Genomic DNA, 212,952 nt, shown 5'->3' with positions numbered 1-212,952 from the left:
GACGGTAATAAGAGAAAAGGCAAATTATTCCGTTACTTGCAGAGGCTGCGGTTTGACGCCACATACCTCCCCATCAGTAACGGAGGTGACACCCTCTGAAATCATCCCCCTTTTTTCTTCTTTTTTTTTTTTTTTTTTTTTTTGCTGGAAGAGGGAAGGTCTGGTCAGCGGTGACGGGTTCGCCAAGGGGTGGGGGCAAACCCCCCCACCCCTTACATGTGCCACCCAGGAGGACCCTCAAACACCCAGCATCCACCCGGGCCCGGCCGTCCCACGAGTGGAGCAAACACGCCCAGAAGCATGGGGAAGATGCTGGCTGAGAGGAGGAAGAGCTGCTAAGCTGCCCTCTCCCTCCCATAAGGAGAAAGGAGAAAAAAATCAGCCTTGCTCTCCCCATCCCCCACCTCATCCATTAAGAGCCACTGATGATATTTGCTGCTCCTTCCCAGAGGGAAGTGGGTGAGCAAAATGTTATAATAAGAGGAAGAGTCAGTCCAGCCTTCTTACACGATTCATTATCACTACAGCCTTTTGTCAGAGTGGAAAGCAGGCCACCAAGTCTAACATCTCTTCAGACTGGAAAACAGATGTTGGAAATGGGATCTATGAAATGATATACCCTAGCACTGCTTTTTTTTTTTTAAGAAAGCTTCATTATTATTAATTCTCTAGCTGTTGTAGTATAAAGCACTTTGAATATGAACCAACCCATTCAAATGCTAGCCTGCAGAGAGGCTTTTCTGCTGTGTACAAGAGAACAGTACTGTCCACATCCATGCCTATAAAGATGCTTTAAATGCCAGTGTTTTGCCAACTATTTTAATTGACATGTGGGAAAGGAAGAGCAGTGCCACAGGTCTGTGCAGCTTATTGTTACTGCTGTGGTTCAGTGCCAGTGGGCAGGTAGCCCATCACCAATTTGCACCTCCATCCTCATCTCTCCTTCCCCTTCATTTCCTTGCAGTAAAAAGGAATACACTCTGGGAATCTTGGCCAAGCTCACAGACACATTTCAGATACAAGGTGAAACCAACACCACATACACCTGAATTTTGAACATTTGCCTGATCAACTCTCAGCAGCAGGTAATTTTGGCAACACACATGAGTTCTTTGGTGGGTGTAACCATACCATCTCCTCCTCAATCTGACAGTTTGCCGAAAAGACTGCTTTTCTAGAGGGCTGGATATCAAGACTTCCGTCATTCCAAAGACCTGCCCTACTAAAAAAAAAGAGGTAACACAAGCTATTTTTGTAAGGTGAAATAATAGATGATTTGAGAAGTAAAAGAACTATTGCTCTCCAAGTAACACAGCAAAAGTAAGTAGAAGGAACTGAACTTGAGACAATAAAGCCCCACATAAGATCAGTATGTTTCATGGGAAGATGGTAATAAGTTGGACGTTGTGGCCTTGAACAAAATGCAGAGCAAGAAATGAGTAGCTTGGAGGAAAGCAACAAGCAAGGAGGGCTAAGGCTTGGTTAAAATAAGCAGATTAATAGGAGCACCCAAACACCAACACATACAATCACAGCTCCATTAAAAACATGCTAAAAACTAGGAAACAAACAAGAATTTAGAATTGTCCATTGTCACAGCCACAGACATATGTGCTCATGGTCTTTTTCAACACTAATAAATATCCTAGGAAGCAAGTAGCACCGGGTGACAATCTTTTCTGGCAACACTAAGATACTCAGCCTATCAAGGCAAGCTGAGAATAAATATTTGGAGAGAGATCTCACAATAATGGCAGTCTGGGCCACAAAATGGTGGATGAAATCCTTTCACTAAAATATAAAGAGAGACACATGGAGGGAAACATGGAAATCACAGCCCCTGAATTAGCTACTACCACTCAAAATAGAGATCCTGGTACCATGACAGATACTTCTCTGAAACTGTTCCATGTGCTCAAGTGGACTATTAGGAGTCATTACAAAAGATGGCAAGAACAGAACAGGAAACATCACTACTCCATCATTATTTAGTCCAGATCTTTTATCTGCTTACATCTTGACTATAACATGCAATTCTGGTCTGCTTAAAAGCTGCAAAGTGGAACTTAAGAAGGCACAGTGAAACGTAGCAAGGGTAGCCAAAAACACAAGGATTAGCTAAATACACCAACATTTTCACCCCAGAAAGAAGGCAATCTGGGTGAAATACCAACCAATATATTACAAAAACAAGAGTAGCATGGAAAGCATTATCAGAGAGTGAACGCTTACTGTTTCTCCAAAGTAGAGGATATCACATCAATTTATCAGATGCATCAGAGCAGAAGACAGCTACTTCTTCATGCAACGTCTTGTCAAACCACAGAAATCACTGCCACAGCACATTGTAGATGCTGAAAACTTCACAGGTTAAATTTTTTAAAGCAAAATTAACAGAAGACAGTTTAATCAAAAGCTACTTAACACGAAAGTACTGTTCTAACTATACATTACTTGAAGCTGGCAGAGTGTGCTGAGGAAATAGCCCTATATGCTACTCAAGCCTTCTTCCCTGTGTATGTGTTACTGGCTACTGTCAGGGGTAAAGTTTTAAGCTGGCAGACCTTCAGTCTGTCACAGTGCTACCATCCCTGTGTTTTTATCCAGAATAACATACAAATTAGTACTTACCTGCAGAATTAATAAAACTGGACAACAGAGTACCAAGGAATATAGTGCACAAACCTGTAGGTAGTTCTGGACTGCAGACAACTCTGACAAAATGTGAGTCTGTGGTGAGTATCAGGGAACTGTGAAGGGCAGCTGCTCCCTGAGAGACAGGGAGCCCCACACAACAGCCAGCAGGACAAGGACCTCGCTAGCCAGCACCCAGCCCCACTGTACACACACATACACACAAAACAAACAGGACAGGCCTAGGGGTGGTATCTGCATTCAGCTAAGAGTCCAGATAATAAACCAGCTTCCAGGAGATGAGGCAGGTCTGAGATTGAATTAAAAAGTTAACCTGCAGCTCAGAAGTAGGTCCAGTGACCCAAGGAGTAAGCAAAGCTAGACACAATTCAGGTAGATACTTAACAGAGTCCATGGGGGCTAAACAGGGACAAGGCTAGATTCTAACTCAACTGAACCTAGAACTCAGCTAGGGCTGAGCTTAAATAGAGCTCCTGGGCCCATGGGCAGAGGATGTGGGTGGAGGCCCCAGGTGCAGCTGGTCAGGTCCATTAAGACCAGTTAGTGCCCTCAGGGCCCCGGCCCTGGAAACAGAACTGTTCAGGTATGTTGTCCCTAAATCAGTCCTGCAGAGTCATCTGGATTAGACCTCTGCAACAGGCACGGCATCACTCCAGGCTAGGGAAGGTTAGCCACATCACTGATGCTGAGCGTAAGTTAAGCCCTCCACAAACCAAAAGTTCTAGGAATTACACTGCAAAGACACCTATGCCGCTTTTTAAGGGAAGATTGGATCTGACCAGGCCTATCTTGGCTAGCCCTGCCTCCCCTGTAGTAGAAATGTGACGCTGAGGCATTAGAGCTGGCTCCTTGTGCGATTACAAAGCATGGATTAAAGCATCTACCTTGCAAAGCCTCCCTTGCACTTACCAGCTTGGACTCCGGTATGACAAAGTGACCAGCCTGCTCCCAGACTAGATATGACCTAGGGAAGAAGCTATATGCTGCACTGATGTGGTGCTGTGCCTGCGAACCCAGCTGAACACAAGCCAACCACTGCTAATGCCTTTGTATTTGTAATACAGACGATCAGATAAATCACCCACAGCGTTGTTAGTTGGCAGTATCTGAAAGAGAAAAGTCTTGAACAACACGAGTTTAATGCAGAAACTCTTGAATTCTAATTGTGGTTTTGACAATGACTTCCTCATTTCATCTTTCTTGGCCCTGGTTCTGTAGATAGTATCTACCTGCCTGATTGACACTGAACATAAGTTAACATTTGTAAGCTTGCTGAACACAGATAGTTTAAGTGTTAATACCATTTTACATGAAGTAAGGCCAGAAGGAACTATGATTTCATCTTCTGACACCCATTATACAGGCCCATTGCATTTATTCTAAATATTTCCTGTCAGGTGTTCCTGACCTCTGGTGGACAGCAGTTTGCCCCCAGTTTCTATTTTTATTGGAAATCTTGGCCCTGACTTCACTGCATGATTGTGCATGAGCAGTATAAAGCATGAGTGCAGAATGATTGTGTTGTGCCTGGCTGGTAAACACTACGCCTGGGAAGACATGGCTAATTTTGCATGCACCGACCCGGCATTTTTGGATGCTTCAAGTCTACTGCACTTTTGCAGTAAGCCATGTGGTACCAGAGGGCGTGAAGTGCACACCTCTTCCCTGCACCTGAAAGAAAGAGTCCTGCTTAGCTAAAGAAATTTGGCACCACTGTTATTTGCAGACTCAATGACTTGGGAGAGTCAAATATTTCTGTTCCTTAAAGACCTCACTGACATGCTACGGGTAGGGACTGAGGGTGCCAACAGGTGTTAATGGCCCTGACCAGCCTCACCTGAGGCCTCCACCCACACACCTGGACCATGGGTCCAGGAGCTCCATTTAAGCTCAGGCCTGGCCAGACAATTGTTCCTTATCTAAGTTGTATTATAGGTGTGTTTGTTTTGAGTTTTGGTTCCGGCCTTGTTTCTTGGTTGGACCTGGTTTCTAGATGAACATTAGACTTGTCTCTAGCCTTGTTTTGGGCCTTATCTCCTGCTGTTCTTCACTTCCCTCTCTGGATGGACCCTAGACCTGCTTTGTGCTCTTGCTGTGACTGTTGATGGAGCCTGTTCCCAGCACCCAGCTCTGCCTGTCCTGCTGCAGGACTGTGCCTCTGTTGGTGAGGATACTACCTGTGGTATACCGTGGCCACCGTTGGTTCCTAGCTCATCTCACCTCAGGAAGCAGCACTGTCCTGTTTGCTTGCTGACAGAGGAAAAAGATAGCTCAAGGTGCCATACCGCCAAGGAATTGAGATTTGCTTGGGTATTTGCAATCTGCAAGCCATAATGCCTGTTGCAGAAGAGGCAAAAAAAGTTCTCAGATTCCTGAGTCTCGTGGATGAAAAGTTCTGTACTTGTAATGGTTTTGGATATGGTTGGGGGCAAATGTACAGATAACTAGATAAATGTTACTTCAGATCACTAACTAGTAAAGACCAGAAGCAAGTATAAAATGGAACAACAACAACAAAATCTTTCTGATCCCTATAGCCCAGAGGCATGACACCTGAGGATAATTTGTACAGCTGTCTCAAAACAGAGTTTGATGTACATCGGCATTTTAAGAGCACTGAAAATAATCTTTTCAGCAACAACCGCCATGAGAATAGCTTACCTAACTTTAGCCTTGATAATTTATTTCAACTGATAAATATTTGAAATATCTTTACAAAAACAAGCATCCTCAACAACAAAAAATTCAGAAACAAATTACGGAGATTGATAAAACTACCTACCTGCTTGAATTTTTCTTCAAGTTAGCAGCTCTGCTCTTGAGTATCTTGACTTTAATGTCTTCCCCTGTTTGTCATCAATCTGCCAGGGAGGGATGACATAGTGTCAGGCATAAGTGTAACCTGAATGACATTAAAATGCTAATGACTTTTAAGAATGGGTCATAAAAGAGAAGTCACCAGAGAAATTCTGTAAAGGTCATAAACACTTCAAGGTAAAAAGATGAAGGAACAGCAGTGAGAATGTTAAGATTTGAAGGTGCAAATAATGAACTATTACAGTAGCTATTAAAGAAAACAGAACTTCAGAGCATTTTATACCAATAAGTAACACTACAGTATTTATAAAAAAAAGAGAAAAGTCTGTACACATAAAGCTCATTGTTGAGTTCTTTTGTGTGTTAGTACATCTTGTCCTGGTTTCAGCTGGAATAGAGTTAATTTTCTAGTAGCTGGTATAGTGTTATGTTTCGGATTCGGTATGAGAATAGTGTTGATAACACACTGGTGTCTTCAGTTGTTGCTAAGTAGTGTTTAGACTGAATCAAGGATTTTTCAGCTTCTCATGCCCAGCCAACAAGAAGGCTGGAGGGGCACAAGAAGTTGGGAGGGGACACAGCAAGGGCAGCTGACCCAAACTGGCCAAAGGGGTATTCCATACCATGTGACATCATGCCCAGTATATAAGCTGGGGGGAGTTGGCCTGGGGGATCGCTGCTCAGGGACTAACTGGGCATTGGTCAGCAAGTGGTGAGTAATTGCATTGTGCATCACTTGTTTTGTATATTCCAATTATTTTATTATTATTGTTGTCATTTTATTATTGTTGTTGTTATCATTATTGTTTTCTTCCTTTCTGTCCTATTAAACTGCTCTTATCTCAACCCAGGAGTTTTACCTTTTTCCTTCTGAATCTCTTCTGCATCCCACTGGGTCGGGGGCGGGTGGGGGAGTGAGCGGCTGCATGGTGCTTAGTCGCTGGCTGGGTTAAACCACAACAATCTCCATGAGATGTTCTGTTTAGTTTTGCAATGCGAGTTTCTTATTGCTTTCCTAAACAGTATGCACTCATGGTACATACTTCCCTAAATTACAAGGGTTGGCGAAGTACCTTCCTGAAATATCTTGCCTGTATCCAAAAGAAGTAACAGCCCATTTATGCAGTTAGCCGATTTTTCTAGTCACCGGTGAAACTAGAAACTAGATGACTTTCAGCTGTTAGTGTAGTTGCAACATGTTTGTGTGTAAAATCAGTAAATACATTAAGTTTCTACAGTTGGAGCTGTTAAAACAGTATGATCGCTGGGCGGGAGGGGGAGCTTTTCCTGAGCAGAATCCCAAAAGAATACAAATTGGCTGGGGAAAAGCACATCAAGAGTGACTATAAAGCTTGCGTCAATAACTCATAGAACAGTTGCTTTTCCATTAGAGACTTAAACGTCAGCGACTGCAACAAAAATTATGGATTTCCCAGGTATATTAAAAAATGTAAAAAGGCTTTAGAGTTTTCTGCTATAAAGGACTTATTCCCTATTTTCTGGAAGAAATCTGTCCACCTCTGCTATGTATTTTTTTATTATTGGAAAAAATGTGTATTGTAACAGCCATGTCCCAAATATGTAAATGACATAATGATCAAATGGCGCAAAACAGAGTTTTCCCAATGCTGAAGCAAACTTAATTTTAAGGAATATAACCTATTAAAGGAAAAAATGAGTAATTTCTGTTGAAGGCAGTTTGACACGAGCAGCAAGAAAAAAATGTTCCAGCGAATTTGTTTGGAAGTGGTTTTGTTTTACTTGTTCAAGCACTGAGGTCTCTCTGACTGTTTTCTTCATGTTAGGAGACTGACTTTTAAAAAAGGGATTTTGGTATATGAAATACTTGAAACTCGGGTCAAGATGTATGGGGCAAAAAGCGTATGAGAAATACATGAGTAACTGCAGAAAACTGAGAGAAAAGCTGACAGCATTAACTTTCTCACCAGTGCCTGGCATCAGATACACTCTCCTTCCTTATACCACGCACCAGCATTCAGAGACTTGTGCGGTTCTTTTTTTGCAAGAAGGTGAGGATGAAAGTTTGACTGAATGCCTCCTGGAAAGCCCTATACACTGTATTCAACAGAGACATTGCAGAAAACGTAACAAAAAATTGCAAAAAATATTGACAGCTGTAGACATGATACTGGGTTTGACATTTCTGATTCTAAAAAGTGGAACTTTTTTTTTTTTTTCCAAGTATTTACTTCCTTTTCTGATGCATTTTGAAACTCGAATAGAAAAATACCGAGTATTTTTTTGCTAGATATGGAACTGTAATTGTAGACAAAAGAAATATTGCTGTTCTAGCACTAAGCTGAAGTAGCTACTGAAACGCTTAAAGAACAAAAGAGATCGAGGTATTTTATTGTCTAGCCCAATTAAAGCTCCTTAGGTTTTGGTTGCGTGCACCCACAGCGCTAAAAATACGTTTTTGTTGGAACAGGGGCAGCAGCGAGCGATCCCGGGGGGTTCCGACGCCTTACACCGACAGCCGACGAGCCGGTTCCCCGCCCAGCCATCCGCCCCGCCGCGCCGTACCGCCCGGTCTGCTCCGGACCGGGTAAACGCCGACAACCGGCGCCCCTCGGCCTCCTCAGCCCCCCGCCGGCGGCGGCGGAGGCGGAGGAGGAGGGGCGGCCCGCCCGCTAACGGCCGTCTCCTGACGCCATCCGCAGGCGCCGCGGCGTGGCCCGGCGGCCCCGGCCGTGGCCGGGACCGCAGTGACGGCGGGGGCCGCCCCGAACTCCGCCCCTGCGCCGCGGCGGGGGGCGCCGCGCGGCACCACGCGCTGCCCGCTCGCCGCCTGAGGGAGCCGCCGCCGCCGCTTCCCGCCTCCCGCGCCCAGCCCTGCCCTATGGCTTCCCCGGCGGCGGCGGGGCCCGGCGCCGCGCTGCCCCCGGGCGCGACCCGGCGCGATTTCTACTGGCTGCGTTCCTTCATCGCCGGAGGTGGGTGCTCTCTTGCGGGCCTGCCGCGGGAGGGGAGCAGGGGAGCCGGGCCGGGGGCGGCGCGGCGGAGGTCGCTTCCGTGTCAGTGGCCCCGGTGCAGCTGCTGTCCGGAGGGTCGTCCCCTGGGGAGGCGGGGGGCTCGCTTTTTCCCTTTTTTTTTTGCCCCCTTTTTCCCCAATGTGCTAACGCAGGTGAGTCGGTACAGGCGCGTGTGTGAGGAGCAGCGAAGAGCCCCGGGTAGTCGCTGGTTAAGGAGCCCAGACCCTCGCTGGGGCGCTCGGGGAAGGCGGGTTATCCGTGTCCCGACACTGTCGCGACTGCTGTTGTCCAGATTGAGGTGTCGTGAAGCGGGGACGACACGGGACGGCAGCCTAGCGAACACAACCCCACGTTATTAACCTCTTGGAGAAAAAGCCCGGTTATTCTTCCTGTAGGGTGTCGTCCCAGCTGCCTGCTTTGCAAGGGGGTAGGAAGATATTCTGTTTAAAAATTCAAAAGTTTTCGCGTCCCGCCGCACTCGCTGTAGGATCCCGCTCCCCCAAGTAGCGCGGGGTGCGGTGCAGCCGGCTCTTCCGGGGCGAGCGGCGAGGGCTGTTTTCCGCAGAAGGGAGGGAGGAAGCGGGGCGGAGAACTCGCTTCAGTAACTTTCTCGGAAGGCTTCCGCCGTGGGTTCAGCAGCTGAGAGAGAGGGTGGCCCGGGTGTTTGTAATCAGGAAAAGTAGCTTAGGCGTTTCATTAAGGCTTTAACGGTTTTGTAACGTGCTTCCAATAGAGGCTGTTTACTCGTCGTCAGGGCTTTTTCCAGTTCCTAACCGAGTTTCTCCCTCCCCTATTCCATTTACAAATGCATTAGAAAAATCCCTTTTTTATCTGCCGACCTAAAGAACTTTGGCATCCCGTCACTTTTCTGTTTCCCCTCTTGGAAAGGTGTTGCAGGATGTTGTGCCAAAACAACTACTGCACCGCTGGATCGAGTAAAGATTTTGCTGCAAGCTCATAACCACCATTACAAACATCTAGGTAAGATGGCTGCTGTGTGTCTAATTTTTGGTTTTAAATGCAATGTGTATGGTTTGGGTATGTTGATTTACTCAGCCATGTGGCTGATTAAAAAAAAGGCGCTAATCAGACAGAAGGTCAGATCTGTCTGGTCAGTCTCTGTGCCGTGTTTTGTTAGCGTTTAAAAAGAAAAACAAAGCCCTGCACGAGTAAGTTGCGGTAGTGGTTGATGTGTTAGAGACAGAGATGTCAGAATAATCCTCAATAAGGCGTATAAGAGCTAGGCTTGGTCTTCCCCTTACTGAAGCCAGCAGGAGATTGGTAAAATTCTTATTTTGTGTAAAAACTGTCACCGCTGGTAACTGCTGCAGTCTGCTACAGTGATTGCCAGTTCCCAGAGGCTGTAGGAATCGGTGCTTTTCAGAACTTGGTAGCCCTCACGGGGGCTGCTGATTACAAGACAGTGACTGACAAATCCCGCAAGACTCATGTGCGCTTACGCTCACAGACAGCAGCGCGGTTGACATGAATTGAAGGTAGAAGTGGATTTGTGCTTGCCGTAAGGTGCAGGTGATCTGTATTCCGGCATCTGTGGTGCATCATGGTGAGAGAATAAACTCTCAGTTGTCAGCATGTTCAGAACTGTTCTCTGTAGGGCTGTAACAGTGCCCTCTTGTGCATAGTATTTGAGTTTATGTCATATGTTCTTGAAATATGTCATAACTTATGTTCCAAAATTTAAGTGTGTTATAATTGTCAAGAAAAAAAAATGAGTTGGTTAATTTTACATGTAATAAAACTTCGGAATTTTTAACTTAGGCACTAAAGATCATTTTTTTTAAAGGCTGGAAAAATAAATCTTGAACCAAAATTCAATGACTATCTATTCACTTCACTGTACCAAAAAGGCAAGCACATGTAATGAGGTGTTTTGGTAACACAGTCATATAAGTGTGCACTCAAATCTGTAGTCTAAGAATTGAAGGCTGAAATAATTGGTTTGACTGACATTTTAAATCCTTATTTTCTGTTTGCTTTGTACTGTGCCATAATTGGCAAGTAAAATCTTATATTCTTCCCTATTTAGGTTGTTAGATATGATGTGCTTATTCGAAATGTGTCTGACTTGAATGCATGTCTTTGTTACATGTAGGCAAAAAAGAAAATTACATGGATGAGATACCTGTAAGTGCAGGGAAGCAGTGGATTAGTTCATCAAAGTCCTCACTAAGTGTTTTTACTGCCCTTGCTCTGTGGCGTTCATGCCACATGGATCTTGGAGCATGTGTTTTAAGAAATAAGAACAGTAACTACTCAGTGCAGGGTAAAGAAAAATTCTAATCATGGCATAAGTATTTTCAGAGGCATGTAATAAGCATGACATCTTAAAAATACATTTAATATTGTATTCTTAGAACTCCAGAAACTAATTAATATTTGTTTTATTTAAACTTCAAATGAAAGTTTGTCAACTACTCTTTTTTCTGCCTGAAAGTAAGATAAATGTGTAAGCCTTTTTCATGTTCAGCTCTTATATTATTAACTAGTTGCGTATGAATGAAAACTGTTTAACTGTTGCAGTTTATTCCTTTACAACAACAAAACAAGCCAATTTCGTAGCAATTGTGCGTAACTAATAATATGTTTATAATAAAACTGTAGGTTTTGCCCAAACTTTGTGTGATCTTGCATTGTTTCCCACCTATTAAAAGGGAATAGGATTGCTTCTTGTTGCAACAACTCTGGGACAAGAAGTGTGAGATGTTTAAGTTGTAAGTAATGAGAGTCTTAAACTTGCTTACTTAATTTCCTCAGTGATGGCATTTAACCCGTAATTTAGCATGTAGCAATATTAGATTGTTTTCCCATGGTTTAAAAGCATTTATTTATTTATTTTGAATTGACTGAATTGCAAGTCGACCAGTTTCCATCCTTCTGTTGCTAGTATTAGCTTCTGTGGGTGGATAGTATCATCGGCAATAGGATTGCTTGCAGTCCAGGCAAGTCATCGGGCCTGAATGCATGAATTCAGAAAGAGGTCCACCGAGTGTGGGAGGTGAGAAAGCTGATAAAACTATACCTTAAACCTCCTCCTTCTGGAAATGTTTGGGCATCGAAAGGGGATTTTCCACTCTCCATAGTTATATGAGCAGCATGATCCGGCCTTAGTTCTATGCATACTTTCTTACTGTCAGTAATATTTGCTTGATTTTTTTTTTTCCCCCTCCCTCCAGTGTAATTGTTAAATACCTCTTTTTGTATTGCTGGCAGGAGTGTTTTCTACATTGTGTGCTGTCCCCAAAAAGGAAGGTTACCTTGGGCTGTATAAAGGAAATGGGGCAATGATGATTAGAATCTTTCCATATGGCGCAATTCAGTTTATGGCATTTGACCAATATAAAAAGGTAGTTGAATTTATTTTGTTTTCCTTTTCTTTTTTTCTGCCTACAAAGAATACAGATTCTTGAAGTGATCGAAACTAACACTGAAACTTTTGTATCTTCTTAATTAGCTGCATGTCTTTTGGGTAGAGGCAACAGTGAAACTTTTAGCAGTGTTGCTTAAGGAAAAAATTCCCACTGATTTTTGTACCTTTGTATTGTTGAGAATAATAGTGGGTTGTTTTTTTAATGAAAGAAGAAGGTAATCTCAAGTCTGCTGCTATTTGTATGGCTATAAGCTAGCCCTTTGTGAATAATATAGGATAAATGTAAAATGGAGATTCTTTATTATATTGTGTTGGGATTCTTAGTACTTGATGGGTGGAATAACTTAAACTTGAAAGTCTGTCTGGATATGACTGTTATATTTGACCTGATGAACGACTATGTCAGGCTCTAGATAAAAATGACCTGGAAGAAAAAATGCTCATTTCAGGGTCCCGCAAGGTTTTCAAATTCCTTTCTGCTCTCATGGATTTACTCTTTCATAATAAATACATAATAAATCCCTGCAACATCTTTTGGGGGTCAGGTGTTAGCATGAACATGTTTTTAAACATTGCTTATATGTGGTGAAAGATACCATTTTACTGTTAGCAATAAGGAATTCTGTGTTTGAAAGGTCAGATTTAGTACCCAGTGAAGTAAATTGCATGATCTTTACTGAAGACAGTGAGATTGAAATTGTGATTGCCTTCCCTAAAGAGCAAATTTCAGAAGGCTAATACAAAGAAATAGCTGTAATGAGTTTCATATGTTCTTTTTTTGTGTGGTATAATCATAAATGCTGTTGATCTATGCTTGTTTTATGTTGTGTTGAATAAAAGACTGCATGCCATGCTTTATAATGAAATGATTTATGAATCTGCAAATTTCAAGAAACTGTTTAGCATCGTAGCAGTTTCTTTTATGTATTAATTGACAACAAACATTCAAGATGTTTTGCAGGAATGTGTAAAAGGAAAAAAATCTTAAAGAAGGAAGATATGAAATGATAATCTTTCTGGCAGAAACTGCTTCTTAAATAGTCTCAGTTATTTGATAAAAGCCTGGAAACTAATTTTTAACTTCCTTCCAGGATGTAACGTAACTTAAGAAGTTCTTGCTCTCAAATGCTTGTCCGATTTCTCTCTCTCTTTTTTTTTTTTTTTAATCCAGTTAAAGTCTTAAAAATATCTTTATAGGAGTACATTTCACGTGCTGTGCATGGAAGAAAAATTTACTCTTCTCAAATGTGTAATTTTTCAACTTTGCTCAGTGTCCTTTGCTCCCTATCATGCAACAAGGATAGTATTCCGTTTGCCTTGTTTGACACACATTAAAGATAACTAAATAAACAATTAATCTAGTTTCTGAAGTAAACACTACAAATACTTTCAACTAATCGTTCTGCCTTGTTAGTAGAATTTTAGCACTTTCATGTTTTTAATAAGAAATTGGTAACAGCAGCAATGTTCAGAAAATTCTTTTAATAGTAATTAAGTGCTCTGGTTTGAATTTGTAGTGTTGTAAACTTCTTGGAAACAGCTACAGAGTTTGCATTAATGTGCTAATAAACTGTGTGATGTACTTCCCTGTATTTTTCAGATATACGATTATCGTAAATGTTCTATATTTTGTAGGTAATAAAGAAGCAACTTGGGATTTCAGGGCACGTGCATCGATTAATGGCTGGATCCATGGCAGGTATGGTTTTGTACTTGGATTTCAGACATCCCTTTTGCTGAAAAGTTAATATTTGTTTAAAGAATGATTTGATGTGTTTTCAGGTCAAACTGTTGCAAATTTGTATTAAGCAAAAATACTAGTAAATGGTTAATGTAACATAGTTGCCTAATTGAAAACTGCTTGTCTAACAGTATTCTTTAAAATACCTTTCTTCAAGCATTGAATTCTGTGCTATGTTGTAAAGTGCAGTTTTTATAGTGTTTATTATGGCTTTTAAAAAATGAAAAATCCAGTGTCATCAGATGAAGTATAAAGATGCAGGGTTTTGTAGAATTGGCTCATCAGCCTGCCTGCCATTGCCACTAGGTTGAATATAAGCCCATAGAAATAGAGCAAACTGCAGCTCCTTAAATGGGTGAATTCTTTGGATTTGCCAGGAATGTCTATACTTTTCAACATCCAATGCAGGATTGTCACGATGATACTCTTTAGATCATATGTGTTAATGTTAAAAACCAACATTTATCAGTTAGTGCAATAGCAGTAGAAAAGCCCATTTGTAAACTGCCAGTATATAGTATGATTATACATTTCTATTTTCCTCTTGTTAGTCATTCAGCCAAAAGTAGCCAAGAAAAAACAGGGAAAGGTAAGTAATAGTGGACTGATTTTTAATTGAGGTGATTCTTCATGTGCTTTTACTTTGTAAAACAGGCTTAATACTGTCTAGTGACAGTCCTTAAATAGTTATGACATGAGTATTAATATTTAGCTTCTTTTGGAATAAAAATACTGTGGTTTGTTAATACTGCCTTTAGTTAAACTAGAAGACCTTCTGAAAGTATTTTGGCTTTGCATGCCATCAGAGGAAAAGGAAAGAGAATGAAATGAAACAATTCAAAGATCCTGAAAACTAGCAAAACCCATTTGGCAAGATATGTCCCAGAACTTGGCTGATTTTCTATCTGAAAGAAGTGGAAAAAAATACATAGATTTTTTTTTTTTTTTTCTTTCTCCATGCACTCCCCTCCCCTGGCTTTAACTGTACTAAAGAACACTTTTTTTCTTTTCCCCACCAGAAGCTTATTATTACCTTTTTTTCAGGAGCCTTGTCAGAGACCTGGAACCTGACTTGTGAGGCACTGTTAAAACATTGAATAATCAGCTTAACTCTGTCAGTGTTGAACATGCTGGAGTTCTTTGTTCAGATAAATTAACAGCATCTGGCATTGTTTTAAGCACCTTACTGGTTAAATCTGTTTTGTGCGGTTAGAGTAATAGAAATAAAATTAATATACAGTACTGTCTGGAAACCATGATCAAATGAAAAGCTTTGTGTGGTGCATTTCAGTACAATATACTCAATAGTCTGGTATTGAGAACCCCAAAACTGAGTAGATGAGCTAGACTTCGGTGTGCAGTGAAATGAATATAGCAGTCAGGTATAGAAATACTATCACATGTGAGTGTCTTACTATTTGTTTACTAGGTGGCATTAACTGCTTTTTGGGATATTAATTAGATAAATAAGAGGGGAGCGTTTATATTGAGTATGCCAAGAAGATGTAGAGAAGGAAGGGGGCACTAAGAAGAGCATAGTGTTTGAAATCTGATACAGAAGTTCTCTAGGTTTGCAAACAAAGTAAGACTTTTAAAAGCAATTGGTAATATTACTTGCTTTAACTCCTGTGGCTTAGTTTCTTGTTGGCTCCAGTAAGGGGTATTATTCTGTTTCTTCCGAGTTTAAATGACTAAAGGAAACGGTGTGCTACATGAACCCCAATGGCGGTGGAGAGGGGTCTTCACAGTTTCCTGGAACCCAATATTACGCAGTTGAAAATGGATAACCCTTGTTTCCCTTTCCTTTTTTTTCCCCTCTACACCATCTAGCCACACAGCTGTCTGCTTTCACTTCTATGTACACTACCGATAGTTAAATGTTGCTTATGTCAGTGTTTCCAACATTACTAGCAGTCAACAGACCTGAGTCAGCTTCAAAGTGGTGGGAAACATTTGAGCATCTTCTGTAACTGATAAACAGGATCAAAAGCATATCCACAGGGAAAAACAAGGCAATGAGGATGGGGGTAGTGGAGTGAGAGAAAAGAAAAACCTATTGTAATGCATACATTTAAGGAGGCCAAGCTAAAGTTACTGGGGAAACTTTAACTCTGAATTTCCTGAGTCTTGTGTGATTCAAATTTCAGCTGTAACACCTCATTAACAGATAAATGGTGTATGACTTCTTCTAAGGAAAAACAGAGCTGGGTCTAAGATAGAGAAATCATAGAGGTTAGTGGGGTTTGGGAAACAAAATGATCAAATAACACCTGTATCACAGGATGATTTTGCAAATCTAAATCTTATTTTAGTTTTCTAGTTGAAAAATCTGAATTAAAGCACAGAAATGTGTATTTCCTCCCCTGCACTTGATTAACTTAAAAATAAAAACTCCCAAAAGACTAGATGTTATCTAGAATAAACTCAAGTTCTACGAAACTAATACGGAAAGCATATTTTTGTTTTTATCTTTTTACTTCTAGTAAAAGTGATTGGAGAATAGTACTGATCTTGGATGATACTGCCTGTCTCAATTTTAAATAGTATGTAATTATTAGTTATATATTTGAGTCAACATTTTAAAAGAATCTGTGCTCTTTATTTCTTCAGGTGCAAGTCAGAAAGAAACAATTATATATTGGAGGTCTAGAAATATTAGGACTTGTTAATTAGGCAGTTCCTTAACCTGTCCGATAAATGCTCTTTGTCATGAGCTATTTCTCTGTTTGTATAGTTCCTGAAGCTTTGTTTTGTTCAGAAGATGCCTCCTTGATGAATTAATCTTTATACTACTTAAGGAGCATATCTTCTGCAGTTCAAGGCTGTGACTTGTGCTTATCACTTTTTGAACTGTATACCTCTGAATCACCTGGTAGTACTTAATTTGATCTATTGATAAACTACAAAGAGCATGATACAGAAATCATAAAAACTTGCATATCAGATATGTTTGCAGTACCTAATCTTTGTAAATGTATTTCACTTTTTTTTTTCTTGCTCCAGATAGTTTTTTATTTTCAAAGAAAGAAAATTACTTGGAATGGAGGAATAATAGGGAAATTGGGAGACAGAGATAAATCCCTATACAGCTAATCTCATTATTAACTCCCAAAGCCTGGGAAGCAAATCAAGGACAGTCTAATTCCTCTTACGCTTCATTGGCGCTAAGTCTCAGTAAAGGTCTGTGTAACTCAGTATCTTGTCCCCAAGAGTGGTCAAAGGTGCTTGAGGACAATTATGGTAAGTGAAGAATGGTCTTTCCCCGACTTCCTTGACTTCTGAGTCAGCATTTGCAATGAAAAAGTCTGCTGTTTTTGAAGAAGTGGTTCCTTAAAGGAGGGAGGAGCTACATTGCCCCATTATGATTATTTCAGATCAGACACTGGGAATTGCAGTAAGTATCTCTTAACTGTTGAGATACTTCCTAATTCTGTCCTGTTTAACCAACCGTGGGAGAGATTTTTGGCTCAGCTCTCGTTATTTGGGATGGACTTTGCTTCCTCAAGACAGGGAATTGGCCTTAATATGCTGTGGTCTGACTTCTGATAACACATAATATTTAGGGAGTAGAGATGAGATTAGTAATTTTGTAGACTCAGCACAATGACTTTGTGTCCCAAAGCTGGCTGCCATTTCTCCCAGAAAGAATAGTGTCTCTCCTGATCCCCAAAGGAAATCTTGATCCCTTGTATGTACCTTTTGCTTATATGAACAGTAAGCAGTAACATGCCTCTCCCAGTTGTTTCAAGAAAGCATATTTTGTGGCTGATGTTAGAAATCCCATTTTTTTCAGAATTCATGGCTACTTTTAAGAAAAAGTAAAAAAAAAAAAAAAAAAATTACCCTATTTAAATCCTTACTACATATGGTTTCTTGCAGTTCCATCTGTTTGGGTTTTGTTTTTTTTTTAATTGTACTATTTTGGGACTGTGTTCACTAGGTAGTGCATTCACCAAGCTCTTCGTTGGTCTGTTTGCTGGTCTTTGTTCAGAGAATATTCCTGGATACATATCGGAGCATGATTGGAAAGAGAAGGGGGATAAAGTTGTCCGGTTTCTGAAGTGGGATGACTTTCCTGTGAACTCAAGCTCTGTAAAAGCTTTTTTCTCTTTGTTTTATTTTTTTTTAAACTGCTTGAATTCATCCATTTTAGAATATTTCTGGACATCTCAGGCAATCCATTAGGAAAAGGCTGTAGTCTTGAGGGATTGCATTTAATAATGTACGTCAGTGGAAACAGTCCTAAAGTTGCTTTGGTGTTTTGCAGCTTCCAACTTTTGAACCCTATGGGTGAGACAACACCAGAAATCGACAGCAGATGTCTGCTTTTTGTTCAGAGGAATCATCCAAAATCTCTGAAAGAGATGTTTTTGTTTTCTAAAATACATTACTGGTAGGATATTCCAGAAGGCCACAAACTTTACTCTCAGTTGACAGTTGACCAGTGTCAGCTTTTTTGATAGCTCACTTATGGCGTTCATTTTTTTTTTTCCTCCCCATCTAACCCTGATATCTTCTGTCAGATCATTCAGCTTACTCAAGTTGCTTTTTTTTCCTCTCCAGACATAAAAGTTATGAAGAGTTTGTTTGCTGCAGTTGTGTTGTGTTTGGGTTTTGTTGTGGTGGTTTGGTTTTTTTTTTTGGTTTTGTTTTGTTTTCTTTTTCCCTCCCTCTTGTGGTTTTCTCTTGACCTAATGGAAAGGAGGGGAAATGCTACACCTACAAAAAGAGATATCATTAAAAGACTATTAAAACTTAAGAGGAAGTGGCAGTTTCCTGCCAGCATAAAAAGTGTGCTTATCTTCTGTAGGACCAATTTTTAAAGGTGATGTTTAGCTAAATCAGAGCGGCTACTAGAAAACATCAGTCACGAAGGTTTTTGTTTTCTTTTTCTCCTTTTCCCAGTTTGTTTTTTTTTTTTTTTTTTTTAGTGGTGGTGGTATACCACCAGAAAATGACCTCTGTTCTTAGTAAACATTTTTATCTATTCCCTCCAAATCGTTTGTCAGCATATGAGTGGTTTACCTCAAAAACTAGCAGTAGGAAAGAATTCATTATTCAGGGAACTGTTAGAGGAGTTGTTCTCTGTACTGGAGTTCTGTTTCCAAAATTACAAGTTGGTCAGCATCTAATCAAGTTTTGAAGCAGTTCATAACTGGATGAATCCTAAGATTTGATTTTTTTGGCATCTTAAGTCTAGAAATAGCTTTTTTGGTCAGAGTTTTAAAACAGAAGTGCTGGTATAACACGAACTATTAAAATGCAGTAATGCAACGCAGTTAAGTACTCTTCATTGGTATGATCCTGTCTTTATTTTAAATGTCATTAGAATATATTTAGTATTTTCAGGTGCAGTAGATAGATACATGTATCTATATCCAGTAATCACATCAAATTCTGACACACTGTTTTTGAAATTAAACATGTACATTTGGTGGATTGTTTTTTATTTTTTTTTAAAGGTATGGTAGGATTAGGTTTCATCATTGCAATCCAGTAAAGCTGATGTGCTTGACTAGCCTGATGCTAATGAGCCATGGACTTAAATGAAATTGCTCATGTGAATACAGTTAGGCCCATAAACCTTTGGAAAATCAAGGCCTAGGTGTGCAGCTTCAGTGAACACCAAGTATAAACATAAATAGTGTGTTGCTGAAGTTAGTGTTCCTATTTGCTGATTACAAGTGACTTCAAGTGTTTCTTTAACAAAATCATTTGTATATGCTATTATACTCACTGCCACAAAAGGAAATTCTAATTTTCAAAATAATCCTAGAATCAGATAAGGTGTAGGTGAGTTTTGTTTGCTTGTTTTGTTTTTGTTTTTAATAAAGGTATTACAGCAGTGATTTGTACTTACCCTCTTGATATGGTTAGAGTTCGTCTGGCGTTCCAAGTAAAAGGGGAACACAAGTACATGGGAATTATCCATGCATTCAAGATGATTTACACAAAGGTATTTTTTCTTTTAATCTTCAGTCCTGTCAAAGCAAAATATGCTCTTTAAAGAATGTTGCACTGCATTGAAAATAGTGGCTTGGTGGAAATTAACATGACTTCATTGTGTGCACATTGGATTTTTTTAATGTAAAAAAAAAATCTGGATGCTTTCTTCTACTTAGGGTGCTAAGATATAGCTAAGACTCATTTAAGTGGGAGGTCAAAAACACCAGAGAAAAGTTGCTTTTCAAGAACAACTAGTAATGATATAAAAAAATTTGGGGAGGAGGGATATGTATAATGTAGAAATGTCTCCTAGAATATGGTGGTGGATGTAGATTTTTCTCCTTTTCACTTCTTTATCTCCTATGGAGCCAGACAGTTGTCCCCTCAATTCTTCAGGCACAAGAAATGGAACTTGATGTTAGCTCCTTGGTGCTAGATGATGCTAGTCAGATTGCTGTCACGTGAATCTGTATGAACAGTCGCATAACTTGTGAAGACATTTGTTGTATTTCTTGCCACAAATGTACTTGTATTTTTCTTTCAAAGGAAGGTGGTTTTAGTGGGTTCTACAGAGGGCTGATGCCAACTGTTGTAGGAATGGCGCCATATGCGGGTAAGTTAAAAACAGAATGTGGCGGTCCTTCAGCAGTTATGTGCGCTACTAAATTTACATAGTATATTTGCATACCCTAGTTAATTAGCTTCTGTTAAAATCAAGGATTCTGTTTTTTACTGACTGGAGAGGGGAAGCCTGTAGAAGCATTTGCAACTCTTCAATCTTAATCTAGAACTGATCAGTGTGTGTTAAAGCATATTCAACAGGCAAAGCCTAGCTTTTCTGAAACTTGGAGTTGAGAGGGAGAGAGGTAAAGTAGTGGCTCTTTCTCTTCTGCTTCCCAGTTTTCCCACAAGAAAGCATGTATGAGATTTCTCTCAAACAGGTAGATCCATGAGAGAGCAGAGCACTCCAGAGATGGAGACTTAGAGCCTCTGTATTGGCTCCATCTCCTGGTCACTTTTATGTACATACTTGCACAAGCTAAAGCAGTGGGTGATGTGGGATGGAGGAACATCAGAACTGCCCGGCTAAACTACACTAATGTTTAAAAGATGAGGGCCATTTCTTCAGTTAAAAAGTTCTCAGGAATTACTCTTAATAGCAAGCCAGTAATTTAAACCCCACAGTCTAGCTTATTTAAAGCATTCTTTTAATGTTAATTATAAACGCTAATTCATTTGGACAGAAGTTACTGTAGAAGTTCAAAATATTATTTGTCTATTTCTTTCTGCTTAAGAAAAACTTCTAAAAGATTTGGAAAATAGTTTCATTTTGTAATTGCAGCTTTTTGTTTATGATGATGATGCATCAACAAATAGTTTGCTTTTTTATGAAAGTACATAAAATTAAATTTCCTTTTAGGTTTTTCATTTTTTACCTTTGGTACCTTAAAGAGCATTGGACTTGCTCAAGCACCTAACTTGCTTGGACGGCCTTCATTAGATAATCCCGATGTCTTAGTTTTGAAAACACATGTAAATCTGCTGTGTGGTGGCATAGCTGGAGCAATAGCTCAGACGATATCGTAAGTTTGGGTATTGTGTTTTTGTTTTTGTTTTTTTTTCTCTATAGCTATTCATTCTAAAGAAACTTTTATCTGAGAATATGATTTTATGGAAGTCTAGTTATTAGTAAGGTTTTAAAATCAGGTTAATCAGTCACTGGAATTCAGTTATTTCCTATTGTTTAATTTACTAAATATCTATTTAATCTTCAGGGTCTTTAAAGATACATGCATTGAGTTAATTAAACAAATTCAGACAAATCTCCTAAAATCAGTTGGAATCTTGTTTGGTAAGCTATGAAATTTTGACCATGAACATAATTTGCAGAATTGTATTATTCCAATTTATTTTCAAAACAATGTAACCTGTGAAGCCATAGAATTACAAAAAACCACCCCCCCCCCCAAGTCTTAGATATTGTATTTGGCGTTGATTTTTTATTATTATTTTGCCTGCTTTCTCATTCTCATGCTGCCCTTGTCATATTTTATGTTGTCCATAAAATAAAATAATTTAATGGACTTATATGGCATCAATTTTTCACTAAATCACTGCATTACAAACGTCATTTTCTATTAATCCTTAAACTGTTAATTTTATTTTTGATTTAGGTGTCTTCTCCCTCCAGCGTTTTACAGACTGTTTTATACTCTCATCTGATCTTCATGTGTCTTCCTTACTCGTGCCAAATGGAATATATTAAGAGATCTGATTTGCTGGTTTTGGTTGTATAGGGGAAGTCTCCCTTTTTGGAGAACTTTCAGCTGTGTTGAGAATCTGAGCCGGATTCCTGACTCACTGAAAAGGGAGCTTGGAGGTTGCACATGGACATCTTTGTATTCTTTTTTAAACAATATTCATATAGTCATCACACATCTGGTTGAACTGCTGTTCAAATATCTCCTCTGTAGATATCCCCTTGATGTAACACGTAGGCGAATGCAGTTAGGAGCGGTTCTCCCAGACTCTGAAAAGTGCCTGTAAGTATTTTCTTTTTATCTGTAGTGACTGAATTCTTAGATGTCTGAGCAAAGTTAAATTCTTAGTTTTAAAGTTTTAAAAAAACCAAAACACCCCCCCACCAAACTATTATGTTGTTGATTTCTTCATTCTTTTAATGAGTAAGTTTCCACACAGACAAAACCTGCCATTACACTCTGGCGTTAAAAAAATAACTGGAATCACAATGGCACTTTTGTTAGTAATACTGTGTTTGTATTAGTAACATATTTTTTTGTATTTTAACTCAACTTGCCATGTATTTCTTTAATATCAGCAGGATTCTTAAGAGACAGACTGCATGCTTCTACTGAAATGAGATGTTTCTAAGTGTTTTTTAATGGTGCAGAATCTCTTCCATAAGATGATTTTGCATAATACTGTTTTATTTGACCTTTCTTGCATTTACGGTAATGTCACACACCCCACATGTAGTTGGGGTTCCTCCAGTAGAAGTGCAAGTACCATAATATCCTTAAAATCATAGTATTAAATCAGCTCTCATCTTAAAAAACTTTCTGAATTTCAAATTGCCTGAACCAAATTCAATTCCAGGACAGTTTTATCTTGGCTACTTTCAATCTTGTGGAATTGTATATGTTTGAATCCAGTGATTTAGTGTGAACCTCCTGCGTGGTGAATTGGATCTTACTAACAGCAGTCTGTCTTAGTGACCTTTCATAAGCAACCTAGATGTTGCTTACTGTGAAAGTTGCTGTTCTGTTTTCCTTAGCAGCCTTAATGGTTTTTTTTGCTTGGCTATTTTCTGCTCCAGATACTTTTAAAATAAAAATGTGTTGATTGTTCTTGGGGTTTTACTTTCTGCATTTGTGAGAACTACTTCTACAGACATTAGGCTTCCCAATTTAAAAATATTATTGTGACCATGTTTGGAGAGAGCTGTGCCTTGAAGGAGAGTCGACATATGTCTTTAGAGGATGAGAGGATAAAAGCTTTGAGGCACATGGAAGATGTTCTTAAAGAGCAATGTCTTTAATAGCTTGGAAATACTGAGCACCTTACAGATATTTACATTGTTTTGCATTTAACATCCATTTGCTCAGTTTCATTATAAGTATGTGAGGAAAATCATTCTCCTTGCCTATACACTGCAAATTCTGCTTTTAATAAGGTCAAATATTATATACTTAACAAATTCTAGAATTTCTCTTTTGAGAGAAAATAGTAGGTCTTTGTCATGGTGGAGGAAGCTATACTCATGCAAGATGTCAAATACAGAGCTAAACATAAATATTATATGCAGAGCTTTAGAAGGACGGGTAGTATGATCGAGTGCTTAAAGAAAGAGAATGGGATACAAGCCTAAATACTGATCTTTAATGCAAAAAGTGTGTGCTAAGTTGGGCAAATTATGTTTCTGTTACTCTGTATTACATTTGTAAGAAGAATTGATGCTTCTCAACTCCTTCCTGCCAGATAGGCAAGAGAATATGCATAGCCATTCTGGTGTAAAATGTCTTAATATGTCTTTTAGGGCAGGTGTTTTCAGACTGAAACTTTTTTAGATGGGATTGCACTGTCTTCTTCCCAATTCCCAGCCATTGTGCCCAAATTTCTTGCAGAAACTCAGACTGTCTTCTGAGTCCTAAGACTATAATGCTTTGTTATATGGACCAAGTAAAGCAAGTGTCTTGTATTTAAAGAAAGTGATTTTGACTATTGAATATGTGTATCCAATAATGATTTGAGTTCTTATTTTTTCCAGTACAATGGTGCAGACACTGAAATATGTATACCAACAACATGGAATACGAAGAGGATTATACCGTGGTTTATCTCTAAATTATATTCGTTGTATTCCTTCCCAGGCTGTGGCTTTTACCACATATGAACTTATGAAACAATTCTTGCACCTCAACTAATTTTTGTAAAACTACACTATCAGTCCTCAAATTCTATTGGTGAGTAAATTACTTGAAGTTTAAAAAAAAGCTATCTGTTACTGTGGAACTGCTGCTGTCTGACATTTTTATTTGCCAAAATGTGGTTTATTTCCTGGAGTCAAACCAGGAGACAGATCAAAATAAACACTAGTTAGCTATAAACATTTTTTTTGCACTTGAGCTTCTAGGCTTCATTAGATTAATGTTAAGAATTACACAGTTTTAAAATTACACCCACTTTTTATACGGGTTTCAAGCTGTTAGTTATTTAGCTTTATCACCATTCCAGGAGTTACACGCATGGTTATACTGCTTTTTAAGCTAGTAGTTAGACATCTGTTCTTCTTTACAAATTAAATTGAATAAACTGATTTGAACAAAATGCAATGATTTTCATATTCAAATACTTGCCAGCTCTGTAGAAGCTGAACTCATCAGACTACAACTTATGCAAAAAAAGAATGAAAAGATGCTTAAGTTTTCTGTATGCAAGAACAATGCATATATCTTCAGATTGGTACATATGAAAGTCTCTTCAACCACTTCAATAAAAAATGACAGGATATATTTAATATTATTAGAAATCTTGCAATTTGGAAACCAGTTTCTTGGCATACATTCTATTCTAAAAAAAGCTGTCATCTACACAAATAAAATCGGGGGAACTTTTACAGTGAGAAGTGCTAGAAAAGATCTCCTTAAGGCAGTTAGCCTGGGCCAATTCTTACAAAGCATTTCTGTACCTTTTCTGTGGAGCTGAATGTTCTCGATTCAGTTTATTGAAGGCTGAGTATTTTATGTACTTTCCAGTACTAGCTTGTGTAAAAAAGTTTGTCTCTACCTTAAAACATGGTGACAAACGATTGCATGCTGCTGCATTTACTTATTTAGGCATATGGACCATATTCAACCTCTCGCACAAGAAAAGAGAATGAAGATTGTATTGGAGTCTGTAGATGTGTATATGTACTGTTTCTAAAGTATGGTATGCAATAGGCTATTACATGTTTTCTTCCTCCTGCAATTCCTTTTGTAGAGGGAATTATTTTCCAGACTTGTTTATACATGATTTGCATTGGTACTCTTGATTTTACTCACTTGATTCAGGAAACTGTAAAGCATTTACTTTACATGATGTAAGTTATTTATTTAATGTAAATATTTTAGCAGTGTCTTTTAGAGAATTGGTAATGGTTATGTTAAGTGATGGATGGTAAGATCCATTTGCTTAATTTTGACAAAGTTGACAAACTGGATTTTGAGTTATGTATTCAATACCAACTTTTGTGGCTCAATTTTTTTTTTCTTTTGTTTCTTAAAAATATGTATTTCTTTGATATTTAACAATGTAGCTATGGACAGAGAATGAGATGTATTTGAATTTATTTTATTAAAAATTTTGAACTAATGTCTTTGCGTGATTTGTATGTGTTGCAGCCAGAAAGAATGCATGTCTCTGGAATTATCTGTATGCTTGCCCTTCTATGTAAATCTGCATAACACTGTCATTCTTAATTAAGAGACAACAAATAAGATTCTTCACTTGTTCTTTAGTTTCACTTAAAGGAAAACTAACCAATATCACAGTGAATTTTTATCTTCTAAAGTCCTTGCAATAGAGCTAAATCCATCTTATAAAAGAAAAAAAAAAGTGCAATTTTTCATTCTTGTATTGTTTTACTGTGTGAGCAAATAAGCATCTTCTCAGGTGCCAGTTCTTTGCTGTGTTAATACTGATAAGGATGTTTAAATTTAGAGTTTTGAATCTTAATTTTACTAAAAGTGATATATTTAAGGAACTTGTAGATTTGAGCTGTGTCAAGAAAATTTAAGCAGTTCTTATGCAGAATAAAGCAGAATCCAGCATATTCTCTTGAGAGGAAAACAGCAGTAAAAAGTGCCCCCTAAATAACTGAGTAGGATATTGAATGTGAAAAATAGACCTACTGGATGAAACTGTGCTGTATTTTCAGGATTAGTTTTTCAAAATAAAATTTAAAAGTGTATGAGCAATTTTAAATTTGGAAGTATTTAATACTTTTGAGCAAGGTCTATGAAAGAAAAATACTTTTGTCCAGGGGCTAGATGGGAGGAGACTGGAGTTTGTAATTTTTTTTTTTAGTAGCTATTTCTAATTCTTTCTGGAAAGCTTATTCAGGTATTTCTTATTCAGTTAGAACATAGAATTTATTTAGAATATCTGACTACTGTAATGGAAACATGGAACTTAATTGTAAATCCTGTTTCTCCAGTGACAGCCCTATGAAAACTGGGTTTATTTTCATTTTGAACTACTGAGGGATTTATTCCCTTGTATTTTCTTCAGTATACTTTCTTTTCAGTATTTTCAGTGTACTGAACAAGGAACATCTAATTTTAGCCAGTAAAAAGTACCAGGATTAGGCCCCAGCCAAGCTCATTCCTGTGCCTTAATCACATACTTTCCAATTTTTTTTTGTTTACTTTTTCAGCAAATGGAAGGGGCCTGAATATCTGTTTTTGTCTTTATTTCGTAAAAATTCATATCATAATAATCTAATAACTAATAGTTCTATCCAGTGAAGTAATTACTTTTGTGAAGAACTGGTTATGTAGCCTTGGATAATATGTTTAAACTCTGTTAGACCCACCTATTTCCAATACTCTTTGACATAAAAATAGAAAAGAAAGCCTCGCCTTTTTAGGACTCTTTCAGGTGAGACAGCCTCATACAGGCTTATCTGTGATACGTCTTGAAAATCTCAGTCTCGGGGGGGTTGTTTCCAGTGATTAAATATTGTGTCTTTAAAATAAACTCCGTATTTCATCTCTACATTCTTAAAATTGAAAACTTTGCCTGCTGTAACTAAGGCATTTAAGTATGACCAATATTGTATTTGCAGTCATTACACAGAAAAGTCTCATGTATTTGAACCATTTTTTTTACACTGATTAATTCCAATGTCGCTTTTTATTTATTTCGTTATTAATATTTTCCAGATGTCTTTTGTTGTTCATTTAAATGAGCTGAGACCTCAAGATGGACAAATTCTATTGACACTCTTCAAATTCTTCCCCTCCTTCCCTGAAAAAGGGGCATGCAAGGCACTTGTAATAAGTCGTCTTTTATGTTTGCAACTCAAAACAACTATATTTGTTCAATTTCAACAGGTATACAAGGAAAGATCTCTGTGTTTGGTCCTTAACTGTGTCTTTATTCTGTGCAGTTAGCATGAGTGAGTCTATTCAACTTAGAGATCTCTGCTTTGGTGACATGAGTGACATGCTGCCCCCTGAGCATCCTGAGTGGATCTCAGGATGCTTTGTGCTGGTCTGAGTTAGGTTTCCCATCCTCTCACTCTCCTTTACACTCCCATTGGTAGGATCTGACCTGTTCTTTTATCATGGTGCTAGCACAGTTGCATAGTAAATCAGTTCAGGAAGCTGATGGCTTTTCTTGTAGCTAATTTTTACTGGTTTATTCTGCTGTTTAACTGTACCTTTGGGTGCTGTTTGACATTTTGCTTCATCCAGGGTAGAGAGGCTGGATACCATGTTGCTTCCACTGATCTGGTGAAAGGTTTAACCCACCAAAAGAAATGAATGGATTTTATTGGCATCCCCTTACTGAACCAGCTCACGCTGTGGCCACACACTTGCTAGATGTGATGCAAGGTAAATTTCATATCAGATTTAGCTTTAGGAATAAACTTGCTACCTGGGGCGGCAGCAGGCCAAGTATATATTACTGAGTCAGTTGCTGGGGAAGAAGCAGCTGTGGGTTCCCCTCATAGATTTCTCCGATTAAATCTGTGGCCTAAAAAATGGTGGCATATAAAGCATGTTAACTCTAAGTATAGATAGCTAACTCTCTGTGTGTCACAGGATTGGAAGGAACAGATTTTATTTTCTTGTGATAAATTTTTGACAATAAATTCCTGATTTTACACAGTTAAAACTTGATGGGGAATGCTGATGTATCTTAAAATTGTAGGAACATTTTTCTTAGCCACTAATGCCGGAAAGAATTAAAAGAGCCATAGTCTAAACACTTTAGTGCAGCTTTTGGTACCAAAGTAAGGTTTGGTATTTTTCTGGATTTCACAGACTCTGTAGAGATTCCCCAGACAGCCTGGATTTTAGCTAACATCAAAAAAATATTTAAAGCATGTTTTGTACTTTTATAACCATATTCTGTTAGGATACTTCTTTTTTAGCACATGAGGTATATAGGCAACATGAAAGAGACTACAGGACATGAGATTATCAAGTGTACAAAGTAAAAGTATTTATGTAATCTCTTTAATACCATACCAAATTAGATGATTGCGTTTAATAGTATTGACAAATAACTAATAAATTACAAGTAAGCTTATATTAGGGGTTCTGCAATGGAAAGTGACATTGATGAAGTTTACTGCATGTATTTCAGGACTATCCCAAAGAAAACTAAAGGGGCTAATTTAAGTATGTTCTCACCTTTCAAAATTCAAGCTTTGATCCTTCTGTTGGGATGTCTAACCATTGGCCAAAACTGTTGTCTTTTCAGGACTAGAGCCTCGTACCGTTTCCCAATGTTTGGCTACATTAAAGAGATACAAGACCAAACTCTTAATACATCATTTCCCTGACATTGAAACTACAGCACAGTCATACTGATATATTAAGAATAGATGTAATACCTGTGTCCTTCAATCTTTGCTAGAAGTAATGGTCTCAGATCCAGAATGCTTTGCTGAAGTAGTGGGTTTGTGGGGGGGGGGGGGGGAAGGCAGAGAAAGGAAATCTGTGTATCTGAAACTTCTGTATCACCTCAGAAAGCCTCTCTTGGTCAGTGAACAGCACTGAATGTAACAAGTTCTCGTCAGAGAAAAAGTTCGACTCTCAGGCAGGGATTCACCCATAAGCAGTTGGGAGCGAAAGGCACATCTAATTTTACCTCACGCTGCTGCACAGGTATCAGAGGAGGGGCGGCGGTTGTAACAGCAATTGACTGTGTGGAAATAAACGACAGGTAGGGCTGAGGACGACCCTCTCCAGCCCAGCGGTGACCGCCACAGGAGACCGACCGTTAGGTTCTCTCACGGCGCGCGCGCCACTTCGCGCCTTCAACGCCCCTGCCCGCCCACGGAAAGCGCGCGCCCCACCGGAGAACCGCCCTCCCGGCACCTCCCATTGGCTGCGCTAGCTCTCTCCCCGCCAGTGGCCGAGCTGGGAGGGACGAGGGGCGGGGCTTTCCCGGAGGCGGCCGAGGGAATGCGGCTGTACTGCGCCTGCGCCTTGGCGGGATGGAGCCGACTTGTGGGGCGCGGGGCTGAGGCGAGCCGCCTTCACCCGGCGGTTCGCGTCCGAGTAGGGGCGCGGGCTGGGCCGTGGAGCTTGAGGGGAGGGGGAGCGAGAGCGAGCTGTGCGCGGCAGAGGACCTGCTCATGGCGGAGAGGTAGCGGCCGAGTGGGCAAGAGCGGGTGGGCGGTGACGGCCGCGAGCGCGGGGGGTTTGAAATTTAAAGCGGGGCGCGTGGGTTGTGTGGAGCGTCCGCTCCCGCGCCTCGCGTCCCTCTCTCATCCTCCCCCGGCTGCGGGAAGGCGGGAAGGAGTCCTGAGGGCCGCCGGAGCGGGGACGGGGGAGAGGTAGGGAAGCGCTCGGGACTGCCCGGAACGATCGGTGAGAGGAACCGGCCGCTGCTTAGCGAGGAACTGGTATTTGGGCAGGGCGGGCTACGGCGTCCGGTGTGGGCTCTGTAGGTGCCTGCGCCCTGGAGTTCTAGCAGGCATCGTTCGGTGTCAGGAGAGTGACTGGCCTGACTGCTCTGTCTGAAATTTTGGCCATTGCCGAGGTGAAAACTGAACCTTGAATATTAGTTTTCTAGTTACCTTGATGTTGAGGTTAAGGCGGGGAGGGAAGTTAGTTCTTGGTTTGATGCACTTGGGCGATTGTGGGAATTCTTAGGTGCTTTACAGAGCTCAAAGAGATACAAGCTTTCTCACATGTACAGGGTTGCAGAACAGTTAGAATAACTTCTAAATGAGTACAACTGTATGAGCACCAAAAGAAAGCACTAGCTGCAATAAATAGCAACTTACTTAATATTTATGTGTCTTTGCTTATGTCTTGTATGTCCAAATCCTTGTTTTTCATCCCTGTCGTCCAAAGAGACATTGGAATGTGGAAACATTACCAGAGAGATTTCCTACACTCTACCTGTCTAGAACTGAAAAACCACACTAAATGTATATAAAAATTGAAGAGGGTTAAAGCTGGGTTTATACTCGAAGCTTTCCCTCTTCTTGTATATGGGTTGGCTGTTTGCTTTTCAAATAGTGTCATGTCTTTGCATTAATGAATTGTTACTTCAGTTTTCAGAAGAAAGTGACTGACTCCCCTGACACAATGCTTAGGCATGGGTTGAACAACAGATACCGTGTGTTGGAAGTCAGTGTAATACAGAGAAATGGAAGTGACCCTGAGAAACACTTGACGATTACAGCATCTCAGTCACTGGAAGATAAAGAGCTGTGCATTCTTAGGAATGGCTGGTAATCCATACAGAAATGTAGATGTCTGAAAAGAGGATGAAATACTGGTTTATTAAGTCAATTTTCTTTGTGTTGCCTTTGAGATGAGTTTTACTGTCTTAAAAGTGATACAAAATACTGAAATAACCTTTATCTAATGTAATATTATCAGTATACTAGTGTAATGGATATTCATCTTGAGAGAACTGATGTCATGTAACTTGTGTTGAGGGGATATTGCTACCTTAAAGTTTTAATTTGTCTTTGTGCTAACAAACAGCAAGATAGTAAACTCAAAGAAGGCTATTTTGTTTAAGTGTTGTCTTGCAACAATTAGAAGTGTTCTTCTAAGTGATGTACCCTCATATATGTACATATAAGTGTACAAACCTATGTCTGTAAAACGTGAGGTTTTATACAGTCTGTTAAAATCACCTTAGCTTGAGCTCTACTGCAAGTTTTTTCAAGTATGGATAGTATTCTAATCTAGGTGTTTGTGCATTGAATGGAGTGTTACAGAAGAAAAGACTAGCTTAGTCTTTTGAAACACATGGGCGTGCATATGCTATTTGGCTTTGCTTTTCATTTTACATGCAAGCCTGAAAGATGGGAGAAAAATATAAGACTCCCATTTCTTGAAGGAAAAAATATAAAGTATCTTGAACCCTGAAACTTCTAAATCAATAAAAATATTTTTAGATTTTGCGGAGCTTCTGAAACAAGTAGAACTGTGAAGTAAGAAAGTAGATCTCATGTAATGAAAAAGTAGTATGCCAATATAAAACATAATGATACTGAAATGGCTCAATACATGGATCTGGAATGACTTGAAGTCAACAGGATTTCCCTACATTCAGGCTGTCCAGATACATGATCCAGTACTAAAAACTCTCGAAGTTTTGTTAGTAAAAATTCCTTTATTCACTTTCAGAATTTATTCAGGTCAACTTCTTAAAGAATCACAATAACCTCCTGTTTCAAAGTATGTTGAATCTGATATATTAATGTATAATTTCTGATATGTTGTGTCCATAGCTTGCAAATGGTTCTTCAAATGTGTTACATTATAGGGAGTCTGTTCCCGTTGTTCCAGGAGACATCATTCACTTAGAAGGGGAGTGTAGCTCCGGTACTTGGGTCATAAATGAACAGTCTGGATACCTGGTACTTTACCCAGATCTGCTGCTTTCTGGTACTACGATATCAAATAGTATTCGATGTATGAGAAGAGCACTACTGAGTGAAAGGTTTAGGGTAAGTGTAGAGCATCAAGTGTATTAATGGGTTATTGGTATTTTGAGACTGGTGGTTTAGCTCAATGTTAAAACTGGCTGAGATGCTGTATTGCAAAGTGTCATTATTAGCTGTTCATAATGTTTACAATACAGAATAATTTAGAGTGGAAACTGTCTGTCTCTGGTTGAACTTCTTGTGTTCTTTTTAGAATTGTGGCTGAAATAATCCTGTATTCTTAATATAGCTAATGGGACAAAGAAAAATTCTGGCAACTTTTTTGATAATCTCTTGTCACATTTTGTGTGGATTTGAATCCTTTGTGAGGGATATGTCTCTTGTCGACCATATGAAAAGATAACCACACTTGGCCAAGTTAAAAGCCTCTGAAAAAATCAGCCAATTCAGTTAAGAAATGGTGTGGGCTAACTCTGGAATCTGAATCCAGCTGCTGGAACTTGGAAAGAGGAAAAGTGTCTTGTGGTAGTGTCTTTGCCGATACATGGATGGCAGAGAAGCGACAGCTGCCAGTTTCAGTTGAGTAAAACTTCCAGATGTGATAGGAGTATAAATCCAAATGGGCAAGGCAATCATAATGGAGTGGTAAACAGGGTAGCTGGGAGCCTGTGACGGAAATAGGAAGGTTAAGTACAGGAGATTAAGACTGTGAAATGGTATTAGCCCTTCATTAGAGGAGTAATGGGAATAAACTAATTGTTTAAAAGGGACAATGCAGAGGGTCCTGACTCTGGAATACACCATCCACCAGTTGTGAATGCAACCCACAAGTGCCAAGTCTGTGAAAGATACCAGTAAGTGCTTAAACCATGGTGATTAGATTTCTAGTTGTTTGGTGGTGACTGATGCAGGAGTCAGTCATAACTTACTACCACTTTCAATTCTTATGAGTCTACAGACCCCAGTCCTGGTGATGGTTAGATGGCTTTCTGAGCTATTTTGGTGATACTTGGAATAATTTTGTGTGAGTTGGTAACACACAGGAAACTGCTTCATGCAAAAAATAATATCTGTAAGATTGTAAAGGAAAGTATTTGCATTAGGAAATACTGCTATTAATACTGCCCACAGGCAAAACTTGCTCAAAATGAATTTTAATCTGTGCCTTTGTTTCTCACCTGTCAATCACTTAGGGATTGTATCCTAACATTATCAGGGTTGGGCTAAAAATGAGAGATAAAGCAATAGGAGGGACACATTTCAATTTGGCTGTTTTCACAGTCAGGTTTGGATAAATATTAATTAGTGAGGTGAAAGCTCTAATAAACTTGCAATTAAATAAGTGCGGTCCATCATGTGCAGCAAATAAAACCCAGAAATTTTATAGAAAAGTTGGCATGAAGTGGGCGTAAATCTTCATGTATATATATAATGTGTTATGTAATATCTGTTGCAGGGCTCAGATTCTGGTTCGCGCCAAACACTCATTGGTACAATTCTTCATGAAATTTTCCAGCAATCTGTAATGAATAACTTGGCACGAGAAAAAGTAGAAGAACTAGCAAATAAAATTGTGTATGGACAAAAGTATCTCAAAGAAATGTAAGTAGCATTGCAGGTGTCTTTTATGTTTGAAAGACAAGGTAGGAACACTTGAACTAGTAGATAAAGTTCTAATTCAAAAAATGTAGTGCTAGTATCGGGAGAATATTCTGCAAAATGACCTTACTTAATGAAACTTGGGTATCTTTTAGTAAGATAATTCCTTGTTTCATGATGTAATTTAATTTGCCTTCCCTGCTGAGCTACTTCTATAGATCTGAACTAGGCTTCTAGAGTAACTGTATGTGTGGGGCTTTTTTTTCTTTCAGGCCAAGCAGGTTGGAGTGTTTGTGCCTATAACATTAGATTCCCAGGCATCTCCAATGCTGAGTTAAATGTGATGAGCATAATTAATTTTGATCCTCAGGAGATGAACTAGAAACTTGTGACTGACCAAGGATTGAGATGTCTGATATTTTCATATTGTTTATCGGTTTACTTTATGGCTCAGTTGTTAGAGGGCAAATCTGATAGAAATACTAGCCAAATAAATGGTCTTCATATTTCCATCAGAAAATGGCAAGATAAATGGCAGTCACTTTTAAGATTTTACTGCAGACTTGATTAAAATCTAATTCAAGTCACGTAAAACAATTATTTTATCTAGAATATTACAAATTGTATGTTGGGCAACGTCAGTATCCATTAACCCCAGATGAGTTGGAAGTTAAAATTGTAACAAGATTTATTACTCTAGTTCTGTTATGAAGGTAGATGTTTTGAATTGTGACTGCTAAGATGACCTAAAGGCTTTTGTGTCGCTCTGGGCCTCTCTGTTTGAAACTGTTGATTTGCAATTCCTCTTTGCATATGTAGGCTAGTATTTGTTGGGATTGAAAGATAAATTACATAAGTCTGCTGGCTGTGATCATCTGCACTTGTATGAACCTTTTTGTGCAAAACCCACTTGTATTTCTCTGTTGCTGTAGAATAATGGCATTATTGGCAGTGAATGTCAGCACTGAATTATCTAATGCCACACGATTAGGTTCTGTTTAATAAGACTTCTGCTTTCTGGTGTATTTGTAACTGTAGCAACTGCAGAGGATCATGATTCCTTTCTAATCAAAATGGTCTCAAGCCTGCCAAAATGTATGTGAAGAACAGGTAGCAGATCAATGTATTCAGACAAAAAGCAAATAGTCTTTTTAATTTCTTTTTAACATTTTCAATTTTATGTCGAGCATAGGAACAGCCATTTTAAAATTCATGACTCTGGTGCTCCTTTCTTGCAGTCTAACCATTAGTTTTGTTTCGTCACATCTACAGTGCTGATACTTCCATTGTGCTACACCCGTTGTTTCAAAAACTACATCAGAAATGAATATAGTGTATTCCTTCTCTTATAACGGATGTTCAGTTATAGTTTTATGAATTAATCAATTGAGTTGAACCTTAATGAATCTGTCAGTATCTACAATTTATAGAAGTTTATTAAAACTTGACAGTTATTTCCATTAATGTTGTTGCTACTTGAGGCAAAATCGTGTTAGTACCAGCAGCAAATCTAATATTTCTGTCTCCTGAAAGTGCATGGCTTTATTTTTTAGGTATCACTTAAATGTGAAACAAGCAGAAGTAATGCAGGAAGTGGAAGAATATTTGCCATCGTTTTTTAAATGGGTGGAAGACTTCATGCACAATCCAGCTAACCAAAATAAAATGCAACTAAAACTGTAAGAAGCCAGAATTGAAAGCTAAAACCTTTCTATATTGTGTATCTTGTTTGGTGCACTTCTAATTTTTAGAACAACAGTTTTATGCAAATCTGTTCAGTGATATGGAGCTAATTCATGGCCTCACTGCCAAAATAGCTAATCTTGAGAGCTGCATGTTTAGCCTCCATTGTGAGTACTGGAGAAGACATTAAGACTTGAGGGTGAATGGACATAAAAATGTTATTGGTCTTAAAATCCTTGTAAACAGTGTAGTACAAAGTAGAAATTTTAGTAATTAGAAAAGCAAGCATCTTTGATCTACTGACTAAGCCAGAAATTACTGTAAATATGTGCAAGACTACAAATCAGAATGTGAAACTATTTATTAATCAAATGTAATTCTTCACTGAGATAACAGTTCATCAGTGAAATGGTGATTTTACTCAACTGCTGCTGCGTTCTTCTTGTCTGTGGCTTCTTGCTGTTAATTGTAATAGCCATAGGGTGTTAAAGTTGCAGTGAAATGGCAAGCCTGAGTAAAATCTATATGCTACTTTCCAGTGTGTATCATTAAACTTTTTGAAGAAACAAAGTGTTTTAGAGTGTGGTTATTCAGAAAAGACCAAAAACTATTAAAAACAGTTTAAGATTCTTTTTTAACATTGACATTTAGGTGAATAGCAAAACCACATGCCAATGTGCAATTTAAAGTAACTTTCTTATAAGATGCTTTCTCTGTTAATGGGAAGATAGTTTGAGTAAGACTTGATGCACTTGAGAAATAAAGTTAGTGCTTAAAGAGTGCCTATAATGCAAAAATATTAAATATTTAATGACAACACATTTTAATATTTAAATATTAATAATTAAGGGAATTTGTTAACTTCTAACTTAATTTTCTTCCTAGGTCAAGTAGTGAAAAACCAGAAGATTTCTCTTCTAAGGTAGAGATTGTGGATATCTTAGACATTGAAGAGAATATCTGGTCTCCCAGGTTTGGGTTGAAGGGAAAGATTGATGTTACAGCCAGGGTGAAAATCCATCGCCAGTCTGGAGTACAGTCTAGGATAATGCCATTAGAGCTCAAGTCTGGCAAGGAATCTAATTCCATAGAGCACAGAAGTCAGGTACAAAACCCAAATGTCTAATTTCACTATCAGTGGCTATGTATACTTTTTTTTTATTTTATTAGATGACCTATTTTTTCTTATGAATGTGAAACACTTTGTATGTGGTATAATCTAGATTTATGGATGGCTGATCCTGGCGTGCCCAAAGCTGCTGATATAAAATAAAAGTGAACCAAGGAATGAGAATTATATACATTTACCACTTTCAAACACACTTATAGTTTTTATCCTGACATATCTGTTCTCTAGTCTCTCCTTACTACATTCAAGTATTAGGTTGAGGCAAACTGCTTCAGGAATTAGTGTTGTAAATCTTTCCAGATAGCTGGCCTGATCTAAAGGTAGTAGCCTTTTTACAAGCTTTTGTTAAGGAAGGTGCCTTTTAGTTGAAATCCTCGGTCAGGTGCTTACTACTTATGGCTTCTAGATTACTTGTGATAGTAGTGGCTGCTTAACCATATAAATTATGGAAAAACTAAATACAGCTTATAATGTATTTTGTTTTTAATATGTTGTAATATGCTTATATATAATGCTTGCAGGTTATTCTGTATACACTGTTGAATTTAGAACGGAGAGTAGATCCTGAAGCTGGATTTCTTCTTTATCTTAAAACCGGTACTATGTACCCTGTTTCTGGAGCTCGCATGGACCGAAGAGGTAAAGTTGTTCCCTTTCCCCAGGAACTGTAATTATCTTAATTAAAATGAAACATTTTAGTAATAATTGTAAGGTTTACTGTCATGAACGTATCTGTACTTAGGGATGTATCACTTGTTATAACATTACTAATTCTAATAAGCTTATGTTAAAAACTTAATTGTTTTATTAATACTCCAATAGGACTTTGCTATATGAATACTCACTTCTTAGCTCACTAAAAAGTTGATGGCTAGTTACTTTTGAGTTAGGTATTGTTACAAACAAACCCAAAACCATCAGCTTAGTTTGTTCTTTTATTGACAGAATTAATGAAGTTAAGAAACCACGTGGCCTTCTACTTAACACATAGTACACATAAATCTGCTGTGGAAAGACAGCATTCACAGCTTGCTGCTTTGCCGCCTGTAATTGATGACAGTCAAGCCTGTAAATATTGCTCCCAAATACACAATTGCTTTCTATACAGCAGGTAAAAAGAAGTGTGACTTGTGTTTTTTAAATAAGCTTGAATAATTGTAGCTTTTGATACTGTGATTTCATTTTTGTGGCTGACAGTTTCTTATTTCTTTATTGAGGACTCATGCACCCTAAAAGAATGTTCCATAGTCCTCACTGCAATTTTTGTAGCGCTAGTCCCTGATCTTGCAGAGACTTAATGTGTTTGCTCAGGTACGCTTTCTGCAAGACAAAATCTGAGATAAGTCTCAACAAAATATTTGATGACAATAACATAGTTCTGTTATATCTAAGTTAATAATAATTATTATTTTTAAAAAGCTATATGCTTGCAACTCTTTGAAATGGGCAGTCTTGAGGCTGAATTATGGCTGGACAACAACTCTTTTCACTTTGACTCTGTAGAAGATTGTTTCCCTGTAGGGTGTCACAGAAGTGGTGATACATTGATACTACTCTGCCAAAGTGTTATTGTATCTCCTGTTAAAGAGAAGTCATGAGCAAATATTTGATAAATTTTCACATGAAGTTATTGAATTGTTTTAAAAACTGCTATAAGTTTTAGTCTTGTCTTTATGCTGCACAAAAACCAGAACCAAAATTGTATACTGAAGAGATCAAATGAGATGTTAAAACAGGAGAGCTTTTGGGGTGATCTTGTGTAAATATAATGCCTGATTGCTTTTAAAATTGTAGGGGTAAAATTGTATGTTGAGGGAGCTAGCTTTGTGGGCGTACATGATATGTTTTTGTAAACTAGTTTTTATGAAATACTACTTCTAATATTCAGTTGTTACATCAACAGGATTATTACTAACTGGGTAGCTACTCGCTTCTGAATTACATTTTCTCTTTGGTTGCATTTTGTATATGTGATTAGGTTTAATGTGTATTGATGTTTAGTTTTGAGATAAATTGACTTGAAGTCTGCTTGTGCATTAACTATTAAATCCACTTTGCTTAGCTAAATCTCAGTGTAGTATTCATATGTTACAAAAAAAGGAACAAAAGATCAACTATCTAAATGTATACAGTACCATCTTTGAAATGTCTTTAATTGGTCTTTGACTAACTTATTTGTCCTTAATAATTCAGAATCAGAGATGATGTAAAGTTATTAATATGAGATTGTTCATATGAACAAAGGATACAGATTCAACTTTACTTCAGTGATGATAGATTAATCTACCTGGTATCTTACAGTATATATTTAGATTGGCATTATGTACATATAGACTTGCAAGATAAAAAGATACAAGTTGACTGTTTCCTGTGTTTGGTTCTACTAGAGCTGTAGAACAAAAGATGGCTGGTGTGTCTCTTTCTCCTGCTATGGTACCCATTATTGAAAGAGGGACCCAGCACCTGAAACCTTCCCACTTGGAGTATTTCAGCCTGTGGTACCTAATGTTAACCTTGGAGCTGCAAAGTGGAGAGGGTAAAAAGGGATATAAAGATATATGGATGATGCCTTCTTCGGAAAGGTAAGGTGTAATTTCTAACCTGGTACAAACGATGCTCCCTTCAGTAACTGGAAATGAGGCATTGTCAACTTGTGTTTTCACTACAAGGATAACTAGGTGTTTTCTAGTGCTTGTAGAAATCGTCAAATATGCTATTTGCATAGGTAGATTTTTGTGAGATGTGACCTAATGGAGACATTAGCCTAATTTACTGTTTATGTATTTGCAATATGATATGTGGGGTTTTTTGTTGTTGTTAAGTCACACATAGGAAGCAGCAAACTGCAGCCTCAGTCTTCAGTAGCAGAAGTGGTGTAATTCTGTTTTGTTTGTGTCTCTGGGGGCTGAGGCTGGGTGCTGACTGTGATCCCAGCTCATTGCGCTGGTTTCCTGAGGGTTTACTTGACAAACAATGATGCGTTTTGGACCATACTCCTAGGCGTGGCTATGAATGTGGATAAAAGCAGACTAAGAGCTCTTGTTGCCTGAAGTAGCATGTTATTATACATCACCTAGTCCAGCAGCTGTGGAAAAAATAATGGGTGGTTTGTAGGCCTATTTCAAGGCATCTGTAGAAATGTAATGTAGCTGAGTTGTTTTAAGTGAAACAAGCAACTCCATAAGCAAATATGGAACATATTACTGAAGTGGATCCAGTCATCTGATCAGTATTTGGTTTTTAACAGGAAGTTATAGATGACTGTAGGCTAAATGTTAGAGTCTGCTCTTAGAACAAGTACAAGGGTTCTTCATATTTTTACAATCCTTTTCTGGTCAAAGTAGCTATTGTAAAGTGACTGTTTAATCTTCCTCGTTCTTGTTGTGTGTGTTTGGGTTGTTGGTATTTTTGTTGCTTTGGGGATTTGTTTGTGTTTTGTTTTTTTTTTTTTTTGTATATTGGTTTTGGTGGTTGGTTGTGGGTGGTATAGTTTTTTTACTTGTGGGTTGGGGTTTTGTTTATTTGTTTGTTTTTTTTAAGATCCTCTCTGTAAGAGAAATACTATATTAAAATATATTTCTTTTTATAATATCTTCAGAGAGAAGGCTGGGGATTGTGTTGGAAACCTGATCAGAGTTAATGAAGTGCAGGAAATTTCCGACGGACAGTATCTACATTTCTTCCAACGTAGAAATGGTGCCATACCTAGAACAAACCTGTTGGTTGGTGATCGAGTGGTTGTGAGTGGACAGGAAAACGGTTTACTTGGTTTGGCTACTGGCTATGTTAGAGAAGTCAGTGTGACAAAAGTCTCCTGTTTGTTGGGCAGGTAATAGAACAAATGGAAAAATATCTGTTTGAAGACACTATGATACTGGCTTCAGGAAGGGTACTTTTATGTGTCCAAAAAGCTCTGATGTGTTCTGACTCTTCTTATTGGGCGTGGGGAAGTACCCTTCAGAAATTCTCTTACCTTGGTTAAAAATATCAATACTTGGTCAGCATGTATGCCTGTCTATTTAACTACATTGTTTGAATGAAAGCATGCTTGCAAACTCCATTTACTTGAGACTATACTACTCTCCAACATGAGACTATATGGATACAGTGATTACTGTGTTAATAGTAACTTTCATTATTCAGACGATATTGTCTTTAAATTGGGCTTTGATCATGTTTTATTTAGATCAGTTAATAGTATGTTTCTTCTAGCTGTTGCTTTACTCTGGGACCTCTGGAAGATATCACTTAACACTTAGTAATAAGTCTTTAATCATCAACATACTGCTTGTAAACAGGATTATTTTGTCCACGTTACTGTCATCCTTCAGGAATTTGTCAAAGCTCCCCAAGAACACCATATTTAGGTTGGATCACGAAGAAGGAGATGTTGGTATAGGAGTCCCTTTTGAAAACCTTTCGAAATTGATGAAAGATTCCCCAGTCAGGTATGAAAAATTAAATTAATTTCACACTTTCAATATTTTCAGATAAAGTTTCTCAGCTGGTAACTCTTCGTGTTTTTTTTTTTTTTAATCCACAGTGAAAGACTCCGCAACTTGATAATTGACTTCCACAAACCACATTTTATTCAGCATTTGAGCTCTGTCCTTCCTCCAGAAGCAAAGGAAACCGTTGCAAATATTTTAAAGGGTACAGAGAGGCTTTCCCCAAAATCCTCTGTTTAGTAGTACATCTCTATAGCCAAAGCATTTATCACACAAAATATAAGAGTTTTTTTACTACTTTGGGGTCCAGTGATGGTTTTCTTCTTAAAAATTAAAAACAAGTTCTAACCTTGCATATCTTCCTGTGATTAACTTAGTCTTAAGTTAGTTGGAAGACCTGACCAGATATTTGTTTACAACTTTATTTTATTTTTGTTAGTTGCTGCAGCTTGCAGTTTCAGAGTGCCTATCATTACCTCTCTAACCTTTACAAAAGGAAGGAACAGGGAAGGCTCTTGGGATAGAGGAAGCAGACTTTGAGGGAGTGGAAAGAGGGCTTTGGTGTAAGCATTCACTTGTATAATCACTTTTGCTGACATTCTGGCTGCTCTGTAGTGTGCGATGCTTTGTGGCACCTTTTTTTGCCATTTTTTTCTTAAAACCAAAATTTGTTTAGGTGTGTGTCAGTGTCTCATTTAGTGAAAATATTTGTTCTCTGACAGAGCTGTCTGTAAAAACAGAAATTCAGCTGGATTCTCTTAGAGCAAATAGACCTTTTTATAAAACCTCAGTCTGAAGACTTATTTTTTTGCTTGAGCTTTGCCCAGTCCAAATAGCTGGAATGTGCTGCTTATTTGCATCAGACTGGGAAAAAAGAGCTCTGATGTAATGTTTCTTCTAAACAAGATGATGCTACATGTGCAACTCATTTCCCTTTGCTGTAAGCTGTATGTTTGAACGTGAAATTGGGTATGATAAAATAGAAATGCCTATACACAATATCATATGGAGGTGGTCATTTGGGATATTAGAAAAAAGTCACAAAAGGTCTAGGAATAAAACTGTCTTCAGTGATTTATTTCTCAGACTGTAGTGGAGACCCTGTACTACATGTCTTGTGTATTATGTTTAATATCATTACTTCATTAGAATGTACAGAATTACTCTGCTCAATTCTTTTCTTTAAGGGCTTTAGTGGAGAAGGAAACTATAGTTTTGTTTTATTAACTTCAGAAATTATTACAATGATTATGAAGTGTAGACATTTCATTTTTATTTTTCTTCTTAAAGGTCTAAATAAGCCTCAGAAACAGGCAATGAAACAAGTGCTACTTTCAAAAGACTACACGCTTATTGTGGGTATGCCTGGAACAGGAAAAACTACTACGATATGCGCTCTAGTAAGATCGTGTACCTTGATGTTTAAATTTTTTTGTGGTATTTAGAGGATGGCATTAAACAAAGTGTGTATAAAGCATACTGTCCAAAATTAATTGTCATGACTTAGTCTGCTGGTATCTGCATAACTTCAAAGAAGAAAATACATTTCTTTTTACCTAAGAACTTATATTTTGTAGAACTGAAAATGAATTTTGTGGAGTAGGATTCCCCTTTTGCTTGTGTAGGAATATATGTGGGAGGGAGGAGATTGAAGTGTGATATTTAATCACTTCTGTGATATGATACTTTAATGTTAAAATTCATTGGCTGCAAATGTCAGCAAGTCCTGAAATCCTAAAAAAACAGCTCAAAACCCAGACTCCTTGGGGAAGTCAGTAACTTGTCCATTGTAAATTGTATCAAGCCATGGTGCTGAAGCTATGAGCAGCCTGCTAGCCGTTTCCTCTAGGTGGTGGTTCTCTTTTGACAGGAATGGACTGTAGGAGCATACTGGATTCAGGCTCTGGGCTGAGTGAGTTTTCTTGAAATAGCAGTGTCATCTCGCTTCCAGTTGTCATCAACTCATGGGGAAAGAGGAGTCTGGAGAGCAAGCAGCTGCTGCTATTATCAGATCAGCTCATTCCACTGAATCTGTTGTGGCTAAATTGTCATGGAGAACAGTGTTTGTGGGAATGGGCTGCATGACTTTTTCTTAAAGTGCAGGTCTTTAGAGTGCAGCTCCTTCTCTTCAGTGCAGTTTGCGAGTGTGCATGGATGTTCTTAACTCTCACTGTTTGCAACATGCAGAGTAAGCCTGCTGTTTATGAGAACCATCAGGTCTATTGCCCATATTGCTTTGACAATAGCTAACTGGCAGACCTTGCCAGAAAGGCTGATATAAATGAAACGATACTTGTTAGTGGGTCCCTTCAAAACTTCTTGTGTTTTTTACCTAGTCAAACGTAAGATTGCTGATTGCAGTATATGAGCTAATAACTTTCTTTTCCTTCCCATTGCCACTCATTAGGTGAGAATTCTTTCTGCTTGTGGCTTCAGTGTTCTTCTGACTAGTTTTACACACACTGCTGTAGACAATATCCTGCTAAAGCTAGCCAAATTCAAAGTTGGTTTCTTGCGCTTGGGGCGAGCTCAGAAGGTTCATCCAGATATACAGAAATTTACAGAAGAAGAAATTTGCAGGTCCAAATCAATTAAATCTGTAACAGAATTGGAAGAAGTCTATAACAGTCAGGTGAGAAAAGTGTTTTTTATTAGCCCTGCAAATTATGAAGAATAATTACAGTAGTATTCTGGTTGGTTGTATGATGTGGAGAAGGAACCTATCCCAAGGGTGTGTTACTGCTGTAAGAAATCTGAGCTGGAAAAGATACTCAATCTCTGCATTGCTTCAGTTTCTTTATAGCCAATAATGACCAACATTAACAGTCTGAATGTTGAAAAGCATTGTTTATGTCCACACAAAGTAAATTATCATTGTAATTAATAAGTCCCAAAGACTCCAGTGCTTTTATCTGTGATCTTGTGTGTGTGGGTGGTGGTGATTACCTGCTGCAACCTCCTCTATCCTTATTCACGTATTGCTGCTGTTTGTCCCTTTTTCCCTCCCACTTGTGCTCCTTGTGCCATTGGTACAATCAGCAGATGGGGAAGAGGAAGTGGTGTGCTGTGGACCTGAGCTGGCCAAACACTAATTTTTGGTTGAAAGATTACTGCTGCCTGTGTGACTATTAATGCAAACCATAATGGGAGCTGGGTAAACTGAGTCAGTGGCAGCTTTAAATTAAACTCGTTGAAAAAAAATGAAGCTTCATGGTAGTTGGAGTAAATGCCAACTTTACAAAAGCTGCCATTTACTTTTTTCTTGATAAGCATTGCAGGGGAATGACTGAAGTTATAAGGGAAGTGACTTAATGTTTCATATCTTAGTCATTCTGGATTGCAGTGGAAGCACAGCGGTGGGAAGAACTGTGCTGCTGTTGTTTTATCTTCCCTCTGGAATTAAAAAAAAAACTAAAACAAAACACGCACTTTTCTACATTAGTCATTTCAGCATGAATTGTATATGCATAGAGCCTGATATCACTCTGAACACGTGGCAGGAACAAGTTATTTGCTACGTTCTGCTCTAAAAACTGTTTTTTGTTTGTCACTTGCAATCGATGCAGAACTATGTGAGGCCAATATGTAAGTAAGGTGTGCTGGTTTGATTTTGAGGATTAATAATTTGACTTCTTTTATTTTGCATTTTAGTTTAGTTTAATGCAAAATACTATTTTTTCTTTTAACCTGGAAAACGTAGTGCTAAAGGATATAAGATGTATCTTATTCTTAAAGCGTGTCTCAATTTTCAGCCAGTGGTAGCAACGTCTTGCATGGGAGTAAATCACCCCATCTTTGTTCAGAAGCAGTTTGATTTCTGTATAGTTGATGAAGCTTCCCAAATAAGCCAGCTCATCTGCCTGGGCCCCCTGTTCTGCTCCAAAAGGTTTGTGCTGGTAGGGGATCATCAGCAGCTGCCTCCGCTTGTACTCAATACAGAAGCAAGGTAAGATAAAATGCTGCTGAACAGGTATTAGCAACGTGATTTCTGGGAAAGCTCTTGCAATGTTTTGACTGACATATTTTTGGTTTTTTGTTTTGTAACAGAGATCTTGGCATGAGTGAAAGCTTATTTAAAAGGTTGGAACAAAACCAAAATGCCGTTGTCCAATTAACTGTGCAATACAGAATGAATAGGTATCTTAAACTTTTATTTATTACATTGGGGTTTTAATGTGGGATTGAAACTGCAAGATTTGATGCCTTTTCTCCTTTTTTTTTTAATCTGTAGTAAAATAATGTCACTGAGTAACATGTTAGTGTATGAAGGCAAACTGGAATGTGGCTCAGAGAAGGTGTCAAATGCCACTGTTAACTTGCCCAACCTAAAAAAATTGAAACTGGAGCTTGCAGATGCTTCAAAAACATGGTTGAAAGAAGTACTTGATCCAGACACACCTGTGTGTTTTCTGAATACAGAAAAGGTAAAGCTTGTTATGTTCTCCTTTCAAAATTGTATTTCTGATGCAAGTTCTCAACACAGTCAATACGTAAAACTTCATACAGCTTAGGTAGGGTAAAATATGTAACTTTAAAAAATGGTTTTCTAGTTACATGTAGAATATGCAACATGCAAAAATGTTGTTAGTATAGCTGATTAATTGGGCTGGTACAACTGCTGCTGGAAACATTGCAGCTAAGAGCAGCTGAAAGGTTTAATTTGGATAATATTTCAGAAAATTTTGAATGTACTATAAACTTTGTTCTCATGTACACAGTGTAGCTCAAAGTGTGTAGCCATACCGTATGCCCTTTCAACCATAGAATGACCTCATTTCCAGCAGCTGAGGGTCAGTGGTGTCTAAGCGGTGTGCCAGTGGCAGGAATAATTGCAATTCTCCATTGAATATTGCAGACGTTCTATACACTGAAGTGTGAGGGAGGAGTAAGTTGGTTTAGGTATGTCCTTTCATGGAGACTCAAATTTTTGCCAGAAAAATAAAACTCTAGTGTGGGTAAGAAGTGTGCGAAGAAACTGACTTCTACGTAAAATGAGGAAGAGTTTAAATGCATGTGGAAAAATATTAATAATTAGTATGTATTTGTGGTCTCTAGTACTTGCTGTCACTGTAGTTAGTGAATGGATTATGAAGGTTTGAGTCTATCTTCCTTCCAGGTTTTATGTTGATTCCTATTAATACTGTGTTTTGCCAATAATTGTATCAACTGATGATCTTTTATGATGACCCTGGAAAGAACTCTCTAATCTCATTCTGTGCTTTCCAGGGCATTCTACATGATTCATTTTGTTTTTATAACAATTCTGATAGAATCTCTTGAATGATCTAAGAAGAAACACTGTGTTTCTTTTTAGTGACTTAGAGAAATTTGTAAAAATGCCTAAACTAAATGGGGGGACCTTTTCCTCAATAGCTGCTGTCCCTTTCACAGAAAAATAGAGAGTTGGTGCCAGGGTAGAGGTTTGTTCCAATAGGAAACTGGCTGATACATTGTTTATCTGTTAATCATACCAAATTGGTAATGTGAAAGCTAGAGTTTCTGTTCCATTTTAATTTTTTTCTTCCCTAGAAAGCCCATCTTGAGTATGACAGCTGTTTGGTTTGTAGAACCTGCAGGAAAGTTTCACTTTCCAATATATTCCTGGTTTTGTTGAGACTTTAGGCTATGATGTCATATCTCTTTATGGACTTCCTGTCAAAACTGCATGTATTGTGGTAGTCATAAAGGAAAAAACCAAAACCCAACCCAAATCCCTCCACCAAACAAAACCAGCATTTTGTTTTCTTTGACTTTACGATTTTTTTTTCTCTGTATACTATTCGTAGTGTAACCAAGAAAAGCTTCTGAAGAGACATACTTGGGGGGATACAAAAGGGGAGAAAGGAGACAAAAAATTATCACATGACACCATGAGGAAGCTTGCATTTATTATGCTAACTTTTTAAAAAATTAAAAAAATCTCTATTGTTTTTTGTTTAATAATGTGATATATTTGTGATAGTAATCGAAAATCTATTTGTTCCTTTTCTGCCAAACCCTGTGTCAGTCTGCACTTCCTCTGACAGCTTGGGTCTGAACATTGAAAAATTATATCCTTGATTTAATGCCAGTCTTCTGAGTAATTCTAGGCCAAAGTTGTTTTTGTTGTTTGTTTAGGTTTTTTTTTTGGTGTACTATGCAAACATAACAAGTATAAAGGTAAGCATGTGTTATCATAAGCATGACCTAGCTTTTAGAACTTTTTCCCCTAAAATAGTTTTTGTATAGTTTTTGGCTATACTAATGCTAGTGTGGATTGAAACCAACTGCCATTAAAACAGTGCTCTTCTGGTTGAAGAAACTTGAGCACGTGCAAGTTTGGAGGCTTCTTAGGTGTGATGTTTTCAGGACAGTGGATTTAAAAAACAAAAAACCACAGAAACAGCACAGCTGTAACAGTATAGCTCTTAATTCAGTTGTGATATGTCAGGTCATAACAACAGTTAGACTGAGTACATGATGGCAATGTAAAAACAAGTTAGCTTACAGTAAGTACTAATCTGTGTAGCTATTGAGACACAAGCCATGGAGAAACTGCCATTTTGGAAAAGGCAATGGAATCTTCTAATATGAAGGAAAATATCTTCTGCTTCTATAATCTATGCAACATACTGAAAACATACTATGTCAGGTAAAAGAAGCTTGGAGGACATGTTGCAGAAAAATTGGATTCTTGCTGAAGTATGTAGTATCCTATTTAAGCAACGCAATACAGACTACTTTTTTTGCATGTGGCTGGAATCCTAAAATAAACTTGTGGATGCAGTAACCTAGTATTTTTATATATGTATATATATATGTGTGTGTGTATATACACATGTGTATATATGTGTGTGCCTCAAGAAGACCTCTATATAGAGTTGCAGTGTCCCATATGCATTTGTCAATCTCTTAACTTTTTTGTTCATTTAGTGTTCTAGGCATTGAACATAGATTACACTTAGTGAGCTACCCAGTCAGTTGAGTTCTTGGACTTGTGAAGCTTTTGATGCATATTTGTACACTGTCAGATTCTATACATGTGCAGTGATACTGCTCTAGCAAGCAGATACTGCTTACCTGAAATACTCTTACAAATATTAACTATGTATTACTTTACCCACATGTTAAATGTAGCCATCTCCAAATTCAGCCTTTCGGATGATATTGGGGTAGTTGTTTGGAGAAGTAAAACTAGTTGTAATATGATTCTGAGAGTGTTGCTTTAAGTCAGACTATACCACCTCCCATTTTAAGTGGTAATGCTGTCATAAAAATTTAGAAGGAAAACTGAACAAAGTGGCATCTAAGAAAACAAAGTTGATGTATGACACTAGTAACAGAGGCAAATAGTGGAATGGGTAAAGTAGAAAATGGCATTAAATGAATAAGGTAGTAAATGGAATTCAAAGCTGGAAAGCAGAGGCAGATTTAGTGTATGCTGAGTTTTAGACTGTTTTTAAATAAAGCAGTTTGCTACTTGACCCCACTTGTAGCTGCGTGCCAGTTTACTAGAAGGATAACATCAGGGACAGGTTCATTGCTAATGATACTACTTAAACCTTAGAGAAGGCAAGAGCTAAGCAAAGAGAATAAATTATAAAAGTGTGATACCAAAATGGTAAGAGTTTACATTCCAAACTTGTTCCTGGCTTACTAGTATCATTCATACATGATGCAGGGAAAGGGATTTAATAGTTAAGAAATGGTAAATTCAATAAATTTTTTTTTTTTTTTTTTTTTAATTTGGAAGTTAAATTTAATACTACCATTTTTGGATAGTTCTTCCTGTAGTTTTAAATATAGGCTTTCAAACATTAAAAAAAAAAAAATATCCTTTCTGCTATGGGGATGGGTAAAATTCACTGTAAGCTTTGTTGTATGGAAAGCCTTAAAACAAAAGTCCCATGTAGAATATAGTTTGTTCTTTTACCTTGTCAGGCTGGGAAATTACCATTTTTTTCATATGATGTATACTGTGTGAACTGTGAAGTCAGATGATCAAGCTTGCACAGTTTCTTAAGATGACTTGCTAGTACTAGAAACTCATTTTAGCAGATTGTTTCAACTTGTTTTGTAAATGCAGTGTTTTGAGGTTACAATATAGGCTCTTTGTAAAACTTAGCATTTGGCCTTTTTTTATTAAAACTGTTACTATAAAAACATGTATGGTGAGTTAGGGATCAGAATATAGTATGCTATTGCAGACAGCAAGAGTAATTATTTTTCGTTTATATTTTTTAAGGTCCCAGCACCAGAACATGCAGAAAAAGGTGGTGTAAGTAATGTGACAGAAGCTAAACTAGTACTCTTCCTCACATCCTTATTTATTAAGGTATCTTTTACTTTATTACATTGTTCGGAGGGACAGCTTTATAATTAATCAGTTTTACATTGCTATAGTAATGGCTACTGTATGTATTGGGATATTCTTTGAGGGATAACCTTAAGGATAAATTAAAGGTTAGCTACATGTCAGTATAGTCAGGAGCTTGAGGTCTGCATTCAGTTCCCTGTCCCTTGCCTGGTTGGATTTGGGATGCAAAAAAAGCTGGATGCCAAATTCTTTTAAGAGACGAGGACTTTCTTGTGAGGGAGGGGAGAGGATTTGCCTTTCTTCCTTATTTCATCCAGTCAACTTCAGGAGTAGTACGAACTATGAGTTCTGAATGTTCACCTCACAGTTTGAGAAAGAAAGAAAAATGAGGATTTCAAGGGTATCTTTATGCTAGATTAAGATGAACCTTGGGAGCTTGCAGTAACTAATACCTTCTATTTTCTTTAGTTAATACCAGCTATACCTAGAGTTCCATTGGTAACTTAGTGTAGACACAATACCTTGCATCACTGTTTAAAAAAAAAAAATAAAAATATCCTTGATGGTCTTCTGACAGTAACAAGTATCCCAAGCTAACTGCACTGACCATTCTTTTCTACTTTCTTCTTCATTCAGGCTGGCTGTAAGCCTTCAGACATTGGCATTATATCACCATACAGACATCAATTAAAAACAATCACTGATTTGATGGCAAAATTGAAGGAGAACAGAGTGGAAGTCAACACAGTAGACAAATACCAAGGAAGAGACAAAAGTATCATAATTATATCTTTTGTTAGGAACAGTAATGATGAAAATGTAAGTTGGTCGTATTAACTTTGTTTCAGTCAATTCTAATAGTTAAAAACCTCATTTTCAAAATGCATCTACCTACCTTGAATTCTGAAATTTAAGTAGGAAAAATAAAAGCAAATTATGTCTCTTTAACAGCTTGGCACCCTCCTGAAGGACTGGCGACGTCTTAATGTTGCTATCACAAGAGCCAAACACAAACTAATCATGGTGGGCTGTGTTCCATCCCTGTGCCGCTATCCTCCTTTAGAGAAGCTACTCTGCTATTTGCAGTCTGAGGCGATGATATCCTTTTTCTCCACACTGTTTTGTGAGAGGGGAAAGGCAAGATTGACGACTTGAGATTTGAGATAAGATTGGGAAGATCTTAAATTATTTGTTCCACTTGTGACACTGGCAACACAGTAAAAAATGTGCCAATTATATATGCCAAAAAAATACTTGAGATCAAGATAATGGATGGATGTAGAACGTTCAGTGTCTTCAAAAGTAGAAATAAAAGTCCATGGTGATTTGCAAGTCAACTTTGACATAATTTATTTTAATTTCGAGGCCTGAATTTTTAATGTTTAATGCTTTTGTATTTTTTATCCTCCTAGTTATTTGAGATCTTAATCTCACTGTCACTGTTTTCCTCAGAAGTACCATGCATTTAAACACATCTGGTGAGAGAATGGTTCGTGAATAATGTTGCTAGAATGGAAAATGATGTAACTTTCAGATGACTTATTTTTTCTTTCTCTCTGGCATTGTACTGAGTTTGCTCTAGCTATGGCTGTTTCCATCTCCTATTTAATTAGGAAAGACCTTGTTAGCTGCTCTCTTTGCAAACACCAATACACATGCAAACAGGTTTTGTGTTTTTGTGAAAGTGGTATGTTACCAAAAAGCTTCCTTAACTTGCTACATCTTCAGTCTTCCAGCAGGGGCTCATGAAAGTATCCACAAGTGTAACATTTTATGATTGTGAAGATGAAAGAGTTTTACAGGCATTTGTATATTTTATTCTGGTGCTGCTTAATGTAAATAACTGGTTAGTGGGGTATGAGTGCTGATGTGCACTGTTTAATCTGAATCAAACCAAAACAGAAATCACATTCAATTATTTTAAAGGTTTCCTTTCAGTAAAGTAACAGCACGTATTTCTTTAATAAGCTGGTCATTTTGGTACCAGCCTACTTGTAACAAACCAGTAATATGAAGTATTCTGTTCCTTCAGATACTGAATAGCTACTTCTAGATTCATTTTTATCTTGATAAACAGTTATCTGAATAAGTGAATGGGGAAGCACTTGAGGAAGAGCAGGGAGTAAACTAATACTGCATTGAGTCATAGTTCTCTGGGGTCAGTTTGGTTTTAAAGACTTTAAAATGTAGTTTACATACAGTAATTCTATTTATTAGAATTTTAATTAAGAAGCTGTCTTGTGTACTGTTTGGAAAAGAAAGAGGAAAAACTTCTTTCTCTTCAAAGCCTCATGTTCTTCTTTAGCTTCTGTTTTTTTAAATACTAAGGTCTTTTATATTTATATACATAATGTGGCTAATCTCTCATATGAAGATCCCTTGATGACTTTTCTAATCTCTTGAGTTTGCGTACATCTGGGAGAAATGCGATGTTGATTCACTTAATTCCCTTTTATGAACTAATGTATTTAGCAGATAAATCTGAAGTGAAATGCTGCCCAGTTGAAGATCATAGTAAAACTCTAGTTTCAGTTTATCTGATCTGTAGTCTTTTCTTAAAAAAATAAAAAAAATTCCCAAGAAACAAAAGTAGAGATGCAGCTTGATGATTAAGAAGTTTACATGCTCAAGTTCTATTTTTAGTAAAGATGGTAGTATATGTATGATACAAAATATCCCTTACTTGACAGATCTGTTGTTGTTTCTTTATACTCCCTCATACTCTAAACTATTACTGAGAAGCTTCTTTCCAAGACTGCTGGTGGAAACATAAATTTTTTTCATTCTTCAAAATCATTAGTATTTGTTTTCTTGTGGATCAATGTCAAGTAGTTGTGTGCATATAGTTGCAGGCAAACTTCTAGATATCTAACGTGGGCATTTTCACTCATTTTTTTAAACTGGTCCCTAACTTTTGTAATGTTTGAAATAATAAAAATTTGATGCTGGTTTTGTTATAGTTGTTTATACTTTGTTAATACTTTGCTTTATATAATATAAATATTTTGAACAGTACAAAAATAATTTGAGTAGTTGACAGGATATCTTCTTTTTCAGGTGAAAATAGACACTTCATCAACTGTGTATATGCTCTGGCTCTTTCAAAAGATCAAAAAATAGGGTAAAATATACTCTTATTACAGTAATGATGTCAGAATTTCAGATTCTGGAATAACATATCCTTGTATAGAAAAGTGGTTTTGTTTCTATGTTTAGGATCTATGTGTACAAAAGTCTTAAGATTTAGCTTATCTATTTTCTTATACCAAATTATGCTTAACCAGGAAATGATCTGCATGCTGTTAAAAAGTTAATAAATAAATAAGAGGTATTTCCATCCCTCCACAAAGTTGCATGAGAAACAGGCACTAGAATAATCCTGTATTTCCTCATCTACTTCTAAAATGCATCCTCTCTTGTTGCATGGCAAAAATTAGATTGAGCAGAGATCTACACCTTAAACAATGTTTTGATCTGGTAGTCCCAAACAAAATTGAGATGTGATTCTCTAAAATGCTCTTGCATTCTAATGAATATATATATCAAAGGAATATCTTGTAAAAGTAAAAAGAACCACTTTTTCTACTTGCTGCCTTTAAAACAGCTTTCTAATGCAGAAACAGTCATTGATACCGCTGGAAAACGTAGAGATGAAGGTTGAGCACTGCCTTAGTGTGTTATGTGTTGCTGGGATTCTGAAAAAAAAAAAAAAAAAGTTGTTTTATGCCAGACTAGTAGCATCAGGGCCTGGCTATTAGGACTGTTTAAAGTGTTTCCTTTCAAGAGGTGGGAATTACGGATGTAAGAAGCAGCCCTGTCACCATGGGCTGTGTTCTATCCCTGTGCTGCCCTTGCCCTTTGCTTTTCCTTCCTTGCAGGCCCCAGGTAACGATATCCTTTTTCTCTGTGCTGTTATGTGTGTAGTCTGAATTTGGGTGAGGTGAAGCACACCTCTTTGTTCTACAGCTTGCTGGTTAGCCTTTCTGAAGAAGTGGAGAGGAAAGAGCATGACTGAGAGTAATTATTAAGCAAAGCAAATTGTGGTGCTTAGGGTCCAGTAAGGGTAAAGTGAAGTCCCGTTTCTGTATGACAGAAATGCTTCGTGTTCAATACCTCGGAGCTCGGGCCCTGCAGTGGTTTTTGGTTTTCTGGTGAGATTCAAATTCCAGGGTTTTTCAAAATAAAATAAAAAAAAAAATTAAAAAAATCTGTTTTTTCAATGACCAACTTTTATTTTGAGTATACTGCTTTTTAAGGTACTGACCTCAAAAGACTTTTCTAGAATAATAGCATTTGTTCTGATACACGTTATCCCGTGTTAGAGAATTATTATTTGGAAAAATGTTAGGGGTTGAAGCTTTTTAGTCACAGGAGAGGTGTAGAAAGGGCTGAAGCTTATCTTGTACTAGTGGTTTCCTTCCCCTGCCTAAAGCAGCAGAACGGTTATCACTGCCCTGGCGCTCTCGCCCACCTCTTCTCGAACACACAGCTCCCCTCTTTGCTCCCCCCCGCTCCTAGGCGGGCAGCTTGGAGCCCTCCATGCTCACGACAGGGGTTATCACGACAGGAAGGGGAGCCGCAGCCGCCGGGCGGCTCCGCTCCGGGGGCGGGTCCTCCCGCCGCCGGGGGCGCCGTTGGCCGCGGGCTGAGGGGCCGGGCCCACGCCGCGGCGGGACGGGAGGAGCCGCTCGCTGGGGCCCGCAGGGAGCGGCTGAGGCGGCGGCGGCTCCTCCTCTCCAGCCATGGGTGAGCGGCGGCTGCGGGGACCGGGGCCGGGCTGCGGGGTGTGCGTGTGTGGGGAGCCGGGCCCAGCGGAGGGGGAGAAGGGGGCCTGCGGCGGCCGCCGCCCCTCAGCCGCCGGGGGGAACGGCTGCGAGCCGCGTTGCGGCGGCGCCCGCACGGGCAGAAAATGTCCGTTGCGGCGGGAGAGGGGCTGGGGACGGCCCGCGGCCTCGGGGGGTGTGTGTGGGGGGGGTGGCAGTGGCGGCCTGGCGTTCGGGGGCGGCCTCCGGCCCCGCGGTCTGTCAGCCGGGGCGGGGGCCCGGGCGCTGGCGGGTCCCCCTCAGTCCGTCCCTCCCTCTCTGTGGCTGGGAGGTGCGGCCGGCGCCCATGGAAACCGGTGGTGTGCCGGGGGACCGTGCTTTGGGAGGGCTGAGGGGGTTATGCCGGTGAGGAGGCTTTAGTGGAGGAAAATACTGGTTTTCTGCTAGCTGTTGGGTGACTCAGGGAGTCCTTGTTCAGCCTGTAGCCGTAGCGACTACACGCTTGGGGTTTTCTTTTTTGGTTGTGGGTTTGTTTTTTTTCTTTTTCTTCACAAATACTGCTTGCAGTAAGGGTTTTGCTGCTCATCCAAACGGGGAGAGGAATATTGTCTTTTTGGGTCAAGGCTTGCTAGTCAGACCCTGGTGAGACTGGCGACATCGGTGCCACCTGCAAATAGTCCCTTCGGAGGCTGCTGCTTTGGGGTGGGAAGAGCCCTTCAGAGCCCTTTGCAGCTCATTTTGCTCCACGTATGGACAGTCTACCCCACGCAATCCCTGAGCAGCAGTTACTAGAAAACCATGCCATGTGAAATTCTAAATTTTGATTTTTTTTTTTTTTTTAAGAAGTAGGTGAAGAAAAATAGCTAGACTACAGGTAGACTACACTTTAAAATGCACCTAAAATGCCTCAGAAAGACCAGGCAAGAGGGCTCTGACAATTAAAAGAGCAGTAGACATGGAAGGCTGTCTGTGGGGAGGATCAGCTCCAAAAGTCAAAATGAGGTCGCTGGAAAAAGGAATTTGCAAGATGCCTTTGGGGAAATGGACCGAATACATGGGGAGGGAGAGCTATCCACCTGAAGTCTGAATTGAACGAGGCTTTTCCTACGATAATATTCATGTTTAGTGCTGTCTATAGCAAACCTAATAAAAAGGCAGGAAGTCTGACGTGAGCTTTAGCAACAGAAATGCTCTTGTTGCAAGCCTCCATCTGTTCCAGACGAGGGTACTGATGCTGTTCTTGGTAGGGTTGGTTCAGTCCCCGGCAGCTGAGCAGTCAGGAAGTCAAGAGACAAACTAGTGAGCTGTGACTGCTAACTGGGTAAATTTTTGCCAGAGCACTGTTGCTCATTGTCTGCTATGTCTTCTAACATCTTCTAGTGTTTTCTGTTGAAGTAGTGGTAAATTGAGAGACTATAAAAGTAGTCTCTATAAGGTTATCTCAGGTACATCATCTCAGCCATTGTTTTTTTTTTCTAGAAAACTGATAGGTCATGTTGTATGGTAATAGGGTAATTTGATATTTGACAGGCAGTTAGGAATACAGAATTAGAAAGTAATTTTCTAAGTTTTTGATATCTAATACATAAATACCTAAAGCTGTGGTACAAGTGATTTGTGAGACAAGTAATTTCATTGCTGTTTGAGGAACTGAGAAAGTATCCATCTGTTAAAATGATTTGGGTTTTTTTTGTTTTGGGTTTTAATGTGTAGAGTTCTTTATGCTTTCTGATGTGCAAAGGGATACTCAATTTTGCATACTCAAATTTGCAGGGGAAGAAGCTCACATTTTTTCAGACACAAATCTATATAGATATTGTGACATCTGTGTCTTAATGCCTTAAAAAAGATGATCTGTGTTCTTCATTTGTTTTTTACTTCATTTGTTAGATCTAATTGCAAATAGCAGAAAACAGTACATCAACAACTTTTTTTGCTTCTTTCCAAGTTACATAAACAGAGAGTTGTTTTGTCTCTGTTTCAGTTTGGCGAAACAGAGGGTGGCCTGAATGTTTGAACTGCTTCATTACAAATGAAAATAAACTAAGAATCTCCTGAACACTCTGGTTTCAGTAGCAGGAGCTCTGAGAAGAGGAACCATGTCCATTCTGTCAGATTAAGATTTTTAAAAAACTATGGTTTTTTTTACTGACTAGATTTAATCTCCAAATGTATTTTTGTAGTGTACATTTTGTAAAGTTTACCAAAAACATTTTTAAGTTAAAGCAAAACCTTTAGTTCTTAAGCTTTCCTGTGTAGAAAATATTTTGTAGCTATATAAGAAACTGAAATTTAAGTATGTAATATGTGATATTTTCCTGAAACTGCCTCTGGTTTACTGGCTGAGACAACGTACAGCCTAGGAAGGAAAGCATGTATTTATGTCACTGAAATCAAGACTACAGCGGAAAGTCATTATAAGAAGTATGATGTCTGTTTCTGTAGGTAGACTATAGTACACCAAATAGATACTTACATTAATAGGAATGCTGCTTTGATATCATGGTAAGAGCACTGATTGCTGATTATGCACTGATTATGCAGCAGAGCTTTTGAGTGCAGCATTGATGCCTGTGTTAATTTGCAGTTACCAGCTGCTTTCGAGATGTACTGAGACAACACAGTACCTGAGAACTGACGTTTCCAGCCTCGTTTTTTCATTCACTTATTAAAACAATATAAGATCTGTAAGGGTGTTTGTTGTAGTGGGTGCTTTTCTATAACATGGTGGTTTATAGCACTTAATAAATTATTCCTTTGAGTTTATCTAGATTAAGATAAGTTTCTCTTTGAACAAGGCGGCCATGAAGCATTTCATTATTTTGTGTCTCTTCTAAAACTTGAACCATAACTCTTTTTTTTTATTGTCTTAGCTGTAAAGGACCCTACAGCTGTAGAAAGAGCAAATTTACTGAACATGGCTAAATTGAGTATCAAAGGACTCATTGAATCAGCTTTGAGCTTTGGTCGCACTCTGGATTCTGACTACCCACCTTTGCAACAGTTCTTTGTTGTCATGGAGCACTGCCTGAAGCATGGCCTTAAAGGTGTGGTAATTGCTCTAGCTGCATATTTCTCATCCCAAACATGCCATTTTTCCTCTTTTCTTTCTTGAATGAGATAAAAATCAAAGTGTATTATGTTGCTTTAAGAAGTGAAGAAAATATGTAAATTGTCACCTTTTACAGTTAATAGTGTCATTACTAATACTTCACAGCATGTATTTCCATAACTTTTTCTTTTGTATACCATTTGTTGTAAGTGGTCTAGGGATTACCACAACTGCATGTATGTATGTATGTAGCCTAATATTTTTAGCTAGTCATCCTTTTTACATGATTTTGTTCTAGCGCAGCAATTTTATGTTCACAGCAAAGTAATTCAGTAGATGGCTTTGGATACTGGTGAACTGACCAGTGTCGAAATTATCTGTTATCTGGAAGTCTAGGCTCAGCAGTTAACCATTTCATCATACCAGCTATTTTGAAGAAAGCTACTCCAGTAATTTAAATTAATTCAGTTACTTAATTTTTCTTTTCTTAGTAAGAAAATCCTTTCTAAGTTACAATAAAACCATCTGGGGTCCTCTGGAACTTGTGGAGAAATTATATCCAGAAGCTGAGGAAATAGCAGCAAGTGTCAGAGATTTGCCTGGCCTTAAGTAAGTAGTATTGGTCAAATACAGCAAGAAAATGAAGGACCTGATGGAGAATCTACAGATGTCTCATGATTTCATTTGGTGTTAATCAAGCCTTTGAACAGCTAGCACATGATATTGGGGAGAGCACAGGTGAATCTTGCTAGCTTTTCATGTTCTGCACATAACAGCTAAAAAAGTAGTATCTTTATGTTTTTTTCTGATTTTCCTTCTGAATGGTGGACAAAAAAGGTGCAAAAAGGAACAGGTTGTGTATCAAACAGTCTGCAGTTGAGACCTGGAGCAAACACGTGAGTCTAGTCAGCAAACACTGTATAAAAACAACAGGTAACATACTGAAGAGGAAAGTATTAGGCAGCTTTTCAGATTCTTGTGTGTAGGTTCCTTCTCAAATGTAAATTTATGCTGTGAACTACAATCTCCCATTCCTCTGCATTCTGCTTTTGTATTTAGCTTTATAATTGGCTGTACATTAAATTCCGAAAGGGTTTAGTTACGTTGTGATTGTTATATGGCAGCATAAGGGTTATAATTGGTAGCTTTAGACCTTATCTAAAGCACATAGGTATAGAAATTATTATTTACTCTTGTGTCAGACCAGATGAAATAATACCCTTTGCCAAGTGTGTTACACTCTTCCTATCATGATATAGCATGTGGGTTTTGGGGTTTTTTTGGGGGGTTTTGGGTTTTTTTTTGTTTGTTTTGTTTTGGTTTTTTTGGTTTGGGGGTTTTTTTTTGCATTTATGTGCTTACTACTTCTAAGTGTGCAAGCACTAGAAAAGGAGGACCTAAAAGTCCAGGTTTAATTTGTTGGATATTAATGTTTGCTGGTTACGTACTTTTTCATGTTTTTTGAATTGTCTTTCTAAGATACCACTGAATTTGTAAACAAGTATGAGTTAAAGCTAGAATTCAGTACGTGTTTTGTAGACTCAGAAAGCAGGATTGGGAAGGCAAGCTTGTGTGATGAGTTGTAATGGACATTCCGTTACTTTTCTCACAATTCCTCTGAAGACTTTATAAGCAAGTTGCAGAAAGGAGTCTGAACTGTTGCAGACATATTACTTCAGCTAGAAACAGGATTTCAAGATTATCTTTACAGGCACTGTCAGTTTAAGAAGAAGGTTGCACCACTCTTAAAAATTCTTTCCATGCTGCTAGCCACATACTGTGTGAGACCAAAGCACATTGAAATACAACAATGTGTAGAAAGTTGCATGTTTTCACTCTCTGAGTAAAACAGTTAATTTTACTGGCAGGCTCTTGTGCTTTCTCTGTTCCTGTTCTTTCCAGGGTCTGCTCCCAAGCCCAGCTGAGTTGATGAAAATTGTTCTGATGTTATCCCAAAGCTTAGAGTGAAAGCCTAGACATTGTGGCTTCCCAGACTGCATTGCTCAACTAATAGTTTAAAATACCCTTTCAGAAATACCAATTGCTCTACCAATAGACTGATGTTTAAGATGGTGAATTAATTGATATATTGTAGATTTGGGACTGTTTGTCTTCATGCCCTTTTTTTCAGAACACCACTGGGCCGTGCCCGGGCCTGGTTACGGTTAGCACTAATGCAGAAGAAAATGGCTGACTATCTTCGCTGTTTAATCATTCAGAGAGATCTTCTCAGGTAAACAATTAAGTAGATTTTGTTTATAATTTATTTTTAGAGGTTCACTCTCCCCCCTCCCCCCCCAATATTATTATTTCTATTTGCTACTTTTTAATGTATCCTTAGTGTAGCAAGGTGTAGCTTCTGGCCTGTAGGCTTATTTCTTCCAGTCCTCAGGGTAGAGGGACCAAACACCGCTGCTTCATCAAGATTGAGGGCCAGCTGACAGGAGAAGGGCTGTTTCCTCCCCATCATGTAGGTCGACCTTCTGCAATGTGCCTGACTGTTCTTTCATAGATGAGGGTGATGGGGAAGGGCTCCCGCTGCATTCCTCTGCCATGCAGAATACGGACTAGAAGCCTCTGTCTGGAGAGGAGATAAATTCACCCCTACCATATGCATGATTTCCTATTGACCTACCATTGCACGGAGGACTATTGCCTTGAATTTTCCTTTCACAGTTGGAAAACTGGCATTGATCTCTTCTAGTATAACTTCTCCTTTCTGATGGGATAGTTGAAGCACAAAGGGAACAAAAAACCTTGTCATCTTGATTTCAGTTCTATAACATATACATATTTCTAAGACTTTTCTTGTATGCCTAGATAATGCTGGTATGTCAGGATGACATTGGTGTTCAACAGCTATGGACTTTTCCATTGAAAGCACAGTTTGTTTCATAGAATCTAAAACTTTATTTAAAAAATGCAAGGAGGAGGAAGTAAATGTTGGTATTCTGTTGTTTAGTGGAGTGTTTTTAATTTAAAAACCTTTTTAGCATTTCAGCCCTTTCCATTTCTCTTCTCTTACCCATTTAAGCTCTTACTTGGCTTCTTTAATTTCAAGCAAGTGTTCGTTAAAGTCCAGACGTTTTTTTCACACAAGGTAAATTTTTAACCATTCTTCTTTTGCATTCTCTAGTGTTTCTTAACAACATAAGAATTGTCTGACTCAGTATGGCCAAACATCCATCCATCTGTTGCAGTATCCTATTCAAAAGTGGCTAATAGCAAGTGTATAAGGAAGAGCTTTTTTTTTTTTTTTTTTTTTTTTAAGACAAAATAATTCTTGCCCCCCAAATTTCCCAGACCTCTAGCATCTTCTGGCTCAGATTTCTGGAGCCAAAGGTAGTATCTTTGTTTTTAATAGCCTCTGAGACTAACCATGCACTTTCAATTTTTAAATGTTTATGAGGTGAAAGTATGAGCAGACCCAGTTCATCTTTAAGGATGTTGGAATAAGGCTAAAGTAAGAGAAACAGTTCAGGTTTAGATGTCACTTATTGTTGATTTATTGGATGTAAATATACTGAACATACCAATAAGATGCAATTTTCTTCTTTAACAGTGAATTTTATGAGTATCATGCACTAATGATGGAGGAAGAAGGAGCAGTTATTGTTGGGCTATTAGTTGGGTTAAATGTGATAGATGCTAACCTGTGTGTGAAGGGAGAGGACCTAGATTCACAAGTAAGTCAATACAGGTAAAGTAATATACGTGCAATCTATAAGATTTTTATGCATAGTGAATTTTGTTACTATGGAGTTGTGACTTGTTAGAAATCTTACAAGCGACTGTTTAGGGCGTGATCCAGCTCCTGAATCAGCAGGGGCTGTTGCATTAACCTCAGTATCAGCTGGGTCAGACCTTTAGATGGTGATAATTGTCAGAGTGCAAGGGTAAAGTTTTATGCTTCGTCATCAAATAGATGCAATAGTAGCAATGCAGAGTGCTTTCCATGTTAATTGAGTAACTCATCCTTTTCCTTTGCAGAAGTATAGTTCCATGATCAGTTTATCCCATTCAGTTCATTTATTGTTGTTCTGGAACAAAACAGGAATGTTTCAAGGACCTGAAACGAAAACTTGCTTCATGTAGTGTAATAAAAGACCTTATAAGAGGGTGACTGCTTTCAGTCTGCAAAACAAGACTTGGAATTCTTCCTGTTTTGCAGAGTGCTTTGACTTTGAACTCCGATCCTTTCCAAGAAAATCTTTATGGATTCTTTTTAAAGGCAGATGCACAAATATTTGTAAATAAATATAGGCTGTGTTCAGTCCTGATTGGGTTTTTTTTTTCCCCAGCTTCTTTGTGGAAAAAATCATAATAGTTTAAGTGATTATTGCTGTATTTCAGCATATATTTGATGAAAAAGCAATTTCTATGGCAAAGACAAGGTATAGCTAATTGGGTACGTGTGCTGTTGATTCATAGGGTTAACTTGTCTTTGATTGTTCATTCTAGTCACTAACTAATGTTTTAGGCACTGGTCTTGTGTACCAGAAGACATAACATTGGAAGTCCTGTGACTGTAGAAGACTTATCAATGTGCTCTTCTTAGTATTGAGAATTATGTGTTGTATTATAAATCACAACATCTATTGCTAGCTACATCTTTCTTATCTAGGTCACTTGGCTTTGCTGTATGAGGGGAGGTAAAACTTGATTTGAGAAGGTAGTAGTGGCTGTCCAGATGAGATTTTAGAGTAATTCTCTTTGTGAAGATTAGTATAAATAAGGCACCTTCTCAAGGAAGCCAGAAGCAAGTTGTATTGAGCAGAAAGAGAAACTTCTGAAGGATGATGGAAGTTGCATCTGGGAGCACAGTTTTGGTATGTTAGAAGAATGCTATTCAATGGTGAAATGTGTGTATGCACACATGGAGAATTAAAACAAATTAACTTTTATAGAGATAACATTTTACTTTTTTATAGAGATATTATTTTGCTTTAATAAGCAAAATATGTTTTTTAAAAAGCTTTTGGAAAAGAGACTTTTTAGAAAAGATACGGAAAGAACAAGTAGAAGACCATCATAGGAAACTGATAGGACAGCATTGCATAAACAAAGGAAATGTTAGACTTAGCAAGTTACTTGTATTCAAGAGCTAAAGGCAGCTCAAGCGGGAAGCAGTAGATAGAGAAATTGAAATACTTTTGTGAAGAGGCTGCCAGAGACCAAAAAGGAAGGGTTTTGGTAAAGCAAAGGTGGTTAAATACGTTTGTTAAAGGTTTGTGAATAGAGTTGGAAGCATAACTCATGGTAATTTTATTTATCGTATATATGATTAAATTACAATTGAATAGAAAATAAATTAATTAGATTCAGATTTAGCAAGGTATAAAAAAATGAATGCAGTTGACTTGGCACACCTGGGAATCAGCAAGTACGGAGAGGTGGTATTATTTGGCAAGGAATATTGAAAAACTAAACATGGGGGAAACATCAGTTTGGGAGATGTGCTGTGATAGGAAATCATGTGAAACACTACAGATAAATTATCACAAGTCTACTCAATCAGTGACAAGGTTGAGTAGTATCTGATAATTCACCAAATGAAAGTCTTCCTGTAAGTTCTTGGCTAAGCTCGGTGAAAGGTAAGAAGTCATCTTTTCTTTGGGCTTTGGTACCTGGCACATTGTTAATTTTGTTCAAAGGTGACATAATTCTAAATTCTAAAGGTAACAAATACATGAGACTACACTTGAAAAAAAATTGTGTTTAAAATGTTACAGTTCAGGTTTTTTGAGCTTCTGGCTGAAACCAGATCAATCTTAAAGCTGATGTAACTGAGGTTTTAGTAATTATGTAGATGCAAGACTATGAATATTGACAGCAGTTACTTGTATGATATGAAACTGTGTACATTTGCTTTCCCCTAGGTTGGGGTGATTGATTTCTCTATGTATTTAAAGAGTGACGATGACCTTGGGGGTAAGGAAAGGTATGTCCTCACCAAGTACCTCAGATTTTGCATGTTAACAAATGATTTCTTGACTGGTGGCCTATTCTTTGTAGAAATAAGTCAGGTTCCCTAAAGACAAACAGTCTTCTGATCTCACCATCTTGAGAAAAATGGCACACTACATTGTTCTGTATTACTAGTTAGCTGGAAGAATATTTGCACTCTGAAGCAAGCCTCAGCAACATCACCTACTTCCTTTACCTGATGGATAGTACTGGGGGATTGGAAGGTGGCAATGAAAAGGAACCTGCTAATCTTTAAGCCCTCAGTTTGGAATTTATTCAGTGTTTCAAAGAACCAGAGCTATAGCGGAGTAAATAAACATACTTTTTCTTTTGAGACTGTATATGTTCTTATGTTTCATGTAGAGAAATTGTTTACAGTTAAAACATTGGGGTTTTTTTGTCTCTGATGTCACAACATGTAAGTTATTGACTTCATGATTGTGAGATGAAGTTAATTCCTTTCTTTTTAAAAAGCACAACTAAGATGGACATTTGCATATGATAGCTATATATATTTTTTCAGTACATAGTTCACTACAGCATTTTGTTAAAGCTAATTTTACTATGTGTTGGCTTTAGAAATGTACAGATTGCTGCAATTTTGGACCAAAAGAATTATGTTGAAGAACTAAACAGGCAACTGAAGTAAGTATTACTTTGAAGTATGCATGGCAGGCCAGGCTTACAGATAATACACGTCTAATTCCTTTTGTACCACAGTTTTGTGAGAGAACTTCAGAGAAAGGTGTGCAAGTTCTTTATGTTTAGACTGAGGATGTAGTGAAGTTGGAAAGGATACACTCTTCTGGAGAGACTCAGGAAGTCTCAGTTTTCATGCTTTTGACAGTCAGAACCTTTATTCTTCAAAGAAATGAAAAACAGCAGGCCAAAACTGATCAAGGTCATCATGATTCATAACTTCACAGGAATGAAAAGCTTGATCTGGATTTTAACACCATTCTATTTAACAGTTTTCAAAAAGTGTTATTGAGTTTTCTGGGTGAATCCACATGTTTTTGTTTCTTTGCCGTTCATAACATTTTAGTTTGTAGCTTTATTGCCTAGGACCAAAACTGAGTAAGTTCATTGCTTGCTGGAAACTACTTATACGTTGTAGTTCCTGTAGAAACAGTTTTCAGGCAAGCAGCCTTTCCCCCTTACTTTGCTGGATGGTGCAAACCTAGTCCACTACTGTGTGTGTTACTGTACAAATAGAGGAACAGTGATTGTAATTCTCTGAGGAGTATTATACAAAATTAAACAGTGTGAGGAGCTAAAAAAGAAAAAAACCAAAACAAACAACAGACCCACAAAGAACTTCTGTAGAATCTGTAGTATAGCTGATCTCCTTGATCCCTTTTTGAAATATAATTGTATTTTTTCATTTTTAATGCTGGTAATCTTTATCATTAGTTACTGTATGGCTGCTGTTGGGATAAAGATATTGATTTGAAATTGTGTCAGTCACCGAGCAGAAACCTTCATCAGGACAGTGCATCAAATATAAGCAAAATGAAAGTAAGCTGAGGAGAAAGTAACTATCTCAATTAAGAACAGTGGTGTTTGTGTGATGATAGCTGTCATAATTCAGGTGAGCCCCTGTGTATTGAGTATGTTCTTGTAGACTGCTTTATGCATGGAATTACTTGCAAACCAGTGGTTCAACAACTCTCCTATTTTATTTCAGGTCAGCTGTTCCTTTCCACACATCCTAAAATGCATCCTAAAATCCTCTACCTTGCCATTCTTAATGAACTGGTAACTTCTGAGGACACCAGAGTAGAAATAAGTGGAAAAGTAAACAGTGTTACAGAATAGGGTTTTTTTTCTGTGTGTGAAGTGCCACTTAAAAAAATGTCCTTACAGCAGAAATAGGCAATCAGTTAATGGAGAAGGCCTGAATGTAGTTTGATATGATAAAGACCCACAGAGTAGTAAAAGGGAATAAAATTCTGATGTTCCTTACAAATGAAGTCAAGAAGCATCAAGAAAGAGGTAGCCTGAGGATAAATCTCAAAAAATGTGGGGAAGCAAATAATTTTATAAGAGAAGTGGGTTTTGGAGGAAGAGAACTTGGGAGAATGGTTTCGTTATATGGAGAAAAAAATGCAAGAAGATTGTAAACTGTCTTTTAAGGGAACTCATTAAACGTTTGGATACAATATAGTTGTGAGGATAAAGGAAAGGGAGCATACATGTAAAGGCACACCCAACCAGGAGTTTAAGTGACAGGGATGACATTGGGAGTTGGAAAGAAGCATATAAATATTCAACAAAGGAGACTAATTTTCTTATATTTAGGAAAACCTCAAATAACGGGAGCAGACCTTTTAGCACTGAACCGTTAATCCTTGTACCTTGCATTAAAGCTTTTGAGCTTGGTTGAATGAGTTTTGATGTAATTTTGAATAATGTTTTTTCTTTTTCCCTTTCAGTAGCACAGTTAGCAGTCTACATGCAAGAGTTGATTCACTAGAGAAATCAAACACTAAACTGATCGAAGAGGTATTGTTTTCTTTTAGTAATGTATAGTAGATATTATTTACTCTCAAACACTATGTTTCTAAGTAAACTTAAATTATTTTAATGTACATAACTTCTGTATAATATGTTCAGATACCTTTATTTTGGCTCAAAGAGAAGGTGTAGTAGCTGCAGGGATTTGAAGTTAGCTTGCCTAGGTAGCCTGCAGCATCAGTAAATTAATTCTGTAGAACATCACTATTTCCCACTTTGGACAAAACCAGAAGAGAAGCCTTTCTTAATGCCAACCGTCAGTCTGATTTTGTGCAGATGACTAGTCCATAATGGATGACACCACTTGTTACAAAGAAACAGAAAGTAGTTCACCAAGCAACTTCTGTTACCATTCTCAGCTTTAGCCAAAGGATTATTTCTTTGCTTATTTACTGTATGCTTATATATAATTTTTAGACTTGTCTAGCTCTAGTTTTGTATTTATATCCTATATTTCCATTTATCTTTGATGCTTGACTAGATTCCAATATTTTTAGCTTTGTAAGAGAGAGCGCAATTTTTTTTTTTAATCTGAGCTGCTTGAGAATATGTAATGAAGTGGAAAATTGAGATGTCTAAATTCAGCTATTGAAGGGATAGCTAGCTCACTCCGGGTATTAATGTATCCAGATAGAAGGAAAACATTTTTTCTTAGTGTTAATTCTCAGAGTATTCTTGTTCCTTTACAAGCCTTCAGCCCAACTGTCTACATATTTTAATCAGCTGGTTTATAATCCTGACATTAAGGTGTATAATGTAGGGCCCAGTTATAATGTTTCCTCTTTTGTAAATATGTTTTCTTTTCACCTGGGAGAGGTTTTCTTATGAAAATTTCTCCATATGATATGTTAAGATGTCTGAGAGAGAACAAAACTGGATATATTTGAATCCACATAGAAAGAAAAAGTTTAGGGTGAGGAAAGGGGATTGAGGGTCTCTAAGTCATAATGAAGCAATGAAAAGAAAGCATATTTTTTACCAGACATGAAATAATGAAGTATCTTGAATACCTACTCTGTTGTGTAATGAAAGTGACTCATTACTAAACCCAGGAGCTTTATGTTTTCTTTAAAAACAGTTAAACCTCTGTTTGGTAGAATGCGAGAATGGACCAGAGAATGTCTTGGTCTTGCATTCATCAGAACACATTTTTCTTCATTTCTGCTCACAAAAGTGGTCACGCTGCTTTTCCTTTTTTCTTTTTTTTTTTCTTTTCAGTTAGCGATAGCCAAAAACAATATAATTAAACTTCAAGAAGAAAACCATCAGTTAAGGAGTGAAAATACTCTTATTTTAATGAAAACACAGCATCATCTAGAGGTATGTTAGTTTTCTCACATTTAACGTAGTAACATCCTGTGGTTCATTGTCATTCAAATGTTCTTATATCTCAACTTGAAGTCAGCAGTAGCTGGACCAAATCTAAAACATCTTTTATTAGGGAAAGGACCTATTAAATCTGGGAAACTTTACAATGGCATAAATATATTGAAATTATAGGACACTAGATTGTTTTATAACCATATGTAAATTTTGTAGCATTTTTCCTTGCATTCTTTCTATTTTTTTTCCCTTCTTCCTTTTTTCTTTAAACTGTAAGCTGTATCTAAGAGCATTTAAGGCATTATTTTCTGAAAATCTTATCAAAATAGCATGTGTTTTAGTTGGCAAACTGTCTATTCAGACCTGTCTCATTATATGGAATGACAAATGGTGTAATCGTGTATACAATTGCTGAACATTTTTTTTTTAAGCTGTGATTTGTAGCTCCTTATGTAACTTCTTGTATATGTTTTACAGGATAATTGGTAAAAGCACAGGTTAAGCAGATGTTTGGATTGCTCAGTACTGCAATAGTTGTGTATTAGAGTGATTTACTGAAGGAGGACTGTACTGCAATGCAGATGTTTATTTTGCTAGATTTACTCAATTTTCATTATAAAACTGATGACCACATAGCAGAAACAGCTCTTTCCATGTTTGTACTGTGCTTGGAGAATGTATTTTTAAGCTGCTTTTTTTTTTTCCCCACAAGTGTTAAATTTATGCTATTAATTGCTAAACTTGTGATGAAGAAAGTTTCTCTATATCTTTGTAGGCAACTAAAGTGGATGTTGAAGCAGAACTTCAGACATACAAACACTCTAGGCAGGGTTTAGATGAAATGTACAATGAAGCACGTAGACAGCTTCGAGAAGAATCACAACTTCGACAAGTAAGTGTTCTTTTCTAGGATTACACAGCACTTCTAGAAAAGATTATGCTTGAGAAAAGTCAGTATATAAATATTTCTAGTTTTGCTTTTGCTGAGCTTAGATGCTGGCTTTAATCGACTTTAATCGCCTTTTCTCTAACTGCCTGTAATAAAAAGGGTTTTTTAATGGAGCAATCAATACATCATATTTCTGTAACAATGTTGCTAAAGCATAATAAAGAAAATACTTTTTTTTTGAGAAATTTTTAGGTAAGTTGTTAATGTTACTGTATGCTCTGTATGTATGCTAAATCTTTCTTGTAAAAAGAGAAATCCTTTAGTTCTATTTTGGTAATTAATAATTAGGCAACTCTATGCAACACTGGCAGGGTAATTTCTTAATGTGAGTTGTATTCTCCCAAATTTAAAAAAAATAAATTGGTCACTAAGTACATGAGAGTGTAATGTTTATGTAGGGAATAATTTGCAAAGTTGAAGAGGGGAAGAATTTCTGAAGTGAAATAGGTGGTGCTGCAGCTCTGTTAGTGTTAGCTTTTGTCTATTTCAAAACAGAGATAAGATGTTGCATAATTATTCAAATATTCTGTGTTAGTGTTAGCTTTTGTCTTTTTCAGAACAGAGATAAGATGTTACATAATTATTTAGATATTCTGTGTTGCATTGTGTTTGTGTTTTATAGGATATGGAGAATGAGCTAGTGGTTCAAGTTAGTATGAAACATGAGATAGAACTTGCCATGAAGTTGCTGGAGAAGGACATCCATGAGAAGCAGGATACCCTCATAGGTCTTCGACAGCAGCTTGATGAAGTTAAAGCAATTAACATGGAAATGTACCAAAAGCTGCAGGTAAAGGAACAATCTTTAACAAAACTGATGAAATGACTTTGATTGGTGTGAGAGATGCATTACCGTTTTGTTTAGTTAAATACTGCTGTTTCCTTAATTTTTGGTTCCTTTCCGCTTCTTAGGTCAGCTTGTCGTTTTGGAACATTACTGATATAAGCATGATTTCACACAAAGAAGTTCTTAAGGCAGTCACTTAACGTTAGGGGGTTTATACAAGAAAAGAGCATGAGAATAAGATCATAGCCTAAGAGCATGCTATGTGGAATACAGAGAGTAATAGTATATCTAGTGATAATGGAACTTTTTACACCATCTTGGTATAAAAACCCAAGAGAATGTAGGCACATAGTGAGGTGTTAAAGAGGAGATCTGAACTTTGAAAGTAAGGAAAGGCATTTGGAAAACAAGGTTGTGTTAAATGGAAAAGGCTAATTATAGTTGTGGTTTGTTTTTTTTTAATCTATTAACAAATTAAGAAAATCTGTAACAATGCAATGCTGCTTTGGGAGATTGTGGATCTCGGAGACCCAACATGTAGTTAACAAATGACCAAACACCAGGGAAGTTTAGCAGTGAATTATTTATGCAGAACATAAATTTGATTTATGGAATAAATTATCAAAAAAACCACAAAACCCCAGCCAAATCTGTGGCAGGATGAGGGGAAAAAATAAGGGTGCTGCAGAGAGATAATTGAGATGATGGACAAAGGATGCTACTTTTCCACCTGCAACTGTGAGTACACTGGACAAGAGGAAGAGAAATAGAAATAGAGCTGGAAAGAAAAATAAGAAGAGAATGTTGTTCAGTATGTTAGGATCTGTAGGGTTTGTTTTTTCTTTTAAAGCTGTACTTCTGGGGACTGTGGGTAACACTGATTTCACTTAATGACATTCAGATCCACTTCCTGGGCAGAGTAAAACAGTTTAATCATGCCCAATCTCTGCTGTTTAGGGACCAGTTGATAGTGTTGATCTGTATAGCAAGAATAATGCTCTACATTTTATTTAGATCTTCAAGTTGCAGTTGAAACAGCTCTGCAAGGAATCAAAATTGTGATGTGATAGTAAAATTCTTAAAAGATTTTAGGTGCATGTGGTAGTTTGATAAGAGTTGGAGAACCGTAGTGATTTCCAGGACTAAGCATCTTAGTTCCGTATTGGTAAGGTTCTAATGGACTACTTAAAAAGATGATCAGTGAATTTAAGTTGACTTGCAAAATGATTAACTAAGAAAGAAAACCAAAATGAAAAATGTTTTTTTACTTATTACTTATTAGAGTATATAAATATAAATACTTATTAAATAGCATCTACAGTTGCAAAGTACAAAACTACAAATTTGCTAGGTATAAAATTTTAAGTCCTGTCAACTACATTTTAAAATTGTTTAAATGTTTAAAAAGAATCAAAACCTGAAGCCATTTAAACATTTTTCCCTTCAGGTACTGAAGAAAAAACCCCATGAGTTAACAGTGTAATATATACCTACTTCAGTTTTAATCTTTTTTGTAACACAGGTTTCTGAAGATGCTATGAAAGAAAAGAATGAAATAATTGGCCGATTAGAGGATAAGACCAATCAAATTAATGCAACTATGAAACAACTAGAACAAAGGTACAGGCCCATCTTTGTTTTTCTCCATTCATGTCTCCATGCCCTTACATTTTACTGCATTCCTACACAGTTGCCACTGAAATGTGACTTTCAACTAGAAAATTTAAAAAGAACCTTTCCGAAACTGTAACTAGTGCTTTATTGTTTGACTTTTTTTCTCTTTTTAACAAATATACTTATTTTAAATACAAACTTAATCTCTCAGTTTTCTTCCTCCACCATCTTTCTTTTGCTACTAGGTTTTTGTGCTGATATCAAAAGTTGTTCTTTGAGCTGTTTCAAAATTCTGATTCATTATTACCTCTTTTTTTTTCCCCCACCTGAATGAAATGCAATAGAAACCAAAGCATTAATCTTGCTTATACTTAAGCATGTGCTTAATATAAACATTTAATGCCTTCATGGATCACTGCTGTATTTGCTGAAGCTATTAAAATTGTTGTCCATTGTTTTGGAAGTACCATTATTTTCAATGACTCAATGAGTTTTTACACTGAAGGGTTGAAAAGTGAAAGACTAAAATTCCAGTATATAAATTTACATTATGGTTAGACTGCATGTATTACATAATATTAAAAATGTGATTCATATGTTTTAATTTAGTGGCCTGTATGCAACATTGATCTTTTTAATTGTAAAATATAACATATCCATAAGCCCTGTCATGTTGGTGTTTGACACGTCTTTTTTTTCATTTAAATCTGATTATGAAAAACATGGTTATGTATAAAAAAATTAGTGACATGAATATTCTTTTATTGACATCCTTTTTTCCTCTTTTTTCTTTTTCTTTTTATCCTTTATCCCAATTTTTGTTTTTACTATTTTGCTGCCTTCATCTGTCTTTGATTTTTGTCCACTGCATTCATGAAGTGACAAAGATCTGTTAACTCAAACTAGGACTATTGCAATGTCATTCATCAAATGCGCCAGCAATGAAGCTCAGCACCAGTATAAACTTGTCAAAGATATATCATTCTGAAAGCTCCTCCAGATCTGTTGTGTTTAAATAATTACTGATAAAATACAACTTAAGAATTTTAACATTACAACTTTAAATATAAAGTGGTATTAGAAATCCTGCACTGTAACTGATCGTAGCTGGGTTCTATTTTGTTTTCTGAAAGAACATCATCTCCGATCTCACTTTACCCCTCTTAAAAAAAAAAAAAAAAGAAAAAAAAAGAAAAAAGTAAACTGCACTATTAGTAAGCAAATGTAAGCTAGTTTTCTAATGCTATTTAATCACTTCTTAATTGTCAAACAAAGTTTATTTTAAAAGGTTAGCTATCTTTACTTTGACTACATTTTTATGTTATTTGTTTCTAATTAGTGAATTTTCCTATTCTTTATGGTACTAATAGATTTAAAAAGTAGCTGTTCTGACTAGTATTTCCATTCTCCCCTGCTTATTTCTTTCACTTTTAGGCTGTATTTATCCCAAAAGCATGCTCTCTGTTGGGTTTTTTGGTTGTAACTAGCACTGTTTTCTTAAACAGAGTGACAGGAGTTTGAGGGAAGGGGGGTTGAGTGCTATATCAGAACAATATATTTAAAAAAAGAGGGTGGTGTCAACATATATGTTCAGTTTGTACAGTGGAAGAATTACAGGTGTGGGGGATAAAACAGCTGAAGCACAATTCCATTTTGCTGATGTGACGTGGGGTAAAATATTTTCATGGAGTTAAAATGTGTTTGGAGCCTGGACTTGGATGGGGCTCCAGACAGGAAGGACAGCACGCTCTCGCAAATTTTGTAGCTGTGACTCCTGCCTAGAACAGCTGCACCGCGATAGCTACAGTGGAAGTTGTAGTAATAAATAGGATTTACGTTTAGGCCCCAGATCCTGAACCTGTCTAACTTGTTTGTCAGCGAAGGATCTTGCCTCTCTGTGGCTACATCAACACTGTAATCATAACCCGTGGTTTTGCCCAACCCCTTTTTCCTCCCTCCACCCATCATTAGGCAGTCTTTACAACTCATATTTCTGCTTTGAGCTGCTGCTCGCCTGCACTGCAGAAATAAGAGAGTTTTAGCTGCTGACTGCCTTTGACGTGCTTCCCAATGTTTGCTCTCAAGTGTAGAGAGGAAGTTGACTGGGAAAAGAATCTTAGGGTCTTTTTAAGCCGAAGGGGATGTGTTTGCAAAAGTAGGGGCAGGACACAATAATACAGAAGGGGTTTCTACTCCCTGATAATATATTACCTTATTCCTTGGTTTGGAATCAGAAAGAGCCTATAACATGGGCTGGCTACTAGAAAATAAAAATAAATATGTATCTCCCATCCTCAAAGAAAACCTAAACCAGAAACACTGAATAGAACAACAGGTAGACCATAGCAGAAATGGGAGCGTTAACCATCTCACGGTCATCTATGCAAACAAGTATCTGCTTCAGTAACATCTGAATCGCAAATCCTGCTGCGAACTTGGTCCAGCTAAGCATTTGTCTGAATTACAGCGGTGCAGTTAGCCTCGGTGCTAGTCTGGAGGATCATGCTGTAGCTTGGGTTGGCTAGCATGTTTCTTGGGTAGCAAGCTCCCTTTCTACCTTGGTTGTGGAAAATACACTCCGGTTCAATTTGTGATTTAGGGACAGTTTTAACTTGCTTTTGGTGTTATTGTCTTGTGTAGCTTCATTCAGCTGCCTCTGCCCAGTGAATTGACCCTGCTTTTTCCCAGTATTTTCCTTTCCATAGATGTTTTGGCCCTCTGTGCCACTACCATTGCAAATGTGACTGGGAACATTCTTAAAACAACTGGTGTAGTTGAATGAGACAGTACACACACTTTATAAGGTAGTTTCATTCCAGTCTTTTTTCACTTGTTTACTGGCAGCTTTTGGAAGCCCCTGCTGGTGCAACTTCATCAGTAGAAGCACAAATGTAGACATATTGCTGACTTAATTTCTTTTTAGTTGACATTGGGAGTTGTGAGTAACTCTGCATTCAGCTAGCTGCTGGGCAGTGAGCAATCAAGCACAGAGAGACAATATCACAGATGTCTCCCACCACTTACCTGAGAGGCCCTTGAAACAATTTTGTTAAACACGACACAGCAGGTGGGGACATTCAGTGGTATTTTACAGGCTTTTTTACTCTCCTGCCTTTTCCTCAAGACAGGTGTAGCCATGATATAGCACAAGTTCCATTTTAGTAACTTGACTTTTGTTACATTACATCCATCTTTTTTGGCATGAAGAGGTGACCAAGCAGAGAGGAACAACAGTAAACTAATGGATTCCAAGGGGAGTGCTAGCTGAAGCATTAACAAACCCCTAGAATTCAGAAAAGAAAGATTAAATAAAAACCCCAATCCCTCATTTCCTGATTAATGGGTTTTATTTATTTTGTCTATAGTATGGAGCTATTTTAACCAATGTAAGAATGCATTATTTTTAATACAGATTATTTAAATTAATTTAGTAATATGATGTAGTTGAGGTAGTTCTATAAATGTAGTGGGACCTGTCAGGGTGTGTCTTGTTGTATTAGGCTAGTTTAAGTTTTTTTGCTGTCTGATTGCAGTGCTCTGTATTCAGCCTTATGCCTGAATTGTCTTGAGCTGCTTTTGCACAACACATGCTCTGCCCTGTCTTAATGGGTGATTAGTACAAGCCAAGTACTTTTACAGGATTTATTTGGGAGGGGGAAAAAAAAAAGCTTCCAAAAATAATACATGAACATATGCTAAAGGAAAAAAAAAAGCATTAAGGTATATGCTTCAATTCTAAAATATGTATCCTCATGCTTTGGCATCTGTTATTCATGAGCATAAAATAAAACAGTGATTACTTACAGTGATTACTCTCTTACTGTATGAAAAAACAGGAGCTAGTTCTCTAGGCATTGTACGGATTTCTCGTTTGAGTTTGTGAGTTTCCCCTAAACTTTGTTTTTATTTAGAAATGTTTCTATTTCCCCATTTTTCTTTTATTTGTCTTCTTCACCCTCTACACCCTAGTTCTAGCTTCAGTTTTACCCAAAGTTGATTTGAATTACACCAGATTGCAGCAAGCAGAGAAGGCTCAAATGGAGGCTGAGGCCGAGGATGAGAAACTTAAACAGGAATATGTGAATAAATCTGAAAGTCTGCAGAAAGAATTCTCACAGAAGGAGAAACAGCTGTAAGTATATCTTTCCTTTTTGGAAAAATATACAGTAGTAAATATTCAACGTTGCAATATGTCCTGTGTCTTAATACAGGCTGGTTGTTGATAAATGGTTTTGAACAGAATGTAAATACTAAAGATCTTCATGTTAGGTACTGGCAAGATGGAAGAAAAGACACCATTCCAAGAAAGTCAGACTACTTTTGGGTGCCTCCAAAATGGCGTGCAGCTTGAAAGGAGGGGAAAGAGCAGCATTACTTTTTGTCTGAAAGTGCCAGCTTAATTCATGAGGAATTTATCATAGGTGGGGAAAAATACATAGTGTAGTAGTAGTAATAAGACACACTTTTAACAAAACCCGCAAGTATGTAGCAGTATAAACTTAAACAGAAATGGCATAAGAATAGTTTAATTGATCAGGCTTATGAATAAGGTAGAAATGGTTTAACTTAGCACTGTACAGGAAGTAAAAAATAAAAATCCACTGGAGTCATAAATATTAAAAAGTAATATAACAGCCAACCCTCTAGTCTTTCTCCTGTTAAATCCTTCAGTACTGATTTAAATAAATATGTAATGTAAGAAGCTCCCTGTAAGGGCAGGTGTTCTCTCTGGAAAGATAACAAGTAAATTATTTAAGACAGTGCAAATCTGTGGCACGACAAGGATTGGTGCTTAAAAATTAGTGATTTCCAATCCAATTATTAGCCCACCCTGCCTTTCTTACAACTCTGAATGTTAATAAACTTGTTTAACTGTCATGACAAATGTTCGCTTTACTACCACAGTCATCTTTGCAGATTTTGGCAAAAGAACAGTTCAGACCCCAGCCTTAGAATTCTGCAATTCTGAAACCTCAAGGTCATGTTCACTTCTGATCTTTTCCAGCCAGATGCTGAGGTAGTGTCCCAAAATGTAAGTCTTTCCTTTAAAAATGGTTTGGGTTTTAAAACAGGAAAATTAATGTGGATACAGGTTTTCCAGCAAAAAACCTTGCATGACTACTCTCAGATTTTTTCCTCTCTTATTGCGTTGGCACAATTTAGATTTAGAAGGTTGAGCAGTGTACTTCCATCCTTTGGTTTCTCCGTAACATTCTAAACACCAACTCCTCCATGAAACTGATAGTGAAATTCCAGCTAGAGTGGATCTTCCATCAGAGTAGCCCTAATTCCTTTAGCTGGACTCCGGTTAAACTAATAGAATTTAGATCCCTCTTTAAGTTGACCCTCAGCTATGTAGAAAGCTCAATAAAAAGAGTAGTTTAAAGTCCTTCCTCCTTTATTTTCAATTCTGTTCAAAATGCCATAAGCCTTAGTCTAAAGTCTAGAAGAGTCACATGTAAGGGTATAACATTAAATAACAATACAAATTAAATAACAAATACAAATAAGGGGGCTTTGCCTTATGCATGTTTTAAAAATACTTTAGAATTTTGTGGTTAATCTTCTCTTGCTTGTTTATTGCAAAGGTCAGCTCTTCAAAATTATGCCATATTCTTGGTCCTTTAAATACACTTCTTTTTAAAAGCATTTTCTAAGTGACAGTGTTTATTTATTGTGTTGATGTCTAAAATACTATGATATTGATACATTATTTCTGCTTTAGAAAATAAGTTGACAATTTGTTTATTATGATAATAGTATATTGCACCCAGAAATAAACTCATTTTTGTTTTTTTAAAAATGATACTCTTGTGCACAGTGATTTTGTTTGGGTTTTTGTTTGTTTTGCATATTATAGGCTTCAGCTGGAAACAGATTTGAAGATAGAAAAAGAGTGGCGACAAACCTTAGAGGATGATCTTCAAAAGGAAAAGGAAACTGTATCTCATCTGAGAATAGAGACCCAAGAAATAATTAACCTTAAAAAAGTAAATTCTGCAGTAAAACTTGACTAGTAATTTAGAAATTGACTGCAAAGTTAGTTATGGACTTAGACATGGTATTTTTAAGAATTTCTGCAAGTAGATAAGAAAGATTAGATTAATGTATTCTCACAAATAGATTAAGAAAAAAATTATCTTTTTTTAGTCCTCATTTAGTCCTCAGATCAGAACTCTGCTTTGAATAAGGAAAAATGAAATCTTTGTTTTCCTTTCTCAGTTATTTTGAAGACTGTCTTCTCATCATAGGCCAGAAAGTGCTTCAGCTTCTCTCTGACTTTGTATACATGGCTATATAGTATTGTTATCTCTGCAATCAATCATTTTTATTTTCTTCCTGGAGAGGACTGCAGAAGCAAAACCGCTTCATCTCTTGGGGTCTAAGAGTTTAATCCTCACTTGTTGCTGTTCGAGTTGGATTTGGGAATCTTAATAGAGAGTGTGATGGATCATTCATTCACTTGGCTTTCTCAGTAAGATTAGCTTTGGGTAGTAGTTTTATAGGCAGTAGGCAAATACAATTTTGAGAATAATTGGGTTTTTTTGTTTTTTTTTTTTTGTTTTGTTTGTTTGTTTGGTTTGTTTTTTGTTTTAAGGAGTTCCTTAAACTTCAGGAAAAGAACAAGCAACTGAAAATGATATGTCAAGATCAAGAAGCTGCTCTCGAAGAACTGGCATCCAAGCTGAGCGAGTAATTTCCTTATTCATGATGACGATTATTTTTGTCAGATAAACTTGAATTAAGAAAAATAATAGGATGGTGGTCATGTGAATTAGACTGTATATGACAATATTACCTAACCAGTTATCAAAAAAGAAATATATCTAGTTAGGTCAGGTCTGTTTATTTTTGGTTTTGGCTAGTGGGCTGGCTGTAAACTCATGGGTAATTATAGTGCTCTGAACAGAAAATCCTAGTTTAAAAGGGCCAGGGGGCATTAGGAGTTGTTTTGCATTGAAAATGGTTGGCTAGTTTGCATGCTGTGGCATTCCCAAAGAAGAAACCAAGTAGAAAACAGCTCTGGCTCCAGCAGGACAAGTGCTTATCTTTTTGTGAGCATGCATGTTCGTGGATTCCATTCTTTGAAGACATGAAGTTTCTCTGTATGACAATCATAGGCCATTGTTGCTAAGTCTGTAGAGGATGTAAGGGAATGATTTACCAAAACCCCTTCAGACTCTAGTGAGCAATAAGCTCTGAGCACAGCTCTCATTATTGTTACATGTTGTTAAAGTTTCGTTTAATGATCTCTGTCTTGTAAGTAGTTTACTACTTCTAAGTAGTGTGGACTTTGATGCCCTATAGAATAACTTCACATATATACTGTGACTCAGTCAACTCTGAGTGGGTTAGCACTGGATGGCTGTGGGGAGGCTGGTTTCTCCATAATGACATAATGTGGTCTTGTACAAGCCCAGAAGTTTAAATTCTGGTTTTGTACCAATGCTGCGTGCTAGCTTTAGGTATTTTGCACAGAGCTATGCTGGTACAAATTTCTCTTATCCACATAACCCCAAGCAAGTTTACAGCCATTCAGAGGATTCTGAGCTCTTTGGAGAGAGCTTGTCTTTGTATAGTGCTTAGTACAGCAGGGCGTGATACTGATTGCATCTCCTGGATGCTGCTGTAATATAAAATACCAACTAAAAGTTCAGAGTACTTGGCATGTATTTTTTTAAGTACCTGCAACTTTTAAAGTTGTTAGGCCGCATCTGACAATATAGAAGTTTGAAATAGCATTATCTTATTCTTTAGATCAAAGCTGAAAATAGAAGACATAAAAGAAGCAAACAAAGCATTGCAGGTTAGTAGTATTTGGAGGGAAGAGAACCTTTTTTTTTTTTTTTTTTTTTGGCTGTTCCCTTTAAAATATTTCGTAAGCATGAGAAGACTTCTCTCCAACAGCAACTACTCAGGAGAGACTCATTGTATGAGTCCTCCAGTGGGAGAGAACCATAACTCAGTTGATTTTGATTTTTCTTGCTTGATGTACAGCTATGCATTTTGACACTTTTCTTGCAGTGGTACATCCTATATTTTACAGAGTGTATCTGGGACAGAATATGTAACCAACTGAGCTTAAATTATATACTACTTCTCAGTGATCAGTAAATATTTGATTGTCCTAGGAATTAAGTAAACCTGTAGCACCAAAGCTGATAAAATGTGATCAGTAATGTTGAGAGGTTTGGAACTTTCTTAAAGATACATAGGGAGCACTTGAGAGCAGAGATCTTGTCTGGACGTGTTTGAACACGTGGTATGTCACTTTGCATATCATTTCAGTCCAAATAAAGGTGTCTGAAATGGTTTTATTGAGCAAATTCCTGTTTTAATTAATTGGTTTAGACAGAAGGAAATTAACAGTTCTTGACACTGTCCTGGTTTTTTTTTCTTCCGTACATCTTGGGGACTGTTCCTATGTGATGGGCAGGGAAATGGGCTTCGGCTCTGAGACTTTGATACCTTTCTGCTTTTCTGAGCTCAGCCATTGACCAGCTTTACTACCTTGAGCATGTTCTCTTTGCACCTATTCCTGCTCTGTCTTGTTTCATAAGGTTTTGCAGTGTTTTGGAGCAGTCTTGCACTGCTTTAGAGTGTCTTTGAGACACATTATACTGGTCTCAGAGCATTAAGCAATTCAGGCAGTAAATGTACTGCTATTGATTTGTCTTGACCCCTGGAACCCAAAGTTTAACTTCATCAGATACTTCATCAGTCATGATGATTTTCTCTCCAGGGCCAGGTTTGGTTGAAGGACAAAGAGGCTACGCATTGCAAGTTATGTGAAAAGGAGTTTTCTCTCTCCAAAAGGAAGGTAAAACTTTAGTGAAATTTCTTCCAACTTGTTTACATGTATTATGAGAAAAACATTAATTATCTTAGAGGCGCAGCATGAAATGTCAATGCTCAGATGAATGCATAGTTATTTTTGAGATGCCTTTCTGGTTCTTCGATATGTACAATGCAGCTGGGCCCTAATTTCAAAAGAAACACTGCCTTTTAGTGAAGTGCCACAAAGGAATATACTTAAAAATTATTCAACCTACTTTGTGGAATCATCATCTCAAACGCTTGTCAGCTCTGGCACTATTACAATTTGACATGTGTGGAAGTCTTTTTATGGCATTTTTCATACAATAGAGTAAGAAATTATGAGTTTATTGTCAAAGTAAAATGTGATGTTCATTTCCATGCTTTATTAATGTGTGCAGGAATCTTTTTTTACCTTTTTATGTTAAATCTCAATTAGCTACCTGACAGAATCATCCAGTGTCTTGAATATCATTGCTTATATTATATTTTTATATAGCAGAGTATGTTCTTAATCCAGGGATTGAACGAAATCTGCAAAGCGTGTGTGTGTGTGCGTGTGTATATATATGTGTGTGTGTATATATATATATAAATAAAAACCCTAAAAATATATATGGTCCTGGACAGACCATCTAGCTAGCTATCTGCTGTGGTGAAATCCTAGACCATGGTCTGTCTAGGATTGCATCATAGATTGGGATTTAGATGAATTATATTTTGAAAACTGATTCCATGCTCAGACCAAAGAAGTGGAGGGAATCACATTTCAGATTGCTCTGCGTATATTGTTTATTGGTATCCAATTACCAAGTATATTTCCATTGTAAATTTTAATTTTTAATCTTCTCCCCATTATTTAGCATCATTGTCGAAACTGTGGTGAGATCTTCTGTAATGCCTGTTCTGACAATGAACTGCCTCTGCCTTCTTCACCAAAGCCTGTTCGGGTCTGTGATTCCTGCCATGCAATACTTATACAGCGGTGCTCTTCTAATGTGCCATAAGATTATTTTACAAGATATTTATTACCTTTTGGTATTTAGCTAATCCTGTTTAAAAAAAACCCAACACAACAACAAACCCAACAACTAAAGAATATACAGCAGTATTTCCAGAATTTCAGGTAAGCAGTTTAGAGTTGCATTTTCAAGGTACCATGGAGGAGTTATTTGTCTGCTTCCTGTTGAAACAAGTAGAGCAAATGGTACCCAAATGTACAAAATGCACGTCTTAAAAATACAGATGACAATGTTAGTCTAACAGATGGCTCAGAAGCTCTTTTGGAGGAAGCAGGGCAGTTTATAGAGGAGACTCAGTGTTAACCTGTATTTGATGAGTATCTTAGTTGTTACGATGATCTTGGAAAAGGTGATAAACTTACCTGTTTTTACAGGTTAGTCTGCAACAAGTTCAACCTAATTCTGCTGCAGAATGTGCCTGTGATATTCTGTTGTGAAGCAAACCTGTGCAGTAGCTAGTTTTAAATTGTATTTTAAAAAAAGTAATGCAATTAATGCAGTGGTCTGATAAGTTATTGCCAAACACCATATTTGTTTACTTCCCCTCAATTATCAAGATTTGATACATCCAAGAATATTGCACTGACAAGTCTGTTCTTTGTAGTCAGAGGTGAAGGGGAGATTTTGTCAGTCGGGTAACGAACAGTGCCTCTAGGCACTTCATGAAGGAAGGTGCGTTTTGCTGAATTATTAACTATTAATTTGACATATCTGTGTTTCCATGAAAAGAGAAATGTCCATCACAAAATTGTTGCCTGATGGTGTCTGTAACCTTGAACATTATTTTCACGTAAGTCATGCTTTCAAGCTTGTACATGTAGTCGCTGTATAGCTCTAGAAGCAGAGTCAATCTGCCACCAAGAAAGACTAGGATTAAATATTGGGGACTGCATCCTTTCTGTGTTGGACAGGAACATTCTTCCTTATTTTGTCATCATCTTTCTCAAACTTTCAGAGTTTGTTCGTAAACTTTGTATTTTTTTCCAGAGCACTTTAGAGTACGTCTAGGTCTGACCACTCTTCACACTGATGGTAACTTCTGCTGCAGTGTAAATCCTTATTCTTCCCGTAGGCAAATACAAATAAATCATTTGATAAATTGTCCTCACTTCTATGTCACTGCACTAGAACCAGTCTACCCTCTTCCCTTTAGCTGCTCATGCGATGGGGTTCAGCCGTGGCATCTCCACGCTCTGGTCAGCGCTGACGAGCCGTCAGCAGAATTATTGGCCCGGTAGTTCCTTCAGCCATGGGCTTGGAATATTCTCGCTAACAGGAAAAGGGAGGCTTTGCAACAGGTCTTTTAATTGTTCTTGCACTTTGTGTAGCTTAGCTTTGTCTTTTGAGGATAGGTATTTAGTTAATATTCTAAAAGCTAATACAGCTGTTGTTTTTAACACCTCAATGTAGTTGCTTATGTAGCTTTTGTAAAGAAAAATGTTTTTAAAATTACCTGATGTAACTTTTTGTAAAATACAAAACAAATACTTGTAAATCTGTAAATAGCTTTTGGAAAAAAAATAAATTTAATTGATCTGCAACTTAAATATGGGAATAATGTCACTTTATTTAATTTTGTAATTCAGAGTATTTTGAGTATTTTCTTATGACTTGTTCAAGTTGCTTAGAAAGTCTTTGCATACGCTGGGGAGTGGGGAGCTACTGTGCTAATGATGTAACAGACCAAGTGCTGCTCAAGTGCCTCCTGGAAGTATTCCGAGAGTGTTGCCGGTGGGCTTTACGTGGGGCAGGTATGGATGCAGCCAGGTTTGATCTAGGATATAGATGATGCTGATCTGTACTGCTTTAACAAGTAACTTTTCAAAAAGTATGCAACTAAACACAATTAATTTAAAAATGGGCCATCTTTTAAAGTAAGAATATAATGCATTTCCATAACCTGCAATAAATTAGATTTCTATTACTGAACTGTGATCTTTTCCTCTCCTCTGTGCTGTTCTGTTTGCATGGGAAGACGTCACTGAAGTAGTGTGTAATTATTCAGATTGCTTTTACTTACACAAAGTAAAACTTCTGCCTTGAACAAAATGGTGAATACTGTTATGTTCTGCGTGGTTTTATTTCCCTTAGCATCAAACTACGTACCTGGCCTGCTTTTAGCAGTTTTTTGGACCGCACTATTATTAATCCTGTACCTTTTGTCTTTCTATAAAACCCTCTTCTTTGACAGATCGTGATTCACATCAAGCATAGGAAGGTCTGTGGGGTACCTATTCTGTTCATCAAATGGTAACTGTTCCCGCAGGATCAGAGCAGCCTAGTTTGTATTCTTCTTGGAAATGACTTCTGACTTAATGAACTGGGGCCATTAGCAAGTGAGCAAGAGAAAAATATGCTCCTCCTCCCGCACAGACAGGGATCATACGAGCTGCGCCCACCTTCTTGTAAAGGCGGCTCACTTACCGTGTGTGCGCCTGCTTCTCCAAAAGCAAAGGGGAAAAAACAGCCAATTCCCAGTGTTCATCGCCCAACTGCTCCCATCAGCGGTTCTCTGCAGGCAAATGCAACTTTGTGTACAGTGGTTAACACTTCTGGCTGAGCGAGCGTCTTTTTTCATAGGTTTTCTTCTCAGAAACAATTCTTCTGCAATTTAAATGCTGCTGAAGTGACATGAAAGGCTCGATGCTGAATGCTGCTCTTGTTACAGGGTGAAGTATCACCGCGGAAGGGACAGGACAGCCTGAAGGGATTCACTGTCCAGCACAGTGGAATTTCATTTGTCAAGACTCGAGTTCAGTGCACTTTTTGCAGATTGCTCGGTTATAAAGAATAGCCCAAAGCATAACTCCCCGCCTGCTCTCAGGAGGCAAGTAAGTCTTAAACAGGTGTTAGTGTTCCCTCTCATAAAATGGAAAAGTGTGAGGAAATGGTACAGAGCTGACAGTGTTTTATAGATACTGCTATGCTGATAGAAAACACATGCTTCCATTATGTGTAGATGTCCTCTGCAGTATTATTTACTGTAAGGTGTTTTTTCCAGCAACTGGATTAACTCTTGTCCTGACCTCTGCCATCTGAGTTTTATGAAACATGTAAGCTTTTTCAAGAGACCAAGAACCCCCTAGTTTTTAAGAGCATGGAGTCAGAACAAAGCCCTGTGAGATCAATGGTGTTAGATCTCATCTGCCCTCCCCTTCCTAGCCACAAACATTCCAGTACTTGGAAAGTTTCCTATGCCAATGACCCTTTCAGCTATTATTTATTTCCAGTCATGTTGACACAAGAACACACTCTCTAGTGAAATAAACTCCATTCTCCTCTCTCCCACAATAAGACATTTATTACATATATAACACAGTACTAGCAAAACAGGTGACAGACTTTCAATACCCAAGATCACATTTGACATTTTAAGGGAGGCATTGAGGACAAAGCAGTTAATTTGGGAGATCACACTGGCTCAGAAGAATAAATACCTTTTTTCATTACACATCAGGTATGTTAAGTGTCTTCAAACAATAGTTTCTTACATATCTTACATGTCACAAATGCACAAAAAGTTGTATCAACGTGTTTGGGTTGTGTGTTATTTAACAAGTACTGGGCTTAGAGTTATTTTAGAGATACTTTGCTTCTAATGAGCTCATCCATATAATGGGTTGTCAAGTTTTCAACAAATACAGACAAATCAGCTCTGTGTAGCAAAAAAAAAGCTGAACCATGTTTAAATACAATAATTTAATGAAAGAATAAAAGTCGTAACTTGCTTACAACTCGCCCACTCTTCCCAAAAGCAGCGTTTTTGAAAAAAAAGTAAGAAATGGGTAGCTCCAAGTGAACCAGTATTTGACCTATTTCATGTTAGCTAAAAGCTGTGCTAGTGTTTTAGTTTGATTTGCAGGTCACACCTGTGAAATGCAGCATCTAGTGCTACAGCAGAGCATGGAAATAAACATTGCTGCTCAGTTGTGTGGAGGCACAAACCCTGGGCACTACCTGTTTATGCAGCTGTGCATTTGAAGATGACAGTAGATGGTGGCAGTACAAGAAGAAAGCTCGAACGATGACTTTTAGCCTCCACAGCTTTACGCTGTGTTGAAAAATTATTACATACAACTTATCAAAAGGGTTTAGGAAAGATTGTTACCAAATAAGCTAAGCTATTCATCTACCTTTTTCCCCTTAAACAAGTGAATTTTTCAAACTCATCCACTACACCAAGATTACATAGAACTGAATCAGTGTTCATAGGAGTTACAGTACATCCACCTTTATTGAACCATAGTACAACATCTTGAACCGACTGTAGTCTTGAATATGTAATACATCCTTAGGAGTAACTAGTATAAAAAGTATCAACATCAGTGGTTTGAATATAAAAATTTATTTAAAGTCAGAGTATGCAACAAATAAAACCTACAGAAAACAGATTTTCCCATCACAATCTGTTGCTTACCAAATAATATTGTGAAAACACATTCCTTCAGTCATTATAAAGTTCTTAAAATACAAAAGAAATTAAATTTTGTAAGAAAGTCTAGTAGACCAGAGACTGTTTCTTCCAGGATGTTTTGTAGAAGCAAGGCTATTATCCTTCAATACATTCCACGCCATCCTCCTCCACCCATACTGCCTTGCCCATAGTATCCTCCACTATTTCCACTGCCACGACCTGCAAACAATTGACACAAGGTCACGCATACATACCTTAAAAAAAGAAAAAATGTGATGGGTAATACACAACAGTTGGTTGAAGATGACTTAACTTATACTAAAACAACAATACTTCAGCACTATTTTTCTAAACGAGCATTTGCTACAGTAGCAAAATGCTTAAAATCCCACCTGATTTACACTTTAAATTAAACCAGTACCCTCCTTCCCTTTCTCCCAGCACAGACAGTCCACAAAGCCCACTACCACCCTTCCCCATTGTCCATCGGAAGACGGACGTTAGCAACATTTTCCTGAAATACATTTAAAACAGAACTTTTACTTACTATATCCGCCCAAGCCATCAGGAGTTCCATATCCGCCACTGTAATTGCTACCCATTCCCATTCTACCAACAGAGCCGTAACCTTGATCTGAAAAGCGGAAAGCACATCGTTACAAACTTGGAACTCGTTGGGACTCGGCAAAGCGTCGCTAACTCTAGAATTGATGCCTACCCATTCCATCTCTGCCATAGCCTCCCATTCCAGAACCTCCTCCAGCAGTTGAATTCAGGAATAGCTCAATATATCGATGCTCTGTAGGAAACAAAAAAGCCTTACTTTGTAGTTTGTTTCAGAAACCAGAAGCGCAGAGCTACAAAGCAAAAACCCCACCTTCCAAGTAACAGAAGCCCACAAAAGGGAGTTTGCAATGTGAGAAATGACAAAAAGTCTTCCGATTTGTGTATGTTCTGTACAGCAACTTAACTTAAATGCAGTTTAAACCCTTATGTTCAGTTTACCCTTATATACCCTGCTAAAGCCTAGTCAATGAAAGCTTCAGGTGAACACGACACTCACGCATGTGATTTTTATCCTTGGACATGGCAGCTACTGCATCCTCATGTGTTACAAATTCCACATCTGCCTCTCCTGTGGCTCTTCCATCGGCCCCAATATCAATGTGAACTCTTATAGGATTCAATGGTGAGAAAAACTAAGAATAAAAACAAACAACCCCCCCCCAAAAAATTACATTAATGCAGAACTCAAGCCAGATACTTCTTTTTCATCCCAGCTGTTAGTGGAGCACTGCATCAATTTCATCGCATCATACCACATAAATTTAATTACTAATTTCCAAAGTATTACTTAGCGATAGTGGACCTTCACCATTAGGTCAATCTACACTTATGATCTGTTACTATTACACAACTCAAAGAGCTCCAGCTACAGAGCTTGAGGAGCCTTCTTTAAAAGCAAAGATACAAACAAAAATTCATGCCCACGCACATTGCTTTAAGCAACAAGTTCTAATATGATGCCATCCTGGAAAATGAAAATAATTACTTGGTTTTCAAAGAAGCAGAGCCAAATAAATATCTGAAAGCAAGGACATGTTTATGGAATTCAGAAAAAGCTGACTGTCAATCAGACCGCTCTTCCTTGCTACAGAACTCAAAGATACAGTGCCATTTCTGACTAACAGCCCTTTTACCAAACAGTATGGGGTGCAAACGAACCTTTGGTATACTACGGAAGTACTACTCATCAACTTGCAATAACATGCTCTGAATCAAAGCCTGAAGTTTGGCCCTTGTTCTCGGAGGGTCTTTAGACTGAAGAAAATCAAACCGACAGAAAAAAATATAGCTCAATTTAAAAAAAAAAAACAAAACAAAAAACAACAAACAAAAAAAGAAAACAAGCACAAGCTTAAGAATGGAGTTCTGCATATATAACACATAGGTGCAACTAGTAAAGATGGTGCCCCCCTGTAGAGAGGCTATGTTTAAACCAGGCCTTATATCCCCAGAAAACTTTTTGCCCAACAAACACCAGATCTATACTGACATAAGAATGTATCCCCAGAATCCTGCAGATGTGCTTTTGTCTGCCACCCTCATCTCTTACAAGTAACAGGATACCATCCCCTCCAATGCAATATAGCTCCCTACAGTCTTCCCACTCTGTCCCTCCTAAAATAAGTCTCGGGTCAACAAACAAATATACAAACTACAATCAAAGTTTCATATCTGCTATCATTTTTTTACAAAACTAAAAACCTTCAGTTAAGCTTAAACTTCTGAAAGCCTTAAAATGAGGATACTGATGGCGACAACTGTTCTCTCTCCAATACACCTTGTATGGGAATGGAAGAGCAAAGAGTGCAGAAATTAATGTTAAATATGGTTTGGCCGACTTCTTCATAACCTTAGCTCAGACACCTTTATAAAAAGCTCATTCACTACTAAGCTTTGTAAAACTTGCATAAAGGGCCATGACTTTAGTAAGCAGATGTGTTAGAGCCACCAATAACTTGTTTGAGAACTTTAACCAGGTTTGGAATAGGCAACACAAGAACATGCAAACTCTTGGCATCAGACAGCCCTTTTTCCCATTGTACTTACATTAGCAATATCGTTTTCTGTTGCTCGAAAAGGCAGTCCTCTCATGTGAACAAAATGACCACCACCATGGAAACCTGACCCTGCATCTCCAGCTCCACCATAGCCATGTCCTCCCATGCCTATTAAAAAACCCAAACAGACAAAACCACACACCTGTAAGATCATCATGAAAAACCAGAAGTCATTACTACTGTTTTTCTGAAAGCACTGACTTTATACCACTGAATGCAAGGTGTTTGCGCTTCCCACATTACCAACCCAAACACTTAACCAGATGACATCCTAAGCAACTTATTTACCTTTTCCCAAGATTCCCCAATTCCCCCCCTTTTTTAAACAACATTCTTTCTTCACAAAATAATCTAATGAAGAAAGCCATCAATTCTGTCTTGGAAATACTTATATATCCTGCAACTCAAATAATGTAAAAATCTTTTTAAACAAACTATTAGAAATTTTTTTTTACCTCTCCCATCCCTCATTCTGTCATCATAGCCATCATTTCCATAGCCATAGTTATTATAGCCACCATAATCATCAAAGCCACCATATCCTGTGTGATGGAGAGAAAGAAAGGAATGATTACGTTACTACTCAAAATTCACACAGCAGTGCACAAGAGTCAATTTTTCAGTCTTTGGGCACCCAGAAGTTTGCAAACAGCCTCTCCAGACTGTTAATTCTGGATTTCTGAACAGAGTGCAAATGTAAATTTCCTTCTATATAGCAAAAAGACATGCAAGTGAGAGATCAAATTCTGCTGAAAATACAGTTTCCTTATCATTTCCACTAATCTTAAATACTAAGCCACATTTTTTGATACATTACAAGTAAAAAATTTGAGAGAAGTGTGTCAAACCTAATGGGTACTGCAGCTACCACCATTTCTTTATTTCTTGACAAAGATGTCAGAGACATGAAACTGACAACAGAACCTCCATTCATTAGATAAACATACCACCGTCATATCCACCACCTCCTCGACGCATTCTGTCATACATACTTCCACGCCCAGCTCCATAATAACCCCCTCTTCCTCCTAATGGTCTATCATATGGTCCAGGTCGCTGTTGTCCCATCATTCTTCTTGGCATGTCACAGAATCCTCTGATTTCGCTCTTACTACTTTTGAAGATTTCAATATATCTAATAAAAGAGGATTTTCAAGGTACCAATAAGAATACATGCATAAGCTGCCCAAATATTATCAAAGGCCATACTATGTTTTCTATAACTAAACGTACAATCCAACAGAAGTGACTAGAGATACCATACAACTTAAGTTTCTCCTCAAAACCGTAAGAATCTTAAGTGTATAAAAAAAAAAAAGGAAAACACTTTACAGTGGCAAAAATTACTAGGTGAAAATTCTAGCTGTACATATTAAGCTTAAAACATGTCTTTCCAGTATGAGAAACATACTGTTGAAAAACAATGTCTAGCTATAGTAGCATTTATCACAAATTACCCTATACAAGAATGATTGAAACAATTTTCTGAGTTTAGCAAACTACCCAGAGCGATACTGTCTCCCCCACCCCCCAAGTCTACTGTATTTCCCAAGTTAACTTAGGATCAGTTATAAAAATTCTTAAAAACAGCCACTTCCATATAATGGTCCCCAACCCCCCCAAAAGCATTACTGACCCACAACCCCCAAAAATAAAGATTTAACGCCATCCCAAACTCTCCATCCCCACCTGTGCCCTATTCTTTCCTTGTGTTTCCCCAGAGCATTTTCTGCTATCTCCTTTGAAGCAAACTGCACGAAGGCCTCCCCTGTGCTTCTCCCCTGGTAGTCCAGCGTCAATGTTATCCCATTTGGCACGATTTCCAACCCTTTAACCCAAGGACAAATAACCCCATCAAGGGGAACAGTGTTAAAGGCTGAAACATTCCCATCTGCAGCAAATACTTAAAGCATATCTAAACAACAACAACGAAAAAGAAAACCACCTTGTTTCCCCCATCACCCAACAATACAAGCCAATGATCTTTCATTAAACATTTATGGATTTAGCCATACTTTTCTGTTTAAACTATGCAAAAATACAACCACCTAAGTTACATGAAGAAAATATAGCTACCAATCAAGCAATTTAACTGATCCAAATGCTAACATTCAGGTTATCCCAATATGCATAGTACGTTTACCACCTCGACAAAATTAGATACATACTGTGTTTTACTACATCTACGGTTATTTGTACTTCATTTACAGGGCATAATTCTTACTTAAGATAAACTAATTTAACACAATCCCTCCCATCCACCCCATTAACAGCTATTGCAAATTAAAATGTGCAAAACATTGTGTAAAAGATACAAGAAAACTCAGTCACTATACTTTGATTATACTAGCGGTACCTTGGAAAAACTGAACAATCTCTTCTTTGCTGCAACCAAATGGCAGGCCTCGAAGTCGTACCACTGTTCCATCATTAGTTGTATCATTTGGTCCATTATGTTTTCCACTCCAGTCCATCTTTTGTTTAAATCAAACGCTACAAATAAATAAATAAATAAAATTAGATTTTGAGATTCCATACATGCCAAAGTCCCTCCCCTCAAAAGAAATCCAACAGTTTTTCTTCAGATAACTAGTATTACAGACGATGAGCTTTATTTCTGTTACGTTTTTAAAATTGTACTTTATCACAGCTACAGCATGCACGCATCTAAAACCACCCCAAACTCTGACAGGGAACACAGCATGTAGGGAGGGCAGCACGTGGGTAAGCACAGCACATAAAGCTCATTATTTATTCAGTGTACATCTGCCCTTTAAGGTTTTGGGTGCTGGTGGTGGCTTTTGTTTGTTTGTTTTTTTTTTTTTTCATGACAGTTGAAAAAGGGGTAGGAACCACGCAACGGTTCCTGCGTGGAAACACAAGGCCTTCCTTTGTCTACAAACAAAGCGCCACGGGCCACGCTCCCAGTTGTTTTTTGTTTGGGTTTGTGCGTGGGTTTTTTTGTTTTGGTTTGGTTTTTTTTTTCCCCACCCTTCCGGAAACACGGGCGATGCGTTACCTCGAATTCCAAGGGCCGGGGACAAGAGAAGGGAACCGCAGGACCAGCCTGAGGGGCAGCGGGGGTCGGTGTCGCCCGGGCACCGAGACCCCGGCGGGGAAGGGGAGCTCGGACCCGCTCGGCGCCGGGGCCTCGGCAGGTGCGCGCCGCCCTCAGCCCCGGGGGTGCGAGCGTGTCTGTGTGTGTGTGTGTGGGGTGGTTTACCGTGAGCGCCCCACAATGGGCCCCGCGGCCGCAACAGCGATGGAAGCGCCATCGCCGCCCTCCTCACCTCAGGCGCCGAGCGAACCCGCCTCCCCCCTCTCCCGCCTGACCCGCGGCGCCGACTACCGCCGAAATCGCGGCCCTCACCCACCGCCCGCTCCCCGGCGCCATTTACCGCGCCTCCCCGGGGCCGCCCCCCTCCCGCCTCCCCCGCTCCCGCCCAGCTCTCCCCGCCTCGCCCCGCCACCACCTCTCCGCCTCGGAGGAGCTGCCTCCCGGCCTCCGCCCGCGCAACCTCGGCCACCCCCCCGCCACCCCCCCTCCCCTCCGCCGGGAGTCCCCTCGCCGCTCTCCTGGGGCCGTCGCCGCCCTCGGCTCCACCACTCAAAATGGCGGCCGCGCTCGGGAACGAGGCTCCGCCGAGGAGCGCCGCGCCGCCCCCTCCCCCACGCCCTCCTCAGGGAGGGCCGCTGCCCGCGGCTCCCCGCAGGCGCGCACCGGCCCCGACACCGCGCCGACGGCCGCAAGGGCCCGCCCGCCTCGGGGCCTCTCCGAGCCTCCGCTGCTACCGCCAGCCTGCCCGCAGAGCGCCCCGGGCGGGCCCAGCTGGGGCTCGCTCAGCCCACTCTCTCTCCCCCGCCTCCCCTCCCCTCCCCTCCACTCACCGGGAGACCCTCGGACACCCCTCGACGTGCCCCGGCAGGAGCTTCTGCCGGGAAGGAAGCTCCTCCTCACTTCTAACCGGCCGGCGGGCTCGAAACCTACGCAACGAAGATGGGCAGGATGGCGTCCCGGCTGCGCAAGTATCGCGATAGCCACGCCGCGCTCCTCAGCCCCGGCTGGGCGGTACCGGCACATGCGCGCCTCCGGTGAGAAGAAGGGACGGCGCATGCGCGGCGCGACGGTCGGGGGGGAGTTCCCGCCTATTCTTTTCACAACTCTGGCTGTGACCCGGGGGGGGGGTGTCGGGGCGCATGCGCCTTGGGTCTGTGGTCACGCGGTGCCCGCGTTCGCTTGGCGCCAAGCGGGCTCGGAGCTGGGCGGGCTGCGCCAAGCGCTTTGGCGCATGTGCGGCGATCGCTCCTTCACAGCGGCGTCTCCTCACAGAGGTGGCGGCCGGTCGTGCCCTCGAGTGTGTGTCGCTCAGGGTGTCCGGCTCCCTGGGTGTAGGCTGGGGTGGGAGGATGGGGAAGGTAGTCCGGTATGGGCGCACGCAATGGCTTCCCGCGTCTCCTTGGCCTCGCGGCTGTGGTAAACCCGCCGCAGGACGGATCCAGGGGGAGCCTCGCACAGCTCCTGCCTCCGTAAATGCCTCAGCGAGGGACAGGCTGGGCCGGGGGCTGTGGTGGAAGGGCGTTCTGGAGCTGGTAGCAAGCGATGCAGGAGGGGAGGTTAAAATGTTTTTTTAAAAGGATTGAGAACGATCGGCTGCTGAGCTCCGGGGGTATGGAAGGAGGCTTGAGTCCCTTACGTGCTCGGAAGTGAGGCGATGGGGGCCGCTGGCTCCTCCTGCCGCTAAGGAAACATTAACTTAGAGTCCTGCTATCGTTTGGAGATAAAACGCGTTAGAGAGCACCTTGCAGAAAAGAGCTTAAGACTAAATAGGCGCAAACGACAATGCAAATTCCTGTTTTTACGGTTGATGCATTTACAAACCAGCCGTTTTCTGGAAATCCTGCGGCAGTTTGTCTGCTTGAAAATGTAAGTTTTAAAAAAAATAACTTTTATGAGGGACTGCAATGGCATTTACCGTTCTGTACTTGACCGGAGCACTCAACTCTACATTAGACTTTGCTTCCTTTACTCAGGATTTCTGTGTGCAAGCGTTGTTTGCTGTTGCTCCAGAATACAGAGACATTGGTACAGGGGTACTCCTTTTTTTTGCATCAGAACGATTTCATACAAGACATGCTTTGTATTTGTTGTGGGTTTTTAAAGTTGTTTGGTTTTTTTAAGAAATATACTGGGTTTTTCCTACCTGAGTTAGTTCAGAAAGAAATGGCTTACTTAAGCCAATGGATTCAGAATGAAATCTCTGAAAGGAAATGCAGTAATGTAGAATCGGTATTTGATAGTTTTTTAATAAATGTTAAAATGTAGTTTTGGGGTTCAATGTGGGGGTTTTTTTCCTTTTTTTTTTTTTCTCCTTCTATGGAAGGAAAGAGGGGGAGTATAGACCTGGATCTGAGTCTTTCACTGTCAGTGTGTCAGGTTCAGCTTTACCCAAGTTTAAACAACCAGTTTTTATTACTTCAAAGTTGCACAGTAGTTTTAGTGCAATTAACAGTAGTCATCCTCCTCATCAAGGTGTTCTGAACAGTTGGTACTGATCGGTACACTGTTGAAAAAAAATTATTAAACTGGATTAGAGATTTATAGGCCTTAAATAATTTGGATAGTAACACTTGATGAAAATTTTAAGTATGAAAATATAGGTGGAGCAGTCAATGGCAGTACCTTGTACTGACAATATGAATCCTTTCTAGATGTTCCTGAGCCTATCTAGATCTCATACGATATAGCCTGCTTATGAGATCAGCTAAAGTTATGACTGAGAACATCTCACTTCAGAGGTGTTTTTGGCCCCCTAAAATCTAAATACTCCCTCTCAGAATGAACTTACTTTAAAACTATGAGCTTCTAATTGCATTTTTGTATTAATTTTACTTTATTACATTAATATATTGTGAGGGCACCTTATTTGCATGTCACCTTTGGAGTGCTGAGGTTTTAAATTTTTTTCTACAGTACCTGGGGCTAGAGGCTTTAGTGTCGAAGTTAAAGCTGAGATTCAGTTAAAGCAGAGATTCTATTTCATAATTTTATTCTAATCTCCAGGAAAGTATGGTGCAGCTAGAGCAATATTTCTGTTCTCTGTTCCCTTCAGAGTTTGAGCAGATGCTGTACAAAAACAATTGGGACTAATGCAAGAATGGCAAAACGAGCCCCTTCTGTGTTTCAGAAGTGCCACAGGATGGCAGTATTTCAATAAAGTTCTATTATTTTTAATAACATTTTGATTCGTCTTTGTTCTGGTTTAGTATCTTTTTAGTATCTAATCGACAGTCAGAACTATTTTTCTAAAAAGAGATGCTTGTTACTGTAAAAAGTTAGAATGTTGTTTCATTGTATAGAATTCACTCTGCAAATACAGGTCTACCCATCAGTAATTGTCCCGTATCTGTAGAATGGGATCATTGGCTGAAAAGGATTAAAGTCATTAAGGGAAGTAAGTAAAGTTAGCAGGGCAAATTTTTGTCTGTCGGATGTTGAACCCGACCAGGTCTACTCACTACTTTGTTTCATTTGTGTTTCAATATTTTAAAGACGAGATTCTCAGAACTGGCCAGTCAGCATAATTGTGGGGAAAGAGCAATGGAAGACAGGTGAAGTAAAATTCTACACAATCGCTCCAGCTCATGTATTCTGGGATCAGTGTTCGCTGGTTTAAATCTGCAGGCAGTTAAAGCAGAATGTAGTGAGCTCCAGCATTTTTGTTTTTTCAGTTTATCTCCTCTCAGCTTCTACTGACTTAGCATATTGTTCCCATTGTTCAAAGAGTAGTATCAAGGGTACATCCATAAGCACTGATCAGCCATCTTGGCCATTGCCCTAGCCATTACTACATATCTCTTGCTGGCATGGATTTTTCGGAGTTATAAAAAGAGAGTTGTAGTTATTTTTAGATGATGTTAATAATGACTTCTCCGTGTGAGTTTAATCATGACTTTAAAGAAAGATTTGTGTTCATGGAAAGACTGAGTTTAGGTTTTTTGGTGATTTTATTTTCCATGTTTTCCAAGAATTTGTGAACTAACAGGGCAGAAATTAGAAATGCCTATGTATCACAGTGGTTGAACTAGTTACCCCATTTTATGCTTAAAGTTTTTTTACTCTCAGAAAGTATTTTGAACTAAAAATGAATCTATGTTTTATTGTAATAGAAAATGAAATGACTGCATTTATTTAACAGAAAGTTTGATTCTGCATTTTTTGGCCTGCTTTTAATTGGATTTGTTGTTTCGTCATTAGGACTTGGATGAAGCTTTGCACCAAAAAATTGCAACAGAAATGAACCTTTCAGAAACTGCTTTCATCAGAAAACTGAGCCCTGGAGATGACTTTACCAAAAGTGAGTGGTTCTCTTTACACACCAAAACCTCTTACAAGGGAACAGGAAGACACTGTGGGTGCATTTATAAGGAATGGTGCTAATTTATAAGACAGCCAAAGCAAAATCTTGGACTTGTGATGTATCTTACTTAAGATAATGGTAATAATAATAATAATAAGCCTTTTGCACATGGATTCTTTAAAGTATTTGTGCTGCATATCAAATTCATTTTACGATATATAAAACTTCATTATTCATAAATTAGACCATTTGGTTGAGTGCCTTTTACTAAATAAGCAAGTTGTATATAGAAAGTCTAAAAGTGCTATGCAAAGATCCTTCACTTAATACTTCCATTACTACTAATAACCTTCCGAGATAATTTCTTATTGTATGAGCAGGAGGCATAAGCATGTTCTGTCTCCATTCATACGCGCAAGACTGCAAAGTGAGTAGAAGCTGGCTTGGCTGTCCAGGAAATCATCACTGGGGTAACTGTAAGCTATTATTTGAGATTGTCACAAAATCTCAAGCTGTCTGTGGAGCCAATACTGGAAAATACAGTTTTCCAAGAAAACTGGGAAATCTGAAGTTGCCCAAACCAAACACATTAGGCTGCTTGTTTGATTGGTTTGAGTGGAGGGACTTCACTGGTGTTCTTTGGTAGGGCATGTATATATGATGGGGGAGGAAATGGAGAGACACTAGACAAGATAGAAAATATCAGACAAATACAGAGTCTGGTCAAAATCGCTTTGTGGATTAGTTTTCAGCTGAATCAGTTTGCTGAATCTGCTCACTTTGCAGTGGTGTGGTGGCGTGAGCCAAGGCGCTGGAACCCCACTAGCCTGGAGTTAGACTCCATGTTAAGGTACCATGTTGGCATGCCCTCACTCTGATACAACATAGTGGAAAAGAGAGATAAACAGCTTTGAGGTTATCGGCTGTCTGAAAGAGACCCTAGAACAGTATGTAAAGAAACTGTTCTTTATCATTTGATTGTTTGTTCAAGGAGTGGGTTTTGGTACAGTCTCTGTAATTAAAGAGGATTTTCTTAAAGTAGTCACTATCATCGCTTACTCCTATTGTTAATAAATTGGAATTTGTTTTAGGGACAGTCTAATTACTTGAATCAAGAAGTGATAATACTTTTAATTTTTCATGTTAACACCTTGCCAATATGCTTAATACACTTATTTATTTTCAAGTCATCCATATCCAACAGCATATAAAATGCCAGCTTCTTTCTCATTAAAGTGCTTTCAATATTAATGGGAGTAGAGTTTGTAACATCAGACCCACACAGCTGCTGAAGAGGCGTGCATTTGTTTCAAGCGAATGTAGTCACTGAGCTACACCTGAGCATGTGTGTATTGATGGGTGGTGGGAGGGGGAGGAGACCAGGAGCATTGGAAGGTCATTTATGAGACTATCATCTGCCTCTGGAGCATTAATTGTTGTAGTAAGGGCTCCTGGACAAAGCGTATGTTTTTGCAGGAGTATGAGTTTGTGATCAGTGCATTTAATTTAATAAAAATCTACATTATTTTAGGGATACATTACTTTATGAGAGTACAAAATGCCTTCTCAGTTTGAGTACAGCTGTATGTCTGAAGCATCCAGGCAGGTGTTCTGCGTTGCAGAGCTTGTCTGTCTCCAGTCAGTCCTGACTGACTCCATTTCCTTCTGCTTTCAGCCACAATTTCCACTTGGGGGAGCACATTAACACCACAGCGCAGGCTCACAGCTGGGTTCTGCGTCTGCCCTGTCTCAGAGCACTTCTCTGCCATGTCCATTAGTTTCTTCCCCTAGGTTTTGCTGGGATTCTATTTGTTTTCATTAGATAGGGAACTGACTTTAACACACTAATTTTTCACAGGGGCAATGACAAGGCTTGTTTGGTTTTCTTTTTAAATACTGTTTGTTTCTTTTGCACCTTTTAGTTGTGTTTGTATGGTAATGATTCACTTGAAATGTGTTTTCATAAGCATTATCTTAAATGCCATGTTGCAAGAGCTCTGCAAAAGCTACAGGAAACCACGTATAGTGCACTTGGGTTCCAGTTTTTTTAAACAACAAGTAGAAATACAATTTCTAGTGATATGAAGGCTTAGTGAGAGGCTTTTACCAGACTTGACTGATGGTTTAAGCAAAATAATTTGTAACTGATCTAGCTCTGATACAGATTCCATTACACAAACAAAACTATCTTTAACCCCTAAAGGGTAACCCAGCCTGCAGGTGTCTAGAGATCTGTGCTTCATGACTTCATCGGATTCCATAATACGTGGAGGCTTTATCTTCTAAATTCTCCACTTTATTACAGATTACCACAAATACCACAAAAATCACTACTAGCAAGTATACCTATGATTAATAAAGTGAATATATGTATATCTCAAGCTATTACAAATTATTATCAGCGATCAATAGTATAGCAGGAATCAATAATAGCAGCAATAAATATATATAATATTATAGGTTACTACAAACTTATCACTAGTCAATAATCAAACTTATCAATAATATAACAGTAGATATACTTATGAATGTAGATATATGGTACCAAGTACGTTAAATAAGATTCCAGAGAGAAGGACAAACAGATCCCAGAAGGGGACCCAGCCATCCCAGAAGTGGAAGGACAAACCAAACTGAGCTCAGAAGTGGGCCCAGAAAGGGTACTGGTAAAATAAGTCTCACTTCAAAGACGGTCCATGTCATGGAGTTTGGAGTCAGCCATGTGTCCCCCAGCAAGGGTCCGTGATCTCGTAGAAAGTTCGCAGAGACCTGTTTAGGAAAGAGAAAAAGATATGCACCACAGAAAGTTCTTGGAGAGAGAAACTCCATTTTGGGTAAAAAATTAAATAATTTTTATATCATAGAGATATAAGAGAACGTAGGACACCGCCACTTTAAGAAGCCAATAGATGCTGTTAATATATATTTTTCAGCTGGAATGGCCAATAGATGATGATGTTTACTCTCTCAGACCAATTTTTATTTTTGCAGACTGCTTTCCTGTTTCTTCAGTTAGAACAGCCAGTGGCAGTTACCAATTCTTACTTTCTTGGGATGTTTTCCCCTTTTTCCAGACTATTTTTCACCTTTTCAGGTGATAAGTTGCTGTTACAGTTTATTGCTTTTGTGCTTACTGATGGTATCTTGGCATGTCTCTGGTTTCTAGCTACCCAGCAGCACTTCAAAGATGCCAGCTGAGCTTATCGAGGATGCTTCTGGTTCAAAGGCATAGTTCCCAGGCAAGCAGGCATTTCTACTCTGCAGGTCCTTTGCCCCTGGAACAAAGTAGCTATCCTCTGTTAGTAGTAGACTCCTGTTGTTGACCTGACTCAAGCAGTAGCTATTCTAAAAATCAGTACAAAACAAGTTCCTGAAAGTGCATTTAAGACCAAGACTGATTATAACATGCATTTTGATTAACTGAAATGTCATCACTCTGTATAAAGTTTTGAGGTAAAGTGAAGAAATAGACTTCTTCCACTTAATAATGCTAAATAAACTTTATTTTCAAGGTTCCTGCTTTGGACTCCGATGGTTCACCCCAGCCAGTGAAGTTCCTCTCTGTGGTCATGCTACACTTGCAGCAGCTGCTGTGTTGTTTCACATAAAAAGTATGCTTACAAGCTATTTATTACTATAACTTTTTAGAAAATTTACTTTAATTAAGAAGAACTCTGTTTTCTACAACAAAGGCAATTTAAATATTCAGAACATTTCAAGAACACATATAGAGATACCTCAGGTAATGTGTTTTACAACTGCTCTGTAATTATAAGGTTGTAGTCTGATTCCTACACTTGGATTCTGATGCCCTACTATTACTTTTGTTTAAGAAAAGTGCTAAATACGCAAATGTAATCTGGGAGAGATACAGCAGAATTTGATGAATAGGGAATATAGGCCTTTCTGTTAAAAGGAAACTCCCATTCATTCTTGGAACGTGCAGGAAAGATTCACTGGCAATTGCTGTGTTTATTAGCCTCAGCAGATCATTTATTGCATTGGTTGGGAATTCTGTCTCAGAATACAGGTTTACTGTAGTTATTTTATTTTAGCTACATAACTTTTTCTGAATATACTGAGCTACTGTAAGAGCTATAATAATTTAGATTCGAATTCTTATGTTTGATAATGTTGCAATGTTCTCTCTCTAGAAAACACAAATTCAGTTCTCACATTTGTGACGCTGAGTGGGGAATTAAAAGCCAGACAAGTGGAAGATCATATTGTTCTGGACCTACCACTTTACTTAACCTACCCACAGGTCAGTCAAAATTTTGTTCATTAAAGGCTTTCAAGGAAAGTATGTGGTTTTGTTTGTATGTGTATATAAGTTTATCTGTCCATATATATAGTTGAATTGATATATACATATGTATGTTCCTTTTTTAACATTGGTGGTGGTTTTTTGTTTTTTTTTTTCTTCAGGTACTTCAGGAAGTAGAAGAGTTAATAAAGGTAAAAAAAGAACCTTATGTGTGGTCTTAGAAGCGCATTTATAATAGCTACACTTAGTTTTATATATTAAAATGGCTGAAGAGTGGCAACATGGCATTGCTTGATGTACTCCTGAACTTAAAACACTAAACTTTAAAGGTCTGAATCATGCAGCTCAGGAAATGGAATTCTCCAGAATGCTGCAGTTGAACTTTTGTCTCTCTTTACCATTGACTGGAGTGTCAGTATTTGTTTCAGTGGCATTTTCAGCCTATTGTATGCATGTGAGGGCAATCCAGTGTCCTTGCACTCTTCTAGGTCCCCGAATATCTTTCCAAGTTGACATATACAGAGCTCTTAGCACCTACCCATATACGTTTGTGCACTTAGTGCATTTACTTTTCCTTGCTTGCATGTACTTGAGGGCTGCATGAAAGACCTTGTGTAAGCCCTGTTCTAGCAGGGAACTTGTTCTACAAAAATGTTAAGGAAATAATATTTCATATTCGGATGACGATGTTTTTCTATGTCTCCTTTAACTTTTCCACCAGGCAGCCATTGGTGACATGATTGTTCAAGATCTCCGTTATTCTCCTGACACAAAGAAACTCCTAGTCCGCCTCAGTGATGCTTATGAAAGGTGTCTTATACTTTTTTTTTTAAATCAAGCATGTAGAAATTGAATCTGCTTGTTTAACCTCTGTTCTTTACATACTAGGCTCTTTTATCTAGTTCTAAAACAGGTGAAGATTAAAAACTCTAATTTAAACTCCTGTGTTAAATAGTTATTTGATCTTCTAATGTGAGCTTATTGAACCTGCAAAGCTGAATAAGATCAATCTGAAATCTGTCTCTAAGAGAAGGAGGCATAGGAAACGGTTTTAACGATGGTGTATTTTCCCCATCCGAGTAAAAAAAAAAACAAAGGTCCAGTAACCTAGCAGGAAATTAGGAGTCTTGCTTCTCAAATGATGGAGTAATAGTTGCATAGCTGTAGAGGTCCGCTTAGTGAGACAGGGCACGTTGACAGAATGCCATGGATTCTGATTCCTATTTGACTAATCTGCTTACACATACTTAACAGCATCATAAGTAGCTTTATAGAGGAAATTCCAATTCAAATTATTCCAAAGCATTTGTTAATCTCGGAGAGCTGAATTTCATTGCTAAGTCAAGTATGATGTGGATATATGTTGCCAAAACACAAGTTCTTTAATCAGGCCAAATTACTGTTATTTTCACTTGAAGTTTGGCCTGTGCAATGTTTAAAGATGGGGCTAGTGGGGAGATAGGAATATCCTCAGCTGGGTACTTACTGTTTTTACTGTTTCAGACTTTCTTTTGTGGGGTGGTAGCTGCAACTTCACAGACTTGAGACTGTTGTAGGGTGCTTTAGAATCCCATGAAGATCTGAATGGTGTTAGTTATTTGCTTGCTCTGAAAGAAGGTGGAGTGCTTACTCTTTGCCTTCTGTAGTGATGAAATATTTCTTTCAGTGATTAAAATGTTGAAACAAAAGTGTGCTCTTTTGTAGCTAATATTCCAGGATGCTCAGTTTTCAGAAATATATAGGAAATGCATGGCTTTAACTTTTTTCTCTGCTCACTCAGAGTGTATTATATTCAGGGTAGCCTTCTGTCAAATGACATTGGAAAGACAATGCTAGGAATTTTGTCTCCTCTAACATTTTACCATGGCTGTTTTGGGATTGTAGAGAAGATGATTTTGTAGTTTTATGTTTCTTTTCAGTACTTAAATTCATGTAAAATGAAGAATATGGGCTATTAAAATTCTATAATTATATTCAAGGTCTGTGTTGGAAGAACTGCAAGTAAGCGCACAACGCTTTTTGTCAGCTGAAAAGACGGGAAAGGTGAAAGGACTCATACTCACTCTTAAGGGAAATTCCAGTGGAGAACATAAAGGCCATGATTTTTACTCCAGATATTTTGCACCTTGGTATGGAATTCTGGAAGACCCTGTTACAGGTGTGTGTGTGATAAATGACTCCTGTTTTGGGTCAGTTAAAAGGTTCTTGTTAAACTTCATGAATCTGGTTTTGTACTTTAGAGTCTTTCTTACAAATTACTGTTTTATATGGACAGCAGGAGTGTTCTCATTAAACTGAAAACTTTTGTGACTGATGCCAGCTCATTCAGAAAAAGATCAGCTTCTTGTTGTCATCAGGCCAGATATTCCTCTGTCTTTTTCAGATCTTTTCCCTGAAGTATTCCAATTAGAGAAAAGTGAGAGACTAGTTTGGTATTGAATGAGTATTGCAGTAGAAGGTCATGTCCCCTTCTGTTGGTTTTCTATATTTTTTTTTATGCTTCAGCTGAGATCTCTAGTTTCATGACGCTTATTGTGGATATTCTCATGCCTATGAATAATATGAACTCAGGTAGTTGTATATTTAGGGGCAGGAAGGGTAGTTCTCTGCCTATTCCTTTGATGTTCAACTCACTAGGTGTGATGATGATTGCTGCAGAATGATCTTCTTTGCTTAGGTACTGGTTAATCACAGGTTAATTATTAGTCAGCTGAGAAATTGGTCAAAAATTAAATGTTTTGCTAAATAAAGAGAAAACTGTCTTTGTTGGAATAGTGCTAGTTATTCAGCACTCCTACCAGAAAGAAAGGTTTACAAGAAAATACAAGGCATGTATTTCAGTTACTTCTTAAGCTTTCAGTCCTGCTTTCCTGATAAAGCCAGGGACAGAGTCTGGTAGACATATCTAATTCCAGAGCTCATTCCTTAGGATTTCTGGGAAGACTAGTATTGATACTCACTGTTGCTTGTCTTCCATCTTTGAGTGTCCTTTCCTTTATAGAAACAAATCTTTTTATTGTGTAGCTGAAGTATACTTTTAACAGTGTTATGGCTTTGATTATATTTCTTCTGTAATGATTTCTTAATAATGCTACATGTCTTGGTGTCCTTGAGCCCTGATAATTATAGTTACTTCACAGTAGGGTTTCCAGCAGAGTATCTTTGCCCCTAGCTGCTAATGTAGACTGAAGCAGCATGTCTAGCTATGGATCTGAGAAGTCATCCTAAGTTTTTAAGCCATCTGCCGATCAGGAAACAAGAAATTGGTCTTTTAGTTTTCAGAAGCTGTGGTGAGACCTTAAAGATCTCCTTGAGTTACATCCTGATACTTACTGGCACTCAAGGCTGAAAAAAACCTGAGGTTTTGTTGTGAAAACTGTTAGCAGAGGAAATACTTCTGTTTTACACAGTGACTTCTATCCACCTGTTCCTATTCCTAAAAAACATCCAAAAGCCTTTTCAGATTATCGATGGGTAGCTGTTCATGTTTCATTGAATAACATCATGTTTAGACGAATAATATTTTGAATTTAATACTTTGAGATTCTATTATTAGGAAACTTCACTTTTGGTAAAAAAAATCAGTACTTTGGCTCAAGTATTTTAATCAGTACTATTTGTTATTCCTACCAATTGTGGCTGATCATGAAACCCTCGCCTAGGCAAAATTTCCATTGAAGCCAGAGGATGAGGAAGTAATACTGCTTTATCATAAATAAATGAAATGATAAAGCCTCAAGTTCTGTCTGCTGTGAAAACTCTTAGGTGCTTTTGCCCTAAACACATGTGGCACTTAGTTTGTTTATGGCTTGCTTGCCCTATAATGTAGTGGTTCTGATTTAATTCTGTTCTTTGTTTTCCAATTTCTCTTAAGGATCTGCCCATGCTGTTTTAAGCAGCTACTGGTCAGAGCAGCTGGGGAAGAAAGAAATGCTTGGTAAGAGAAACTGGTTTTTTTTTGCAAAGCTGCCCATTTATATAAAACCTACTCACTAAAAAAGAAAAAGTTATTACTACAATCCAAACTGTAGCAACAACTCCCTATCCGTTTTCTCAATATGAATAGAATATTATGTAATATTTCATGTGTGAGGTAATCTTTAAGAAATTGCTTTCTTTCCTACCCACCAACATGACACATCGTGCCTGCAGGGAGTTTGAAGTGTCAGTTTCTGGATTGTAACTCTCTGCAGTTAGTTTTTTATTTCAACTTTTGGATTTTAGTTCTCATGACCTTTCATCATAACTGAAGCTTGGTGAACTTCAGATGATGATGGTTTTGTGTTTTGATTGAATTTGCTTTACTTCTTGGTCTTTATGGCTTGCATTTTGGGTATTGGGAAAAGGTATTGGTATTTTCATTCACTATGTGTAGTTTTCAGTACAATTTGGACAGTGTTTTCCTTTCCCTTCATGTATGTTAAGATGAGACTGAAAAAAATTATAGGTTTTGTGCCTGATTTTGAAATTTTCTTGAGAATTATTCCAGATTAATCCCTGCAGTGACTTCTTTAGTAAATGTAGGATTTAGAATAGCTACTGTTATTATAGCTAGATAAGAAGAGATGATGTATTTTTAACATTCAGATGCTACGTACAGAATGTGCTTTATGGTAGTTTTTTCTGGTTTCTGATACATGTCTGTTTAGGTGTGAAGATCAGTTTTCCTCAGGGTGGTGATCTTTTACATGATATTAAGGAAGGATATAAAAAAGAACAGTCACTTACATTAGAAGAACAGAAACAATGTGGCTGATCTTAAATACATAAGAATAAGGACAAGATACATGGACATTGGCAAATTTTATTTGTTTGTGATTTTATTTGCAGTTGCAGTCTTTTTAAATGTTAAGCCTTAAAGGACTTTGAGATGGCTGGACCTCTGAAGTTAAAGAACAGATCAATTTGTATTCTTTCAATTAATGAGATATGCTTATTAGATCACATATTTGTTGTTAAGCAAGAAACTGAAGAACTTGGTGGAAAAAACTGAGAGAAACTGTTAATACATGGCAACACTAGATAAAGAGGCATTGGGTGTCTGTTTGCTTCTCGTGTTTCTGATGCTTTGCCGGAGGATGGAAGAACAACAGAAGCAATACAAAATACCCTAGTCCCTAGCTGGTTCTCTAAGTGGAGGGCAGGAGATTACAATTCTTTTGTGCACCTGACAACAATTAAGTCTTTGGTAACATTTAGCTTAGAGCAGAGATTGGACCCTTGTCCATAAAACACTTTTCCAAACAAACAGCTACCTTGAATATAAGCTGTCCCGTATTTGGTCAAATGAATCCCAAAATTGATTTTCTTGAGAATGATAAGCTCTTTAAAGGATCTGTTTGTGCTCCATAGCTCAGTATGGTAATCCACAATGACTGAGACCTTCTCCATCATGGACTGAAGGGAAGGTTTAACTGTCTATTCTGAAGATCTCATATTTGCGTTAACATCACACAAATCTGTGATAGTTTCCATAATGTTGGGGGGAAAAATCCTAACATAGTTTCTGTAGAGGAGAAACTGTCTTTGGTAATGCATCCCTTATGGACTGGCTGTTTCTCAGAAGATTTTGACATTTTCGGATGTTAATGTGGAATTTGAAACTCTTCGGTGCCATCTATAAATGCTGCTACTTTAAGTAAACAAACAAACAGAAATTCTGTCTGTATTTTTAGATGATACTTCCTACCCGTTTTGCATTTTCATGTATTTTGTATGTACTGTGCTATTTCCTCTTTTAGAGAAACAATCTCAGGCAGCGAAGGCAGTCGATACTGTAACCAGCTTCTCTAATGTGTTTAGCACAAAAAAAAAGTCCTATCTTCTCAGAAGATAGGTTTTTGGGGGCTTTTTTGCTATTTCATGCATGTATGTCCTCAAACTTTTTTTTGTGGTAGAAATCATATAAAACATATCTAAATAGAACAAGTTAATTTGACATCTGATCAACGTGGTCTTTACATGTGTTTATGAGAAGTAAGTTTTCCTTACATGCACGTGACCGAGGGGAATCAAGTAGTACTGGGGTGAGTTCTATTACTAGTGACATTATTTGGAAAAGATGGCTGGCAATCAAGAAGATTACATTTCACCAAAGATTAATAAATAAGAGCATCTTTTGACTTTATAGAAACCTTTGCAGTAGCTTCTGTAATGTCTGATACCTTTTATTGCAAATATAAATGAAGATTTTCTTGCATAAAATGAAAGATCTGTTAGTTCCAAAATATATCAGATATGAAATAATATAAAAATGAGGAACATTAAATCTATTGTCAGATCTCTCTGGGTATTGTGACCTCCAGGTGGAGGTCAGCTGCATCTCTGCTGAAGTATCAGACATATTTTCCTGTGTTTGGATTCTCTTCCTACTTTTATTAAACCAAATTGTCAAACAATGACCAGTCCCATCAACTACAAAGAGAATTTTCCAGTCTGGTGAAATACTTTATGATCTTTCTGAAACTATATACATATCCTTGAATTTAAGCTGAGTGTTAAATCAGAGTTTGGTATCTGTCCTTGCCTTTTTTTTTTCATTTCAAGAGTCTCTGCAATATGTTAAAAATTACAATCTCTCATATCAGCTGTACAGACTTGCATAATTGCAAATAAATGCAATATTTAGCAACTGTCTCTGTATCTGGCCCTTCACATGGTTTTCACATTTCTAAGGTAACACTTATAAACATGCTTAAGGAATTTGATATATTCAGACAGATTATAGAGGACTTTCCAAATTATTGTGAAGAAAAGGGCTTTGTCCAGGACAATTTTTAATCTCAGGTGAAGCTAGAGGAGTCTTTCTGTACCTCTTTACTTTGGACAACTGTATTAATTTGTGGGGAAATTCTGGTTCTTGTTACTGCCTTTAAGTTCTCTGATTCCTTCCCAGTACGGAACAGGTGTATAGTATTTGAGGGTTTTGGTATAAAAAAACCCCACCAAACCCAACCAAAACCCAGACATTACTTTGATAACTGTAGGATTATACTTTTACAAATTTTGCCAAGATTTCTTTCAATACAAAGTCTGTCTCATCTTCTAACTTTTCAGTGTCCTTGCTTTATTCAGGTGGAATAAATCTACCTGTATTTAAGTTTTTGCTGATTTGAGTTCTCATGAAGTGAAGAGTTTTGCAGAGTTGTAATCGCAGCTTTCATCTTTCCCAGGTAATCTCAACATACAGAGTGACCACAACAGATTTATGCACAAGTGTAACATTGTTGCCAAAGGAGAGGTGTTTCCTTGCATCAGTCATCAGATTTATCTACCTTCTTTCTTAGAATAAAAAACGTCTTGGAGATCTTAACTTCACTTAAGTTAAGGAACAAGTGCTTCTTTCATCAGTCTGTTTGTAGGGTCTAGGAATTTGGCAAAAATAATAGTGATTTCTAAAAATAGGTATTTTTACAAGAGTGGCACTTGTTCCTGAGTTGATGTCATTATGATGATGTCATGAAGAAAATCCATTACTCCTCAAATTCTGTAAGCAACGGTCATTTAGGTACATCTAGGGTGGTAAGAAGCTCCTTAAAACAACAGGAAAATATTAGTATAAGGCCACTGGGTGCCTTGTGAATTCAGGGGTGCATGATTCTATGATTCTATGATATCAGCATGCTCAATCTCACAGTCCTTGTACCTACTCTTAAACTTCCCTCTGTCTTAGGTTAATCACAGAGGAATTGAGGGCACTGTGAATTCAGCTGTTATATATTATTTCTACAGATCAGAATGTACATACTTGGTTTTATACAACATATGTGTAAAATGTATATGTAGTATGAGATATTCCTGGTAAATACAGACATGGAATGGATGTGCAACAATGTTGTGATCCAAAACGTGAGTGCACATCAGAGGTGCTTGAATGTCTCTGGAGACACTGCTATTAAATGAAATCCTCTACTTACTGAAATGTTCCATGCAGGTCTGTTCACTTTCAGACATAGTGTGAGATACCAGTGCTTCTATGTGAGAGAAAGAAAAGATCAAGTATTATTTTCATATAAGCTTGCATAAAATTTTCTTTTGTGGTTTTTTTTTCCCTTCTACTTTGAAGGTTTCTTTAAAAATAAAATAAAATGGACCAGTATCAAAACAGTCTCAGTAATCCTGCCATGAAACAGACAGCACTGGTTCCACATTTAAAGAAAGAAAAAAAACCAAACTCAACCAACCTCTGAAGATTTGAAAAAAATAATCTCTTTTATTTAAATCTGCTGTCACAAGGGTGTGGGAGAGTTTAGCTGCATATCCACACTTGGCAATAATAATTGACCAAATTTGGCATGGTCTGGATCTTTAAGAGTCCAAAACATTCAGTTGAAGGCATTACTCCACACATGGATGTTGTTCTGACAAGTTAAAAACAATAACCAATGGTTCTATAAATGGAAAAGAACAGAAAGTATCAATATCATTCTCTTTATAGCTCCTGTTTCCACTGTTTTGGAGTGTTAGCTTCATCTGAGAATCTAATATCCTGTTATAAAAAAGAACTTTCTTGTCATCCGTGGCTGAGAAATTTTTTTAAGGCGTACAGTATATATGCCATCTGTTAGAGATCCTATGCTCTGTTGGGATCTGAATACAATCTCTACCCAATTTACAAAATTGTGGGTTTGTGAGGAAAAACACGCCCTTTGGCTTTGAACAATTTCTGTAGTAGTTGGAAGATCATTGAATAAGGAGACCATGAACATTAATGCCTCTTCATCCATTTACAGCCTTTTACAAAAACAATACTACTATATGAAACTTAAACCTTTGCTAAATGCCTTCTGAACCAGACCATTTTCTGATTAAGTAGTTGTGCAACTAAAATCGGACTACTGAAACAAGTCTACAGACTCAACATGCTAAGTGAACATTATTGTCCAACCTACATATGACTAAAGACTTTAGGTAAAAGTTTAGTTCTGTAATTATTTACAAATGGAAGGCTATTTCTACTTAAACTTTATCCAGCTGTATTAAATTATATATTCAGATTATATAAATTAATATCTGTTCCTGTCTATGTAAGAATTTGGTCTCAGTTTGTGACAGCTGAAGTAGCATCTATGTTTCTTTGTAGACCTTTTCCACTGCCTGCTTGAGCTCTCTTTAGCCATTAGCTAAACACATTCTTTGAACCTAGTATCCACTTCAGATGTTCAATACTTGTAAAGTGGTGGTTCTTTCTTATGCAGATAATACTCGGTGTTCTTCCTTATTACCTACAGAAATTGTCTGTCCCCTGAATGGGAGAATTCAAGACTTTAGATGTAGCCAACCAAGTTTCCTTTGTATATCATGGCAAACTATCCTTCAGTACTTGTATTAACTAGCATTTTTGTCAGGATCAATAGACAAGTTGTAGTCTGAGATACATCCTCAGCTAATCTTCATCTGTAAAGACAATTCATCCAGGGTGTCCCTGGTACAGTGCTTGCCGTGGTGCTGCTTGCTTTCTGGAAACACAGGCCTCATTTCCCTGAGTTTTTGTGGATTTTTAAGTAATTGGTGATAGATACTAGTTTAACTGTGGATTCTTGTTTCCATTTAGCTTTTCAATGTTCCCGCCGCGGAGGAGAGTTGAAGATTTCACTGCGTAATGATGGAAGAGTTGACATTGCGGGGCAAATTGCTATTGTATTAAAAGGAAACCTGATTTTCTGAAGAAATTGACACTCATCTCCCGCACCTTCAAATTATTCATATTATGCTGATTATTTCTTAGCTCTAGGCAGTGAATCACCACTGTCCTCAGAAGTCTTTGATTACTTATTGTCCATTTTTAAAAATTGCTTGAAAATGCTCACTTCTAATCTTCAAGATGCCTGGTATTGTTTTCTTCACTTTCATCTTGCCACTTCATATGTACACTGACTTCAGAAAATGTCTGAGGACAGCTATCTCGTTTTTCTGCTTTCAAATTATTCTTTTCTTTATTTCCAAATTCCATGTTAAAAGCCATTCCTGCTTCCTCGATTGAATTGTAAACTTTTCTCATTGATAAAATAATCAAACTTCCATATTCAGTCATTTTCCATGAAACCTGGCTACAGTCCTTTAAAAAAAAACAAAAACAAAACCCACAAAACTTTTCTCTGCCATATATTGAAATGATGCTTATACATTCATTAATTTACTTGAATTAAAACAATAACAAAATATAAATGGTTTAGAAATGTGCTTTATGGTTCTCTTACGAGCATTATTTTTGAAAGATGAATGGTATTGCAGTGGCTTGTAGTATAGCTGCTTACTCAATATTTTTAATTAAAGTTTTAGCAGAAAGATTTAAGAGATTGACATAGTGATGCACATAAAAGTGGTTAAAATCTGAAAGAAAACTTTGTAGGTTACAGCAATGTCATTTACTTTTCAAAGACTGAAGATGTGCTCCTAAATTAAGTTTCTTTTGTAATTTTCTTCATGAAGTATACTGCTTCAGACTTTGTCACTTTTTCCTTTAGTGTTCTCGTCTTTCTCTGGATTTATTAGGAATATCGAACTGTTTCAGTTACTCTAGCTAAAACTCTGTTTTCACTTTCAAATCACTTTTGTCCTAAGCTCTGCTTTAGTTCTTTTTCTTTGCAATATTTCAGGATGAAGTATTTTGAACTTAAAGCATTTTCATACTGTGGGAACAGCTGGATGTCAGCCCTTTATAAATGATGAGGAGCTTAGTTGTGCCAAGTTCCCCTATTTCCAGTTAGTTTGAATTTTATCATAACTCTTAACTTACATCTTACCTAAGTCTGAGAAGCTGGAGGCAAGTAACAGTGTGAGAATCCTTGGATTCATTTGGAATAAAAGTTTCTAGCTCCTGCTGCTACACAAAATGTATTGAAAAGATTATTTAAATGCACTACAAAGCTCAAGAGCCAGGTGGCAAACAAAAGGAATCTCAAAATGGAAATGCACGTTATTCTTCTGTATTCAGTCTTGCTGAAGTTCATGGACCTGAAACGTGGTTTATAAACGTGGACTCATCATCATGGCTATAGAGGCAGCTTAACAGTAAAGTTGCAATGGCATATTTAGCAGCCACCTTGACCTTGCCTTCTCACAAAGCAAACCGATCACTTTCTGGCTAGTGTGGACCTTCTTGAGGAGCAATACCGCAAGCTTGTTTTGCTGCGTTTGCTACTTCCTGCTGGCTTATGCAAAGAATGAATCTGGCCCACAATCTGAGATGCTTTGGAAAAAAAACCTTCCTTAAGAATATAAGTGAACTAAAGAGGCAATTATTGTTCACCCATCCACATTGACAAATAGACAGTACAATTATTTTTTTTACTCAAAAGGAGTAATAATGAACAAAGTCCAGTAAATTTTAAATATATTTGCTATCTAAATTTCCTGACCAAACCAATATCTTTGCTGCTTAATGCTTTTTTTTTTTTTTAATAGTTTACTACTACTTTGTCTTTATTTCTGTTCAGGATAGAAAAATCACCAGAGCTCAGGTGGGAGGCTATGCAGTAATGTGTTTGTAATCAACAGATTAGTTAATCAGCCATGATTTATTAATGATGAATTAATTATACCTGATTGTGCAGTTCTGCTGCTTAAATGAAGCTTTAAAGGAGTTATTTTATTAATCATCATTGTGCTAATTGCAGACACTTACAGAAGGATTGCTAATTAAACATGCAGCCATATGCAAAACAAGCAAGGCTGCTGAGAGTGGCAAGAAAAAGAGCACTCATTTTTTGAATAGCAACTTTATTCTCATGAAATATTGTGTAGTTGACCTAGTGATCCTAATTACTCACCAAGACTTATTTTTAATACATTGCACATTTTCAGTCAACAGTAAAGGAATTTAATTGTTGTGACAAATTCTGTCCATCTTTCCTAGTGCAAAAAATAGGTTGTGCGAACTTAATAAAATTATTTAGAAATTGTGTGGTCTTGTTTCACATTTTCATGTGAAGGATTTAGCTGTTGGTTTTATTAGCTTAACTTCGCTTATTAATTTAACTATCTTAACTTCGAGCAAGATCCTGAATGCTAAGTTACCTTAGCACCAAATGAAATGTCTGATTACCATTGAAATGAGAATTCAGACTCAAAATTGCATGAGTTTCACATCAAGAAAAAGAGGAACACAGTGATGTTTAATGAAGTTAATTTCCAAAAGCCAAAGTGAGCATGGAAAATGCAGAAAGGAAACAGTACTTAAAGGTAGATTTCTGTGAAGAGACTACTATAATTCAAATAAACATTAGTGCCACATGATCTTCAACCTATGCAGCACAATTTTTAGGTCCTTATAATGCTAAATACAATCTTTGAGTGCTGTAGAATTTCATGTAGACTTCATCATCATGGACTTTCCATGGACTCTTTTTTAAGGCAAGTTGTTAGGCCTTCCTCATTAATGAAATAAAACATTGTTTAAGGGAAAATTTTCTGAAAGGGCCTGTATAGTATTACAATTATTAACATAGAAGTTTGGAATTTAATGTTTCTCTGAGAAAATAGTTAACTTGCATTGTTTTGATTAAATTAAAATGTTGAATCAAAAGTTAAATTAAGTGAAGATATTAAGTGGAAGGTTGGAAAAATGCAGTGTCTCTTTGTTTAGCATTTCAGGTGCAGAGAGTCCCTGGGGGTGTTTGAAAGACTTGTAGATGTGGTGTTTAGGGACGTGATTTAGTGGTGGACTTGGCAGTGTTAGGTTAATGGTTGGACTCGATCTTAAAGGTATTTTCCAACCTAAGCAATTCTATGAGTTGCAGAACTTCTTTGTGCTGCTCTCTTAATTAAGACTGTAGCATGGGGCTGTGTTGAACCAAGAGCAAATTATGTGAAGGGAAAATATAATTCCAAAAATTCCTGTGCGCTTAAGAGTTATTTATCGTGAGAGTGTCCAACAGAAGGTCATTAAGTTACAGGCCATTGTAAGTTTTGAGTAAATCTGTGGCTAGATCCAACAGCTGAGACATGAAAGTTTAAATGCATGTTTGCTCATTTTACTTCTTTAGTGTGTGCCTCTGCAGAGGCATAGCTCATGTAGGGGTCAGGAAGAAAGCACATAACCATGAGGAAGGAAGCAAAATAAGAAGAAAGAAAAATTGAGCAACAGAAACTGTATGAGTTTGTTGCTATGGAAATGAATGTACAGCTAAAAGGGATGAAAAGAAAATGGGAAGCCATTTTTTTATTCAATAAGCCATTTAACAGATTTGCTTAAAGGATTCATGAAAATACTTTGCGTTTCTTTTGTGTTATCTAGATGAGAATAGACAGAAAACAGATATTGAAAAGTTGTTACCAAAACTCGAAAATTTTGCAAAAGGTGGAAATAAAAGATTTCATGAATGTGTACACAGCAAGAGGTCTTAGAAAGGAGCCATGTGTTCCATAAGGGATAGGAAGGGAAATTAGCAACAGATGAGGCAGTTATCTCTGGGAAAGGGAGGATTTCTTTGTCTCGATATTCATCAGAGTGACAGGAACAGAGGGGACCTTCCCAGCAGTGAAAAAAGGAAACTAAATGAAAATTAAGGATGATGCCAGATCAGGTAAAAATTAAATTAGTTCAATTAAAAACTGAAAAATCTGCCAATTAAGCGGTTTGATTCTGACTTCTAATCTCCCCCCCCCCGAAGAGTAGATCTGTCTTTAAAGACTTAAGTAAAAAGACAGAACAAGGTATTTTTCTCGATTGCTGAGTCGCTGTCCTTCTCTTATTTCCTAAAATTTCCTACAAACCCTGATTAAAAATTTTCAAAAGAATGGGAAAGTGGAATAACAAGGCCCAATATATTACCAGATAGTTGAAAAATGTGAAATTTTTTTTACTAGAGGTCAGTTTTAGACCAAGACCTTTAGTTTAGACTTAATGTCTATAGCAGAATATGAAAAAATAGACATTTCTAACCGTTGGTTTCTTTAGTGAGTGGTTCACTTTGACTTGTGTTTTTGCCTCACTGATTGGCAAAGGAGGAGATTCCCTGGTTTTTAATGTATTAATCATATAAGCCTGAGTTTCATCCACTTTCCAGTGTTCTGTGACTTTTTTTTGGTGATACACCCAAACCAAGAAACACTTTCCCATATGTAATTTTTGTCCTGTTAAGAATTAGATAAATCAGATAATTAGATAGGGTAGATAAAACACATTAAGCAAACCCAAGAAAAATTCTCAAGAACATTTCTGGAATTGTGAAGAGGAAGGAGATGAGGTAGGTTTGTGAGGAAGAGGAGAAGGAGGTGTAATGCCTGTGTAGAGACTCTAATATGTGAGCATGGTTAAAACACTTAAGGGCATGCCTTCAGTTTTTGCCACTAGTTGAGGTTAATGATGCAAAGGCAGTTTGTATGATCTGGGAGTCAGGCTGAGAGATGTTAGGCTACAGAAGAGATTATGTAGATTATAGTAGAGCTGGAGCAGGGTATGAGGTGCAGCAAAGCCAGGAACTTGAACTTGAATTCAAATGTATTCTCTACTCACCTTTTGCTATGCTTTGGATCCAAATCAAAGGGGACTTAACAGAGAGGTCATCCCACCAATCTCAGTTCAGGTGGGAAATTCCAGCTGAAATTCTTGAATTTTTCATTTGTTTCAGAAAGTCTCCTTTCTCCATAAATATTTATGGCTGTAAACAAAAATAAATTATAATCTTAATGACTATGATAATTTCAGTCACCCATATTCAGAAAGATATGGCTCCTTTCTGAACAAAATAATTCTGTTTTGAAAACAGCCTTTTGGACTTTAATATGTTTATGTGTAGCAGCTTTCTGAAGATGTGTCCGACTTACATATTTAGCATCACAGTCTCTATTCTTACCTGTGTTTTAAGGAGTATCATTACTACAACTTTCAGAAACCCTTCACCAGTTAATAGTTAATAGCAACAATAAACAAAGTACCCTCTTAAGAACAAACTGCAGGCACTTTCTCAATAAAGTTACAGTTTCAGCAGAAAAAACCAGTAGATTAAAAGGAAACACCTGCTCCTGTAAATTACTGTGCTCCAGGTACCAACCCAGGAGACTCTGCAGATGGTTCTGTATTTGCAAACCTGACCTCACCACCCCTTCATCAATCTCTGACTGATTGATTGTCTCCAAAGTGGAACACACCATGTCCCAAGGTATTAGAAGACACCTTTGAATTAGTCCCAGTCAGAATACCAATTATTTGGTACTTCTGTTTCATTTTGGAAGTTCTTAACAAAAGGATTCAATTGTCTCATCAAGCACTAGCACTAACTAAAAGGTGGTATAGTAAGACAGTTCCAGGAAGAGCTCCAAAGGGAGCTGTACTTCAGGAGGTGTAATCTTTGCTAGATTTCCCTGCTGACTGGGAGTGTGGATTAAGTTGTGCTATGCCCTAGGATTTTGAGATGGACAAAAAGAAGGTGGAATCTTGATCCTTAAAATGGTACAATATGAATTCATCACTTCAGCTAGCCTTCCCCACCAGCCAAGTCAAAGTACAAGAGAGGTCGTAAGTTCTGTATGTTCATTTTCCTTCCTCACCTATTCTTGGGCATCTTCCTTCTCTTCTTGAGACCTGAGACTGATTATGCTGGTCTTTTCTTAACTAGGACAATTTTTCTCATGTGCTTCTTCCAATACGTACCTATGCAAAGGCCTTGTGCAATGTATTGAGATCAGTCTAACCAATAGATCCCTTTTCTTTGGGGAACAATACATTAACACCCTTTCTAGAAAACAACCTTCTGAAAAAAATAAGTACAAGCTTGTGTTCCCTGTCCAGTCATACATGCTCCTGTTTTGTCACCCATACTCCTCAAAATTCAGAGGAAGACAGAGTAATATGGTGATACGTTTTGGGCTTCAGTGACACCAGTAAAATATTTGGGTTTGTTTCCTCTTCATTGAGCACTTTGAATTTTACAGCTTCTTTATTCTCTGAATGCCTGAGATACATTAAATGGCTTCCACTCACCTTAAAGAAGATACATGTTTCCCTAAAGAAAAGGATTTAGAGAGTAAGGGAAATTAACCTGCTTGCAGTTTGCCAGAATTCTTTGTCATTTCAGAGTCTTATTGGATCACTGTTTTGGACTATTAGGTAACTTTGGTAGTCTTTTCTGCATTTCATAGATGCATGTATATATAAGGCCATCATATAATCTGGTGACCTGAATGCATATTGCAGACAGTAATATTCCACAAAGCAATCTGTGCACTGAAGCCAATACTTCATGATTTAGGTATAGCAGAAAGACATCCAAATTTAATATAAAAATGTCAGCTTATGAAGAATCTATCATATTCCTTGGTAAAATATCTAGGAATTTTCTGTTGAAAATATATTATGTGTTTCCAGTTTGTGGTTTTCAAACTTTGTCCTCCAGCTATTGGATCTTTTTATGGGTTTGTCTGTTAGATTAAAAAGCTTGCATTCTTGACTTTTTGATGCTGTAGAACTTGGGCGGGAAGTTTTCCTGGTGTTTGACTCTAAAAGCATCCCTAATTCTTTAAACTGGTAGCACTTTTATTCAATGCACATTCTTCAGTGAGTCTGAGTTACAAAAATATAGTTATTACTATGCTCAGATACTTTTTTTTAAGCCGTAAGGAAAAACAAAGTAATACATACCTTTTTGCTTCTCAATCATATATGAAGAAGACCAGCTGCAACAGAAATATAGCTGCCTTACTGCATTTTTTGCATTAGGAATTAAGGTCTGTGAGTAGTTGATGACCTAAACCACAATGTATGCAATCAAATAAGCAAGATTGTGTCATTTACCTTCTATATCTAAAAGGAAACCTGTTTAACAGAAGTGGCTGTATATATTGCTGTAAAAAGCTTTTCATTTGAAATTTCCACTGTGATATTAATTAAATCTGAGAAAAATTCCCAATCCTCAAGTTTGGATAATTCAAGAGGAAACTCCAGTAAAATCTGATAGAATGCTGTCATTCGAGATTCGTGAAATCTCTGAAATAATAAGGAATGAAAAGAAACAGATAGCTTAATGGGAGAAAAAACAAACAAGCTTTTTGATACCAAATATTCAGTCCTTTTTCTACATATGTTGGATGAAGTGAGTTTTTTTGCTCTTCTAGTCATGGTTTATCGCTTTTTATTCTTGTATACCTAATGAGAAACATTGTCCTTTGTGCATTCTAAATCCAGTGTTACATATTAGCAATCACTACATTAAGTGCTTCTTTATTCACAACTAGCTTTACTAGTAGCTTTTAGAATATACCCGTCACATCTAATTCATTATAGTTTGGAAGTGTGACACTTGGGAGATTTCAAAATCTGAAACATCAAATGTTACCATGTGCATAACTAGAACATCTTAATCTTTTAGAATTGCATTTCTTTTGATGGAAAAACCTCTGTGGCGTCCTGCTGTCCATTTGGACAAAAGAGCAGATGTGTTATATGCATGTGTGCATGTGCGCTCATCTGTCTATGGCAGGATGCAAACTAGTAAAGCTACAGAAGTTCCTAGTTAATTTGGAAAGCATTAATTACAACATCAGCCCTTACAGTTAATAGTGTAAACTTTTACTTAAACTGAGTGTGGATTACTTAATTTGCATGACAGTTTAATTATAAAGTAAAAATCTAATGGTAAAGTACTATAAAAATTGGAAGTCAGTTGTATATATATTTTTTTGTATATGTGTATATATATGTATTTATAAATTTTTTTTAAGGCTTCCTTTTCTTTTACCCATATATTTGATCCTTGCCATTTTCAGTAAGTTTCAAATTTCAGCAGGTAAAGATAACCTTATTGTAAAGTTTTTTTTAAAAAGTAAGTAAAAATGTGTTTATGGAAAACATAAAGATTTAACGCATGCCCTCCCAGAAAAGGTGAATGCTATACTTCCACTAAACAAGTCACTTTATAGTTCACACTTACAGCATTATGAACTGAGGTCCTGGATGACCAAAACTTACAGCTATTTTTAACTTTGGACACTTGATTAGTCCTATTAACTATAGTAGGATTACATAAACATGAAGTTAAGCATGTATGTGAAATAGAATGTCTAATTAGAATTCTCATTTTCTTTACCAATGGGATTTTTGTAAGACACTTCTTCACTTAACATTCTAAAACATATTCGTGGAATATTTACGTGATAACTACTATACATTACTAAAAGAAAAGAAGTTAAGTCTGCAGTAGTGTATTTTAAATATAACTAGTATGCCCTTATGGACATAAAATATTTAAAATGCCATGAGAGAGGGTTTTTAATTTACAAAACTGAATACATTAAATCTGAATGATATATATCGAAAGTGTTTGATCCATTATTTAAATAATTTAGTTTATTTCTTTAAATATATATTATTCTGTATTTAAATAATTTAACTGATTTTTTTATATATAGTCTTCTATATGTATTCTATATATGTATTTCTTTAAATAGAGGTGCCTTAAAAAAGGCACTTAGCTAACAAAAAAGAATTAATATGTTATTAAATAAGAGAATTCTTCTATCTCATTTTTACGAAGCACCCTTGACAGTTCAGTTCCTTGAAAATGTTACTGCAAATACTGTTAATTCTTATTTGTTCATATTTCGTTGGGTGGTCATATTTATTTTCAGTATTTTTTTAGCACAAAAGTGAAAGTTAAGAATGCTTCCAAATAAATATCTGGACTGCAGGGCTCTTGCCCCAGAAATGCTGTTGTGAAATACTCTGAAAACTGATAGTAAATACATTTGTGTAACAGTTTTGCAAGTATACAAAGTGAAGGATAATCGACAAAAGTCTCATTTGTGTAACAGCTTTGACCCATTAGGGGCTTTTAAATCATGCATCACTGACTTCAGGGCTGCCGTTGTCAAGCTACTTACAGATCCTAGTTAAATCAGGCATTTCATATTTTTGCCCTTGTTCGCTTTTGTTTACCAGCAGGAGACAAAATATTTAATTAGTTTTGGGGCATTTATAATCTCCTCTGGGCCAGCTCCAGCCACAATGCTGGACGCCACTTCTGAGTTAATTCCAGTCAGGCTGGCCCCTCCAGTACAACATATGGGTAACCTATAAGCCTTTAGCAAAAGTTGCAACTGAACTATTAGAGGGGTGGAACCTCCCTGCTGGGAAAATACTGCGCAACAAAGCAAAAAGGGGCCAGCGTCACCAGTGGAGGTCAAGGCAACACTTAGACCAAACAGCATCTGGCAAACTGTGCCAAATAGAAATCAATGAGAAGCAGGGCAGTGGGTAGTAATTTTATGCCTGTTTGCACAAGAAAATAACTCCTTCTGAACTGAAAAATTATTTTGTAAAAAGCTAACAGCACCCTTTGGCATCGCTCTCTCCATTGTTGCTTCATATATTTTTATTTCAGTCAATAAACTATGTGGCACAATCTATACACAATTCTGTTTTGGGCAAGCAACATTAATTGTAGCATTAATTATGTTTCCGGAGATGAGGAGTTTTAAGGGTCTTCTTCCTAGTTGGTTAGGAACCAGATGTATAACTGTAATTCATTTCCAAAGTGCATTACATTCTCTTCTTCATGTTACAACAATGAGTCTAGGGGTTTGAGAAGAAAAAAAAAGTTCCTAATATTACAGACTACAGATTCCAGCCACTCTAAACTGTTGCAGCTCAGCCCACTTGAAACCTTTGCTTGTTTTTCATCTTCCTTTTCTTCTTACTTTCTGTTCCTGCCTGTATCTCTGCTTATATCTCATCTAGTGGCTCTTATTTTTCCCCATTGTCTGTCTTTGGTTTTTCTCTTTTCCCTGAAATTCCAAGCGCTGGTGTTTATCTTAAATATTGTAGGCAAGCTGCCATTGAATTCAGAGGGATTACTCAGGGCTTAATATTAAACATACTCAAGTCTTTACAGGTTCATGGCATTAGACACTGTATTTTATCCCTTACAAAAGGAGCTTCTTTCTTGTGCACTTTTCTGCTTCTCAAAACAGGGACCGTTCTCTATGGTTTTTGTCTACTTGTCAATAAGTATTTCTATTTTCAACAATTTCAACACTCATTTTCATACTTAAACTACCTTGTATTTTCCTGCGCATTGATTCTTTTTGTACTTTTGAGTGAAGCAGGTTGCAGATTGCGAAGTCTTTATGTTATAGAAATTATACACAAGTAATAGTGTTTCATAAACAGTTTGAATATCTTGCAGCACTCGCATGTGTCCTTAGTTTTCTGTGGTTATAGGTGCTGGGAAGATGTCAGCTTCAGACTGAGGGTCTTCATGCCTCTCGGTAGAGAAAAGAATAGACTATTGACTGTGACTTTTCACCGTAGGAAAAAAAATGAATGTTCCAGCACTTAGGTGGAAGGAATAAAAAGCTGAATGTTCGTAGAGTATGTTATTGGCCCTGTCCCATGGAAGGTTGCCATATGAGGAAAAAGAACTCTAGAAGTGAAGTGGACTAGCTGTTGGTGTCCAGGGAGAGAAACAGTGCTTTTACTCAGAGAGTGCAATTTTTTTGACAGTTATAACTTATACAGAAAAGTTTAATACAATAGGTAAAATGCTGCAAATTTTTTTTTGCAGTTCTACTTTTGAAGTGTGTCAAGCTACTTGCTTGACCAAAATCTGCATGTGCAAGCAGTTTGTTTGTTCGATTTTAAATAAGATTTTTTCTGATGATGTATCTGGGAAACTCAGTGGGAGCACATTACATTCCTCTTCTTTGATACCATGAAGCACCTTTTGTATCTCCCTTTCTCTACTTCTCTTTCTCCCCTCAATAGTAAACAGAAAGCTCCACTGGTGTAACAGCTGTCTCTTCCCTAGGCTGTGATAAAATAAGTTCATTGCCAATACAAAGAGTCTACTACTGTATGAACAGATTTAGTTTTCTCCTGTGTATCAGGAAGACAATCCCCACATATTAAAAGAAAAAGGTTTATGAGAAAATAAAAAGGAGTTGTCTTTTCACACATCGATAATTAATGATCTTCAACAGCTAGCTGGGGAGAGCCCTAACACCTCACAACTGTAAGAACCTGCTACAACATCTGCAACATATAGTTAGCATTGTTGCCCATGGTCTTGAGAAAGCTGGAAAACAATGCTCTCAACAAAGCCCAAGTAAAATACATAGTTACTGATTAGCAAGTAGGTTGGATACAGGCATAAATGAATTGCAAATTATAGTATTTGCCATTTTAGGTGTAGGATTAGACATACTCTTAGGAGGAATTTTGGTAAATGTAATACTTGTGCTGAAAAAAAGTACAGATACTTCTGCGGAAGTAATTTCATTCCAGGATGAAATTCTGAACTGTCTCTCAGCATAGTTACCTGTTCAGTCTCTACGTTTAGGAATTTTTGTGGATTTTGTTCTGAATTCCAAAGAAAAAATCAATTTTAAAGGCTAATTTGTGAATGATCTTGGTATTTTTTTTGTCTAATTAAAAAGAAGTTTCTTTGAATGTAGGACATTTAAAATTACGGGTTTTCTTTAAACTGATTGCAATAACATCAAAGTATTTCTTGTGCTTCATATAGCATAGGAAATAGACAATTTAATTGTTACTTACTACAGTGTAAGAAAGAATGTTTTTTCACAAAGTCAGCTCGGGCAACTGACTCACCCTATGGCTGCGTTGTTGCCTACCTTGCTAGTGTTTGGGAGGAAGCAAGCACCTAGGGACGGGAAAGGAGTAAGACTACCTGTTTCAGCGAGAGCCCGAAGGTTCAGCAGGTAAGATGTGATAACAAATCACACCCTTTGCTGAGATGACATGACATTCTAAACTGCATTACCTTTGTTGCTTGAGGTTGTTTGACCATATCTTTTGATTAAGGAGGAACACTGAGCTGATTTTTCTGTTAAGAAGTTTTAGTTCATCTATTCTTTGTAACCAGCTTAGGATTTTTTGGTTTTGTTTTGTTTGTAGCACAGTGTCAGAGATCTCATTAAATTTAGTTACATTTATAAACTTCTAAAAATAAACCCATGAATCCTAGTTCACGTATGCTGGTTCATAAATTGTTGGGCTTTGGCTGTTACCATCTCTCCAGAATCCATCTGGAACAAACATCTCTAGTTTGAGGTTAAAAGGACTGTCTCATTGTATTTGGAGGTCAGTGGGCACAGGAGGTGAAACATGGGAGTTTATCTCTCCGTAATCTCAAAGATCCCGTTACATTTACAGAGGTGATTGTGATGCACAGGAGTGAGGAGTGGGCAGGCTGACAATTGGAAGAGAGGTCTGAAAGAGTGTAGGGGCCACAACAGAGGGAAGTCAGGACCAAGAGGTAAATAGCCCCTGGAGTACTGCTCCCTCCAGAATCTGGAGTTGAACCCAAGAATCCTGAGTTTATACTTCCTACTGTTGTGAGGAAATACTGATGAAATATTACCCAACCACCTACTTCATCTTTCTAATCCTGAGGTACCTGATATATTCAAAGATATTAATTTATCATTTGTGTTGCTAGTTACCCTGTTAGAAGATTTTCAGAACAGGTTAGAAAAACATCTATCAGAGATCATAAAACCAGTAATTCCTGTCTGGAGTCAGGAGGGCAAACTAGATCCCTTCCCTCATCTGTTTCTTGGTGCATAGCATAGGTAGTGCTTTTAATAAGTCTCAACCTATATAGTAAAGGAGGGTCTTCTCTGAAAGACTCTTGCCTCATTGAAATTGGGTATATAGGAAAAAAAAAAGATGGTTAAAGAAACTGAATTACATCTTCAATAGATGGATTCTGCTCTTGCCTGTGCCAGAATGCCTATGTAATGCCTAACAAGTAATATTAATTTTTTTGAAGTGGTTGCTGTGGGCATATTTGTACTGCCCAGTGCTACTGAAGCTAGTGCCGAACAAGTTAATTCATGTTTGAAAGATGAACAGAGGATCAGTGTTTTGTCCAGGCTAGTTAGTTCAGCTGTAGAGCAAAACTTACACAGCTGTACTACTTCAGTATCCAAGTTTCTTTGCACAATGCTAGTGAGAACGGTGAACAGTGAACATTGTGTCAGGTAACTGTGTGTCCCCTATTGCATGTTGCCTATAGGTCCCATTGTGAAAAACTTCATGCCAGCTTTTCCAGATCACCGAGCATGGAATTGGAGGTTATAGACCTCCTGTTGTAGAAACATGCTTTAAAACAGTTATGTTGAAAGGGTGTTCTGTGTAGGATCACTGGGGAAAGCTATGCTTTTTGAGCCTTGCCTGAGGGAAAGCTGCTTAAGAAAGATAATGTGGAACAGAAAAGGATAACTGGCAAGGAGAAAGGGCTAAATTGAGAAGAAGCAGTAGGTGGAGACTAGTATGGCAAGTAGAGCCTTAAGTGAGGTTGGGAGACTTTCTTGTTGATCTATTAGAAAGAAAAGCTCACCCCAGAGAGATTTAAAAGGAAAATGAAATGTTCTAAGCACTCTGTGGAAAAGGGTATCCAGTGTGATGTTGGGAAACCCTAGGTGAAATGATTGTAAATTTGTCTTACTGCTGTAGATTGCTATTCAACTTCCCGGTATGAGTTAGTGTTTAAATTTCCCTTCCATTCAGGATACAACAGTCACTTGTGAATTATTCTGTTTTCTGATTACCCTATAGCCGTGCTAGGGAAAACAATGTAAATAACCAAGGAAGGAAAAGACATTATTCTGCATACAATGGATTTCTAGCCTGTCTTGTGAGCTGAGTCAAATATTACCAGAAATTGGGCCCTTAAGGATGGTCATATTTTGGTAGTTACTCACCTGCTCTTAATTAAGCAGCATACGGCATGCCAGTCTTTCAGCTTTGCTCAGTATAAACTACAGTGGTAAGAAGTCTTGATAAGGCTTTGAGAAAGGATTTACCTGAGATGAAATAGTGAGTTCTGGCTAGAAGGAGGAGGTAAGATTCTTGCTTTGATATATTGCTTGTATACGTTACTTTTAGTATAACTAGAGAAGAGAAGGTATTGAGGAATTAGACTTTAACCAGAAATGTTACTTTCACTTCCTTTTAAAATTAGTATTCGGCCACAGTCATTCCACAACAAAAGTAATTAGGCTGTGTTTTCCATAGTAGTACAGGTGGAAGATATCCAGCTTTTCTTAGTGGGTGCTGTAATAATCACATCTGACTTACTAACTTGGATATATCTAGCAGACAATTTTTAATGTATTTCTCTATGTAGTCATAAATCCTGAAACTAGTTAATTTCTTTGATGGACTGAAACTATCCTTTATTTTCCTAGTATGAGTGGTCACTTAAAGATGCTAAAATAGTTTGGTTTATGACTGAAATAGCATTCTTACCTGTTTCTCTCACTTTTTTTCTGAGGAAAACCAAAATACTTTAATGAAAGATATTGTTTTAGAATTAAAATGTGAATCAAGAATAATGCTGCTAGGGTCATGGAGTAGCACTAAATTTGTACCTGCATAGTTAGAGATTCAAAGATTGAAATCGGAGTAATTGAGTAGACACAGAACTTCTTTCTGGTGATTCTGATGTTCTTCTGGCTTGAGGTTATGTTATGACAATAAAAGAAGAGGAAAAGGGAAATGCTTGAGAAATGATTGATGTACATAAATAAAGGTGAGACTTATATAAGTTGGGATCTAGAAAAGTATATAGCACCACAGCAGTATATCACATCAGAATATATTAATAGCTTTTTGAAAAGTTATATCATAAAAATCTTGAGAATAATTTGAAAAATTATTTCAAAAAATAAGATCTCTGAGAATTGATTAAAAATAAATGAAGGAGGGAATAGAATTACATAAGCAATAACTGAGACAAGCTGAAATATAGAGGAAATCAAACCAGGTGAAGGAAACCTGGGAAAATTTCAATGATACGCTTTCCATTATTGACTGAACAATAAAGCAGTTTATTTTCTACCTTGAGATAATATATTTTCATATGGCTGGTGGGCTATGCAAATGAACTAAATTAATTGATGTCGATAAGACCTTAATACTTACTTTTCTTATTTCTCTTTCATAAAGCAGACAGTTAAAAAAATTGTTAGTGATGAAAAGCAGGCATTTTGATCTGCCATGGAACAATTTTTAGCCATGCCTATAAGCTATAAAATTCTGTTAGGGGTTCATTATTAATCCAGATGGATTTGGGCCCTTGTTCTGTGATTTGATAGTAAATCATTTAAGGTAAAGTTACGATTTGTTCAGTAAGAAAGATAAATCACAGCTTCTCTCTTGAGATTACATCAATGTGTTAGTCAAAGCATGATAATGATGGTGAATCAATTAGGAAGGGGAAAATTAACGGCACTGTTGTGTACTATGTTACTATGCATTAGTGGAGTAAAATACAAAGTTTTTAAGAGCTGTGATTTTCCATATATTTGAAGTCTTCATTGTAATTCATACTGGCAGGACATATGAAGATAAAAATAGGAAAACTGCTGACAAATGAAAAAAAAACCAGTATTATACCGTATGATGTTTTAAAGGGGTGCTTTTCATAGTTCTGGTATGATGTTTACAGTACTCTTAACACTAAGAGTGATTAATTATCTGAATTGAGTAACAGCTATCTCATGAGAATGCACAATATTTATTAACTCATAAACCACCTTGATTTTATTGTGTTCTTTTAGATTAAAAATCCCTTGAGATTCATTTTAAGAGACAAAGGATTTAACTGACAAACTTATATGAGCATAGAAGGCTGTAGCACTAAAACATGCTCTAGCAATAGCATGAAGATCAGAGGTGTGGTTTTTTTCTACTGCACATGCAATACTTCCCATGAAGCATCTTCAGGAAAAGAAATGTCTCACGAGTTCTAATTGCTGATCCTTCTGTGAAAGACATATGGTTATGTGTTTTTTCTGAAAGGTGCTGTTCTCGACTCTCGCACACACACATAATCAGAAATTGTCATTCAGAAAGTAGCATTTTAATGTGTGGTAGAAGTTCTTTATATTTGGGAGAAGAGGTCAATGCACACAGATAGGAATGTTGAACACTTATAATGAAACGTGATGCAGTTGTACTTCTTTAAAAATTGAAGATGTGGCATACATTTTGATAATGGAATAATGGAGATTCCCTACCCCTACTATCATCTCTGTTCAAGACCATTAGGATTCAGAATATTAAGAGCAGAGCAACTGGGCGTAACAGTCTACGTTCAACATCTGTCATGCTGGAGTCCATTAGTGTTCAATTGCATCCTATTGTTTTTGGATTATTCAACCTCATTTCATTGTCATTGCTTCTGCTAGGGATTAATCAGCTGTTTACAACTACACCAACTTTTGGAGTCATAATGAAAACAATTGAGCTATAGTTCTAAATAAATATACAGTATTCAGTCTCTAATGAAAAAAGTTACTGATTTATGAATGCTGGTAACAATTTAATTAAGTTTGAAATCAATACAGATAATATATCATTGTGTGGCAGGGGTTTTTTTTACCTTTTGTGTATCATAACTCGATCGTATGATATTTCCCTTGTAAGTAAATGGCTTTAATAATACAAGTACAGTAAAAGAAACATGTTTCGATTATGGGGTGTGGGTGTATGTATTGTGACTTCTCTGTCATTACAATGGGTAGCAGAATTGATCCCTTACTGCCAGCAAGCAGATTTCTTTTTTTCACATCCTCTTTTATTCCCTTTACTTATTTAGGGATATTACTAAAAAGACACTTTTTTTTTTTAAATTAACATAAAATACACTTATATACTTTAGTATGGTGTATTAAAAGGGGCAGTTTTCAGACAATTTGTATGTTACGTGCTTTTGTGTATGTCTATATCACAACCTATCTAAATATTTTCACAATAATTATTAGATAAATTCATAGCTACATTTTAACTATTTAAATATATAAAAATCATTTTAATGACATTAGATTTGCTGACAGGCAAATACATAATCCCCATTTTTCTCAAGATACTACTCTCTCTGCAATGTTGTGTACCGTATACAATATTAAAATTGTGAGTGCTAAAGGCTTTCTAATAATTTGAGTCTACTTACTTTGGTACCATATAGTGCAAAACAGTAGTTTTCTTGGCCATATACCATTAAGCTAGTTCTCCTTGGTTTCATTAGAACAGTTATTTCTTCTACCTTCAATACTATCTAACCTGAATTTTCACGTGTTTTAATATACAAATACTACAATGCACAGAGATTTTTTTTTTTCCTGAGTTGCAACAGATTATCTATTGAAAGGATCTTTTGCTTAACTGCCCAGAGTCTTGTGGGGCCAGCCAGACACTACTCCAGATGGCAAGTTGTTAGGGCTGGACAGAATGGCTTTGGAAGACTTCTCAACAGATGAAGGCTGTAATGTTCGGATTTTACTGTTTGGTTTGTTGTTTTTTTTTTCCCCCGTGTAGTTCCCAGGGTGGGAAGGTACTGGGATGGAAGCAGAGTGCCGCCCGCCCACCTGCTACCACCTGTTTAGCTTTTGCAGTTTCTATAAAGCCTCATCTTGTCTGCAAGACAGAATCATTGCTTGCCGGCAGGAGTCAAGAAAGGAGAGATTTCTGTTACGAAGTTACATCTTCAGATCACAACAGTTCATCATTTCGAAATACTCTCCTAAACTGAATCAGAACTTCTTTCATTTGAAATGGTCATTTGGAATTGATGTGTCTTTAATCCATTAAGATCCTTTCTGGGTTAAATGGACCATTTTCTTCAGTAACATACATTTTGGGAATGGAGATTTCATTTTTTCTATCTCTTTGAGTTTAAAGAAATGAAAAGAATGAAAGCATAAGACATTTAAAACTCTTTATTCTTTCTTTAAACAATAAGAAGCAATTTTCAGAAGAACCAGAACACCTTTTATTTTACTATTTTAATTTTTTTTTAGATGCTAAGAAAAATATCCCATCATTGGTATCTGGAAACAGATTCAAGAGGTACGCAGGCTACTCACATGAGTGCTTGCCCTATTGCTTTTTAGATACCTAATTTTTAAAAAGTAATCTTTGTGTGTGTGAATCTGAAGCTGCATCAAATATGAAAACCTGTAAAGCCAGTCACTTGGATTCGGGCGTAGAACCAGACATCCAGTGCAGAAGTGGACCAAGCTGTGTTGTGAAGTGCAGTTCAGAAAGGATGGAGACTGCTGCAAAGAGAAGACTGGCTGCCAATGCCAGGGAGAGAAGACGGATGCAAGGACTAAACACAGCCTTTGATCGTTTGAGGAAGGTGGTTCCACAGTGGGGTCAAGATAAGAAGCTGTCCAAGTATGAGACCCTTCAGATGGCTTTGAGTTATATCATGGCTCTCACTAGAATACTTGCCGAAGCAGAAAGATACAGTACTGAAAGAGAATGGATTAGCCTTCACTGTGAACACTTCCATCCGGAGAGCTACCACCATTACACAGGACAAAAAATGGCAACGGACAGTGATCCTTACGCACAGCGAATATTCAGCTATCACCCTGAACACTTTCAAATAGCTAATTAGAACTTTTTACAAACTAAGAATATGCAGCAGGCCAGATGTGTAATTTAATAATTAGCAAGAGTTAATCTGCTTCAATAAGGTAATATTGGCATTATAATAGCTCATTCTTGTTTGCATCTTATACTAATTTGACAAAATAAATTTGCTTTGAGAACTTTAAATCAAAATGCATTTAAGAAGATTGAATTTATTTAATGCTGGTGGAAAGCATACTTTTAATTTGAAATCTTTCTGACAATTGGTTCCTAGTTAATCTAGTTAATTTGATTATTTTATTAAATAAGTTTTTGATGGTTTTTTTTCACTGTGATGAATCATGACAGTATTTTCTACAGATCATGGGCCAAATTGACCCGTGGTGTAACTGAATGGAATAACACCAGAAATGAACTTCATTCCATGTTTTTATTTTTATGTCAGCTTTGAAGTTATTCTTTGGTTTGTTTTCACATAAATGGCTCCCATGGAAAAAGTTTTATAATGTATTGGAGTTCTAGTCCTCAGAGAACTAACTTTCTTAAACTTTGTAAGTTTGATGTATGGGTTCCAAGGTTGTGTAGGTTTGCTTTAATCCAGTTTATGGTGTCTCTTGTATGCTCAAAAAAGAGCTAGTTTCAAGTCACAGAAAGAATGTTTTTATTTTCGATGGCTGTAAAAGCACCTGTGATTATATACCATAAATGAGAATGCTAGCGTGAAAATAATCTAAGCTTCTAGATTTTTGTAGACTTTAAATGTTTGCATTTTAGTTTTTAATTTTATGTTATCTGGAAACAATAACAGATTTTGTAAATCATAAATAAAGTGTTTTCTATGATATGTTCTCACCAACTACCTGAAATTCCTACTCTAGGAGTTACTTACTAGTGGCTTTCCTACCCCAAGTGTTACACTACTTCCATCACAGTCCTGGCAGTTTAATGTGCAGAAGAATTAACTAGCAAATGATGCTGGCTTCCCAGTTAGAGTAAGAAGTATGTTTTATGTACCCTCTGAAAAACAGCCTTTAAAGATCAGAGTTTGGTAAAAAGTTATAGAGCATTCTTGCAAAGCAGTTGAGTTCATTTCAGCCCTGGTGATGCCCTGAATTGCCTTTTGTTTCTTTGCTTCTTTCACTTGTGGAGGATAGAGGGATCTGGGTAGAAAAGGCAGAAGAGGAAAAAGGAGGTAGGGAAAGTCAAAAAATGAGTAGGAGCGGGACAGCTGGAGAAGCAGATGTGTTTGTAGCAGGATGTAAAGTCTGCAAAATATTGACTGCCGATGTCTGTTGTGATGGCGGCAGATTATGAAGCTGAAGGGTACTTCTGCTGGTGTTGCTGTGAGGAGTTTCCAGAAACAAGCCCTTGCTAGTGTCAGCCATGAGGGAGAAGGAGAAAAGGAGCTGCTGTCCCAGAACAGCTGTTGGTGGGCTTCCAGCAGGGAAGGCTGGCAGGTTCCCTGCTGGCTGCTGCCATATCTTATATTTTAGAATTCTTTCAAATGACAAATGAATAGCTTTGATAGGAGTTATTTTCAACAATTAAGCAGCTTTCAGTGAAAAGAAAAAGCATCAATAGGAACTAAGCCCTGTTTTGGGGGAGTGGGACTCTGCTGCAGGAACAGTTACATACAAAGACCTGACCTTACTGTCTGTCTTCTCTCAGAACCCTTATTGACGTTTTGCCCTTGGTCACCGTCGTGCAAACTAGTACGTTTCCTGAGGCGGGAGTTGGACTGTTCCTGGAGTGAAAGCTTCTGGGACAGACTTTCAGGCTAGGTTAAATACATATAGAAGAGGCACTGTATATTCTGAGCAACTCTCTCCTTTAAACACTGGCATTCAGGAATGTTTTTTAATGTTTATTTTAGCCTCTCTAAAGGTAATGAATAGTGTTAATTATTAAAATGTGGGGGTTTGCTTCTAATGAATTACATTAGATCTTTATCAGCAAACAGAAAGCAGATTCAACCTTCTGGGAATATGAAGTCGTGTTACTCAGATTTCTTTGCAGAATTTTATATAGAGAGAATAGAATTAATTGTTGTCTATCATATAGCCAAGTTAATACTGTTTGAATATTACTTATCATTAAGTGGCAAGTTTATGTATGTAATAACAATCAATACAATCCTTAAATAATTAAATGATGTGCCATCTTACACTAATTTATTAGCTGTAAACTTTAGGCAGACCTTGTCTCACCTGCACTGCTAGCACTGTTTCCATCCTGAAACAGGAATATGATGCAAATAAATTGTGCAATTATATGATGTGGAAAACATGGCTTAGTGGAAGGTAGCCTTCTAAACGTTAGGTGGAAAGGGTAATGCAATACAAAAGTATAAATACCAGAGTAGTATGCAAGAACAGTACTGATGTGTTTCTGCACTACTGGCATATACTTTGATTTTGCGGGACATGACATTGCAGTTTATATGTGATCTACATAAAAGTACTTAACATCCATTTCTCTTCCAATTTTGTTTCTTCCATGCAGTGTTGTAATTTACTGTCTACTGCATGTGATGATAGATATAATTATAAAAATAATGGGTTAGTATGCAGTGAATTATTAAATGATAGTAAGCTTACATAAAGAGGAACAAACTAACACAAAACATAAAGTATCTGTGGTCATGTTAACAAATTTTATTAAGAATTGAAACCAAAGTCCTAAAAAGCACTTCAGTGCAGTGCATAGCTTGTGCGTACTTTGTAAATCAGGTCATTGCATCAATCTCTGCTGTTGATCAGTATCATAAGATTATAATCCTCATTCTCTTAGATTTGGTTGTGCTAGTGGGAGGTGAATATTTTATTGATCTCTTTATTGATAATAATTATAAATATTACTAGTGGAAAAATGTGGGTTTATATAATGCTGTAGTATTTTTGTTTCCAGGGAGGGTGCAGAGTTGACCTGGAAGTTGAGGTTTCCAATTTACTATAGTACTGAAGGCAGCAAAGTAAGTTCTTTGTAGTATATAGACAACTGTCTTGTCTATTGATGATCTGTCAAAGCTTTTGGGGGAGTGAATTGGGGTGAGGGGGGAGTTTAATAATTAAAAATTCTTTCTCAAGGCAGTCTGAAAAGCAGGTATTATCCATGCTGATTTGAACTTCTCAAACGCAACAGCTATTCAGGAAGTCATTGGTTTCTTTTCATAGCTTTCCTTTACAAATACTTTAGTGACACTTTGTGAAATGCAAACTTGACTGTTTAACTTGGGTTTGGTTATTGCTCCCAAATATTTGTTCCCCACTAGCTGTTTGATGCCTGTCAGATAATGGCTATGACCCTTCCTCTGTACTGGACTTTACTGGTATGGGTATTTGAAGCTCTCTCCGCTTAAATAATTATTGCTTCCAGTGGGCCTCCAGATGAAGCAAAAGCTTAGATGCTCAGAGCTTGGTGTGTTCTTAGTGACTGAGTTTTGTCTGCTCATAAATTTTTGTCCCACTGAACAGCAGTGCAAACCTGAAATACTTCTATTTGTAGTATCAGTACATTGTCATTCTAGAACCACATTATTGTGAAAACATTGAGGATGAGAATTCTTGCTTCATTAGCTATTTGTTGCATGCTACATACATACCTGTTTCGCTATTGAAATTCAGTGTAAAATTCTAATGAACTGTTTGTGGGAAATTAACCTTTATTCTTCTAAAAGGTTCAGACTGCAGGGTTCTCTCTTTGAAGTAGCTATAGATACTCTGCTTCTATGATACGTTGAATCATATCACCCTGTTTTGACAAGGTGACCAGAGTTGTTTTTGAACTCAAAACTGGAGTGACATTTTTAACTGCAGTGGCTTTTCAGTGGCTGAAAGCAGAACTAGGGTGGCACATTCCCAAAATGTATGTTAGTAACAAAAAGTCAGTGGTTTCTTCCTGTCTAAGTATTGAGGTCATCAGTGGATATGTATTAGCACATCTTAGAACTTTAATTCATTCCAATTTTTTAGGTTTCTATTTTCCATCTCACCATTTATAAGGTATTTAGGGCACAGTCCATCTTGTACTACACACACATACAGGGCAAAGCTCAGTTCTTGACTGGAATTCCTAAATGGTGCTACAGTACAAATTCTGAAAAGTAGAAATGTTGCTAACCTTAGTTATAGTCTTGCAAAGTCAATGACATTACAACTTCTTCACATGGGGAAGCATGAGTATCATTATATTTTTTAGTATTTAGCTAAGTTTCCTATACCTTGTTAAGTAGAACTTCCCTGGTGAAATCTTTGTGGAAGTCCCTACTGTGATGTGATTCACTAGGCACAAATTAAAAAATATATGATTTCCAGTCAAATTTTTGATATTCCAAAATAAGCTTTTGCCTTAAGATGGGTCCTTACACTTAGCTTTCCAGCTATTTGAGCTAAGAAATATGGATGCAGTTTTCTGTAATTCAGGAGTGAAATTTATCTAGATTTTTAAAATCCAGTAAGAATTTACAGAACAGCTTCTTTTTGCTCTAAATATGTTCAGCTGTTCTATCTCTACAAAATATCCAGGGAAAAAACAAATGCACTAAGAATGAAGACGTGTTCATTCATTGAAGATGTCTAGTGTTTCCTCTACACAGATATCTTGTAACAAACATTGATTTCACCTGGTACTTGGGCACTTTTTAAAAAATGCTTTATGTTTTTAACTTTAATTACATTTCAAGAAAATGTGGCTTTAAAAAAAGCAAAGCAACCCTATGTATAATATTTAAATCTATTTTCTACCAAAGAGTACATTTTAATATTGTGTGCTGGTTTTGGCTGCGATAGAGTTAATTTTCTTCATGGTAGCTATGATGGGGCTATGTTTTGGATTTGTGCTGAAGACAGTGTTGATAACACAGGGATGTTTTTGTTATTGCTGAGCAGTGCTTACACAGAGCCAAGGCCTTTTCTGCTTCTCACCCCACCCCACCAATGAGGAGGCTGGGGGTGCACAAGAAGTTAGATTGAGACACAGCCGGGACAGCTGATCCCAACTGACCAAAAGGATATTCCAGACCGTATGACATCATGCTCAGCATATAAAGCTGGGGGAAGAAGAAGGAAGGGGGGGCACATTTGGAGTTTCTGTGTATGTCTCCCCAAGTAACCATTATGCGTGACGGAGCCCTGCTTTCCTGGAGATGGCTGAGCACCTGTCTGCCGATGGGAAGTGGTGAATGAATTCCTTGTTTTGCTTTGCTTGTGTGCATGGCTTTTGCTTTACCTATTAAACTGTCTTTATCTCAGCCCACGAGTTTTCTCACTTTTACCGTTCTGATTCTTTCCTCCATCCCACTGTGAGGGAGGTGAGTGAGCGGCTGCATGGTGCTTAGTTGCCAGCTGGGGTTAAACCACAACATACTGTCTACTAATTTTTTTTCTAATTTGTAATTCAGTTTTCATTTGTACAGAACTTACCTTGCAAAATTTATCTTATACAGAATTTGCTTAAAATGTCTGCATATGTAACTCCAAGGAACAAGAAGTTCACTTTTGAATGGCTTCCTGCAGCCTGGGGAGCATAGTCATTTGTTTTTGGTTTTTTTTTCAAGATTTCAGAATGTCTTCAGTATTTTTCCACTTCTTTACAAAACCATGTTGCCTGCTACTAACGGGTTGTGTGATCCTAAAGGGTGGTCAGTTTCTGAACAGAATTTCCCAGTCATAAATGGAGAACTCCAATTAAATTCACAGCACATATGGCCCAAGATTTCTTCGTATTATGCAATAAATGGTTCTTGATATCTATAGTGGACTTGAAGTATAAAGACATTAATAAAAGCAGCTTGTGTTGATCAGAGGAGATCATAAAATGTGTAGGAGCTGTTTTAGCTCATGAAGCTGTAGCTGAGCTAAAATGGTCTTAAGAACATTGTCTCTGACCTAGCAGGCACAGAAGTACATAGAAATCAAGCCAGGTAGGAATGGAGAAACATGGTTACATGGGAAGGCAAAATCAGTACCAGCAAAGGTAATGGAGTGCATCCTTTTTTTTCCTTGTTCTCTTCTGTATCTGCGCTATAAGATCCAGCTTTCTTCAAGTTGGGTTTGCATCTGCTGCTCATTTGAAATTCATTCCAAAGTCTACTAATGGACCCTTATACAAAGAATATGCTAAATCATTGAAGTTGAAGACATGTATAGAGAAGAGTAAAATTCAGTGTGGTTTGTCTGTTTTGATTGGCCCTCATTCATTTCATTTGTTGAAGTGCTGGATACACAGCTAAGGGTTGAAAAAATAAGTCCTCTGTAACAGGTCTCCAGTGTCCTACTGCACAGAGAAACTTCTAGGAGTGTTGGTCTAGACCCAGTAAACAGGTATTTCAGGGGGACTGTGTGGGCTAGGCGACCAATGTAGTAGACAGATACTGCATGAATTTTTGAGGCACAACGAAGTTCAGCTATGGCAGTCTGTAGGTAGAAGTATATGCTCAAGCATAGGCTTTGGAGACTAAATCTCCAAGATATGGAGAATCTGGCAAATCTATTGACCTTTAAAACATGCAAATTGCCCTAAAGACTCCTTGGCTTCTGCTCTGGTGCCCCTGAGAAAACTTGTTCTTTCAAACTTTGATGAAGGCGCTGAGGTTATCAGAAAAAGAAAGCATAATTCAAAACCAAAGCAAATTGATATTAAGAATTTGTTTAAAAAAGCAACAACCATATTTCACAACTACCTGCTAGAAGCATGGCTAGTATATAACTTAACAGTATTTTATGATTTTCTTCTAAGTATTGTAAGGTCTGTTTCCATTAATCAGCTGTCACAGCAAAGTTCTTAGGAAACCTCTGGTCTTGTTGTACACTTTCACAATTAGTTGAACACGTGAAGGACACAGTCTTGTATGCAACTGAAGCATTTATTTAAGTTTAGGTGAGACAAAGGGAAATACATTACTGAACAGGCAGGTTTTTGTTTTTTCCTTTCATATGCACTTAAAATATACTTTAAAACTGACATTAACACTTTTTTCCGCCCACTGAGAATGGCTTTGGATCAAAAAAATAAAAAATATCAACTTTAATCAAGAAAAAAATTATAAAATAGAATCTTAAGGCTCAAAGTGAACATCTTTGTATTAGAAACAGTAAGGCAGTTAACAGTGAATCACTTCTCCAATATTTAACAGTTAAAATATTTCATTAGGTCTTGCTAATAATTTTGTATGAAAACATTTTCCAGAAACTAAGGCTTTTAAACCTGGTAGCATTAAGAACACAGTTCTTAAAGAAATTCTTATTCCAGATTTGTTGCTTTGAAGTACCTGTGATTACTGTAAACAGTTGGCTTTGGCAATTGTTTACATATTAAGATAAAGATTGCAGACTTGGCTTTTCATATTTGAAGTGTGTACTCTCATCTTCTCCTCATGTTAGCAGACGTGAAGCATTCAGAAGGAATGCTCCACCTTCCATATGGAGGCAAAGGAACTCAATCCAGCTGTTTCAAGGCAAGGAGTCCAGCGATATCAATGCAAACTGCTATGGGATGTTGCTGAGGACTGGGTTTGCACCAAGCTGGACAAAAATTTTAAAGCAAAGATAATACTTCTGCTTTCAAGAATTTCAGTACAAATGTCATTTTTGCTCTTCTTTGAAATATACTGTGCCTCTGATTGTATACAAAACCAGGACTAGAAGGAAATAGGAAATTAAACCTACACAATTCTGAATCAGAAAACACTGAGAGGTTACAAACCCGAGCATTTCTGTATCTCACTGGTACAATGTTATGCTCCACATTGTGGTGATTTAATGGACTTTTGGAAGATAATAGCTAACAGTGACTTCAGTGGAAGTTCTAGCATTGATTTTTGTTGTTGCAGTAGCCTGCCCTGAATAAGAGAATGAAATACCATGTTAGTGTGAAGTCAAATTGGTTATTCAATTAAACAAAAACAATGAACAGCCAAGCTGTTCAGGAAGGGAGCACAGTGGCATAGTCTCTAGTGCATCTTGACACAGTACGATTAGATAGTGCCGTCCTTCACAGGACATCAACTCAAGCAGCATCACGTGCTTTGTGACAACTCAGTGTTGTCTCTGCTGCTTACACAAGCCTTTTTCCCTTGGATTTTCCATCAGTTAACAACACAAACATAATTTTTTGTCTTATTCTAGCAGGTTGTCTTTGTGATGAGCACATCAATACTACTAATTAACAGCATTTACATCCATTCACATAAGCTTCCTTTACATACTCAGTTTATGGGCTCAGTATATGCAGAGGAGAAATGTCCTGTAGCAGTTAACGAGCAAAATTTAATGACTGCAGACCATTTGGGATCAGATTCTGATTTTGTTTGTATCAGATGCACTGAAAGTAATAGAAATTACTGACTTCTGCATTATGTAGGGAGATGTGATGGGTAAATTTTTGATCCTTTTGTTAGTAAAAACTGTCAAGGAGAGAATGTTATAGTTCAGCTGACAGATTTTGGTGATCGACTCTCCGTAGCCTACCTCTCAGTGAGACTTCTGGGGCCCCTTCTTGAATGGCTAAGGATTAATCCTTCTTACACAGATTTTTGGGAAAAGTCTTTCAGCAGTAGCTTCTTGTCATCCCACTTCCAAATAATTGAATGTACATTAAAAAAAAAAAAATTGTACCATTTAATCCTCAGCTTGTCAGTTCAGGTTATAATGATGTAAGTTTGGAGACATTCCACTGAAATCACGGAGAAAAGGTTGAAGAGATATGGTTTACATATTTTCCCTGTGCACTTTGTCTTTTAATTTGTACTGAGTTTTTTGGGGTGTTGTCTGATGTTGTAAAATGTGAGAACCACTACTGCTGTCAGTAATATTAACAAGTATGATTCCAGCACTGGTAACCAGATGCTTGCTAGTAGTAAGTACTAGTATTCCTTTCTTCTGAACTACATAAAGTACTCTGATTAAAGCGATCACTCTTGTAGCTAGAATTGCCTAATAGGATATATCCCAGTCAAAAAGGAAATGTTTGTGCTTGCTTGAATTCTTAGTTTCTGCTCAGTCAATAGGTGACTTAATCCACATAGGGTATTCAGACAGGCAGTGGAAAGTAAAACAATTTAGGAAGTATAGAGTGACTTAGGTCTGAAGGAACCTCAGGAGGTCATCTGGTCCAACGCCTCACTCAAAGCCAGGCAACGGGGCCACAGGGGAGTCCTAAGCAGACAATCGCTTGACTAAGCCTGTGCTAGGTATAAAGCCTGATGGCCAATATGCACCTTGCAATACTTTGGATCAAAATCTGTTCTTCAGTTCTGGCATGAAATAATGGGAAGACCAGGGCTGTAGATGGGAGTAGAATTTGATCTTTTGTGTCTTAATTTCCTCTCTTCCCTATTCCCAACAGCACTGGATTAAATAGGCAAATTCAATAACTTTCCTTGGATTATTTTCCCAAGAGTAGTTACTAATATGGGAAACTTTAAATTTGGGTTGCCCGGCTGTGACACAGTCTAGGTTTACTTTTGGAATCCCTAAACCATCCTAAAAACAAGTGAAGATAAGAGGAGCGGTAGATTCTCTATCCTGGAAAATCAGACCCACAATGTGTCTTGAGTTGGGCACCCCATAACTTGAAGTCAGTTGAATGAATGCATCACTTTTAATAGATATTAGTTTTATTTTGTTTGCCAGGGAGGAGGTACAAGGTGGGCAACAACTGGTATTTCTGCTTTCCCACTGAAATACCTGCACCTTGTTTTATCTCTCAGGATAAGAATGTATTTTACCTTTCTGGTCTGTTCAGTCTGGGGTGAATTGCCTAAGATTTCTAACAAAGCATGAAAGTTATAATGATGGTTTTGTTTTATGGTCTTCACTCAGGTGGGAAGTGGAACAATACAAGGAATTTGCTTCCTCTAAACCCTCAGGGAACCAATAGTTAGAGACAACATAAGCTGTATTTGTAGGAAACCCAGTGAAAGGCTGTCTCTTACTCACTCACTGGCTATATCCAGTATCCTTTTGCTCTTAAGATAACTCCTCATTGTTTTCATTGCATATGTAATTTTTTAAAGTGACATTTTTAAATTTGAAAAAATCCAAATAAGGTCTAAAATGAAAGTATCTCTTAATTTTTCTTTTAATGTCTGTGACTTTGATCAGGACTTTGTTGCATTCTCCAGCCATGTTGAAAGCAGTAAGAACTGCTTGAAAAAAATGTCCAAAGAAGAGGGATAGCAGTAATTTAAAGATGCAGGAAATCATCTTAGATATTCACAGATTCTAAGTGCTGGGAAGTATTAATACAACTGTATAGATGCTAAATCTATTTAATTCAATCATTAAGTTGTCACTTAACATCTTCTGTTGCACTTTCATTAAATTGCCTTATTTATTGCTACTATTAGTTACAGTAGGTTTTTTAGCTCTTTGCACATAACTGTTGCTTAACTTCATAACTTTTGTATATTAACATAAATTTCTCTGTCTTTACAGTAGACACCACACTTGTCATTATTTCCTAAATGATGGTGAAAATGCACATTCCACCAGATCATAATTCCTTTTCCGTTAGTTAAAAAAGTGAACTAGATGGTAGATGCACTTTTCTTTTAGTCACGTTAAAAATTAGGAAAAAGAGACTGATATTTAAAAACCATGAAGTTACAAGGTTGATATCATCTGTGTTTAAAGGCAGAGAATCAGTAACATGGTAAAGAAAAAAGTATGAAGCACATCTGGAAAATAATTTCAGCTATGGGCTCTAGAGAACATGCTTCAGACAATAGGAATTTTGGTTTCCTATGTTAGTGTCCTATGCACGTGTCCTGTACCTTATTTTATGAATCCTTACACCATGAATACACAGTTCATGGAGTACACACACACACAAATATAAATATATAGGGTATACAGCTGTACCTACATGAAACGCTATATTTACCTAGTCTTGAGTTCAAAAATTCTAAGATAATCTGGCATAATAATATATAAAAATGAGTTACATCTTTTCCCTTTAACTTGTGCTTTGTGATTATCATCTGGCATGTTTTTTAGAATTACATTCAAAGTCTTGTTGTTTACCCTCATTCAGGATTGTTGTTATTGTAATGTCAATGTTTTCACTGGCAGTATTCCAGCTAAACATCATCAATCCTTAACATGGCTTACTACAGTACAGTAGCTTTAATTCAAGCAGTAAAAGTGGTATTGGCTTTTAGGTGCTGAAAACTATGTTTACTATGTAATTCTTAGCAAACTACACAGTATTGAATTTATTGCACAACACTCCATACCACAATTATCCTGCAGTAAAATAATACGCAAAAGTCTTGTATGATATGTTACTTGCAACATTTGCAGCAGCAATATACTTAATCACAAACAAGTTGCTTGTAAACCTTGAGCATCTTGACTTGTACCTCTTTTTTTTTTTCCCACAGTTCTAGTGTCTCTGCAGGTGTAACTGGAACAATTATTTGTTTTTCAAAGTTCTTCACTTTCCACCACCTTTTGGGTTGGGGATGAAAACAGCATAAGGCTTTCAGTAGTTGGGAAGGCAGAAAAAATATCAAGTCCTTGACTGGTAAGGTTTGCATATCGGCTGCCACCAGGTCGAAGCTTTATTGGTTGTGGAATTTGATGGTGCCACTGAGCTGAAGCAAGAGAAACAGAGTAGGCTGTATAAACCTAATTAAGTTAGCAGTGAAACAACAGAAGTCAATGCATACAACTGAAAAGTTGCTTCCAACATCCTTGAAGAGAGCATAGCATCGTTGTTGCCTGTTTTAGAGTCTGTTCCTTCAGATATTACCATTTACATATGTTGACTATTTTTATCGAAGTCTACAGATGGAATTCCATCCCTGTTCTATTCAATGGCAACGCTTACATGGCTTTCACAAAGTCCAAAACTTAATCATTTAATCTTTGGAGCCTTCTCCAAAGCTCTTGCAATCAAAACTAAAAACACCGTAGCATGAACAGAGATGAACAAACTGGACATGGCTCTGATTTTGTGCTACTCCATCTTCTGTGAGACTTCCTGATTTATTTTTTTTTATGGTATTTAATTTCAAAGTAATAATATAGGGAATTTTTGTAATGAAGTGATTACAATTTTTATTTCCTTCAACTACTTACAAGTAGTAACACATTTCCTAGATTTTTTAAAAGATACTGAAAGAAATGTAATCCAAAGACACATATTCAGTAATTTAAAAGTGATTGAACATGTTCCTATATGAACAAATGCCATTATAATTTTGTAAGAATATTTAGCTATTATATAATACTTAATAATTATCATTCTTAAAACACTTCAGAAAGGGGAAATTGTTGTTATCTTTTCTGGTATTTATCCATACAAAACCTCCATGTCTGCATCCAAACTGGACAAACGTATCTGTCAGCAATTAAAACGAAAGGGTAGAAGTTCAGGCTACAGTAGTCTGAGAATAGCTTAGTGTGGGAGACTACAATCTACATGTTAAGCATTGATAGGAAGTGTCTTTCCATGCTGAATTTTGACCCTGTCTATCTGGAAATATTTGAAAAAGAGCCTCCTTTTTTCTTGCAGCCCCCAATTTGTGTCTATTTGAACAATACACTCATTATTTTTTCTTTGCACATGAAATTGCAAATATCAGACCACACCTTCAATCCCCCAACCCCGTCCATTCAAAATAGCACAAAGAAATATTATTTCTGTCACTCCCTTTGGTGTGTAAGACTTGCAGAGTCTTTAGAAAATGTGGTTGGAATCAGGAAGCATTTCTTACTTTCCATCTTTTTCTTGTTTGTACTTTGAATCCTTCATACGAAATTTAATTTATGTCTTGCAATGTTTAGATACCTAAGGAATTATTTTTAATTTTATGTGACCTTTTTTGAATCAGACTCTCACCAGCCCTCTCCTGACCATTATATTACTATTGTCTATATCACCACAAAGTGGTGAAAAACAGGGATGCACTGGTGACTTGGGGTTATGCCTGATAATTAAGTGTTGGGTTTTTTAAAAAATGCAAAATACAAAGTTGAAAATGTGGGGCTTTTTTCCTTTGAGGGTATGGCTATAATCCAACAGTTTGTGGAATATGATTTCTGTTTTATTATGCTGCTTAAGTGATCAAAGTACTCTCTTGCTCTAGATAAATTGTCTTAACTATTACATCTTGCATAGATACAGAGTAATTAAATGATGTGCTGTAATTCTTGAACTGGGCTGGGGCCTTCTGAGTCCTAGACAAACATGTTAGATGCAAACTAGTCTCCATTAATTAGGCATAGTTTGCATTATACATGGTCCATAGAAGAAGGGGTCTACTTTCTTTTGTGCAATTTATTGTTCCATCTCAGGTCAGGGCTGTAGCACAGGCATGAGTCAGAGGGAACAGAGTTAAGGTTCAACTTGAATACATGTTTATTATGTGTCTAGGGAATTTGGAAAATGGAAAATGGGAGCAGAGAATATTGTGCAAAACTCCTCCTCTGTTTTTTCTCATTACCTGCCTTTAAACTGATGCAGGAGAGCTAATTTGGTCATTTAGCTGTATCATTATACCTCCTCCTGGTGGCCATATTAAGCTGTGGCTATGCTGTGACACTAATTTCTAATTCACATCAAAACCAGCAATTTACGAACTGAGAACTAGGTGAGGGCTGGGACCAGTCAAAGAAGGTAAATTCTGATTTGTTTTACTTACTAGCCAATACCTACCATATATGTCAAGTCTAGCAGTACAAGAGACAATACCAGCTTCATTTTTTGCAGACAAGGTATACCAACCAGCATCTGCTTTCTTGGCAGGTTGAATGAGGAGGCAGACATACCCTGTTGCATCTTGATGCATGCTGGGAATACAAGTGTTTTGGAATTAGTATTTCTCAAGTGCATATCAACTTTGAGATTTTACAATATGTACATTAAATATGAAATAGATAAGTCCTAACTTCTATTCTCAAAGAGGTAGCAGTCCAAGACATTTATAGTCAATAGGTTTGCTTTCAGTATGGCCTTAACCAATGATCAGAGCAGCTGAAATGTGTTCTTGCTCCTCTCAGTTGTGCAAAGCCGTGGTGTGATAGTGTGAGCTGAATTGTTGCCCTGTATGTGTTAATATTGGAATTGTTTATTGAATTCCAATGAACTAAACCCATGCAAAGCTGCTGCACAGTCATAATGTATTTTTTCTTAGTTCAGAAGCTGGAAGAATAACATAACAAAACACCAATAACTTTAGTACAAAGTTGTGATATTTTTCACAACAGTAACTGGAGTCGGTCAAAAACTTTCTTATGGCACCCTTTTCCATGAGAAAATGACTGTGTGGCAAAGTCCAAAAGATTTGTTTAGCCAACACTCTAAAAGAAAGCTGCTTCATTATTCCCTTCTCTTCCTTTGCTCTTCAGTGATCCAAGACTTTCTGGCTGCAGTTTCCAGGAAAAACTATTCAGTAGTATATCAGAGAACTGGGGCTCCTCTGCTCTCTAGGCTGTGGTTGGTCCTTTATATCAACCCAAGTGTTTCCCTCATTATAAAGGAAGAGGTGGGAGATGAGCACATTAGAATACTTGAAGTTGCAGGAAGTTCTGAAATTTGAGATTTTGTTTCCTTATGAACTGGAATGAAACATCAAACCACAAAAAATTTCAGGTCAAGAGGACATTTTGTGCTTCTGACAGCTCTAATAAAAAAGGGAACATTCACCCTTTGCTCCCTGCACTACATAATTTACCTTACACTGGGGCTGCACTACTATAGAAGTTCATGCATGTTCATATCATGATAGAAAAAAGGTCTCTTGGCTTCAGGCAGGAAGATAATGGAGAGGCAAGTTAGGGACAAACAAGGACAATGCTGCCCATTGCTCACGTGGATCTGTGCAGAATCCCTTGAAGCCTTTGGGACAGGCAGTCTGGTCATGACTGGCTGAAATAGCAGAGGTGTTACAAGCCTGATATTAACTCCTGGCATTCTGAAGTGTGGGAGGTTTCCCTTAGTCATTCCTCTGCTGAGCTGAAGCAAAAACTTATTTTCTAAGCTTCTGCGAAACAACTGGAAATGAGGCATTTTACGACAGCTGTTCATTTTACATTAACTACAGTAGTTGCATGTGTATAACCATAATTCCTGTGAAAGTACCAGTACTTGAAATAAATCCTTGAGCAATCTGCCTAGAGGCAGAGGAATAAAGACTACAAGCTATAGAAGATTAGAGTCAGGTGGGCTTTTTGGAGAGGGACAGCAGTCTCTGAGTGGGGACAGAGAGACCACTGAAAGATTTTTTTCAAACTTTCCCTCGTGATAGGTATGCTGCTGCGGAGCCACTTTTCTTTACAGATAGCCTGCAGGGTATGTGTGTAAAAATGTAGTACTTCTTGAAGTTGATCTCAGAGATCCAATGACTGCATCAAATCATTAGTTGGAGCCAAGTGAAATAAAATATTAAAAATCAGATTTATGCTGAAGTAGAAATCTTTAAAAAATAAATGAAAGCAATTAATTTCTCATTAATTACAGCCAGGCACATTATTTTATCAGCTTTTCTTTTGCAAAACCTAAAAAATAGTGGTGCATTTGAATGCAAGAGCTGAACCCAAACATTGTTGTATTTTGTAAGCATGGATCAAAGTCTTTGCCTATGTTTGTGACCAAACTTTGTTATCAGCCTCTGTATCTGATATGCTAAGCTCTCTACTATCCCGTGCTCTGGGGCATTCAAAACCATGTTCCTAACTGTTCTGAGTTTGAATTCATGCATAGTTAGAACTAAAGTGGGGAAAAATAGTTTAGAGAGAGCATAAGGTGCTAAAATGAATTAAAATAGTGTATCATAGTATCTTTGATAAGAAGATGCATATGATGTATCAGGCCTATGGCCTGAAAGGTCTATCACCACTCTCTGAAGCAGTGGCGTATTATGCTCCATGCCTTTATTCTGAAGCAAGGAAATAGCTATTGTTCACCTCACAGTGAAGCCATCTTTTCAAAACTTTATGTGGGTGAAAGCAATTGTTTTAAGAAGAACACCACCTGTACTTATCACACAGGTTTTCATGGAGACAATTGGTCCAGCCACAAGAAACTCCAAGCATGGGTATGATGGCACAATACCTCATCCTCTCTCTGTTTGATGGGATGGTCTCATTATCCTTCTTCCAGTAAAATATGGGGGGTGGCATTCCCACAACTCTGCACTCTAATCTGACCGGGTACCCTTCAGGAACACCACAGTTCTGAAGCTTCTCCAAAAACATGGGGGCTTTTTTAACTTCCTTTGCTGGAAAAAGAAAAAGAATTATTGAACAACAGGTATGTTATTCTTTGTTTTGCTTTGAAGAGTATGAAAGAACATGATGAAAATTTATTCTTGTGATATCAAAATAGATTGTGACCTTTTAATAGGGTATTGGAAGGAAAGTGACATGCCATGACATAGTCTTTGTAAGGGAACATAAAGAAAATAATAGGCAGAGCTGATGTTCATAAAAGAAGGTATGCATATCTAATGGGTCTAAACGAACTACTATTGCAGGAAATTAATGGCAGATCTGTGAATTTCAATATCTCACATCTTGTAAGGCTTTATTAAAAAACAGTATTCAGATTTGTATTTTTATATTTCAAAACATTTTTGAACTAATAAAACTGGGACTGAAATCTAGGAGACCTCAACATATGTTATGAATTCTAACCCTAAGCATTTTCTTTGGAGAAAATTAAGAATGTCATTTTGCCAAGACAAAAGAGGTAAAGTGATGATGAGACAAAATTCTTACAGCCCTCTGTTAATAACAGGAGTGCACCTATTGACTGAGTGCCAGGCCCATTTCCCCCCATTAGATGAGTTTTATAGCTGTTGAACTCTCCTACTATCAGTGGATTAACTATTTATTTATGCTTGTCTGTAGGGAAACCAAGTAAGGTAAGTTTGAAGAAGCACGTACAAATAACTTCATCATTGTGACTAGTTTTTCCATGATTCTTACCTACAACGGTGAGCTCCAGACTAAATGAATTTTGTCCTGTTTTATTAGTGGCAAGGCAAGTATAAGTCCCAGCGTCATTTTGTGAGAGAGGATCAATAAGCAGAGAGTGAACTCCAGTCTCTCTGACCAGCATCTTGTGGGTGCCATCTGGTAGCACAGGTTTGCCATTTAGAAGCCACGTCAGGTCTGGAGTTGGTAACCCACTCACCTAACAGACAATAAAACAGCTAGAGACAAATGTCAGACTGACAAATAGATTTTAGTAAATTCATATGCCTTTTTTCAGATACCATCTGAATGATGTCAGAATCCAGAACAGAAAGATTTTTTCTTTATTTCTCAACTTCTGTTTTTTCTGCTGATTAATTCCAAAAGGGAGAAAAACAGAAAACAAACAAGCATCATAATCCCAAGAGAAACAAATATATGAGATGCCTACATTTTTCTTAGTCAGAAAGGAAGAAACTTGGTTATATATCAGATTCACAAAAGACTCCTAGTAATCTGCTAGTTTTCTTTTTTTTTAGTGCTGAGTATAAATCAAAACCCTGGTTCTAAGCCACTACAGAGTATAATAGAGATGAAAAAGAGTTCTATACAAATGATTCTATATTTTGTAAAATTTGATGAAGAATGTTATAGTTCTTTGTAGCTGTTAAACTTACATGCTTTAGAACACTATAGATTAAGTATTTTTTAGAAAGATTAGTAGACTGTATTATAGTCTTAAAGATCTTTCCAATAAATAGAAGTACTTTCTCATGTCTAAAATATTGCTTTCCAAACAATATTCTACAAACCAGAGAAGGAGGGAAGTGGAACTTGCCTGAACGAGGACTGCTGTCTTCCAGGTTTGTGCAATACCAGACATGCTTTAGGGCTTCACAAGCTCTGCCAGGATAGCAGAGCTAAGAATAACCAAATTCTTTGGCATGCTCCCTAGTAAACTTTGCATCGTAAATTGAGTAGTAATGAATCTCGTTCATTTCAGGGCATTAACTTCTGCTTCAGAGCTTCTACCCTCTTCAGGGTAGGAGATATTCTGGAGCATGGAAGAGGTCTGTGTCAGCACTACCACCATTGCTGTCCTACTGGGACATAGAGGGACTACCAAAATATGTTGAAGCAGATGAGTTTCTTAAAGCTGTTCAATAACAGGATGTTCACAGTGTGTACTCTAACCTCTGACAACTCTCTCATGTGGGGATTTGAATCTGTAAATGGGGATGCTCTGCATCTGTGCATGCTGGGGAAGCATAAAATGAACTGGGCTCTGTTCCCTCTTTTCAGGGAGTATTAATCTTCACTAATTCAGTCTAATACAATGGGAACATTTGTTTGAACAGAATACAACATGCTGAATCCTCTCTTTCTCATGGTTTTGTGCTATTCTGGATTATGTTCAAGAATCTGATAATGGAGCAGAAGGACCTGTCATTCCCAGATGAACTTCTGGAGTTAGGACTGGTAAAGAACACGGTGAACATACCTAGTAATTTGAACAACCTTTTAAGTGAGCCTTCTATTTCTATGTTTTTCATTCCATATAGCATGTGTTGAAAAGAAATCCCCTGAATCAGCTCAGAGACAATGGCAATAAGAAATAATTTTAAAAAATGAAACATTAAAACTTCAACAGAAAGTGTTCATGCGTGCACCAAGACACCTAGCAATACACATACAGAGGTAGGGAAAGTAAGAATGAACAGAGGAAGCAGTTAATACCTTACAATCCAACCTACAAAGTCGCCCTTCATGTGCTACCATGTCACCTGGAGCCTGTAGAAAGTATGGCCTGAAAAAACGTTCTTGAACTGCCTCTTTGTCTCCTTCTGGCACCCGGGGTCGTGTTCTGCAACACAAAAATTGCATGTTTATGTTAGGAAGTCAGGTTTTCCCTAATGCTTAAAAAAAGGAAGAAATTGTGGAAAAGGATGAACAGATAGCTTGAGTTAAATAAAAGGGCAGAAAGAAATGGACTGATTGTAATTTAGTACTTGCCTATTTTCCATTTAGAAAGATTATCAAATTAACTATATCATGTAATATTGTTGGATTTCCAAGCTGTCCTTCACTTCTTTTTGCTTTTTTGGCTGAATTTCATCTTGCTAATCCATCCCTTGCCTTTAACTCCACTGCAACAGGTAAATGCAACAATACTTTAAACTTAAACTTCACTGTATTTAAGATGACCTTCAAAAATATTACATTCTAGAAGTGACCTGTTGGGAGGGAACTGCTGCTGTTCTTTCCATTTTATGGTTGAGAACTGAAGTACAGAGTGCATTGAAGTACAGTAGCTAGTTATTTTGAATGCCTTCAGTAAAAAAACATAAAGAGGGTCTGAAGGACTTGTCTTTCCTTTTACCTGTGAGGCTGCATTGTTGATATTCGGCCCCGAACAGGGATACCCTGAACCATCAGGTGGCCTGAACAACTGATTCTCCCCTGCAAATCACAATGGAAACAGAATTAATAGTTGGTTAATAACTCATTTCATTTTAAAGTATAAATATTTAACATTTACAATGTGTTAGGATTTATTTTTATAAAGTAACTGAACTATAGTGTAAATATTACTTTTTCAAAGCAATTGCTATTAGCATGCGGTGGAGTGCAGTTGAGGCAGGGCTTTCTTTGTGTGTCTAGAGCAGTGTGTTTCTCACTCTTCCAGGCTGTGGCAATGCATTTAGCAGCAGTGCTGTGTAAACCAGCTTAAGCAGTGTCTGTCCCTGCTTGTTCCTGCCTGCTACTGTGTCTCCACAGGTACTGTCTGCTAGTAACTTTGTACTAGCATAGTCGTTCATGCAGCCACACAGAAACTGAAAAGTAGTTGGGCTGAAATATAATTCAGAAGAAAGGGAAAATTTAAACTGGAAAAAGTTGCCTGATCTACTTGGGTGTACTGCTAAATAAACAGCTATGCTAGCACATAGGGTGAAGGAGAATGGTATTAGGGGATGAGGCTATTTGCAGATCCACATCTTCACATCCTAGATAAAGAGTAATTGTGTTTGGTAACACTTCCAAATTTGATGTAACTTTTTGTTTCCCCTTGCTGTATTCCTTCTGCCTGAAATATCATGTCTGTCTTGTCACCACACCTCAAAAGGTATCTATCAGCAACAGCGGGGGGGTCAGAAAATAGGGCAGGAGTTATTAATGTGAAAAAAGGTCCATAATGGTGGTGACTGGGATGTGTAAGAATAAGGGAGTCATTTCATCATTCTTCATTACATGGTTTCCTCTCCTCTCCTCTGAAGCATCTGATTTTTTATATAGTCACCACTTGATGTCAGACTAGGTGGCCCAATCTGTGCTCCTGTTAACATATATTACAAAAAGGTGAAACAAGCATTTTTGTAGAGGAAAATAAAACACCTTACTTGTGGGTTTGCAGCCATAATCGTATAGTTGCCATCATCATCATTAGTAGAAGCTTCAATATGTAAAGAACATGTTCCATCTTCTTCTCTGTTCATTTTGAAATGTGTGTTTTTCTTTGAAATCTGCTTGCCATCCTTGAACCAGTATACCTGTAGTGATCAGACACACCCCCCCGCCAGTGACTTAACACTTGCTCTGTAGTGGAATAGTGACTAGAAAAAATGCAGATAAGAACGTGACAAAAGTTGACCAATTGCTAGTAAAAATTTTAGAATATTATAAAATTTGCAGATCAGTTACAATGGAAATAGAATGATTCCAGGTTGAACTCAGAAAGCTACATATCTCCTTTACAGAGTTGGGCCTGTTGGGTTCTCTTTTCTTGGCTATAGGTGCATTACTGGTTATCTCAGATCAGTTCTCATCTTTCTGAGAAGTTAATCTTTTGGGGGTTTATGAAGTTCTGTTTCTCTTGGTGTCAGGTGGTTGTGAGACAGTCCATACAGTACATAAAGGCCTGATACATGCTCAGGAGCAGATACTGATACTTTAGAAAGCGGGGGGGGGGAGTAATTTGTTTTAGATCTCTCTCCACAAAGCCATGTTTTTAGGAGTGAGACTTTCCAGAGGGATGTCTAGAAAATAGCGGGTAGTTGATTTTTATTCTTTTACTGCTAACAGAGAGAATGACCTACCTTGGGAACAGGTATTCCAACTATTTTGCAAGTGAATGTAATAGGAGATCCTTCCATTACCCGAAAATGCTTGAGTCTCTTATCAAAGATTGGTGCTATGTATTTGCCTGTAGGAATTTCCTCGTGTTGGACTTCATCGTCTGATTCATCCACCGGGGTACGTTCAAGGCGAAATTCTATTTCGTTCATCAGCCTCTGCTCAAAGCTTGAAATCCTGTACTCCTGCGGAGTGAAAGAGGCACAGTTCTGAACAAGATGAGTCGTATTCTGTGGTATTTGCAGTCATTTGCACTTTTAGACTAATTCTAACATAAGTGAAAATAAAAAAGCCTACATGAACTAGAACACATTGAAACAGTCTGAATTTGGTCTGCAGACACAGATTCTCACTGCATCTTACGTTTTCAGAATGTAAGTAATGAAACTGAGTTTTTTCAAAGGCAGCTAAAAAGTCAAACACGCAATTCCTCCTCTAAGTCCCTAAGAAAAAACTATGCTCTTGCACACTGTTGATCAAAAAAGATCATTAAAATATACCAAATTTTGAGGATTTTGTGTTCAAATATTAGTCAGCAAATTATAGAAATGAATACTGCTATATATATATCAATTCAGAATTAAATAAGGAAAACCATACCTACTAGAAGAGAAAGCTAGGAAGAAAGTGAAATATTTTCAGAGTAATTTACCTTCAGGTTATAACTTGACCAGATTTCTAGTTATTTTAACTGCGTAAGCAAAACATACCACATTAAAATCCTTAGAAGATTAAACAGATGATGCAAGAAAACGAGTATATTCCTACATAAATGACCATTTCCAGATAGTTTGATGTGATTATGAGCCGCTTCCTAATCCCCTGAAGTCAGTTAGAAACCTCTCGTTACTTAGCTGTTTTGCATGAGGATGTCTTGTCTAGACCAAGAGGCATTTGACCAGATGTCTCTTGCTGTGATATGTGAAGCTTCAGACCAACAGCCAGCTTCAGTTTTTGACACCAAACCAATGTTTGTCCTGGCCATGATGGAGCACTATAGATACACCTGAATGGACTTTGCTGGTAGCAGATGTTGCCTCGCTACACTAACATAGATAGCTGCAAGAATATCTTGCTTAAGTCATTATAAACTGTATTGTGGGGAAGCTTGTATTACCATATGTAGGCCTGTAGCAGTAACCAAATCGGCTTGCTCAGACCTGGATTTATGCAGTTTGTAAATCCAGAGCTTCCATTCCTGCTCCTGTTGAAGGGCACTGACATCTCTGAGAGCAGGCTTATGTTTTATTCTACTTCTGTGGCAAAGCTTGGGTCTTCAGAATCTCACTTTAATCTGTCAGATAGTGCTATTACAGTGGGTTTCATTGCTTTGTTATAGGAAGGAAATGATCTGTGGCTTGGAAGAGAAATACTTAAGCAATTCCAAAAGTAGAATTCTCATTTTTTAAATAGAATTTTAGAAACTGGTGAATAGTAAATAAGGAGGTAGCCTATCCTTAGATATATTCCATTTGCTGAAAAAGCAAGGTTCAGAAAATGCATCTTGTCTGAAATCTTACAGAAAGTTAAAGAACCAGCAAAGATCCCAAATCACTGGGACTTACATCCCTGATCATTAAGCCATTCCATCTTACTGCTGATTATGCTCATGACCAGTAGTTCCCAAATAGTAAGGAGCAAAGATGGAGAGGCAGCTCAAAATTTTAGCTGACAAAGCCTTCTGATTTCTTCAGGAGACCAAAGAGACAGAAATGGCCAAAGGTTGAGAGGTTATAGGGAGTTCTGAGGAGACAGGGGTCTGAGAGACTTGGGTGTGAGAGGCAGAAAACATGGCAGGCACAAAGTAAAAAAAGTTGGAAGTTGCCATGGTGGAATAAATACCTGATTTTGGTACTGTAATGGTAGATGTTGTATATTGGTGTCTTCATCTAAAGTTTTGGGGGAGGGGGTTGCTGTAAGGTCAGGTCTAGTAAAGATTAGCTATGGTAGGAGAAGGTAGACAGCTCGAAGCAGGGAGGAAAGGACTTTGATGAATGAACTCTCTTTACTGGAAGCTGAGTCCTCCTTCCACTCCTCTCTTCTTCTCCGATGCTGCAGGGCTGTTCCTTCCACACAGCTCTGGAGCCGTGCCAGTAATTACAAGGTAACAGGAGCGTTCACAGGGAGCTAAGATCGCTGGGTCCCCACTTCAAGATACCTTCCTTACCTTTAACACTCTCCCTCCACTCTGACAGGGACACTCTGCTCTCTGATACATTCTTCAAAAGTACCGCTGCGAGTACAGCTTTGCCAAGCAGGAGATTTTTGAGCCTGAGGTCTGTAGAAGTGTGCCAGCCATGCGCCAAAGGGTGGGAGCCAGCCACTAGATGGTATCATCCACTCTCTTAGTTGGCTTTGTTTGCTCTGTGGGCTGGCCAACAGCTGGTGATCAGCAGACAGCCTTATAAAGTTTCATCTTGTTGAGCTTTTTTTTCTTTCACGCAGCATGTCTCAACAAATTGCTTTAATAGATCAAATTCTAATCTCAGTTAAGCCAGTGTAAAACCGAAGATTCTCTGATTTCTGACCAACCAAAGCTATCATTTTTACATTTAGATGGCAAGAGCTGGTTATAGTGTTCCAAGGGAAAGTTAAGCAATCAGTCTTTTACCCTTGATACTGAGAAAAGGCCTATGTGTTTTTAGGAAGGAAGAATCAAGTAAAATTCAGAGAGTGACTACTATGTTCCAAGCAGCAGCCATGTCACCAAAATGTACTGCAGTCACACTTTATTTCTAGAGTCTCCCAAAAATTAAGGAATTCAAACCTAAATACTTTGTTGCAAGCAATGTACTGAAGAACATATTTAATATATGTGGAACTTTGTTTCCTTCTACTTCTTTGGGAACTTAAAATAGTTTCCTTCATGTTGTTTAGGTAGTTCTTGGCAGCAGAGAGCAAAATCGGTGGCAAAAAAAATTGACCTACTAAGAAAGGATTACCTTGAGTGTCTGAATTTTCCAGTAGGACCTGAAGATAATATATGTAATTCTTCTAAGAATGAATTTGTTGTCAGGGATTTCACATGCTGTGTCCTTTGGAAATGTGGAGGCTAATTAAGGATTAATTAAGGTAGGGGTAATCTCTTTCCCTCCTTCCCTTTCCATCATCTAATGATTTGTTACATGAATAAAGGTCAGGGCAACGTAGCAAGTATGGTACAGAGTATCTCATTTCTGCCTGTTTAAACATGTTACTGTTTCTTGTGTAATGAACCTCTCAAAAATTATGTAATTATTTCTGGATATTGGTTATATGACAGCATAGTTATAAAGCTAAATGCATTGTTTTGCATACATGTTTCTCATTTATCATATTTGAGCACTTCTGAGCACTGTTATTCCCTTTGTAAAGGTAAGCTGTTTTTCAAGTGTTATATATGTTTAGAGGGCAACAGAGCTGCTGGACAGAGTAGGTGAAGTGACTCACAAATTGGTTATCTCAGAAGCTAGACACAGTAAGTCTGTGAAGAATTTTTAGTTGGAGAAGGCAAATCTGAACTCCAGTTAAAGTAGAATGAGCGGGGATGAAAAGTGTTAAAACTTCTCAGAGTCAGATAGCAACCTGAAAGCAGTAGTCTAGAAGACTAGAAATTGGAAGAGGGCTTTTGCAAGAGCCAACACCTTTTAGTTTTAAAGTGCAAAATAATAAAGAACAAAGGAATAAAAATTAAGGGGGCCTGCATCTGCTTCGCATACAAAACCGTTCAATCTGTGTAATCTGGAGGTCAGCAGACCAGTTATTTACTGCCCTGTGAACCTTACCAGCACTTAACATCATTCTTTTATGGCAGTACATAAATCTGCCACTGGACTATCTTAGTTGTATACAGTCTTCAACTTTATTGAGCTATATGCATGTTTCATTAGATCTACAAAGCATGAATGTGATTACTTTTTTCAGAATGATGTAGCTAATTTCTAGATCAAATTTTTCTTTACTTCAGTTTTCTGGTGACTGTGTCAAAAGCAGGTTTTGGAAATGAAAATTGCTAATGACAAGAATAATGTTTCAAATTAAAAAGGCAGTATTGTACTTTTAATACATCATTAACTGTATAGTTGAAGACTGGAGAATCATTGCTTGGTCCCTGGAGTGAGTTTTTCATCATATGATGTTCTCTAGCAAAAGGAAGTAATGGGGCTAGGAAGGCATTACCATCATACTTTCAAGGCATCATGTTAATGAGTAAGGTGTTGACTCCAGAACAAAATGCTACAGAGTGGAGTTAAAAGTCAAAGAAATACTGCAAGCTAATGGAGAGTCCAGTACTGTTTATAGATAGTTGAGTTTAGTCAGCAGTTTTTCATACTGATTTTTTTTTTTTCAGCTTCATTGCTGTCCAAAAGAAGTCATGGTATGTAATAAGAAATTAATAGTGTAGCGTTGCCGTAGCCATGATGGCTTACAGATGGAAACCAATAGGTAGAGACAATTAACGCCTTTTATTTCCTCTACTCCAAAGGTACAGGTTTGTCTTAAGTTGTCCAACGAACTAACATAAATTAAACTTAAAGGAATTATTTTCCAAACTGTAATTAACCTCATGTTTCTTGCGTCTGTTTTAGCTCTGAAAAAGTTTTCTGTGAACACAGTGTATCAATTTTTTCCTGGCTGACGTGCTGAAGATAGTAACTTCTTACAAACTTTACTTCATTAAGAAATAAGGGCAGTTCTTCCTTTTCATATGACTGCTTCCAGAAGAAAATATGATAGAGGAAGGGATGCATCTCATGGGCCATTTTGAAGCTAATCATGGACAGGTTTTCTCTCACATTTCTTGAGTGTATGTGGCTCTGGATGTATGTGCCTACACAGAAAAAGGTTTAAAATAAAAGCAGCGGTTTGTCAGAACAAATGCATATTGCTCTACTATCAACACTGGGCTGTCATTACTGGCAGCTGCTTCTCTGCCCATGGAAGCCACGAGTCATTGTGTTTCCATGCAAACACAACAGTCTTTGGCTAAGAACTGTGCAGGCTGACTGCATGTGTTTGGACTGGTCATTTTAAGGAGTTATATTCAAAAATATATTTTAAATTAGAAAATAACAAAGTTAAGGTTATCACAGCCCCAAAGTTTTGCCTGTGTGTTGTGCTCATACTTCAGTCTTTGTCTTTCTAAATGTGTCGTTCAGTGTGCATATATATGCTTATATAAATTTACACACCAAATTTTAACACCAACATACATAGACTGAAGTTATTACACTAAACTTCTTATAAAGAACAGGAATCTCTGAAATAAGTGGAAATACACAGTTGTATAGAGAATAAATATAATCTTGGAGTTTTTTGCTTGTTTGGAAAATTTTCTTCTAGGATTAGGAAGAACAGAAAACAGTTGTTAATATGGCTTTCTGAAGAACTGTTTTTACCACATAAGCCATAAAACTATTTCTGAATGTGATTACATAAGTGGAGTAGGGCAAAGTGTTTGTGGTTGTGGTTCAGACAAGTATTTCGTAAAGTGTCACGCAAAGAACAAGTCAACGTGATCACTGGGCGCAGTGTTAAAACTAGGCTGCAGTTCAGCATACGGAGGAGACTAGGGGAAAGAATACAAAGGTTCAGGCTCTGGTTTGGGGTCAAAAATGTAGGGTTTCAGCTGCTTTTTGGCAACTTTTCTGGAACATGAAGTTTTTTCAGACAGGAATTCACACACTTGTTTAATATAGTAGCCAGATATTTAAAACTGTGCTATCTCCCAGCTAGAAAACTGTAAAATTCAAGCTCCTATCTAGAATTGTTAATGTTCTGTACAAATTAGAATATATATGACATATTTATATTGTAATTGTATGTAATTATCTGTATCTGTATATGCTGAGTAGACTGCAACTTTTGAAACCTGGATATTTCACAAACATGCATTAGCAAAAGAGGAGTAGGCAGTGGTTGTTGCATTAATATTGTCAGGGTATAGCTAGAAGGGTAAAAGACTTAAAACTGGCCAGACCAAAGCCAGGAAGTGTGCTGGTGAATATGTGTCTTAAGCAGTTCTGCACCATTTTTCTCTAGTCATTAGTAGCACCTTGTGAGCGAGCTGCACGATGTTATTGCCACAGAGACATGTATTGTATTCAGCATATGGTTTGACAATGTAGCTGAACCAGTTTAGTTGCCAGCTTGTGCTAACAGCAGCATTCCCCCACTTCCCTCCCTGCTCATACTTTTATGTTCCCACACATTCCTCCTGCCATCACTGGCGGTCATCCAATGCCACAGTGACCTGTTCTGCAGGAGTGAGCTAGAAGAAAGTTAACTCAAAAGGAAAAAAAAAAATGTCGTACAAGTTCTAGTGGAAATTTGGGGCAGATGGAGAAGTGAAATGCAGCGTCTCTTCTGGGGAGTTGCTAGCCTTTGCACTGCCTTGGCAATATTGTGTGTGCTGCTGGGTGGTTGTAATTTGACCAGTATGGCAAACAAAATCTTCTCTCAATGCAAGTTTTGTTGAAGGTACAGATTGACATAATTTTGTCTTGGTGATCAATCTGTTTGGCTCCATCACCATCACTTTTTGAGCGCCTGACAGCAAGGCACCCTTCAGGGCAGGGCTGTTACCTGCATTTTACGTATGGGAAACTGAGGCCTAAATAAGCTAAGTGACCTCTTAAGGTAACACAGAAAATCTGTGACAGAGCAGAGAGTTGGATCATGGTCTGCTAGATCTTGAATCAAGTAATCTAGCTCCTGGGCCATTCTGCTACCTGTGAACCTTTTTGGCAAAAAGGGGAATTGCACAGACTGTAGTAATTCCTGTAATTTTCTAAGCAACTTTGTGTGTAAATATATGTTCTAAAATCCTGGATCTGTTGAAGTTAAAACCTATCTTGCTGTTGACTTTAGCAGGATTCAGATCTTAGTGAAAATACGTGCTAACAGTTAGTAGAAGCTTGTAGCATCAAAATAATCTGATGTTAGCATAGTAACCCATGGAAATTACCACAAGTAGAAAGGCTAGAGGAACTTTATTTGAATGTTGATTCTCATATACTGTATGAAAACATAATTCTGTTTGCCACTCATTGCCAGCTCCAGACAAATTTCCCAATTTAATCCCAGTTTTGTAACTTTTGCTAGATTGGCTTTTTGGCAGAATTATTCTATATCCAGTTAACGGTTTATCTAAGAAACTGGCATATATTGCATCTCAGCATCTGTTTCCAAGTTGTAATACTCCTTGGCTTCAAAGTCTCATCTAGGCTACTCTGACTGAAATCTTCTGTTTGGATTCTCTCTCCTTCCTGCCCCCCCAGCCCCCCTCAACAGTGGGAATCAAAAAACAACACATCCAATGTGCATGCTTATCTTCACTTATCATCTCCCATGAAGAAGTATCACTGAAGCGCCTTCCTTCTTGCAGATTAATTATGTTGGGCTGTCTTAAATGGCACAAGGCATGAATATCACGCTCTCCAAATGTAAACACAAACCCTTGAAGAGTCTAGCAAGTCATCTGTGGTACACAGCTAGACAATATTTGAAATATAGTTCAGCTCAAAGTGATTGAGCAATAGGAAGACAGAAGAGAAAGCAAATGAGGTTTGCATCTCCAGCTCCCCCAGACTTCTCAGCTGGAGTGAGTGGCTTAGGAGTATGTGTGAAAGCATGAGGAGCTCAGGTTGCCTTTCCTAGGTGATGAGTTCTGCAAGCCAGGATCTTTACCAGGAATACCTGTCTCTACTTTGTTGTTGATCAGATCTAGGTCTTGAGAAGACAGCTACAAGTGGTTGTTCAACTCTTCATTCCCACGATTATTGGGAGTTTATACCTATTAATATCAAGATCTGGTAATCTGTCGTGGTCAGGTTCTTAAATCTCTTCTCATTTCTAGTACAGAGCAAACAAACTTCTGTGAGGACTCCTTGTGGTTTAACTCCCATCCTTAGTCCAAAATTGCCTACATTGGCTGACCTTTGAGAGACGCTGTGAAGCTTGTTTTTGAGCAAGACTTTTGGAGTGATTGAATTAAGGAATTAAGTGTAATTCTTGTGCTCTAGGGAACAGAGTTCTTGGTGATTCTTGGGACCTTTCTGAGGCTGACTGCTTAGTATGGGAACTGTGAGGAGATGATTCTGTTTGATCAGCATTGGGGTGTTAGTGGTGATGTGGCCTGTGCGATGAGTTAGATTCTGCTTATGGTTTTACAGGCTGTGGTTTTTAATGGTGTAAAAGTTTCTGGGCAAACCCTGCGTCTCTTCTGCTCTGAAAGTTCTTATAAAGTATTCCCTAGCAAAAGTAAGAATATTCATGTGAGGGCTGTACATAACTTTCTAAACAGCTGTAGGTTTACTCTTTGTCCTAAAAATAAGGCAGTGACCATGCTGCTATCTGGGTCTTACATAAGACACAACCAACCAGCATTGCCACATGATATTCTTCATAGTAAATGACACAGATATGTCAGCACAGTTTGTAGTTCTTATAACCAAAAGGTATAAATTCCTTTATTACTGTATAGGATTTTGAGGTTTAATTACCTCATCTTTCTGTTTTATATTATTTGTATAGCAAAGTTTTGAGGAGATAATATCATTAATTTCTAAGTTTTGCCTGTAAAACTGAATTTCCTCTATTTATAGTCCCATTGGTGAAGCCTGTAAATGTTTTCAAATACCAGGGTAAAAGAATCAGTTTGCATTATACATTTACATTTTTTTCCATTTGCCAAAATCCCCCCAAATTCTCCGTCTGCCCTTTTCTCCCCACATGTCTTTTTGTTTCTACATGACATGTACTAACTGAATATTACCAAGATATTTTACTTCTAAGGAAAATAAAAGGCCCAATGGACTAGACTGACAGATTTTGGAAGCAGAGATAACACTGGGTGTACTCTGCTTTCTTCAAATGGTGCAGTAGCCCAGACACTCACTGAAGTTATGAGACTTGGATGCTGTGTTTCACAGGATTTCAACCTCGGCCTCCAAGAGGAAGCTCTGAGCTCCATGCTAATAAAACATTATGGGGGTGGAGATGAGTGGACAGGGAAGTTCTTCGTCCTTCTTGTCCTCTTTCACTTTGCAGAAATACTGAAACATCCACTACAGCAAGGACAAGAATCCAGGTGTTTGTCCTAGTTGCTAGGCAGGAGCGTGATTCTCTTTTTCTCTCTCTGTCTCTCTGTCTATGTTTCTTTTCTCCAACACGAACTGGAAGAAAGGATTCTAGCAGCTTCCTCAAACAACCCTAACCATTAAGCTGAAATGGTCTCTGAAATGTCCTGCTAAAGGAGGGCCTGTTCTACGCTGCCTGAAAGTCTTAAGTTTTATTCATTGAGCTGGAGAAGGTGAGAGAAAGGCTCGGATCTCCTGTTGCGGAAGCTGTTCTGAAAGGTGGAATTTCCAGATTTTTATCCTGCTGATAAAGAATGCTTAAGTATTTGTGCAACCTGGGACAGCACCAACAATACACGTACCCACTGGCAAGGAGTTAGGCTGTCCTTATGGGAGTTAAGTTACAAATTTGACTGTCTTCAGGCCAAGGAAGAAACTGAGTGAAGTCTCCTATATTCCAGGATTTGTCCTAACCTGTTCCTGCAATTGCATAAAGCTAATCCTCATTTAGTGTATCTTCTGTTTGAAAGAACTGAGCAAATCTGACTGAAGACATTTGGTAAAACCAAACCACATTTTTTTCAACACTCCTAATTGTGATGAAATTTCACCTGGCAATATAGCATACTACCATCTGCATAAATGACAGGTATGGCATTTTTTTCTGGTAAAAATGACAGCTTGTTATTGCATGTACTTGATCAAAGTTGCAGCTAGAATCTTGGCAAAATCATGTTTGTATTTCTGTCAGCACTGCATGATTATCATAGCTGTAGAAGACCAGAGACTAATCTGTTCTGTCTCATGCAACATCAGCGAAATTACCAACTATGTTCTGATTCTGGATTTCTTTATTGTTGGTGATGAATGATGTACTGGATGAAACAGAAGGAGTACATCTGGATTATTAGATATCATGCCGAGTGCATAATGCTGACACTTAGGAAAATCTTGACTTGTAAGCTAAACACTTTTCATACGGAAGTCAATGATAGATAATAAATAGAGCACCAGAATGTAAATCACTCATGTTCATTACTGCACTTTATATAGTAATATAAGACAATAACAGTAGTTTAAGGCACAGACTTGTCATCTGCAGCTTTCATTCTGGATGATCCCTACATGCTCTGCAGATATTGTAAATGAGACCAAATGCTGCTATTGAAATACAGGGTTACAATACAATTTGCTAAATAAAAATACACTATAGGACACATTTTGTGAGAAGGAATTTTTAAAATACCATGTAGAAAATACAAAGAAGCCAACACTTTGAGATTCTTATTGGATGCTGTACTCCATTCATTATGCAGTGATCTCTAACACGGAGGAGAGGGTTGCATTCGTATTTATGAGAAAGTGAATGAGAAGCCCCTCCCTACCATTATAATAATCAATTTAATGCAGATATGCTATATATAGGTTGAAAATGTCTCCTTTTTAATTCTGTGTTAATTAGGAGGAAAAGGAAAAAACAAGACAAAATCTATGGGTGTGAATCCAGCACTCCAACATATTATTCTCACGATGTTGACTGTTATATAAATGGCAGAGCAATAGGAATTTTGGTAGATACTATGCATCCTCTCATCTCTTTAAATAATCACTGCTTTCACTGAGGAGAAAACTCAGACTCGAATTTGCTGGAGTCAGTCTGAGCAGTGGTTTTCCTCAGTGTGGAAGAATAAAATCAGAAGTGATTAAAGGTGGGAACTCAGGGGAAAATGAGGGAACTTTTATTGAGCAATCCTAAAATTGTTTTGTAGCTCATTACCATTGGCATTCTAATTACCATAACAATTAGAGAAATGACAGCTTTGAAGTTTTCCAGTGTTTGGGGGATTTGGGAATCAAGATTTTGGTTTGCTCTCATACAGAATAGCGAATAAGTGTATAAATAACTTTTGCTGTCAGCAGATAACTTTGACACTAGTAGTGATCATTGTTTCTAAAGGGGTTATCATGCAGTTAACTCGAAAGACTGATTGGTATTTCACAGTAGCGCTCCAAATAATTTGTTTTACTACCATAGCAAGCACAAATTGTAACACTTGTGATTCATCTGCAAAACATACCGCTTGCCAGTTGTTTTACTCAAAGTGCTTTGGCAGCGTGATCTGTCAGAAAGAAAGGTCAACAGCAAAATTAAAAAAACAGGGATTACACTGCAGTTGTCCACAGAGGGTAATTTGCTCCAGAGACTCCACAGCTTTTTGCTTATCTTTGCATGTTCTCTGTCAGAAGGCTAACAGACGTTGTGAAGAGTTCCCTTGTTGACGACAGATCAGGGTAAACCATTAATTGCTGTGTTAAGCCTGAGCTGGTGGGACAGCTGTGGAGGGCTCTGTGGCCACGGTGAGAGTAGCATGATCACCTACAGACAGAACAGCTCTCTAGCAGTCCTTAGTGTGTCCCACTGTTACCTGAGGGTGGTTGAACCTGATTTATAGTGATTTCAACCTCAAAGTATTATTTCATTTTTTATTTCTTCTTCACTTTCACTTTCTTCACTTTCTTCACTGCCCAGATCCAGTGAATTTATTGATTCCAGTTAAGAATGAACCGATATTTAGTTCCCTGAACTCTGCAAAAGGCTTGTTATTTTGCTAAACTCTAATAATGCTAGGCCTGAAGTTTGGTGTATGCCAGTAACAGCTACCAAAAACTTTGTTAAGTTCCTCACAAGTCCCTGTCAATTCATTTAAGTTGGGAGATTTGGAAAAATAGGTCAAATGCTAAAAATTACATTCTGTATTTTAGTTCAACCAAAGAAAAACTAGAAACTTTTTCTTAACCAGTTTGATTACTCCTTAATTTGTGTTAAAAATATAGTGTATGAATGTGTATGTGCACAACGAGTTGAGCAACTTGTAAAGTGAAAAAATGAAATCCAATGTACAGAAGCTTCCATGAAAAGAAAAAAGTTTTACATTCCTACCGGTCTGTAATAGAGATGATCAGAAATTAAAAATGCTACTCAGACACAAAGTAAACGCTCTACAGCTGCATCCCCTCATACTTCCTATTTAAAGCTCCTGTTTGCTATTCCAAACCAGTACTTGCCACCAAAGCTCACTCCACAAAGTAGCATAGCTGGTCAACTGCACAATCCACAAGTCATAATACATGTCTTGTTCATGTGTAAAATTTATTTTAATAATACTTGATTTTCTTACCTGCTGACTACTTTGTTGATTAACATCCTCTCTGAAATGCAGTTTTCTTTCCAGGTCCTTTACAAGTGCAGCTTTATTTTCCCGAATAGAATCATCTGTTGCTAATGGCAGAGGCTTCAGATTTTTCTTTGTTAATCCCTGGGTCGGGCTATTAAAAGAAAATTCTGATACTAACATGCAGCAACCAGTATGTATTTTTTTTTGTCACCTGTGTGATATGATATGTTACGCTTCAGTTGTCTGGAGGAACCTACTATTTATTTACGTAGAAGCCAAAGCACAATATGGGATTAGATTTTTTGATACTATTTTAATGGTGCATCCCATTCCCATGCCAGTAGGAATTAAGGACACACATCTTATAGAGAATAAGCATTATAATACTGTAATAAGCCTCTAAGTTCCATTTATATTTATCCTGGAATAATGATGTCACAATGAATGCTAAAGAAATGTATATAGGTATTACCATAGGTATACAATTTGTACATTTTACTGGATCAGGCAATAATTTAAAAGTTAATGCATTTCCTCATTGATCTTTATCTCACATCTTCATTGATCATTTACTCTTTCCATGTACTTTTACTTCTTTCATTTCTCTCACCCTTTTATGGCACCTAACATCAACAGTTCTTTTTATTTTCATTTTATAGATGTAGTCTGCTTTATTTTAGTAAGGTTTGAAAACGGTTAAATTCTTAAATAGGACTGTCGTGAGACTGTGAGAGTGCACCACTGAAGCACAGCAGCAGGACACTACTAGAGAGTCTGCAACGTTCCAGTAGTGGGATCCCAGGACTTGGGATCTTAATAACAAGGGGTTGTCGTGGTTTAACCCCAGCCAGCAATATCCTGAGTGAAATAAAACTAGTAGCTTCCTAGCTACTAGGAAGACAGTTAACTCTATCCCGGCTGAAACCAGGACAGTATCCAGGTAAAAGCTATAACTGATGATTGCTGCGCAAGATACCTTCCTTTTATTGTTCCACAGACATGCTGATCTCTCGCTGCTTTTGTAACCAGAGTTATTATAACTGATAATGCCAAATAAGGAAGCTGAAGCTTCAATAGATATTCACAGATTAGCACAGATACTGTTCAGGTTCCTTCCTGATCTTTTGTGCCCTCACTTTTACTCTCTCCCATGTAGAGATCTAGATTTGAATCTCAGCATGATGAGCTCCAGTTATGTGGGAATTCAGCTCTGGGCTGGGACCCAGGAAAGATGAAATGAAGAAAACAATATTTAACTACTCTACCTGGTAGGCATATTGTAAGGATTTATTTGGTAATGCCTGTACAGCAGTTAGAAAAAGTAAAGCACTTTGCAAGGGTTAAGTGTCATTAATGCAAAGAGAATAGTGCTTGAGCACTTGTGCACCAGCTCTGAAGGGGAGGAAGGAGAGTGGATGAGTAGTTGCAGTTGTTTTTTGCTTGCTGTTGCCATGTTGTGAAAGCAGGCCACAGGCTTGAGATGGGTATAGTTAAAACCTTCACTGTGAACCTTATAACTTTATTGTGTATGCCTGCCCATGATGCCAGGGCTGTGAAGGCCTCCAGGCATGTGCTACAGGGTAATGGCGATTATGTGGCTGTGCTGGGCCACTGGGAAGTCTGTGAATAGGAGTGCAGTAATGGTTTGAAGGCAGGGTTTCTTGGCACACAGAGTGGTGCATGCTATATATACAGGGACACTTTTTTTTTCTGTTATAATTACAGATTGGTTGATGTAGTATCAGCAGGATAAGTAGGAGATTGTGACTTACTGATGGCTATCACTACCTTGAAGTGTACCATTGGTAAAAGGTGGAAATATTCCTTCCTTTATGCAGAATTTGAAGTTCTATTAATAAAAAATTGTATCAATCTGCTGGCACTAGCCATGCTAACACAAGGTTCACATAGTCCACAAAAGGGATATTAATTTCAACTCTACTAGTAAAGAAGGAACTCTTAAGGCCATGACCTTTCCGGTACATCATCATCCTTACTTGCATGTATGGTGGTAGCCATTTTGTCACAGAAATCATGCTGGCTGTCAATTAAAATATTTATGTGCAAACCATTAATTCTCCTGAGATTTCTGGGGGACTTTAAATATAGAAAGTATTGCAACCAGAAAAATACCTTTACTTAAGTTATTTCTTAGATTTACCTGGACTAAGAAATAACTTACATTATGAGGTACCTTTTAAAACTTTACTTGTTGCTTACAATAGGTAAGAATGTTTTTATAGCTCATACAGGCAAATGGTCTTAGAGTGGCTTACCCTGCAACGCCATGAAATCTCTTTTCTCCCACTAGTACAGTCTTACAAATCTCTGAGCCCCCAAATTCTTGTATATACCTGTTTATAAACTCACATTTCTCTATCTTGAATTTATCTTACCCTTGATGTATCTTATTATAGAAGCTACTATTCCTTGCTTTCTAAACTGAATGTAAATGTTAGATGAAATGACCAGAATATATGAATAACTCACTTTTCTGTTTTATTAATTACTTGCATTTCAGTAAGCTCCCCACTGAACCCTTGAACAGAAACACATCTTAGTTTCCTTTATGAGTATTTCTTGTCCCTGCTTCTGCGCATATGGTTTATGCTACTTACGTGGCTGGTGTACTTCTGGGCAGTCCCATAGCATTGGTTGATGGCACAGTAGGAAGTGAAGGCAGAACAGCACTAAGGAAAGCTACTGGATTCTGAATCCGGCCAGTTGGGGAGATAGGAGCAGGAGTCACACTCTGTGGCTGAACCTGTTTTGCACTAGATGTAGAAAGTGTTAATGGAAGCACCATGGATTCTTTAGGGCTTGGTAGAGACTGTTCACTTTTGCTTGTAAACCCTCCTGAAGACCTTGATTGGGCAGGTGGAGGATTTCCTGTGAAATTTTCCTTGTTATTTGTTCTTTGAGTTCCTTGAGGGACATTGCTGAATGTTGTAACTGAGGAGCTAGAACTGGAGCTGGTAGGCGGTGTGGTTTGTGATGGTAGGAACTGCTTAGGTCGGGTATAGCTGAATGCTTGCGAAGCAGAAGCTTTGCTTTGTTTGTATGTAGTTGAGGTGGACTGTTGATGGAGTGAAGTAGCAGAATTCAGTAAAGCTGTGTTGAATGACAGTTCTCTTGTAGGTATCTGATGCACCTGCTGTTGTTCAAGCAAGACCTGGTTGTGGAGCTGTTTTAACTGGGTCTGATCACTGCATATAGAACAAAGATGAGCAAAATTGGTTACGAGCCCTGAATGTGCTGGCTGACTACATTTCCATATGTGAATTGGAAGAGAATAGTTCTAGATCCTGTGATACAGTAAGAGGTAGCGGAAACTGTTACATGACATATTCTCTTAACATTATGAGAAGAGCATAATATTAGTTTGCTACTAAACTAAACTTTTCCTTCTTCTGCCCTTCTTTGCCAGAGGCACAAAAGGTTTTTGTTTGAAAATTATTTGACTGAAGGCGATTCTTACATTTTAACACATGAAATGTAAATATAAATCTTACTTGAAGATATTTAAGGGATAGCATTGTCCAATTCTGCCCTGTCACCTTAGTACTTCTCTGCTTGTATAACTAAGAGTAGGATTTGGTTTATTGGATTTTAAATGAGCATTTGTAAGGCAGATTGCGGTTATTTAGCTCCTATTAAAGTGGGTTCTGAAACCAGCATTTTGGCTAATAATCATGCAGGTGCTTTTTAGACCAAGTGGTTTCACATTATCAAACATTTCTAAGTATTTTATCTGTTTTAGAAGGAGATTATGTTTTTGAGACATAAAAGTCATGAGTTATGGCCTTTGAGTAAGGCCTTATGGCCTTACAGTTGCTAGCTAGTTGCTAGCCCATACTATGTATAAGACTACATATGTCTGGTTTGGGCAAAATTACATACTCAGAGTGACATATAATTGGAGAACCTGCTTTTATTTTACATATACAGAAAAAAATATCTAAAATTGGAGAACACTTTTCCCAAGAGGCATATACAGAAAAAAATATCTATCTCTGTAGAATATGTATTTCTAAGAGCATGGTTAATTAGGCCAGCACCATGTGATACTGTCTTTTTTGTTCTGCGTTTGAGTTTTTTGCTCTGGTGCAATAGTGTCCTGGTCTATAAATACTAAGTACTATCAGTGATGTTCCTGAGAGTTAGAATCCTTTTACTTACAGCTTTGGTTTAGCCAATACTGGGGGGGGTTCCTTGGATGGCGATGTCGGCTCTGGTATTTTCATTGGCTGTCCATTTATCCTCTCTTGGAAATAGTTGGGTCTGATTTGGTTTGTAGCACCAGGTCCATCCTCTGAAGATGATTCACTTCCTTTATCATCTTCAGGCAGCTTGAAGTGCACACGGAGACCTATCTTGGAACTCGATCTGGGTTCATTGTGGTTCACAAGAACACCTTCAAGTTTAGGTTTGGGGGTTTGATTTACTACACGAGGGGAAGGAGTACATGGGGGAGGTTGATGTTCAGCAGCAATTAAGTTGATTGAGCTCATTGGGTGAAGGGTAGCAGCATTACTAGTGTCTTCAGATGCTGAAATAGCAAATATCCAAGTTTCGGTGATATGTAAATATCATAATTATAGTGAAATGAAATCAGAAAAGTTACAGCTGGAAAAACTCACTCTGATGTCCTTCCAGCTATTGGAGTGAGTTGTTTGACCTCATTTGTTTAACAACGAATTCCCTTAACAAAGGAAGATTGTAAAAGTGGGGGGAAAAGAGACACAGTTCTAGTTTGGAAGATCCAGCAGTGGTCTTCAGCCATGTGCCCTGTGAATTCCACTAGCATCTTTGAAATACAAACTTTCTTTTCAGAGAATTCTTTAACTTTTTCATTATGAAGAACACTGCCAGAACTTGAGCTGAATTGGAGTCAACAGTGTACTATGCTTTTATGTACTGTACTTTGCTCACCTAACTGCTTAGTGCCTTGGCAGCATAAATCGCGGAGGCAGTATGAAAGAATCTGTTCTGAGGTTTCCTCCTTTGGGCTCTGCACCAAAGGGTTATTGAAACAGCAAACTAGACAGTCCACAGAGATTCCAAAAATGGCTATTGCCGAACTCTTGAGGTCAGCAAGAGTTGTGTTTTTGGAAGGGCTGTGTGGGATTCATTCCCTAATGTTCCTTGTTCCTTCACATTTCTAATTGGGGAAGGACATTTTGAAAAGACATAGCAATCTGTATGTTCGATAAGCAGCCTGGACTGCACAGTGCAGCAGGTGGCTCTGCCTTGTATTTACTAGCAAGCAAAGGACTAAAACAAACTCTTACCTTTGACAGTTAGGTGAGCTATACTAGAGACTGTGCCGTATTTATTGCTTGCAGTACAGGTGAAACTGCCAGAATCTTCTGAAAAGACTTCAGCAATAACGAGAGTACAAATTTCCTCTGCAAAGCATCAGAGCAGTGTTATTACTTGCAGTGAACATGCATTGGACAAACACACAAAGCCTTCACTACCCTCAGGGACATTTCCTTAAGGTTTTCCACCTTGCTCAGTTGATTTTAGTTTCATCAGTATTATCAATTTTGGCAGCCTTTGTGTGCAGCAGCTGTTACCAGCATTGTCTGCAGCAACTGGTACCCTCTGTGCTCCAGCATGCCCAATGAAAGTGAAGAACAGGTGTCAGCAGTGTTTGGAAAACATTAGAAAATGTTTTCCTAATCACGTGAAGTACAGACTTTCTCTCTGAAGAACTTAAAATTTAATTTAGAGAAATAGAGTGTACTCTGTACCCACAACTCACTAAAATATATGTATTTTTATCTCTGCAGATTGAAAGATTAGTTATAATTAACTGGGAACAATTCAAGTGGAGTCACTCTGTAAGGTGAAGAAATACAAAACACATACATATAGGCTGGCATTTTCCAAAAGTACCAGTGCAGATTTGCAGATAGAGGGGATTGTGCTAATTGTGCATATAGAAAGTTGCCTTTTCGCTTCTTTGTGAAGAAGACTAATGGGCACCAAAAATGTGCTCGCAAAATTGTACTAGCAAAATTTAAATTCCTTCTTGAAAAGTCAATCTGGAGTTATGACATTCCTGTCTGATGAGTATCTGACATGTCCAGGCAGCAGTACCAGCTAACAAATACCTAAGGTGATAGGATTTTAAATCTTTCATTTGGGCGGGTAGCTGGGATGGGGAGGGAGAGTAACATCTAAAGTGGATTGAAATGTGGGCTGATAACATTTCTTCAACTAGTCAGTGACTATTTTGCTACCATTTTGCAAGAAACTTTCCTAAAACCCTACAGGATTAATATTTTACGAGTATTTCTGTAGAAGACCATACCGCACTTAATTTGATTGTTTCATGTCATTGCTGAGGAAAATCCAGTAGCAACAAAGAGATTATTTGCTAACAACTATAGAAGAATAATAGTTTATTATAGTACTAGGATCATAGAACTAGTTTAAGGCATTATAATATCTAGTTTATAGTACTTGGATTTGCCAACCACTGCATGCATGGAAATCCAGATTCCTTCTCAACGAGCAGCAGATGATGAGGCAGTGACAACTGCACCCAACTGATTACCCTCTGAAAACTGCTTCACATTACTCAGCAGTGATGCCACTGGACAGTAAAGGAACAGCATCGGTGGGTTCTGGTAGAAGCTCCATTTATTCATTCCTAAGTCTCAGCGAGAGACATTGCCAAGAGAGGAAGTCTCTTTCAAGATACTTTTTGGGGTAAAAAACTTTTAATAGGGCAAGGAGAAGAGTTACAGAAGTTTATATACTGTAAGAATTAATACTCCTTTGGTAATTTTCTATCTTAAGAGGGACAGCTTTATATTTTTAATAGTGAAAAGCATAACCAAGAGAGTAATTGTCTCATGGAGGAGAAATCAAGATCTATAAGGCTCCTTTGCTCAAATCATGCAGAGTAGCCTACATTCTGCTCTGACCCTTGAAATTAGCAAATCCAGACACTTTTATAGGATTTGCTGATATCAGGGGTGGAACACGTGATGTGATACTCTCATATTACGCTGGTAGGGAGCAAAGGGAATGGCTGACATGGCTAAACATCTGATGCAATGCTCCCTAACTGGTAAACTAGATAAAAATAGCTCAGTTCTACATCATCTGGTGTACTTCTGAACCTCAGATATATAGGGGACCCTCATACATTAATTTTGTTAATCTTTAGCTCATAAGGTGGTAACATTTAGGTCCTAATTTAGAACTGGGTCAAAGCAGAATGGAAACATTGTTTTTCTTCAAAAGTGATAGAATTAATTCAAATGATATGTTTATGGAACAGTCTACAGTGAAATGCATCTCACTAGTAGTTACAGAACATGGTGAAAAGAAGAAATGTTAATTAAATTATGGAGTTTAAATAATTAATATTTTGTGAATTTAAATCACCACATTTGAATAATCAAAAAAGTATGAGCCTTTTGATGATCCTTACCTGGTTCAGCCATAGATCGTGGTTCTAAAGGGAAGAAGAGCAGAATTAGTAGATTGAATATATGTACTTTTGCCAATATTTTTTTTTCTTAAGCACTAAATATGAAGCTTGATCTTCTCAATATGATACAATACTCCTTTTGATCCAATTTTCTGTTTAAGGGATGCTGGAGACAGCCAGGCCTTGTACTCAGTGGTATGTCAAATCCACTGACAATATGAACACTTATGAAAACTTTTGAGAACTTATGAATAGGAAATAAATTCTGCAAAAGTATTTTTCTGCAATCTTAGTACTACTTTATTGTGTGTCGAAGACAATTTCTGAAATGATTACAGACATGAAATCAAGTTATGATAAAACATTGTTTAATTTAGGTTTGATTTAGTGTGGTATTTAAGGAATTCCTATTGAGTTTTAGCAATTTTAGCATTCCAGTGACTTATAAGAAAACTGCAGATGTTTTGACCGCATTTGAAGATTAAAGTAGAAGTATATGTTTACAACCTATCGTGTATTATGTGCACACACATGTATCTGTAGGCATGCTAACGTGTACATCAGGTTACTTTTGTGGATAAAAAAGCAATCCGCTGCCCATAAGCACTATTACAATAGCACTTAACTAAAACATGAGGGATCTACAGGCAACAGAACTCTACATAAATGGTGCAAAACCAAAACCAAACAGCAGAAGTAAGGCTGAATTAGAAAAGGACATTGAAGTGGCAGAGGGATCAAACAGAAGGCAAAACAGTTCAATAGTTTGGGGAATCTCAGAAGAATACTACCTGTGAGTATGCTGTTCAATTCATCCACAGTTTTGCCTTCTGGAACCCACATTTATTGCCATAAATATGGCTTTTATAGTTCTTACCATTGTAAGAAGAAATTCAAAGTGTTGCTATGTTAGCAATTTTGTTGCTTGCCTCTATTTTATTAGACACAATATTTCCATGCAAGAAACATACTTTTCTGTAATATCCTAAAATCTGGAGAATCTTCTATCAGTGTTCCTTCTCTATACCATTCAACCCTTGGGGAAGGAGCTCCTTTCACCCGACATTCAAAGACAACAAGCTGCCCCTCAGAAGCTGAAATATCCTGTAACATCTAATAGAGAAAATGAATAGACAGTCAGTAAATGTCTTATTGGTCTGGAAGTAATACTGGTTTCAGTAAGATTTCATAAAGGTACTTAAATCCTTGGATGGCTTAAGAAATGCAGAATTCCTTTTTTTATCTTTGATGGCTAGAAAATTTTAATTATCTCTCCATACAATTAATTGACCTCTTTAGTTTTCAAATATGTCATAGAACAAATTACCTTTGTAAATACAGGAGCAGCAATTATAGGTCTTCCATCCAGTCCTTGCAAATAGTTAGTGGGGCTTTGAGCCTGTAGATTGCAAAACATCACATGAATGAACAAATGAATAAAAGTTGCTGTATTGTAGACAAGTGCTAGTGATCTTCCTGGATGGGTTGCTGCCTGAGTAACAAAAATGCTGTTATTGCTTTTTTGAGTTAATTGTGGCAGGGAAAACTTCACTGCAGTGTATTATAACAACTTTCATTGATACTTCACTAAGGCAAATCTGCGTAGGCTGCTTGGTAGTAGTCTCCTTTTAAGAATTCTTACTTACAAAATTTATGGATGTTAATAGGGAAAAGTTAAGTCAAGTCTTAATCTTGTAATTCTTCTCCTTTGCCAAAACCAAACAATTTACAGAGGTGGTATATCACCCTATTGATCCTACTCAGTGAAATCAGAATTAAGTTATTCTCCTCCTGGGAAACTTCCTTATATAACTTGATAAATAGAGTTTTTCCTTTTAGTGAAATAGAAGCTGCCCAGAAGAGCAGAATTAGTGATTCAGTATCTCAGGAAACAACCAAATTTTTAGATGGTGTCTTACAAGTCAGCAAGATTATAAGTGGTAATTTTTGAGATACCTATCACTTTCGACTTAGGCAACCTCTGTCAAAATGGCAAAATGTCGCAAAGGCTTACTTCTGTTCTCTTTGTAGTCAAAAGTAAACATCCATTACTTCACCTATTCAGTATCTGTTTCTTGGTTACCACCTAATTCTAGGCTGTAAACATTGAAAAGGCAGTGTAAAGTGAGTTTCTCATTAACTTTTCAGTTTTAAGTAAATATGGCTCTTCTTTCCTATTAGGAAATGCCTGCTAACATTAATTAGATACTCTTTGATAGGGATATTAAAATGTTATGTGATACATAAGCATATCTACATATAAAAGTAAACATAGTAGTGAAATTATTTAGCTTAGAATAAGTTTCATTGAAAGAAAATTATTTCAAGTGAGTTCTGTAGAGAGGGAGAGGAAAAAGTTACCGGCTGCTGCTATTGAAAGTGAATGAGTCAGTCTGCAATGTGAAGAGGCCAGCGAGCTGACTTACGCATCCAAATGCCCTTCGCGGCATGCAGTCTCTGACCTGCTGGAGCGCACACAGATGCCCGCCGCTGGCTGAGCTAGCGGCAGCTGCTCCTTCTGCTCACTGCCGCAGAGATGCCTGTAACCTGGGGATGAAAGGTTCCCTTCCCTTTGCCAGGTGCTAAAGGTTAGCGAGTAGGCAGGACGTGTCTTCTGTGTATGCGACTACTGTGTGGCTGTAAGGTTCAAAGCTGAAGTTGAACAGCAGAGCAAAAACTAGGAAATTTGGGGGTCCTGAGTCACAAACTGCAGAAGAAACACCTTCTTAAGACCTTGCTTTTGGTCCCTGAAATTCAGCGTATTGTCTCCCCTACCTGATTAACTGGTGTTGACACAGGCTGGACAGGTACAGACACAGGCTGTACCATGGCAGATGGTGCCTTGGAGGTTTCTTGATGCTTGGTTGCAGTTCTAACAGCAGGAGATGCTGCATTCAAGGAGGTGTCAGCTGGCTTTGGTTTGCTGTGAAATGTTAACAAAAACAAGTTCTCTAATTGAAAACCAGAGCTACGTGTATGTCCTTTAGGTATGTCTGTCCCAGTTACATGTCAGCCCCAGCCTCACTTCTGGGATTGAATTCCAATTGATCTAAACTGATACGTACTCCTAGGTAAACTGCATTTCATAAGAATCAGGCTGCGTATCTTGCCACTTTAATCTCTCATACTTAGTTCAGTTACACCAAATGTAATAAATGACCTGGATTAGCCTAATTGTGACTTGCAGCACGAGAGCGCAATGCTAGTTGCTCAGAGGACAGTGCTAGTTTCTCCTGCACTGCTCCCTGAACTTGTACAAAGATTTGGGCCCATAAGGTAATGAAAATACCATGGTCTGCTTGGATACAGATTCAATAATTTACTGCTGAAAAATAAAAAAAGAGAGTTATGCTTTCTGAATATCACGCAGTTTTGGTAGAGTACAGGTTCAGTACTCTTCACTTCTTCTAGGTTGTTTTTATATTGAAGTAAAAGAGTTGACCCTATTTATTTTTGTTGCTAAGTAAAATAATGTAGACGATGAAGAGATGGTCTTTTTATTCAGTTTGAGGTATGCACTAGTGGCTCTGGAATGTACCACAGGTCCTCCCAGGAAAGCCAGCCTTCAAACCAGAGGAAGCCTTACTCAGAGTGAACATACACTTCTTGTGATCACTGATTTCTCTTTTGAAATGGTGAACTTTTTTTTGCACCTGTTCTCATACTAATTCCCTTTAATTACAGGTGTTCAGATTCATGTGATGGCAGCTGGAAGCTAAGCAGAAGTAAAGACACTTTTATTATACCCAAACCTGATTTTTCATAATTCTATCATTTGAGGACATCCCACTGCAATGTCAGAGCACCATTCTTTTTTCTTTTTTTTTTAAGAAATACAGAATGCAATACATTACTTCACAATTTAATGAGGTAAGCAACTTAGAGATTCCATCAAGTTATCAGGATCATGGTCAACACTACATTAACAACTAACGAGGTGAATAAGAAAAAAATTTATGCCTGAGACATCTGGAGAAGTCTGAGGTAGAACTATGAAAAACTTAGCAATTCATCCCAAAACCTTTGAGATCTTCTTGATCGTAAATTTAATATAAACTTTTACATTTATTAAAGTCCATAAACCAATCCAATCTGGAGTATTTTAAGACTTTGAAGTAAAAACCACCTAAAACAGGATTTGCTGTCAGCCTGAGGTCTTCAGTCAAACACACTGCAGTCTTTTGTATTTGCATTTTAAAATAAAACGACATTTGTAATGAGTATAACCCTCCTTAATAAATAATGGAAAAAACCCAGGGTGCATAAGTCTATCTGATTAAAATTTCCTCTTTATAAAGCACTGGTTGCTTTTGGGGTTGAATTAATGCATACAAAGGAGTTCAAAATAAAAGATTGATTATTTTAGTTTTCAACCAGTCTGACTCCCTTTCCAGTTAATAGAAAGACTTTGATTCTGAAAGATATAGATTTTAGCAGCATTGGATCAGGTTCTAAATGCACAAGGAATGGGTTTCATCTAGGAAAAATAATATTATTTCCCAGGTTTTGGATTACATCTGACACCTTTTCTTTCTTTTTATAATTAAGTAGTCTTTTATACCCATCATTTCAGTTTACTCTAGTTCGTATCTATTAATTTCCTTATATTAAATCTAAATAATCCATGTATAGCCATCTTCTGACAAAAACTTAATGACATACCATATTTTCATGTGAGAAATTTTACTACACTGTTCTTCTAAGTCATATGCTTAAATCAGCATTTAAGTTGGGTCTAGTCAAATGGCATCTGTTTTAGTAAATTAATTCTAGTAGTTTAATCTTTAAGGTAACATATTTCTTCTTATGTTTATATTTAATATTAAAGTTTCAATTCTTAAGCTAAAGTTGAAGATACACAAGCAAATGTGTATTTGTTCCATAGTATTTTTAAAGCAAATAAACAAACACACAAACAAAACCCAACCCAAACAATCCAAACAAATCCCAAACAAAAGCCTAATGTGTTGGAAGTTGCAATATATTAATGGAAACTGAAATGTCTACACTTGTGGGGTTTTTCAACTCTAAGAAAAAATATGGAAGATGTAATTGATTTTAAACTTACTGATCCATTTCGTCTTTGATGATTTCGCCTTCAGAGTCAGAAGAAGAGACTCCTATGAGAAAGAAAAAAAATCACTTATCAGAGGGGTTTTTGGAGAAGTTTATCTATGAATGATACAAGCCTTCAAATTTCTCTAGAGCATTCTAAGGATATATATTATAAAGTTATGGCAAAACAAAAGATCACATTGCAGTGGAAATGAACCAACGTTGTACACTGTGTAAGATGCAGAACTGCTATTGACATAAGGCAGATTTGGGATGAGGTGTGACTGAAATGAGGAAAACAGCATCCAAGAGTGAATGTATACCTGGGTCTTCCTCATGTTCTCTTTAAAATGCCACTAGTATGATTTAGTCTGTAATTGCTGTTGTGAATCAAGTAAGAGCTTTTTTTTTTCCACAGACACATGATACTACCAGTTTAAAAAAAAACAGGGGAAAAAAAAGAGAGACACCTGGAATCGTAGCTTTTATTCTTACACTAGTGCCTTATAGCACAGCTTGGAGAAGATACTAGCTCTGTTTACTAACAGCTGTCTTACTGAGACTTTTTACACTTCTGATTCAGCCTTCACTGCGTTTGGAAATTGCATTTTCTCTGCAGTTCCTGCCAGTGAGCATCTCCATCAGCCATTGCTTCCATCCAATATCCACGAGTTAGGTAAAAGCAGGCCTTGGCCCCAATCTCGAGAACTACTAAATCCCTGCCAAGTACAGACATCTCCCATTAATGTCAGGGGCAGTGCGGGTACTAAAAAAGGATTCGTCCTTTCACTGTCAGATTAGAGACGTGAAAGAAGAATAACAGTAGAGCAAAATTAACCTTGTATTAAGTAGGGTAGGTGCTTTAATTTATGAATGGTCCCACTGTGGTCAGTGATGGTACTCACAGGATATTTCTCTGCCTGAGAAATGGAAAAAAGACAAAAGGAAAAAAAAAGATTCTGTGTGTTTATTTTAAATTTGTAATCCTGCTAGCACAATGATGGATGCAACCTGAAACCTTACCCAAAAAAGACCTCTCTTAAGCCGAGTAGGATATATTAAAAAGCATAAGGAGAAAGAAGAGAGACCTAAATCTGCAGATATATATTCTGTTTTATTTACAGCATCTATTGTGCAAGTAAAATATCAAATTGCTGGCATACTCATTTTGGTTACAAGGTCCCAATAATGGTTTAGGATGAAGCTATCCTATATTCAATTTGTAATAATGACTGTAGGAAAAAGGGGTTAATAAGAATTAGACACAAAGTTTAGGTTCTTATATTTCTGTAGAGTACCACAGACAAAAAATACAAGGTGGCATCAGAATCTGAATATTTCTAGACTTTGATCTTTCTGTGAGAGACATAAAATCTCTGGGAAGCAGCACAATAAAATTATATGTAAAGGGCAGTCACTTGTCTGAAGGGTATTTTACAGAGAAGTAATAAATATGTTAGTAATGATGAAAAGTGTTGACTTCCTGCTGTGTATTTTTTGTGACAAATCTATTACACGCTTAACATACAAAATACATAATTGTATCTTAATCCTGTATGACCAATTTCAACAACCAATTTCTGCAACAATTCTAACATTACCTTCTATGTAAATCTCTGCAGAAGTGGAGTCTGTTCCATAGATGTTTGAAGCAAAGCACGAGTAACGTCCTGTATCCTCCTCAAAAGCTTCAACAATAACCAATGAGTGTTGATCAGCTGTCTGGGTAATTTGAATGTCTGGTGAGTTCTCAAGCTCCTTCCCTTCACAGTACCACCTGCGAGGCAAAAAATATTATCAGTGCAAACAACTTGAAACTAGAATGACAATGTTCGAAGTCTTTCTGATGATAAATGGGTGGGTTTTAGCCTGAAGATTCTGACAGAGTACTGCAGGCAAGTGTTGAATGAACAGTCATAGGAATAAAATATTTATGATTTTCATAATATTCAATTACAGCAAATAATAGAGCTCCTTTCTTTGCAGTATTTAAACATACTAACAAACTAGTTCATGTAAGCGACTGTAGCACATATTTTTCTTGATGTACAGATTTCAGTAGCAGAGTAGAAGAGCTCTGAATTTGGAACGCTATCAGTCCAGCTCTGAATTTCTCTTGAGGTACATTCAGATCTGTGTTGTGGCTTAAAATGTAGCAACCCCCCCCCCAAAAAAAAACCCTAAGTGAACAAATTTCCCTCAAAGTTGTGATTCCAAAGTTCATGTTGGTTCAGAATGTGACTGAAATTTATTATAATGTTACCCTTCGTTTTGTCATATATTTAAGACAATCTGTTTTTTATAAAAGATGGCATAAGTGTACCACAAGGAAAGAGAAGTGATCTGTTACATTATAGAGGTACTTCCTTACAGGGACATAGCCAGTGGGACAGCTGGACCTTGAATTCTTTTCTGCATCATATTTCTGTGTTTCTCTTTTAAATCCAGCTACACATCCAAAAATATATTGGGCCTTTTAGAGACTTCACGCTCTCATCTAAGGCATTCCTAAGTCTCTCAGTGTTCAGAAGAGTTGTTTCAGTAGAAAATGCAGGAATCCAAGCAAAATTAAAAGCAGCACGTGAAGAGACAGCTCCTTAGAATGTGTTAATGACAGGAACAGTCAGCTCAACCTGAGAGCTAGTAGGAGGGGAGAGCAGGCCTGATTGCTGTTGCTTGTTAATATGGAAAAGACAGAACAGAAAGAGAAAAAGCAGGTGGGTTTGCAGAACCAGGTTCAAATTTAATAAGACATTCTAGGTTTTATAGAGAAGTTGTAGGACTATATATAGGGATCCAGAGTTAAACATTTGGGATAATACTCAGAAATACCTGTATTTTCAGATAACTACCTGAATTTGAAAAGCCAAACTAAGGTGCCTTCATCTTCAGCATAACTTTTCTCATAAATACAGAGATGTGAAACTCCACAAAAAATATTTGTATTTTCTGTTTTCTGCTGCTTTTTTAACTATGTATGATTGATTAATGTGTCTTGTGCATGTGTGGGTGGAGGCTGTCATACTGATAACATTTTTGATTCAACTGATTTTTTAAAATGAGTAATTGTTTCATCGATCTTTATATGCTAACTTGGTAACAGTACCCGCTAGCTTTTAAGTGCATGCAAATGCTATCAAAGCAATGGCAAATGTATTTACTATTATATATTACAGCAAATAACATTAGTTGTGGTAAGGATAGGGATAGGGTTTTGTGTAGTAAATTGTAATAATTCATGTTTCCTGGCTCATACTATAAGGTACTTTGATACATTTCCATCTCAGATAATTTAGAAAAATGTTAATAAATAAATTTGTTTAACCATTCAATTGTATGCAACTCTTGGAAGCACAATGTTTTACAACAGTTTGTGCTACAAATTGAGCATAAAGAAAACCCCAAATTAATATCTTGGGAAAAAAAACCCCTGTAAGACAGTCCATACCAATGGAAAACTAGAATTTAGTAGAAGTATAAAGTAGAATTGAAAAAGGAGCCTCAAAGGGACTACGGGGTGTGAAGGAGTACAGATCTGGAACTTAAATGCTGAGTACATAGCTAAGAAGTAAACCATGCACTATTTGTGCACCATCAGTCCTAGCTGTCCAAGATGGCTTTCTTAAAGTAGTCAGGGTATTCCCCAGTCCACTTCGAGTTGCACATTAGTGTAATCTGTAGCTGTACAGTAAACTGACTTGAATGTACAGCTTGGAAAGCGTACAGGTCTGCCTGTTATGGAGGGAAGCTCCTGCACTGTAGAGTGAATCATACCACTTAACACAATTTCCCCTTTTAGAAAGGCAAACCTTTGCAGCTAGAGAGCTAGAACTTAAAAGTCTTGTTCATGTCTATGTCTGCTTGCTTATCCTCTTTTACAAGCCTCTGTTGTAACAAGAATTGAAAAAGGGTCTAAGAAAATGACTTTTATGAATTTAACATTTCCAATTGCAACGGACAGTCATGTCGTAAATATCATCATGTTAAAAGAGGATGCCAGCAGGGTGTAAAATGTCCCAGCTCTCCTCCCTGACATTTCACAGCTGAAGGACAGCTTCACTTCCCTAAAATACATCCATATCCTTCTTGCAGGGTTTTACCAATGAGAAACTGGCACTACTTTATGCGGAGCATTTCAGACAAAGTTACTCATTTCTCTTCCATTTGAGCCTTAGGGCTCTGATAGACAAGCTCTTGCAAATCTGGCAGCAGTACTTTAAAATGTTAAAATCCTGATGCTAACTTCTTTGCTCGAGGTTTCTCGCCCTGAAGCAAGGATGGCAGGTTCAAATGTGTTCCCAGGCCTAGCTGCCCTAGTTCTGGTCTAATGAAAATGGGTTTGCACCAGGACATTAGGCACGTGGATCTAGGATAACTGAACCATAGAAATTCTTCTATATATCACTTTTGGTAAATGTTAATAGCCATAAAAGAAGGGACTGGGCAGTCAAGAGGCTACAGCTGTGTCTTAAATTGCCACGGATGTTTATGTGAACTCAATGTGAGCCACAACATTAGGGGAATATTCCTGTGTCCCTTTGAAGTTTGACATAGCTCATTTGCTAGGTTTTCTACCACTCTGGTGGGCAAAATGAGATGCTCCAAGGTACTTTCTGTCAGTGGACAGTCTGTCTAGGACAACACTTTACCCCAGGATAGCTTTCAGCAGCCATTCCTGCTACTTCTCAAACCTTAATGGAACTTGTTTCAGGTGCTTCACAATACAGTTGTAAACAGCATTCTGGATATTAACCAAACCCATACAACACCTTTGGAAATTTAAGAGACAGCTGTCATCATACAAAGGGGAGTGGTAACATTGGCACATATCCTAGGATGCCAGGTGAGCTAGCACATGTAAAAAGGTAAATAAGAAATTACTGCGTGTTCTGGCTGAGACTACAAGTCCACCTAACCCAGCATGCTGTCTTGACAGTGGCCAAAAGCAGACACTTACGGAAGACTGTAAGAACAGAGCGAATATATACATGTATGTATATTCATATATTTCTCTGGAGTATCTAACCATTCTCTTTTATCTTTTTTAGAAGGTGTGAAGCAGCACTTAAGAACGATTTTAAAACAGTGAAATCACTGGTCTTAAAATGTTTGTTTACAAACTACCTCTGTTTTAAAGGATTTCACCATCACAGTGCCATTACCATTATTTTCTAGTAGATTAGATTGTGTGGTTCTTCACTAACATTTAGTTTGCAAATCCTGCTTTTTATTTGTATCATCTTTATTTTTAAAGAATTGGTTTACACTTCCATTCAAAATACATTTCCTTTAAAAATAATGATCTTTCTAGCTTCTTCTGATTGAGCTATAGTGTTCGTATTGCATCATAGTCCAGTCAGGAGCCTTCAGATCCTCTAATACAAACCTATTCAAACAGAAGGAACAGCTACATCTATTTTACACTTTGCCCATAATGACTTGCCCAAATCTGGTATTTTCCCCACTAATAGTTAGATACAGTGGGTTTTTTTAGACTGGCTCCCCAGAAGCGCACATCACATTTGCTTTTCTGTTCAGTGATGTCCTTATAAACTTGTAGATACAGACACCATAGCTAGTAGTGGGGTCCTTGGTATCTAGAACACAATCATCTAGTGCGTGGAATAAAGGAACAACTCTACCATGAGTAAGTAGAGGAAATGTTTAGCAGTCCCAAGGGAGAAGTATAGTAATGTGCATTACAAGGTTGATTGAAAAGGTCCTTTGAAATTGATTAGTGCCATTTTAAAGTTCCAGGCCAGGAAATTATATAGGATTCCTGTGATCCCGAAGGGGGGATTTTTTAAATTCTATGTGCAGTATGGTTTATTCTTCTGTTATTTTCAAGATTTGCAATTGGTGGTAATTGACAATGGTCACATTTTCAGGAGAGAAGACCTAAGGTTCATTCACAGTTGTATGACTACAAGCACAAATTTGGTACGTGAATGTACAAGTCGCCTGTTAGGTGTGTAATTCATGTAGGCAACTATGTACTTTGGGAGGTGAGTCATGGCACTTACTCATGTCTTTTTATATACCTACCTCATGCCTCTTCCTTATAATGTAGCCTTGGTTTAGCATGTTAGCTTTAGCAGATATGAAAAGCTATTAAAGAGAACACCCAGGTTCTAGAATTTGACCTCATTTTCAGCAGCATCTTTTCAGAACATTAAAATAACTTACATGGTATAGTGATATATTTTTGTGTCCACTGAAATGTGGCTCCTCACTCAAGTGACACATAAAGCAAAACACATTACACAAAATGCTGTGATATAATCACCAGTAAGGTATAAGAAGTCTTTGTGTTACTAGTGATCAGCTATTCCAATTAACCTGTTGTGTTTGTGTAAAGTATGTATTGCATGCCTTTGTGAGGCACAAATCTAATTTCCTATAAGCAAATTTAAAAACACCATGTAAGCTATTTCTTCCAATTATTTTAGTAGTATGTGAGTAGTATATTCCTTTAATAGACTCAGACAGTGAAGCAGTATTGAGTTAATTCTTTTCTTTGCAGTTATTTTTTTCTTTGACTAGTCCAAAATTTGCAACACAAGTGATTTAAAACTTCAGGAATAAAATTCTGTTTCAAACCTGTGTTTAGTTCTCCTATGCAGAGTGTTCTTTAGTCGCTATTTTTGCCATAATGTTAAAGTATTTTGAGATAAAGCCGAGAAAAACAACGTGCTACATGTATGTTATCTCTTTGCAATGCTTATAAATGAAAAACAATTCTGTCTTGTGAAATTAAGCTTTATGTAAATCTTTGGTATGGCCATATCTACTCCTTGCTTATTAACATTTTATTTTATTCTTACCATCAAAACGTTGTACGTGGTAGCAATGAAATGTCAGTTCCAAGGGAGTTCTGACATTGAGATACGTGGCATGACTGAAGTAGCAATACTCTCTCTCACTGACATTTCATTCCTGCCATGAATTGTAATGATAGCTTCATCATAGAAGGCAGGTTCACGTTAAGCACAAGCAGTGTCATCTGTTGTGCCAAATTCATCCTAGGTCTTAATCCATTGACTTGACTGGAGTTGCATGTAAGAGAAGTTTGGCTTTCTAGACTTTGAGCACTGAAACAGATAAAGGTTTTCATCTGGCAGCCAGGAAAAGAAAATCTTAATCAATCTTATTTGGCTTCATAGTCTCTAAAAATCTGTGATTAGTTGCAAATCTAGTCTCCTTAAACAAAGCAGCACTAAAATGCACTTTTTAAGCTTTGTCTGCCTATGTTAAAGAATGTTTTCATGGAAACCTTATGACATACAGCCTGTTTTTAGATCATCAAATCCTCATGACACTTCCAGGATAGCTGTGTATGCCAAACCATGCAATGTGATTCATAAGTAAAATTAACCTAGGAGTGATGTGCCAAACAGTTTGGAAGAATGTAGGCACCTCTGAACCTGGGAGAATAAGGAGTGCTTTTCTCGCGGAGAGGAGTGAATGTTACACCTATCGTTACTCATACAGAAACAGAGCTGTAGAAAGAAACATGAGAAGGAGGTCAGCAAAACCTTTAACACTTTGGAAATATACTACACATTTCTCTTAAATGCTTATTTCTAACCTGCAGTATAGTCAGAGTAAAATAACCAATCAATAATTGTAGTAGTGTTCTTTAATTGTGAGCTAATATTTGAGCTAGCGAGAGGCCCATATACTATAGTATCCATCTTTGTTCATCTCCTCTATGACACTGCATTCAGTGATGATACTGACATATGCCTAATGTTTCATTGAAACGTCTTTCTAGATAGGTAGGCTTAATGAGGTTCTTCTAACATGTGGGTTTATTACATTAAGGCTGAGTTATCTTAAAAAGCAGTTGGACAGGTCTATCTGTATTCAGCCAAGCAGGATTTAGCTTTCCATATACTGCTATTTCAAATCAGTTCCCAGTTTCTTCTCTTGCTCCACCATCCGATTTTCTGTCCCTCGGTGAGCCCTTGTATACGCCAGATAATTACCTACCAGTAACCTACCTACCAATAGTTAGCCTGTAAATTATACTGCTTTATCATTGCCAATGATATTTTGTCTCTGATCCATCATGAATGTCATTTACACCATTTTTTTACATCATCAATTTTGTTTTTTACTATCTTGCTTTCAAACGTGGTATCTGTCCATCATATTTTCCAGTCCTTTCCATTTGTGTGATCAGCTTCTTTCTAAATCTCCTGTCTCTAATTTCTCTCTTATAATCCCCATTACATCAGTTTAACCATCTGATTCCTCCTAGTGTTGACTGAGAAACTACATTAAGAGCTTGTTGAATCTTGTTCTTGTTTCACAATGCTCTCGGTTCCCACAGTACCACTTGTACGTTGTAAGTGTATATATTATAAGCATTGTAAGTAACTTGGGATTCCTTTCTGTGGTTAGGAGGTCCATTTTAAGTCAAAGGACACAGGTAAGCATGCATTAGCACACGTTTGTCCAAAGGATGCTTGTTTACTGAGCTTGGTCGTTCAGCTAAGTTGAAGGAGGAAGAAATCATGCCTTAAAGCCAGACAGCATTAAGCTTTCTTTCATCAGTTGCCACCTTGCCAGTTAGTCCTTTCCCGGGACTACTGATTTTTGTATCTCTCTTGCTTATCTGTTAGAATTCTTCTATACTTGCCCAGCTCCACAGATACTGAACTAACTCACCACAAACCTTGGAAAACTGTTATCCTCAAAGCAAGACAGTTGCCAGTTCTGAGCCCAGTTCTGGACACAGTTCCACAACTGTGGCCAACAAGATGCTTCCTTCACTATTTTGGAAGCTTTGCACAGCAGATCAAAGACAAACACTATTTTTAGTGAAAAAACCCTGCATTCTCATGGTCCCCATACCCCAAAGTACATTATATTCTCTGGTTTCTTGGTGCTGTAGCAATGACTAAAAAGGCCATGATCACTGGAAGCACGTGAATATTTATCACTCAGGCAAGATAATTTTTTTACACCCTTTCTTAGTGTTACTTCTGCATATTGGTGGAGTTGAAAGAATCTTGGATGAACAGGACAAAAGTTTTGTTAACAAACAACTGTGATCAGGAAACTGTTCAAGCAGCTAACATTCCCAGTTTTCTCCTTAATACAGCACATACGTGCACACACACATGCACACACACAAACACAAGGGGAAAGAGACTTCAAACTTACCCCCTTGTGATTTATCTTTTATTTGTTAGTTTAAATTGTGGAACTGAAAGCTGATCCTGATCTTTTTCTTGAGTTTTACTCCTTGGGACTGATTTTCTCTATGGGACTTCTGTCTCCCTGTCCCTGCTTCCCTTGGCCTTGGGGCATCAGCATGTGAGTTCTGGACTTCAGTCTTAGCTCCTTTAAGACCCTGATCTGGCTACAAGCGTGAGTCAGTAAACCAAGTGTGCATTTCTGTTTGGAGCAGTACAGTGCATGACAGCAGTGTATTATCATTGGAAAAATCTGATGGATGCTTGTTCTATAAAAGTGTAACAGCTCCTGTAGTGACTGTCATTCACATAAGTAGCTTACTTTATTATTTAAAATAAACAAAATCAAATGTTGAAATAGAAATTTCAATGGAAAAGCTTCAGTTTTGTTGGGACAAAAATAGACCCGAGTTACAAAGATACCTGTCATCCAATTCTGTGAAATCAAGCGGTCCCTGAATTGGGTGCATAGGCATCCTGGCCATCCCTGGATACTCGGTGGGATGAGTCATTGTTCCTGGGTTCTCTGATCTGCCCTTGTGAGGCTTCAGTGACTTTATAGTGTCAGCTTCTAATTCAGATAGTTGTTAAATACCTAAACTTAGATGGCATGAACACCTTGTCCGTTTTACGTATGTGTCAACGGCATAGGCATGATGTGCTGTTATAAGGATGGCGTTGTGGCCTTCTGGAGAAATAGATAAAATTAACATTCTGCACTGGAGTATAGGTCTAGAAACAAACAATTCAGTGTTCACCTTTTCTGAATACAAAGAAAGATTGAGTTTGTGTACAGGCCTGTATACATAAGAGAAGATTATTTCAGTTGTTTTCTTTGTATTATAAACTATGAATGATGAGAGGAAAAAAATATATTTTTCATGTCCAGGGATCCTACTGACATTTTTAATATCAAAAAGATTTATCAAGGCAAGTGCTTGGAGAAATAAGTCTCAAAGTCTTGATAAGCAAGAGAAGTCTTCAGAGAGTATTGCTACTATCTAGGGGATGATGATATTTCCTGTCTGTTTTCTGACAAAACCTGCAAATTTCTGGCACTGTTTTCTCTTTTAATCGGATTCCTCTATGAATTGAAGGGCTGAACACAATACAAAATTTATAATGGCATAAATTCCACCAAGGAAATGCCTCAAAATTGTTAATGAAAGCAGTGAGTTTAGATATGAAGCATAGTAGAAAGCATATTCTTCCCAAACAAGGCATTTCCCCCAGCTTTAGAACATATTACTCTTCTGTAAGCAAATCATTTAGTCCTTTAGAAGTTCACATTCCTGTCATGGACAAGAGACCCTGCATGGCACCAGGGGTCAAGGTCTTGTTAAGGACTGAGAACCTACGTGTTACTATGGAAGGCGCTAGTGGGGCAAAATGGTCTGGCAGTCACAGTTCAGGGATCCTATGAGCTGGGCAACTACTTGTCTTCATGACAAGGCTGTCCACAACAAGAGGATTCATTTGTAGATCCTTGTTCCTATGTACTTAATAGTGTGTTGTAAAAGCTTCTTCATTCTGAAAAATTAGCAGCTGGTGTGCCAGAAATCCAAGGGAGTGGAAGGGAAAGATTCTTTACGACAAAAATCTTTGGAGCTTCTGCCTTGGGACGTTGAGATAGTTTTCATTTGATGATTGTGCCTATTAGTTCAGTGAGAAAGATGATAAAAGATGTTGACTGTAGCAGAAGTGGTAGTAGTGCTGTACTCAGCATTGTCAAAGTATATAAGGAAGACAATGAGCTGACAATTGGAAAAAGTGGACCATCTGTGAAGCTCAGAGTCCTTTAATAGGATGCTGAAGATGCAAATAGTTCTATTCAATATTTAGAAAAGCAACACAGATTTCTAAAATGCCTATAAAAGGATAGGCAACTGTCTAGACTAAGGGTATCTATTTATGATACCGCAGATATTAGGATTCAAGTATGTATAGTACATCTTTAAAAGATGGATACAGTTTTCCTTTCTATCGAATTGGTACAGTCCCAGCAAAGTAAATATAATTCCACCACTGTGAGAGAGAGGTACATTTGACTAATGAGCTCTGTATGAACAAATTTGGATTTAGAAATGCTGATGAGATCTAAGAATTTTTAAGATAAATTTAAAAGTTACAATAATCTGTTTCTCATTCCACTGAGGTCATTGATGAATAAAGCGTAGCTTTCACATTTCCTTTCATCTCCAGTGATCTTTGCAAATGTTACAGATTTAACTTTCAAAATCCTCATAGCTATAGGTGAGAACTGAAGCATCAGAATTAGCAGACTAGTCACACAACATGAATAAGTATCTGTTATTAAGGGTGTCTTATACCTGATAAAACAGAAGTGTATTTTCTAAGGTCACAGCAGAATCATTGTCAGAATCTGAATTAGAACTGAGCTGCTCCTGGTTATTTGTATAATAACTTAAATGAACTCCTTTCCTCTCTGTTCATTTATGGATGTTTTTTGTTTATAGGATCCTATGTTCACTCATGTCAAATACCTTCAGACATCAGCACGAGGTATCACAGCCATCGGGTTTTTTAGCTGGTTTACACAATCGTTCTTGACTTCCACGAAGATGACTAACATTTTTCACTAAGGAGTTAGCACTTTCTTTTAATTATGAAAGTACAGTTTTTAAAAACAGTTCTCTAAAATTCAAAGAAAGTAATGTGTCCCAAAATATGTTGTCTTAAAATATAAGCAACCTTTTGTATGATGTAAAGAAAGCAATTTTTTTTCTTAATCGATTTTAATAACCAAGATCAAGAGACCTCTGCTACAGATTACTGAAACGTATGCATCAAAATATCTGGAAAGAGTAAGGCATATACCTACTGTTACAGAAATACAAAATGATAAGAGCAGAATATGTTTACCTGACTTCAGGTGTTGGGATTCCTACCACAATGCAGTCCAATTGCACTTTGGTTCCTTCCGGAACTTCCCTGCTCTTCAGTTTTTGAGTAAAGCATGGTGGTTGTCCAATAGGCTCATCAGAATATACAGATGCTGATTCTGACTCTGTTTTTAGCTCTGCACTTGATAATTGATTGATAGATTCCAAGTTTGCCGCCTGTTGATGATCTGTTTGTTCAAATGTTTTCTCTGCTTTGTTTTCCAAGTTTTGAGGTACTGGAATGGAAAGCCTTTCTCTGTTTTCTGATGTGCTAGATAGGCTAGAGCTACCTTTTTGAGCAGGCTTATTCTTAGAATCGATTTTGCTCCTGTAGTTTTTGCATGTTCGGGGTCTTATTCTTTCAGAGTTGTGAGCTTTGAAAAGTGACGAGAGCTCCTCAATAAAATCTGCTGCCTTGTTTAGGAATTCCTTTTTTGATTCCGATTCAGAAGGGGGGGGGTGTTTCTTTAGATCTTGAGAGCTCCCTTTGGAGCCCTTTGTATTTCTGACATGGTCCTGACAAAAGTTTGAGTGCAGGCCATTGTCTGATGTATTCAAAGCTGTAGACTGGGCCATTTGTTTGTGTTTTCCTGTGTTTTTCAGCTGATCTGGGAGATGCTGTGAATGTGCCTGAAGCTCATCCTGTTTAGTTTCCAGTGGATTCTGATCAATAGCTTGTCTTGCCAGGTTTACACTTTCATCTAGCTCCTCTTGGCTCAAAAAGGCAGAGAGATCTGGAAGGTCATCTTGGGCAGCCACCTCATCTGAATCACCCGAAGCGTTGCCGTAATGGAAATTATGAGAAGCTGGTTCCGATCTGCTTCTTTCACTCTTCCCTTGATGTTTAGTTTCAGCTAAATAACTTTCTCTCAGAAGCTGAGATATTGAAGTTGAGGATTCTAAACTGTCGTCTTGCATGCTGCCAACAAAAAGGACAAAGAGGACCACACCTTATCAATAGCAAATTTTTTTTACTGCACACAATTACAGGCTTCTGAAAAGCAGAACACAACATTTTCAAAGTGCATCTCTGTGTTGAATATTAACTTGTAAGTATAGCCTTGTTTTAAAGGCCTGCTTCTGTACATACTGCCAGATACTATTGCCTTTACCCAGTAAAATTCATTTTTTATCACTTTCTACCATCGGTAGCCTTACATAGCTAAAGCGACTGCAAGTGTCGTCATTTATACTTTGTTCCAGGCAAAACTTCAACTACAGAGCTATTAACTGAGTTTCAATTTCAAACCTTTATCATTGCTGATGTGTGTTTCTTAGCTAAGAAACAACCTCATCAGATAGATTAAATGCTGTGTATTTCAAGGACTGAAAGTTGTAAGACAATAACAGTACTTTTAAATTAAGTAAATTTAGCTTGAAAGACATTGAAGTAGTAAGTAAATGAACCCTCAAAAGCATCTGAGGGATGAGAAGAGGAAGGAGAAGGGGAGAGAAGAACGAAAATATTCTATAATAACAGTTTTTTATTTAAAATTCTTAAAGATACTGCATTATAGGAAGCAATAATGGTGCTAAATGTTCTATACCTTCTTAAATTAAGTATTATTTCTAATAAGCTGTTTAAAGTAAGTAGAGGATTATGTCATTATTTGATATGAACGTCATTTGTTATACAGGCCTTTCAAAATCATTATCCTAGTTCATCCTGGTTCTGAAAAAATGTACCACAGATGAGAAGACAGTATCAGAAAGCCCATACTTAACCAGCATGCCTGATAAGCAAAGCTAAAGTATCCCTTCTGATACTTAAGTAAGTACCTCTGCATAATAGTCTCCTTTTTATTTACATGAGAGCCATTATGAATGTAGAGGGATTCAGGCATCCTGTTAACACACTCATCTTAAGGTGGCCTAAATATGAAGATCAATAAGACAAATACTCTTCACAGCCTTTCAGACAGCTGATACCTCACAGATATTGAATGAAACAAGTGCATGACTATTTACCGGATCTGTCTCTCAGAATATGCAGTGCACAGTACCTCTCTCCTACTTCATTTATGGCCTGGCAACTCTTGCTGTGATGGTTTCAAATATTCCTACCCCAAGGTGTCTGATTTGTCGCAGTGCAGAAGGCTCTGTTCCTGTCGTGGCATCAAGAGAAGGGAATACGCATGCCCTTGCCTCAGCCTTTTCCATTCACAGCCTTATGTAACAACTTAAGTTGCCAGAGAAAGAGAAGAAAAGTAAAAAAGGTATTTCTGCTGTGAAGGGTTTCTGCTCTGCTAGCGGGACAGTTGTCCCTGAAAAGGGCTGGTGAAAAGCAAATGAGGTGGTAATATCTTGTACCACTGCAGTATTTCTTCCTGGAATGTGAGTGACAGCCCTTCTTCCTTATTTACAAAAGGAAAGCTTCAATTTATACTGATTATATTCTTCTTCAGTGAACGAACATAAAGCTATCATATTCTGATGTGCATTTTGAGACCTCAATCCCTCTGCCTGAGGCACAATTTGTAATACTGAAATTCTTTTTCTTACCTAAATTTTTGGCAGTTTAGATTTATTTGTTTTGTTTTATTTTGGTAGTATGAAGCAAGCAAAATCAGTAAGGCAACAAAGGCACCCAACCAAAATATTGATAAGTTTGTGCCTGTACAAAAAATGACAAATAAAATACTGTATAAATTATATGCTTCTAAGCACCCTATCTAGTCCCTGCAACTGAGCCAGGGTCTGCACTACTAATTGAACACTTGGCATTAAATTATCTGGCACAGTGTTTCAGTGAAGCTGTGGCACATAAGAGAACATTGATTTGGGAAGCCCACATGAGATAATGTTGTAAACTGTTTCATGACTGGACAGAGTATGTAATTTAACCTCTTAAGAGAACAAAGAGGTATCCGTGAGGCTTAAAGTTCCTGCTCTATGGATACTACTTTTGCTTGCTCAGCTTTTACTTCTTAAACAGCTGTGCAACCTTACTGAAGCTGAACGGGTTTAAGGGGTTATATTATCTTGTTTATGTGCTGATAGCATACTGTGTGCTGTAAAGGTCACAGCTAAAGCTACAGTTTCAACTCTGAAGAGTTTAAATACATTCTAACATAAGGAGTTTACACCCTGGAAGACAAACCTGGCACGTGAATGAACTGCAGACCTGGAGTATAGCTGTAACATAGGGCAAGTTTGCTTTAGACCTCCTCGCCATGTGCCGCCTTGTATCTACTTAAGAACAGAAGGGAAGAAAGAGAGCCATAGCCAGCTCTTTTCCCTGCACTGTGCAGCTGGCTTAGCCTGTGAAAAGGGAGCAGTGTGTGCTTTTAGTGGGATGTCATAGAACGTGCAGTCTCAGAATATCTCTGGAGGGATGCAGCTCCACGCTAACCTCCCTACACATGACTATGGCTAAATTATAACATCCAGCTGTGTCTATCTTTGTGTAGCTTTAGATGATGCAGCGGAAGGCTGTATTTTATGTGGTTGGAGAAGTATGTATTTTACATGGTGGCAAAATTTAGCTTGCTACATTTCTTGGCCACTCTTTCTGAAACATTTCAGAATGGCACATCGTCATTTCATCTCAATGTCTGTAAAGGTCATCAGAGCTGAAGAAACACGATGCAGGTCTTTAGAGAACACTGGACTCTGTAAGGAGGAAATGCAAGTAGGGAAATAATACTGTGTGATCAAAACCTGCCAAAGTCAAATGAAGTTAAAGAACTTCTGCAATAATTTTGTTGAGAGGGTATGTGAAAATCATCTGACTGTGACTATGCAGGGTTTTATTTTCCACTGTTGTACAGATACTGCTTGATTTTCTCATTTAAATGCTGTGTCTATCTCAACAGAGGTTGTTAATCACAGTGCAGCTTTTCTGCAGATAACCATGGTAAAGCAACTGTTTGTTCAGTATGGTTATTTGAGACTTTGTTCTGGGTCTTACATATCTTCTATTCATCTTTGGAACAAAGCATTGAAACATGAAAGAAATAATTTCTGCTAATGTGAGAAATATTTTCTGCTAATTCCCTTAAGGACTATTAACTGCAATATGAGGAGATGCTCTCAGAAGATGTGTTTAGATTGGCAAAATAGCTTTATAATTCTAGTTTTCAAAAAAGTGTAGTGAAGAAGCCACTGTTTAGATTGGCAAAATAGCTTTATAATTCTAGTTTTCAAAAAAGTGTAGTGAAGAAGCCACTGTCTGATAGCAAAAGGAGGAAAATTAAATGCATATTACTGCAACATAACAAAACCAGGGGTGCCTATGCCTGGTGAAAATATAAAATGTCAGAGGAAATTAAAGTAGTCACATCAAAACTTCCTGTACTGAGGGTTCTCTTTGGCTAGCTATAATGCAGTTGTATAAAGCATCTTAGATTCAGATGACCAAGCTAGACAGCACAGCCATACATGGAAGACCAAAACCCACTTGTCTGTCACAGTCCTGAGTGAAGATGTAGGAAGCAAATGAACAAATTGCTGGTTCAACCGTGTCTCTGCCCTTCTGAGAGCAGTTGAGCAGATGTGAATGGGAGAAAACAAACAGTTCCCCAGCAAAGGAGCTGGAACAACTTCCTTCCTCCTGGCCATCAGAGCAGAGTGCTCCTTCTGGTGTTGGGAAGCAAGATATTGATGAGAATTAATCTGATGCCCAATTCTTAATCCTTAGAGAGCTGTCACTTTTTTTTAGAGCTCATCCAGGTTTCAAAATATTATGTCTAACTTTTTTCTATTTTCAGCTTGTGTAGGAGATAACTTTTTATTCTATTTTTAGTAAGGAAGAAGTTGGGTACTAGTCAAATATAGCACTTTGAGGCAGTGCTTAGCTACTGAAGTTTTAAGACATTTTGAATTATGTGATATTTATAATTAAATGGAAAATGTTGAGTTTCAAGAAATGTTGCTGTGAGGCTACCAGACAATCCAGCTACAATTATTAGTTATGCCTTGCTTATGCCTTGAGAGATGTCCAGTTTCTTTTTTTTTTTTTTACAAGGAATTGTAGTCTCCAAGGACTACAGAAGGCTGATGATTGAGGGAAACACTGGGTAGGTTGAGCCATTCAGATTTCACAGTCAGGGCGCAACAGCTTTTGTTCAAATGAGACCAAGCATACAGCCTGACAAGGTCTCTGGGCTAGATAGCAGTAAGGCTGAATTGAATATATTTTCTAAGATACCTATTAAACCATCTTTCTAGTGAGCAAAAAGATATCACCAGAGGAACAACTATGCTATTACAGGTTTGATTAATGATGATTAATAATAATTTAGCCTTTCTATAGCCAAAATTGAAATCTAAGCTCCAAAATTAAGATCTGGTCTTGAATTCAGTCTTTCTCTTTGCCTGACTTTCTGGATTGTTTAGACTGAGATGTGGAATTGGCCTTGATATGCCTTGAGCCTTCCTTTAATTTTTCCTGCTAGGGACTTTGGAACAGAAGTGTCTTTGTGGCTGCACAGAAACCATCCCATGGTCCCCCAGTATGCAGCAGCACAGAACGCTGGCACTGAGTGGCAGTGCACGGCACACTGCTGCCATATCACGGAGCTAGTAAAATGTATACAGTAATTACAGGTATCTCTGTCAAGCAGATAAGTGCAGATAACTCTGCACATAACTCTGTTGAGTAAGCAGTAAGGACAAACTCTAGTACACAGTAGACAGCAATCTGTGGTGTCAATGAAAGCACCAATAATTTTGCAGACTGGAAAAATTTGTCTTACAATGAACCAGTATCAAGGGGAGAAATTGCAAAGCCAGTTACAAATAATAGCTCTAAACTGGTGTTATTTAGGATTGAAAATGGGATGACTGACTCCAGCAGTCAGCAGTTCTCTACTGTTGACTGGTTCCTTACCTACAGCACCAAACAAGTGCATTGAGGGCAACATTTTTTGTTTTCTTGGGACACTAACAGCAGTGACCTCGGGCACCTATTATCTTGAGAGGCATCAGAGGATATCATGAATAAAACTGACTGTATGAACTTCTTCAGTCTAATAATTCAGTTTCCACTAGCCAACTAATTGCACAAGCTTTGTGAGTTTCCAAGAGCCTCTGCTTATGGCAATGTTCTCTTATTAGGCAAGTGATCTTTAGAATAAAATATTCACAAAGATAGACTTAGTTTTCACAGTTTGTTTTGGCAGTGGCTTGACCTGAAAATCCTTACATGGAAGGGAGAAAAATCACACCGCAGGAAGCTTGTGCAGTGTGACACCGAATGCTTTCATTTCCTCTTGTTTGAGGCTTGTTAGACTCATTGCTGAATCATCACTGAAAGAACCTGAGCTTTTCCTAAGAAAACAGCAGTAGTGAAATCTCAGCAAAGCTGAAGGGAATCCCAGATAGATACATCTAAGTGCAGATCCTCTGTTTTATTTGGTGAGAGACAGCTTTGAATGCTTGATGCCCTAAAGGTGTTTTTTTCAAACACCCCTTCCCTGTGTCATAATAAAGAGGTTATCTGCAAATAACAGATTTGATGCAAAAAGCATTTGAACATCTTTGGCCTTCAGTTATAGTTAAAAATGAGTAATTTTAGTCAGTACATGTTGTTCCTGTATAGCTTTTCAAGCTACCGTTACTTTAATTGAGACTGCTTTTGTATGAAACCTCAGTATCAGAACAGCGAGCAAACTGCTGCTTCTTTCTCTGCATAGTGGCACCTTTGTGGCCTTTACACAGCAAAGCTCTGGACCTGTATGCCCAGCACCTCTGTTTGGAAACTGGAAAGTTTAGCAGATATTAGAGGCTATATCCTTTTCCAATTAATTTAATTGCACATAAATGGCATTTACCCATACAGTGTTGAACACTAACAGTTATACGGGTGTTTCAGTTGTATGATTACAGCTATGAAAAACAAGCTAAGAGGTGACACAAGTGATCTGTCTTGCAGACATTTAATGATCACAATCACATTCTTACGTGCTCGCAGGAATTCTCACTTAGCAGTTGCCATTGTCACCGTTTCCATTACTGCCTGTTGACAAGCTGTAGCTGCTGCAAGACAGACTTTGAGACTCCAGACATGGGAAAGGTTAGGCTGGAGCAGAGGACTAAGGTTAGCGGTCTTGTGTGTGTTTGGGGGTGTGAGTGAGTGTAAGATATTTTTAATAATTGTATTTAGAAAGCTATGTACAAGAAGGTGGTTTACTTTTCTGTTTTAGACACATTAGTAGCTTTGAATTCCTTTCCTTGTAATGAACCAAGAAAGTCAGATAACTAAACTCCCATTTCCAAGTAATGTAATTAAATAACGGAAAATAGAGAGCCTCCAAGCTCAGGAGTGTAACAACTTCTGATGGAAACAAAATCCTTCTAAGAACAAGTAGGCTAAAGGTTATGTCCATGTTTAGGAAACATCCTACTACTTCTTTATGTATCTTTTTCAACATAATCTTTTTAATGTTCTAAGTATATGTTGCATTTTCTTCCATCTCTGATCCATTTTATAAATTCCAGACCTTAAAACTCTTGCTTGATTGTAAGTCTAAAAGAGGCTGGTAGCTGTTTCTTGCTCACTGTTACGTAATTTTGTAAATAGTGAAGAGACTGGTGGTGGTGGTGGTTTAAGTATCTTCACATACTGCTGCTCTTTAATGCAAATGTCTGCTGTTGAAGGGATTTTTTAAATGCTGTTATAACTGATGTACAGCTACTAGTGCTTCTGTTCAGAAAAAGAAGTAGAATCAGGCCCTCTTCTGTAAATAAAACCTCCAATAGTCCAGCTTCTGCCCTTAGATACATTGCAGGATAGACCTGGAGCAAGCAACTTCACTTAAATTGCCCAGGATTTACTTGTAGCTTTAAACAGAATTACTAACTCACACCTCGTAGCCCCTCTATTTGTAAATGCCACACAGTTAAATTTTTTAAGCAGTTTCCAGGTAAAATGCAAAGTTTTTCTATACAAACTTGAATCTTAAATCTTGAGAAGTGTTACCTATAAAAGAAAGTTCCCTTCTAAAAGGAAGGGGGAAAAGAGAAAAGAAGGGAAGAAAGGGAAGGAAAAGGGAAGTAAGAAGGGAAAAAAAGGTAAATATAGAACATCCAATATTTGGAATTTGGGGGAAATTTCATTATTTTTAATAAATTTTTAACGGCTTGGGAGTTGAACAATCTTTTGAAATACTTGTGATAGTGGATTGAGGCCTTAACTGGTAAAACTACTTCTACGTTCTTTTTAAACTGGAATTGCTATCTGGATTTTCATTAGAAAGGGAATATAGAATTGACTGATCTATATACAGTTATATATAATCTATATTTAGTTAAAAATATTATGCTGAAGTAATAAATAATTTGAATTTACAGAGATATAATTTAACATGTGAATATTTTATGAACATCAGGTAAATAACCTCAAACCACAAGCAAGTGACTTGAAGCTGGGAATATTTAAGAGTCTAGATTTCTGTAGCAGAGGATCTATCTAGACTGCTTTTTGTTGTGATGTTGGTCTCCTCTAACACAGCTCTTTTCCTCTTGTCTGGAGGTGTTCACCATTTCACCCACAGGCATGTGAATGTGACTCAAATTGTAGAAATGTTAAAGCCTTAAAAGCACCTCTTTTGCTTTAAGAAACTTTAATGAGCCTTAAGAGCACCTATTTTGCAAGCAAACAGTGATATTTGTACTGCTGGCACTAGAAATGTGAGAGGTGAAATGTGTTCTTCATTACCACTGTATTTCATCCCTAATGTCTGTTCCCTTTCCTGCTGACAGCACAATCACACAGCCCACAAAAGAAAAAGAAAAGTTGGGATTCATCATCTCAGAAATGGAATGGGATAAATCCTCTCTCTAAGTCATTCTGCAGAAGACACTGCAAGAGGCCTGTGTGCTCTTGGATTCATGCCCTGGCCTGTGACCTCCGTGTTACAGCAGTGGGCACCCTAAGCAGCATAAAATATTCAGCTCTTCTTCAAGGAAAAAGCACATTCAGAGCTCTTTAACTGTTTCAACATTTCCTTCATACCATCATATAATGAAAAGACCTTTTTTCTTTTTACTCTGATCACAAAAAGTCTTTATTTTTTTGTAATTGATATTGTCCCTTAGTACTTCTCAAAATGAGAACTAAGACCCTTTCTTACCCGTGTCTCAGGTTCTCTTTGCCTCCTCAGTGAATCTCCTTGAACTGCAAGCTAAACAGTATCTTTTACAAAAACTCCATACAAAGTCAAACTGAAATTGAAATAAATTTAATCTGATTTTTAAATTAGAAGGTCAAAAAGGAAAGCAGGTGACAGCTGTATTTGAGGCCTGCCTGGGATGCTTCTCCATCCTCCTCTCCTATTGCCCTGTGAAGGCCAGGCCTCAGATGTCAGGACAAGCTTTGAGTGTAGTACTTCAAGTGCTCCTAATGTAGGACAAGTTCTTATTGGCTCAAGTAATGTATATAGTCCAGTTTCCTTCAAGGACTGCCAATATGAGAAAGAGTTTATATGAAAGGCCCAAAAACATACAGCAGAGGTCCACAGTTTGGTACTGAATCTACATACAAAGGCCCTCAACGGTAAATATAACTAACAGGCAACTATATTCATTTATCCTGGTCCAAAACCAGGCAGACATCTCTGCAAGTCTTTCATGGCTAAAACTGCAAATCCACTTTCATGGACTGTGACCCAAATGATTTAAACTAGGTCATTTCTATTATTCCTGCTAGCAATATGCATGAGCAGTGCAGAAATCTGCAAATGCACACGGTTGAGGACTACTGTAAAGTTTTAGTTTGGGGCTGAAGCTACAGCTTAGCTCTCAGTGTTAAAAAGTTATTTATGTATTGCATGGGCTCAGTCTAGACTGGCAGATTACAGCACTGCATAAGGTACTGTAATGAGAATTTGAACAACTTAAAACACTGAGCAAAAGTCCCTATTCTGTCCGTGCATGTAAGCAGCACCAATGTTAAGGGAATCGTATACGTGTATCTGAAGACTGGACAACCAACTGCTTGTGTTGCCAGACTGAACAAGCACAAGCTGGACAAAGAAAAGCCCTGCAAAGCAGGGGTATGCAAACTACATGGCATTTGCACATCTTTTTGTCTGGTAATTTCAAATCTATGCACTGTTTTGTTTTTAAAATGAGATCCAGTTTTCATACAAATACTGGTTCCTAGTGAAAAAGGGAACTCAAGCCTTAAATTAGACACAAAAGAAATTTGGCTTGCATTTTTTCCCCCAAGGTTTTTCAGTTGTGCCTTTCTTTTTTCACACTCTCACTGTATTTGTTTCTTTTTGTCTGCTGTTCTGTCTTTTTTATGCTTTTTCATCAGTCTTCCCTAAGAACATTGTAACATAAAAGCCTTCACATGTGAATCATATTTTCACTACAATATTTAAATGAGATTTATATTAGACAGAATTAATTTGCCTGTCCCTGTAGGATATTACTGTTTATGAAAACAAGTACTAAACCAGTTAAGTTTTAAACAGAAAAGTGATTTTTTTTTTTCCCTGCCAGTGATTTAGATTACAATTTAAATTGCATTGTCCAATTGCTGTTATGGTATTGTGTAAGTTTTTAACAAACCATCTTAATGTTATATTTATGTGCAAATATACCTAGACTGCTAATTCTCAGCAGCTGTTGATAAGAAACATTCCTTCAGTACCACAGCAAGACCTGCTGTAAAATCTCTAAGAATGCACAGGAATAGCAAACCAGCACAGAGCACACAGTTCTCCTTTGTCTTTGACAGTCTGTCAAATACAAAAACTATCTAACTCCTGAACTGACTATAAATAATTTCTGATATGTAAATATCATTCTGCTCAGCTACAGGAACTAACACACTTCCTACTGCTGTTTACTTTTGTTAGCTGTTTCTGAAAGAAAAAAAGAAAGACAAAAAGAAAGAAATCCTGACCTTAGGAACCTTCAGGAGATGTAGGAGAGGGAAAAGAGCAGAGTTGAAGTTTATGAAATTGTTCCATTAACATTTGCTGATTTTGTTTCCACTCTTAAAGTCGAGAGCGTCTTCACAAACATAAACCTCATGACCGAAACAAAACTACTAATAATTAGCGTCTTTAGTGTCATTTGTATAATGTTCTATTGACGTAAACTCAAGAGCTACTCTGTTCTCTTGTCAATTGTTGACATATTTTGTAAAACTTAAGATGGGCTTCTGATTACTGCTTAATGTTGCAATATATTGGGCCAAACATTTGCTACTGACAGTCAAATACTTTTCTGAGAGAGAGAGAGAGAGGGAGATAGTGAGAGCTCAAGGGTGAGAGCTATGCCCTTCTAGCAGGACTGTTTCTGCAGCTGTTGTGTACATTAATCCAGAGAGCAGATCTCCCAGCACTAAATATAGCCAGTGGGGTCATTTTACATGACAAAATAAATAAATAAATAAATAGAAAGTATTTAACTATGGGGTCACGTTAAATTAGGTTTGATTTTGCTTAAGAAGGAAATCCAAATTATGGCATCTTGGTTTAAGGCTGAATACTAGAATGTAAATATTTCAGAATGTGGAGGGAAAATAACTGGGAAGAGTACAGTCCCGGCAAGGAACTTTTCAGGTCGTTACAATCTTCTGTTGACTCTTTGGAGGAGTCAGACTGGCTCCGAGGGATTTTGAGAACCCCACCAATGCTGTTCAAGCCCTTTATAATACTGCGGAACATTGTTTCTCTTTCACTGCAATACATATGCCTCAGCATAATTTAAGTCAGTCAGTTTAAAAATTATTTGTTCCCTGTATATGTCTTACCAGCAAAAATTAGCATTCAAATATACATACTCATCAAACCCTTCTGCACCTGTGCTGCAAAATCAAAATGTAGACCGATCTAAAGTTGAGGGATTACCTTTTTTAATTCCTCCAGATGTTGCTGCCCAACCCTGGCAGTTAGTAGCGATGACAATTATCCAGAAGTGTGAGATTAAAGTTAAGGAAGCGAGGGAATTCTTCAAGTCCTCAGGAACAGAAACAGCTAGGAGTCCATACAGTGAAGGAAGTTAACCTTCGTTATTATGAGGATGGCTGTAAGGAGCTGGACAACCTGTCACCACCGGAGCAATAGCATTTGTCAGTTTGCAGGTCCCAAGTTATTTTGAGCAGCGTAAACCATGTGCCCACGGAGCATTCCACCTCATTGGACAGGGAATCCACTGCTCTGACAGCACCTATGGGCACCGAGTGCCTTCTCCTCACTCATGTAACGTCCCCTATAGATGCTTATGCGGGTTTTGCCGATTCATCCAAGTGGCATTGTATTACTCTTGTCAGCCGGTTTAGACTTCAGCCTTTTAAAATTACTAGTTATTGCTATTGTCTTTATGTTTTGATCAGAACTCGAAGATTACAGTCACTGGGAAACCCATCAGCCGGTAACAATGTAAAAGTTTTGCAACTCCAAAGGCAAACTCAGCAAACGCGTGTGATTTAATAGTAAAATATTCCTGACTTCTTTGAAGTGTTCGATTTAATAAACACAGTGCAACAATGCAGAAATCCTTAAGGATGGCCTGTAACTACAAATCCTCAAAACACTAGAACTTCTAAACTTGTTATTGAATGCACAGAAATAAACTGTTGGGGGAAAAGTAATTAAAAGAGGCGAGTGAAACTTACCTGTAAATAAAACTGAGATATAAACATAGGTAGAATATTTCAAAATATTTTAAGCAGTACACAGAGAAACCCTGGTATTATATAGAATTTCACTTTGTAAAACTGAGCTACTGGTTAAAACCTCAAATGACTAAATCCTACCACATCACTTGGAAAATGTAGAGACTAGATTTTCTTTGCTACTCATCCTATACAACAGCAACAGAAAATAATCTGTAATTCTAAACAGTTTATCTTGCCAAAAATACTGCTTGATTGTTGGTATATTATTTTATTAAAAATGCTCGTCACAATTCTGATTTTAAAAGATTACTAAAATGTTACGCATTTATTATGGAGAACTGATATATAGCCCTTTCCACAGCTAATGATGTAATTAGCTTGGGTTTTGACCTTCTCCCAGTTCTCTCAAAATGTTATCGAGTGAGCGCCTTTGCTAGAAAAGAAGTTCTTCTGTGGGATGTAGTTCTTCAGAGAGACGTTTTTGGGGGCATAACAATATGAAGAATCAGAGGTATAGGCAATTCTTTTATGAAAAATTTCCTGATGCATTGGAGGTAGTTTCCTTTTTTTTCTCTCTCTTTTTGTGAAATACCATTTTGAGAATAGATTGTGAGCATTAGTTTGTGGTGTGGCTTCTTCAGTGATATGGAAAAGTTGTATAGTGAAGTCAGCCCTTCTTCTGGGGACAGGTTAGGCACTTTTGCAGACAGGTTAGGCATTTTAGGGGTTGGGTGATGTCTAATGTGACTTTATATCTGGAACAGAGATCTAATGTATTCTTTATAATGTCCATAACAGGAGGTGTGAGCCATACAGGAACTGCATGTTGATACTGTCCCACATGCTACTGTGGCTTGGACGTTACAGTATCTGTAGATTTGTAGGCTACAAAGCCTGAAGCCTGAAAATAAAGTCTGATGTGTCCAGTAAAATAACTGTAAATCTATGTGGACTTCTGCTGAGATGCAATTATTATAAAATGTGCATGGAGTCTTGCTGAGCTGTGAACTGCTTGTGCATGGTATGCAAAGTTAAGAAATCCAATGTGACTATTCAATCTGATCCAAAACAACATCCAAAAATTTCCCACTGTAAGAGAGAGTTTTGTATAAGATGCTAGAATTGCAAAATCACTGAATAATCTGTTCAACAAATGAGCTAAGGGTTATACAGAAAGTACAGCATTGAGAAACCATAAAAGTTATGAGCCGTTACTGTGGCAAAGAGACAGACCATTGTAACAGCAGGTGGTACAAGGACAAAACTTCCAGGAATCACAAGAAGTTAGAGCATACACAGTAAACATGCTGGGTCTTGCAGAGCTGTCATCTTGGTAGAGCAACATCAGAGAATTTCAGATTCACTGGTTTGCAAATAACAGCATAAATCCATGAAAATACTGTTGTTCCTCTGTCTACTTTTTTAGAAGACAGTGAGTTGAGGCTTTTGACTGCAAAGCACTAATAAACCACTTCAGGATATCATGACCTCCAGCTTTATGTCCTTTTGCCTTTGCTGGCTAGCAGAAGGGAACATCTGCCTCTCTAGCATAAGGCATAGTGTCCTAGAATAAATTGTGAGTGCTAATTCTCTTCAGATCTTGTCTGTCAAAGCCCAAAGTACCTTTACAAGCAAAAAGAATGAGTCTTAAAATGGAACTTTGGACGTAGCTGGTTTGCTGTTATTCCACAGTAGGATAATCAGACCGTAATTGTAAACCTTCAGGATTTATCATAAATGGAAAATTCTTGATTTTCTAGATATTAGGATGAAATTAATACAATCCTATTAATGGCATGTGCTGCACCATTAATTGAGAAATGAGATGGGTTACACATTATTTGGTAGAGAACAATTACTAGACATCTGTGTGGACTGCCCAAAATTATATGAGGAGTCATACTGTCTTTTGGGGGTCATTTGAAGGCATCCCTGAATACCACACATATTGTCCAGCCTGACAGTAAGCCTGTGAATATGGCTGAGGCTGGAATAATCCATCTAAAGTACAGTATTGGAGAGTTTTAGAGCCTTAGAACATAAAAAAGAAAAGGCACCTGAAGATCTGAAGAAGTCATTATCCTTTACAACATTGATCTACCACCCTTTTTTTTTTAAACAGCTCAGAGAAGAAGCAGAGCTTAGCTTACTATCCCAGAGTAGCTGAGGCAGATGAGCACTTCTCTAGGGCATAGGCTTGCCATAGTTGCAGTGATTTCAAGGTTACAATTAAGCCCACAGTACATATAGGTCAGTATCGTATACCCAGCATATAGCGTATATTTGCCTAATTGGTTTGGAATAAGAAATTCTGCAATTCAAGCTACCTCAAGCTCACAATTACATATGTATAAAAGTTTATTTCAGCTTTAGAGGTTTGTGCTGGAAATAGTGCTGACAGCTGCAAGTTGGCTGTAAGCTTTGGGACATATATGTTACAGGGCATCCTGATTAGTTAGATACTTATCACAGAAGCTAGTGATGAAAAACAGCTGGACAAACCTCAAAATTGTATTCTGAGCAGGAATACCACCTTAGAATAAAAGGCATAAAACTGACTGCTGCTGAGGTTTAGTTAGGCTGGGAGCAGAGAGGGGATGGAGGCAGGACTAGAAGACTGGGAGCCAGCTGAGTGGCAATACACATGGAGCCAGACTGAGCCCCAGGCAGTCCGAGAAAGGAAAAAAACCTGCACCAAGCTGAACATTAGCAGTGCAACTCACAGGAAAGAGGGCATCAGCTGCACAAAGACAAACTTGCTGGCAACATGTTTTAACAGCTGGTTTGTGAAGTGACTCTGATTTTAATTAAGCTCAACTGCACTAGACCAAGCCCCTTTCAGATCAGCTCCAGTTGGTTTACACACAGCAGCTGGGGAGATCAAAGTAGTGAGAGTTTCTGCTGTTACTCTTTAAGGGCAAGTATGTAAAATGGTACTGTAGCTCAGGTGATGCTTTCTAACTCATTCAACCATTATAACTTGATCTGAATTTTTAGAGAAAATGTAAATTTATCAATGATTTAATTGTGTACTGTGGACACAACAGTCAAGAAACATGTGCAGAATCAGAAAAAGATGCTGAAGTCACAAAGGGACCTAAGAAGCACAAGTCACAGAGCGTGCCCCAATTATGCTTCCTTCAGGAGCTGATCTGTCACTGTCAGCAATCCCTGCCAGCATGAAAAGAGTGTTCCCTCCCCTGTATAACCAGAACTGCTGCTGGTCCTCACAGCCTGTCTTATGTTTCAGATAAGCATCTATCATCTGAAAGGATCTGGATATATTTGGGTGTCTTTGCCTACAAGAGTAGCTTGTGATACTTCCTCCCATGGCAATGTCTCTGGTAATGAAAGCTCATTCATGCCCTCTTGCCTTTGTTCTGTCATTATTTCAGAAGAACATAACAGTGCTCAGTGTGTTTATTCTGGGGTGTTAGAAAGTACCACCAGTGTCTTGAGGAGAAAGAATTTTCTGCTTTACAGCTCATCAATCTCTTGGCTCAATTTTTAAACCAATAAAAGGAGTTTGCAGTATGATTAAAGATATGGGCAATGATGTGCATGTCACAGATCGTGATTCTGTGCTAAAAGTGTTGGCTGATGGGCAAATACAGATTGCTGTTGCCATGTCTGCCTCTGCAAGGGACAGGCAAGAGCGCTGAGGCAGATCCAGACAGACTTGATATATTCTATATATCACATTGGCAAAAAATTACCAAACAAAAAAAGAAAATGATGGTCTAGCACTCCTTCTACATTGCAAAAGGCAGGTAGACTGTCATTCAAGCAACAGTGGGCAATTTCCTTGCTCTAAAAGGACACCTAAGTACAACTAGACTATGTATTATTGTGTAGAAGGTCTGCATATTCTGAGAATTACAGTTGGGAATGTATGAATGAAGATCCTGATACACAAATGGTAGAAATGACAAATCAGTGGGTTTTTTGTCAGCAAACTCATGTCCCACTGTCTCTCCGAGACTGACAAAGGGGCTGTCGTCCAAAGGGCTCCAACTGATAGCAAGAAAAGCTGGTATCAGATATGTCATAATAACTTCTTACCATGCTGTCACAAATGGGTTCACTAAAGTGTATGTGCCATTAAGCTGATGACGGTGCTATACAATACAATAGAAATTTGCTCTTGATTTAGAGGAACACAGTACCTGCTTTTGAAAATCAAATACTGCCTACAAGACATAATTACAAGTTTCCATGGACTTTCTTAAAGCCCAGTCTATAAAAGAAAAGACATTCAAAAGAAACAGTGATATCATACTAATATTTACACTTGTATCTTCAATTTCCATATATAAGAAAAAGTTTTGAGAAAAAAACATCAAAACCACCTTTTGCATACCAGTTTTACTGGATTTTTTCTGAGCGATGATGGGGAAATACCCAATATACAATACAACAGCAGACTCTGTTCTTGCGCATAAATATGTGCAATAGCAGCAATAATCATTGTGTTCTTGTGACTACCGCATGTGACCTTCAATTATACAGAGCAGGAAGATGGTGTTTATACAGCTACCTCACAAACAGAAAACATGGAGAGATAGGGAAAACTGGAAAAGGAAGAAAAAATCTCACCATGTCTAAACAAGTTTTTCTACAAGACCAGGTTTTTGCCTGTGATTGTAATGCAATTCTGAATTACTGTCAGAAATATTAATATTGTCTTTGTAACTGGTCCTAGATTTCTGATAGGGGTTTAGATAGTGATTTTTTTAAATTCCCATTGAAAATTCTGGACCCAAAATACTAAATGTTCCATTTCTTTGAAAGCCTCCTTAAGGCTCTTTGCAGTCAAGTTCTAGTGAGGTAGTGAGGTAGTGATTTTGCAGATCTCTCTGGAGCCCAGTGGAGCACAGGGTTACTACCCACTTTTGGTTTGCATCCCACCAACCACTGGTCTTGCTCATCCCAAGACTGAACTCATTTCTTTCTAATGTGGAGTATGAAATAGTGTGTTAGACAAGTTTTCTCCAATGGGCTGAAGGAGTAACTTCAGGAGGGAGGCTTAGCAGACCTGTAACCGTTTTGCTGGTCAAATATGAATGTTGACTCATAAAATACCCACTTTGTCTTTTGTTATACTAGCCTAGTTATACTAGCTTATTCCAAGGGCACTGAATTGCTCCCTACCTGTGCAGCTTTGGACAACAGCAATGATGTCTTTTCCTGAAGCATCAGTGACTAGTTGCTGATTGAGGTATTACATTTAAAGGTCCAGTAATTTGAACAGCAGTGGCAAGCCCTATTTATCTTTTAGATTATAGACTTTAATGAATTATCTTAAGGCCATTATTCTTTTGGTAAGAAAAGTGTTAATAGCAATTTTCTGGATGTTTCTGGTAAAGCTAGTTCAATAGTGATTTGCAAACCTTGTGTAAGATAATAAGAGTTGGATATTTTCTATTCATATCATTATGCAGTGCATCTCTTAGCATGAGCCTGCTAGGTATTGTGTGTTTCTAACGCAGATTCTAATTTCAGAAGTGGAGACGTATTGGAAGGATGAAAGAAATGGTAGCTCTTTTCTGTAGAAGGCACAAATAATAATGTTGTAACATTCCTTTAGTGCCTATTCCTTTTTCACCCAGCCCCAAACAGGCTTTATCATTTAACAGGGCAGCGCTTATGTGAGGATTGCCTGAGTGTTACTACACAATTTTTCAGTCTCATTAATTATTTAGGTAAAATGTACTAGTAATTTATAGGGCCTGATGCTGTTTCCAATGAAATCAGTGGTTATTCTGTCACTAACATCAATAGGAGAGGAGTCGGACTTCTCCAAAAAGTTAGTTGTAACCACAGTCTTCCAGTCATCCACACAGAGCCACAATCTCTTGTGCTATCCTCATCCAGTTTCATCTAATGTTCCATCTATTTGCTTTTCAAAATGAATCAACAGGTAAAAATATACCAGTATTTTACTTTGTTGCAGTAGAAATGGTACAGCTGAAAAATGTTATAAAGGTTTCTATAAAACACAGAGATAACCCCCAGAACATGAAATCATTGGTGTTATGGGTGGCAATTGTAAAAAGGGGATTTGTAGACTCCCTTTTTTGTAAAAAATTTCTACTCAATTGTAAAAGTGTCAGATTCTTTAAGGTGGATTCCCTGCCTAAAAAACATGGAGGACACTGTGTCCTTACTTTAAATGATGATCTTTTTTTTGTTGTGCAGTATTATCCATTGTACAATACTATCTTGTATAATATTAGCCTTTCAAGGAACTTGGTCAACTTGCAAAGATGCCTGTAACACAAAAGAGTTAGCAAAAAGTGTCTGTTCACAACCATTTTTCTGTTCCCTGTGTAGTCAGTATTTTATTAGGTCCTCCTACATTATTTCTTTTGTAAGGGAAATTCTTTTTTTTAAGTCGGGATATCTAAACAACATTGTAGAAGCAGCTGGGTTCTTTAATTTGCCAGTATTCAAATTTTAAAGTGGATTGTTTCCTCAAAAATAAAGTGCATGAGCTCTACCTGGAAGTGCTTACATGGTTGAGTAGGATCTCCTTGAAGTTACCACTATCTCTGGGTGCAGGGTTTGGCTCACATCAGCCTTCTTTCTGGGGTCAGCACTACTAGACTTCAAGGATTTGTAGAGCACACAGCAAATATTGATATATAGAGACTGGCAGTTGCCCAAAGAAGCAAAAGTTTGATGCAACCTCTTATATAAGATTGGTTTTAAAAATCATTAAAAAATCAAATACAGGAAAAATGGAGATAATACTAATGAGGACTCCTATCTATAAAATCCAATTACTTGGTGGAGACTATGTCTGGTAATCAACAGAAACATAACATCAGAAATCAATGGATTAAAATTAATAACCCAGAAACTGGGTTTGATTACTGAACAAAATATCAAGGGGATATGTTGTTCCATTCATGACTTTCTTTGGGCAAGTGAAGCAGGAGGAAGTTTGATTTGACATTGATGCCAAAAAACCAGCTTGACTGAAAGGTGTGAGATTTACAGTCAGGGTTACTACTCCCAGCATCATCAGAGACTACACGATCCATTCTGACACTATAGGATTTCACTATCCTGATTGCGAGGCATGACTAGTCCAAAAGAGACCATAAATGGGGATCTGATAATGCCAGTTCTACTGTCTTCACCTAATTTGGGACACTCTGTGATATGTGAGATTTGCATTCCTACTATGGCCCTCTCCTTCCCTGTCTTCTTTTATTTCCTCACTTTATTTTTTGTCTTTCATGTCTTTCCTTCTCTTGTTTTTAAGAAGAACCCAGCTTAGGAGACAAGACTAATTTTGCTATGTTTTTTTCAGGTCTCCAACTAAGAAAGCACCAGTTGGCACTGACTCAGTCTGATGCTGGTAGCAGTTTGCCAGATCTTGCTGTAGCTGATAACAACGATGGACTTGTTTTCCTCAGACTATATGTAAGAGAGGGCACTAGGCCAAACACCATGTTTGCACTTTTGCTGTTCTTTTCTGGGTTTTGCTCTCCCCTTTTTCGTGGCTTGTCTAATTTGTTCTTCAGATAAAATAGGATTAGACCCTAGCAGCTACAGATCTATCCATTTCAATTGGCTTCTTTACCTTTTCTTCAGAACATGCATCTCCAAAACATCTAAAAAGGATGTTTATAGCCATGATTAATACCAACTAAACAGAGCGTATGAGGGAATGGTACAAAAGTGGTGGTATCTTGTTACCTAAATCTAAAGGAAAAAGAAATACAGGAGCATTACTAAAGTGAAAGCCATATTATATACTTTATATTTTGAATATTCAAACTTTTTCTCCTTTTATTTGTATTGTAATAAAAGTTAATTTTTTTTTTCTCATGGTAGCTATTTCTGATATTAAGCAGACCTGACATCTACACTGTCTGCCTTTGTTAACCGCTTACTGCTGTCCAGAGACAGGGTCATATACATGAATGCTTTTGACGTGGGGTTGAGATTAACACAACAACACATTATGGACTGTATTTTTAAAAGTGGATTAAGAGTCAGCCTAGTGAGGCGTATTTTGTAACCACAGAGTCTCTTATTTCCAATTACACATTCGTCAAACAGAGATTTACAGTGTAGTCCTTATTCTTATCACTTAAATGGCATTGCACATATAGAACAGAGAGCAGAATGTCATCCAGGCTACTTACAAAGAAATTCCAAAATCCTTAAAGAACTGAGAGACTTCACTGAGAGTCCATCTGTAAGTGCTTTTAACGTAAAGGAACAAAATAAGTGTGGCTGTTATCTGTGGAAACCTGATTAATGCGAGTTGCACGCTAATGAGGAAAATATACTCAGAGGTTCTTGCCTTCTGCCTGAACTAAGAACATATATACCATTTATATAAAACATAGGTATCTTCAGTATCTTTTTTCTAATTAGGTATAGTGGCTTTCCAGCATATTTCTTTGTTTTACATTAGAGGCCCTGAGGCCTACAGCAAATCAAACACAAAGAGCCAGGCAGCTGGCAGGACCCTGAGGCAGCTCAGCCTAATGGTAGTGCAGATCAGGACCTTTAGGATTTTAGAGTAACCAAAACCAGAATGAATGGCTGGTGTTTTGAGCATCAGAGGCTTTTGTGCCTGTTATAGACAACTAGAACTGTAGAGAATATCAGCTCTTGTCAGGTGTTTAATAGGATGAAACATTCAATAACTTAGTTGCCAAAATTATGCTTCATAAGATACACCCCTAATTAGAATGTCTTAAAGGATTGTTGCTACAAGAGAATAAGGAGAGGGCATTAATGGATAGTCTGCATTTTTAAAGTAATTTCTTGAGACCTCTTGCTTTCCAACCACACTCAGAAGAGAGTTTCAGTGGTTTATCAGCAGTGTGCAGGGCAGTCAGCTCATCTCTGAACTTGTGGTCATTGGATCACCTCAGCTAGATAGGCCTGGGTTAAACAGTTTGGAGGACAGCAACATGACTGTTCAGTGAGGTGACTAGAGGAACTAACTAAAGATGAGAACTTGACATGCATAGATTAGGTAGCAGGAGAGCATAGTTCGATAACAGTTCGCTAAAATATGACAGAAGCAAACTCCGTGGAAGGGAGAGACTGTATAGTATATTATAGTGGTTCAACAGGATGAACTCAGAAATGGTCAGTCTGAAGGGCCACAGCTGGGGAAGAGAGATTATATCCATACTTACATGGAAACTATCATCTCGACACATGGGGGCAGCAGAAAAGCATGGCAGCGTTTGTGCCAACAAATAAAATGCAGTAATGGCCTGTGGGGTTAGGGGAATCATGTTGTCTGGTTATAGCTAGGAGAATGAGTGCTACCTGCTCTTATTTGACTCCTTGTGCATAGCGTTCAGAAAGCATTTACGCTGCCCAGCTCTCTGATTGTACAGACAAGGGAAAAAACCAACTTCTGCAGAAGTACTATGGCTTTTAAAAATGTCCTTCTTTGTATTAAAACAGTGCCATTTTGTAATGAAAACATAATTAGGATATTGTTCCCAAACTCTGAATCTCAGTAGGTGACTGATTTGAGAAATAGTTACTGTTTTACCAGCACTTTAGTGTGTCACCTTATTCTGCACACTCGAGATCAGTTTACCAGCCCCTCCCGACGACTCTGGCACTCTTTGCCTTACGCTGCCTCATCTGTCTGGAACGCCTTCCCTCAGGCCACTGAGTCACCTTCCCACTTTAAATGTTGTCTTTTTCATTGTAATATTAAACTGACTTGCATTATAATGTAATTTGTAAAAATGTATATGAAGATGCACTGCAAAAATTGTATCTATAGATACTGATGAAGCTTCAGAAAACCTGGGGGTTTAGGATGCAACTTTACTGATAGAATTAATATTAAAATAAGAGGGGTTTTTGTCAAAACACAAGCAAACTTTCAGAAGGGACAGAGATGAGAATTGAAGTAATTTGATAGTACAAGCTTATTAAACACCAGCATTATCAGAATCACTCTGTCTAGCTAAAGAACAAGTGATATTCAGATAATGTAAGCTCACTTACCAAAGTAAGGATCATGACCTGGAAAATTACCTCAGAGCAACAATAGCAGGAGGTACTGGCCATTCTGACTAGCCAAGCAAATTGTTAACTACACAAAACATGACTTTTTCACAAGTATATAAGACAGAGAAAGAGAGAGGAAGAAAGAGAGAGGAGGATATACCTTTTCTAATAGGAAACTAAATAAGACCTCCAGTTAATTACCAATAAATCACCTAGTAATCAAAAATGTTTATGACTACTTTCCCAGGCCACATTTAAGCCAGTGGTTCTGCTTATGCAATTGTCAGTCTCCAGAACCATCTAATTTCCAAACAGTCAAAATATTAATTTACTCAATGGAAGGAGTCAAAAGACACATCACAGGATTTAAAATATATTCTGATCTGAACAAACCATGCATATTACAAGCCAAGTTTAGACCAACTGGTACATCAGTGACATATAGTAATGCCATGTGCTATCACTCGAGTTATAAAAAGGAATTTTCTTTCTGCCTAGGGTGCCTTTGAAAATGCTTTTTTAAACATCTCCCTTGTTTTTCCTTTAGAAAAGGAAGGATATTGGAAGACTCTGAACTGTGACACTTAGAAAGAAAATGCAAATATTATGGTAAGTATTTTTCATTTAATCTGATTAGTAAAGGCCTTTTAAAGCACAACAAAACCTTTTTGACATGCTTAATTTGTGGTCTCGGGCTGTGGAAACTCTATATTTGAACTAAGTTTTAGACATAATGCTCTTAAATTTAGACATAATGCTCCTTAAGCTTTAATGCTTAATGTTAAATCAGGACAACACAGCAAATCAAGAGAACATCTCTTTTATGAAGAAATATTTACTAGTTTGGAGATTCAAAGACAGAATATGAAGACCAAGCCTGTGTTTTCATTAAATACTTAAAAAGATATACTTTTGATTTTCTTGCCTATTTGTTGAAAAGCTAAGGGATTAACTGTAGATCACCAGTTGTATATTCTCATTTGGGGTATTTATATGACTTCATACTAGCCACGATTTTGACATTTGAGCGACTAGAGGCAGACACCTAAATCTTTACTCACCATTTTTTGAAAATTGAAATACATATTTTGAAGAGACATAGTTTAGAAAGTCTCAACCTTAATGTTTATAACCTATGGGTATCATATATGAAAACTCTTCCACCTGTATAGGGTGGATTTGTTTTGTTGTGCATTGAGCTGTTGAATAGGATTTAAGGTGTTTGAGTGAACAGAGAAGTTTAAGTGGGGGCTGGAGCAGGAAGGGGAACCAGAACTGCTGGTATCATGCTGTGATGGATAGAGTTTATGTGAAATGCATTTCAGTTTGCTGACTGCACTGCATGAAAGGAGTATAAACATGTATTTTTTCATACTTGACATACTCAGTTGTGAGGTTTTGAGCTGTGATATAAACCCATCAAGACTCAGCTAGTTTAGATTGGCATTAGTTCCACTGACTTCGATTGAGAAACAATTTGCCCATCTGAGAGTTTGACCTAGAGGAAGGGAAAGCAGAGAAAATGACAGCTTTGACTTATTGGCCAGGGAGGGCCAAGAGAAAGAACTCAATGGGAAGAAATTCCAGGGTTTTCCCAGCTTTAGTCAAGATAATGAAGTTTAAAATCCAAGAACCAATGAATAATTTGATTCCCAAGAATGAGGCCTCTAAAACCAGTCTCCACGTCGCAGATATAGCTTCTTTCTCTGCGCTCCTGTGAGCTCCTTTTGATTGTATTATTGAAACTATTAAGGAGGGATAACAGTCTCCAAGCAGTATTGTTTCCTTCCCTGGTTTTGAAAAAATTAGGGAAGAAACTCTTCACATAATGTATGCTTCCTAATCCCGAAATACTTGTTCTCTATTTATGTGGTGCAAAAGAAAACCTTTGGTTCTTTTGCAGAAATGTGAAGATCTCTCTAGTCTAGAGCCTGAGATGCAGGATTTGATGCAGCCAGGTGTTTACGTCAGAAAATATGTGGCAATGAATATATTACTAGTTTCCTGTTTTATTCTTTTTATGTTGATCACTATACGTCCAAAGAAATTATAGCAGAGGTAAGCATGGTATTTGAATCTTTAATTTCTGAAATATTTAAAAATGTATAAGTTTCCTGAAATATAGCTGTAAACATAAATTTATTTGGTAATTCTTGAGCTTTTAAATCTCACTTCAAAATATGTAGATCTAAATTATATTTTAAAAAACATTTTAATTCTACTTGTCAAATGGTATTTCTTTTGAGTTGCTGTGGTTTTGCTAGAAAACGTAAGGAAAATTAATATAATAACAGTATCTGTTTTGTTGTTACTTGGGCAAATAGTGAGTTCTGTATCCTGTCAAAATTAGCTGTAAAACTAATGGTGTAGAAACTTTTAAAGTGAAGACTTTAAAATTGTATGTATTGCTATTAACTATTCTAAACTAAATCTTAGCCAAAAGATAACAATTTTCATAAATTTTACTTGAAAATGTGCACACTGTAATCCCAAATACTAGATTCTTAAGGGATCTTTGCTGATACAAGTCACTGGAAATTTTTACTATTTGTAATGGTTATAAACGAAACACTCCTAGGTTCATGTCTATTATAATTCTGCAGGGAATCCAGTAGGGATTATTATAGTTATGAACAGACTATTTTAATGCTTATGGTTATTATAAACTCAGAAGATAACACAAATTGGTTTATAATGGTGATGAGCTATTTAGAGGCTCAAACTTGAACCAGAGGTCAAGAAAAATTATAAAGATCACATGTCATTTGCTTCTCAGGAAAAGTGATTTTTAATCCTAATGCTGTTTATTACAAATAACCACTTGGCCATAAGGCCAAATAAGCATTATTTTCTTACATTTTATTAAAAAAAAAGTTATACTCAAAGGAATTTAATTTGTAGTATTTATACTGTCTGTTCAAGAGCCATTTTGCCTGGCTGAGTTTGCTACAAGCTTATAAGCATACAATGTTGTTGTATTGAATTGTTTGTATTTGCAAAAGTTTTATCACATTAGGCACAATATTTTTTTACAAGTCTACTGACTAAAAAATGTTGTGGAAGTGTTTTCTGATGAAATTGGAGTTTCAAGCTGACCTTCCTCCTGCTAATCTGTCTGGGTTTGGATGTTTCCACGGGGTCATGGGGTGAACAGAAGCTGCTATGTCTCAGTTGGATGCTGTGGAAATGCTGTGTCTTTTTCTGAGACAGTGTCAGGAACAATTTCTCTTGAATCTCGAGGGATCCAAGCCCTACGACTACTCTCAGATTTATGTCTATGTATGTTTAAGAGTAATTTTGCTGCTCTAGAACCCTGCCCAGAAGCTGGAAATAGCCCTGTATTCTTCTTTTGTGAAAGTAAATATATATGTGTTAAGTGGGGACTATCTAGTACCCCCCCAATGATCGTTTCTGATTGGGATCAGTGATCATATTTAGTGGTGTCCTAGTGGCTTGCTGACATTAATGACAAGAAAGCCTTCATCAATCAGACATAAATGATGAATCACTGCTACCTCCCTCCCTATCCAAGAAAAAAAAAAGCCAGCTAAATGCAATGGAGGTTTGGCACACATGGCTGCTCTACTGTTTCTGCTTCCAAATGATATATAGTTGCTTTGGCCTCCCCTTTACAAGCCCAAAGTTCTAAATTGAAACAGTTTCTTGTATGCTGGTAGACCAAATAAACAAAGAAACATTATCCCCAAAACATTGTCCCAAGATTTTCTGGAGAGAAATAGGAGCCTCTAAGTCACTCATATTAAAAAATCAACAGTAAGATTGCCCGCATTTTGCACTCCAGTGTCAGTAAACAGAAACAAAAGATTACAAGTTTGTGGCAATTTTTCTTTCCTAAATGGGAGCTTAGTAAGTATTGGCATAGGAGTTCTCTGGGAACATGAGGAGTCAATAGGTTTCTCTACATACAAATTGTGTGTAGGTAGCAGCAGTGATTCCATTTTTCACACAGTTATGAGGATTTTATTGCTTATCTCATACAGCTCACTTTTCTTTTGTCTCCAAATTTTATTTTTTTTCAAAATCTTTAATTCTAATGCTAAGGTTGAGACTTAGATCATAGGAAATTCAGAGTTACGGTCCTCCAAGGACTCCAAGCTCTGACTGCTCACATGCAATTTCTGTGGAGCTCCTTAGCAACCTCTGCAAGAGAAATCTAATTTTCCATCTGTCTAGGAGTCTTCGTCCACTGTGAATATTTAATCCACTTTTTGAACAGAGATGTCCTGTACTGTAGTTGATACAAATGGCACAGATTCATTACCACTTTGACACCACATTTCAGTCCATGCTATACCAAATATCTATCAGTTGCTAACTGCACCAAAATAGATCCCACAGTATCATGCCCCTCTGGGTTTCAGTGATACATGTGAAATCATGAGTCTTATCCTGAATTAAATCACAAAAGCTGCAGAGTACTGTCCAATCATCTTTACTAAACAGAAATATCTTTGTTGGAAAATAGTCCCATATTTCTGAGTGTTAACTAATAGCAGAAACAGCTGGATGTAGTTCGAACATACTGGTCACAGTTTATGCCTCAGAGTTATTTTCTTCCCAGCTATTCTTCGCAGAGTCCCACCATAGGAACAGAGAAAACAGCATGTCCTGACAATAGTTTAGGCACAGGGCCACAGGCTGCTACACCTGCTGATGCCAGAGTCCTCTGCTTCCTAGAGATGCATGCTGTGTCATCTTCTCTCCAAGCAATCAGCCCTAACATCCATTTCATGTCATGCCTATTATACCCTCTGATATTCAAGTGTTTCCTTACAGTTTCTTTTTCCTCCTCATCTGCAAGCGTTTTTCTGGTCTAGGACCTTTTCCTTCACTATTTCTGTTCCCATACCCAGACACATCCATGCCTATCTTCCTACTGCCTGGAAGTTTTTTTCTCTCAAATCTTACTCCTTGTAAAGCCAAGGACTTTATCACCCAAGAAATGGGGTGGAGAGGGAGCTGAGTATCAGGGAAAATTCAGTCTGGCTCAACAGAGGGGGGGCTTTATCATGGTATTTCTGGTTTCCATACCAGCACAATTTTTACTTCCATTCCCAGTTCTATTCCAGTAACAACAAACTTAATTGTGTGAATTAGATGCCAGCTCCCACCACACCTGTAAGTAAAGAGACCATCCATGTCATTTTCACAGTGAGTTTTCCCCTCTGCTGTCTCCCAAGCCCCCTGAGAGAACAGATCCCTCCACCCCGCTTCTGTTTACACGAGCACCTTTCTTCTTTCACAATCAGGTCACCCTGTGCTTGGAATAAGAAAGGACACTAAACAATCCAACAGGTAAATTTGCAAAGAAGCCAAGAGTGCTCACCATGAAGTGTTGTGACCAGCCTGTGTGTGAGCCTCAGTTCTGGTCTTCTCCTGTGCCTCTTTGTTCTCCTCAGTGCAAGCTGCTACCTTTCTGTCTGCTCTTTACGAAATAGTAAGAAGGCTAATTTTAGGGTGCTTCATCATCCTGCCATGGAAAGACACAGTGTCATGTCAGAATCAGCAGCATGTGGCACCACTTGGAGCTGCTATTTTATAAGCTGAGGTTCAGCGTGTTCTCAAATTGGTCTCCGCAGGGCACAACTGGCTCAATTATTGATTGTGTGTTCCTGCAGGATTGCACCTTAAAAATCAAAGATCGGTTTTGGCCTGACCAAAAGCCCAGTTTAATGACATGGGAGCTGGTTTCTCAGCATCCAACACTTAAGCCAAAAACCCCAAAAGATTACATGGGAATTTCCCGGCGTTCAGTTAGCACCTGGCCTGCTGATCTATTTATAAC

At 37.7% G+C, this 212,952-nt stretch overlaps 6 protein-coding genes across 25 annotated transcripts; 4 read left to right on the top strand and 2 right to left on the bottom strand.

The window, feature by feature from the left end:
* Window positions 1–7,631: 7,631 nt before the first annotated feature.
* Window positions 7,632–27,028, top strand: SLC25A16 (solute carrier family 25 member 16). 6 transcript variants are annotated; one of them, XM_075025330.1, is made up of 10 exons: window positions 7,632–8,426; window positions 9,354–9,446; window positions 11,697–11,830; window positions 13,489–13,552; window positions 19,429–19,550; window positions 20,087–20,153; window positions 20,961–21,123; window positions 22,015–22,083; window positions 23,829–24,024; window positions 26,986–27,028. In XM_075025330.1, the coding sequence occupies exons 1-9, from the start codon at window positions 8,333–8,335 to the stop codon at window positions 23,983–23,985; spliced, it is 963 nt and encodes a 320-aa protein (XP_074881431.1). In that variant the 5' UTR covers window positions 7,632–8,332; the 3' UTR covers window positions 23,986–24,024; window positions 26,986–27,028. The 6 variants fall into 6 exon arrangements, 5 of the variants coding, with proteins under 5 accessions (XP_074881431.1, XP_074881433.1, XP_074881430.1 ...); XR_012650063.1 differs by lacking the exon at window positions 26,986–27,028 and having other exon boundaries at window positions 21,715–22,083; window positions 23,829–23,933; XM_075025332.1 differs by lacking the exons at window positions 11,697–11,830; window positions 26,986–27,028 and adding an exon at window positions 14,146–14,183 and having other exon boundaries at window positions 23,829–25,506.
* A 2,286-nt stretch (window positions 27,029–29,314) lies between these two features.
* Window positions 29,315–51,789, top strand: DNA2 (DNA replication helicase/nuclease 2). Its single transcript, XM_075026850.1, has 21 exons — window positions 29,315–29,425; window positions 30,342–30,521; window positions 31,571–31,754; window positions 33,148–33,293; window positions 34,844–34,969; window positions 35,859–36,078; window positions 36,624–36,741; window positions 37,048–37,213; window positions 38,490–38,684; window positions 39,701–39,931; window positions 40,434–40,550; window positions 40,646–40,755; window positions 41,841–41,950; window positions 42,958–43,182; window positions 44,303–44,496; window positions 44,598–44,687; window positions 44,782–44,974; window positions 48,775–48,864; window positions 49,483–49,665; window positions 49,798–49,946; window positions 50,569–51,789. The coding sequence occupies exons 1-21, from the start codon at window positions 29,415–29,417 to the stop codon at window positions 50,621–50,623; spliced, it is 3,093 nt and encodes a 1,030-aa protein (XP_074882951.1). The 5' UTR covers window positions 29,315–29,414; the 3' UTR covers window positions 50,624–51,789.
* A 1,714-nt stretch (window positions 51,790–53,503) lies between these two features.
* RUFY2 (RUN and FYVE domain containing 2) lies at window positions 53,504–81,555 on the top strand. 4 transcript variants are annotated; one of them, XM_075025326.1, is made up of 18 exons: window positions 53,504–53,592; window positions 56,483–56,656; window positions 57,153–57,270; window positions 58,793–58,894; window positions 60,224–60,347; window positions 62,541–62,602; window positions 63,208–63,273; window positions 65,067–65,133; window positions 66,364–66,465; window positions 67,244–67,360; window positions 68,040–68,207; window positions 69,727–69,824; window positions 73,831–73,950; window positions 75,679–75,808; window positions 76,417–76,511; window positions 77,577–77,625; window positions 78,562–78,639; window positions 79,499–81,555. In XM_075025326.1, the coding sequence occupies exons 1-18, from the start codon at window positions 53,589–53,591 to the stop codon at window positions 79,640–79,642; spliced, it is 1,818 nt and encodes a 605-aa protein (XP_074881427.1). In that variant the 5' UTR covers window positions 53,504–53,588; the 3' UTR covers window positions 79,643–81,555. The 4 variants fall into 4 exon arrangements, with proteins under 4 accessions (XP_074881427.1, XP_074881426.1, XP_074881429.1 ...); XM_075025325.1 differs by having other exon boundaries at window positions 65,064–65,133; XM_075025327.1 differs by lacking the exons at window positions 53,504–53,592; window positions 56,483–56,656; window positions 57,153–57,270 and adding an exon at window positions 57,292–57,399 and having other exon boundaries at window positions 65,064–65,133.
* Window positions 81,556–82,940: 1,385 nt separating this feature from the next.
* Window positions 82,941–90,786, bottom strand: HNRNPH3 (heterogeneous nuclear ribonucleoprotein H3). 5 transcript variants are annotated; one of them, XM_075025316.1, is made up of 10 exons: window positions 90,584–90,786; window positions 89,052–89,188; window positions 88,385–88,523; window positions 87,643–87,830; window positions 87,151–87,237; window positions 86,685–86,803; window positions 85,135–85,270; window positions 84,790–84,870; window positions 84,619–84,705; window positions 82,941–84,325 (listed from the first exon to the last, which is right to left on the bottom strand). In XM_075025316.1, exons 2-10 carry the CDS (start codon window positions 89,167–89,169, stop codon window positions 84,312–84,314), a joined length of 969 nt encoding a protein of 322 aa, XP_074881417.1. In that variant the 5' UTR covers window positions 89,170–89,188; window positions 90,584–90,786; the 3' UTR covers window positions 82,941–84,311. The 5 variants fall into 5 exon arrangements, with proteins under 5 accessions (XP_074881417.1, XP_074881414.1, XP_074881416.1 ...); XM_075025313.1 differs by having other exon boundaries at window positions 82,941–84,290; XM_075025315.1 differs by having other exon boundaries at window positions 82,941–84,290; window positions 87,688–87,830.
* Window positions 90,667–171,330, top strand: PBLD (phenazine biosynthesis like protein domain containing). 6 transcript variants are annotated; one of them, XM_075025324.1, is made up of 9 exons: window positions 90,667–90,787; window positions 93,951–94,050; window positions 97,566–97,664; window positions 98,208–98,317; window positions 98,482–98,511; window positions 99,042–99,130; window positions 100,300–100,478; window positions 102,195–102,257; window positions 107,874–110,214. In XM_075025324.1, exons 2-9 carry the CDS (start codon window positions 93,990–93,992, stop codon window positions 107,984–107,986), a joined length of 744 nt encoding a protein of 247 aa, XP_074881425.1. In that variant the 5' UTR covers window positions 90,667–90,787; window positions 93,951–93,989; the 3' UTR covers window positions 107,987–110,214. The 6 variants fall into 6 exon arrangements, with proteins under 6 accessions (XP_074881425.1, XP_074881423.1, XP_074881420.1 ...); XM_075025322.1 differs by lacking the exons at window positions 90,667–90,787; window positions 107,874–110,214 and adding exons at window positions 90,991–91,619; window positions 171,085–171,330; XM_075025319.1 differs by lacking the exon at window positions 90,667–90,787 and adding an exon at window positions 90,991–91,619 and having other exon boundaries at window positions 98,491–98,511.
* MYPN (myopalladin) lies at window positions 133,509–212,591 on the bottom strand. 3 transcript variants are annotated; one of them, XM_075025311.1, is made up of 20 exons: window positions 212,494–212,591; window positions 184,542–185,480; window positions 174,057–174,232; window positions 172,469–172,520; window positions 170,176–170,323; window positions 168,728–168,799; window positions 168,372–168,513; window positions 167,401–167,424; window positions 165,242–165,358; window positions 164,130–164,499; window positions 162,569–163,156; window positions 159,954–160,101; window positions 147,679–147,900; window positions 146,983–147,132; window positions 145,965–146,044; window positions 145,322–145,448; window positions 143,597–143,804; window positions 142,722–142,887; window positions 140,325–140,458; window positions 133,509–138,258 (listed from the first exon to the last, which is right to left on the bottom strand). In XM_075025311.1, exons 2-20 carry the CDS (start codon window positions 185,477–185,479, stop codon window positions 138,089–138,091), a joined length of 4,032 nt encoding a protein of 1,343 aa, XP_074881412.1. In that variant the 5' UTR covers window position 185,480; window positions 212,494–212,591; the 3' UTR covers window positions 133,509–138,088. The 3 variants fall into 3 exon arrangements, with proteins under 3 accessions (XP_074881412.1, XP_074881411.1, XP_074881413.1); XM_075025310.1 differs by lacking the exon at window positions 212,494–212,591 and adding an exon at window positions 196,369–196,733; XM_075025312.1 differs by lacking the exon at window positions 212,494–212,591 and adding an exon at window positions 195,417–195,618.
* Window positions 212,592–212,952: the final 361 nt, after the last annotated feature.

This window comes from Buteo buteo, chromosome 4 (genome assembly GCF_964188355.1).
Source record: "Buteo buteo chromosome 4, bButBut1.hap1.1, whole genome shotgun sequence".
NCBI lineage: Eukaryota > Metazoa > Chordata > Aves > Accipitriformes > Accipitridae > Buteo > Buteo buteo.
This window is presented reverse-complemented; position numbering and strand designations above follow the sequence as displayed.

Excerpts from the sequence above, each read along its gene's own strand:
- HNRNPH3 (XM_075025313.1), bottom strand. The coding sequence starts at position 89,169 with ATGGACTGGAGTGGAAAACATAATGGACCAAATGATACAACTAATGAT. Across the intron at positions 88,524-89,051 it reads GATTGTTCAGTTTTTCCAAG|GGTTGGAAATCGTGCCAAAT; the intron begins GTACCGCTAGTA and ends CTTGGGTTAAAG. Across the intron at positions 84,871-85,134 it reads CAAGGATAAAAATCACATGC|AGCATCGATATATTGAGCTA; the intron begins GTGAGTGTCGTG and ends TGTTTCCTACAG.
- SLC25A16 (XM_075025330.1), top strand. The coding sequence starts at position 8,333 with ATGGCTTCCCCGGCGGCGGCGGGGCCCGGCGCCGCGCTGCCCCCGGGC. Across the intron at positions 19,551-20,086 it reads TCAAGATGATTTACACAAAG|GAAGGTGGTTTTAGTGGGTT; the intron begins GTATTTTTTCTT and ends TTTCTTTCAAAG. Across the intron at positions 20,154-20,960 it reads AGGAATGGCGCCATATGCGG|GTTTTTCATTTTTTACCTTT; the intron begins GTAAGTTAAAAA and ends ATTTCCTTTTAG.
- MYPN (XM_075025311.1), bottom strand. The coding sequence starts at position 185,479 with ATGCAAGACGACAGTTTAGAATCCTCAACTTCAATATCTCAGCTTCTG. Across the intron at positions 170,324-172,468 it reads ATCAAAGACGAAATGGATCA|CAAACCAAAGCCAGCTGACA; the intron begins GTAAGTTTAAAA and ends AACATTTCACAG. Across the intron at positions 143,805-145,321 it reads TTTGTAGGTTGGATTGTAAG|GTGAGTGGGTTACCAACTCC; the intron begins GTATTAACTGCT and ends ATTGTCTGTTAG.
- PBLD (XM_075025318.1), top strand. The coding sequence starts at position 91,536 with ATGCAAATTCCTGTTTTTACGGTTGATGCATTTACAAACCAGCCGTTT. Across the intron at positions 99,131-100,299 it reads CTCAGTGATGCTTATGAAAG|GTCTGTGTTGGAAGAACTGC; the intron begins GTGTCTTATACT and ends ATTATATTCAAG. Across the intron at positions 100,479-102,194 it reads TCTGGAAGACCCTGTTACAG|GATCTGCCCATGCTGTTTTA; the intron begins GTGTGTGTGTGA and ends ATTTCTCTTAAG.
- DNA2 (XM_075026850.1), top strand. Across the intron at positions 30,522-31,570 it reads TGCATTCTTAGGAATGGCTG|GGAGTCTGTTCCCGTTGTTC; the intron begins GTAATCCATACA and ends GTTACATTATAG. Across the intron at positions 36,742-37,047 it reads AGCTCGCATGGACCGAAGAG|AATTAATGAAGTTAAGAAAC; the intron begins GTAAAGTTGTTC and ends TTTTATTGACAG.
- RUFY2 (XM_075025325.1), top strand. Across the intron at positions 69,825-73,830 it reads ATGAAACAACTAGAACAAAG|ATTGCAGCAAGCAGAGAAGG; the intron begins GTACAGGCCCAT and ends GAATTACACCAG. Across the intron at positions 77,626-78,561 it reads AAGCAAACAAAGCATTGCAG|GGCCAGGTTTGGTTGAAGGA; the intron begins GTTAGTAGTATT and ends TTTTCTCTCCAG.